This window comes from Ambystoma mexicanum, chromosome 13, assembly GCF_040938575.1.
Source record: "Ambystoma mexicanum isolate Mex_15411 chromosome 13, UKY_AmexF1_1, whole genome shotgun sequence".
Classification (NCBI taxonomy): Eukaryota; Metazoa; Chordata; class Amphibia; order Caudata; family Ambystomatidae; genus Ambystoma; species Ambystoma mexicanum.
In genome coordinates, this window is record NC_090938.1 from 623,920,012 (window position 1) to 624,208,369 (window position 288,358).

General features: G+C 45.6%; 1 protein-coding gene across 1 annotated transcript; it reads right to left on the reverse strand.

The window, feature by feature from the left end:
- Window positions 1-25,849: 25,849 nt before the first annotated feature.
- LOC138520468 (putative golgin subfamily A member 6-like protein 3) lies at window positions 25,850-146,781 on the reverse strand. The gene is made up of 3 exons (XM_069632841.1): window positions 146,713-146,781; window positions 58,037-58,228; window positions 25,850-27,262 (listed from the first exon to the last, which is right to left on the reverse strand). The coding sequence occupies exons 1-3, from the start codon at window positions 146,779-146,781 to the stop codon at window positions 25,850-25,852; spliced, it is 1,674 nt and encodes a 557-aa protein (XP_069488942.1).
- Between the last annotated feature and the right edge of the window lie 141,577 nt (window positions 146,782-288,358).

The following is a 288,358-nucleotide window of genomic DNA, read 5'->3' on the forward strand; positions in this document are numbered from 1 at the left end:
ACTCAGCAGAAGCAGGGAGGGACAAGCCAACCCGATCCAAAATCTGGGTATCGTCGACATAAGAGAAACACCAAAATAGGGGGCAGGAACAAGATGGATAGGGTGAATTTGAGCTGCTTGAATCAGAAGCCATTTTGTTTGTTCAGCCATTTCTTTGTTCAGTGGTCTGGCAGGCTGGCCACTGCCGGGGCATCTGTTTCCATTCGGGGAGGAGAGGGAGAGAAGGCATGAGGGTTTCGAAATTAATGTACACACTAATCATTAAGTTTATCACTATAAAACATTCAACACGTGTCTTTTGACTTTGCATCTACTGTGTGCAAAGGAAAAAAAAAATGTATTTTAATTGTGCGTGCTTCTAAAAATGAGCAAACTATGGGCCTCATTACACGGTAGGCGGTAGTGATTTAACTTTACCGGTAATGTAATACCGGTAACGTTAAATCCCCATCCAAATTACGACCTGGCTCACCGCTATTTGCGGCACCGCTAAGTATGGTGCCACTAATAGCGGCCAGTCCGCGGGCGCGCGACCCTCGAGTCCGTCATTTACGCCATGCCGCTATTAGCACATCATCACAAGCCAGGCGGACGTGCCAATAGCGGCATGGAAAAGCACACAAAACCCCTTACCGCCATGGCACTAATACCGCCATCGCGAACCACCCGTTAAGAGAACTGAGCAGTGTTCGCACCTGCCACAGGTGGACACAATCAGCACAGGTGGAGGCAATGGAGACTCAGGCAGCACAAAAGGAGCACACCACACCCCTTCCCACACCAAGATGGTTCCAATACTAGCAGCATTACATGGGCTGGAGCACATGATCGCAGCGCAGCAGCAGCAGGCAGCACAGAGGAGACGCAGGAGGAGGAGGGCAAGACAGGCACAGCAAGCACCGCCACGGCACCTAATCACACCACAGAGGCGCCCACCAATCCCCAGGATCAGAGCCAATCCATTTAACCTAACCCCGGAGCAGATACACACCCTGTACCGTCTGGACCGGGATACCATAACCAGCATTGTAGACATGATACACAACGACATTGTGAGCCTCATAGACATCCGAACTGCTTTCCCCCCTCTACTCAAGGTGGTGACTGTGCTCCACTTCCTGGCCACAGGCACTTACCAGCATACGGTGGGGCAGATGCATGGCATCTCACAACCAGTATTCTCACGCACGCTGACCCAGGTACTCAATGCCCTCCTGAAGCATGCACCTGAACACATATTCATGCCACGGACTGCCCAGGAGATTGCAAACACCAAAGTTGGCTTCTATGCACTGGCAGGCATCCCAAGCTGCATCGGGGCAATCGACTGTACCCATGTGGAATTGGTGGTCCCACATCAAAATGAAGTAGTGTACCGAAAAAGGAAGCAATTCCACTCCATCAATGTCCAAATGGTATGTGACGCCAACAAGATAATCACTCATTGCTGTGCCCAATTTCCTGGATCAACCCATGATTCCATGGTCCTGCTGAACTCAACTATCCCACGCTACATGGAGCGAAAAGCCGGACAACGTTCGTGGCTACTTGTGTGATACCAAATCTGCCTAGGACCAAGGAACCCCTAACACACGGCTTCAGCCAGGACATGTCAATTACTGTTGTAGGCATTGATGGGGCATGTGTACGTGCAGGGTCACCCTTACCTTTGCACATTCCAGTCACACAGACAGTCTGCATGTATGCTGTTAATTGTGCACTTCAATCACAATGCAAATTAAAAAAGCCTGAAATGAACTGGCCGCACTTGAGCTGAACATTAACAGGTCCCCATTCGTCCCCCCATACAGGTGATGCTGGCTATCCCCTGAAGAGGTGGCTCCTTACCCCTATACGGAACCCACAAAACAGGCACGAGTAGGAATACAATCGTGCACATACCCGTACCCGCAACGTGATTGAGCAGACTTTTGGCCTTTTGAAGACACGGTTTTGGTGCATTAGCATGTCTGGTGGCGCTCTCCTGTATGGCCATGAGAAGGTGGCCAAGATCACCATGGCATGTGTCATGCTGCACAATATGTGTATCAGACGGAATGTGCCACTGCCCCCTGACATTGAAATGGAAGCACCTGATGAGGATGATGATGGTGATGAGGACGGAGGTGAAGGGGATGCAGGACATGCAAGAGGGGATGGTCAGGAGGGACGTGCTGTGAGACAACATCTGATCAACCAAATATTCTGAGTGACGTGGTTTTTTACTGTCACATGGATATGGGTATGAATGCACTGGTGTATGTTTGGAAGCACGCAATGGACCCTGTCGCCAATAAAGTACACAAACACAATGAAGATGTCCAAGCCTGTGTTTTGATCAGACACCAGTGTATTAAGTAACGGAAAGATGAAAAAGTGCATGTCCCCAAACATCCCACCACCCTTCCACCCACCCCCCACAACAGACCCATAACACCCTTCCACCCACCCCCCACAACAGACCCATAACACCCTTCCACCCACCCCCCACAACAGACCCATAACACCCTTTCCCCCACCCCCCACAACAGACCCATAACACCCTTTCCCCCACCCCCCACAACAGACCCATAACACCCTTTCCCCCACACCCCACCACAGTTCCTCATGTGTCTGCCACTATGTTTCCGTCCGGCCATGCACGCAGAAGCTTCACCATAAACTCCCTATTGGCCATTGTCTGCAGCAGCATTTGGAGGCCGGCTGGACATTCGCCTGGTGGTGCGTGTGGAGGGGGCTTGTCTGCGTTGAACCGGCGGATGACGACGTGGCTGACTGTCCTGGTGGTGTGAAGTGGCGGTCCATTGTGTCCGCTATTCGAGTGAGGACCTCCCTAAGTCTGCCTATCTCCTCACACAGCCATCCCCTCCTTGGAGTGCCTTGCTGTCTCCACAATCTCCTCCCTGAGATGGGCAGCCTCCTCCACATGCTGGCCAACCAGCACAGTTAGTTCCACTTGCCGCTGGCTGATGGTGGCTAGGTCGAGGGCAGTGCTGGGTGCTGGTGGATTGGCTGCTGTGCCCTCTGATGCATCCATGTCAGCAGGTGAAGCCACAGTGGGGGTCATAGAACCTAGAATGTTGTCCTCGCCAGTGGCATCAGACCCAGGTGTCTGGAGTGGTGATGGTTCAAGGGTTCCAGGGGGGGTTGGGGTGTGCATCTCCATTGTGACATCTGTTGTGTCCTCAACATCAGACAGTGGGGCAGTGGCTGCTGCCTCTCCTGCGGAGCTTGGCGCAGCTGATGGTGGGCCCCCTGTGGCTGGGATTGGTGGTTGTGGGTTTACCTTCGGTGGTGGGGGTGTAGTTGGTGGTGTGGCTACTTCTATCCTGGCAGTGGCACTCCTCCGATGCTTGACACTCATCATGTGGAATCTTCCTCCCTTGCCCCTTGATGTCGTGGGGGTGTCCTAAGAGTCCTGTGCCCTTGTTCTCTTACTTGCAGGGGGTGCCTGGGATGCACTTCCGGCATCCTCACTGTCTGTATGTGAGCCTGTCAGGGACAAGAAGGGGGATGGCATTGGTTACGTTTCTATGTACTTTATGCAAAATACATCAATAATGCAGTTGTGGCCATTGGGACATCATTGTTGGGGATGCAGGTGATGTGTCAGTTCAGTGCCTCATTGTAAGAGGATTCAATTCAACACTACAGCTAAGTCAATGCCTAGTCTGGGATACTGAATGGAAACCCTTATTGATATATCTTTATGTCCAGTTCATGCGTTCTGGATGACTACCCCTATATAACACCCCTCTCTTGGAATCCCCCTGACCCCACTGAGCCAAGAAGTAGTTCTGTTTTGCAAGTTAAAAGGTTTATTTGAGAATTTAAACAATATATATATATATATCACACTTTATAATAAATTAATAATTGAATATCACACTTAATCTGATATGATAAAGATTAACAACGGAGAATCTGGCACTGGCACACTTCTTTATAATCACTAAGGAGTTGACATGAAATGGATAAGGTAGCACACTGGTAAATAGGGACAGAAGAATAATGCGGTAGAGAATGCTTTATAGGGTTCAAGGAAATGCAAGGTTGAATGAATGAAATGCAGTATAGAAGATAAACTGAGATGGTTTCACAAAAGACAAGGGCCCTCATTACGACCCTGGCGGAAATCGAAAAACGATGGCGGAAATGCAATACCGCCATCGAATAGCGCTCTGTGCGATTATGACCCGTCACCGTAAAGTACGATGCCATTTGCGACACCGTAGCGAACGCCAACGCTAACTGCACCAAGTACGCGCACGCGAGCCATGCCAAACCGTAATTACCACCATGGTGCAACGGTACGCGAATTCCGACCCTAGCGGACATGTACCTAACGCCATCAAGCATGGCGGAAAGTACCATTCCGCCATGGTGAGAAGTACGGCATCGCGAATCAACTGTAAACAGCCCTACTGAGTGCCTGTACACCACTCCCTGGCCACATTGCACAACACCTCGTAGGTGCAATGAAGTCACACAATGCAACCAGTGAAATGTACAAGTCACCCATGCATGCCAACGACAAATGAATCCAGGGGCTCCAAATGCCTTGTGAGTGGGCATCCATATCTGCCATGGCACCATTGCCGCACTGATGCAGCACAGGCATGTGAAGGTCCAAGTACAGCAACATGAGCAGAAAAATGAGACAAACAAAAACAGAATAGAAATTTAATGCACCACAAAACCACCAAGGCCATACAGCCATTAGGTCATGAACTCCAAAATACATTCCAGTATTGTGGGCTGCATCCGCAATAAATGACCAGCTTCTGCTTGTGTGACGCCCTGTTCCATCATGGTACACAGGGGCTACATTCACGTCCAAAAAGGCAACACGGAAGCGCCTAGAACCGCAGGGCCGTCCCATTAGGTAGGCACTAGTCCAGCAGAAAGGACGATATGTTGCTCCTAGCCACTAGCACTGCGTAAGGGCATGTGGCCCATTGACGATCGGCCCATAAGATCGTAATGGTGCTCCACTGATTGACACGAAGCAGCAGGTGTCGGGAGTAAAAGCCATCTGCAGGAGTGGCATACAGATGGCAGCGGCAAAAGGGGAGGAGATACCTGTCACCCAAATGAAATGAAAAAGAATAGTATGGCCATCAGAACTACATTTGTATAACTCACTTCAATGATCACACTAAATCTACAGCCATATGCATGCTAGCCCACTCAAAAGGATTATACCCACCCGAAAATCACTTGCGAATCACAACCATAAAAATCGAGGTGAAAACACCATTACAAACGAGTGTTTGTGTGCATGCGTCTGTGAAGACAGAATCCATTAGATGGGATTAGTAACGTGCATAGACACAAGTGCCTGAAGGCGCGTCGAGACAGGGAGGGTTCAACAAGGGCAGAAAGACGATGGTCCCACTATGGCAGCTCTGCATGACATAGCGCAGGGGAGGTGGATAGATTCCAAAAAGCCCTGTACATGGCAAACTCTCCATCAAATCATCTGTCCATGCATCCATACATCATTCCCTCATCCCGGTATGAAAACGCCTGATTATTTACTCACATCACATTTGAAACTTCCATTGAGTCTGTGCGTAATGCAGTCTGCAAAATCCACTGTTCTCCAGCCCGGAATTCTAGTGTTGTGAAGTAACATGTATTTGGGAACGTCCTGCCTTATCGTCCACTACGCTATTGCGCATCCCATACTATTCATATCAATCATTGCATTCTCGCCATGGCCCCTGTCCCAAGGACATAAAACAATAGAACGTTATATTTGCAGTCAGACCTGTGGGCGTCTCCTCGCCGCTAGCTGAAAACCGAAAGGGCTGTCCTTCGAATTCCTCATTTGCAACATCACGTCGAAAAGGCATCTGTGACCGCTTCAAATCACAAATTCATCTATGTAATGCGGCAGTGTGTGAAAATGGCAACTGGCTTCACTCACAAATGGGACGCCCCGCCCGTCGGTGAACCTCGGTACAGTGCTGCATGAGGTTCCACCGTTAATCGAGTACTACATTCCACTGACCCTTCACAAGTTTGTTCGCGACTGCAAAAATAGTATGTGAAGCAATGGGACCATAGCAGAATGAACATATGAACCAATATCACACTGCCATCGGGATTAAATACATGATTGCAATGGCAAGATGCCATGCGTCGAATTGCAGCGTTGTGTGCGGGACGTGCTCGCCCAAAGGGGATTGCAGCTTGCACAGGTGGAATTTATCACCACAGGTGGAGGCAATACAGCTTGAAAACACATAAATTGCACACCCAACTCCCTCCCACAACCACACCCACTCCAAAATGCTACCGGCAGGACTGGCGATGTTGGCCCTGGGGGACCTGATAGCACTGCAAGTACTCCAACTTCAGGAAGAAGACGAACGCCAACCACTACAACAACCGGCCGCACAGAGGAGACGCAGGAGGAGGAGGAGGGCAAGGCAGGGCCAGCAAGGCCCACCAGCACAGCCACTACCACCACGCAGGCAGCCCGAAATCCCACGCCTCCGAGCACACCCGTTCAACCTCACTGCTGAGCAGATCCACACCCTCTACCGTTTGGACCGGGACACCATAACCGCCATTGTGGACATGACACAGGCTGACCTTGTCTGCATGATAGATAGCCCAACCGCCATCCCACCCCTACTGAAGGTGGTGTCTGTACTCCACTTCCTGGCCACAGGCACCTACCAGCACACAGTCGGACAGTTGCATGGCATTTCACAGCCACTGTTCTCACGGACACTATTGCAAGTGCTCGATGCCCTCCTGAAGCACGCAGACGACTACATCTCTCTACCACGCTCGGAGCCGGAAATTACGAGCACAAAAGTGGGATTCCATGCACTTGGCGGCATACCGGGTTGCATTGGTGCCATCGACTGCACCCATGTGGAACTGGTCGTCCCACATGCCATGGAGGCCCAGTACCGCAACCGAAAACAATTTCATTCCCTTAATGTACAAATGGTGTGTGACTCCAACAGGATCTTTACACATTGTTGTGCCCGATTTCCTGGATCAACCCATGATTCTATGGTCTTGAGGAACTCTACTATACCACGCTACATGGAGCGACACGCAGGGAACAGATCCTGGCTACTCGGTGAGTCTCATTTCATGCATGATAATGTGGGGTATGTGATGCGGCAATGACCTGGCAGGAAGGAGGGGGGGGTGCGTACGTAGCAATGTCATTCCACAAACATCCTTTATTGTCCACATACAGGTGATGCCGGGTATCCACTGAAGAGATGGCTCCTTACACCACTCCGGAACCCACAGAACCAGCATGAGGAGGACTACAACCATGCCCACTCACGTACCCGTGTAGTCATAGAACAGGCATTCGGCCTACTGAAGACTCGTTTCCGCTGCCTCCGCAGGTCTGGCGGGGCACTCCTGTACCGCCATGAGAAGGTTGCAAAGATGGTCATGGCATGTGTCATGCTACACAACATGTGCGTACGTAGAAATGTGCCCATGCCCCCTGACGCAGAACTGCAAGCACCTGAAGATGGTCATGATGAGGGTGGGGATGTGGCAGCACCTCAAGGAGTCCGCGAGGCACAGGAGGGCCGTGACATTCGTCAGATTCTCATAGATTCATGCTTCTAGCACTCACGCCTGGTGGCTGATACATGGACACGGGACTTGTGGCACTGTGTGTGTCTGGAACATGCACAATATGGACTGTACGCCTATGAAGGCCTCGTACACAAAGATCAATGTCCACACATCTCATTGGATGATCGTGCATTGTTTATAGCATATGTGAGATTATGTTACACACCCCATCGACCCGCCACCCAAGTGAGCCCAACACACCCCCTCCACCCTCCTACCTCCCCCCCCGAACACCAGTGTCCAAAGATGCTCATTGTCAGTGGGCAGACGCTATTGCAAGCCCCCTCTCCGGGTATCAGGGGCACCCCTGCCTGTGGAGCGCAGGTTCCTCCCAGATCTACGTTGGGGGCTGCCCTGGACGGAACTTGCAACGGATGATGTCTCTGCCTGCTCACGTCCATGCATGTCCCTAAGGGTTTGTGAGAGCTCAGTGAGCACACGGCGCACAGCGGCAAGTTCAGCACATACGTCTTTGGCCGTCGCATGCAGTTCCCCCCTCAGGCTCTCGGTGCTTCTCTCCATTTGTACTCTCAGGCTCTCGGTGCTTCTCTCCATTTCTGCCCTAAGCGTCTCAGTTGATGTTTCTATGGCTGCCTTAGTACCCCCACATTCATCAGCATGGTCCTTGAGGAGCGTGGCCAGTTGCTGCTGTTGCACGATCACCTGGTCGAGGGACTGTTGCCTCTGCTGTGCCATGGCCATTTGCGGTGGTGTCACAGAGGGGCTGGTCACCTCATGTTGCCTTGCCACAGGGCTTGTTGGGGATGGCCAGTCGTCGTCTTGTGGGTGCCCCTGCGTGGTATCCTCATGGTGTACGGGATGAAACAAACAGGGGGATTGAGACAAGTCATGGATGGATCTTACTTCGACATCCCCGTCTTCTGTGTCGGAGCATGCTGCCATTAATGGAGTGTCACCTATGGTGCTGCTGCCACCAGAGGCAGTGCCTTCTGTGGCATCCATTGGGGGGACCTGTGGTGGTGCTGTTGTGGGCATGCTGGCTGCTGGGGTACCTGTTGAAGTTCCCTCCTGTGTGCTGCCACTTGATTTGTGCTGCTGCCGTGTCTTGATGCGTGCAGCTGAGGTGGAGGGTCTTTGGCTGTTGGTCTTGGCCCTCTTTGCAGGTGTGCTGGTAGGGGTGTCCTGGAGCTCGTCGTTTGAATCAGACCCTGTGGTGGAGTAAAGGAGGGCGAGCGTTATTCATGGGTCTGTTGAAATTGGAATGGCAATGTATCACATGCATTGGGGTGGTACCTGAGGGTGATTTGGGTCGGGGCCTTGGAGGTGGTTTCATTTTTGTGTGGAATGAGGATGCAGTTGTTTTGCAGCCTGCAGTTAGGGTGTGCCTGCTGCACGTGTAGAGGGTGTTTTTAGGATTTTTAATTATTTATGTATTTAATGTGAGTTTTAAAGTGCGCTGTCAGGCCAATGTATGTGGACGTTCTCCTGGACATGTGTTACTGTTGCACTATGTGGACACATGGTACTTCACATGATTGGACATTGTGGATTTGGCATTGTATTAGTTGGCCCACCACCGGATTCTTCGGATGTCTGCACTCCTTTCTCCATCCCTCCGACTCCCTCTATACTCTCCATTCCAATGGTGGAGGCACAGATTTCTTCCCAGGGGGTCAACTTGATGGGTGATTCCGATCCTCCCCCGGTAGCTGTGGCAATGTTACGGTTGGCGGATAGTATGCTCCGTACGCGTATCCGCAGGTCGTCCCATCGCTTTCTGCATTGCTGTGGGTTGCGGGGTGCGGTCCCCACCGCACTTACCCGCTGTGCCACCAGGGCCCATATGGCCTTCTTGTTCGCAAGTGCCGTCCTGGTCATTTGCGTGGAGAAGACGACGGCAGCATTCTCCTGGAGGGTCTCTGTAAGCACGGTGAGTTCCTCACGGGAGAAGTGGACCTGCTGCTTGCGGTCGCACGCTTTTTTCGCTACTTTTCCCATTTCTATTGCTTTCACTGGGGTGGATGACGGGTTGGGATGTGTCTCAGGGTAGTATTTTTAATGGTTGTGTGGGAATTCTGATTTTATAGGTGTACGGCGTGCTGTTTCCCGTTCCGGGCCCATGTTTTTACTTCCGTTTCCGTATGTTTACGGTCACCGTACTTTCCGGTTGCCGCTCATTACGGTGACCGCTAAGATGGGTGGCGGAATTGCACCTAGGGCGCCGTACGACGGCGGTGAGGCGCGTTTTGGGGACATTTCCGCCATCGCGAACTTTGCACTTCCGCCATGGCGTAGTGCTCGTGCCCGATGGGTCGGAATTGGCCGCACTTTGCTCCGTCGTGCGATGGCGGAAACGCTATTTACGCTATGGCGGTCAGGTCAGTCACTTTCCGCCAGGGTCGTAATGAGGTCCAAGGTAATCACTTTCCCTTTGTGGCAATTCCCCCCCCTATACAATGTAAGGAGATGGAAGGAAGAGCACACGGTTCAGGTATACAATCACAATGTAATACAGAGTTCCAGTTTCCCAGCAAGCTTAGAGGAGAATAGATATGAGTTTTACACAGGCTCAAAATGCTTTAAAATGTGATAGCAATATATTGGAAAATGTGCTAAAATGATTTTAATTCCCTCTGGAGGTTCAGGTTGAGGATTAGTTGGTTTAAATTAGTTCAGGCTTACTTTAGCAATGTTCTAGGAATGATTGGCAGGTTAAACGAATTTTTGGCAAATGAAAGCAAGGAAGCTGCTGTTTTCACACGTGGAGAAATTTGCAAATCGCGGTAAAATTCGCGAGTGCGTGTTTTGCGATTGCGGCAAAAGTATAGGGAATAGGTTCGTTGAAAAGCCAAGATTCCCAGCTTTCAGCGGAAAGTTACTGCAAGTCTCTAAGACAAACGGTCACGGAGATATGAGCGATATGGTAAAGGTCGTTTTTCAGATTTGAAATTTTAAAAGTTCAAAGTGACAAGTTACAGCAAGCAACTAGAAATGACAGGTGACAGCTTTGCAAATGACAGGTGACAGTTAGGAGACAGTTCTGGTTAGATTAAAATAGATTGAATTATATTATTTTAACTAAGAGATTGGTTCTGCACAGTTCTGCTAGGTACTCACAATATATTTAGAAATAGAATGGGCCTCGCCACGGATCTGGTCAGGTTTTCTTCACTCGCCACGGACGGTCTCTGCGCACAGCGGTCTGGGTCAGCTCTCTGGTTCTGCAAACAGCGGTCTGGGTCAGCTATGCTCTGCCTCTGGTTCTGGATACTGCTCTGCTTTCTCTGGGTACAGCACTGCTTCTGGATCTTTCTGCACAGCTTTCTCTGGACCCAGCGCTGATCTGCACGGCTCCTGGATGCTGCTATCGCTGTTAGGTTTGCTGGATGCTGAGGCCCACTGAGAAGAGTTCTCAGTATGTGGGTTTAGGCCCTTGCTTTGAGTTCTGAATCAAGTTCTTTGGAGTTTTAAAGTCTAAGTGTTGAATCTAGTATCTTCTGGATGTTGTGTGGTCCGGCAGAGCACGTTGCAGCAAATGGAATTGAATGTCCCTATCTGTCCTGACTGTCTGCTTTTATGTGTTTTGAAAGTGGGTGGAGAGGCTAGCTTTCTAGGCCCAACCCCTTCAGAGTTCTGATGGTTGGAGAATTCTTTGCGTTCTCACTGGAGAGCAGGATTGTGTGTCAGAATGATGTCATTTAATGGCTTTCAGAAAGGACACTCCCCTGTCAAATTGCACACAATCTATATTTGATCAAAAAGACATATTTGCACAGGTACACATTTGTTTAAAATTACATGCACCCATCACATATCACAGGAGGTATACCCTGTCCAAATCTGCTCTTCCTGGGGGCTTGCATTCAGAAATGGCAACATTTGCACTTTTTAACTGGTTTTGCAATATCGGACATTAACCCAAATTTACACACATGTGCGCAAGGAGTATGGACATTAATTGATGAAGTGTCAGATTTTTAACATGCATACATTTTAAGTAATACCCTCTTAACTGCTAGCTTGTCCCCAGATCATACCACCGGTTGTAAAAACCTCTTAAAATGTGGGCAGAAAAATCACAAGAATTATGGTATCATTTAAATAATTTTCACAAGTCCGCTCTATGAATGATCCATCTTTTTAGAGTTATGTTCTGGCCCCAAAGGGGTGTGGTTTCCCCCCAGCACAAGGTTGAATTTCTGGTTTTTCCAGTTCTGCCAAGCCAGCTTGCTCTCACAGGCAGTGCTCCTCCCCTTTCCTTCCAGGAGGAAGCCACATTTACGACTCCTACCAATAAAACATTTGCCTGAGTCAGGACAGGGCTTTGTTCAATTTCCTGCAGAGCCCAGGTAATTCAATCAGAGAAGTGTCATATCCCTTTTGGTGGGAACAGCAAAAGGCAGCTAGGCCTGGGAACACAGCTGTTGTGCAAGTCTCAACTCCTGTCGGGGGTAGCTGGTGGGCAGAATTCAGTTCCTTAAGCCAGGCCCCAGCTAATGTCACTTTTAGTTACCCAGTTTTCTGCATTCAAATAAAACTAACCATTTTTACATATGCAGCTAGAATGCTGATTCTAAGTTTAAAACTATGACATTTAAACAATTGAAACCTATGTGACACTCAAAAGTAGGTCACTCATTTCTTTTAAACATTTAGATTTTTAGTGTCTTTCAGTCCAAATTTACTTAAACTGCTGAAATCCACAGCTCACCCAGTCTTGTTATAAACCTTCAAGTCACTTCAGAATATAACTTTACATTGGATCCACCTCTCAGTAAGTCTTTCTTTGGCCTGCTTTGGGTTCATTTATTCAGTTTTACACAAAAAAGTCTGGTGTTGTTTTAAAACGCCGGCTTTCTGATAGTGGTGAGTACTGGTAATGCACCCATTTTTGGGATTTAAGAAAATGAATTCCCCACAATTCTAGGTTGCTTTTGGCAATCAGCATTGCCATTCCCAATGGTTTCAGGCTACTGTGTGGGTAGTCCAATGGTGGTTTTAGGCAGTGCCCTTCTGTGCCCATAACATCGGCAAAAATGGGTGGCAGCCTATTCTTCATGCCTTTCCCTGGGCATTTTCTGGGAAGCTCTGGCCATCATGATGTTTTCAATGCCAGTACTGCACAGTTTTTGAGGTAGGGCTCGGATGCATGGGTAAAAACATCCCACATCATCCATGCATGGTTGTGTTTGGCACTTGTCTCTGGTGATGTGTGCATGTGTGTGTGTTTGGGTCTGACACTGACATGGGCAGGGATGGATGCATGTGTGGATGTGTGTCCATCCATGAGATGATTCTGGGCTCACATTTGGGGGGACCAGTACATTCACATAGCATCCTGTCATGTGTACACTCACCTCCATCTGAAGTGGTTGCCACGCCATGCTCCATAGTGCCGACTCCCTCAATGGATTCCACTCCGATAAGGTTCGCACAGGTCTCCTCCCATTCCTTTAGTTTGATGGGTGAACCGGATCCACCTGCAGTGGCTATTTTGTGGTTTTCAGCAAAGGATGCTTCTCACCCGGAGTCTGAGGTCGTCCTACCCTTTCCTGGACTCACGCACATTGCGGGTGGTGGTGCCCACTACACTAACTTTCACCGCAACATCAGCCCAGATTGCCTTTTTTTCAATAAGTGTCTCCCGCCGCATGTCGTTGGCAAAGACAACGGTGGCATTGTCAGCCAGGGTCTGGGTCAGCATGATTAGCTCCTCTGAGGTCAATTTTTCTTTCCGCTGCCGGTCGGTGGTTTTTTTCAATGCCTTGGGCATGTTGAGGGTGTCCCTGATGATTTGCAACTGCAAGCTACTCCAAAGAGGTCCAGGGGGCAGAGGATGGCAATGGATTGTGTTTTTAAAGATGGCCGCCGTGCTCTTTCCCGTTCCTGTGCGATGACGCTATTTCCGGTTCCGCAATTTAACGGTCACCGCTAATAGCGGTGACTGCTATTTGCATGCAGCGTGAGGGCGGAGGTGCTATCTGCACTTTCGTCCAGGGCGGTAAGTGACTTTTTGGGATCTTTAGCGGCATGGCGGTAGGGTCATTACCGGCATGGCGCTATGCTTGTGTCCGCGTACTCGTAATGGTACGTTATTAGCGCCCTCTTGCGAGGGCAGACACGTTAAGCGCGCCATGCTGGTAATTTGAGATTTTTACCGCACAACGTGTAATGAGGCCCTATGCATCTATTGCATCTTTGTTGCACACTTTTCAATTATTTTTTTGTCAGGTCATTGCGAACAAGCTTTAGTGTCTATTGTAAAAAATAAATTAAATTAAGTTTTTCATTCATTATCAATTACTCATTTATTATTTTATTTTTAAAACAGATTTGCAAATATAGATAATGTGCTGTTTTCTTACTAAATTATTGTTGTTCATGTATTAGTAATCTTTAAATATTTGTATTCACAACGAATATTATTACTCTGGAATATTATTGTTGCGTCACTGGTGATGTTAAATGGATATACTAATCTAGGTGATTAATCTCCTAGATTATTATTACTTCTGATCATTTTATTTGTTACTGTGGTCGTTTACATGAGTTATTTTGAATTTCTATAACTGTTTTTTATTTTTTCTGAACAATATTATTTTTGTTGGTCTTTTTGATCACTCGGGTATATTTCATGAATTACACTAATTATTATTGATCAATGTGATTATTATTATTTCCAATCAATATTATTATAATTTGTTGGGCAATAATGTGTTCATTCCCACCGATTCCTGTACTCTGGGGAGGGTATATGAACTGTATTCTTAACTAAGACCTTGATCGTATGTGGACTGTCCTCAGGGGTCAGTCGCGAGCTAGCCGTAGCTTGACTGACCAAATGGGTGTACTGCAACTAAGGGACATTTGGAGAATAATGCATGCACTGGACCGCCAAGATACATTCTACTCCTCTATTCACGATATGTATGGCTTCCCAGTGATCTAATACTGCTTTCACGACTGTATTGGCAGGGTTTGGCAAAGTGTTGTTCTTCCTCGCACCCTCTCTGACTATTCCTTGGTGTCATTGATGATTGATATTGGTGGGAGTGGGGGGGGGGAATGATATGCAATGGCATTTTAAATCCCAGGCTCTTCAAGATGTGGTCTTCCTAGCCGATCCGTATGTTCTTTACACACAACATGCCAGAGTCTATATCATATAGCGTATTATGGCAAGCATTCAAGGTGTACATCAGGGGGATGTCATCTCCAGGGAATCGGGGGTATTGAGGACTAAACGGCGCAAACTGACTGCTAGTGAACTCCGGCTAAAGTAATTAGAAAATACATTTGCAACCATTCAGATCCTGGGATTTTAGCTAAATTACACTCTGAGTTGGAAACATTTCAGGCCCTTGTGCATAGGCAGGTTAAATATTTTACTAGGCCGGCTGCAGTGTGACACAACGGGGAAGGAGAGAGGCTGGGTAGGACACTCTCTTGGCTGTTTTAGGTCGGGAACGGCCCGCATACCTAGAAGGAGTCCTAGATGAGCATGGGGTTAGCAAACACTCTGACCAAGAAATCATATCAGTTTTTGAACAATGTTATACCAACCTTTATAGGGCCGCCCCGTCCTGTGGACCTCACATTGTGGGGACCCTACTGAAGGGGCTACCACTATCTAGGTTGTCTGAGAGTTCCAGGGAAGAAATAAATGGTCCGTTTACCATTGAAAAAGTTCTCTGTGTAATTAAAAAACTACCCAAAAATAAGGCCCTGGGCCCAGATGGTCTGACGACTGAATTGTATGCGACATTCAGTTCGCTACTGGCACCTCATTTACTGGCAGTGTGGGAAGACGTGCGGAAATGCTCTATTCTGCCTGAGACGCTCCATGAAGCCACCATAACTCTCCTTCTAAAACCAGATAAACTATCTAATGAATGTGGGTCTTATAGGCCCTTATACCTGATAAAAGTTGATAGTATGTTTTTCTGCTAAGATTATAGCAGATAGATTTCTCCGCCTTATGCTGCACCTGGTGCACAAAGACCAGGCAGGATTCATAGTAGGGAGGTCCAAGGCGCTGAATATCCACAGGCTGTTCAACATCGTGACCCGCCTGACCCCAGAGGCTTCCGCGGTAGCCATGACATTAGATGCACAAAAGGCCTTTGACGGGGTCATGTTTATCAATGTGTGGAAATACGGCCTTGGGGTCACCATGATAAATGTCATTAAACTTGTATACACCATCCACGGGCTACAATCTTAGTCAATTCAAAAATGTCAGTTAAAATAAACTTGGGAAGAGACACACCACAGGGGTTTCCCGTGCCCCCACTCTTAATTGCTCTTGTTATTGAACCCATGGCTGACATGATCCCTGAACAGCATGGGAACAGGGGAATCCGATTGTGGGGTCCCCCTGATTTTTCATTATACGCTGAAGATGTCTTATTATATGTTAGAGATCCCAGTGTCACCCTGGATCCAATAATACAAGATGTAACAGTATTTGGTGCTTCCTCAGGTTTTATGATTAATTATTCAAAGTCAGAAGTGTTTCCGCTTACTGATTGCACACAAAGACTAGTAGGGATATTCCCTTTTAAATGGGCACTGGATGGATTCTGTTTTTTTGGAGTCCCAGTGACCAGAGAAAAAGCATCTCTCTTGGCTAGGAACTATAAATCCCACGGGGCATATATGGCGGGTAGGCCGCTTCTTTGGCTCTCTTTCTTCTGCTATACCTAGCGGGTAAACTGGCCTTGGTTAACATGATTCTTTTACCCAAGCTGTTACATGTATTTGCTAATGTCCCCTTATGGCCAGGTAGGGAGTTTGCTTATCAAACTCCATAGTATGCTTGCACAGTTTTTATGGCACTCGGGGGCAGTCCGCAAAAAAAAGGGTTGACATGACCTTACCGTATGAAGATGGGGGGCTTACAGTGCCCAACTTTGAAGTATATTGGCTTGCGGCACGAGCTCAATTTTCGTCGTGTTGGTATGGAACTGAGGATGGACCTCCCCACGTCTGAACAGTTGACTGCCAGAAATGCAGACATCAGGACACTCTTGCTAGATACAAGATAATAATAATAATTTTGCATTTTATATAGCGCTACGAATACTCAGGCATCTGTGCGCTGCTTGTTATTACCCACGGTGTGTGGTGCTCATTTATTGATCTTGGAAGGATAAAGGCTGAGATTGGCCTTGCCGGGATTTAAATCTGCGTCAGCAGGCTCTGCACGGATGTCAAAGCCAGCGATGTACTCTCTGTGCTATCTGAGCGGCTAAGATGCATAGATGATTGCCCTTTTGACCCTGTTCAAGCCTCTCTGTGGGCATGGTGTGCAATATTCAAACGTACAGGTGGTTCCCATCCTTATCATAGTTGGTTGCCGTTATGGAGTTTCCCGGGGTTGGACCCAACATGGGATAGCCCGACATGGGATAGCCCGACATGGGATAGCCCGACATGGGATAGCGCACTCAAAGGGAGATGGGAAGCACTAGGTCTGATATCGGGTAATGGGAGAGTTGTTCCCAGATGGAGTTTTATCACTACGCAAACATAGAAACAGGGTGAGCGGAGCACAATGTCTGACACTTTACAGCTCTACAGGCTGTGGCCGCCATCTCAGGCTGGTGGTATATTCGACTTTATTATTATTTTTTGATCAATATTATTTCGGGTCACTGTAACATTCTTCATGAATCAACAGTTTTTTTTTTTTAAATTCCCCTTGATTATTGTTATTTCTAATGATCATTTATTTTACATTCATTGTAATTTTTCTATGTATTTACTGCCGTTACTTATTCTTATGGATTATTATTATTATTTCTGATGAGTATTTTTTGTCACAAGGGGATTTTTTCTTAAGGAATCCCCGCGGTAGATGACACAAGATTATGTAATGATTGCTGCATCAAAAGTAAGAAAGAAGAAAACAAATATTGACATTGTGGAAATGTATGTACGATTCAAATTAGTGAACACACTTTTCTGAAATGTGCTACAGTCAGTAATGTTTCCATTTCATCACTCATGCAGCTTTTGTTCCAGCCACCCACAGCAGCCCAGTCAGATCCAGAATCATATGTGATATGTCTATACATGAATACGGCTAACACATGTCCCCGGGCGTGTGCGTTTCCTAATACATCCTGCATACTGTAAATGCAAACATATATATGTATGTTTCTCTTCTATGCAGATAGACCAATCAAACAATCAACAGATTCAAATTCATGAGAGGACCCTCCTTCCACACAATTCTCCAAAGTTGCAAGCTGGGGGAGACAAGAAAGGCCAACCCCAAGAAAATCAGAAGTGTGTCTCAGTCTTTGATCAAGCCAACAAAGTCTTCTGAAAACTGTAGCAGCCACCGTCTTTTCTGTATTTATTTTTTATTTTATTTGTGGATTTATAGAGTGCACTGCAGCCCAAAGGCATCGAGGCGCTATGAAGAACGTAAGAAGGCTTGATGAAGGGTTACAGTAGTGCGGCCCAACAGGGTTAAGCTTGGTACAATAGGTTACCTTACATAATACATATTTTATTTTTATTGTTGGATTTATAGCGCCCACTGCAGTGCCGGTGTGCCTAGGGCGTCCACTGTTACCAGAACTGGAAGTGAGCTTGCAAGTGCTGCTAAGGCATCATGCAATGTGAATCGTGTGAGCCATGTGCAGTGAGGCCAACATTATTGGCAGAAAGGCGCTATGTAAGAACACTTTACATTACATTATATTTTAGAGTTCCCAGAACTTCCCATTTCTTTTTTTCCACTGTCTCTGGAGGCTGTGGCAGCGAGGTGCCTGGTGGCGATTAGCAGGGGCAACTGAATGCTGTCTCTTTTCAAGCTGCAGTTCCCATTCCAGTGGACATTTCCTTTAGACAGTGTCTTCCTCCTGCTGCAGCAAGTTCCTGGCTGCAGCTCCTAACCTCCATCTGAAAAAAGGCAACAGGTCAATATAGTATTTAGTACATAGAGTACTATAATTCAGTGCAGAGCATAATTTAGCATTTACAGTTAGCCAGTTCTCGAAGTGAACGGGAACGATCGGGAGCGATGTTCCACTACTTTACTGCCTTTTTACTGCTAACAGCTCTACCACTTTTTGCAACCATTTTCACCATTCCGGAACTGTTCTGTGTGAAGTTAAAGCGCAGTTCACTTTACCACTGGATATCAGTTACAGCTAAACTGAAATCCGTTTCAACTCAATTTGCTGTCAACCAGCATGACTGCAACCCTTGATACATTGTTTCACGTTCTGTCCTTCGTACCCTTCCCCCCCACCTCAGCCCCTCCCCCCGCTCGAGTCACAGTTCCACTTCTTTTTTGGTGCACTTCTATCACTGCAGTTAGCTGGTTATAGTTTACATTTAGTTTTGAATTTCGTGTTTAGAAGTTAGACCGTCCACAATAGAGTGTTTACAGAGTTTAAAGACCACCTTTAGAGTTTGAGTTTACATTTATAGTTTGCTGTTAGACTTTAGAGTTTGAGTTTTGATTTTTTAGAATTTAGTTTGAAAAAGTAAGTAGTTTAGAGCAAGTACCAATAGAGATAGATTTTTCAGTTAACTTGCGCTCACTTGCCTTCAGCTTCTGCTCTTGCAGCAGGCCTGGGTTTTGCAGTTTCCAGTACTGCATTGCCAGGCTAGTAAGCATGCCTTGCTCCCAGTGCAACAGGTATTAGCATAATTGACCTAAAAACAGTTGGCTTAAAACATTTGATCAAATGATATGGACCTTTTTTCGATCAAACCTAATTAAATATATATTTGGTGGTGGGTAAGGGTATAGATTAGGTTGAGGGGAAGTAGGAGGAGGTTGTGCGAGGTAGCCCCACCATTTTAGACCGTAAATAGATCAAATACATTTGATCAAATGTGTTTAGGTCAAATGTTTTACGTCAAATAGTCCCAGACCATGCAACACATCATCAGACTGATGAAAGGCGCATTTGGGGATGCACTTAACGCCAGTTCTCACCACCCTAGAGACAACCGTCTTTCACAATGCCTTCTTTGTGACTCTCCATCAGTCTCCAGTATACATAGCAGCCCTGAAGAAGAGTACAGCTCGAAACACGTGTTGGCTGACTACTTGTTTCATTTGACTGATTATCCAGGACGTATTGTACATGAGCTTCGAAATGGTTGATTTGTTTTCTTTCATTGATGTACTGCTATCAATTGTGTGAGATTACGAATATAGAGGACATCAAATAATACTTGCGAAAATCAGTACATAGCTCTGAGGGTTTTAAAGTGAGAGACACATCTTTAGACTTTGTGTGTTTTTAGCCTGGTTCAAGTTTGCGGTATGCCAGGGAAGCATGCCCGACTGTCTCAATTGAGACTCACCCTCTTAGCCCCCCATTCATAATTCCCTGTCTGTAGCGCAGGTCACTGGCTTTGTACCATCACTTTGGCTACTAAGCAGGCCAACTTCACCTCACTGAATGCTGTCCTCCTAGCAGGAGTCATCTCCCAAACCACAAACTCCTAGGCACAGTCACACTGAGACAACACTAGCCAAGATGATACCACAGTCATTTGCATTGTAGACATCCGCTTCCACCTACTTCATGCCCACTTTGCATAACCAACCTTCCACAAATGGGGCGATGTCTCATTGGTTTGCGGCCAAATGTGATTTTGCCAGTAGTATTGTTCGTTAATGTGATTGTGTGATTTGTATGTTACGTCGAATGTCCTTCATCAAGTAATAAACGTGGCGCATGGTGTTACGCAGCTCAATTCTTCAGCACAGCTCTACTGCTTGGAGAAACTTCATGCATGTACATAAGTGCAAAGATTTTTAGCTGCAAAGATAATTGGTGAGAAATTACATCTGTTAAATCAATTGTGCTGGCAAACAAACTTTGCCACCGGCTTGGCTGGAAAAAAAGGCAACATTTTCAACTTCACCGAGCTGCGAATTTGGGAAACTTGCAAGATCGAACTGGCAGAAAATTCTTTGCACACCACTAATGTTAACCTTTGCTTATGAAGTGCATTTGTCAAATGAAAGGCTATTTTCTGGTCTGCGTTCTAGCCATCGACATCAGCTGATCAAGAACCCAACCATGGCCCTGGCGGACCTATTTCCCATTGGGAAAGAAGCATAGGGCCTTTAGATCATGCGTTTCCGTCATCAGCAGCTCTTGAGACCTTAGAATAATATAGACGGGGGACCACTGCATTAAGGGATGAGTTCGAAGCATTTCACTATTTGCCCAGTGGCTAAAAGCTCTTCTTCAAGGGTAAGGTAATCCCCTGTAAGTACCTAGGCCCCGCCACATCTCGCCGGGGTAGGTTTCGTAAAAGCCTGTCATTCTCCCCATTATGATGCGGCAGAGTCTTGTCATAACAAGGGTGTTGCAGTGTTATCTTCCTCAGGCTGGGAACAGATCCCCCAACTTCAAGACACACCGAAAATGGGTAGCGAAAACAGATTCACAAAAGCCCATCGCCCATTGTATTTATTTATTTATTTGTTTGTTTCAGTTCATCAAGAACCTTTACAAAATATGAAATATTAAAACAAGGATATATACATATACAAATATACATAGACAAATATATGTAGACGAATACCAACATATACCAAAGCATAACTTCAAAATCTAGGTCCCCAAGCCCCCCAACAGCAGTTCGTACTATGAGGGGCTGTGAGTTAGCTTGTACACATTCCAGTGGCCTATGACGTAACAAGACTGTTCAACCAAAAACAAGGATATCACGTTTCCTGTTGCTGCTGTCGAGAGCCTCAGCTTCCTGCAAACCATAAGAGAGAGCAAAAACAATGATTAGGAAGGCTGGCCAGAGCAATGCCAGTGGTTATGATGAATTCAAAACTTCCACCCAATCCCATGTTTGTTTTAGTCTCTCTTGGTGCGTCCCTTGGTTGCTGCACACAAGGATTAAAGCGGAAATTGTGGCCAAAACATGCATGGGGCTCTTGGGTTCTCATGCAGAGGGAATAGGAACTAGTAGTGTGGGATAGAATGATCTCATTGGTGGCAGTATAAAGACTGGTTTGAGTACATGCTGCAGACAGGTTATAACACAAAGCTATGAAAGGCTCTCCAGAGTAATGCCATCCAGTCATTTTTGATTAATATCCAAGTATGGCAGCATTCGCTAGGAATTTTCAAAGGTTTACTGGGTGGGAACAGTGGGAAGTGGTGAAGAGAAGATCCCATCAGGAGAACCATATATACATATACAAACGTTCTGATTGGTGAACACAAGAATTGACTTATTGTATACTAAAAGGCTTTATACAATGTGAATACTAGTTTTACTGGAAACTATCGTAGATGTGGGTCTTAATGACAAGGTGTAGTGTCATTTTAGTGAATAAGTGACACAGTGCGCACCTATCTTTGGTATGAGGGGCCGCACTATAGAAAGTGTGAGCCTTGTTAAAACAGCACTTTGTGGTGCAAGGACCGCACTTTGGAGAAGTGACCTAAAAGCTTCTTCTGTAATAGCTGCATCCCTGCTTGGCATGGAAGAGGGCACCATGCCAAGAGATAATTCCGTACTCATCTGCCACATGTTCCACTTATTGCGTGATTGGCACTTGAACTTTGAATTGAGAGCACTGGCACTTTATGTTATGAATTATTATTAAGATTAAGCTGCATTTTTAAATTTGTGATACAATCAAACAAAATGTCATTTTGTGGTGCCCTTTTGGAATGTACAGTATTTATTTTTTTGTTTTTGTTTTAAGGCGTTGTATCTTTGTAAAGTCTTTTGTGGTTGACATCCGACATTTTGGAGGTGACATTATGGTCACAATAACCGTGGGGGTCCCTCCATGCAGTGGAGGGGGTGGTGGTGAGGTTAGAGGTTATATCAACACACGGAATCCGCAGGAGACGGTTGTGGGATGCCCTCTGGTCAACGTTGTCAGGGATTCCCTGGTGGGAGGCAAGTAGTGTGGCAGTGCTATGCAGGTGGGGCCTGTCGAAGGAAAATCTACACCTGCACCTGCCCTTTGTTGGGGGGCTAGGAGTCACCTCGAGGGTGGATACAGCCAGGGATTGGACCCAGCCTTGCAAGGGCCTGCAGACTCACCTTCAAAAGGAAGTGGGAACTTAAATGCACACCATGATGTACTGGTGAGCAGGATCTGTCATATCTAGTTGCATTAATGGCCCCTTCATCCAGTCCTGGCTTTGCACACTCCACGGTGGGACGTGTAGTTCAATTCAAAGCAAGTGTGAGACTACATGTCCCAGCATGCATTGTGCACAACTAGGTCTGCCTGAAGGTGGCAAGCATTGCATGGGGTCATTTGGCAGTTATGGTTAGGAGATCCAGCTATGCAATGTTCTTGCAACCCAGCTGTTCCGCAACATGTATGTTAACCCATGCGCTTGAACTGCTGGGGGAACAGCAGCAATCATCCCTTGACGTGCACATGTTGTCACAGCTTTCAGATTTCTCAACCTGGCCCATGGATTTCTCCTAGATTTCTATTTCAACAGGCAGCATGTCATTGGTTGGGTCTTTACGTGCTATGATGTTAGAGCCAAATACAATATGACGCATTACAAGTTTGGCGGTGTGGGAAGAACGTGATGGTAAGTCCGTTTCCTCCATTTTTTTGAATGGTATCAAAATGACCTGCTTTTTCCCATCCAGTTTTTGCTGGAGCTAAATCCTCCACTATGCCTAAAAAAATCTGTAGATTTACTGCACGGTAAAACCAATGGCAGTAAATCTGTGAACAATCCCCATGTGTCCTATGGGCTCCAAAAAAGGGGATTACACCTCCCTACCACCACTTGTAATTCTGTGGTAACCCCACACGACCAACAGGTGGCAAGGGTAAATGATTTTGGCAGTCATTCAGAAGAATGACCATCAGAACATCGCCCAACTTGTAAGGAGGCCCAATATCATTTGGGAAGATGGACTCAGCCAATCTGTCATGTTTCCTACCAGTCTTGTGTCTCCAGAGGAGAACTAGCCTCGCTCACCGTCTAATGCCCCCTGAGTTCAAGGAGCATGCTCATCCTGATCCAGTCCTCAAAGCCTCTACTCTATACTCTGCACTCTGGAGACTGGATGAGAAATATTGCTGGCTCTGTAGGGCCAATTTGAATATCTATTGTGAATTTACAAAGCGTTTTAAGGTGGTGATATCATGGAAGATCACTACTGCTTAAATGAGATGCCCAGTGCAGAGGTCTAAATCACAAAGTATCCGAGGGAGGATGTATACGATTTGGCCGTAGCCGAATTCTTCACGGCCAAATTGACCGTGGTCAATTCATCCACAAAGACAATTTTGCTGTGGCCTAATCCTGCCAAACCTTAAACCCCCACAGCCACCAGTACATCCCCCCACCCGCCCCCTACTTACCTTTTCACGTCCGGTTTTCTTCTTACCCTGCAGCATCAGTTCCGTCACTCCTACGCGGGTCAGATCCGATGCCGCAGGGTCCCCTTTTCTTCTTTAATTTTTTTTCCAGTCCTCCGCCTCCAAACCTCTGGAAGCGGGGGACACCCCCACTACCCCCAAATGCGCAACCCCCGCTCCCCATGTTTGGTAGTAATTATCTCATTTGATCATTTTGAATCGATTGAATGGTACTGGCCGAATTCGGCCAGATGTACCATACGATCAATTCAAAATGATCAAATTGGCTACTTCCCAAGTATGTGGTGATGTAACAGTGCATGCACCTGGCCCATTGGGGTGGATTGGGATACTTAAAGAAGGAGAAGCCCTTGCAGTTCCAATGCACGTCTATGTGTCAATATACACATGTCAATTAATAATAAGTCCACTCAATAAAGTTAGCACTCGTACGTTTATTCACCACTTTATTATGCAATAAGGATCTCTGTCTTTATGTCTATATAAGCACAATAGAATGTATGTAGATCTTTTGCGAAGGTCTGTTATTAGTGACTCATTTTCTACAAAACAAGACTTTTGACACAACATTTGGGGAACATATATTATTCAGACTTTATCCACAGGAAGAACGAATGTCTCAACTTGAGCTACAAAGTCTTATAGTGTGGAACCATGTCTTCCTGTGGCAAAGCTTTAGCCATGTATGAGGGAGATCCCACTATCTGATTTTACCAGGGCAGACAAAGCCATGCTTTTGGATCCATACAGCGGTCTAAAAGACTGACCTTGTGGACAATGCCTGGACTCAGCCATATTGTGTTCCTCAGGTACAGCTATATTACATAGACCCAAAGAGAAAGACATTTGTTTCGGTTCACTCATAGTGGACGGCTCAGGGGAGTATTGCAAAGGGGGGAGTTATAATGTGATTCTGAAATCAGTCTCTGTTCGAGAGAGAAAGAGAGAGAGAGAGCGAGAGAGAGATAGAGAGAGAGAGAGAGAGAGAGAGAGAGAGAGAGAGAGAGAGAGAAAGAGAGACACCCATCAGGCAAGTGTTCTTCAGAGGTTTTCCACAACCTCTTGCCTTAAACCCAGAGGCCCTCTGTCTCAAGGTGCTCATGGGTCCTTACCCCCTACTTCTGAAATACTTATTCCAGCCACATTCTATTGGTTCTCCCTCTCTCATCGTATCTACCTCTCTCGCAAGAATTTGCTCATGGGGCTGGCCATTCTAGTTGGGCTCAGGAAGACATGTGTAACTCTTGGTTCTCTGGACCACTCAATTTACAGTGAGCAGAACTTTTCACATCTTTGAGCACCACATGCCACTTGTGTAACTCCACAAGAACATACCTATTTCTAGCTCCAGCATAACTATGCCTGGCAAGTCTTCTAAACATATGTCTACATCCAGAACGGAATACGCAAAGCTTTATGGCTTAAGGTTTTCTGAGTGAATGAGGCTGGTAGTTTTTTTACCAGATTACTGGAGGAATGGCCTTTATTACCAGTAATAAAGCTCTTGACCAGGAAAGTGTTCTTATTAGTATTAACAACAATCCAAGCAGGTACTAAGAGGTTTCTTCGTATCTCACCTTGACCCATGATATGATATGAAAGGTTATTTATAACGCGCTTAATACCCAGAGGTTTCTAATCACGGACCCAGGGATCGATCCCGTGTTGCTCCATGTCGTCTTGATTCCAAGGCGAGCATGTTGCCCCTGAGCTATCCTCCCGAGACCCATCACTGCTACTTAGTCAAATCTTGACTTTACGATGCAACCGCCTTATGGAGTCCCTCTTGACTTCCTCAGGCAATTATTTATCTTAGAATCTTGCCACCCATGAATTCCTTTGGAGGCTTTCCCAAACCTTAAGCTGTTTTTTAGGCCATAATTCCTCCTAGACATTCAGCAGCCTCTTGACTTGGTTGGACAGGCTTTCCTCACTGACCTTCACCAGCCTCTTGACTTGGTTGGACAGGCGCTCCTCACTGACTTTCACGAGCCTCTTGACTTGGTTGGACAGGCGCTCCTCATTGACTTTCACTAGCCTCTTGACTTGGTTGGACAGGCGCTCCTCATTGACTTTCACCAACCTCTTGACTTGGTTGGACAGGCGCTCCTCATTGACTTTCACCAGCCTCTTGACTTGGTTGGACAGGCGCTCCTCATTGACTTTCACCAGCCTCTTGACTTGGTTGGACAGGCGCTCCTCATTGACTTTCACCAGCCTCTTGACTTGGTTGGACAGGCGCTCCTCATTGACTTTCACCAGCCTCTTGACTTGGTTGGACAGGCGCTCCTCACTGACTTTCACCAGTCTCTTGATTTGGTTGGACAGGCGCTCCTCACTGACTTTCACCAGTCTCTTGACTTGGTTGGACAGGCGCTCCTCACTGACTTTCACCAGCCTCTTGACTTGGTTGGACAGGCGCTCCTCATTGACTTTCACCAGCCTCTTGACTTGGTTGGACAGGCGCTCCTCACTGACTTTCACCAGTCTCTTGACTTGGTTGGACAGGCGCTCCTCATTGACTTTCACCAGCCTCTTGACTTGGTTGGACAGGCGCTCCTCATTGACTTTCACCAACCTCTTGACTTGGTTGAACAGGCGCGCCTCATTGACTTTCACCAGCCTCTTGACTTGGTTGGACAGGCGCTCCTCATTGACTTTCACCAGCCTCTTGACTTGGTTGGACAGGCGCTCCTCATTGACTTTCACCAGCCTCTTGACTTGGTTGGACATGCGCTCCTCATTGACTTTCACCAGCCTCTTGACTTGGTTGGACAGGCGCTCCTCACTGACTTTCACCAGCCTCTTGACTTGGTTGGACAGGCGCTCCTCATTGACTTTCACCAGCCTCTTGACTTGGTTGGACAGGCGCTCCTCATTGACTTTCACCAGCCTCTTGACTTGGTTGGACAGGCGCTCCTCACTGACTTTCACCAGTCTCTTGACTTGGTTGGACAGGCGCTCCTCACTGACTTTCACCAGCCTCTTGACTTGGTTGGACAGGCGCTCCTCATTGACTTTCACCAGCCTCTTGACTTGGTTGGACAGGCGCTCCTCATTGACTTTCACCAGCCTCTTGACTTGGTTGGACAGGCGCTCCTCAATGACTTTCACCAGCCTCTTGACTTGGTTGGACAGGCGCTCCTCATTGACTTTCACCAGCCTCTTGATTTGGTTGGACAGGCGCTCCTCATTGACTTTCACCAGCCTCTTGATTTGGTTGGACAGGCGCTCCTCATTGACTTTCACCAGCCTCTTGACTTGGTTGGACAGGCGCTCCTCACTGACTTTCACCAGCCTCTTGGATTTGTCAGACAAGCATTCATCAGAAACATCTTTTTACTTTGTTTTATTTTTAACATTTAATATAGCGCAAGCCCAGCGGTAAACGGAGCGTTGAACATTAAACAAGCAATATGTCTGTGCATTTAACAATAAACATTAAAAAGAATAACAAAAACCTAGCCCAAGACCAATGAACATAAAGGGCTTGGACTGTGGATCATTTAGGGAAATATGGAAGACTTTTAGTCACCCGTAAAGATCAGCCATTGAGGAGGCCTGGTTGACTGCGCCAGACCTTGCCAAACAGGGAATCTCTTGCTAATGGATTGGTTTACTAGGACTGGTATGTGACCATGGTGCTACAAGTAGCTCCTACACCAGTTAAGACATTTGATGAAGCACCACAGAGTTGTAGGCATTGAGACCCATCTCAGGGCAATGAAAGGAGTGTTTGACAACTCTTGCTACACTCATGGTCCAAGAATAATAGCTTGGGCACATTGCATTTTTGACAATGATTGTGGCAATGTATGTATTGCGACTGTGCTACATTAAAAGTTTAAGAACTAGACATTGAGCATAACAATGATATTTGAAGTTGATTACATACGTGTGTGCTATAGACTATGTGCAATCATGGTGGGTTATGTTTGTGCAATGCATTAGTGTTTTTTAACATACCATCTCATTTATTATGGTGATTTTTATGTTTTATTTTATTGTGCAATAGTTACATTTAAACTTTCAGCACATTACTCAAAATCATTTAAAGAAAAAGGTCACAAATTAAAATATAGACTGTCAATTTTATACAATTAATAAAACAGTAAAACACTTTGTAAATTGATAAGCCTGGTGACATTGCTTCGAGTGTAAGGTCAAAATCTCTTTTGCCCCTCTAACCATATTGCCCAAGCCGCAGCTGCAATAACTATGGATTCAGCCCCCACAAGTGTTGACCAGAATTGGTCAATGGAGATTTTCTTGATATGTGATACTGAGGGGGTAATTAATAGAATTTAGCGCACAAGTGGCGCATGCGGCTGGCGCACAGTGTGCGCGTGCAAATCCCTGCGCCAGCCGTGTGCGCCAAAACCCATTTCCGCGCACAGCATATTCATGGATTCCAGCTACCAAAACCAGCCGTGGCGCACAGTGGCGCAGCGACCCTGCAGCAGCGCCAGTTACGCCCCCAAGAACTCCTCTCGTGCAGGGAAAAGCCATCAAAATCCCCAATCCAGCGCAAAGGGCTGCGCTAACCCTGTACCAGCACGGCAAGCGGGCTATGTGTATCACTGGGGTGCGCGGGAAGTACCTCACGTCATTTCAGCTGGGTACATGTATTTCAGGGGTGCGCTTGAAGTTCCACACGCGATTCCATCAGGGTACGTGTACATCAGGGGTGAGCGGGAATTTTCACACGTGAATTCAGCAGGCTACGTGTATTTCGGGGTGCGAGGGAAGTTCCACACGCGATATCAGCAGGGTACGTGTATTCTAGGGGTGCCCTGGAAGTTCCACATGCGAATGGCCTGGCTACGTGTATCTTGGGGTTCGCGGGAAGTTTCACACGCGATATCAGCAGGGTACATGTATATCAGGGCTGCGCGGGAAGTTCCACACGCGAATGTCCTGGCTACGTGTATTTCAGGGTGCGTGGGAAGTTTCACACGCGAATGTCCTGGGTACGTGTATCTTGGGGTGCGCGGGAAGTTTCACACGCAAAATCAGCAGGGTACATGTATATCAGGGGTGCGCGGGAAGTTCCACACGCAATTCCATCAGGGTACGTGTACATCGGGGGTGCGCGGGAATTTTCACACGTGAATTCAGCAGGGTACGTGTATATCAGGGGTGTGCGGGAAGTTCCACACGCAAATGTCCTGGCTATGTGTATTTTGGGGTGCGTGTGAAGTTCCAGACGCGATATCAGCAGGGTACGTGTATTCCAGGGGTGCCCTGGAAGTTCCACACGCGAATGTCCTGGCTACGTGTATTTCGGGGTGCGTGGGAAGTTTCACACGCGATATCAGCAGGGTACATGTATATCAGGGGTGCGCGGGAAGTTCCACACACAAATGTCCTGGCTACGTGTATTTCGGGGTGTGTGGGAAGTTTCACACGCGAATGTCCTGGGTACGTGTATCTTGGGGTGCGCGGGAAGTTTCACACGCAAAATCAGCAGGGTACATGTATATCAGGGGTGCGGGGGAAGTTCCACACGCGATTCCATCAGGGTACGTGTACATCAGGGGTGCGCGAGAATTTGCACACGTGAATTCAGCAGGGTACGTGTATATCAGTGGTGCGCGGGAAGTTCCACAAGGGAATGTCCTGGCTATGTGTATTTCGGGGTGTGCGGGAAGTTCCACACGCGATATCAGCAGGGTACGTGTATTCCAGGGGTGCGCTGGAAGTTCCACACGCGAATGTCCTGGCTACGTGTATCTTGGGGTGCGCGGGAAGTTTCACACGTGATATCAGCAGGGTACATGTATATCAGGGCTACGCGGGAAGTTCCACACGCGAATGTCCTGGCTACGTGTATTTTGGGGTGCGTGGGAAGTTTCACACGCGAATGTCCTGGGTACGTGTATCTTGGGGTGCGCGGGAAGTTTCACAGGCAAAATCAGCAGGGTACATGTATATCAGGGGTGCGCGGGAAGTTCCACACACAATTCCATCAGGGTACGTGTACATCGGGGGTGCACAGGAATTTTCACATGTGAATTCAGCAGGGTACGTGTATATCAGGTGTGCGCGGGAAGTTCCACATGCGAATATCCTGGCTACGTGTATTTCGGAGGTGCGCGGGAAGTTCCACACGTGATATCAGCAGGGTACGTGTATTCCAGGGGTGCGCTGGAAGTTCCACACGCGATATCAGAGGGTACGTGTATTCCAGGGGTGCGCTGGAAGTTCCACACGCGATATCAACAGAGTACGTGTATTACAGGGGTGCGCGGGGATCACCACACGTGAATTGCACGTGTGGGTCCTCCCAGGTGTTCCCTCTACACCCTCCACGGCCCCTGCAGGTGGCCCACACCACAGGGGCCTACCCTGCACATGTCCCGCAGGCACCCCATCCACCATGGCCATGCCCCCCAGCCAACCCACATGTCAACTTGCACTACTGCCCACCAACGCATGTCCCCCTGCACCCCCAGCCACCAGGGGCAGCCTCCACCAGGCCCCCACCCATGTCCAACTCATGTTCCCCTGCACCCCCACCCCCAGCACTGTGGGGCACCTGCCAGCAGGCCCCACCCATGTCCAACTCATGTTCCCCTGCACCCCCACCCCCAGCACTGTGGTGCACCTGCTAGCAGGCCCCCACCCATGTCCAACTCATGTTCCCCTGCACCCCCACCCCCCAGCACTGTGGGGCACCTGCCAGCAGGCCCCCACCCATGTCCAACTCATGTTCCCCTGCACCCCCACCCCCCAGCACTGTGGGGCACCTGCCAGCAGGCCCCCATCCATGTCCAACTCATGTTCCCCTGCACCCCCACCCCCCAGCAGTGCAGGGGCAGCCTCCACCAGGCCCCCACTCATGTCCCCTATCACCCCCACCCCCCACAGTGCAGGGGCACCTGCCAGCAGGCCCCCACTCCTGTCCCCTACCACCCCCACCCCCCAGCACAGTGGGGCACCTGCCAGCAGGCCCCCACCAATGTTCAACTCATGTTCCCCTGCACCCCCACCCCCCAGCACTGTGGGGCACCTGCCAGCAGGCCCCCACCCATGTCCAACTCATGTTCCCCTGCACCCCCACCCCCCAGCACTGTGAGGCACCTGCCAGCAGGCCCCACCCATGTCCAACTCATGTTCCCCTGCACCCCCACCCCCCAGCAGTGCAGGGGCACCTGCCAGCAGGCCCCCACCCATGTCCGACTCATGTTCCCCAGCCAACATGTCGTCACAATCTATATCCCTGGTCCCTATCATCAGCCTCCAAATGCAAAACACCCACCCGAGTATTGCATCCACCCACTCAGAAATGGCAATAACATGACAGAACACCAATTGCAAGTCTGGAAACAAACACATGTCCCTCACATACACCCAATGGTTGTCAGTGAATCTCAAAACCCACATCATGATATGCATTAAACCAATGAGATGATACTACACATTGAAGTTCGATCAAAAAATATGTATTAAAGGAAACATAAATTGAATCAAAAATAAAGAAACAGAAATGGGAATGTACAAAAATGAAAAGAAGCATGACTGTGAAAAAAAGCAAAACCAAAAATCATAATCCAAAGGAATGGTGTCCAAAGACACAGTCCACAAAAGAAAATCGAATGGAAAATTATAATTGAAAGCCATTGCTCCATGGGTAAATTGTGAAAGAAAAAGAAAATCCAACAGTGAACTATGTACAGACGAACAAGCCAGGGTCCATTATCCCAACAAAAGAAATGAAACCTATCTAACAACACTAACTAATAAAAAAAAACTATATACAAAAATGTGGCCCATTGTCCAAAAGGTCCAAAATAAATTCAAAAACAAAGGAAACCTAACACTAACTACATAACTATGTACAAGGGCAGCGGGCTAGTCTGACGGCTCACTTTTGGATGTCCCGGGCCAGGGCATCATCAAACTCCTGCTCAATGTCCCGGAGGCGGTCCTCCTCCATGGCCCCGAGGGTCCGCAGGGCCGTCGACGTGTCCACCTCCAACCCCCTGCGGATTGCCTCAAGGCACTCGGCCTGCCTCAGGGCCCTCCGCATGGAGTTCTCCGCCCTGACCATTGTGAGCCGTGCCTCTTCCGCCCGCTGTCGCTCCGCATCTATGGCATGGCCCAACCGCTGCCACACGGAAGACACTCTCTGTCCTGGGTCCTCCTTCCCTCCGGCCGATGCCTGCCCCTCCGATGTTGAAGGCCCCGAGCCTTCATGGCTCCCACCACGTTGCTGCTGCTGCTGTGCCTCTGCCGGTGCACTGCCTCTTGCTGCCTGCACATCCTCCGCCGGCTGGGGTGCAGTCGTTGATGTGGCCACCCCAGCTGGACGTCCGACTCCCGACTGTGGCAGGGATGCCTCCTCCACCAGCCTGGCCGCACCGTCAGAGGCAGCTCCACAGGGCACCCAGGTGACTGATGGGTGGGAAGATGGCACGGAGGGCCAGTAGGCCGACGCGGTCAACGAGCCATTCGAGATGACGTGCAGTCTCCTCATGAAAAGACTGCAGGTCTCCTCGCATGGCCCGTTGACGCAACGCCACACCAGTCAGGACAGGCTCAACCCGGACCCGGATAGCCACGTCTGCAGGCAGAGGAAGGCCAGTTGTCGTTAGCTCATCCCCTGCCTGAAAACGGGTCTGGACGTAGGCATCCCTGCTGGTGCAAGATGATGCAGGGACAGGATCAGGGACAGGATTGCACACAGGCACCTCCGCGGCAGCCTGTGCTGCCTCCTGTCCCTGGTCCTGCACTGCACCACTAGCACCAGTGGGATCCCCACCTCCAGACCCCGTCTCTGTTGCTTGCACGGCCTCCTCCTCCACCAAACCCCCCACCAACCTGGATGACTCGGTGCCATCTTCCCCCGTTGGGCCCTGTGGGGTCCCAGCTACCCCTTCTGCTGCCGAGGAGTCCAACTCCAACCTCCGCCTCTTGGACCTCCCCCCGGCAGCTGCGGCCTGGGACGCGGCACCGGACTCCTCACTCCCCGACGACGACAACATGGGAGGGGAGCCGGGCCTAGCATCTCCGGCTGGCGGTGGGATCCCCGCCGCTGTGCTCCACAGCACCTTCTCCGCCCTCTTCATCAGTTGACGCTGCAGACAGGGAGAAATAAAACACAGGCATCAGGGCACTGTACAATGGACACATACACACATGACAGTTGTACATGAGTGGCATTGGCAAACCTCAGACATGCCATCACAATCTCCAACAAACATGTCATTTCAACTCGCACACATGAGCCATACCACAGCCATATCGCAACTGCCAGCACCATCCATACACATACAACTGCATGAGCAGGCAAAGCTGAGCCAGACATCACATGCAACACAGGAAGTGCACTACACATGTACACACACCACCACACTTGCATGTATGTGTACACCTCTGCCAAGTGTCGCAGTGTTCAGATGGGCATCCATGTCACATCGGCCAATCAGGCTTCCACATCCCGCAGTCACATGCATCCATGTTGCATCACTGTTGCACCCTTGTCAAATACACACAAATGCACATGTACACAGTGCTGATACATGCAGCCGAAAACAACATACATGCGTGACATCACAAACATGTCTACTTACATACACATTCATCCAAACATGTGTGCCCACACAACTGCATTTGGCATGCAAGCCTACACACACAAGCACCATCCATGTCTCACACATTCCAGCCCTCGCATGTGTTAGCCTCACGGCCCTGTACACCCCCACCCATTCTTGACCCCATACAAACAGATGTGCAACCTGCACACTACTGAAACATCACCAAACGCACAGCTCACAATCATGATGCATGTACACTTACTGCTCGACTCCAGACGGGTCTGCCTCTCAAGGACCTGGACGTGGAGCGCTGGGGATATGCGTTCCAGGACCCTCATCTGATCTTCCGACAAGTGGCCCCGGCGCCCCTTAGCATCCGCTGCCTTCAAGATGCGCCGTGTCTTGTTCAGGGTCCTGGACCTGAAGTCCTCCCAGCGCTTCTTGACATGTTGTAAGTCGCGGACTGCCACGCCCTCCGTGTTGATGGCAGTCACGATGTCAGTCCAGATCCGAGTCCATCCTTCCTTGTCGGCGCGGGAACTTCCGAAGAGGGCATCATACTGCCCCAGGACTTGCTCCACCAGGACACCAACTTCCCTGGCACTGAAACTGGTGCCCTTCTTCCTCTCTGGCCGGGGGTTGTCAGTGGTGCCAGATGTTGCAGTGCCCGACATGACAACCCCAGAGGCAGGAGTGGGTGGGCAACTGGGTCCTGGGGCTGGGCTGTGGAGCGATGGAATCCCAATTGGGAGTCTTCGGTTCCAGCAGGGGTGGTCACAGCAACAGCACCCCTGGCTGATGTGCAGGCAGCAAATGGCAGGGCACCTGGGCAGCAGGCAGTCATGCAGCAGCAGATGGCAGGTGGAAATGTGCTCGGGACTCTGGGAGGCAGTAATTCAGATTTCTGGGCAGGAGCGTGTTCTTCCGTGTGCTTACGCATGGCCAGCTTGATACGGAGTGATTTGGCACGTGAAAATTCTGCACGTCAGCGTGTAATTCGAGGAAAGGCCCTTAGCGAATAAGCGCGTCTGCACGCATACGCAATTTCATTGGACAGAAGGCCCCTCAAGCGCAAGCGCCCCTGTGACGTGACGCGCACAGGAGTGCATGGGCATTTCAGCACGTGTGAAAAACTGCACGTCCGCTTGTAATACAAGGAAAGGGCCCATGCGCGTAGGTGACGTGACGCGCGCGTGCGTTTCCCTCAGCACGGGTTAAAGGTGAGCGGGCCCAGCAGTTCGCTGTACGTGCCTTTCGTGGAGACCGACGTCTGTTGCTGCTTCCTGTTGTTTTGCGCGCCATCACAACTTCACAGCTATCAAGGACGTATCTCTTCTTTTGGCGGGGGTATTGGCTATGCGTGTTTTTCTGCATCGCGCTAGTCAGACAGTGAGTCGCACACGCGCTTTTTCCCACTGCGGTTGCCCCTGTGTATCGCACCCATTTTCGATGTCATAGTAGCCTGCGTGTCCCACGCATACGCGTTATTCATGTTACTGGGTGCCACCGCGTACTGCGGGAGGTTGAATCCACGCACATAGGCTGCAGGGTTGCGTGCACGGTTTTACTGCAGTTTTGGGGTGCCTGAGCATTGCGTGACTTGTCACTACATCACCGGGGTCACATACAGCCTTGCAGGTGCAGGGGGGCTGTTAACATTTTGCTTCCCACCCCCTTCACCCCATTTGGCCAGGTCAATTGTGGTGTACACCTCCCATTGGCACCACTCCATCTGTGCCGGCACTACTACATCTGTGCCATGGTTGGGAGGCCACCAAAGGTGAGGGGCACCTCAGCTGGGCGTCCTCCTCGTGGCGGGCATGGTCGGGGATGTGGCCGTGGTGACCAGGGAGTAGGGGACTCCAGGGTGTCCAGGGCGGCCACAGAGGGGGAAGAGGCAGGGGTGCGCCACTTGAGCACAATGTTGTGCCATGTGTCGGTGCAGTCATGCCACCACCCCCTGTGGTTCCGGGGGATGCAGCTTCTGCATCTGGCACTGGCGCCCGTGTGACCCGGCAGTCCGTTCCATCGACTGCCACAGGCCCAAGGGTAGTGGTAGCTGCAGGTGCAGCTGTGGACACCGCCACCCAGGCTCGGGGTCTGCCAGTGCAGGCTGCGTTGGCACTTGAGGAGCCCTTGGTAGATCTCCAACAGGCCAGGAGGGAAACCATAGGGGCAGGCCGGGCTGCTCAGACCAAGACACGTGTCCCTGGGGCAGTCATGTCATCTGCTGCCCCGAACAGCCGGGTGTTGGCAAGTGCAGGGGCAGATGCACCCAACAGCACCCCGGTTGTGAGTCTGCCAACCAGGACCATTGCGGTCAATGACCCTGCCACAGCTGATGTTGCTGTGCAGGGTCCATTAGTGGGCACCCAGCTGCCACTGACACAAGTCAGGCCTTTGGTCATCCCTCCACCTGCCACTCCCTTGGCTCAATCCACTGAACCCACTGGCCATACTGGTCAGGGCGGCATTAGCCAGCCAGGGTCTGCGCCACAGTCCAAGAGGAGGAAGGTTGCACCTGCAGCACAGGCTGGGACCCCACACACAGCCACGACCTCCTGCACGTCGAGGAAGAAGCCTTTTTGTAAGCAGGAACTGGACTTCCTCGTGGACTACGTGCGGGGCCACAGCCGTGACATGCTAGTGGGTGCCAATAGTCAGACTAGGGCTGCCCTACGTGACACCCACTGGAACCATGTTGCGGAACATGTCAGTTCATTCGGTCATGAGGTGTGCATGGTGAAAGAGTGCAAAAAGCATTGGAATGATATCAAACGCAGCACTAAGGCTAAGTGTGCCTCTAATTACAACTTGACTCTGGTGACTGGCGGTGGGCCTGCACCAGAGGAGGAAGAGCTCACTCCGCATGAGGCACTCGTTGCGGAGTTCATACCACCTGAATTGGTCGAAGGAGTGGGAGAGATGCTGGACTTTGATGCCCAGTCCAGTGAGTGTTGATGCGTGTTTGTTGAGGACGTGTGTGTTTCACTTGTGGGATGTGTTGTGCATGATTGCCGCTACATGTGACGTGTACATGGTTCTGATGTGTAAGTAATGCAATGCTTCTGTCATGCATGTCTCCTCTGCCTGCATGCGGGGACTCCATGTAGGCTTGCTCCCTTGCCCCTCCTCTGCCACTCTGCACCCCAGTTCCACCTTTGCACTGGTGTTCTTCAATCTTGCCAATGTGTACTTTCTTGTTCATGCGTCCTGTGTAGATGCTAACTTCCAGCGTAGAATCTGCCAAACATATGCCGTGTGGTACAGCCTTAGTACTTGATGCAGGGTATCTCACTTGTACTGTGCATAGGTCAGATGTCCCGCAGGGACATGAGTGCCCATTCATGCTCCATGTGCATTGCACGCATGCCCCTATGTGTCCTAGACTGGATGAACACTGTAATACAAGTCCTTGGTTACATACATTGCCTGCCATCTCATCAGCCTTCCCATGTCAACTGTGGCTCAGTCCTGAGTTGCACACATGTTTAGGGTCTGACAATCTGTGTGGTTCACAGGCCTCAGCCTGTTCAATGGCCAATGACTCTTTCCAACTGTTGTTGTGTCTTCTTCACACATGGGCGGAATCCAGAGTTTTCATCATGTGTCCTGCTTACTGTTCCAGCATCATTTGCAGTGTTGTCACTTGAATCACATTAAGCTGTTGATGCCAGTCAACACTGCCTGTCAATACACAGGTGTATGGTCAGCCTTTTCATACCATGCTAGGCATCCCTGCTTTGGTACTGGGGTGGAGGGGTGCTTGGCTTCTAGATATGGTACACATTGAATGCACAATGCACGTGATGTCTGAATTTGACATTGCACTGCCTTCACATTTCCTGGCACTCACCACGGAGTCCTTGTACATGTAGGTAGTGAGTGGCGTACACATTTTCTGCACTGCATAGACCCACTTCCATGTAAACTACCACCTTTCAACAAGTCTGATCACAGAAGCAATTCAAAGTTGACCCAGCAGGCATGCCAGGTTATATGTTGTGTGTCAAATGTCTGCCTGATGTGTTTGCTGTCGGTGTGTGTGTGTGTGTGTGTTGTGTGCTTCTGACATGTGTAGTGACCTTTTTTCTCTCTATTTTTCAGGTGATGACGCAATGGAGGCGGAGGATGGTGTCATGCCAGACACAGGGTTGTTACCACTACATCAACCCGGCACTAGTGGGGGTCGTGGGGTGGTAGGCCACGAAAACCCCCAAGTGCTACAGTCCATCTTGTCTCTGGCTGCCTATGAGTCCAGCCTTGATGACGACTCTGACGTCCATGTTGAGTTGGATGAGCATCAAGTCCATGTGTCAGGGGTGAGTGATTCTGATGTGGACATTCCTCTGTCTGCGACCCCTGCACTGAGGGATCAGACAGTCTTGGTTCCTCTGCCCGTGGTGGATTGGGACGCAGGGTCACCCTCCACACCAGTCACTGAGATGCCTGGGACATCATGTCGACGGGGGCATGTAGTCGTGCAGCCGCGGGCGGTGCCAACACAGCGAGGACCCCCGGTCCTTGGGTCGCCGCGCTCAACCACAGTATACTGAGTGGGGGCAAGACATGACTGCCAATTCAGAACGGCAGGGGGCAGCAATGGGGAACATCGCTGAGAGCATGGAGCGTGTGGCCCGATCTGTGCTCCCCCCTGCTAGGCAGGTACTTCTCCAGCAGCAGGCGGCACGGTCCACGGCCCGCTCACTCAGGCTGGGCATGGCGGCCTCAGACAGGGCATGCCAGGCTGAAATGTCGTCTCTGCATCAAGCAATTGCTGCTCACGAAGAGGCGCACATGGATGCCCTGAGGGAGGAGTATGCTTCCCTCAGATCCACTCTGGGTGTCCTTATGATGTCCCAGAGGCAGCAGGCAGAGGAGAGGTTTGCACAGCTTGAGCGTACCATCTCGGCTGAGCTACAGGCTTGCCGGGAGGTGCAGCGGTTGTCCAGCCAGGCCTTGCAGGAGGAACTCTGTGTTACACGTGCTACCTTGCAAGAGGAAGCACGTGTATCACGTGAGGTTCTGCATGCAGACCTACGTCACATCGCCACACAGAACCAGGCTCACCCATCCGGCAGACTTGCTGCCGACGAGGGGCAAGCTGCGGCTAGGCGTGGCCAGGCTACTGTGCCACATCCTCCTTTACTGGATGAGCCAGACTCGAACGACCATCTATCTCCCACAAAGGTCGGGCTGTGCAGGCGTTGAGCCCATGGAGGTTTTAATTTTGGCTGGGTGCCTCCCCTCCCCCCCCGGGTCGTATGTGGCCATTTTTGATTTTTCTTTTAGTTTAGTTAGTTAAGTTTCTGTTTGATAGTTAGTTTAATTAGGTAATGTAGGTTTTCCATAGTTAGTGTAATTAGTTAATATAGTTTAAAATTGCTTGTCTATTATGCTTTCATGTGACAGTGCGGTGCTTTGTGGCTTTTGAAGGCATCCACTGTCTGTTCCAGCTGGGCCCTTCAGGCTTCTCTTGTGTATGTGTTTGCTGCTTGGGGTCCTTGACTCACATATGCCACTCCTGCCTCCCTTATCCATGGGCTCGCAAGGATGGTTCGGTGTCACAAACTTTTACACAAGGGCTTTGGACTGTCATATCTGTGGCATGTCTGGTGCTGTGTGACTTGTGTTTACACCCCTAGTGGGGATGATTTTGGTGTTATTGTCCACTGTTCAGCTTTTGCTAGATGGGGTGTTTCATGATTAATGTGTACATTAATTGCTATGCATTGTGTAGTATGTTTCTTATCTTTACTGTACACGTGCTTGTTGCAATTCATGCTGTAGATAGTGTTCCGCACTTTGGATGTGAAAGACGGACTGATGGTGTGATTTATGATGTGACTCTCTGACATGGTCAAGTAATGAGATGCGTGAAGAGACACACAAAGATGACTTTGAAGCATGAATCATGTGTTTCATGCCCTTTCTGCAGGGGGATGAGCCTCCAGAGCACCTTTGCCAGCAGACATGGCCCATTGTACGACAGAATTCTGGACACGTTTGTTGGTGCCCACATGCACATGTGTGCACAAGCAGAGGCACAGGGATTGCAGACCTACATCCTAGACCTGCTGATGTGTTCCAAGGAACTCCAGGCAAGGTGAGCAGCACAGGGGGGCCACAACACAGCAAAGCTTGCACCAGGCGAGTTGCACATGCAGGCTTAGTCACAGCACTGAGGGTGAGCTTGGACGAATATTGGTGTTGAAGCACACAATGCAGCTCAGATGTGTTGGTGGACTGATGGCTGTTGATTGTGAGGTTGAATGGGACACCTGCAGGGGCAGTGGCACATACCCTCCGGTACACCAAGGTCCATCGAGTCACTTGTATCAACCATGTAGCCTTCAGAGACATGGAAAGGGGCAGCTCACAGGGATATACAGCAAGAGACATACTCGGGTGCAGTGCATTTCATTTCCATGTACTTTATGATGAATGCACTGCCAACTTTGTTTCGGTCATGGTGGTACGCAACTTGCTCTGAAGTCATGGCTTGCTATATGGATCTGTCTGCTTACCCAGGGAACATTGCATGCTGTGTGAATTGTGACACATTGGTGTTCCATTTGCCACGCACCCACCGGCGGCTGACTTACTGCATTGACTGTGTATGACCCGTCACCGGGGTAATGTTATATATGGGTACAAAGCATCTACACCAGACTGTCTGTTTGTAGAGTAGTTTGTTGCTATGGGGAATGTTTGGTGATGTGTTTTTGTGTAATTGGCACGTACAGGTTGTTGACTGTGGCTCTCTTTGCAGCATTGCAGTGCTCCTGTAACCGGAACTGAGAGTGTGCAGGCAGGAGGCCAGCACTCAAAACCAGAGCTAAGTGTCTTGTTGTTTTTCTTTCAAACTGCTCTGCATAGGCTTGCTGGGGGGTGCACTAATGCATGGATGTATGTGTGATTCAATTTGGTATGTTTTTTTCCCCCTAATCACCTGGAATCCTATGCAATTTTGAACCCTGTACCCTCTACCCGGTGTTCCTGCTTCCCGTACCTATCCAAGCAACGTTCCCTAACCCTCTTTCCCCGCTGGGGTTGCCGCTGCCTGTGTAAGCCCGAACTTGCAGGCACCAAAACCCTAGAGGGGGTGGTTGGTTCGTACCACTCCTAAGCCTGGACTACAGAAGGCCATGACAATGATGTCCAAGTTTGTTTGGATTGTGTATGTGTTCATGCAGGTAGTACATTTTCGTGCATTCCCTACTTTCATGTGTCATTCCTCCTCCCCTCTCCTGCCACTCATTCCAGTTATCCAGTGTGTCAACACCTGTCCCGACTGCATATCCCTGAACCTCATTCCCCACCAGGGTCTCAGGGGCCTGTGTGAGTTTGACCTTGCAGGCACCCGGGACACAGTAGGGGTGGTTGTTTCGTGACACTCCCGCGCCTGTACATGGGACCTGTGACAGTACACATCCGTTCATGGTGCATCATCCTATGTTATGTACCACACATGGTTCACATCCTGTTGTGACATTGTTTTACTGTGCTACCTTGGTTGTTGCATCATTGTGGTAGTACTTGGCCTTTGTGAGGTACTGCTACGTCAAGTCTTCTACTGGAGGGTGTTCTGGTTCGTTTTTATGGCTTGGATTTTGTGATTTTGGAAATGAGTGTGGATTCTGAGGGTGCAGGCACCTTTTTACATACAAGGTGGGAGATGGTGACGAAGGGTAAAGGTGATCCTGTGGACAGGTGGAATTGAGGGTTGAAGGCTCCATGACCCAGGTGCAGTTGTTCAGTGGGTCATGGTCATTTGTGAGGGAGGGGGGGTTGTTGTTGATAGTTGCCTTGCCCTGCAGTGTGATGGGAACCCTGACATTGTAATGGTGGTATACTATGTACATTTTGTGTTCTGCTGATCAATGCCTGTTCATGTGTTGTGTTTACCTTTCAGGTGCGAGGGGATAGTTATGGTTTGACATGCTGGGGTGTACACATGGTGAATGTTCACATGTGATGTGTAGAGAACACTGATGGTCACTTGATTGCACATGCATATGTTGAGTGCATGTCCTTGCTGACCCACACACTTGCACTCTGATGCACTACATGTACTCCCACCCTTGCATATCCACGTGTACACTGTTTGCCTTCTGGTGCCCACTGTGTCCCTGCAGCACATGTTCTGTGACCAATTATGGATCCTGTAGATGCCTAATTTGCTTTTTGATGTGGTCTGTCGCTTAGATGTGATGCTCAGGGTGTGCATCACACACAATGGCTGTTTACTGTGCTGTGCGCTGAGCAGTGTGTTGCAGAAGTAGGACACAGCACACAGAAGCTGCAGTGTTGATTTTGCAATGCACAATGTGCATGTAGACAGGCATACATTGTTATGTTACGTCTACAACTCTTGTAATGCATTTGGAAATGACTTATTTGGGGTGGGAGGTTGTTGGTCTGTCATTTCATCTGATTCCAGGTCAGGCATCATTGTCGGATGCCACTGTACATTTTGGACATGGCAATGTGTACCTTATTGTTACTGTGTTGGTGTATGGGTATTGCTTGCCATGTCATGTTGTGGTTTGGGAGGGTTTGAGTGACATAACAGTGATGGCCATGGCCTGTTTTGCAGGTGTGTGTGATGCACACCTTGCATGTCAGGGTCATCCGCTTCTCAGAGCAACTAGCTGGGGTAGATCTCTCTCCGCGGCAGGGCCCTCCCTCTGGAACAGCCTTCCTGCCTCACTGGAACTTGAGGGGAACCATCTCCGGTTCGGGAAGCACCTCAAGACCTTCCTCTTTGCTTCTGCTTTCTCTCTGCCTCTCCCTTGCGGAATTCTTCACTGGAACTGCACTGGATCTGCAACTGGGCCACTCTCACCAAACTCGGTCCCTGGGCCAGCCACTCTCCACTTGCACTGCCTCCCTGGCAACCCCTGCACTGCGGTACTGTCTCTCTATACCTACAGCCCCCCCTTCCCAGCACTTGTCTGCACTTATCTTTGCAGTTGCCACCAGCTGGCCTATGTATTTGTTTTTTGGTCTACTTCCCCTGTACTGCACTCCCCCCCGTCCCCTTCCGCCAGGCACTTTTCCCTTGCCACCTACGCCTGCACTTGCACAATCTCAATGACACCTGGCCTAGTAGTACCGTTGTCTGTCTTCCCTTGTTCCCCCCTCCCTGCCTCATCACACCTTGAAATACTTGTGTATAGGCCATATCATGGCATGTCATATGTGTGCCTTTTGGTCACACAGGAAAGCTTGTGTTTAAGTAGCTAGGGATGCAGACGATGTGGCACTTCCATGGCAACTATCTCAGGGTGGTAGGGTTGTGACAGTTGACTGTCTCTTTGTCATCATCGATTGTTACCTGGTATGTGCCAGGCCTGTGTGCACTCTGCAGGGGTGGGAGTTTAGGTGAAAAATGTGGCCACAAACTGGGTCCGGCTTCCTCACCACGTGCCCTGTCCCCTCCCATGGGCAGCGCCTGTGCCTGTGGTTGGGGATGTGGGGGCACCACCATGTCCACCGGGACGCCCTGCCGTGTTGCAACATTGTGCAGGACACATGCTGCCACAATGATCCTGCACACTACTGGTGGTGCATAGAGTAGCTGTCCGCCAGAGCGGTCAAGGGAGCGGAAACGTGACTTGAGCACTCCGAATGTGCGCTCCACTATAGCCCTGGTTGCAATATGGGTGGCGTTGTATCTTACCTGGGGTGGTGTGGTGTGGTGGGGTTCCGGATTGGCGTGATCATGTGGTTGCTCAGAGGGTAGGCACTGTCCCCTGGGGAGATGTAAATGGTTGTGATTATTGTGGTTTGTTTATTTGTGTGTGTGTGTGTGACATGCATGCATGTGCAAGGGCATTTGTACTCACCTAGGAGCCATGTGTCGCCATGCTGCCCAGCTTCCAGGGCCCGGCTCAGGGCGGACATTCTGTATATGAAACTGTCATGGGTGGAGCCAGGGTAGTTTGCATAGACAGAGGTGATGATTCCCTTTGCATCGCATACCACCTGTACATTGATGGAATGCCAGTGCTTGCGGTTTCGGTAGATGTGCTCAGTGGCCCTAGGTGGACTTAGGGCCACATGGGTGCAATCTATGGCACCGAGCACTTTGGGGAAGTGTGCCACCCTGAAAAAATCTAGGACAACGGCCTGCCTTTCTGTGGGTGTTCTGGGCATGTATATGTGCCTGCGGACTGAGGGGGGCGCTGTCATGATTGCCAGTACCTGGTGTAGGCAGAGTGACTGCGTGGCATGTGAGACCCCCCCCCCACTATGGCAGTAGTCTGCTGAAATGACCCAGTTGCCAAAAAATGCAGGACATTGAGCAACTTCTCCAAGGGGCTCAATGCTTGAGAGCAAAGGGTGGGGGATGTAAGGTCATCTTCCCACTCCCTGACCAGGTCTAGGATGATGTGGGGTGGAAACCTATACCTGCCATAGACCTGGTCGTCAGGCATCCCAAAAAGGCTTGTCCGTGGTGCGAAAATGCGTGCCTTGGCTATTCTCCTCCTCCTGCGGTGTCCCATGATAAGTGCTGCGACAAATGGGGCATTCATCGTAGCTGTATATACGTGTTTGTTGTTTGCGCGCACTTTATACTGTGCGCGGGGACGCTTCCGCCTGCCTTCGTGTGGTGGACGCGTTGACGCCTGTGTGCGTCTTTTGCCGTGCGCGGGTTTCCCGTATTCGGATCCATGAATACGGGTTGTTCGCGTGCGTGTGGGCGTTCCGTGTAGTTCCCTGCAGTACTTCCCCAGTTAAGCCTTCTTTTTCACGCTTTATTCCCCATTCCGCGTGTTACGCCCACTGTTCCGCCCACTTTGGTTGTGTGCGCCGCGCTATGTGCGCTTTTGCCGTGCGCGTAGCGCACGCCGTGTATGCCTGCGTGCGCCATGGCTGGATTGGGCGCACGGACAGTGGGAAACACGCGCAGCGTCTTCCTTGAATTGCACGCGTGCGCTGCGTTTCTCGCGCTTGCGCTACCTTGCGCCTGCTTGCGCATGGATTTTCGGCGCACGTTTGTTCCATGAATCGGCCCCAAAGTCAGTGTAGCCTTTTCGATAGTAGTCTTTTAGGATCGTACAATCTGTCAATATGTGTCGGCTGGTCTCTACTACCTTACAAGAAAGACGATATGAGCTGTCCTCAGGTTCAGTATGGTGATTTAAGTGGGTATAATACATATAAATATTTTATACAATGAATGATACCATCGTAGTGAGGGTCTATTATTTCAGCACTGACACATGACTGTTACAGGCCAGAGTGAGGGATGATATTCAATGTAATCCTTCCTCTTTGACAAGGAATCCATTCATTTTCCCAGTGAGTTGGAAGGAAGAATACAACTTGTCCCCAAAGGTGTCTGGGGTTTCCGATTTAGATTGAGAGACCCATCGTACACTAAATTCTAGCTTCAGGAGGCCACGGATGTAATACATTCAAAATTGGAGCGATGTGGATGAACTTTCTTGTCCCAGCAATCAATCGAGCAGCAGCGTGAAAGGCTGATCTCGAGGGTCATAAGCGTTCCTTGGACAGACGCATCAAATTAGCATTTCTGCCAACGATATGTGAGAAGACTAATGCTTGGACCACTCTTCGAAAAATGGGTTTTGTCTGCCTGAGAAAAGAGATGTGGAACCTTTGCAACTTGAGACTTTTTGGTGATGGATTATTTCACTAAAAGTTTTCATTCCAGTGAGACCCCCCCCCAGAGAATACACAAAAGAGACAAATGAGGGAGTGACCCACCTTTTGCCAATGTTGCCAACATGCCTGAATATCAACCTCTTTGCCTTGAGGGGCACAGAGCAAGAACTCTGTCTTGGAGACTTTCAATTTCAGGCTCTAGATATCCGTGTTTCAATAGCAGTTGAAGGGCCTCCAACAGATGTCCCCCTTTGACGACTCCAAATATAGAGCTGGATGTCTTCAATGTATTGATGCATAGTGCCTCATCACAGGGTTGGTGGTATCCCGGTGGTAATTGTGCCGGGATACGGCCAATGGAAATAGCATTGCCCCTACTCGGTCCGGCACTGTTAGCACCGGATCATGACTAGCGGTAAGGCAGTAAATCTCCATTTCACCAAAAAGCTGGAGGCAACACTCACACTTTCCGCCCAACTCGTGATGAGGCCAGTAGTTCCGCCATAACCACTCACTGGGTCCCCTACGTCTCCATTCACTGACAAGTGTAAGAAGGTAGCAGGCCTTGGAAGACCTCATCTGAACAGTCTGCAAACATTCAAAAAATAACAATCAAATCCTACTTAGGGCTGCCAACCCCCAACCCCCCACCCACAAATTCATACATACGTCTAATATGGATATAAGTGCCTCACGGTCCAGCGTGGGAAAAAGATGTCGATATGTTCAACCCCACAAGCAGACAGGGCAGTCCTTTCTCTTGTCCTCGGGATAACATCCTTTACCTGGATGGCGGCTGTTTCGATGCTCTGATAGGGATGTAACAGTGAGTGAAGCTCCATGTGGGCTAAACATGGAGTAGCTGCAGCTTGATCAAATACCTTTCCTCAAAAAGGGAGAGTTGTAACAGGAAAATAATTACTCAAAATTGCTGCATCAAGACATGACGTTTTCAAGAGTAGTGAAATCAGGTGTGTGTTAATTAATCAGCACTGGCAGCTTCCGTGATATAGTGACACGTTTTGTTTTTTAAGTGTTCCTGGTATTTTATCAGCATTATAAGATGTAGGTGTGAGTGATGCTATAGGCAAAAACATAGCGTACAATGACACAGGAGTAAAATCGTCCCACACAGAAATGGATCTAGTAGAAAACAGAGATGAAGGAAGAGAGGAAGCCTCGGCCTCCAATTCCGCATAGATCCCGTTGTTTTCTCTCGCTGAAGGACGAGTTAATATCATTATAGTATGTCACTGAATAAATTGGCACGGCAGTAGGATTGACGCAATGTTGAACCACACTAAACAATGTTTGTGATTTGTTAACAACTATGGAAATGTATTGAGTATAGAATGTCAATTTGGCCTCAGGAAAAAAAAAAAAATTTGAGCCATTCTAAAATTACCAAGATTAGTCAATGCTACATTAAAAGGAGTCCTCAGCCAGTTTCTTTCCAGATGACCCAGATGGCATTTGTTTGAACAAAGTGCTCAGGAGCACCAAAGAGCAAGTCTGGGTTTAAAATGCTATTGAGAACCAATGGATTGCTTCGTCGAGAAATTAGAAGAAAATACCAAAGAAAATATCTAACAGTCAGCTCTTAACACTGGCTGCATCCCCCTTTCAGGGATGAGGAAGTACTCCTAAAATCTATCTTGACGAAAGTTAGAAACATAGTAATTCAGCGATTTACACAGTTTTAGCTGACCATGACATAGGACCTGTGCGATAGGAAGTCCTCGGACCTATCTATGGGAATCACAGAGTTACAAAATACTGAGCGCATGGAAGTTATTATAAAATCAAGAAGGTTGTCATTTATATGCGCAATACACAACTCAATTAACCATAATCGATTAGAGGCCTCTGAACTCTCATACAAGTTGCCTAAAATAGACTGGAAGGCTACACCAGCATTCACCAGCCTCTTGGCTTTGCCAGTGAAGTGTTCCTCAGAGACTTACATCAGCCTCTTGACAGTGTAAGGCAGCCACGTCCTGATGCCCAAGCCTCCAGAAGCGGGGCGTTGCTGCACCTTCTATTGCAACCAGATCGTTTTGGGCTGCTTCTCTATTGCATTTGAGCCACTAGTCGCGAGGGGGGGGGGCACTGGCATACTCTATCGTCCTTTTTTCACTTCTATCCCTACTTGTTATTCCATCTTATTCTTCCTTTGAATTTATATACAAAATCTCTACTTCAGTGCATGTTATCTCATTTATTATTGTCTATCGTCCTCCTGGACCGGTTGGTTCTTTCTATGACGCTATCGATCATCTCGTATCCCATATCTTGCCTAGTCCAACTCCTCTTATACTACTAGGGGACTTTAATCTTCACCTGTCCTCTGTACACTCCACTACTCCCACTCTCTCTGTTATTGACTCCCATTTTCTCTCGCCTCTTGTGACCCCCCTACGCACATATCCAGTTCTTCTCTTGATCTAATTTTCCTCTCAACTTTTACTGCCTCCCATGTATTAGCCCTACCTGTCTACTTATCAGATCACTATTTACTCTCAGTATCAGTTCTGTCCCCCTTTCCCCAGAGTTCCCCGTTCCCTCTCTTCCAAAAATATTTTTTGATGTGACCTATGCAGCTTTAACTCTACACTTTTTTATGACGCCTGTTCTGTTTCCTTCTCCCTCATCTTTATCTGCCCTCAATGCTGATGAGGCGGCTTCTGCCCTTTCCTCATCTCTTTCTCTCTGACTAGATCATCTCTATCCTTTGTCTGCTTTCCACCCTACTCGGAAACCCTCTCAACCTTGGCTTTCCCCTCACCTTCGCTCTATGCAACGCTTTCTCCAACAACTTGAAAGGCGGTGGCTCAAATCTAAATCTGGACCTGATAATTCCACATATAACACTCTCTATGACATCTGCCTACTCTCTGCAAAGCGTGTCTACTTTGCTGATCTTCACACTTAATCTGACCATCCCAGGCGTCGTTTTCAAAATCTTGCATGTCTACTCTCTCCTCCCACTCTTGATTATTCTCTTAACTCCACCTTGTATCATACTCAGGGTCTATCCTCTTCTAATATCCTATCTTTTCTCCTTCCTTAACACCTGCCTCTCCACCTCTGTCTTTCCTGTCTCCTTTAAACATGCACCTATTATTCCCATTTTAAAAAAAGACCTATAGCTAAACCTTTGATTATTTCCAACTTCTGCCCTATCTCTCTTCCTACCCTACCTCTTTAAGCTCCTAGAGTGTCTTGTGTATTCTCAAATCTCATTTTTTGTCACTGATCTCTCTCTTTTCTCTTCTTCCTCGATTTCAATCTGGCTTTTATCCTCTCCACTCTACTGAAACTGCCCTGATTTCTGTCCTCAACTCCCTTTTCTCAGCTCAATACTCCTAACATTCTTCCTTTCTCATTCTTCTTGATTTATCTGCTGCATTTGAAACTGTGATCACTCTTTGCCCCTGGCATCATTCTCGTCTTTCGGTCTTAAGGCTTCTGTCCTAGCTTGGTTTAGCTCTTATCTCTCAAATCCAACTTGCTCTGTCTGATGGGCGGGTAAATCATCTACATCTTTCCCTCTTGATCATGGGGTACCCCAAGGGTCAGTCCTAAGCCCCTTTCTTTTTTCATTGTACACTTCACAACTCGCAGCTATATCTCTTCCTTTGGTCTCTCACATCACTTCTACATGGATGAGATTCAACGTTTTCTATCCTTCTCTTTCTTTACTTCTGAACTCGACCACACCCTCACAGCCTGCCTTACCGCTATTAAATCTTGGATGTCTTCTCACTTTCTCACCCTTAATGCAGGGAAGACGGAGGTTCTGCTCTTCCTTGCTAACACTCTTCCTCCCAATCCTCCACCCCCGCTCATATCCTTCCCTCCCTCTAATCTTCCAATCTCTACTACTGCTCATAATCTTGGTCTCCACTTTGATTCTAACCTTTCCTTTTCTCATCATTTTTCTCTCTCCTTCATGCTGTTTCCACCTTCACAATATCCGTAAAGCTTGGCCCTTCCTCACCTTCCAAGCATCTAAACTCATCATTTCCTCACTGATTTTCTCTCGACTCTTTTACTGTTCTACTACTCTCTTTGGTCTTCCACGCTCTCCTCTTGTCCCACTAAAGTCAGTCTTTAACTCTTCCATTTGTCTTCCCTATTGAGACTCTTTTTCCTCCTCTCTCGCTACACTTGGTTGGCTTCCATTCTATTCTCAAATCCAATTTCACTTTCTTTGCCTCGTCTTCAAATCCCTCTATGGACTTGCTCCTAACTACCTTGCTGTGCTTTTATCTTTCTACACTCCGTCCCATTCTCTCTGGTCTTGTTGTCTCTTTAGACTTGTGGCTGCCCGTTTCCGATCCTTTCAGCTTCTTACTCCCCTCAATTGGAATGATCTTCCACTTCCACTTCGATCTATCAATGTTTACTCTCTCTTTCGAGCTTCCTTGAAAAGCCACCTTCTTCAACACCCGTGAATGATAGCTACCTGGATTTGATTGTTCAACTGTTTAACCATTGTTTATTGTACCAAATCCTTTTAAATGTTCAGCTCTTTGGATTAAGGTGCTTTATAAAACATGCATAAAATACAAAAAATACAAAATATTGAACTCACCGTTCGGTCTCTCTCCGTTTCCTGCCATACGCTAATCTCCAGAGGTGCTTTACAATGGCAGAAGCATTTTAAAGGCTCTCTTTCTGCCCCATTCCTGACTTCGTATTGATATTGAAATGCCGTCTTTTATTCAATGTGTGCTGGACTTCTGGGTTTTCAGCCCTTCCTTTTTTCCTGCATGCTTTGTCTAGTTGCCCGTGTCATGTGCAGGAGTAAAAGAGGTCTTACAAAGTCTGGTGGCCATTTTGAAAATCATTGCGTGAGTGATTTTAAACGTTACAGGACGATCACACACCAAAAACTACAGACTTCAATGGGTCAATATATTACATTTTTTCTCCACACAAAATGGGGATTCGTCAAAAACTGCTTAATTAGATGTTCATTTTATTCAATTGCATAATGATTCATGACCAACTCATTCAAGTCTGAGTGATAAAATTCCATTATAGTACACTGAGCTCCAAACAGTAATTTGTGATGATGTCCTCTTCACAAGCGACATATTTTGCCTTTGTATAACAGGTATTCAGCCTTTAATGTGTGAAGAATTCTATAAGGTTATCTGTGCAGACCCAGCTTCCCCTCTGCTCCCTGTCTCTTCTAAAGGTCAGCGTGGGGAGTGGAAACAGCAGCTCAGGAACTGAGAAGGAGGGTGGCCCTTGAACCCTTATAGAATGCTAGGTTTTTCAACCATTTTATCTTCATTTCTACAATCTGAGGCTTTCTGAATGTATACTTATAACACAAAGGCACAAATGCTTTCATGTTAGGGTGTGTGTGTTGTGAAAAGAAAAACGAGCAACAAGCCCATCATTCCTTATGTACTGAGTGATTCAAAGCAGCCAGGAAACTTCATTGGTCTTATTTGCCCCTTTGCACTTTCTCATAAGGGTATGTAGGGGCATATAAAAGAAAATCATTTATATAGTTCGTGCAGGCCTTGATATTGTGCTTTGCTCTGCAAGACAAGTGTAATGACTGCACTATCTATACTGTAAGTGATCATTAGCAACTAACATTCAAGTTTACAAATTAAGAACAATACAATCATTCATTTTTTAAAATACCTTCTTGGAAAGGGTTGTACTCGGATTAGAAAGCAACCTGGAACCTTCATTGGTGCTAGTTGTCTTCTTGCTTTTCCCATAGGGGTATTTTGAAAGTGTGTAAGAAGAAATAATGTATATGGTTCGTATACGTTTGGATAATGTGCTTTGTTAGTGAGACAAGTGTAAAGTGATAATTAGAAATTAACATTGTAATATTTTAAAAAAGATGCACAAAAAAGGTCTGGGAGCCCCCCTACCGAGAAGGAACACAACCAAATAACCTGTTCTATGGGAAGGTGCCCACTCGGGAGGGTCTACAAGCACATTTTAGCTCACTGTACCTCTCACAGAGGAGAAATATCCATTTACATATCAGTCTTCAGTAAGTTACATTAAAAACACTTGTAACACGCAAGTACCCCAGAAGGCACCTTGGCGCGGAGAAGTACATAGCAATGCCGCAGAAAGGCCATGAGAGAATGATTATGATTGGGTATTTATAACCGCTTAATACCCAGAGGTTTCTAAGCGCAGACCCGGGGATCGAACCTGTGTTGCTCCGCATTGTCTTGCTTTCAAGCCAAGGCGAGCGCGTTGCCTCTGAGCTATCCTCCCGAGATAACAGCTGAAAAGAATAGTCTTGAGTAGACGACAGATGGCTAGGTGGTTCTCAGAGAACTTAAGCTTATGGGGAAGACTATTTCACAGCCTACCAGCCCCTACTGAGAAGGCCCTGCTCCCCACTCTCTGAAAACAAAACTTAGGGACCACCACCCGTCGCTCACCACTAGAGCGAAAGGTATGATTGGGAATGTAAGGCAGAAACTTATCCTGAAGGAACTCTGGTCAAACCTGATAGTACTTGTCCAACCCACAAGGACAGTTCAGCACCGAAATGCTAGGCAAAATCTCCTCTGACACGAGTACCATCAGCAACCCCAGATGAGGCCCTACTAGGCCGAAATATTTGTCTGGTGTTGCTGATGGTACTCTTGTTCAGAGGATTATTGTCTAGCATTTCGGTTCTGGACTGTCCTTCCTGGTGAGACCAGGATGATATGCAAATTGATATTTCTGAGTGGGAGAAATTACATAGAACATGGTATTTGACCAATGTTTGTTCTTAGTAGAGGGGCTCCCACACCCCTATTTAATTTTTTTAAAAAGATGCACTTTACAAATTAAGTGCAATAAAAATGATTTCTTAATTTTAAAATAGCTTCTTTGAAAGGGTTAATCTCAGATTAAGAACCACACTATGTTTCTTCTGTGGGCACCCAGGAATTTACACCGAGAAAAAGAGATAAACAGACAGCAGACAGCAATAATAGAGAGAGAGAGAGAAGAAGAGACATATAGTGAGACAGAGAGACACAAAAAGAGAGCGAAGAAAGAGAGAAAGAGAGAAGGAGCAACACAGAGCAACAGAGAGAGAGGGTGTGATACAGGGAGCAGGACAGAAATAATGAGAGAAAAGAGAGAGAGAGAGAAAGAGAGAGAGAGAGAGAGAGAGGGAGAGAGAGAGAGAGAAGGCTCAAAACAGAGGGAAGTGAGAGAGGGCAAGATAGAGGGAGATGGAGAGAGAGTGAGCGAGAGAGAGAAAGTGAGAGAGAGAGAAAGAGCGAGAGAGAGAGAGTGAGAGATGAGAGGGACAGGGAGAGAAGGAGCAAAACAGACAGGAGTGAGAGAGGGCAACATAGAGGGAGAGGGAGAGAGAGGAAAAGAGAAAGAGCGAGAGTGAGAGTGAGAGAGAGAGTGAGCGGGAGAGAGAGAGAGAGAACGAGAGAGAGAACTAGATCAGCATATGATGTGCTGGGTACAACTAGCCATTATTATTATTCAAATTGATGTCTTCTAGTATTGATTGTGCCCACATGTATTAATTAATCAAAAACAAAAATGTGCAAGTTCATTACAGGATTGGATACTTTTATCTCTACAAATGTAGATCTGATATGCTTTCGTCATTGCATCAAATTAACATATTTCAAACCCCTAAGACTCTTGGTTAGGGGTGTTTGAACATCTCAAAATGTGCCCTGTGGGAAGTCCCAGCTTTTCTGGGCAGTTTGGACCTCAACCGTGGCGTGCCCATCAGTTTACGTAAGGGTCGAACCTGCCTCAAGACTCAAGGTGTTTTTCAAGTCCTGCCCTCTACACAGAAGGGCTGAGACTTAAGAGGGGAGTTTGACCTGCCAATCAGAGATCTTGAGCCAATCTAACAAAAAGGTTTAGGACCCTTACAAAGCCCAGCATTCTTCCTGTTTCCTTTGCAGGTTTTGTTTGGCTGTCGATTTCGGAGTGGCTAGGATAAGCACACAAACTGGAGAAGTTCTTGGCTGATTTCAGTGACAAAGAGTTATAGAGAGTTTTTGAGGAATCTGTTACTTGTGTGTGATGTCTCTTGAGCTCTGTTTAGACCCTTTTGGTCTGTTGGTGGTTATTTGTGGGGTTATTGGTGTTTATTAAGTCCTGTTTTATCTCCTTTTAATCTGTGTGCTTTTTAGGCACCCAGTCTAACATTTTCTTTTTTCCTTCATTCTTTGCAAACATATTCAAAAATCCCAAACCTTTCTCCTCAGACTTCCCCTGCTCTTTTTACTCACTGTGTCACCCAAACAATCTAAAAAAAGAGAAAGGTTTCCTACCACATTTCCCTTCCTGGGTTTATAGAAACCTTTGCTTGTACCGGAGCAGTTTTCCTGTGGTGTGCATTCATCACTTTCTCATACAGTGTTTATGGTTGGAGAACCCTTTCCCATTGTGTGAGTCTTGTGTGCTTCCCTTTCGTCTGTCTTTGTCACTTGTTTCGTTATTCACAGGTTAACACCCTAGACAACATGTCCTTTTATTTGGAGGGAGTGCCGGGAAGAGAATTTGAAGAGCTGATCTTCTTCTCAACCTCTGTGTCAGAGGTCAAAGTAGGGAGCCAATAGCGAGAGACAGAGATTGGGCAGGGGGTGGTGGTTGAGATGGAGAGTGATGACGATGAGGTTTTAGTTGAGATTGTGAAAACAAAATCAAAATATCGAGGCTGAGTACCCCAAAAGGAAATACACTGAACACGGGTTACAAAGGAACATATGAAGAACTTTATTTTATACTGAACAGTTTTCCAAGAAAAGTAACAGATAACTATCGGCCCTCAGTACAACACAACAAGCATGGTTCAGTGTGTTCAGTGAGAGACGCTGTACATTAGAATTTGTCGCTCTTTTATACCATTTGCGGACATGATGTCCAACCCTAGATCAGTAATGTATTCCTCTAATACATTACTGATCTAGGGTTCATGCCGAGTTTGCATGTCCACATGCAACTAGTTTGCCTTTAATACATACGTCAACAAGTCTACATGGTAACAGTGTATTTTAGGATTTCTCTTAAAGGTCTTCGCAAACATTAATACAATGTAGTTAAACAAGTGTTCTCGGTTCAGCATTTGAATACATTGTTCTTAACACATGCTCGCGGATTAGTTTCATTGGCGCGAGTAATCCTTTACACACAGGTCAGGGAAGGGCAAGGTCTCAGTTCACGACCCCAACAAGTGGGCTCCATGCAAGTTACATATTAATTACACACAGAGGTCAAGACGGCCATGTTGTATTTCGGAATGACATTGTCCACCATTTTAACTCACAGGGTGACTTTACAGAGAGAACCTAAAATGGCAGATTGACCTAAAATGGCGGCTTACATTGATTCTAAGGTCAGGCGCTTGCAACACGGATTCCTTCGTAAGTGGCTTATAAGCAGCTTGGCATAGGCCAATATACATATTTTCATTGCAATAGGAGGTACGATATAATTTCCCATTTGACAAGATGAGGCAGCTAGAGATTGAGGAGAGTTGGGTGAAGCTTGAAGGGCAAGCAAAAGAGCATGGTCCTTTGCAGAGGTCCATGCCAGGGGAGAGAGACATTGGGCCACTTGATGTGCTCGAAGTAGCTGGTGGGTTGTGTGCCAGGGAGGATGTGGTAACCAATAAGTGGGGTGTGTAGCTAGTTCCTGCAGAACATGAACGAGTACATTGACCTTAGAGTTGTCAGTGAAGAGGTGGTATACTCTAAGAGCAGCATATGGAGGTAGCCAAAGAATTGATGGCCTAGAATTCCTTACCTGAAGCGTTGGTCCACATGTTCATTGTCAGCTGGACTTTCTTACCCTAAATATCGGGTGCCATTCTCACTGCTTCCAGAACAAAGTCACAGAGGCATGGTTCTGATGGGTGCACAAGGTAATGCTGACACAAAATACCCAACGGAAATCAACAAGGAGAATAAATAATCTGATGCCACAATGTAATAGGGAAGCACATCTATTGCCAACATTATACCCAGGTTGTCATTGAACAGACAATGCTTTTTGTGGGTTGTGCGATATTTTGCAACACTCACAAGAGCCTCATCAACTATGGGCTTGAGTACTGGGGGGGGGGGGGGTTGTGGGGTAACGTTGTCAGCATTCTATGGGATCTGCTTGCAAAGATGGTGCTCAGAAAGGACCTGTACAATGGTTTGGTGTGATTATATCAATTTATTTTATATTGAATGCCCATATATCAAATTTTTTATATTGAAAATATTTATAGTGAATGCATTTACGGGTGCGGTAAAGGTTTACATATTTTTAGGAATCGGTCGGGTGGGTTTTTAGGGGTTGAAAAAAAAAGTGCATTCATTCTAAAAGTTTTTAATACAAAAAATATTCGAGATATGTGCATTCAAAATACTATAGTTTGATATATAGCCCAAACATTTGCATCGTTAGGTTTCTCTGGTGCAATGGAGCAGGATGATTGTGTAAAAGTGCCCATTGCCTACAGTCAATGGGTGGGAGGCTGTCCTGTGAACCTATCTTTGTGTCAAGCATGTGGTTGATGCCACCTCATCTGGGCCCGCAGGGAAGAGGTACCCAAATTGGATCCTGGCCTCCCTCGCAAGAAGCTTTTTTTTGCAAACATGGCAGGTGGCAAAATGCGGTTGTTGCTATTCTGCTGTAAAATAACTCTACACACCCATTTCAATTTTTGAGGGCTTAGGAAGGCCCCGACCTCTCCCCATTCTTCGGGTCTGCTCAGTGTACATTGAAGTAGATTCTGTATTTGTTCTCTTTGCAGAGGTGCCAGTGGTGCTGCTGTATACTTCCAATAGCATGTGTTTTTCAGACTGTTTTTGTGGAAGACTGTACAGTACACTGGCACACGGGGAGTGTTTGACGCTTGCTTATTGTGTACAGTGCTTGCACCTCACTTTGCAGCATCACCCCATTACTGCGCAGCTGAAAATACTGAGGACGAAATTCACCGTAAATATATGTGGGGGAGTGGGTTAGGGTAATACAAAATATGAGGGTACTATTGAGGGACGATGGGGGGGTCCACCCGCATATCATTGCGGTGACATGTGCTGGAATAAAAAATTAACATTTTCGTTCTCTATATTTTAAACTCGCAGTAATCACATAGATTGGAACATGGGGAGGGTTTGAAGCTTGCTTTCTGTGCGCAGTACTTGCAGTGGAATTTGCGCACAGTGCTTGCACTTGAATTTGCTGTCCAGTAGCACACAGGGATTGGTTGAAGCTTGCTTCCTGTGCACAATGCTTGCAGTGGAATTTGTGTGTGCTGCTTGCATTTGAATTTGCTGTACAGCGGCACACAGGCATTGTTTGAAGCTTGCTTCCTGTGCACAATGCTTGCAGTGGAATTTGTGTGTGGTGCTTGCATTTGAATTTGCTGTCCAGTAGCACACAGGGATTGGTTGAAGCTTGCTTCCTGTGCTCAATGCTTGCAGTGGAATTTGTGTGTGGTGCTTGCATTTGAATTTGCTGTCCAGTAGCACACAGGGATTGGTTGAAGCTTGCTTCCTGTGCACAATGCTTGCAGTGGAATTTGTGTGTGGTGCTTGCATTTGAATTTGCTGTACAGCGGCACACAGGCATTGTTTGAAGCTTTCTTCCTGTGCACAGATGCTTGCAGTGGAATTTGTGCACCGTGCTTGCACTTGAATTTATCTGTACAGTGGCACATGGGGAGTGTATGAAGCTTGCTTCATGTGCACTGTGATTGTACTTGAATTGCATGGGCTCATCAATGCTGTACTCTCTTGTAGAGTCTTGCTGTCTCTCTTGCTATCTGTGGTATCCTCAAAGAAGATGTGTTTGAGTCTCAATCTTGAATCAGGCGAAAGAGCATATTCTGTGTTCTTTGTTTTGAAATAAATCATAGGTATGTTATGTTACCTTATGTTATTTGGTGTTGATATAGCGCCCTATATATCATTGGTATGATCTCAAAGCACTTGTAGGTTGAACTCCCTTCGGGACCATCGTTCAGGACAGTCGATAGTGTAGGGTAGCACACAGTGCTTGGGTGCACTCAATCGGTGTTCAGCCAGTGTGATTTGTAGGATGGTGGCTGCATCCTTACACTAGGTGTGGTGGTAGTGAGCGATCAGTCGAATGTGTGCAGTCAGGTGGTTGGTCTCCAAGACTGCAATCTGGCAGCATTAGGCCTGTGCAGGATGTTTATGTCTGCAGCTATGCCGATTTGTTTGTGGGTTATAGCTGTGATCTAACAGGTTGTTGAGGTGTTCATGGAGTATTTTTCATATGTGTGCAGCTAGGCTGAAATTGATCAAGGGGATATCTGCGCTCTATTGTTTGCTGGTGTAAAGTGGCTAGTGGGCATAGTGGTAGGAGAGGTGAGTGTCTGGAATGTATGCTGTACTTCTAGGAACCTACTGTTCCTGGTTACCTCTGGGTCTGGATGAGCTGGCAGCGATCGTCCTCATGTTTCACGGTAGTGGGACTCTGAAGTAGATTCACAGGTTGACCGGAGTAAGTTATGATTTGCACGATCACAGGGTCATTATTCTTAGGCTCAGCACTATGTGTCAGAGAGCCAATTTTCCGGGTCCATGGATGTGGTTTATGGTGGGCTAAAGGGTAGGTCTTGGCAGGATACTGGTTATAGGTCAGCATATATCTGGCTGCAACGTGGTCCTACCGAGGCAGTGGTACTAAGGGACAGGCAGGACAGAGACATTACACGGCCCGGTTGTTTGATGCTTGGGAGGGTTCCTATCTTTGTAATGCAGTCAGCCAAGGTAGGGGGTGAATGGGTATGATCAACGTGATGGCACCAGAGGCTGCTAGGACTGTCTAGTACTAACAGGAAGCGGTGAGTCGGTAGAGGTGTATTTTAGAGTCTGCAGGACAGTATGGGTGCAAATTGTGTTATCACGGTTTCTAAATCCTCTTTGATGTCTTGTTGGTCTGTTTCTATGGTCCCTTGAGCATTTTCAGGAATGACCTGCTGTTTATCATCTAAGTATTGCACTCTTTCATGCGGAGGTGATGTCAACTCTTCTTTCTCTTGTGCTTCAGATGGTGGGAGCTCAACTTCCTCCTCCGCCCGAACTCTATCCTCTACCACCTGATGCAAGAACGAGGGCAGTGCATGAACAATTACACTGAATGCACTAGATTCACTTGAGACAGATGCCTCGATACTTAGCAGATGGAAAGAGGAAGATCTGCAGGCACAGATTGATTAGTGTGGCCAATGCATAGACCTACATAATATCTGGGCTTCTCCAATGCTTGCAGCCACTGCTGTAGCAATAGGAAAATCCCAACATTCCCCCACCAGCCTCTACCCCGTCACCTTCTACATTGGGGTAATGCTGCAGATTCAGGCATTTCATTGCATTCCCCTGCGCCCTACCAAAACCAAATTGCTGAACACTTCTTCAGCCTTCTCCTTTGCTGACTGAATGCATGCATTGTTTTTCAGTGCTTTGACCTTCACCCCACATACAAAATGCAAGTCTGTCTAGCACCTGTTTTGGCATCCTCCTCAGCATACAAAATGCAAGCATGCCCAACACTTATTTGTTCTTTTTTTCTCTGCCTACCAAATGCACATGCAGCTTTCAGTGCTTTGACATTCTCCCCCAGCCTCCGCCTACAAATTGCAAGTCTGCCTGACGGTGCATTAACCTCCTGTGAACACAAAATGCAACTTCACCAAACACTGCTTTGACCTTCTCCTCCCCTTGCTTAACACTACATATACTTCTCCTCCGTATAGTAAATTCATATGGGGTTTTCAATGCTTTGGCTTCCTTCCCCACCTACTCCATGCACAATGAGTTCACAGTGCGTTGGCCTTTTCTCTGACTATTAAATGCCTGTAGGGTTCTTAGTGCTTTGGATTTCTCCCCATCTGCAAAATGCAAGCCTGACAAACACTGTCATCCTATCCATCCAGAAAATACATGTGCGGTGTTCAGTGCTTTAGCCTTCTCAATCTAATACTTGCACACAGGGATTTCTTGTTTTCTTTTTTATTGGAATGTCATAATGTACTGCATTGCACAAAAGCCACATCAAAGAGCAAGTGCAGTGGGTGGGGTCGGGAGATGAGACAAGGAGTACATGGAAATGATCATGACTCACATGCAGGCACTTTTCAGGGACATCTTACACAGTAAAAAAGAACAATCCAATTCTGTAGTGAGGGCGGTGGACTGCCGAAGGTGGGGTTGTCAGAGCATCTCTGCCTAGGAGCCAGAGCTTAAGGTCTCTCTTGCATCTTTGTCACTGTTATTGAGATAGGATGAGAAGCAGTATATTGTAAAGGGCTAGGCCTGGTGGTGAGACTTTCCTAGAAGCTACTGGCTTAAGGATCTAAGAGATTGCAGAGTAGAGAAAATATTGAATCGGTTGTGTAGGTACTATGGGCCTATGTTGTGTAGATACTCATGGATAATGCATAAGATGTTATGGGGGGTTTTACTAGCTATGGTGAGCCTGTTCAGTGAAGGCAGGCTGGGGGAGATGCTGTGATGTCTTCTGACCCTACGCATACCTTTTCCAACTCGACTGACCAGGTGGAGATTCCTAAGCAAGTATTGGGGTACACCTGATAGGCTGCATTTGTGTTCATTAAATTGTGGAAGGATTAGTGTTTAAACACATTCTTTTCTTTATGAAAATACCACAAGGGGGATAGGTTTAGAAGTAGGTGGAGGTCAAGGTTGGCCTTTCTGTCAGCAGCTTTTCCCTTGGTCTCCAGGAGTACAGGAATGCTAGGTTATTTAGCATGGAGGAGGGGGCTGTGGGGGCACATGGGTTGGACCAAGGGAAGGGTGTTGCTGCATCATTCTTTAGGCCAAATGTGATGACTTCTGTATTGTCTCCATTTAGCCAGGGATAGCTCTCTGGCATCCACTCAAAAATGTGGTGGGTGTTGTGGGAGATAGAGTTGAGTAGATGTGTGTCAGAGATAAGATGGATAAGTCCTTGTAGAACTGTTACGGGCAGCTCAGGGAATCTAGGAGGGGGGTTAGGGGATTCATATAAACAGTGAGGAGACAAGACATATCATTCAGGGAGTCCAAAGGGAGTATCATGCTTCTGCTAGGAATTTACCTAATGTCATTGGTAATATCAGTCTTTTAAGAAGGATTCAAAGCACAACAGGGCATGTCCACTAATTCTGAAGTATTCCGGATGGCTGTGCAGTACAATGTTACAGTCGACTGTGCCATAAGAAACTGATAAATTGAACAGGATCAGGGTAGCAGGTGTTTTAGTATCCAGGATCTGGAAAATATTTCTCTGATGTCCATTAGTGTTGTTTTAGTGTCACATGATAGTTTGGAAACAGTTGGCAGTTCTATTCGTCATTGCATTAGTGAAGTCAATACCTTTTCTAGGATTTTGGCTTTGAAAGGAATATTGGTATAGGTTTGCAATTGAATGGTTTGGTTGGACCAGCATTCCACTTATTTGGGGTTGGGGTGATGATTTCCTTTTCCATGGTTGCAAGAATGCACCCAGATGTCAAGAGGGATTGCGGACATGGAAGTTAAGGCGGCTGCTACAAATAGTGCTTAAATGGCAATGTGATGTTTAAGAAAGATGGGAGGAAGACTTTGGGCACATGAGGCTTCCAGTTTGGCAGTTATCTTGCTGACGAGACAATGGGTGGAGAAAATTGAAGGAAAAAAGAAGTTTGACCAGAGGATAGCTCAGGAGTAACGTGTTTGTCTTGAAAGCAAGGCAATGCAGTGCAACACATGTTCGAATCCCGGTCTTGCGCACTATAAAAGAACAATTATAATTATAATAATTATAATGCAGTGTGGCATAAAATGGTATTTGTGGATAATAGGCGTTTCCATCTCTTTGAGGATAGCGAATAACTCTTTGGTACTAGAACTAGCTTGATTTATTCTGTTGTTGTACGAGTCTCGTTTAGTACAAAGTATTTCTTCCTTATATTTAGCAGATAAGTTCATTAGATTGTTTTTTTTTTTTCTCTGCGGAAGGGAGGTGTTTCCATATAGCTTCCAATTTTCTTTTTTCAGCATGTAGGATTTTTAATTCAGGAGTGAACCACGAATTCAAGTGAGCTTTTAATTTACGCAATTTGAGGGGAGCAATGGTGTTGGGAGCTTTGTTCATGGTGGAGTTGTATATCTCCACTAGCTTGTTAGGATCTTTAATAGGATAACATCCACTGTGATTTTACGTTTGTACCTTGTATGACATGGGGGTGCTATCAGGTCTTGTTTATTTTTTTGAGTGTTTATTGAGAGGGTAAATGACACTAGGTAATGATCTGTCCTAGATTGGGGAGTTATGGCAGTCATTTTAGTGTCACAGTTAAGGTCGGCTACCCAGTCAAGGGCTCTGCCTTTGCTGTGGGTAGGTTGAGTGACCTTTAGTTTGAAGCCTTGCTCTGTAACAGTATTGGCGACTGCTGTTGCTTGTTGATCATTCGGGTCATTCAGTCCTAGATTGAAGTCGCCTAATAGTAACATTTGAGAGGATGTTTTGATATTCTCTTCATAAGTAGCATCAGATTTTCCTTGTAGGTGCAAATGGGCCCAGGGGGTCTGTATACTAGTTGAATAGTAATGGTGTGGGATTTGTCAATGGGTATTTTGGCTGTCAGTAGCTCGCAAGATGAAAGTTTGGTGGTCAAGGCTAATCTGAGGTCTAGGTTGGATTTAGCTATGATGGCGATTCCACCCCCTCTGCACCCCCTCCCTCTGCCATCGACGAGCGACGCTGCGGCAAGATGGCCGCCTTCGCGAACGCACCAGGAGCGTTCCCCACAGTTGCCTAGCAACCAGATCAGCATATTCCCCGGCGTAGACGACCGGAGGCGGAAGCCGGCCCTCTGCTGCCTAAGGCCCGTGAGCCAAAGGCCCCTCCTGTCTGCCCCTCAGCCCACTACCTCCATGGGCAGGAGCCCTGCTGCACCCTCTCTCCGGCAGCTCCGTGTGCCCAAGCTGGATCAGGCTGCAGGAGCAGCTGATCACGAGGCGCATTAAGCACTTCGCTCGCCCGCCAGACATTCCTTTCTTTTCGGCATCCGCCGCAACATCTAGGAGCCTGCCAGCCCCCACCACTACTGGGCCTACTCCCCTGTGCCCGCACCGTTCACACGCATCCCCGCAAGGGAAACCCAACGAGCGACGCTGCGGCAAGATGGCCGCCTTGGCGAACGCACCAGGAGCGTTCCCCACGGTTGCCTAGCAACCAGATCAGCATATTCCCCGGCGTAGACGACCGAAGGCGGAAGCCGGCCCTCTGCTGCCTAAGGCCCGTGAGCCAAAGGCCCCTCCTGTTTGCCCCTGTCCGCCACTGCGCTACGGCGCGAGACGCTGCCCTGCCACCTATTGAACTAAGAACTATGGACCTCAATGCGCACAGGCTAACCACTCGGATGACAGAGCAATCGTAAGTCACCGCTGCTGCAAATGATAATGCATAACGTCCCCCTAGCCAGCACCGAGACTGCATGCCTCCACTGTGTTAGCCTGCCTCCACTGTGTTAGCCTGCCTCCACTGTGTTAGCTTGCCTCCACTGTACTAATCGGCCTCCACTGTGATAGTCTGCCACGTGTATCTATCTCATGCCCAGTATGTCCTCCTCGATCTTCCACATCTGCCTACCCTGTGCGCTACTAACCCTCATGATCACACTACTCAGCCACAACAGACAGCACCACACGCTCGACCAACATTCACAGGGACACCACCCAACTATAATGGACCATTTGCGCACGCTCACACCTCCAGCACTACTCACGGCACTGACACCAGACGCCAACCTCAGACTAGTCAGACTCAGAGCCCGCACAGCTCCCTCCCAACACCAGGCCAACACTGCACCCATAACACTCAGAAATTACAGACTCAGCTCACGTACCACGAAAGTTAGTATTCCACACTATCAAAGGAACACAACCTCACACCACAGTAGTAAGTCTACAATCAATATACCCAGCAGTATTCCCTGCGCCCAAATTAACGCTACAGACACAACAAATCTTCTTACCAGAGGTCCACAGAACTCCGGCCGTACTCCATACAAATGCGCTCTCCTCAATGTTAGATCCCTCAATGCTCACGCCATTGAAGTACATGACCTACTTACCTCACATGATTTAGACATACTAGCCATCACCGAGACATGGCTTCACCAAGCGTCCGGCCCTACCATCGCTCTAGCCCTCCCCCCCAGGGTATGCCATCATCAGACAAGACAGAATGACCAAAATAGGAGGGGGGGTTGCCCTTATACATAAGGAAACCCTACCCATTAGAATCATACCACATAAAGAGGACGGAAAGGCTGACATCCTTTCTACCAAACTAGCTCCATCACCTAACTGTACGATTAATATCCATACCATCTACCGTCCACCTTGCCCTTCCACCAACTTTCAAGGCCAAATTAACACCTCGTAGGAAACAACATTAAAAAATCCACGAAATCACTCCTCTTAGGAGACTTAAACTTAGGACTCAACGACCTCAAGGACAAAGCTGCCCTATCTCTAGCTAAGGACCTCCACAACTTAGGATTCTCCCAAAAAAATCGTAACGCCCACACATGCTAAAGGGCGCACCCTGACTGGATCTCTGACCACAACTGCAACATATCAATCACTGCCAACACCAGCCTCCCTTGGACAGACCATAACCTCATCCTGTTCGATATCCCCTGCACTATAAGTAGTAGAGTGCCCACCAGAGCTGCTGCTACTCTAGCCAGAAGTGCAAAAAAACTCACAGCAGCCAATATCAGTGCACTACTCAACATGTCCTGTCTCAAGCCCCCCTTCTCAACAGACCCTAATACACTCGCTGATATATTTAAAGACAATATCACAAGGGCAGTCAACACTGCCGCCCCCTTAGAAAGCAAAAAAGAGAAAAAATCCTCCCACTCCAACTCCTGGTTCTCAGAGGATCTTGAAGCAATGCGCACAGACAAACGTCAAGCGCTCAAGAACTGGCAACGTAACCCCAGCGACAACACAAAAGATATATTCAAAACCCTAGCCAAAAAATACAAAGAGGCCATCTTCCTAGCCAAATCCGAAGCCTACAACCAACGCATCAATGCGGCCAACTCTCAATCTAAAGAGCTATTCTGTATCTTTAAAGAAATAACCATACCGCCCACTTGCCCAGATGAGATCATCAAGGACGAGGCCTGGTGCACAGGCATACAAACAGCCATGCTAGAAAAAATAAACCTCCTCACAAAAAAAGATATCACACCACTACAACTCCTTACCTAAGCAAAGTTCATACGCACATATGAATCATAGTCTCAAAGCCACCAACATTCCCAAGTTCACTTTCTCCGAAATCACCAATACTGAGACTATCAACATCCTTCAACATCTCAAACCCTCACTCTGTAAGGGTGACATATGCCCCCCAAAAATCATCAAAGAATGTGCTGAGCAGCTCGCTCCTCTCATCACAGCGTTCATTAATGCATCATTTAGGTCAGGCATTGTCCCAGACACCCTCAAAGAGGCCTCGGTGCGCCCCTCCTAAAAAAAAAACACACTTGATCCCGCAACCCCTAACAACTATCGCCCCATAACCACAGTTCCATTCCTTCTAAAATGACTTGACAAAGCCGCCCATATACAGATCCAACACTACCTGGAATCAAACGCAATTCTATGGAAGAGGCAATCTGGATTCCGTAAGGGACACGGAACCGAAACTGCCCTTCTAGACTTAAAAAACGAAATCACTAACATCCTAGACAAGGGCAAGCCCGCCCTCCTCCTCCTCCTCGACCTATCAGCAGCATTTGACCTAGTAGATCACGACACTCTCACCAACCATCTAACTCACGCAGCACACTTTTCCAAGGACGCGGCCTCATGGGTAACTTCCTTTCTCCAAGGCAGAGCTATGAAAGTCTTCTCTAACATAGCTCATGCTGCACCATCCATCATCCACTGTGGGGTTCCTCAAGGCTCCTGCACGGCACCAACGCTATACAACCTCTTTACCAAGCCCCTATTTGACAAACTGGACGCCATGGGGATCACCTACACGAACTACGCTGACGACACACAGATACTCCTTCCCCTGACTGGTAACTATCATCAAGACTCCACTTCACTCCAACTAATCTACTCCACCATACAAGCCTGGATGGCCACCAACGGCCTCTGCTTGAATGGGGACAAAACTGAAATCCTCATCTTAGGCCAGAAGCCCACCCTTGCCAACCTCAACCCACTCTACACTAACTTTAACATAGACAACTGCACTATCCCAGTCCTATCATCAGTTAAAACACTACGTGTTCACATAGATGCCACCTTATCTATGGATAAACAAGTAAGCGAAATAGTCTCGGCTTCTGCACTGAGCACTAAACTCATCAATGCAATAAAACCGTTCCTTACAAAAGATAACTGCCTGTCCATCGCTAGAGCCACTATTGGAGCCAAACTGGACTACTGCAACGCGCTCCTAGCCAGCACCTCCAAGAACAATTTAGCAAGGCTCCAAACCACCCAAACTAATGCTCTTAGTGCGGCTCTCAGCATTCCAAAAAGAGAGCACATCACCCTAGCCAGGAAAGCCGTCCACTGGCTCCCAGTTAAGGACAGGATTGCTTTCAAAATCCTGACCACTACGCATAAATGCATCAACCTCACAGCACCATCCTACCTATCTGACACGCTGTCTAGATCCCAATCCTATGACAAGACCCACCAGATCCACATACGCCAACTGTCTCACCATACCACGCATCAATAGATCCAAGGCCGGAGGTATAGGCTTCCCCTACCTGGCACCTAAGCTTTGGAACGCATTGCCGACCAACCTCAGAGCAGAAACATCCCTCCTCTCCTTTCGGAAACAACTTAAAACTGCTCTTTTCAACTAACTTGTGCACCTGACCACCACTACTATCTCTATGTACAAGTACTCAAGCATAACCATTACCCAATCTAACCAAGGGTACAACTGCCTGTAACTAAGCTTAAGAAACACTGTAACCAGCGCCACAATGCCTTCGGTCTGATGTGCGCTTAACAAATGCGAATAAATAAATAAATAAATACAACTCTGTCAGCTCTTACAATTGTGTAATTATCTGGTACAGCGAGAATGTGTGATCGATGCTGCCGCATTCAGCCAGGATTCTGTAATGGCCAGGAAATCTAGATTGTCGACAATGATTAGATCAGCAATCTTCGATGCGTGCGCTTCTAGTGATCTAGCGTTAATTAGCGCCCCCCCTTGATAGTCTGTGTGCAGACTTTATTAGGGGAGATGCTTTGTTTATTCTGTTTAGGTACTTTATTATGGTTGGTTAAGTTTTTGGTTGATACTTTCCTAGGTCCGGAGAGATTTGTGGTGATATTTGGGAGCAGATTAGTATGATGGGTGTCCAGCAATGTCTGGAATCTAGTGGAAAGTCTGAAATCTCTGACTATGGTTGTGCAAGGCAGATTTGAGGGTGCAGACTTGATATGTACTCCATTGTCATAGTACGTATTGGGTAAAGACTGAAGTCTGGTGCTGAGTCTGAGATTTCTGTTAACAGTCAGGCAGGGCTGACTTGTGGGCAAGGGTTTGATGTGGGATCCATTTGGGTGTAGAGTAGGCTTAGGTGGAGGATGAATTTCATTCCCCAGGGTGCCTAAAAATTGCGTTTTCTGGAAAGAACTTAACTTAGGTAAAAAGTAAGTTGGCCTAATGGTTGAGTCAAGGGACCTATAGTTAATGTTAAGGGAAGGTAGGAATTTGGAAGGTTTAATCCCAAATGTTAGCGGTGGGGACATATTATGTGTGGCTTTCGGGAGTTCTAAGGTCGAATAATCAGTCAAAGTGGGGTGATAATAATAATAATAATAATAATAATAATAATAATAATAATAATAATAATAATAATAATAATAATAATAATAATAATAATAATTTGGCATTTATATAGCGCTACGAACCCTCAGGTATCTGAGCGCTGCTTATTATTACCCACGGTGTGTGGTGATGGCTGGCTTGAGCTAGGCAGAACAATAAGGTGGCTAGGAGGCGGCCGACAGCCTGCATATTGTGATCGGTGGGCGTAGGAGGAGGAGGCGTTCCACTCAGTATGATAGAGTAAGGTACCGATGCTGCCGCACACTGTGGTCTAAAGGATTGGCCATAGATTGGCCTGGCAGATAGTACTGTGGTACTGAATTCAAATAGAGTACCACCGTGAGATGCAGAGGGGACAAGTCAGGAGGGGTACATTAACCAGGTGGAAGGCTAACCATGTTTATGCACAATATGCAGCACTCTCTTAGGTGTCAGCACGGTACTAGTAATCATTGGCAGTTTAAGGGAACTTGACAATATAAGCATGCCCACAGTTCAAGACATGTGCCAGACATGCAGTTATACACATTGCAGTTTTTAAGTCAGTGATTATCATATGCGTATTCAAGGTGTATCAGGCAACCGCAAGCAGTTACTAATACATACAGATATGGCACACAGTAATGTAGTGGTGGTAGAGTCTTTATGCAATTCACAGTGGCAAGATGGGCTGGCATTGACATACAGATATGGCACACAGTACTGTTGTATCGGTACAGGCTAGATGCAATTCACAATAGCAGGATGGGCTAGCTACGTCGTACGGATATGGCGCACCATAATGTAGTCGAGGTGCAGACTATATGCAGTTCCCAATAGCAGGATGGGCCCTTTGTGTCGTACAGATAAGGCTCACAATAATGTTGTGCTCTGAATGAGGATTCGGGGATAGTGCAAGGTAATCCACATTCGGTAATCTTGCAGACTGGCCGACTACAAGCACACAATGACGCGGTAAGCTAAATGTGGCGTTCAGAGCCGTACAGAGTATTACAGCCAGCTCGGTTTGTCCAACAGTACCAATGCAGACAGGGTGTAATAGCCCGAAGGCTAGGAGTTGTATTAGTTGTGTGAAAGGCCAACTAACTTCCGTTTGTGGTGTCGCGGCCGTCTAGATGCAACATAGAGTGGTGTCGGACAAGCGACAGAACACATATAAAATACAAGAGTACAGTAATATAGGAGCGGGATGCGGACTCAAAAGAACTTAGTCCTTAGACATGCAATGGTCATAAACGTATGTTGGTGCAATACAATAACTATGCAGGTCATGTTCCTAATGAGAATTGCTATTTGTAATACAATAATACACAACACCTCACATGTCACCAAACCACCCAACTTGACACTCTTAACATTGGTGTCTTCCCAAATCACTTGCTTTGGTTCACACTAAACTGGTTGTTATCACCACATTATTCACAATGCTGCACAATGTGTATACCCACTACAGCCTTGAAAAAGCCCCCTGTCGTGCTGAAACATCTGTTGGCTGAACTGTACAAATACTTTCACCAGGCTATAAAACAACAAGAAGTTTCTGCCAATTTTTACATACATGGTAAAGATTACTGAGCAAAAATTCGCAACCGACCTAGCGCCAGTTTGACACAGGTTCCCACCCCACCATAGTCTAACCAATTTTCGAGATGGAAGGGCACCGTCTCACATGAACCGATTCATTGGCAGCAAGGTCCCCCATAGTGCCCAATGATCAGTGCTGTGATCTCCACATTCTAGTGCCATGCCATCCCCTGTTCGGTCTCTAAACTAGATCACATGTTCATGGGGTCTCGCCAACCAGAAAAGCACCTTTCATATCACTTAGAGTCTCGGTGTAGTTTTAACGTGCCCCAGCACACTGGCTGCCTTTGTTGTGGTCTTTTTCCTGACCTTGTCAGTCGATTCAGATGTTTTGTGTTTTACTGAAATGCTGTAGCCTTTATACTCAGGCAGTAGAAACCCCAGTATTCTTTCACCTCCTGCCTCAGGAGTATGGATGTTTTGTGGGTGCAGGAGTTGTAGTTTTCCCTCTATGGGTTCTCCAATGAATTACGGAAGCAGAACCTGACCTTCCACTGTTACTCTAGGCATTCTCCATGAAAACAAACACTTCTCTCATACCTCTGTGTTTGTTAGGCAACAGTAATCATGTCCAGCCCAGTGAAGGTTTCTCCAAAATTGCAAACTTCTTCAGTTGGCTATAGGGGGTCTCTAGCTTCAGCTACTGAACAAAAGGCATACCACCTGCCAGCCTTTGAGACCAGGCTTCGAGCAGGCTCTCCAGTCTAGACTTCCGAGTAAAACTGACCAACTCATCAGTGTGGCTCATTTGGCTTAGCCACTTCCTGTTCTGTATACTCCTTGCTAAATTGCCTATTCTCTTGCTCACTGCACAGTCTATCTCTCTAGTACTTCTTATCCTCTTCAACAATGTGGAATGTTGTAATAGCACCCTCAAAGTCAAGAGGGCTCTGGCTCTTTTAATGGTTAGGCTTAGAAGTAATTAGCGCTCTGATGTGCTGGTTCATGTCACCATTAGTAGGAGCAATAGTATTTGTATAGCCTATCACTAACAGATTTCTATTTGTGGCACTCACAAATTAACAATCCCTTGATTGCTTTAATGCAGATTGTGTTGCAGCAGTCTTTGCTCTTCTAGGCACTATCTAGTTTTTTGCTTTAGTCAGTGCTTGTTTTCACTACGACTCATGCTGTGACATGTGCAGAACACTACCTGCAAGTCAAGGTCATTTTGCACCATGTATCATACAAAGTACTATGGAGCCGACAAAAGGAGTTGTCCCAATGCAGGGAGCCCCAATGGGAGGGTTGGAGTAGCCCTCAGCAGGAAGCAGACAGGAGGAACGTGTCACGTGATAATCCATCTGGTTGTTTGCATCAACAACAAGTTTATAATGTGTATGTATGGGGTGGACAGTCCCTCTTCTCCAGAAGGCCTGCAGTGTGATTCTCTAATATTCTGATAGTCTGGTTTCGAATTGGTCACCTGACTGGTAACATGTAAAGGTGGGAGACCTGACGGGCAGGGTAGGTTGTTGTGGCCAGTTCCTGTTAGGATGAGATCTTGTATTGTTCTTTGTCTTGTAGGACGAACAAAGCTGTCTCTGACTAGCCACTACCCAAAATCGATGAGTGGGATTGGCTTTTCGAACAGTAGCTTTCCTCGTGATAGGTTCTGACCTACTGGCTCCACCTCCTCCCCAGGTGTATGGTTTTTTGCTTTTCTTGATAACCTGTGATGTATGTTTTTGCCCATGCCCTGGTCCCCGGGGCCAAAGATTGCAAAGCACCTGTCCTCCATGTTAAGTGTCATGGAGGCCCTATACAGTGCTCTGGATCCTCTGCTTGCAAATGCGCATGCTTCCCTGCTCTGGAAGTCTTCAAACCGAGCGTGATTTCCCAGGTTGCTGCAGTATTTTCATTCTTGGCTCCTTTTCCGTGCCAGGCCGTGCGAACCATGAAGAGTGCCCACAAAGCTTGCCAACTCACCCGCTTGTATCACATGCATGGCTAACCTTTGCGGGGGCTGTTCGTCTCAGGATTTATTCCACCAGCGGTGGCACCAATACTGGACTCAATTGTTGCCCTCTCATGTGCCATATTTCTGGTTGGATGACAGGAGATCCTTGCCGACCTGTGCAGTTGCTGCACCCATGGATGTCATTTAGGGGTCGCCAGGGGTCGCAACTGCGACCCCTGAGGTCTCCCTTGCTACCCCCGTGGTCTCCCTTGCTACCAATGTGGTCTCCCTTGCTACCCCTAAAAAATGTAAAAAATGTTTTGGGGGAAAATTGAGGCTCCTGGGCTGTGCTCAGCAGCATGTGGCTCTTTGTTTCTGTAGTTGCTGGTTTTCTGATACCTATAGCCGGTAAGATAGCTCAGTGGGTTGAGCTCTGGCTGCTGTAATGTGTATGTGATCTGCAGGTTGTAGGTTCGACCCCCAGCAAGGTCAACTCGGCCTTTCATCCTGCTGAGGTTGATAAATGAGTACCAACACAGGTTGTGTGATATTGTATGTGCATTTGTTCTATATAAAGCGTTTAAGCATAAGTGCTATATAATAACACATCATTATCGTTTGGCATTGGATGTCTGCTTGCATTCACAGTGATTTGGTAATATGGGCCTATACACAATATTAACGATACATATGGTGCTCCATTCTTGTATGAAATGTATATCACTTTACAGTGATATCTAACCATAATTTTCGTAGTGTACTTAGAAACAATGCCATGTGATTCCACTTCCTGTTTTGCAGAGGGTCGAAAGGTCGTGTTTCATCACTTTCCGTGATGTCACTTCTGGCTGGGTCAAATTACTTCACTTCCTGTGATGTCATCAGAGGTCAAGGGTCATGTGATGTCACTTCCGCTACCCCTGGCATTTTGGTGAAATGACGTCCCTGGCTGCATGCCTGGGCCATGCAAGGTGACACTGGGATTGCTCTGGGAAACCCTGCATGTACTGCTTCCTGTGATCGCATCACTTAGCGAATGGCTTCTCCTGGCCCCCAGATTTCACCAGCCCCCCTGAAAGAGTGATATGCAGGCATGGGCGCATGTTTGGGGCAGGGGCAAGGGTGTTTGTCCCCCCACAACGTTTGTGACACATTGTTTTGACCAACTCATTTGGCAGGGGTCCCTTTCATTTAGATGTCATGTCTCCCCCAACATTTTCAGCAAAGTTACTCCTCTGTTTGCGGGTCACATCATCACACAACAAAGACAAAAGTCGATCAAGAAATCCCCCTGAATTGTTATTCTTAGTTGTGTCACTTGTTCAACACAGAACTAGAGAAGGCAGAAAATATAAATCTACAGATTTGGAAACTTTAAAATAATTCAAGTGTTTGTAAAGACAGCATGACACAGGTTGAAGTGTAAGTGAGGGCCAGCCAGTGTGAAATTGTGAAATTACAAGAAGGGTATGACGTCCTTTCATCGTCTGCCTTTTCTTCCCCAGGCTTTTCAAAGTGTACATTCCAATAAATGTGCTCATCAAATTTCTTAGGTGGGTGGGGGGTGGGAAAGGGCAGATAAGGGTTTGGGTGGGTGGGCAATGGCAAAAAATAAGTGTGGGAGGGAGGTTTTGGGGGGTCCCCCACCCAAAATGGGGATGAAAAGGCAGGTGATGAAATGACATGGAACCACAAGAAGGTACCTAAAGCAGAGACAAATGAAATTCATGCAGAGTCTTGCATTTGCAGAGGAACATATCAGATGCTTGTAGACAACGTGACAAGATAACCAAATATTTCGGGAATTACAAAATACATGCATTCAATGTTCCAAACTGCAGAATGTGCTGAAGTACCAAATAGAAAAACCAGATAAACAAACTGAGGGCTCTCTAAACAAAATGATATCCTTCGGTACGGTGCATATAGCATGTTTGGATCTTCTTATGAGGCTAGGGAGCCATTGGCCATGTTCTACAGAAGATAACAAAAACGAAAAATAGAAAACGCTAAGCAAAGGTGACGTTGTTGGCAGATGGTGACTTCAAGGGTTACCTTGACACGTTGGTTGCAGATGTACCCATTAGCCAAGGGTATTATGTATAGTGGAGTCCATGAACGTTTTACGTGGGTCCGCACGCACATTTTTCGAGTTTTTTCTGAGTTATGAATTTTCATACGCATGTTGTTGTTGTGCCGGATACAGTCACGGGGGACCCTGCGCAGGCTCCCCAAGTTTGAGGCCTGCTTATGGGGGACCCCATGCACTGTTTGAAGTGTGTGTGTATTCGTGCTCAGGGGAGCGCGCAAAAGTAGCTGATCTGGCAGTTTCCTGCTTTGCATGTGGGCATGTCGGGGCGTTCCAGCTGTGACTTGCGATTACGGTTACTTTGCACAAACAATTCCACGAATATGCATTGCACTCAGATTTTCTTAATTGCACAGGATCGCACAGTGGGCTTTTCGGTGTGCATCCCTTGGACCATTTCTGCGTGTAGTTCCATGAATCTGCCCCCAAATATGTTCGATCAAGTAGACCTAAACCTTAACCAAGTACCCCATAGGGCAGTGGTCTTCAGACTTTCAAGACCTGGCCACCCCTGAGTAAAATGTGGGAAGGCTGAACACCCCAGAAAATGCCAAATGGACACTAAGTCCAAATGGCTATGAATGTCACGTGCCGTCACTGAACCCTACTCCCAGTATAGTCCCTGCACTCCCCCACCTGGTCTCATCACAGTCTTTGGGCTCTTTCATCACACTACAAGCCCAGTTCCTGGGCTCTCCCACTTGAACACAGAACCTGGGCTCTCCCCAGCCTGCTCCCACCACTATCCCATGCCCCCCCCCATCCTGATCCAAGCACAGTCCCATGGGCAGTGGCTGCTGGTGACTTTTTTAAGTGGATGGAATTTCCATGTCTCCCAGATATGCCATAGCAACAGAGCGTAGTGAGGGAGCCTGAAACAATCAAGGAGGTTGAGGGGGTTACTCCCTGGGAATCTTTTTTAAATAATGGGTTAAAATGTTGCATTTTAGAGCATACTTTAAAGAAAAAAATTGTAAAAAGCCAAACAGTTTGCAATTGGTGCTGCGGGAGCAAGGGCCAAGAGGGCAGGCATGGTATTTATATGATATATGTCTAGTAAAAAAATACCATTCCTGTCCCCTGTGCTCCATAGTGCCTCGGGAGAGCTGATTTTGGCAGGTGGGTAGGGGAATTGAGCAACAAGGGCCTTTTTAAAATGCTGTACAACCCTCATACCCTCCCGCCCCCCCACTCACCAAAGATCAGTTCCACGGACCAACACAACCACACACACACACTCAGACAGCATTCTCACAGCAAGCACTCTATCATTCACATGAGCACCCATCTTCATACACTCACTCATAACACAAGCATAAATACATGCATCCATGTACACATATAAAAATAACAAATAAATGAACATACATTTACCTTCTGCCCCGGTCCTGAAGTTTCCTCCCCAATGCTCCAGCTCCTGCATCATGAACAGGAATTGGGAAACAAGAGCTTCCTGGTTCCTGTACATGCATGCAGGGATATGAATGTGTGTGCTGGAACGCCCTGCTTCAGCCTGCTCTGTCTGTATGTACGAGGAGGCACAGGGGTTACAGACATGCAGTTCCATAGTCACCATTTGCAATGAGCTATGCAAGGCTGGCAAAGCAAAACACCCAGAGCCTTGATTGGCTCATTGAGCATGTGCGGCTGCCATTTAAATAAATAAATAAAATACAATTTTACATTTTAGGGTGGGGTTCGCATCCCCCCTGTAAATTCTGCTGTGTCTGGTGGTGTGCCTCACAGTAGAATACCTCTGCCGGAGGTGAAAGTGAAGCAGCCATCTTGCAATGTGGAAGCTATCTGGCTTCATTATTGTATTGTGTTAATCAGCTGTTTCTAATTGCCCAAATAAACTGATCTCTTGCCAGGAAATAATCAACACATGCCATTATAATATTAATCGCTTACTTGTACGGCACTATCGTCAAAGCTTTTTACATAGACCATCTGGATACACGTATTGTCACCCAACCGAAGTTGGTACCCATTATGCATTCAAAGAAGGATGACAGCCTGGGTTGGCTTTGCCAGGATTTGAACCTTCAACCTGCAGATCACAAACAGATCTGAGCAGGGAGCACTGAACCTGCTGAGCTATGTTACCGGATTACTTTTTTTATATAAAATAATCTGTACTATATTAATTGATTAGTAGTGCCGGCCAGTCCACAGACAAATGGCCAAATTCCTGTTCAATAACGCGAGGGTTGATATTTTACAACCTCTACATATGAATCGGAACCCCTGTTAATAGCGCAGGTAGCCAAGAGAGCAGTGACACCAGCAGGCATCTGACACACGTCCATGAAGTTCTGTTCTTGGGCATGTAGGCAGATGTACAGCGGTATACAAGGCTGTTTCTGGCTTATGATGGCTATACCTGGGCATAGGATAACATACCTAGGTACATGATGCTACAGTGTGGTGCATGAAGATGAAATCAGGAACAGGAGTCCAGTAGCTGACCAAATGGGGCTGCACCAGGTGGGCGAGACTGTAAATTACGTGGCTGCGCCTATGGCCTATGATGGTTCTGCCGGTCGTGCCATATGTACCATATGATTTCAACTTGATAGCATTCTGTCCGTTTTTATAACTTTGTGGTTATTTTTTAACCTTGCTACATTGCCATTTTAAATTCAGTAATTCCATTTCCTTTGGTGTGAGAATGGTCAAAGGTCATATAACATCACTTCCTTTGCTTTCATTGTTCATGCATTGTCGATTCCTGAGATGGCATGACAGGGTAAAATGGCATATGATCTCACCACTATTACCTATAGTATTTTTGTGAATTGTGGAATTGTGTTGCTGCGGAAGAGGGTTACAGTAGGGGGAGGGGAGTAAGGCAGCGGGGAGAAGAGTGGTTGGGGTATGGGATGAGGAGGTGGGGGATTTGGATTAGGTACCTTTTCCCCACCCAACTACTTTAAACTTACCCCCATGCTCACATACAAGAATTACTCACTCGTTGCTCTTGTTGCTACACCTCTTACCAATCCCAGGCTCCTACATCACTTCCCCACAATGCAATCAAATGTCCCGTCCTCATTTTTATTTTTTTTATTTGTTTATCAAGCGTCAAAAGCCCAAAGGGCATCAGGGTGCCACAAAAACACAGCGGATATTTAAAAAACAGGACAACATAAAGAAAAGGCAACGCAGAGAGAGCCACCCACAATGGCGAGTACTGCTCCCGATGGGGAGCACCAATTTTCAGAAACCCAAGCCCGAATACAAGAGCTCAACAACCACCATCCCACCCAATCGGCCAACAGAAACACCTACGCCAGTTGCAAATGGCCCATGTGCTCCCGAACCCACAAAACATTCTGTCATCCACCTTCCTCCCCAAGGCAGGCCTCTCCCCCTGCCTACAAAATCACAAACCACAGCTCCCAAGACCAACTTGCCTACTCACTTGCCAAAAAAATACACCAACTACCACCCCACCCATCGACCAGAGAAACAAATGTCTGAACTCCAGAACAAAGACCCATTCAATGACCAGAAATCCACACACACTGACAAGTTCCAGCTCACCTCCCCACCTTATCACCCACCCTAGTCCATTGGCGACCACAAACCCCCACACAAAACTACACAAGGTAATAAGAGGCAACACCTGTTCTGTTTTAGAACAAAAGCTGGAAATGGAAAACCTATTAAAACCTAACTCCATTAAAATCGACACATCAGACAATATGAAAACAGATACCACAACCAAGGGAGCCCTTATCAACGCCAGATCCCTATTGGCACATGCCATGGCTATCACAGCCCTTATCACCACTAACAACCTAGACTTCCTTGCAATCACAGAAACCTGGTTGCACCCAGCAGCTGGCCATGCCCTCTCGTTGGCCATTCCGGAGGGTTATACCATCCTCAGGAAAGACAGAATTGTATCCAAAGGAGGCAGAGTAGCAATTATCTCCAAAAACAACCTCAGATTAAGAGAAACCATGATTCAAACCATCCCTTTGGGAGAACTCATCTCACTGAAAATCTCCTATCTGTCACAATCGCCATTACTATCCACTTAATCTACAGACCCCCAGGTCCTCTGACATCATTTGAGGAAGACATAGCTCAACTACTCGCAACCAACACTAAGCCCCTATCAAAAATCATCATCCAGGGGGACTTCAATCTAGGTCTTAATGACCCATCAGATTCCCAGGCACTCACCATTGCAAATACAATTGAAGCTCAAGGCTTCACCCAATGAATATAAAACCTCTCCCAGCCCCAGTCACCTGTGGAGTTCCCCAAGACTCCTGTGTCTCACCAACATTGTATAATGTGTTAACCAACCCACTTTCTGACCTCCTTGACAAATTCGGAGTCAAGTATACCATTTATGCAGATGACACCCAAAAACTTCTACGCATCACAGGCAATCATGACACGGATTGCAACATACTTAACAAAATGTACCTAAGCATGAAGCCTGGATGGCACAACACGAGCTTTGTCTTAATGACGAGAAAACCAAACTACTCATCACTGGTAGTCAACCTAAGCTTAATAATCTACCTCAATCCTACAATTCCTTCAACATCGACAGCAACATTATCAAGGTAGCAAAAGAGGTAAAAACTTTAGGACTATACCTGGACTCCTCGCTCTCCCTAACAAGAAATGTCAAAGCGATTTCAAGGCCAGCTGCCTACACTGCCAAACTAATCAATGCCAGTAGGCACTTCCTGACCACTGACAACTGTATCACCCTTGCCAGATCCCTCATCCTGTCAAGAATTGATTGCCGCAACTCCCTCTTTGCAGGCTCCAATGCCCGAAACATCAATAAACTACAAATAGTCCATAATAATGCAGAAAGAGCTGCACTCACCATCCCAAAAAAGAACACATATCCTCAGCCAGACGGAATATCCACTGGCTGCCGGTTAGGGATTGCATCACATTTAAAACCTTATCACTAACTCACAAATGCCTGTCCAATAGCGCTCCGATCTATCTTGCCAGACAAATCTCTAAAACCCAGTCTAACAGGCCCACCTGATCAGCCTACTCCTGCCACCTGGCCATCTAAAGATTTAGACGGAAAAAAGCTAGAAGATGTAGCTTCCCTGTGATTGCGGCAAAACAATGGAATTTCATGCCTCTGGCCCTGAACTCAGACCCTTCCCTCTAGTCCTTCTGCAAAAACCTCAAAACCTGGCTCTTTTCCCAAGATACATAGAAGTGACCCTTTTTGAACTGTTATAACTTTGTACTTACCTGTATGTATTCCACACAGTACTTCTCCTGCACATAGCAACCTGATGTAATGTATAACTACCGTAACCTAATGCAAGATGCAACCACTGTACCCAAAGAATGTATCCTACTATGTAAAACCATAACTTAATGCAAGATCTAACCACTGTAACCTAAGTATCTAACCTACTATGTAAATAACTCTTGTGACCAGCCATCTTAAGCAAAAAGCATGCACATGCATCTGGGTTCGGTGCACTATTCAAGTGTCTAAATAAATAAATAAATAAATAAATACATAAGTAAAAAGGTAGGTTTTCAAACGTTTTATGAAAAACAGCAGAGTAGTTTCCTGTCGAAACGCAAGTGGGATAGCACTGTGCAGCTAGAACAGGGAAAGATCTTCCCAGGCCCCTGCCCTTTTTTGCTCTAGGGACCGTTAGCAGCTCATTCGAGCTGGAGCAAAGTCTCCTCAACAGTGTTTATGATGTGAGATTCTCCTTCAGATATTTAGTGGTGTTGCCAAAAATACAGCTATGGGAAAAGTGATAGCATTGAAACGTATCGTGGCTGAGACAGGGAGCGAATGCCGCTCCCTTCTGGCACTGGATACATGGTCCCCTTTAGGTAGTTTGCAAATAAAGTGCACTGCATCATTTTGTACAGTCTGAAATGAATTGATGCAGTGAGACAAACCCGTAGCAGCAAAGTGTTGCAGTAATCTAAGCGCAGTAGTATAACTGCCCTAGCCAGGATAAGTCGGTTTCTTTGGGACAGAAAGGATTTGGCATGTCTCAGTACTTTAAGAGGATAATGTGTACCATGAATAATACCATTGACGCGTGCCGTGGAGTTCACATCTGCGTTCATATACACACCAATGGTTTTCACTTTATCCCGAATGGATATAGCCTTGTTATCAATAATCACACATGAATACTCTGCCGAAAGCTTGCTTCTGGCTTGCATGGAACCAAATACAAACAATTCTGTCTTGGAGTGGTTAAGATTCATGGAATTCAGGTCCATCCAATCATTAATGATGCCCCAGTCATTAATGATGCCATATGTGTATTTTAGCCATGCTAAATCTTGTTTGTATTTGCCACTCAGCTCGAGAATGAGCTGAGTGTCGTCAGCATAGTTGGAGAAGTACACGTTTAGTGTTGACAACCAATCATACAGGGGCCTGATGAATAGGTTAAACAATGCTGGGGACAAACAAGCCTCGTGAGGGACCCCTTCCTTAATGGATTTGTGACCCAAGGAGGCCTTACCCCAACACACTCTTGATGTCCTGTTCACAAGAAAAGATGAGATCCAGTGAGTGGCACTCATGAAACAGTGGCCTTGGAGACTCAGCCAGCTCAGGAGACATGAGTGGTCTAGTAAATCAAATGCAGCCGCCAGATCCAAGAGAATCAGTAGGCTAGCCTTGCCCTTCTCTACGACACTCAACATCTTAGTCTGGAGGTCCAACAGGGCTGTCTCTGTTGATGGGCAGTCGGGAAACCTGATTGATATGGGTGTAAGATATTCTCCTTTTCCAGGTGGTTTTGGAACTGACTGGTAGCAACTTTAGCCATCACTTTCAGCACGAAGAGAGAGTTAGTTATAGGCCGTAAGTTGCTAAGGTTACTAATATCAGGGCCAGTTTTCTTCAGCGAGGGCGAGACGACCACATGCTTGAGGCTGTCAGGTATGGTGCCCTGTCTAAATGAAGAATTAACGAAATGTCCCAGAAAAGATGCAAATGTGTTGGGGATATTTCATAATGAGTGTTGAAGGCAATATTTCTCACGCACAAGAGGAGGCCACATTTGTTTCAGAGTTTTAAGGATGTCCACTGTAGAAGTAGGGGAAAACGAGAAATTGTCAGTGAGTAGAGGCTCACAGCTCATGTTGGGCAAGGAATGGGGAGGGGGCAACTTCAAAGAGGCTGCGATTATAGAGCGTGCCAACGAGATTTTGTTCACAAAAGCATGCTGAACTCTGCTGCCATCTTTATTTAAGGGAAATAAACAAAATGCCAAAATGATGCAAGACCAAGAAAATGCTGAATCTATGATGGCCACCCTGAAAAATCGTAACACCAGAAATTTGTGGGATCTCTTGAAAGCAAGTAAAAAGGCTGAAAATGCAATGATAGTGGATGTCCCAGAAGCAGCGTGGGTTGACTATTTTACAGCTCTTTATGAAGAACGAACAACGGTGATAAAGGAAATTCAACAACATCCGCCAAAGCAATGGAACTTTAAATACGACATTGAAGAGATTACCAAAATAATAAAAAAACTAAATATATCAAGGGCACCAGGGCCGGATGGCATGTCGAATGCAACATTAAAACAAAATCCAGAAGCTTGGGCACAATTCTGTGGCAAAATTATAGATCAACTGCACGAAAAACGTGCCCGAGTCCTGGAAATTAGCAACGCTAATCCCTATATACAAACAAGGATCATCAAAAGAACCGAAGAACTATCGACCTCTTGCACTTCTGGATCCGCTAGAGAAAATCTTCGCTAACCTTATACTGACAAGACTAAACATATGGGCAAAACAAACGAAACATCAAGCGGTGCGCCAAACAGGATTTGTGTGCAACGTCGGAACAAATGTGAACCTCATGATTCTAAATCTGATGAAACATGAAGCTGAAAGAACAAAAACAAACACAATAGTAGCATACGTTGATCTGAGCCTGGCATATGATAAAATTAATAGAGATCTGCTGTGGAAGAAATTGGAACAATGGGGATGCCCTAATGACATCCTAGAACCAATTAAACTTTTGTATACCAACACAAAAATACAAGTAAGAATGACAGCGGATGGAATAATAACAAGACAAATAAACACCTGGCACGGCTTAAAGCAAGGGTGTCCGCTTGCAGCGGCCCTGTTCAGCTTATTTACGTCGGATTTTGAAGAGGCTATAAATACACCAACCATCAATCCTCCAAAATTAAATGCGACTGCGGTCCCTTGTTTGATCTACGCGGATGATATCATTTTATTAGCAAAAACTCCGTGTGGATTACAAAAAGCTCTTAACCAAACCTACGAATACATGGAACAAAATAAACTGACAATAAACACTAAGAAAACAAGAATCATGTATCTAACAAAGAAAAATTCAAATGGGAAAAAAGCATTTCAATACTACCTCCAAGAAGAAAAATTGATCCAGGTTACCACCTATAAATATCTAGGGATATGGATAAACCAATCGTTGACAGAAGCACCATGGGCAGAACAGCTAAAAGCAAAAACTAGAATGCTAGCCAGACAAGGCCTGTCAATTCATAAGAAATTTGGAAAATCTTCGCTAGTACCATCGGTAACGTTCTATAAACAAAAAGTGACAGCGATCCTCGCATATGGAGCAGAAACCATGATTAATCATGATAGAACCATATGGATGAAACTGGAAGCGATGTATTGGCGGAAAGTATTGAGTCTACCTCAGAACACGCCCATGATACGGATACGATATGAACTGGGTCTCCAATCATTAGAATCAATAATCGAATGGAAAATAATAGATCTCTACAGAAAAATCAATAGCGAAGAAAGGATACCGGCATTAGAAATTCTAAGAACTTCAAAAGTACACGTCAATAATGTTGCACTGGACAAATGGAAAGAAGCATCCCTGTGTATATGCAACAAAAAAGGGATTACACTAGATACATTGACAAAAATGCCTCAAATCGCAAAAAAGAAACTAAGTCGAACTGATTGGATTGAAACCCAAGATGAGAAAGATCTATATAAGATGACACTTAAATGTGAGGGAGAGGAAAGAGCACTTAATCAACTGCCAAATTACTTAAAATTATATCCGGATCGAAAAATCAGAGACATGTTCCTGAGATTCAGACTAAACCTACTGCCAACAAGAGAAGTTTTGGGAAAATGGAGCCAAAATAAAAGTGCAAGTAGTGACTGCAGATTCTGTCAGATAATAGGGAAAACCGAAACACTCTATCATGTAAATATGGAGTGCGAGGCACTAAATCAAAAAAGACTGATCTTTAGCGCCAAATACGCTAGTGCCATAATTGAAATGGGAAAAGAAGAAAGATGGAGTCAAATCTTAATGGGAAATAATAGAAAGATGGTCGCAACCATAATTCACTTCTGGGAAAACATCATGTCGGACAATAATAACAATAAGGAAGAAGGATAAAAGATAAAAGACATTGGTGTTTGTAATTGGCTATTTTATGAGGAGAATAATGTAGATTGAATGTAAACGATAAATGTAAGGTTTAAGATGTAAACCAGATGCATTTAAAAAAAAAAAAAATAAGGGAGAAAAGAGCTGAGATTGCACCATTGGTTTCTCAAGACATCAGTAGATTTTAAATATCTTCTTAGATTTATTAGCAGTCAAGATTCAGTTGTTAAAAAAATCTGATTTGAGTGTTGCAGATTTGAAGGTTGTAAATGAGGCAAACGTGTTTCCAAGTGTCTTTATTCTCACTAGAGGGGTTTTTGACTGAGGCCCTTTCCAAACATCTCTTTTCTTGTTTAATTTGGCTTTGGGACAACGTCGGGATAAAACGGTAATGAGCCGGTGATTGCCCATTTGTGGGCGCCAGAAATAAAATGACACCAGCGGCAGCCGTGCCTCTATTACAGGCACACTATCGCCGATGTCATAATGAGGCCCATTGTCATGTATATCGACAGCATGCTTAGGAAGCGAGCATCAGTAGTGCAATTTTAAACGAGCATGCAGTAGAGGAGATGCGTGTAAGCATAGACGACATAGTCGCTGTGCTCGAGGGAACCGGGGGGGGGTCACCCCTTCGTCATTGTCAGTATGATTAATGACATTCGTGGGGGAGATAGACATGGACGGGTAGTTTTCTCCTTCCTCCGTGCTCTCTAGATCGATTAGCTGAGGGCGCTCGGGGAGATCAGAAGGGGCCGGGCAGGCGTTAGTCTTGCATTGCAGCATCAGGGAGGTAGGTTCCTTCAGAGGAAGCCCAATATAAGAATCAGGTATGGGAGAAGGTAAGTAAGGATTAGGTGTGGCATTAAGAGTCCCGGTGGAAGGGCATACAGTGTAGACTATAATTTTCGCATCGAAGGCCAATTCAGCAACAACATTTGAAACTTTGGCCCTCATTTTTGTGCGGCAAGGAGCAGGGCAAGTTGTGGGTGTAAACCCATGGTCTGGAAAGACAGACCTCCCAGATAGCAGAGAAAAGTTGCCTATGTGGGTGCCGAGCGCCATTGAGTACGGCGCAGACAGGCGAAGACCGGGCTTGCCTCTGGTGCACCTGGAAACCCAATTAGTGAAGGGCTGGGCACTCTGGGAAATGTAGTTTCCCACCCGAGGAAAAAAGTGCCACTAAGCATGAAATTGAAGAAACGCTGCTTCAAAAGCAAGTAATTAGGCCTGCATGCATCAACAAATGTCAATGAGCATATAAAAAATCACATGTAAATCCAGCTTGGTACCAACATCCTGCTCCAATCCCCAGTCACATCTACTCCAAACTTACTCACCATCAGCTCTGCCAGCTGCCCATATCTCCTCAACTTACCTCTCCTCACCCCAGCTCTACTACCAAAACACCATCCTCTTTTCAGACATGCCCCCTGTCATCCCCAGCCCAACTCCCAATCTGTGTGGAGATCCTGCAGCAACCCCTTGTTTCCCCTCCTCATATGACCACTCAAATCTTCCTTCGTCCCTGCACACCCTCTGTTCCAACCCCCCTTCATCCAACTCTATACCATCCACTTCAGTTGATACACTTTCTCTACTCCAAATTCCCCAACTGCCTAAAAAGCAGGGAGGGTAGAAATGAAGAAGGTTGGTGAGGGGGTTTTAGAGCAAGGTGGTCCCTATCTGAGGTACCACATCCGGCGGCACTGAAAGGCACACCTCTAGAGAAAGGGGACTCACTCGAGGCAGTCTACCAACCAGGAGTAAGCACTCAACAAACAAGTCCCTGAGCAGGAGCTTCAAAGTCTCACCTGCAAGTTCACTAGAGTAAGGAAACAAGGGGGCTCAGAGTGCGTTTGGCAGTGTGGGAAAAAAGTGGAGCTAATTCTGTTTACCTCTATTTTCCTGCACCACCAAACTGCAAGTTTGCCAGTATTACCTCAGACGGATTTACCAGATGGTAATACTGATGATTTCTGGAGGTAAATTGAAGGAGTTACAATGGGAATTTACACCGCCAAACTGCCCCTTGTATATCGGTGTTATCACCACTGGAGGTAATAGCTCTAGTGGTGATACCGCCGGACCAACTGGCGGTAATGGTAATACCATTTGGTGGTATCTTGGTGGTTTTGCTGCCGATATATACCACCAAACTCGTAATGCGCCCCAAAGTTTGGAACCTTTATACATGTACCTTTCCTGGGAAGTGCACACATGTCAAAATAGTACTTTCTGTCAGTAGCTGTGTTACTGTCCACGGCTTGGTCGCTCGGGCGTTGCTTACCGGTTCCTGGTTGCGAGGGTCCCTTCCCTTTCTTCTTGGAGGCACTGGCTCGTGGGGTTTCCAAGATGGATCGAGGTCAGTGCGTGCAGGAGACTCAGCCCCCTTCCAGTCCAGACAGATGTAGACCTGGACAAGGACCAGTTCCCCCACACCACAGGCTGAGCTACTCCCCGATTTCAAGTGGTGCGAAGGCAGCAGGGCCACAGAAGTCCTGGGTTAGGGAGCGCAGTAGGTTATACAATCCATCAGAGAAGCCACCTTCTGGCAGGTGTTCGAGAAAAAGAGATGAAAGATGAAAATAGGAAAACCAGGGTAGAGAAATAGTACGAAAAGGGAGAACTAGTAAAGGCAGGACTGGTAAGTCAGAATGCTGAGTCAGGAGGCAGATCAAGGTACTGCAAGGATGCACAGGAAAACCAACAGACCATGCAGAGGCAGAAGAATTGGACCTAATTCATGGGAGCGTTAAGACACACAGAGGAGAGGAAACGCTAGCCTTTTATCCTGAACGCGGTGCTTCTCTTCTGTCAGCGGTTTCCTAGGAAACCGAACGCCACTGCCCAGAACGTAATCACGTGAGCTGAGTCAAGAAATACATGCCGTAATGAAGGCACGGCACAAACTTGACCATGGAGCCATCCCCCTACCAGTGACCTCCAGTGCCTGCAAGCATCCCAGGGCTCTCATATCTCGACACGACCGCCTACGGCAGGAACGACAATACAGGCGCCAGGAACCAGCAGGTAAGTGGTGCAGGCGGCACAGGAGTCGATAGTGACGATGCGTAACAGTTACCAGAGACAAGTGATGTCTGTGATGGAAATAAAAACATAGTCAAGGGATTCACTTTGATGCAGAGGAAGCAAACCGAGTTTCATTTAAACACCTTACACAGCATCACTGTACAATCATTTTGGGAGCTTAAAGATTCAAGAAACAGGGAGCAAATACTAAACTGAGATAGAATGAAACCTGGGTTCGTTGGGACAAGTCTCCAGCTATTTCCCTGAGCAAAGTCCTAAAGCCAGTCTCTTATGCCACCTGTAGTATTTATTGTATCTATCTGCACTGGGTGCACACAGTGCTGGTAGTAGAATACAGTGATGTCATCTAGATTGTTATGGGACAAGAGTCTTCCAAGAGCTATAGTTGGGGATACAGGATGGGAGAACCTAACTGAAAGGATGTTATCTATTTAGCTCCCTGCCTTTCCTAACCAACTAGCCCTGTAACTTATAAATTAACTTACTCCTTTTATATACTCAAGTCTCCAGTGCCTTATTCCTGATGTCTTCTCACCATCCTCCAACGCTACAAATGGCGATGAGGATGGGATCAACAGGTGTTTGCTGATTCCAGATAAACAGATTGATATTAGCCTGTTGATCCCAAGATAAAAGGACCCACAGAAGAAATTCTGCTGACTCCTGACATGATGAAAATGCTTATGGCAGATGTCCATGATGAGCCCAGCAGTCATTAAGCCCTGCATGAAGAGCCAGCTAGCTGCCATAGAGTGGTTTCCATGATAGTCTGCTCAAGGTATAAGTCCTGCTACTTTATTATGGCAGGCAGCCAGCACGCAGTGTGTGCTGTGGATCACGTTAAATTCCAGCATAAGTTACTTTGTCATGCTGCGTGTGCATTTGGTGTTTTACAGCCTTTGGTTAACGCAGTCCGGCGTCGAAGCGTTAATTGCAACATGAAATATTGGCCATCAGAAGTATGGACTGCGCCTTGTTTATTGCAATGAGTTGGGCCACTAGTGGAGCCACGATGCACAGCAGCGGTACAGGGCTAGTTGCACCGTTGCTAACAAAATGGTGCCTGTGATCCGCACAGCACAGTGGTGAAAGTCAAATGATGCCGCAATTGGAATGATGTGGGTGTATGGCGAAGCTACAAGTGTTTACTTTGAGCGTTCTGAATCGTTTGACAGAACTCTTGACGTCCTTTGATTCCAAGCGTTGAATAAAAAACATTGGAGGATGGCTCTGGATATGTGCCCAGCGTGATGATGCGTACGGAAGGGATTTTAAGAATGCAGTGAGATTCCCGACATTGGCCCTGCGAGGACAAGTAATAACTTCATTAGTGAGCAGCGCGTCATTTCGGATGGTACAGACGTTTGATGCACTCATGTTGAAGCAATTATAACGGGCCCGAGATGAAAATAATAAGGATGGTTACTACGGACTTTGATGAGGAGAATAATACCGCATTTGTAATGTTGGAAATGTGCACATAACGGAGCGTGGGGGGAACTAGCAATGCTCCCTGCTCGGTGTCAAGGTGAACAATTAAGGTCATGTTTCTGTCTATTCTCTTCATGGGATATTTCAACGTGCAATTCATGGACATACTGATGGATATAACTGTTTATGTGCAGCAATTTTCAAATTTATTTAATGAAAATTCAAAATTTAGTGTCAATAATCTAAATATTTGTGATATTTATGAGGCAATATTACTATGCAATGGAATTATATATTTTCCTCTTGGTTTAAGCAGCAGATGTACTGCATTGATGAAAAATGCTGTGCGTGTTTCCTTTTTGCCAGTGAAGTCAACGTGCAATTTATGGACGATCTCTGCACGTTATCATTTTATATTGAGAATTCCGTTTGAATATGTTTTACCCCGTTTACATGGATTTTACAATTCATGTTTAGCGGTATGCTGTTGCTTACCATGTGTCTATATGAGGTTATGGTTTAAGCAAATGTATTTTATTAAGTGGATTGTGCCAGGAATCTATGGAATAGTAGGTGCTAATATTTTAAAGGGCGACTGGGTGTTGTGAATGTTTGCACTTGATGTTTGAGGAAGTGTGGTTGTATGTATTCATAACAATATATTCCCATAACAATAACCAACAAACAACACAAGAAAACATTTATATGTTTTTGTTGTGTAGTGTTTAACAATTTTATAGGATTTTCAGGTTCTAGAAAATTCTGGATTTTACATAGTGTTATATTATATTTTGATTTGTCTGTGTTATGAAACTCAAAGGGCATGTGATGTTGATATAAAAATTACATTTATTTCATAATGGGAACTGTCACAAGTATAATATTAGTGGCACAGCATCGTTCTGATGCCATGGAATACATGATCCTGAGATGATGTATGTCATGTTGGGATTTGGTTGGGTCTTTGGATATTGGTTCCACATATTGCAAATGAGGTGTGACAGTGTATATGAATGAGGTTGAGCCCAATGTATATATGTGATATGAATGTTGCGTGATACGCATGCAAATATTTGGGCATATGATGAATGGCATGCATATTATAATATAAGAACTGGTTTATTTTCTATGGCCATACATGTTTTAAACTTTGAATGCTTTCATGTTTTGACTGCATTGCAATTTTTTTGAAAGATCAATTTGCACTTGGCCTCAGATCTGATCAGTCTGTGTCGCAGTGTTTTCTTTTCTGTCTTTTCCTACTTTTCAGTGTTTTCTATTGCAGGGGTGTGTATGTGAATGAATAATTGGATGGCACAAATGACAGGTGTTTCTGAGAAGAATGGTGGTGTATTATAGTTATGGTTGTGATATTGTTGTGATAAGGATGTAATTAAATGGTTTGTATGAATGTTAGCTAGTTCCTGATGGTTGCGTCGGTACGCGGTTGTGCTGCATGTGGCAGACCCTTGCCTCCAGGTGGCAGATGGGTTGGGAGGAGATACACTCTGATGGTTGAGAGTGTGGCAAGGAACGTATGTGCTCACAGGTGGCAGCTGGGAGGCCCAGGACTGGCAGTCCCGGGCAGTTGGTGATTTGTGTACTTGATTGTGTTGAATGTTAGTTACGCAAATGTGGATACACTTTTATGGTTGTGATTGTTGTATAGTTTGTTTACAGATGTGCAGGAGTGTGGTCGTTTTGATGGTCTCTGAATGCCTGGTTTGTGGAATCTTGTTTGTGTGTTCATTTGGAAGAGAGGGGGATATTAGTATTATTTATTGTATCTATCTGCATTGGGTGATCTTGTTTGTGTGTTCATTTGGAAGAGAGGGAGATGTGTAGTATTTATTATATCTATCTGCACTGGGTGCACACAGTGCTGGTAGTAGAATACAGTGATGTCATCTAGATTGTTATGGGACATGAGTCTTCCAAGAGCTACAGTTGGGGACACAGGATGGGAGAACCTAACTGAAAGGATGTTATCTATTTAGCTCCCTGCCTTTCCTAACCAACTAGCCCTGTAACCTATAAATAAATAAACATACTCCTTTTATATACGGAAGTCTCCAGTGCCTTACCTGATTCCTGATGTCTTCTCACCATCCTCCAACACTACACCACCGTTTAAGGGTGGCAACCGCAGCTGGGTCCCCAGGAAAGCACATGGATGAATGTTCTTCTAAAAAAGAAGCCTGCCCACATCTGGATGTATTAAGGGGATGCCACGAAGATTCCAGATGCTGAGTGCTTGGGACTGGTCGCTTGGGCATTCAGAAAGTCATGAAGTCAAAATCTAGATGGGAACACATTGACCTCTTGGTTTTGGTAGCACGCTTCTACCGATAGGCTGATCACACGGAACCAATTCTTTGAGGCCAATTTTTAATGTTCACAATAATGAACATCCTGTATATGTGAAGGCGGTGGACTGGGAAATAAGAGACAAATCCAGCAGCGCATTAAAGAACAAGCAGGCTTGGGGTAGAGCCAGAGACTAAAGGCATCAATAAGAGTTTGGCGGTGTGGTGAGGAAAGTGGCGGAAAGTGAATTACGACCACTTTTACCACATCCACAGCATTCTGAATTTCACATTTGAGACTCCTTGAGGATTTTGATTTTTTTGTTGACGAATTATCCTCCACACAAAAGCATTAACAATGCAATATTACTGCATGGAGTAATGTGGAACTTCCCCATGCAGTCGTATGAAACCATACCTGCCTAACCTCTGGCATCAACTCAGAGACTCCAGGTTTTTATGCTCTTCTCTGGATCTCTGGGGAAGAGTGTGGAGTCTAAGAGTTATCCAGCCGTGTGAGCATCTCCACCCACACGTCCATGTGATTGGCTACAAGAAGATTATTATTATTAGTGGCCTATTACATAGAGGTTTCGGTGGAGACACAGTAAGGTGGGCAAATCCCGCCCACATTTTGCTTCAGTCACCATGCAGCGTAATGTTTTGCTGCTTTTTTAAATATGTGGGCTGAGCATGTGGGCGTGGCCTTGCACATGTGTGGGTGTGGCCTTTTGAACATGTGGGTGAGGCCTTGCAAACGTGTGGGTGGGGCATTCCAGTCACGTATATCTCCAGGCTTTTCATTTTGAAAGCTAGGCAGGTATGTATGGAACTCCAAAATTGCTGATAACTGAAGGGTCAGCACAACACTGAATCATGAAGACCCTTTACGTTCCTCCACACAGTAAAAGAGTTTGACGGCATTACTTGATGAAATACCACCAAACTCGTAATGAGGCACTAAACATGGCTTCCCGGTGCTACAATAGACAGTGAAATGGGCAGACTCCATGGACTTTGTGCTATTTTTCTTCTATCAATTTGAATGTGCAAGTGTGGGAATCATTGGAAGGACAGGTGGTCCAGAATGATCGAATATTGAGTAGGGAACCCACCAGGGGTAAACTTTAAAATACTATAGATATTCTCCCCCTAGTGAGGGAGACAGTTGCACAATTCTCCTTTAAATACCCTTTCCCTCCCAATCTATCTTACAGCAGAATGGATGAAAGAGAATAAATAAGGAAGAAGAAAATGTTCGGCTATTTTTGGAGAAAAAAACAGCCCTTTGCAGGCTAGAACCCCTAAAAATCCCGGTTAATATTGGAGGGGAAATCAGGTACAGTCTGTTTTGAAGAGCTAGTGCTCTAAACATACAGCACTTGCCTTCAGGTGAAGAGTCCACATTCACTAAAATGTATTTGAAAGGCTCAATGGTAATTCAGAAGCATCAGGTAAACAGGAACTATTGGGCGGGACAATGTGAATCTCACTGGTGCAGCTCTATGATGTCACTAGGCTCAAAGGACATGAAGACATTAGAGTGTGGTAGGGGTGGGGGGGGGGCTCCACTGCAGCAGAAAGAACATGGGCGTTTCTGAGGCAGGATTTTGTAAGCCGGCAGCCTTCTATTCAGGTTCTGCGATCTTGTGATTAGGTTGAATATACATGGTGGATCTTCTACACAAGGGGTGGATCATTTATAAGTGGTTTATCATTTTCTAGTTTTGTCCCTCCCCCCATCTTTTCTGTCAGGTAGAAACATGGTATGACCCACACTGTTGTGATGTCTTGATCACGTGTCGTGAGCTCTCAATTATGACATGCCACTTGCAGAAAAGGCTGATCTCCAGGGAGCTGCAGCATTTTGAGGCCAGAGCTTTGATGAGGGCGGATCACTGCTGGAGCAAGAAGACATTAAAAAGTGGCCAGATGCTGCTGAGGGCTGACCAGGAGCAATGAAGTAAAGCTGGAAGTGGGCAAGGGTGTAATTTTAGGGGGGGCAAAGGTATTTGTTACCCCCAACTTTTGTGGTACACCATTTTGTCCCACTGATTTGACAGAGGCCCCTTTCATTAGGATGTCCTTTCCCCCCAACATTTTCAGCAAAGATACTCCACTGGGAGTGGGTGGGGGAGCCAAGGAAGAAGATAAATAAACCAAATGAAACAAATGAAGAGTGACCTGAAAACAAACTTGAAAACCCCCTTTCAGCCTCACCATGAAATCCTGTCTCTCACTCACCCTGCCGAATTCTCAAATGCAAACAGTCTCAGAATTGGCCTTCTAATCCAGATGTAAAACTTTAAATTCTCACGCTGCGTCCATCCTCATGCTGTTCCATTTTGCCCATTTCTCCTTCCTTTGCTACCATTTCACTAACACTACCACACTCCACACTAATATTTTCCTCAACTCTACGGCAAACCCTCTAATCCATTTTCAAACGTATCATCCCACCCCCCTTCGTCTGACCAGTCCAATGTTCCTTCAATCCATGCCCCATTCCAAAATGCCCACTCCCTGTGTTTTACCTCCCCAGACCCTCCCCTGCCCTCACCTCTCTTCTCCCCAAATACCAAACCCATCTCTCTTCCCACCACCCACTCTAGCTTATATCCATGCTCTTCTTTCCCTCCCCACACTTCACTCTTTGCTCTTGATCACCCTTTAACTAACCCCTTCCCACCTCCTTCCCAGAATCAGTCCCCACTCTCTCTCACTATTGCTCATGCATGCCTCTTTTCGCTAATTCACCCTACACTATACATTCTACCTTTCTCAACCACCTCATCCTGCTCAGAAACTGCCCCCCTCACCCTTCATCCACTTTCCATTCGTACACCTTTGTCATTTACACTACGCCCCAAACAGAATCTATCCCCAGATCTTCCACTTCTACCCCTACTTCCCATCAACATCCTCTGACTCTCCATACTCACCTCCTCTCCCTGTCACTACCTGTCCCATTTCCTACTACACCAATCAGCTCCTTTTCCCCCACATAGTTACTCACCCAACCATTACTGCACCCAAGTCTCACTCTGCCTTCAATACCTGCCACCCCAACCTTTTCTACCCACCAATGCATGCCTCTCAACCTGCCAACTCCTCTGACAATCTCCTCCCACACATTGACTCTTCTCTCCCTCATCCCACTATTAACCTCCTCTTTTTCCCCGACTCACTCTTCCTCAACACTCATTTTCTCCATCCTCCTCCTTACACTCTCTCCACCTTCATCTCTATCTCACGTTCCTTTTCACTCACGTCTTCCACTCCTACTTCTCTCCACCATGTGTCACCATACAATCTCTCTCTACCACCACTTGCTCCAAATAACTCCCCGCCCTACCATTCTCCCTATCTCCAGTGACCTCTTTACCCACCCTCCATCTATGCCTCCTACCCCATAGATCCTCTTCCTCTCCCCTCCACCTCTCTGTCTAATCCCCCTCCCTCCACTCTTCCATTACTCTCGTATTGCTCTCCTCCCACCTACCATCCCTCTCCTTCACTCATCCCTACTCTACTGCCCTACACTACTCCGCCTATTCTTCTACAAACACTGAGTGTTCTACCCCAGAGTTCCTGCTGGCCTCATGATGCTGACTAGTCAGTGATCTAATATGGGGGAAGGACTTGAAATGAAAGGAAACGATTGTTCAAGCCTTACCCATTAATTCACCAATTCATCCTGCATTTCAGTGGAGTTTCATCTAGAACTGAAAAGGCTAACAAATGTCCCCTATTCTCAGACTTCACCTGAAAGGCAGTCCTGCATATGCATCACCCTCCCAACTCTAAACACACTCTACTTGACCCCCTACCCTCTTCCCCCTTCCTCATGAATTGGGTTTGTATCCAGGGGTCAAAGAGCTGTTTTTGACAAAACAACAATACCTTATTACTGCTCTTCGTCTCAAATGTCCTAATTGTAACATTCTGCCTTCGGACCAGTTGTGGGGTGAGAGATATGAGACAAATTGCAATAGTAAGGTAAGAGATTATTATTTTTTAAAAAATATGCTGCAGGTAGATCCGACCCCAGATCTTTGACCACCCCGAACCCCTACTTTCTCTCTTAGATTATAATGCATTTTCAAAGCGATGGAATAAAAGAGCATCACGCAGTGGCATCTTGAAGATGTTGGGGTCCAGGAAACACACATTGTCACCATTAGAACTTGTGTCCTAGCATAGGTGCAAGACCCATTTTACCAGTGGTAGCCATGGGGACGGTATCCAGGCTGCAACAGAGTGGCAGGACACAGATCAGCAGCCATATGAAAACAGTGCACATTGCCTAGCATAGACACAGGAGTCAGGTTAGCAACCTCACATGATGTACAGGTGCTCAAGCAAGGATAGAGACAACTGGTTGTCAGCAATAAGGATGGTGCACAGATCATTGCATAGATAGAGGATACAGATGAGTAGTGATCAGGATTGGTGGACGTACCCGAAGGAAGTCTGGAATTAGAAGAGGGCCACGGTTTTCAAGTGGTGTTGCCATGAATAAACAAAGAAAGACATGACTTTATGGTGGGCAATGTATGTATTGACATTATCAATATATATGATGTGTATCTGGTGAAATGAATAAGTGATGTGACATTATAGCCAGTTAAACCATGATTGATCTATATTTGAAGCATTTACGCGGAAAACAAATTCACTCTTGTGGTGGTGGGGGACAATTTGTTGGCATCAAATTAGTTTTGCAGGATTACACTTTATGACAAAACTGTGACTTAAGCCCAGTCTGTAATGTTGGCACTTGAGCACAGTGTTTCCCGGTTTTTGTTGTACAACATAGTTCAATTATGTGTGACTATATTGTAAAGACTGGTAGGGGGTGTCTGCAATTCCGCTCTCTATATGGTAGAGGAGAGGCACAGAGGACCCCAGCCAAGATTCTCTATTTGGTAGCAATGGACGAGCAATCAAGGCCTAGCTTCTCAGGAGGTGATGCGGGCTGGTTCTTAAGTACAGTGTAGGCCCCGAACCCCCACAAAGGAATGTCCACACACTGTATTACTGAAAACACAGTCTTTATATAGTTAATATTCAAAGGTATGTACACGATCACAATAACGCACTTTGTACTCAGAAGTTAATAATGATAAATATATACAATTCTAAAGTGGTACCACCAATGTTATCAAATCTCATTAAAGTGCATCAACTGTACGGTTAAATGTCACACAGATCAATAACGAGGAAACCAGCAATAGAGATAGGAAGGAACGCAAGATGGTTGAAACAATAGGCAGAATTCTGACCCCTACCCTTAGGCACAGTTCTGTGTGGAGATCCCCCCACCTGGGCAACCTGTAAATAAAGATATATAGCACAAGCCTAGTCCATATATTGTTCAATAGTCTTATTTCCTCCTATTAAGGTTTTACCCCCCCAATGTACCTGGTGGAGTAGAGTTCTCCGAAGATGTGTCAACCAATCCTTCTTGAGTGACTCCCTTTAAAGCAGGAGCCATGGATCGTCGAGAGGCGTCAAGGCACTCAGCGTTCGGTGTAGGGGAATCGACGGCGCTTCATGAGTGCCCTCCTTTTAAGGCAGGAGTCACGGGTCGTCGAACGTCCGACGGAGAACAGGTTGAACTACGGCAGTGAAGTGGCAGCTTCGTTCCTAGCGGTGCTTGTCGACGGCAGAGCGTTGGCGTCCTGCAAGGAAGGGGCATGCGGGGCACCTCGGTGACGATAGTTCTGGACCGCAAAGAGATGATTAAGAACTGTGGCCCAGCAAGGGCGTCGAGTCGTCAGCGTCTCTGTGGTCTTTAGGTGGCGGGAAACCCACCGGTGGATGCTCCTCGGCGCGTCAACGGTTAGGCCTTCTCCAGCGGGATAAAGCAGGCGACGATGCAGACGAGAGTGTCCGATGATCAAATGAAGTTCTTAGGCAAACGGGAGCACGGTGGCTCCGGTCGGCGACGGCGGTCGTCGACAGTGGCGGACAACAGTCCGGGTGCTTCTCTTTGAGATTCCGCGGCAGTCCCCGTCTCGGGTCGGCAGCCTGTCGAAGGTCTGTCTACCAGGGAGCTTTGGCAAAGATCAGCTGTGCACGATGGTCCCTCATAGCTTGGGAAGAGGGCGCCTTACCAGGTCCTCTCTGGGTCAGTCCTTGGAGGCACAGCAGCTTTCAGATTGTGAAGGAGAGCAACAGCAATTCTTCTCGTCCAGCAGGGCTTCAAGGTCAAGCTTCAGTTACTCCAGTTACTCGTCGTAGTGGACTTCAGCTTCTGAACACGATTCTTAGCAGTGAGAGGTCCCCAGATATACTGTTAATCTCCCATTCATTCCGCTGGGTCACACTCAAGCATTCAATCACGACTAAGGGCATTCATGCAGGCAGGCAGCCAATCAGGCACACAAGGTATTCAGGCCATTCACTTCACTCCAGACACTCACAACAAGTTATGTGTATTGGGACAAGTACCGAGCCATTCAACACTCCAAGCTGCATTCATACCGGATTCGGGCAGGGCTGTCTCAGTCATTGTGTCAACCACCAGATACTAGACATCCACAACACAGAATGCATATTCGTCACATACTCTATTCACCAAGGTCCCACCCACAGGAGGTACCCACAACATACATCACCGAGAAGGCTCCAGCTAGTCTGGCCGGGCCTTCAAAACAACACCATATATGGCATTTCCACCCAACAGCCAGTCAGGGGGAAGGGACAGAGCCAGGGCTTCCCAGGGATTTGGGAAAAAAAGGTAATAGGTAATAGAAAGCAAGAGGCCACAGGGGCCATCTTGTTTTCCATCAGGAATCAACTCATCCCAATGGCAGGGCCGGGGTATCCCCAAAATGGAGGATACTCCACGCACCTGTCAAATTCAGCATATAGCTGCCACCAGCCCATACCCTGCTCTATGGGCCACCCACAGGTGCCCAAAAACATACACTAGGGGCACAAGGTTGCACCCCCACCCATGGGTGCCATAAGGGTATCCCATGGGTCCGTTCACCAAACCAAAAGAGAGAGAGCTGCACCGCCAGGAGTCCCACATGGACTCCTGTGCGGAAAACACAACAGAACATACAATAAAAAGCAGTAAAGGACAAGGATACGGAGGCCCTGTCCCTCCGATGCATTTCCAGCATCACAGTCGCCCCCCCCCCCCCAGACTGAGGTGGAGGGTGCCTAATCTCCCACGGGATAGACACCCTCATCCAGACGGTCAACATACCTTCTGGAAAGGCAATCTGCATTATCGTTTTTTATTCCCTGGTCTGTGATCTATGGTGAAGTCTAGCCCTTGCATGCTAATGGACCACCTGAGCAGTTTCGGGTTCTCACCCTTCACCTGCATAAGCCACTTTAGGGGCTTATGATCTGTTTGGACCTTGAAGGTAGACCCCGTAAGGTAGGTCCTAAAACGCCTAAGGCTCCAAACTATACTAAAACATTCCTTTTCAACAGTAGCCCACCTAAGTTCTCTACCCTTGAGTTGTCTACTGATGAATATGATAGGATGTTCTCTCCCTTTGTCATCTAACTAGGACAAGACAGCTCCAATTCCGGTGTCGCAGGCATCCGTCTGGACGATAAAGGATCGGCTCTAGTCAGGCGCACACAACACAGGTGCCCTACACAGACTTTCTTTCAAGCCATCAAAGGCCCTCTGACAGTCTTCAGTCCAATTAACCTTCCTAGGCTGTTTGGGTGAAGTCAGAGCTGGCAGTGGTGCAGATATGGTTCCATAGTCCGCCATGAAATTGCGATAATACCCAGTGATGCCCAAAAAGGCTCTCACCTGGGTTTGAGTAGTGGGAGTCTCCCAGTCATGTACATCCTGTACCTTACTGGGGAGAGATTGGATTTGACCCCCTCCTACCTCACGACGAAGATACGTGACTTTCCCCTGAGCTATCTGGTACTTGTTGGCCTTGATAGTGAGGTTAGCCCTTTTCAAGGCCTGCAACACTCTACCCAGATGCGTCAAGTGCTCTTCCCAAATGGAACTGTAGACAGCAGTTTCGTCTAAATAAGCCACACAAAAGGCTTCCAGCCCACTGAGAGCATGATTGACCAATCTCTGGAAGGTGGCAGGGACATTATTCATCCCAAAAGTCATTAGAGTCCCTCTGGTGTTGAGAACGCCGTCTTTTCCTTGGCATGGTCCGTCAGAGCTATTTGCCAATAGCCTGAGGTGAGGTCAAAGGTGCTCACAAATTTGGCAGCACCGATGGTGTCCACGAGCTCATCAGCCCTGGGCAATGGGTGCGCCTCAGTTTTGGTGACGGCATTGACTCCTCGGTAGTCCAAACAGAACCTCCAATCCTTGATACCTGCCTGGGAACTTGCCTTGGGGACAAGGACCACAGGACTGGACCAGGGACTGGTTGAGGGTTCAATAACACCCAGATCCAACATCTTGGTGACCTCAGTCTGGATGCGGTTCTTAACCGTATCTGACATTCGGTAGCTCCTGCTCTTGACAGGCACGCTGTCACCAGTGTCAATCTCGTGCTTACACCACAGTGTAAGGCCTGACGTCGGCGAAAACAGAGAGGCATACTGCTGGAGCACAGTCCTGCAGGCCCTCTGCTGCTCGGTTGTCAAATCTGGAGAGAGATGCACTCCCTCCACTGATCCATCCTGAGGGTTGCTATGCAGCAAATCAGGAAGGGGCTCACTCTCATCCTCTTCTTGCTCTGAAGCCAGCAAGAGACATGCGACTTCGGCTCGCCTGTGGAAAGGCTTGAGCCTATTAACATGGAATACCTGAGGGGCTACCCCTAGGATTCCCATGTCAACCAGATAATTGACCTCGCCCATCTTGGAGATTATCCTGAAGGGTCCAGTCCATTTATCTGCCAATGCTCGAGGCTTGGTAGGCTCCATCACGAGGACCTCCTGTCCCAGAGTCCAATCCACTTGCGATGCTTTAAGGTCATGCCAGTTTTTGTTCAATTTCTGGCTGGCCTTGAGATTCGCTGTTGCTTGACCCATCATCTGTGTCATCCTCCGTCTGAGGCCTAACACATAGTCCCCCACTTGCTTGGCGGGACCTGGAGGGGTGGCTTCCAAACCTTCTCTGATCAAGGCAAGGGGCCCCCTCACGGGATGTCCAAAGAGTAACTCAAAGGGGCTGAAACCAACACCCTCTTGAGGTACCTCTCTGTAAGCAACCAGCAGGCATGGCAGGAGGAGATCCCATTTCCTCCTTAGGGGCTCTTCCAAAGCACCTAGCATGCCCTTGAGAGTTGTATTAAATCTCTCAACCAGACCATTGGTCTGGGGGTGGTAAGAGGTGGAGAACTTGTAAGTTACTCCGCACTCTTTCCACATGGTCTTCATGTAACTAGACATGAAGTTGGATCCTCTGTCAGAGACAACCTCCTTGGGGAATCCAACACGGGTGAAAATGCCCAGGAGAGCCCTGGCAACCATCTTGCAAGTTACAGTCCGAAGGGGTATAGCCTCAGGGTACCTGTTGGCATGATCTACCAAAACCAGGATGAACCGATGTCCACCTGACGTGGGAGGGTCAAGGGGACCGACAATGTCGATGCCCACCCTCTGAAATGGGGTGCCAACCACTGGAAATGGCTGCAGTGGGGCAATGACACTGCCTCCAGTCTTGCCAGACAACTGACAAGTTGGGCAGGTCCTGCAGTGGGACTCCACTTCTACTCACATCCGTGGCCAGTAGAAATGGGCAGAGAGCCTCTGCTTAGTCTTCTTGGTGCCAAGATGGCCAGCTAAGGGCATCTCATGCGCCAACTGCAGTAGGAAGGGCCTGTAAACCTGGGGTACCACCAACCTCTTGAGGGCACCAGGTTCAGGCTTAGTGGGCTCACTAATAAGGAGCTCACCCTCCAAATAAATCCGAAATGTCCTAGGCACTTCTCCTTGTGCCTCGGACAGGGCCTGTTTCCTCAGACCCTCGAGAGAGTGACACTCTCTCTGTCCTTTACAGAAGTCTGCCCGGGAGGATCCCCCTTCAGCTAAGAAGCATTGAAGATCGGGATGATCCTCCGGGTTGAGAACCTCTCCCACAGGAGAGTCTTCTGGCTCTTATACCACAGGAGTTGAGACAAGGTTTACGACTGGACCCAGCCCGTCCGGAGCATGGATCCCAATGGGTGCTGTAGGAACAGCAGGAAGAGAAGGAGTTCCCTCCACAGTGGTGGCCTTCTCGCTCTTCCTTTGTCTTGCCTTAGGCCGTGCCTTTGGCTCGAGTACCTGACTCACAGCCAGACCCGGGGTCACCTGTGACCTAGTGACCGCAGCAGCAGTCATGGGAAGACCACCTGTGATCAATCCCAACTCGACTAGATCATTTCCTAACAGAATGTTAGCAGGGACATTGTCCTGAACCAGGACAGGAAGCTTTGCTGTCTTGTCTCCAATTACGAGTGTGACTCGGGCTACAGGAGATAATTTGGGAGGCCCACCAGCTAACCTGGTGGTTCTCAGAGGAGCACCTACTTAGTCCTCTGGCTTGAGCATGGTCCTGTCCATCACTGTCATGCTTGCCCCAGTGTCTCTCAAACTAGTAGAAGGCTGGCCATTCAGGAGGACACTTCTCAAAAATCTATGGGTGTTCTGTGGGATAGTCGCCAGTACTTCCGCATACTGGTCCGAGGTCCCAAGGGACACTAAGGAAATCTCTATGGGAGCACCAAATGTGATCCCTGTAGAGGAGGGGAAGACAGTGGCCTCCACCTCAGACATGGGGTAAGGGTAGGTCAGGCTGACAGCCTGTACTCCAAGTGCCTTACCTTTACACTTGGAGTCACCCCTTCTGTGATCCAGAGCCCCACAATCCCAACAAGTGCCGGGAGTGTGGGGTACGGTACTGGAACCACCGGGAGCCTGCTTTGCAGCAGGTGGACCACTACTCTTATTCCCACCCACAGGTGACTTATCCCCACTAGATTTTTGGGTCTTCGGAGAGGAGGGTTTAGGTTTACACAACTGTGACTGCTTTTGGGACTCCTCAGCTTTCTGAGAGGCCCCCTTTTCTTTGTCCTTGTCCTTCCCACTGGAGTACTTAGGGGACACCCGGTGGGAGACCCACTTGTCAGCCAACCTAGCCAGCTTAAAGGGATCCAAAATGTTCTGGTCAGCAACATACTGACGCAGCTCCGATAAACAGGCTTCAGAAAAATGCTCAAAAAACAACAGGAGGGACAATTCAACAAAAGTTTTCACCTTGTAACCATCAATCCACCCCATCATATTCATGTGCGCAGCACTCACCCAGTCAACCCAAGACACATTCTCTCTTTTCTTAAAATCCCTGAACCTTTTAAGGTATTGGGTAGGTGTCTTGCCAAACTTGGCAATCAAAGCAGATTTAATACACTCATACTGACCCCTGTCTTCCACACTCAGCTTCATAATACAGTCATATCCAGTTTGAGGCACTCTGCTTAGCAAACACTTAGCCCAATCTCTTTTGTCAACATCATGAATTGCACAAGCCATTTCAAACGCTTCAATTCATTGGAGGATATCTGAATCCTCCACAAACACACCAACCAAATCTTTCATAAATTTAGTTGCTGGGGACCTGACACTCTCACTGGATTTCGCTGAATCTCCACTCTAGCTTTCTCTAGCTGGATTCTCTGACATTCAGTGTCCTGGTTCTTGAGTTCAAGGTCCTTATATTTGAGTTCAAGATCCCTATTCTTGAGCTCCACTTGTTGAGCCAACTCCTCCTTCTTAAGCTCAGCATCTATTTCCAACTTGCCATATTCAAAGGCCAATAACTCAAGCTCCAAGGAATTGTTGGGGTTCGGAGTAGAGGCAGCAGGAATGGTGGCATTCCCAGAAACAGATTCAGTAGAAACCTCAGGGGCAGAGTCCTCATTGGTTGCATTCCCCCCCTCATCGATAGTTTCACCATCGGTCTGGTAGTCCACCAGGGCAGCTTTCAGCTCAGCCCTAGACTTATCCACAAAGTCTAACTCCCTGGCTTCACAAGCACTCTGGAGAGCCTCTAAGCTCATCCGAGTCAATTTACCATTTGCAATAGACTCCATTGCTTGTAATGCAGTTATTTTGTACACAACCAAACCTTAATTTAATAAAAGTGCAGATATTTTGTAAGTGGCACAGTTATACACTGATTCTTAAAACTATAAGCATCCCACCGCTGACACCAGTGTAAAGACTGGTAGGGGGTGTCTGCACTTCCGCTCTCTATATGGTAGAGGAGAGGCACAGAGGACCCCAGTCAAGATTCTCTATTTGGTAGCAATGGACGAGCAATCAAGGCCTAGCTTCTCAGGAGGGGATGAGGGCTGGTTCTTAAGTAAAGTGTAGTCCCCAAACCTCCACAAAGGAATGTCCACACCCTGTATTACTGAAAACACAGTATTTACATAATTAATATTCAAAGGTATGTACATGATCACAATAACGCACTTTGTACTCGGAAGTCAATAATGATAAATATATACAATTCTAAAGTGGTACCACCAATGTTATTAAATCTCATTAAAGTGCATCAACTGTACAGTTAAAATGTCACACAGATCAATAACGAGGAAACCAGCAATAGAGATAGGAAGGAACGCAAGATGGTTGAAACAATAGGCAGAATTCTGACCCCTACCCTTAGGCACAGTTCTGTGTGGAGATCCCCCCACCTGGGCAACCTTTAAATAAAGATATATAGCACAAGCCTAGTCCATATATTGTTCAATAGTCTTATTTCCTCCTATTAAGGTTTTACCCCCCCAATGTACCTGGTGGAGTAGAGTTCTCCGAAGATGCGTCGACCGATCCTTCTTGAGTGACACCCTTTAAAGCAGGAGTCACGGATCGTCGAGAGGCGTCGAGGAACTTGGCGTTCGGTGTCGGGGAATCGACAGCCCTTCTTGAGTGCCCTCCTTTTAAGGCAGGAGTCACGGGGTCGTTGAACGTCCGACGGAGAACAAGTTGAACTACAGCAGTGAAGTGGCAACTTCGTTCCTAGCCGTGCTCGTCGACGACAGAGCGTTGGCATCCTGCAAGGAAGAGGCGTGCGGGGCACCTCAGTGACAATAGTTCTGGACCGCAAAGAGATGATGAAGAACTGTGGCCCAGCAAGGGCGTCGAGTCGTCGGCGTCTCTGTGATCATTAGGTGGTGGGAAACTCACCGGCGGATGCTCCTCGGCGCATCGACGGTCGGGCCTTCTCCAGCGGGATAAAGCGGGCGACGATGCAGACGAGAGCATCCGATGATCAAATAAAATTCTTAAGCAAACGGGAGCACGGCGGCCCCGGTCGGCGATGGCGGTCGTCGACAGTGGCGGACAACAGTCCGGGTGCTTCTCTTTGAGATTCCGCAGCAGTCCCCATTTCGGATCGGCAGCCAGTCGAAGGTCTGTCTACCAGGGAGCTTTGGCAAAGATCAGCTGTGCACGATGGTCCCTCGTAGCTCGGGAAGAGGGCGCCTTACCAGGTCCTCTCTGGGTCAGCCCTTGGAGGCACAGCAGCTTTCAGATTGTGAAGGAGAGCAACAGCAATTCTTCTCGTCCAGCAGGGCTTCAAGGTCAAGCTTCAGTTACTCCAGTTACTCGTCGTAGTAGACTTCAGCTTCTGAACACGATTCCTAGCAGTGAGAGGTCCCCAGATATACTGTTGATCTCCCATTCATTCCGCTGGATCACACTCAAGCATCCAATCACGACTAAGGGCATTCATGCAGGCAGGCAGCCAATCAGGCACACAAGGTATTCAGGCCATTCACTTCTCTCCAGACACTCACAACATGTTATGTGTATTGGGACAAGTACCGAGCCTTTCAACACTCCAAGCTGCATTCATACCGGTTTCAGGCAGGGCTGTCTCAGTCATTGTGTCAACCACCAGATACTAGACATCCACAACACAGAATGCATATTCGTCACACACTCTATTCACCCAGGTCCCACCCACAGGAGGTACCCACAACATACATCACTGGGAAGGCTCCAGCTAGTCTGGCCGGGCCTTCACAACAACACCATATATGGCATTTCCACCCAACAGCCAGTCAGAGGTAAGGGACGTAGGCAGGGCTTCTCAGGACTTTGGGAAAACAAGGTAATAGCTAATAGAAAGCAAGAGGCCATAGGGGCCATCTTGTTTTCCATCAGGAATCAACTGATCCCAATGGCAGGGCCGGGGTATCCCCAAATGGAGGATACTCCGCGCACCTGTCAAATTCAGCATGGAGCTGCCACCAGCCCATACCCTGCTCTGTGGGCCACCCACAGGTGCCCAAAAACATTCACTAGGGGCACAGGGTTGTACCCCCACCCATGGGTGCCATAAGGGTATCCCACGGGTCCGGTCACCAAACCAAAAGAAAGAGAACTACACCGCTAGGAGTCCCACATGGACTCCTGCACGGAAAACACAACAGAACATATGATAAAAAGCAGTAAAGGACAAGGATACGGAGGGCCTGTCCCTCCGATGCATTTCCAGCATCACATATATAACTTTCAGGAACTATCCTTTTTTGTAGACCTGACCTGGAAACTATACTAATCACACATGAACCCAACATGACGATAGTTAAAACAGAAAGCTTTCTAGAAACATGCTATAAAAAGGAGAATGATTCTATTGTAGTTTTATTTTCTCTTTCATCAGGGGAAGCATACAAGTATCAGAACAATAAATGATTTCATCCTAAAAAGTGACACCGTGTATCTTGCATCTGTGTTTTAAAGCTTTAAGTACACCCAACGAAAGAAACAGTTTGATAAGGTCACATGTTTATAGATATTGTTTGACAAAGGATTGCCAATTGCTATTCATTTCTTGAAGTACATTTGAAATAGTACAAACATCTGAATCATGTTGTGTGTTAAGCTAGCAGAACTGAAATTAAGCTTATCAGAGGTCTAAGACGCTCGAATGTCTCTCTCCCGCCTATGAACCATTCCCCTCAAAGGGTTTCCGTGAAATTAAGGAGAGGCACCCGGGGTCAGCAATACCACCAGACAGCACAGTACTATTCAGACAAATAGGATGGTTTGTCCAGGATCACTGTATGATCAGGAGGCAACGCCAGGATATTGAGCCTTCACACTTAGGCTCCACAATTTCAAATGTGGCTGCCTAATCACTTCTACCATTGGGGATGCCTTCACGGTATTTATATCACTCATTTGTGGGGACGAAGGCTTAGGTCTAGATCATACTGATGCTATGCATTTTTTTTTTTTTACATCAAGCACTTTCTGGTGCATGTATGTTGTTTTGCAGTACGGTAGACGTCACAACGAGTATAGCTTATATATTTATGTTTACCAAGATCAGAGCGAGATAAGGCATTGCCTGCCTTCGCAGGATTTGTTTCTGTGATCTGGCATATGACAACAAACACAGCAATGAGCGCTTAACTCACTGAGTTGTCTTCTTAACCATTGAGGCACTCAAGCATAGTAGTTGACATTTGGGTCGACTTCGCATCAAGGTTGGTTAGTGGATGTGGAAAATATACTCCCCAAAGAAAGGTGAACACATATTGCACGAGTTCAGCTACAGTGAATGCCCCCCCCATTCCTTTCCCAAAGAATACACTTGACTGTATCCACCAGCCCGACCAGAACGCCCTACTAGAACATGCTCACAGTGCCCAAAATTAAGTGAGTCAGAGCAGGAGGTGACAGCTTCCCCTACTTAGCAGCCCTACAATGGAATATCCTGCCACCACCCCTAAGAACTGAAAACCCACACCTGGCATTCTAGAAAGTGGTAAGAACGCTACTCTTCACCTAATCACCATCAGCTTCCACATCCTTTCAAAACTGTGACCAACGCCTGCAGGAAATGTACCCTGTCCGTCTACAACGCATACATGTATATGTCAAACCTGGACTTCTACTGTCCCTGTAACTAAGCTCTTCGCAAGTAATAGCACCTCGATGCCCAAGGGCAGTTTGTGCAATATAGACATGTAAAAATAAATAAAATCAAATAAATGCACACAAAGTGTACATTCTACGGTGAAGACAGAAAGCACTACAAGATGTCTGGATCAGTTCAGACTTTATTTGTAAACAGCAGCCCGGCAGCAGGCTCGTTGCATCTGTGGCAATATCAGGACATTTGGTTTTTATGGGTTTATGTTTTGCAGAAAAAAAAGGTTCACAGACTTAGTTCCTACAGGCAACCAGTAGGGGGCCCTTCCCAGGATGTTGGAGGTCCCAGATGTTTGCTCCAGGCCCTCCCATAAAGATATTTCTGGCTCCAGGTCCATGGAGGGTGGCGCGTTTCCATATTTCTTGTAGCTCCTGGAAGTCCTACTCATCTCTGGTCCTATGCCAAGTCTGACTGTCCTTTATGCACGATTTTTACAATTCTGCTTCTTTCCACTCCACCATTTTTAAAGACACCAAATGTTCAGTAATGTTATTCCTAAAGTAATAGTAAATTACGTGGACGCTGAGGCCACGTTTGGATGTTGTCTTCAGCCACTGACAAGGCCTAAGATGGCAATTCCAACCAAGCACCGCCTGTTCCATGCCCTATGAATACACCCACATGTGGAATAGCTTCTACTTGGTTCAAATCGTGCACATTTCCTTTCACTAAACCCCACTGATGTGGCACCTTGAAAATCCAAGGCTGTCGAAGGAGGGTTGTGGCAGGACCTTGCCGACGTAAATGGCTGAAGGTGCGCCTCCTGATGGACACAGGATCTCCTTCCATCACACTAAATCAACTTCAATTTCCTACATTTTTACACTCCCATAATCCTTTTATGGTCATAAGTAGAAAGATGTGAGAGAGACACTAGGTGTGAGAGAGCCACTGGGACTCATAACGAGTTGGCCGGTGCGGAATTAACATTCCAGTATTAATGTTTACCGGCATGTTTCAGGAAATGACAAGTTTACCGGTGAGGTACCTGAATTACCTCAAAGTCAGGCACCTTACCGGCATAAATGTGCTGATAGTGCCGGCATCGGTAAAACCAGAAGAAAAAAAACATGGATTTCAACGGCACTACATGAATTGGGATTTAAATCTGACACCCGCACTCGTAATATGGCAGTAATACCACCGGACCGAGTGGCAGTTTCGGTATTTCAGTTTGCCGGTTTCCTGGCGGATTTACTGCCAGGATACCTGCAAACTTGTAATGAGGCCCACTTTCTTTGCTCCCACTACTCCTGAGTGGATCTTGTTATTTTTAGCTTGTGTCTAGCAAAGCCTATCTTTGCCTCTAAAATCACAGATTTCTCCAAGAAATCCAATGGTCGCTATTTGCACCTCTCATGGAAGTTAAATATGATCGTTACAATCTATGCTTCTTTAATCCAATGCAATGGCAGCATCGTCTTTGAGGCTCCTGTCCAAGGATCTGTTTGCTCACAGCCTTCATCAGGTTCGTAAACTGCTCAGAGTTAGTCACCTTGCACATATGCCAAAGGGTTATATGTGATCTTACCAACCACAAAAAAGAGTGGTACATATCAGAGCGGACAACACTTTGAAAAACACTGATTTATTTGTATTTTTTGTTTGGGGGGTCCTCTTCCAATCCCCCCCCCTTTTCCAAACCTTTTGAAGCCACCGCAACCCCATCCCGACCCATTTTAATCCCTCACCCCAGTACCCTTTATATATATGTTTTTATCTTTTCAGTGTTTTTTGTCTGCTCTGTTATGTACCACTCTGTTTTGTTAACAATAAAAGGACTGGATACCGTGCCAAAGTGTATTTCTGAGTGTTGTTCTTCTTGCTGCATGCCCCAATGATTCCCCAACCTCGTCCCTTTGCTTGGTTAGGCTCTTTTCCAACTTTCAGGCCAATGTTGTGATGTTCATATCCTGTTATCAAATGCATAGGGAGTCCCCTGAAACACAAGGGTTTGATGGTGCACTGTCCCATAAAACATAAAATAACAATGTAAAGAATGAGTTAGAAAAGCAGAACCACTTGAACCAGACCAAAGCCACTCACTCATCAAGATGACGGGAAAGCAAAACAGAAAAGATGGGTTTGAAAAAGAATTCCCGTGGCGGCACATGTGATATGGGACGATGGGGTGCCCGGGGCCAAAGTCTATGCCACGGGTAGAGTGTCCTTTGCTCATGGTTGCAGGCCATGCCCAGTGGGCTTATATGGTCTCTCTATGGAAACAAAGGCATTTGAGAAGGCCATGCCCCAGGCACCGTGTCCACTGGGCATGTCAGGAGGGCATGCTCAGGGAGGACTGTTGTATCATGAAAAAAAGAAGCATCACTGAAAAATCATTGGTATAGTTATGGTTAAACTTTGTGGTGAGTCAGAAGTAGGAGACGGACACGAAGACATGGATGCGCTGGACTTTACTTTATTAAAGATATAAATACCTATCCTAGCCCTATTGCTAATAGTGGCGGTTCTCTATAGTAAGAAAATAATAAAGAGAGTGCTCGTCAGGATGTCTTCAACATAACAATTATCCTCTGTCCTGAACCTAGTCTATCCTATCGCCTGCCTTACCCCTGTAGGTGCCTTTCCCTGTCCTACTACGTGTGAGAGAAAAAATAAAATAGCAGACAACACCCCTTGTCGGGGAAAGAGGCACTGAGTCCCGGCTGCAAGAGTTCAAAGGATGGTTTATTTCTCCAGCTAGGAAATAACCCAAAAACTCTCTAACACATTACATCAGTGCCAACATTTATATTAGTTAAAGTAACTCTAACAAAAATGCTAAATGGACCCGATTGGCCAGCCGGTGTGGTGCTGTAGGTGTGGGTCGCATCTCTTCCTCCTGGTTGGCTGAGTAGCTGACGGACGTCAAACATCTTGTGCTCCATGCAGGTCAGGGTCCGGTCACTGTGGTCACTACCTAAGCTAGTATTGTTTCATACTAAATGACAAATTATTTAAAACATTTTATGCTACTTGTCACATTTCTACATGAGTTACACACAATGATTATTGTCAGTACAATTGGGTCATTCGTGGCTTTAATTGAAGGCCTTGGCCTTTATTGTGCATGTAAAAGAATCAGGCTATGTTTCGCATCTTTTTCTAGGTTTCAAATTCATTAGTGCAAGTAAAAGCATATATAATAATAAAAATGCTTGAGGTTAGTAGTGGGTGTGTTGGGTGGGTTTCGCAGCACAGGCGAGGGTCTGGCACTTGAAAGAAATACCTTACAGGGGGTGCAGGGTCAGGATGGCAATAAATTGTTCTAATGGGGGTGGGTGGCTCGCACGTTTATGAGGACGAATCGAGCAGAAAGTGCTTAGCTCATCTTGGTTCACATGCCGGTTCTCAGACGAACAGTGATCTCAGAGGAAGAAAACTGTAGCATATTGATTGTTGCAACTTTCTCCGGCTTCAGCGTGAGAATGGAAGCGCAGAGCTTTCCTTCGCAGGGGGAGTGCAAGGGTGGGGGCCAGCCAGCTGCCTGCGCGCCGTGTGTGTGTGTGTCTCTGTCCTTGGCTGCTGCGGTGGAAAGGGGAGCTGATCATTGCTGTACTATCACAGTGAGGCCTGTTTACCCAAGATGGAGTCGAACGGGGGCACAAAAGATGGATGCCCCGTGTCCTGCTCAGTAGTCCCATCTATGTAGCAGTCAACCGTAGTTAACTTTACATAAGGGCAAGGGGCAATTCCACTACCAGAGGCACGTGGTCCAAGCTTTGTACTGAGGAGCGTACGACGCGAGAGGGCCTGAGGACCCCTCGCTCCCATAGATTCCCCCCTTTCGTTACATCTAAAGTAACAAACTACTTTATCTCGTTCTTTCCGTTCTCCCTTCGGTAGCGCTCAGCTTCAGCCACAGCCTCATCCCAGGCAGGTGGGCAGGTGTACCCTTTATTGGCATCCATGGTTTACACACACTTCTTAAGCTGTTACCTCTACTTGCATATTCTTCTGGGGTGACCATTAAGTATATCCCACCATCCCCATCTAAATCTATCCATACCTCGTTATACCACAGCAAGTTTTTTGGTTCTCTAATGGTAGTGTAATGTAGATTATCGACCACGTCCCCATACTGTCTATAGATGGCAGTCATCCTATACTGTGGTGTGGTGTATATCCGGTTTGTCTTGGGCATCTATCATGGTAGCCACCGTTGTCTGTCGGCCCACTGTTACCATCATCATTGCTGAATTAGGCATATTATTTTCATAGCATCTTAGTCCCAGTTGGCACACACAGAATATTAGGAGAAGAAAGACTATGATGGGAATGAGTATCTTTGCTGCAATGTTCACCCATGATGGTATCCAGCTGAACAGATCGTCGAACCACGTGTTGTTGTCTACTCCACCTTCTGCTCTCATTCTTTCTCCTAAATTATGCACTGCTGTTATCACATGTGACAGTGTCCCGTTATCAGCATCGGAAGTTGGTACGCACGTGCAACACGCCCCCCTAATTTTTTTGCAAACACCACCGTCCATCGCTGTGATAAGATCTAAGACATATCTGTTTTGCATCGTCATCAGGCGCAGTGCACGGAGCTCTATTTTTATGATGTTGAATCCTTCTTTAGTGTCATTGGCCAGCTGGATGAGCTCCCAGCGTGTTATCTGCAGCCATTTCACGTTTGCCCTTGCTTGAAGGCGTGGTGCTAGGAACGATGCAAAGAATGTTTCTGCAGATGAGAAAAGTTTATACTGTTGTGGGATTTTAGCAAGGAGTTCTGATGATTTGGCCGAAATATAATTGGATCTTTTGCTGCATGAAAACTTGGTTTTCAAAGTTTCTTCTGATAATAGTTCGTATTCTGGGGCTCTCTGATTGTCTCATTGGGCGCTGTCGATGGTTCGGCTGATTGCCCTGCTGCCGATGTGTCAGTCGATTGGCCTGCTGTTGATGTGTCAGCCGAAGGCCTTGCTTGCTGTAAACTGGACGTGGCTCACTGCTATCACCATTAGTGCTGAGTGAAGTGCGGCTAGGGCACAAGTGCCCCTCCAGGATGCTGGGAGATGCAGGTAAGCTTGTTTGTCACAGATCCAGTATATGTCCATTAATGCAGCAGTGCCTTTTTTCATGACTGGCATTATTAAAGTCTTATTGCACTGCTGCACGGTTCCCATGTTCACCTTCCCTTCTTCATGGAAGCAAAGTTTGTGCGGTATTTCCTTTTGAATCTTTATGGGTCTCTCCAGGGGTGTGACCCATGTCAGCTTGGTGATATGCTGTGTCCAGATGGGGATGCACGTTTCTTTTGCCCATTCGTATGTTTCATCTGGCAGTCCTCAAAGCCCCTCAGCTTTGCATTCAATCGTTTCATCATGCCACTTGTCATCTGCATATCTTGTGCCTTTTATAACGAAAAATGGTTCCTGGAGGCAGATTACTCCTTGTCGTCTGCTGGTGCAAGTTTGTTCGTTTTCCAATTTTTCCATAGTGACGGTGTGTGCTTGAAATGTCTTTTTTATTCTACACAGCATCAAATGAATCAAACAGTGGGCCTCAGACAAGGGTACTTCCTGTGGGATTAACATTTTTGGGGTTCCAGTTGCATGGGGAATAAGTGAGCAAATGTAACAACTTTCGTTACTTGCTTGCTTTGCTGAGGTGCTCATGTCTGAATACCATTTGTTTGATTGGTCAGGGTGTCGGGGGTCCTCTATTTCATCCAACCCCAAGTTATGATAAATATTGTATCTGTTTTTTCCCACCCCCCTTTTTCTCCTTCTGTTTTTTAATTGGGTACCAACTCGTGAATATTGCAGCGAGAATATTCTAGACCATGCTTCATTTATGTTGTTCATTGCGACATGTGTGTATTCAGCAGTGGTTTCTGGTGCAGTGTGTGTACGCATGCTTGTATTTCTGAAATCAGTTAACCAATAGTAACCATCATTTACATTCCATCCAAGCTCTATTTGTTTGGCTCCAGTATTATTCAACATTGGAATAGCAGTTTTGTTTACGTGCAATTGTACAAGGGACAATGTTATATTTTTATAATTCAATTCAATATTATAAGTGTCCTTCAAAATAGCCGTTGCTTCAGTCCATATTAGTTTAGACCCTGGTTTTGTCATATCAGTTCCGCTCCCCCCTTTGATCATTTCATTTGCCACATATAAAACAGCATTATACCAAATAAGATAAAACATCATTATTGCAAATAGTATGGCAGCATATTTTATAACACATTCCAATTTATTTAATCTACTGGCCCTAGTGGCATCCCTATTTCTATCTAACATTTCAGCTTGCTCAGCCATTTCGTCGCATTGGCTCATGTTGAACCTATGTGGGCGAGACAAATTCGATAAGTCACATGAAAAGAAACATAATTGCAATTGTTCATTCTCTTGCACTTCTTTACTCAGTTAGGCACTTAATAATTCCTTTTCATTTCATCATGGAATAAATGAGGAAAAAACAGAAAAAAAAAACAACACGATTTATATGAAAAGAAAAGAAAGAGAGAGAGAGAGAGAGAGAGAGAGGAGAGAGAGAGAGAGAGAGAGAGAAAGAATATATAAAATCTTTGCTTTTCCCCTATACTTTCCCTGTCTAAGTTGCAATTTTCATCATATCAATCTGTGCCAGTGAAGGGGAGCAGCCCCTCCGTGACACCACCTGGAATGGGCATGGCCCAGCAGAGGCAACAGTCCCTTGAGGATGTCATTGCACGTCAGCAACAGCTGTCCACGCTCCTCAATGAGCATGCTGCGGAATGTGGGGGGGCTAGGGCAGCCATACAACAATCTACGGAGACCCTAAGGTCTGAAATTGAGCGGAGCACGGAGACCCTGAGGGCTGCAATGCAGTCGACCTCAAGGGACATTTGTGGGGAACTTGCCGCCGTGCGCTGTGTGCTCTCGGAGCTGTCCCACACCCTTCAGGACATGTATGCACGTGAGCAGCCAGGGACATCCTCCACTGCCAGTTCTGCCCAAAGCAGCCCCGTCCGACGATCAGGACGGAACCTGCGCTCCACAGGCAGGGGTGCCCCGGGGGCCGGGAGAGGGGGCTTACAATAGCGCCCACTGTTACAGGCATCTTAAGCCACTCACAGGGTGTGTGTTGGGTTGTTCAGGGGGGAGGGTGGAGGGGGGAGGGGGTGTGTTGGGTTGTTCAGGGGGGAGGGGGTGTGTTGGGGTGTTCAGGGGGAGGGGGGATGGGGGACGCGGTGTGTTGGGGTGTTCAGGGGGGAGAGGGTGTGTTGGGGTGTTCAGGGGGAGGGGGGAGCGGGGAGGGGGTGTGTCACAAGAATTTACTATTGAAATACACATTTTCCTTTTTCCCAAATCAAATGTGTGGACATTTTCATTGCTTATGTGTGCTTTATTGGTGTACAGTCCACAGTGTGCATGACTCAGAGACACACAGTGCCCCAAGTGCCGTCTCCATGTGATACACACCAGCCGTGTGTGCTAGAAGCATTGGTCGATGATATTTTGACGCATTTCATGCCCCCCCTGTGCATCGCCTCCTCCATGAGGTGTGGTCCCATCTGCACCCTCCTCATCCTCATCGTCAGGTGGTTGCAGTTCTGCGTCAGGGGGCAGGGGCACATTTCGTCTGACGCACATATTGTGTAGCATGACACATGCCATGACCATCTTTGCCACCTTCTCATGGCGGTACAGGAGTGCCCTGCCAGACCTGCTGAGGCAGCGAAACCGTGCCTTCAAGAGGGCAAATGCCTGCTCAATGACCACACGGGTACGTGTATGTGCACGGTTGAAGTCCTCCTCGTGCTGGTTCTGTGGGTTCCGGACTGGTGTAAGGAGCCACCTCTTCAGGGGATAGCCTGCATCACCTGTATTTGGGCGAGAATGCATATGTCAGTCATGACGTCTAATTCAGAACATGATGTGCCACCATGGCTTGCATCCAACAGTTACTTTGGACCACTTCTACATGCACTAATTGATTCACACTATGCGACCGGTATATGCTCATGGCTCTCATGGCCTGTTTTGCATGCCATCAACCAATGTATGCAGAGGGGTCGAGTGCCTTGTGAGTGCCCATCCACTGTGTTCATTCATGCCATTTGTTTTGGTGGCCTGGCACGTGTCCTGTGATGTCAATGCTCACATCATTGCAACATTGCTGTCGGCCTCATCATGACCCCAGTGAGCAATACTGATGTTGATAGGGACATTTTGGGGGCCCTGCTGTCTCTGTAATGGTGTGTTGATGTTTCTGTCTGTCATGTGCCTCCTTTGTGCACAGTTATGGGGGACAGGCCTTTCGGTTGATGGTGTTTGGTGACGTGCATGTAGGTGCATTTCGTTGTAGTCAATGTGGTCTGAATTGGTACAATGCACTTGCAGATGGTTGTGTCATGGTTGGGACACGACCTCATTCACATGGTAGGGCTGCATACATCATGTATTGGGTTTACTGGTGTTGGGTGAAGTTTGGGTTGCTTTAGGGTATGATCTGGCTCCGTTGTCTCTGCTACTCACAGCCAGGTGGAGTATGCATCATCCCCCCCCTTTCAGCCAGGTGGAGTATGCATCATTCCCCCCCATTTCAGCCAGGTGGAGTATGCATCATTCCCCCCCCCCTTTCAGCCAGGTGGAGTATGCATCATTCCCCCCCCCTTTCAGCCAGGTGGAGTATGCATCATTCCCCCCCCTTTCAGCCAGGTGGAGTATGCATCATCCCCCCCCCCCTTTCAGCCAGGTGGAGTATGCATTGGTACATCGTTCACCTACCCACTTCACATTTCCATGGTCATGACATTGGACTCACCGAGTAGCCAGGATCTTGGGCCTGCATGTCGCTCCATGTAGCGTGGTATTGTGGAGTTCCTCAGGACCATTGAATCATGGGTGCCTGCGTGGTGGCACTGGCTGTGCTTGTGGGGCTTGCTGGCCCTGCCTTGCCCTCCTTCTCCTCCTGCGTCTCCTCTGTGCTGCCTGTTGTTGTTGTTGTTGTTGTTGTTGTTGTTGTTGTAGCAAATGCATTGCTATTAGGTCCTCCAGCCCCAACATTGCTAGTCCTATTGGTATCATTGTGGAGTGTGACTGGGTGTGGGAAGGGGTGGGGTGTGCTCTTTTTGTACTTCCTGAGTCTGTATTGCCTCCACCTGTGCTGTTTCTGTGCACCTGTGGCAGCTGGATTCACTTTACATGGCCATTTACGGTTGGTTCGCGATGGCGTAATTAGCACCATGGCAGTAAGGTACTTAACGGGCTGGGTGATGGCGTTAGGTGCATGTCCGCTTGGGTCGGCATTTGCGTACCTTTCCGCCATGCCGGTAATTACGGTGTGGGAGGTCGCGTGCGCGCGTCCTTGGAGCAGTTAGCGGCAGTGTTAACTACGATGCCGCTAATGGCATCGTAGTTAACGGTCACGGGTCATAATCGGACCTAGCAGAAAACGATGGCGGTAATCATTTACAGCCATCGTTTTTCACTTAGCGCCAGGGTCGTAATGAGGCCCAATGTGTCAAATGGCTGCTGCTCTGTCTGGTAGTATTCTTTTTCCATCTTTGGATATTTGCTGGCCAAGATACACAACGTCAGCAAGGCAGTATTGTAACTTTCCTTTGTCCACCTTGTATCCTTTGGCAGCCAATACGTTAAGCAGAGTTATTGAGTCTTCTCTACACTCTTCTTCTGTTTTACTGCAGACGAGTAAATCGTCTACGTACTGTATAATGGTGCTTCCTACATCTATGTTGCCAATGTCTTCTCGTAGTACTCTGTTAAAAATACTTGGGCTCTCGCAATACCCCTGTGGGAGTCTGCGATGTTCATATCTGTTGTTTCCTAATGTAAAAGCTGTAACGTACTGCGACTCTGGTGCGAGTGGCACAGAGAAAAAGGCATTTTTCAGATCAATGACAGTGAAGCAAGTTGCCTCTTTTGGTATACTGCACAATATTGATGACGGGTTAGGCACTAAAGGGAACTCTTTTTGGATGACGTCATTGAGTGGGCGGAGATCCTGGACCATTCCCCCCGCCCCTCCTTTTGCTTTCTTAATCGGAAAAATCTCTGTGTTGGGTGGGGAAGTTGATGGCACTAAGATACCTTGGCTTAGGAGTGCATTCACTGTTTCTCTAATACCTTCCTCTGCTTCTTTGGATATCGGGTATTGTTTCACTCTGGGAGGGAGGGCACCTGGTTTCAGTTTTATTTTTATGGGAGTTACCTCGTGCAACAATCCTACATCGTGTGGTCTTGTAGTCCAAATTTCAGGTGCTACCCTGGCCATGTCTTCTTCAAATATTGTCAGTGGGGCCTTTATGTTAGCCATGAGTCGGTTGTGTATTTCTCTGTATTGAATCATTATGTCACATGGTATGCTTATCTCCATTATTATTTCTCCATCCCCTTCGTAATCCGTAAACAATTCTTCATCAGTAATATCTTTTAGCATTATGTTTGGCTCTATGCATAGCACACTTCTCCACTCGCGTCCTTGCATGTCCAGGCCTATGACCACAATGCGTTTGTTGGAAACTTGAACTGCCTCAATGTCTATAGACATAATTGTGCCTGGCACTACATCTGTTGGTGTGATTGGGCGGAATATGAAGTCGGATGGTATTCTCCACTCTTTTTGTGTTATTTCAGGCACTACTCGGGCTAATACCTGTATTCCATAGACAAACATGTCCATGTCAATGGGAATTCCTCTTACTGCAACTTCCTTTGTAATCGTGCTTATTATCAAGTGTGCCCGTACGGGGCATACCCCTGGTGTCGAGCACACTATTCCTCTTTCAGTGAAGGCTATGGTCATGTTTAACTTACTGAGTAAGTCTCGTCCCATTAAATTGATTGGCGTGTCTTCGTAATACAATAAGGGTGCACGCACTGTTTTTCCCCCCACTGTTACATCAAGATCTTTTGTATAAGGAACTTTTAAAATAGACCCAGAGAACCCCTGCATCTCCAAATTTTTTCCCGAGAGCTGAAACCGCCCTTCTGTGAGGCATGATTTTTCTGCTCCAGAGTCTACCATAAAGATAAACTGCTTGTTTCCTATCTCTGCCGCCACTAGTGGTTCCTCATTTGCACTCTGTGTGGTGGATAGGACTGGACACGCAAGTACTCCCTGTGGGCTGTCCTAGTCTTGGTATCTTTGCTGACCTGGCATTGTAAAAACGTTGTCGCCCACAACCGTTACGCCACGGTATGGTGCAGGGGCACCGTTTGCAGCCGCTGCAAAAGGGTTATTGTTTATGTTCCCTACTGGGTTTTGTCTCACCATGGGCTGTAGTACATTTTGCTGTTGTGGCTGCTGCTGCTGTTGTTGCTGTTGTGGGGCTTGCTGTCTCTGTTGTATTTGGGGGTCATAGCAGTATTGATCCTGTTGTCTCCCCCTCCCCATTGGAGCTCCATAAGGGCTACCTGGGTGTGGGCAACCCCACCCCTGTTCATTGTTCATGGGCTGTTGTTACTGCTGTTGAAAATACTATGATGGTCGCATTCTACAATCTCGTGAATAATGTCCCCATCTTCCACAATTCCAACACGACCCCTGTTGGCCTCCCCTTGGTCCTTGCCCACCATATCCTCTGTTTCCCATTCCTCCCTCTCCTCCCCTTTGCCCACGGTACCCACCTCTTCCTTGGGCCGGCCTGTTCTGCCCCTGCGATCCTTGGCATGGCTGTTCCTCTCCGTTCCACTGTCCCTGATCTTCTCCAACCCACTGCGCTGCTATCCCAATGGGCCTTCCTTCCGTGTTTTCCTCTCCTTCATTTCCTCTGTCTGCTGTTGTACTGGCAGTAATGGTGGCAACCTTCACTAATTTCGTCTGTTCCAATTTTGCTTCGTCAGCCAGCCTCTTTTGCGTGACCTCCTTTTCCTTCTCTTTGATCCTCCTCCAGTGGTGTACAATTATGCTCTGAATTTCAGGCCACCCTTTGGCTTCGATCCCAGCTATTTTGTCCAAGGCCTTCTGCACCTCTTTCGGCAACCCCTTTTTAATGATAAAATAGAATAAAGCTGTTGATTGATTCCATGCCGTACCAGTTTCACTTCTCCATAAATCTTGAACTCGCAAAATGAATTGCGCAGGATCCTCGTTCTCCTCCATTGTACACTGCATCACTGCATGTAAATCTTGAACGTCTGGAAATGCACGCCGCAATGCATCCCATACTTGTGCTCGAACATTGTTAAATGGTGATCCATCGTGTCGGTCACAGCTCATCGTTACTCCCGGGAACCCTGCCCTTTTCCAGATTGTGTCTGCTTGGTCCCCAATTGCTGAAACTAATAGACTTTTTACATCACCTATAGCTAACGGCACACCTGCTGTGTTTTTCTCAAATATGTGCATCCACTTACCTGCCCCTCCCATCAGCGGGGGAAGGAGTTTTAACAGGTTGGTTTTGTCCATTTGGGCCCACGGAATGTAGTTTGGCCTGCCTGCTCCTTTATGTATCAGTGGCATTTTTAGTTTTTGTTTCTTTCCCGTTCTGCTTGTCTTCCCTTTTTTCGTTTTACTTACCAATATGTTTCCTATCCTCCCTGTTCGTTGTCTTAATCTACCTTGCCATAATGGTGGTGATAGTGTGTCTGGGTAACGGTGGTTTGGTAGTGGGGATCCCTCCGCGGCAGCTGCCTCTTCGTATTCATCTAAATCGTCCCATATTTCTTCTATTTCTGACTCTAGCTCGTTATTATCCTCCCAGTTTTCTTGGGTTCACTTCCTTGTCTTTCACTCTGGTCTCCACTTTGTTGACTCTCTGGTGTATCTGGGCGTATAATTCTCACTGGCTTGTTATTCAATTGAAACAGGAACTGTCCTGACTGCCACTCTTGTTCTTGCCTCTGCTGCGATGACCTCCCTTGCGATACTATAGACTCCCCTGATACCGAGGCTGCTGGGGTTGCATTGCTTGCTGCCCCGATCGGAGGTGTGAGATCTGCCAGTGACAGCGGGGGTACCTCCCCTCCCCCTGGCAGCATTTGCCCCTTGTCACATAAAGCTCTTAACCGTGTTATTTCCATTTGTGTGTCTGCTAGCTGACGGTTCAAATCACCTGTAAAACATGCTATGTCCACAGGAGGCGCACTCGTGGGGCCATACAGGCCTCCTTTGTCATATGGTAGGGTTCGGGGGCTGTTGCCCTGCTCTGTTCAGTGGCGGTGGGAGGTATATACAGGGGTTCACTAAACCCTACCGCTGGCCTAGTCATTAAGGGATAGATTTTTGTTGCTTCGTTTTCGGTTGTAGTTGTTGAGCATTCCCCTTTTGGTGTCCCCCCTACTTCTTCAGGGTTTTTCTGCTTTTCTGTCATTCGGCTTGTACCTACCTCTGCCGTGGGGGAAACTTCCTCAAACATTCGCCATAAATCTAACACTTCTCTCCGGTTCTGTAACTGTTTCCCTTTGTATCACGCTAGCAAATGTGTTGATACTATGTTCAACAATCTTTTGTCAAATGATCCTCCCTCTGGCCAAATTGGTGTAACCCCGTCTCCCTTTATCTCATTGATCCACTGATCGTGATACTTCTGTATCCTGTTGCTATAAAGTGGAAGGTGCTGGCAAATATGTGCCAGTGGTGTTACTCCCCCCATGGCAATGTTTCTTTTCCTTTCTTGTGTATTTCAGTACCTTTTGAATCTCTTCCCACCTCTAACTTGGTATGTAGAAATAATACGCTCTTTATCAATGCTCACAATTACCATTTGTCACATTAGCTTTTCTGAGAGGTGTTACCTGATCACCCCTCACAGGTTATTTCTTTTGCTTTACCTTATATCAATCACAAATTACTTGTATTAAAATACTTTAGCGTGTTCAACAAGACATATACATAAAAGCAGACCAACAAACATATAATCATGCAACATACACATGCACTGCCTGCGCGCGTTTGTTCTTTCCCTATTCCCGTTACTGTCCCCTGTTTTTTCTTCTTCCCTATACTACCTACTATTTCGCATTCACTCCGCACCTCTTTAACCTCTATTATGCCTCAAGATTTCTTACTTTCACGGAAAAAGAATATTCTAAAAACTACTCCGAGCCTACACAAGACCCCTACTATTTTTCTCTTTATCTCTATTCTGTACTTGGTCGGGACAAATGCTATGTGGGGCCGCCTTCTACCCCCTATGGGCTAGGATACCACTTCTCTTCTTCTTCTCACTTCTTACAACACCTAATGGCCATATGAAGGATAGATCAGAAAAGCCACACCGTCACTCACACAGTCCCTATTCTTGGCTACCTTCCCTTGTTGCTAATTCTCTTCTTCCCGTATCTTCCCCTTACCTTCCTTTGGGGTCTTTGCAACCGGGACTCCACGTGTTCAGTCAGGTACTCCGAGAGTCGCAGCTCACTGCCGGACCTCGCTCAGGTCCGTCCCCCAACCAAGCCGTGGCCTGCCTTGGCGAGCAGCTTTTTCGATCGGATATTCGTCAACCGGGAATCCTTGACCCTTTCTTCTTGGCGTGACCAGTCTGGTCAACCGTGGAGGCGATGGTTCTGCAGGGGGGCGCCCTGGATCTCGCTGCCGGGCGGCGCAGGCCTCAAGGCACCTCTCTAAATCACGTCGCGGGGGTCACCAAAAATGTAGGTGCCTTTCCCCGTCTTACTACTTGTGAGAGAAAAAATAAAATAGCAGACAACACACCTTGTCGGGGAAAGAAGCACTGAGACCCGGCTGCAAGAGTTCAAAGGATGGTTTATTTCTCCAGCTAGGAAATAACCCAAAAAACTCTCTAACGCATTACATCAGTGCCAACATTTATATTAGTTAAAGTAACTCTAACAAATAATACTAAATGGACCCGATTGGCCAGACGGTGTGGTGCTGTAGGTGTGGGTAGCATCTCTTCCTCCTGGTTGGCTGAGTAGCTGACGGACGTCAAACATCTTGTGCTCCATGCAGGTCAGGGTCCGGTCACTGTGGTCACTACCTGAGCTAGTATTGTTTCATACTAAATGACAAATTATTTAAAACATTTTATGCTACTTGTCACATTTCTACATGAGTTACACACAATGATTATTGTCAGTACAATTGGGTCATTTGTGACTTTGATTGAAGGCCTTGACCTTTATTGTGCATGTAAAAGAATCAGGCTATGTTTCACATCTTTTTCTAGGTTTCAAATTCATTAGTGCAAGTAAAAGCATATATAATAATAAAAATGCTTAAGGTTAGTAGTGGGTATGTTGGGTGGGTTTCGCAGCACAGGCGAGGGTCTGGCACTTGAAAGAAATACCTTACAGGGGGTGCAGGGTCAGGATGGCAATAAATTATTCTAATGGGGGTGGGTGGATTGCACGTTTATGAGGACGAATCGAGCAGAAAGTGCTTAGCTCATCTTGGTTCACATGCCGGTTCTCAAACGAACAGTGATCACAGAGGAAGAAAACTGTAGCATATTGATTGTTGCAACTTTCTCCGGCTTCAGCGTGAGAATTGAAGCGCAGACCTTTCCTTCGCAGGGGGAGTGCAAGGGTGGGGGCCAGCCAGCTGCCTGCGCGCCGTGTGTGTGTGTGTCTCTGTCCTTCGCTGCTGCGGTGGAAAGGGGAGCTGATCATTGCTGTACTATTGCAGTGAGGCCTGTTTACCCAAGATGGAGTCGAAAGGGGGCAAAAAAGATGGATGCCCTGTGTCCTGCTCAGTAGTCCCATCTATGTCGCAGTCAACCGTAGTTAACTTTACATAAGGGCAAGGGGCAATTCCTCTACCGGAGGCACGTGGTCCAAGCTTTGTACTGAGGAGCGTACGACGCGAGGGGGCCTGAGGACCCCTCGCTCCCATACACCACTAACAATAAAGAAATGCAAATCAGCCTATGGAAGTGTTCCACTCCCCTCCAGGCTTGGAATGCTGGCGCTTGACCCACAGCCCATTTCACAGTCCTAGGTCTTTTCTCTGTTTAGCCTCAGTCTCTGAAGATAATCCAAAACAAAAAATCTCTGTTACTCAGGTTTTCTAAAGAGAAGAACTCCTGTCCTCCTCAAAAAGCTTTTACACAGTTCAAAAAATTAAACAACTTCTGTATTCTCTTGGAATTCTGTCAGAAGGGTGGTCCTAAACCCTTCGGCAGAATTTCCATAAGGTCACACATTTCTTTCTCAAACTCAAGAATCTGTTTCTGTAGGTGATCGTTATTCCTATTCACTTTAAATTTCCTATTCCTCTCATCCTTTCATGGGCTACCGGCCGTTGCTTGTGGTATGCTTATTACACTGGTCTATATTTTGCTTTTCCCAGCTTCTCCTGGGCTGCTTGGCCTCATTGCCCATAACTGAGTTGCAAAGTCTCTGTCCCCTTAAGGGATTCTTGTTTGTTCAGCCACCCGTGGACTACTTAGCCTTGCCAGCTGTGTGTGATTGACAGTGTCTCTAACCTCGTCAGAGTTCCTGGTTCGCTGAGCCTCTACTGGGCTGCTTGGCCTCACCAGCTGCGTGTGAGTGGCAGTGTCTCTAACCCCTTCAGGGCTTCTCTGTCATTCAGCCTCTCCTGGGCCTCCTTGGTCATATGTAAGTTGCAGTATGTCTAACTTCTTTAAGGGTCCATCGGAATCCAACCACCTGTCTCCCCTTTCTCCATGCTAGCTGAGTACCTGATGCAGGCGGCATAATTCAAGAAAGGCAGCAGTGACTTTAGTAACGGCAGAGCAACACCCTTGCGCTTCAAAATTCTCTTGTGGCAGTCCATCACTTTCAAGTATTGGCTCTGGAGCACAGGTGCGTTGGGTTTCTCCTACTCCACTCTCACTCTCTATGAGACCTTTGATCATTGGGCGTCCTACCCGCCTTGCACGGCCTATTCCGCTGGCTCCTGAAATTCCTCCACCCACCAAGTATCCATGAAATGACATGGTCCTGCCTTTGGGTTTGATCCACCCAGTGTCACTGCAAATGTTCTGGCTATATGTGGCCTCCTTCAGGCTTCTTGTTCCACCTTTCCAGGTGTGATCCTGCTTTCCTTTATCTTGTCCGGCTTAGGGAGATAGAGAACAGGATTGGTCCCATGTTCCTTGCACCGACGTCCATATGGTGGGGTCAGCAGCCAAGCCCTTCCCAGTTAAAGGGCCCTTTGCCACATAACATGGTTCATGTCCCCTAGAAACCAATAGGGAGATTCTTTCTCAAAGGAAGGTGTGATTATATCCTTGTATTCGACATCCTCGTCTTCTAAGCGGGGATTACTTGCCCAGTCCCCTAGCTGGCTCACCTCCTTAGTCCCAAAGGGGGTGGATCTCTCTTGAGGAGAAGGGACGAATTCCTTGGGTTGGTCACACCTCATGTAATAAAAATGTCATAAATCCACATCAAAATTGGTTGAAGGGGGATATGATGTCAGTGCAAAACATACAATTCCCAAAGAGTCTCCAATTATGGTTCTCAAAGTAACCATAATGTAGCCACTGCCCCATGCCCTCCTAGTGATGGCACACATGTTGTTACCATGTGTACAATATTCGAAAAGCTTGCCCTTTCTTAACTTTCAACGCTACGAAACATTTCATTTCTTCACTTATTTTGTCACGACTTTTTGATTGCTGCACTTCTGTTTTTGGCCTCCCTGTTTCTCGTCTTGCGCATTGTCGCTTCCTCTCTTTCTGCTCTTCAATGGCTTTCATTTCACTCTCGACTTAAATTCATTTTTCTTTGTCTAGTCTTTACATCTCTTGTCTACCTATCTTCTCTTGTTTCATTTTACTGTCCTGCTCGTTCACTCCTCTCTCAATCTCAATTTCTAGTCCCAGTTCCTCGTCCGCCGAGTGCTCAGTCACGTTTCCGTTCTTTTGCGTGTTAGCTCCATTTCATTCGGATGCTCGTACACTTTCTCTCCCCTCTATCACTTCATATTCTCAGTTCCGTGGTGCCTTGAAGGCTTACCTTCTCCAATCTGATGTGTGACTTTGATTATTCTTTTGTTGTAATTTGCATTTGCATTTGATTGTCCTGATTACGGTTCTATGTACAGCGCTTTGCCTTAAAGCGCTTTATAAATTACAAGTGCTTATGCCCAGGTTACATGGAGCATGATGAACAATAAGAGCCAAGGAAAGACACTGTGGTCCTGAGAATATCTACATTGAAGGTTGCTTTGGATTTGAGGGCCCACACAAAGCAAAGCCCAAATAACCTGTGAAGATAATTACAAGAGTTCATTTTGAAGATCAATGAGTACAACCCGTGGCACTGTGAGCAAGGACATGGCATAGCTCCAACTAAAGTATTTTTCAGTGAATGTCTACATTTTTAAGTTACAGCTCAGCTAATCTTCAAGATCATTTATTATAGCAATAATTCAGCCTGAATATTTTTTTCAGTAAATATAAACTATAATGAATACAGCACATATTTTATTCTGAATCCATTTCATATCTCTTGTTCTGTATTGTCCAAGTTGAATGTACAAACATGTCTCCCCCCTCACCTCACCCTCTTATCAGTGTGTTTGCTGGTGGCATTTTACTTTAGGTCTGTGGATGTGCATAAGTGTGCATAAGTGCTGATCGGCACTTGTTTTGCCATGGCATAGGAGCAACATCATGCTTGCGGTGTCGGCCTAGAAAGAAAAGTGATTGGATGCCGAACGGACAAGTGCGCTAATGGCTGTGATAAGAGGATGGAAGACACCATCCTGAATTCATGTACGCCACCCAACACACCGCATTTTATCATGAAGGTGAATTTAGCTGCCTAAGAACTAGAACGCCAGTCACGTGAATGCTGAGTGGGCCATTGTCTGCCAAAAGGTGTAATGGAAATCTCCTGCCAAGGAGGTGATTTATGTCATGTGAGCAGGACAGGTGGAATTACACCAGGCTCTTGCTCTTGTTAAGACATGCCTCCAGGACATACATACCATTAGGAAGTCCATTGTTAATACAACAGACAAACAGCCTGATTCTGAGGTCCGTGTAAAAATAGAAATGTTTTGTTCCAAGCAGGAACAACACATTTCTTAAATGCACCATATTCTGACAGGGAAAGAATGTGGTGCAGGGAAATGAAAGCCTCGGCTTCTGCAAGAGCCCGATTTACAGCTTGACAACAGCCCTAGCAGCCATAAGGAATGCAGGGCAGCCACACAGAAGGCAGTCTCCTCCCAGCAGCACTAGTTTATCACGTCAATAAAAGGAGTTAAAATGCAACATTGCTAAGGAGCAGTTAACCCCCATTGCATATGTTTTCCCTTTATAAACATAGCATTAATTAGACTGCAGCACCACTTTTCTAGGTTAATGAAAGTTTAAGAAAACATTCGTAAATTAGAAAATTGGCAGTGTTTAAAGAAATGCTTGCAATTCCACTAGAGCACCTTTTTTCCTCCACAAGGGGAGAATTTAGCAGCTTTTGCTGCTGGAAAGTACATCTCCCCTCCCATACGTCCACCGACTTTAGAATGGTGGTGCTGGAAACTGGAGGGGAGCGTGTCCTATTGCCACACTCTTTTTATCATGAGCTCAGAATCTGCGCTAAAGTGTATCATTCTGCCTTTCCTACATGATGCTCTTTGTGTAGAACTACATAAAGACCCAGAGGTCTAAACCATCACGGAATATACCTATACCAGTGGAAAGCACACAACTCTGGGAGTGTTCTGTTTTTTATATGCTTCCTATGGTAAAGTGCTTATGGTAGAAGCACTGTTCCCTATTTAAAATAAATACAATGACAAAAGCTTGCCCTCGTCCACAAGCGTTTCATATCTGATTGACTGGCCTTTTTGAGTGTTTCAAGGCCCTCTCCTCTCCTAAGTATTCTAAGTCTAGTGGCAGCCAAGATGATGGTAGACCTGAGTATATGATGCTGCACTTGGCATACGTTATGTTGACTTATGCTGTGCACCGTTACCACCCAGTTTCCAGGCGCTCATATGAAGGTTACTTGTCGGCACTAGAGGCAGGGCGTACCATACGCTGAATCTGCCCACTGTAGCAGGTAATACCTGGCACCAGAGGGCAGTACCTGACCATATGTGGCGGTAGTGCATAGCATATAATGGCAGAACCAGGCCCTATGCTGCTGTGCTTGGCAAAAGATGGCAGTGAATGGTCATGCCTGACTCTACATAGCAGATGCTTGCTAGCAGTTCCATGGCCTTTGAGGCTGTATAGATCCTATAGCATATGAGCGTAATATTTGACAACATGAGGTTGCACTAGACAAATGATGGACGTTTCATGGGGTAGGAGCCTCTTTTTGACCTCTACTGCCACCCTTCCCCACTTCCTTAAACACTGTGCCAGTGACATACTGAATATACTGTGGTAGACAGTCTGAGCCAAGGTTCCAGGCAATCAAAAGAGTACATAACATATTGGGCTATGTAGACATATGAACAGAGGGACGAGCTCTTGCATAATCCCAGTTTTGGGCTTTGCACCCCTGCTTTGTTAAATATGAGCCTCTCACTTCCCTTATAGCATAACACACATCCGGGGGAGCCCTACTCTGGTAGTATTAGTTCATGTGTCTCTCCGTGCCCAACTGACATTGGATCATTGTAGTATCGACCCTTCATCCCAAAAAACAATCAGATTGTTTGTCCATGTTGAAGGTTGTCACCAAGAAACCTATATTGTTACCCGGTTTCAAATGTAAAAGTTTGATGTGTGGCTAGTTCTATTGCAAGACAATGCAAACGAATTACAAACATAAAACAAATAATAGATCAAAATGCTTCATTCTTGGATTCAGAATTTTAAAATTAACATATGAATTACATTAAAGTATGCAACAAAAAATCAAGAAGCCTTGCAAGCACAATAACAGAATCGGAGGTCAGAACACAGGGCAGGCTGAATACCCGTAACATGGAGGGACCTTAGCAGCCATCTCTTAAAAGTATAGTTATAAATCGGAACATGAACTGGACAAGGGTCTTAAGGAGAGTGACCAGACGGCTCGGTTTTTGTCAGGACTGTCCCAGTATTTACCCCTCCGTCCAAGGGTCCCAAGACCCTTTTTGTTGAAAAATACTGTCCTGGCATTTGGGGGTGGGGTGCATGCTGTCCACGTTTTTTGTTAGACCAATGGAAAAAAATACTGACATCGGGCAAGATGGCACTTAACACTCACTTTTCACCCCCTCCCCATGCCTTCCCCCTTCCTCCAAGGCCTCTCTCCTCCAAGCTGCGTTCTGTGACTACAAAATGCGGTGGGATAGGCCACCAACATAGAAGTAGGACTACAGTCCATTCATGCCCAGTTTGTATTGTAGCCCATCTTTGTGTTTATTGTTGCTGAAACGTTAGTCCCATTTCTATCTTAGTGGCCTGTCCCGTTTTTTTTTTGTTGAAAATCTGGTCACCCTGGTTTTAAGGGCTGGCTTATTACAGGTACATACACACTCTGGCATATCCAAACCCTGCAATCGCCCATAACACAGCAGGAGGGAATCGAGGCATAAGTTGTGATATAGAGTACGCATACAATGTGCTTTATACCTTACCAAGTATATTTGTAAAACGAAGGACTGCTTGCCCTCCAAATAGCAGCCACAACAGGACTGGCAGCACGCCTTTTTAAGGTGCTGTTTTTAATGGAGATCCCAGTGCAAGGTTTTAGTCTTTGCAGCATCTGAGATAATTATGCGTGTTGGTTCATCCCATGGGGCCCCCAAATCTTACCTCACTAGACCACTGCTTAGATACCTCAAGCAGCATAGAAGAAGGAGCACCATATAGGTTCTGGACCTATAACAGGTGTATCATGTGCTTGGAGTATCGCAAATTCCCAATAATATCAGCTTAGAGTCTGGGTAGAATGGTCTGTCCAGGATTCTGGCCATCTCCACCAAAACCTTGCTCCATAAGATTTGGACTTGTGTTGAAGGAGAAGAACACATGCTCCCACCAGCTCCCGCCTTTCCTCCCTCCATCCGGAGCAGTATTGCACAATAATGTAAGCCCAGTGGGGCTTGTAATCAGCAGGGGGTGCAAGCTATATTTATTACAATACAATCTTCTCTTTATTTTCAAATGTTGCCACAGAGCGTGCAACACACTCCAAAAGGGTCAATTTGAAGCACAACTGGCTCTGCTTCACAGCACATTTATTTTTGGGCATCCATCCTGTTTCTGAATTGCTCAGTGTGTACAATCCTATTTTCTTCATTGCTGTGGGTGAATGGTGTAAACTCTCCAAGATAGCCGCACCTACCCATGGGAGGGGAGCCAGCCACTGCCTGCATGCCTGCCCCTTCTACCATTGGCTGGCTCACTTCACTTAAGCCAATTGGGGCACTGGCAGTCGGAAGACAGCCCCCTCCATTGAAGGCCCACAGATAATGCCCTGTCCGAGCCTGTCCGGGCCTAGTTGGGCTCTAATGGGCCCCTATCCTATTGCTGCTCCACAAACAATGCTGCATCCTCCTGTGTACGTTTTGCTCCCGCACAATCTTGGTCCACAGGACCTTCAGACTCGACTCCCTTGCAGCTCAATTTTGAGTGATGGCTGAACTGTCCTATTGCCTCCTCCTCCACCTATCTCTTTAACCATATTCTGTGAATATCCTATTCTGTCTTTTGCTCCTCCCTCAACCGCCTTTTTCTTCACTGCACTCTGTATTACAAAAAGTCATTAATTTCAAGTTGGGCTTCCTCCTTTTTCCACCCTGCATCCATTTTGTACACTGCAGTTTGATCCATTTTTAGAAATCATATCTAGGTGGGTGTGCTATTCAGTCTGTATCCATTTTGTGCGCTGCATTTTGATGATTTAAAAAGAAAATGGTATCTAAGTTGAGTGTGCTTTTCATCTTACCTCCATTGTGTACACCTCATTGTGATCCTTTTAAAATTGAATCCTGCATCCCACCTATTGCTCTGCATTGTACTTGTGCCCTCTTTAACCACTAGGCCACCTTGGAGTAAGTGCCAGGAATGTGCAGTGCAGCACCCCACCCTTTCTTCCTTCTATCATCTATCCTCTCCCTCTGAGATGGTACTCACCATCTCTCCTATCGTCTCTAACTGTTAAACTATCACTTATACTCCCTCTCTAATGAAGTCTGGATGAAAAAGCACAAACATGACATACAGTATACAAATCCTGGAATTCCCATTGCAGACACCTACGTCAGCGCATCTTCCATAGAGATCTTTACCAATATCCTTTTTTCTGTCGCCTCTCCAGACTATTGGACTTCTCATCTCATCTCTACTCTCTCCCCTTTCACATCATCTCCCATTAATGGTGGCACCAAATGGGAAGTCCTCTGGGTGGGCTTCTTCTTATCAGGTTGCATCATTAATGTCTACTACACTGGCACTATCCTGGTTCAGGGTCCTCAAGCCAACCTCCTTCTCTATGATTGGATCCTGCCATCCATCATTACCTTTCTTCCTTCTCCTGCTTCTCCTCCTACCACTCTCTCTGCCCCCACTCTGACTGGAGTACCACACCCCTGTACTCTACATCAGAAAACATTTAACGTCAGAGACCGTCTCCACCTGGCGACTCTTAATGCCAGTTCAGCCAACAAACACTTTGCTGACATCTGCCTCCTTCTTACCGAGACATGGTTCAATGCCAGCTTATTCACTGCTTTTGACTCCCTCCCAACTGACAGCTTCAAGATAATTTCCGAGCTTCAACCTCGCTGTGCTGGCGTTGGGGTTGCCTTAATCTTCCCTGAGTAGGTTCCTTCTTCCATCTTACCCACCCAGCAGCTCTAGTCTTCCTTTGAGTGCCTGGTTTGCAAGTTGGTCATCTCTCCCTCCTCCACCTTGAACATTGCTACCATTTACCGGCCTCCAGGTGCTACCTTACTGTTCCTCTCTGAATGGGCTGATTTCTGCTTCGCCTTAGTTTCAACCTCCTCCAATCTGCTCCTCTCGGGTGATTTCAACATCAAATTGGACTCTCCTGGCACAGCATCCACTGTTCTAATTGACCTCTGCACTTCTCTACCACTCTCCATTCTCAATTCTGTTCCAACCCACTATGCCAGACACACACAGGATGCCTTCATCCACTCTGACCTCCCTCTCTCATCTCCTCTGGTCAGCCCTCTCTCTTGGTCAGACCACTCTCTTCTCTCCTCCCACGTGGGTCCCTTTGGCCCACTGACTGCACACCCTAAAGCCCTCCCAACCTAGTTCACAAACCTCTGTCCAATGAAACAAGGGCCAGCTGCTGCCTTCAACTCCACCTCTATCCCCTCTTGCCCCCCCTTACTCAGACTCTACCATTGAAGTTGCTCTCAGCAGCGTCCATCTGTCCATTACCAACACTCTTGACATTCTTGTCCCAGTCATGAGGATCCACCTGAAACCCGCCTCTAAGCATAATACCTGGTAAGGCTTCGATCGTGCAGCCCAGAAACAAAAGTGCATAGCAGTGGAACGGAATACATACTATTCATCCGTGCCAAGAAAAGAGCCCACATTCAGGGACGGGTATCTGGTGCTTCCAACAACACAGCTGAACTTTTCCAAATCTGCAGGGAACTAGCCAACCCTTCCACAGTCTCCTCCTCCTCTCTTCCTTCCCAGGCCCTCTGAAATGCACTGGCCACTCACTTCAACACCAAAACTCAAAATATCCTGAACAGCATTGTTACTCACTCTCCTGACACTTCCAACACCCCTCGCCTCCCTTGTCCACTCACCCTCCTCCTTTCTCCTTCACATCCTTCCTTTGCCCCTGTCACACCTGAAGAAGTCACCAGAGTTGTCTGCTCCATGAAGGTCTCTTCCAAAGAGGTTTCCCCTTGCTCATCCAGAACCATCAAGGGCAACATTGGCTCTCTTGCCCCCACATTCGCTGTCCTTTGCAACCACTCTTTTGCCACTGGTTCTTTCCCTTCCTCCCTCAAGCACGCCCTTGTGCGCCCCGCCCCACCTTAAAAAACGCTCACCAGACTATACTTGCCCAGCCAACTACTGCCCTATCTCCATCACCTCCTTCCTGGGGAAACTGCTGGAGAAGTTGGCCTTGCCCCAACTCAACTTTCACACTGAAATTGTTTGTGGTCTTCACAACCATCAATCTGGATTACTTGCATTCAAAGGCACAGGAAATGCTCTTCTGAACACCCGTGCAGAACTGTTTGCATCCCTCCATTCCAAAAACTCCCCAGCTGTCCTCATCCTACTTCATGTCTCCTCTGCCCTTGACAGAGTCAACCACTCCATCCTCATACAAAGGATCCATGACGCCCTTGGTATCTTGGATCATGCACTGGACTGGCTGACCTCCTTCCTAACTGACTGCTCTTCCCAAGTCATCCTGGCACCTTCTCCTCTCCTACTTCCTCCTCTTCATATGGCATCACCCATCGCTCAATCCTATCCCCCTGGCTCTTTAACATCTACCTTACTCAGCTGGCACTCATCATATCCTCCTTCTCCCCCAACTTCCAGGGTTATGCAGATGACACACAACTCTTTTTTAAACTTCCTGATAACCCTTTTGCACCTTCATGCAGCCCTAACTGCCTATCTGCCATCCAGGCCTGGTGCACTTCCAATGATCTCTGCCTCAATGTCAGGAAAACAGAGATCCTTCCCATTGGGATCGGTGTTCCCGCCTTCTTCCCTTCTCTTCGCCATTCCTCCATGGGCTCACCCCCTTCTCCTTCTTCTGAAGCTGGAAACCTTGGAGTCATCTTTGATTCCTCGCCTCTGCCTCCCTCACATTTAGGACATTGCCAATAAGTCACATTTTGTTTACCTCTTCCTTCCCAAAGGAATTCTTCCCTTTCTCACCTTCCCCCAGAAGCTCAATGTTACCCGAGGCTCCCATGGTTCTCTGTAGGCTTGAATATTGCATTAGCCGCCTCCTGACTACCTTCTTCCACCCTGTGACCCCTCCAGCTAAACCCTTGGCCTCATGCTCAGGGACCGCATCTCTCCTGCCCTAAATAGTCTTTACTGGTTCCCGGTTGCTTCACGGATTAAATTAAAATCCCTCTGTATCATCCACAAGGCTGTCTGGGGCCAGGGACCACACTATCTGCAACTCTCTCTTACTAAATATTCTCCCTCTAGATCTCTGCGTTCTTCTGGTACCAACTCTTTGTGTGTAAAGTGTTTTGCTAAACTGAGGGCAGGAGGTTGATCGCTTTCCTCAGCTGGATCCCCCTCCCTCTGCATCTTGAGCAGGATTTTCTTTAATTCTAGAAGCTCTGTAAGACTTTCCTCTTTACCTCCTCCTTCCCCCCCTTCTCTCCTCTGCTAATTTCACAGTCGCTTTGATTCTGTCTATCCTGAGCAGCACACCCTCCGTCCTGGATGCTCGCTCTCACCATACCTTGCACTTCATCTGTTGCTCACCCAAGAGCACGAGCATCCCACCACTTACCCCTACTGCCCTCTCCCTTCTGTACTTGCATGTTCTGAATGCTCACAAGGCATAGTAGGTTGGTCCTTTTTTCTCCTCCATTGTATGTAATAGCTCTATGTATTTAATTTGTCTCATTCCCATGTCTCCTCCCTGATGCTGTGTGGGTGCTTAGAAACAGAATTTCCTTACTGAATAAGTGCCTAACAAGCGAACACTTAATAAATAAATACATACATACATACATACATACATACATACATACATACATACATACATACATACATAAATAAATAAATACAATGCTTTAGTGTGTGATAATATATCCCTCCAAGGAAGCTCTCCCAGAGGGAATGTCCTGCTGGTATCCTCCCCATTTCGAATATTGTGAGTTTGAAGTAGTAAAGTCAATGCAGGAATTTGAAAGGACATGGCACATTTTCATTTCATACAGTCTGCTACGTAGCATCAGGCGCCCCTCCAATCAGGGTCACCTGGGATCCCCAAGACCACTTCCCATTTCCATGTTAGTTTCTTTTGTGTGTCCCCACTCAGATCAGCTTTCAGACAATGGACCTCCATTCATTCATTCATTTTGTCATTTGATATAGCACCTTTCACCATAATTATGGTACCAACACGCTTTCGGTGAATCCCCTCAGAGCGATCGCAGTCCAAAATCTGGGAAACTTTGGGGGGAGCTATGATGCATGTGTGCATTTCTGCCATTAAAGTTATGTGAGGGTGGCAAAGACCATGGTAATCACCCATGTCTAAATGGAGTGTGTATGGGCGCATTAAAGGTATACTATGGACTAAAGGGGGTGGCTGTGTTTAAGGCGAGAGTTATGTGGGAAGCTACAGTTGGAAATGTTAAAAGTAGCTTCATTCATATGGCAGAGCTGATGTGCAATAGTGTTTGTGTTGCATGTGTGTGCAGGGTGTGTGGAATGAAGCCATGCTTTCCACTAAATTGTGAACGTGCCATGTGCGAGGGGAGAAATGGGATAGCTGTACAACCAACAATGATTAATTCCTGGGTTCCATCTATGTAACAAGGAGTATTGCTGTGTCTCAAGGGCGATTTGAGTGTTAGATGAGTGCATAATATTCTACCCCTGCGAGAGAGACAGAGAGGGAGAGAGAGAGAGGGAGAGAGAGAGAGGGAGAGAGAGAGAGAGAGGGAGAAAGAGAGGGGGAGAGAGAGAGAGAGAGAGAGAGAGAGGGAGGGAGAGAGAGAGAGAGTGAGAGAGAGAGAGAGAGAGAGAGAGAGAGAGGGGGAGAGAGAGATTGCTATCCCTAGTTCCTTCTAGTGCAAACGCAAGGCCCACTTTTTCTGGTTACGTGCAGCACGGCCTGGCCATGAAGACTGAACCTGTCCTGCCAAGGGTCTTCGACCATATGTCCAATTCCGACATTAGAATTGCTTCTTCTAGCCCAGGGGTCTGCAACCTTTAGCTCTCCAGATGTTTTGGAATACAACTCCAATAAAGCCTTTCCAGCATACTTCATGTAGAGGGGTCATGGGAGTTGTAGTCCGAATCCTCTGGAGAACCACAGGTTGCAGAACCCTGTTCTAGCATGTCTTTATTTTAAAAGCTTCAAATGTGAGCGCTGCAGGTAAAGGTTGCAGAGCGTTCGATCTTAAGTACATCTCTCATCTTCAGAGAATGAAAATCAATTTTATGAGCTTTCAGAAGAACATCTCTAGTTTCAAAGGCTCCTTCCAAGCTTTATCAATTATGTTATCTTTCTCAGTGAATGCTCTGCTTCCTTGACGGACGAGAACCCTATACCAACTACGGTAATGGGCAAAATGTCAGCCTCTGAATTCCGACTCCTGAAATTCTGACCTTTTGTTTTCGACCCCCCCCTTACACCACATATATATGTGGGGGGTATGGGATATAGTAGTAGTATGGAGGAGCTGGGGGGGTGTCTCCCCTCCTATATATGTGGCGAAAAAGGGTTTTAAAATGAAAAGGCAGCATTATCGGCCGTCAGAATTCTGGAGGCCATAATGATCACATAGATCCCCAACTACAGTGCCGCATTGAGAAAGCTTGTCGGTATTAAGAGTAGTTTTCTCTTGAAAGCTCCTTTTACCTAATATATGAAACTTGCTAAGGTCTAAAACTCTGAGCCATAATCAATTTGATTCTGTATATGTTGCCTGGAGTCCTGCATCCACCACATCCGCTACAGAGCTGTTACTTAAAACATTTTAGGTTTGATGTGACCAACACCAATCACATTGCATCCAATATCATGCGAATCGCCTGGACCTGCGGTAAACCGAATACCCTTATTAAATATTCCCTAATGATATATTTGATCCCCCACATTTTTGTGAACCCCCAGCGGGCAGTCATACATTTTGAAACGTCCCTCCAAGCGTTGACTGCCTGCCTGGTCAATGTTGGTGGGACATAGGCACAGACCCCCACATGATCTCCCACTTTGGACCATTATTACCTATGGAGACCTGCTCCAGCCAGTGTGATTGTCATCTCTATATGTAAAGACCAGTGATTGGCTACCACCAACTCCATCGCCCAAAAGTATTTACCCACATACAAGTGGCACTGACCCCTTACAAAGTGTATTATGAAATGTTTTGAAGGCAATTCTCAGCGTCTTCCTTTGCCCGAAGGGGTGTCCTAATAGACGCTGCTGTCATCAAACTCTGGCAGTGGAATAGCATGGTCGAGATTTGAAGGAGATTAAAACATCGGTGAAAAGGAACCATTCGCTAGAGGACTGCTCATGTCTGCCGGAAATATTTAAGTCTAAGTGCCTAACTTCAAACGGTCGAGTACCTTGAATCGATCCTTCTCAGCGGCAGCAGCAAAATTTTGGAATGACATTGGATTATCTAAAGTTAGGAAAATTAGTAAAAGGATGGTTTTTGAAGAATTTTCTTTTTCTTAAATGTAAAATTATTGTCTATATTTTGAGCCCTTTAAAGTTGTAATATGTCATTTAACAAAAATATGCCGTTTTTAAATTGTATGGTATGTTTTTAAACTGTTATGATTGATACAGTTTTTCCCAAAACATTTTTTTTGCACTCAACTGCTTGCTACAAAATGTTGTACAGTACTCTGACACATTGGTTTGTCGAGTGCGTACTATATAAAAATTGTAAACAAATAAATAGATTTAAAAAAATGACTATGTCAAGATTAAGCTGCATAAATGTATTCAAGCATTTGGAGATATGTAAATTCAGGTACTGAAAAGCTTGCCTCTCCACCTTCCCAGGAAAGACCAATGGAACCACAATTCCATCTGCCCGAATTGGGAGGTTTACCACTTGTTGCAAATGAATGTGATGACTGCTTCGTGGCCCATCTTCTATGATGATGTTAATTGAACTTTGCCAGAATCTTCGAATTAACCAAGTATTTTTGGAGACCACCAGCAAATAAGGGGACTTAGTTCTCATTCCCTACAGTCACCAAAGCTCCTGCACCACCGGGTTCTCCTTGGTCCACTAAGCAAGAGGCTCCATGTGCAGGGCAAGGAGTCGCAGGATAAGGGTCACCCCTGAGGATTTCCCCTGCCCAGCTGAAATGTCTGTGACATGTGACCAATAACCACCAGGCTGTGTGTTGAGTTTAAGTATGGAAGGCACACCCAGCATGAAAGGACTGCCCAAAATCCCATTTACCTCTGGGCCGCCCAGATGTTGGCACATTCTATTGAATGAAAAGGTATTTCTGAGCCGTGTGCCATTATTGCACGGGGGCCTTTGATGCTTCTGTGTTGTCTATGCTTCTTAATTGCAGACTTGGCGCTCTCCTTGGTATAAAGCTATTTTGGTCCAGATGTTCTGGTGCACCCACTATTCACCCCAGCTTCTGAGCCGGCAGTGCCATCTGTTCTTCGTCTCCACTGTTTAGCAGGCAGATCAGCATTGCCTCCACCATTTAGCAGGCAGATCAGCATTGCCTCCACCATTTAGCAGGCAGATCAGCATTGTCTCCACCATTTAGCAGGCAGATCAGCATTGCCTCCACCATTTAGCAGGCAGATCAGCATTGCCTCCACTATTTCGCCGGCAGATCAGCATGTAAGGAACGCTACCTCCAGGGATGTATTGTTTTTTGGAATTACCAGAATAGTGGCTTGAAACATGCCAAGTGGCATGGCACCCTGGGATTTGCTTTCTAGGAAGGTGTCTAAGTTATTTTGCCTGTCAGCTCTGTGCTATGGATTTCTGTAGCTGCAGCTGCACCACCAGCCGCTCCACCTCTATGTCGGCCTCCAGATGGGCTAGTGGGTGATGAGGTAGTGCCCTAATCAGGAGAACCCTCCTCATGCAATGACATTCTACTTGCACATGTAATGAATCACCCATTTAAATGGGCGGGATGGAGCCCTTGGCAGTCCTTTATCTGTGTTGGTGGCCAAGTGGTGTGACCTCCTGTGGCAGTGCAGCTCCTTGAAAGGTCCCATCAGGAGGACGAGGCAGAGTCATCCCACAAGGCACCTTGATACGCAGTGTGTGGCACTGGAGATCTCCTATGAAGAATTTGGGAGAAAATAGAAATACAGCGACCAACTGTCATATTGCCTCTAATTACAGGAGATACCTGACCTCCAAGAACGAGACTATTAGTGATGCACACGGTCTGACAATGTTCTCTTGGAGCTTGAGGAAGATGCAAAGAGGGGCATTGGCAACCTAGACTTGACATAGGGTCAAGTGTGGCGTTGGCAAGATGGCTTCTTATCTATTACCCCCGATGTGTGTTGGGTCACATAGATTAGAAAAGGCGATTGAGTACTTGTTGGTTTTGCAATCTAGGCATATGTTAAAGTCACCATGTACAATATTCGTATCTGAAGTTGTTTGGATGTTTCATATGAAGTCAGTCAACTTCCCAAGGAAGACTAATGTATCCCCAGGGGTGCACTAGATAGAGACAATGGACAGATACGTGTCCACCAGACATTTACACACCAAGCTATCAAACGAGGAGACTATACTTGTTTGGATCGGAGTTGTCTATATGGAAGCAGGGTAAATCAGAGACAACCCCCTCCAAACTGGTCTTTTACACACATGAATCTTACTTCTCTCCGGGAGCAGCATGTCGCACCGCACAGTGCTGTGTAGTTGTCAGAGAACCAGGTTTCAGTAAAAGCGTCAACACATTGATAACACGTTTAAGGTGTTAATGTTAATGTTAAAGGACATTTGTACTGTGCACTATCACCACTGGAGTGGTCCCCTGGCGTTGAAGGGAGTCTTTTAAGTATATAACATCTTTTACCCCCGTCCACATTGTTATAAACCACAGGGGATAGGTGTTGCACATCTGAATTTCCCAAACTGCTGGGTCATAAAGGAAAGTAAGTATATCTCTGACCATCTCCCTACAGGTGGTATTTATGCATGAGTCAGCAATGAGGAGGCGAGGGTTGCATCTACGGACGATTTTCTTAATGGGGTGTTTTAGTATTATTAGTACAGACTGTAGACAGCAGATAGTAGACAGTTGAGTAGCTGGGGATATCACAGGAGAAATAGCCATCATGTACTGAGAAGGGTCTGGAGAAGAGGTGCCATGGGAGTGTGGGCAAGCTGGGGAAAGTTCATTCTAGCGGGTGAATCTGGTAATACTACTTCCTTATTCCTTAAGTTCTTCACATGTCTGGACTTCCCCTGTTGCAAATCAGGCTAATACATTCCCCTCTTTGTACTTATAATTGCAAATTTTACACCTAGTGGGCCATTATGAGTCTTTCACAGTGAACTTAATCTGCACTCCGTAATGTAATGCAACAATATTTATAAAGCGCAAAATTATGGCCCGAAGGCATCTAAGCACTAGAAACAGCTGGTGAGAAAGAACCACTCAAACGGAGAGAAAAAAAAAACTAAAAGAGATAGGTCTTCAGACCTTTCGGGAAACCCAGGTGGTCGCTCACCTCTCACAACTGATCTGGGAGAGAGTTCCACATAGCAGGTCCAAGAGTAAAAAAAAAGCTTGGACGCCTGCTCGTGCTATCCAAAATCTGTGGACTGTAAACAATGTCTTAGAAGCAGATCGAAGAAACCTGGATGGTACATAATAAATTAGCTTTGCCTGCAGATAGTCAGCACCTGAGTGATGAACAGTATGTTGACGCAATGCAAAGAATCTTAAACTTAATGTGACTGCTCACCGGAAGCCAGTGAAGTTGCTGAGGGAGACCCTGCAAGTCAGACAACCGATTAGCTCCAACTGCCAGCCGGGCTGCAGCATATTGAAGTAGCTGCAGTCGTTGAATTAAAAAGGCTGGTTGTCCCAAATAGATACGGTTACTGTAATGTATGGATCATAGGATCGATGCAGCTACCACTTTAGTGTTTTTTCCAGAATTTTCAGCTTCAAACAACCGGAATTATATACTGAAGGGACTTTTAGCTCCCGACTGCCAGAGGGTAAGGTTTTACCACCAAGACTTTAGACTGACTTACAAGGTGAAAGATATGGGCCCAAAGAGTCTGGCCAAAAATCATTAGTCGAAGCTACTTGCATTACCATAATCTCTGTTTTTTCTATGTTTAATTTAAGACAATTTCTGGCCATCTAATCCCCTACTGCCGCAAAGCAGCTTATCTACTGAGAAGGGAGATCACATTCAGGAGAAACCAACTGAAAAAGCAGTTGAGTATCATCAGCGTAGATATAAAACCACACCTTGTGCCCAAGGGTCCAATCTGCAGGAGGACATAAATAGAGATGAAAAAGATGTGGGGACAGAGAGGACCCCTGGGGAACACCACACGAGAGAGCCATTGGAGAAGACTGAAAAGGAAAGAAAAACACTGTTTGGGAGCACACCGAGAGAAAAGATGTAAACCAGGTTAGAGGAAGACCAGAAATTCCACTCTCTCCAGGCATTTCAACAAGATGTTATGATCCACCGTATCGAAAGCCATGGAGAGGTCAAGAAGAATTAAAACACCAACCTCTATTTCGTCCTGGAGTGGCATCCAGAACCAAAATCATCACCGAGCCTAGTGGGATGGAATCTTGATTGAAAAGGATGGGAAAGAGCCTGGAATTCCAAATAGCGCAAGAGTTGAAGGGTAACAATAGCTTCCATGAGCTTCATGACGCTTAATGATAAAAGTGAAATAGGCCGATAGTTTGCTGCCAAAGCAGCATAAAGCAATGGCTTTTTTTTAACCTTTAATTAAAATTTCAAGAGATCATGTATGAACAATTCAAACGTATTACCATAATGACATTAGAACAATATAAATAAATACATTTCTATATCATTTTTATTTACGCCCCACCCCACCTAAAAGTAAAGGATAGAACAAAATGGTCGGACCAAAGACCTTGTAGCAGATTAAATGCTGCCATCTGGTCTTTATCAGAAAAAAGTAAATCAACCACATTTCCCCTTCTATGCATGGGGAGGGGATTACACAACACAAGACCCATGTCGGCCAATGTGCTAATAAAGATTTGTACATGAATGTCAATAAGATTATTGGGCTTGACATTCAAGTTTTTCTCATAATAATCAAATTAGGGTACGACAAAACTAAGTCAGCAATGAGTGGTGCAAAGTTATAAGCAAAGTTAATCAAAGATGAGGAGGGAGGCCTACAGACCAACATGATATAAAGAGACATGTTTGGTCCAACTTTGAGAGTTCACAGCCATCACTTTTTACTCACTGTACTTTTCACAAAGGAGGAATACCCATTTCCATATCAGCCTTTGTCCCACGTGCAAGGGCAGTTCAGCACCAAAATGCAAACCTCCTTTGAACAAGAATACAGACAGCAACCCCATACACATGTTTCAGCCTTGTTGGGCCTCATCAATGAGGTGGAGCTGTGCCTCTCTGAGTACCGTGAGCAAGGAGTCCATGTCTAGGCTCGCCCAGGTAACTTAGGGTGAGCAACCCCAAGATCCTTGCGAAAATATAAGAAAAGGTAGAAGGCGCCCCTCCCTAGATAGAACATGGCATGATAACCTGTTCTGTGTTTTTTTTCTCCCACTTTGAGAGTCCACGGCCATTGCTTTTTGCTCACTGTACTTTTCACAAAGGAGGAATATCCATTTGCATATCAGTCTTTGTCCCGTCCACAAGGGCAGTCCTGCACTGAAATGCCACGTAAACCTCCTTTGAACAAAAGTGCCAACAGCAAACCAAACACACGTTTCATTCTTGTTGGGCCTCATCAGTGAGGTGGAGCTGTGCCTCTCTGAGCACAGTGAGCAATGGGTCCACGTTTCGGTTCCCCCAGGTAACTATATATGGCTATATAGTCAAAATGAAAATCAGACCTTTCTTTTAAATTACCCGACTCAAAATGAAGGACACTTTCTCTAAAATCACTCGCAACCCGATGGCAAAATGCAATTTTCTAAAAATTGTGCCAGGTAATCACATAAACATAAATACAATTTTCTACAATTTAAAATAGTTAAAAGATGCTTAAAAAGCCAACAGAAGCATAAAATATCACAATCTCACTGCTGTCCCCAAACGTAAATCTAGTCAAAATCATTTGTCTGGCTATGTTCCAAACTTTAATCATTAAAATCGACGTTACAGGTAAAGCAGTAATGCCACGGGTGTTGTTTATGGTTGCTTTTATGTATCTGCACTACTAATCCCATGTTTCAAAACAGAAAATTGCAGCTGTTATCCAGGAGGACTGGTCTGTCCCCAATCTGGCAGCTGGGCTAATTACCAGGAAATATGTTAATCTGTGGACCACGCTCCCAAATACCAACATGTTCATTTTGGCTATGGTTAGATTTAGGCAATTTGTTCTAAGTAGTGATATAGCTCTTTCCACATCCTCTGAGGGCCAACCAGAGTGTGTGCGGAGGACTACATCATCTGCATACAGCAGAGCAGGGTACAGATATAGGCACCCTAAATTAATCAATAGCTTGTGCAAATCAGACAAAAAAAAACATTAATATTTGCTGCTCTTTCTGTGTTGCTATATGTGAATATCAAATATGTGTCAAAGCTAATTAAAACAATACATGTGCCTTCTGCTATCCTGACATTGTTCCTCACTAGTAGCTAGGGTGGGTGCATTTGTAATATCATAAATGTTCGAAGGGACTGACCAATTGGTAAAAAAATAAAATAAATAAATACAAATAAATACATTATTTATTTATTTGTATAGTGCTGAATCCCGTACGCAGCAGGGCGCTGTACAAAAAAATGCCGGGACAACCAAATGTCAGGACAAGAACAGTCCGATGGTAAAAAACAATGTATTCGAACAGGAGGGTCTTCTGTTTTTTACGAAAGGGAAGCAAGGCTTCTTCATGACAAAGGACTAGTGGAAGGGCATTCCAAGCATGAAACTGCGAGAAAGGGGAAGGATCAGCAATTTCCTCAAGCATGCTTTGGCTTGGGACATGTCAGTAGACAACCATTGATCGACCAAAGCGTTCTTCGGTGGTGATATTTGGTGAGTTTCTGCTTGAAATATTGAAGGGCCTGGCTGTAGAAATGCTTATGGACCAAGGTGAGGGTCTTAAAGAGGACCCTAGAGGTGACCGGGAGCCAATGCAGGTTGCTCCTATGCCCAGAAATGTGTTCACCGGTTATAGGTCAAAGGATCGATTCAAAAGGATCGAATGGTCAAAGGATCGATTCAAAAGGACCGAAAATAAAAGGATCGAAAAACAAAATGTTTTTTAATTTTTTTTTGTGGGGGTCCCCCCGAACCTCTTTTTTGTGGTAAAAAACACTTTTTTTACCTGTACGAAAACCCCCAAAAAGATGTACAATTAAAAAAAAAAAATGGATCCTTTTGTTTTCCGCCCTATTGCGTCGACCCTATTGCATTGGATCCTTTTGTAGTCGACCCTTTGACCGGACACCGTGTTCACCGCATTCCACTTTCTTTATAATGCGGATGGCATTATTCTGAACTTTTTGGAGTTTGGTGATGTTGCCTTTAGAGGCACTGTTAAGATGGATTTCTGAACTCTTACCTGGTGGGCAGAGGTTCAGAAGGCCAGCCTAGTTTCTTGGAACAGGGTAACCTTCTGGACAATTCAGGCCAATCAAGGTAGCATTGGCAGCGGTCAAGAGTAGGTCTCAGGAGCGGTGAGGGTGATCGAAAGTCCACAATGAGCACACACAGTAAATAACAGCACAATTTACTCTCAATCAGGTGTATATATCAGAAATATATTTATTAAATACCTTTTAAATGAAACACAAGATGAAACCACATCAATATTAGCAATACTAACAGAACCTTATACTAGGGAACATATATACATTTACTATTGGCCTAAAGTAATATAAAACAAGTAAACAAGTAAAGATCCACAACCTGTAACAAGAGGGGGTCAGACATGTGAATATACTTTAGACAATTCTTAACAAACAGGCAAAAGTCTGTGGTCAAAACTCGAGGCGGCAGCGATTCCAAAGCAAAGGTTCCATACGAGCTGGCCAGTTCACTGGGTGGTACAGGAAGACTTCCGAAAGGGCTAGTTTTCAGGTTAAGCAGGAGGTGCCGAGAATAGTTAGCCCTACTACTCCAACGGTTCGAAGCACCCTTGCAGGTCTTCTGTGATCGCTAAGAAACAGGGGCTCCGACGGGACAACAGCAGGGTCAGGGTGCTGAACCTTCCAGCGGGTCACCAGCAGTTCAACAGATCTGTTTCTTAGGTTCAGGATACTTGGCTCCTTTACTGAGTTTGGTGTGAACTCAGGAGATCTACCTGGAATAGGTCTAGAGTGCCTACTTTTGTCCAAAATCTCCTTTGCACCAATATGAAGAGAAACCAATACCAGATCTGATCGTATTCAACAATTTCAGACATGGACCAATCACGAACCATGGTGGTCCCAGTCATCCCATCACACCAGACATCCTGGCACCCAGGATGTGTATTGGAACTAGATAGCTCCAGCCCACATTGTGGGTGCACACATACAAGGCATGCAGAAGCCTGTGAAAGCTTTGGTTTGCGAAGGGGTCTACATGACCAAATAAGGAATTTCCTGGGTCTGCTCGACCTGGGGAAGGCAAAGGGACAAAATTGCCAAAGGAAAGAACAAAGGACCTCATGGCATGGTCATTTTCGGCACTTGCCACTGTCCTGGGCCAAATGCAGTAAACACGGTCTGGATCGTTGAAAAGAGTCAAAAATGCCTTAAAGTAACTGCTGCCACCAGCTCTGTCTTGGACACACTTGTACATTCACCAACAATCCTTTGAGGGTGTCTAGGGCCTTAAAAATTAAAACAAGAGACTCCAGTGAACTGTACTGGAAGGTACATTGTGAACTGATAAATTGTTGCCAAGAAATGGCAACAAAGTGAAAGACTAAGGGAACAAAGACTCGCAGTACTGACAGTCTGAAGGGCATGTCAGTGTCCCCTTAGCAAGTACGAGCAAAAGCCCAGTGGAGTACAGCAGAAGGCTGGACTCCACTGGTAAAAGTCAGGCTAAGATGGCCAGACAAAAACAAAAAGTTGGGGGGTTCACAACTGGAGGGAAAATTACCCATAAATGCAAGTCTTTCCTAACAGGCACCTCTGAGAAGTACATTACAGTAATGAAGACGGGAAAGAATTGTAGCTCTGGCCAAGATTTCACAGTTTTTCTCGACTATGAACAGCTTATTTGTCTAAGCAGATGTAAATGATATTGTGAGGATTTAACTATGGCATCCACTAGGGTGTCAGAGTTCAGGGAGAAGTTTAGATAGGACACGAGAGTTTTAACTTTACTAAATGTAGGAAATGGGCAGCCATAGATTACAATTTCTGAGTATCGAAGATTCAGTTTAGATTTTAAAGGTTGGGGGCTGAAAAGTAACAGCTCTGTCTTCGAGTTGTTCAGGTAAATTTTGTGGTTATTCATCCACTGTTTAACCTCCTGAAAGATGTAGTTCAGATTAGAGCAATAGGAAGCATTGCAGCCAGTCAGAGGAAGTAGGAGCTGGGTATCATCTGCATAGATTGAAAACAAAATGTTGGCTTCTTCCAGATGGTCGCAGAGGGGCTAAATATAGACGTCGAAAAGTGCAGGGGACAGACATGCCTACTGAGGAACTCCGTAAAGGATTGTGGAAGCGTCAGAGCTAAAGTCTTCCCAATGTACTGCTGAGACCCTACCCGATAGAAAGGACTGCATCCAGGAGATGGCTTGAGAAGAGAATCGACCCGCGTTTTCTAAGGAAAATACACAAAAAAACAACAGCAGGGAACTCCTTCTTTTGCCTTTTCCACCCACTTGGCTGTTAACCAACTCTGGCCACCTTGACACATGTGTTGCACCTTGCTCTCTGCCTGGGTATACTGTGACCCTGCCGGGGTCACTATTACACTTCACACTTCTACCACCGTTGCAAATGAGAAAAAAACATGGAACTTTTGGAAGTTGTTCTTTGTGCTCAATAACTATGCAGCGAATGTTGTAAATGAAGCACACTAGTGCAAAATGCTCCTGTGGAAGTACATCTCTTTTATAGAGTTGAATACATAAACCAGGAAGTCAATTCAATCTATTATATTCAGGGACGCAGTCAATAACAATCAGCACATATTCTGTACAATTTAATTCAAAGGTTGCTGGGATAAATTAAAATAACACATGTGATTTGCTGCAGCCTCCAGACAAAGAAATCTAAGTGCATGCTGTTTGATAAGCAACAGAGAAGTTCAAATAGCAAAGCGCATTCCGCAGGCTCCCTGCACTTTGGCCCAGAACAATATGACTTTTCCAATAAACAACAACTCGCCGACTTCTCTTAAAAGGGAACATTCACGGAAATGGCTCCCACGGGACTTAACTAATCCTCATTATTTTGTTGTTATTACATTTTGAAATGCCGGTTTTCAAATTGAGTCACTTGAAGCCTGAAACATAATATGTGGATGCAAGACCTTTATAGTATATGTGTATTGTGAAATAGCTGACGTGTTAATAAAAGCGGTCTTAGTTAGGAACACACTTGTATTTTGAGTATGACAACGGTGTTGTCTCAGAAACCATATATACACAAACACAAAGGGGCAGAAGTAGGGATATGGATGAAGGTGGGGAGAGGGATGCAGGGACAGGGAGGGGGAGAAGTGATGATGGAGAGTGCCACAGGAGATGGAGTTGAAAGAGGATGAACACACGAAGGGAGGAGCTAGAAGAGAGAGATGGATGAGAAAGAAGAGAAATAGGTTGGTCGGAGATGAGTTACAGAGATGGGAACGCAAAGGGCACGGAAAGGGAACAGGAAGTAGATGTGGGGAAAGGAGGGATGGGGAGACGAAAGTGTAGATGAAGGGCTAGAATATGGGAGAGCAGGTGGGGACTAGGGGGGCAGACATGTAAGGTGAGGGAGATGGGAGAGTAGAGTGGAAGAGGACAGAGAACTGGATAAAGGGGATAGGGTAGGGAGAGGGAGGGAATAGGGAACTGGAGTTCAGGAGTAGAGAAGAGATGAACAAGGGGAGGTGAGACTGGTGGAGAGATGGGAAGAGAGTCTGGGGAGAAGGAAAGGAAGGAGAACTACGAAGGAAAGAGGGTCATTAAAGAGGGGATAGGAGGAAGATGGGAGATGGTTAAAGAAAGTGTGAGATGATGTAAGAGAGGAAGCTGGAAAGGGAGAGGGGAACGAAAATGATAGCAGAGATGAGAAACGGAGAGGGGAGTAGAAGAGAGAGGAGAGGGGTAACGGGAGAGACAGGCACTAAGGGTGAGAGGTGCCAGTGAAGGGGGAGAATGTTGACTTTTGATTGGGTGAGGGAGGGAAGGAACTTGAGGACATGAGTGCAGAGGAAAGAGTGAAGAATGTAGAGGGGAAGGGAAGCGATGAGATGAGGTGGCAGAAAGAAAAAAAAAATCAGCATGTGCAGCTGGGGACCACAACGTTTCCCTTTGACAGTTCAAGCCAGCCCAGGAGTGCTCCCTCAGAAGCAAACGGCAGCTGAGGGTGTGCTCAATGTTTACACTGGGCTGGCTCCTCAAAAATAGGCAGGGGTGCTGGTGCTCCATAACCCATCATGGAGGAGCCACCATTGCTCCACCAATACCCCCTCCATGGCGGAGCCCACATATTCATATACACATGCACACAAGTAGTCACACACCCACACGGCCTCTCTCCATCATTCACAGGACACCCACCAGAACACTCACTCAGATGTATGATTGTGTGTGTCTGTGTGAGTGAAGAATCTGAGTGGGTTCCTTGTGAATTTCTAGGAACGCTGTATGTGTGAGCAGCTGCTTATGTGCATGTGTATATGAACTTTTGTGTGGGTGGGTGTGGAGGAGGCACTGGTGCAGGGAAATATCAAGTTAAGAAAACATGGTCTTGCTGGCTAGATGCAGTGCACACAGTCAGTGAGAACATCTCACCTGTATTTCACTGCTACAATGCTCCCTTCAGACCCAAGCCCCCACACACATTCATATACTCATGCACCTGCACACAAGCAGTCACACACCCATACAGCCACTCTCAATCATGCACATGACACCCGCCAGAGCACTTCACTTGCACAGATATGCCTGCACACAGTCACACCCCATGCAGTGTATCTCAATCACTGAATGATTGAGAGACGCAGTATGGGTGTGTCTTTGTTGTGTGCATGTATATGTGAATATATGCATCTTCCTGAGTAAGTGTTCTGCTGGGTGCCATGTGAATGATTAATTTGCATGGTGCCCAGCAGGACACTTTACACATACATGTACACACATTCATATAGACGCATGCACACAAGCAGTCACACACTCATACAGCTTTATTCAACTGTTCACTAAACACCCACCAGAACACTTAACTGACACATTCATAAACACGTTCACAGCATTCCCACAAGCAGCCAGGCACCCAAACAACCCCTCTCGCAGTCATACACAGCACCCGCCAGAACACTTACACAGGCAACAGACATTCAGGGTCTGATTTTGAGCCTCGTGTAAAATAATGAAAGTGCCTTTCCATCACGGAATAAAACTTTTCTTATTTTACAGTGAGTTCACAATCAGGCCCTCATATAGACAGCATACACAAAAGCAGTCACACATTCATACAGCCTCACTCTCAATCATACACAGCACTCACTAAACACTTACACGGACACACATTTGCAGCATTATTGCAAGCCTTGTCCAAAATAATAAAAGTGTCTTTCCATCACGGAATGACACTTTTCTTATTTTATACAGAGCTCACAATCAGGCCCTAATATACACATCCACAACACCCACAAGCAGTCACACACCCATAGAGCCTCTCTCAATCGTACACAACACAGACACACACACATTCAGGGCCTGATTGCAAGCGCAAAGTAAAATGTGAAGAGTGTCTTTGAATCACAGAATAACACTTTTCTCATTTTTGATGGAGCTCACAATTAGACCCTCATGCACATATACACAGCATCCACACGAGCAGTCACGCACTCATACAGCCTCTCTCTCAATCATACACAACATTTACACCAACACACACATTCAAGGCCTGATTGCAAGCCATGTGTAAAATAATAAAAGTGTCTTCCCATCGCGTAATGACACTTTCTTATTTCACATAGAGCTCACAATCAGGCCCTCATACACACATACGCAGCTTCCACACAAGCAGTCATGCACCCACATAGCCTCTCTCGTCAGTCAAACACACGACACTCACCCGAACACTTCATTCATGCAAATACAGTCATGCACGCACACATGAAAAATACAATATCTCCCACTCTCTTTCACACACACCTACAAACAGATACAACATTGTTTTCATTTTAAACATACCTGAGCAGGGCACGGCAGTGATCTTCTCTGGAAGTCCGGGCTTTCTCTATCTTCCTCCAACGTCATCATGTTGCCCGAAGAAGGTCAGGGTCAGGAGACTACCTTCACGCCTCCTCCTGCCCATTCCTCTGCCAGGCAGAGGGCAGGCCTGAGACAGACAGGCAGAGGGAGAGGTCGAGAGCCATTCAGGATGCCTCAAGGACTGTTTTGAACAGTGCCCATGAGGGATCTTGAAGGGCTGACATCTGGCGTGGTCTCCCAAAGACTTTCACAGAGCTCTAAACGAGTGAAGGCATGGGCGAATTATTCGCCAACCTTCACCCATGTAAAGTGCTGTCTAGGGCATAAGGGATACCACCAGTCTTTGTATTTGCAAAGAATGTACATGTTTTAGATTTGTTGCAAATGTAAATATTATATTTGCATGTTTATGTAGCAAGTTAAAATCACTCACATTCTTCTTACATATTTTGTTTTTAGTTTTCTTTGTTTTGTTTTTTTGTTTGCAGGAGCTTGAGGGTTCTGTAAATGTATGGGTGGGGTGGAGGAAGGGAGGGTGCTGCCATAGTGCATCTACTGAGAACAGAGCTAAGGGAGCGAGGGGTGGGATGAAGGGTTGGTGGAACGTAAGTATTAGATGGGGAGGGACGGGGAAGGAGCAAGGTTGGTGAGTGTTGAGTGGTGGGAGTACAGAGGAGCCATTGGTGAGTGTTAGGTATCAGGCAAGGTTCCCAGTTGCACACAAGGTGGGAGGCTGCTTTTCAGGCAAGAGGTATGGAAGGTTTTGAGAAGGAATTAAATAATTGGTTTAGAAAGCGGTGCAAGGTTTGGTTATTGAATCTGATTATTTCAAATTTTCCTTAGCCACTGTAAAGGAGCAGTTATGTGCCTCTGAAGGAAATCCCACTCCTCTACCTCCTCTATATTGGAATCATGAGATTGTACTGCGCCTAACACCAGCTCTTGTGACGATACCATGGCTAGTATTCGAAATAAGGTATCCACTGAGAAAACCCTATTAAATCTATCCCCGAAGAGATGACAATCTGAGGGAGGAAATCCCTGAAGGAATATGAAAACGAGTGAAAAGGGAGCCAATGACATCATGAAAGACTAGTGTGACACCCTAAGGATACAGGTTGAAGAGAATGCATAGATTTTGCAGAAATTGATGAATCGAGTAAACTTTAATATGCAGAAAAGAAAATTCCACGTGTACGAAGCACTGCAGAAAATGCAAGCCATTTAATAACTATACAGATGCTGTAACGCAAGTAGATTAAGCAATCTTAGAAGCTGGATTTACTTAGGTAATAGATTGCATGCAAAGCCGGCATTGTATAGAAACTGGATATCAGTGTCTTGAATTTTAGTAAGCCAGAACCAATGGAGACGAAAGGTCGAGAACTGTGTCACAGAAAGAATGGTGAGGCTGTCTGGCCTGGCATCAAAGTTGAAGCTGCCAAGGTCTGTTATCTATTTTTAAAGGGTATCAGATAATAATATCCCCAACAAAAATATTGCCGTTAATATAGCCGTTTGGTTCGCCATAGGCGATATTTTTATGGGGGATTTTATGTAGGAACGGGCGTTGCGGGGGTGTCCCCCGCACATTAAAAAGTGATGCAGGGGTTGCGGGGAAGTCCCCAATTTAATTGTGAATTTCGCCGCAAAAATATGGTGATATTTTTGTATGGCGATATTTTTGCGGCAAAATTATCACATGGAACCTTTTCAAGGCAGTGAATGTGTGTAGTTGAATCATCCCTTGTTAATGTGCAAAGAAAGAACACTAAGCGTGTCAAGTTGTATTCATTTAATATATTTAATGCTGCAAAATGGACCAAATCATGGTCTCATGTCATGTGAGCCAAGGATGAAAATAGAGTTGAGCGTGGAGTCCTAAAACAACAATAGTGCAAGCCTGTACTCCCATATATTCCCACAGACAAGGAAACTGTGCAAGGCCAAGTTCAAAGACAAACTTCATGGCAGAAGGCATGGATGATGAGAGACATTGGGCTAATTGGGTGTGGAGGTAGAGTAAAGTACGCCTCCTGGCACCTGGGTCTAAGCTTACGTGCTGCTAAGCGAACCGCATGTTCCAGACATGGCACGAGCATGCCAACCAATTATAGAGGGCCGTATAATGAAGTGCTGTATAGTTTAAAGACCAATGATAAACTGTGTACTAAATAGTGTTGAAGATGACATGTTTTTAGAGGTAGGCATAGGTTTTCCACCTGATAGCAGATAGCAGCTATATACTTAGATGTTCCCCTTGAACGTATCACAATCCCTTGTAGGTTTTTCTTATTTGCCACATATTATGTCACCTCTGATGTATTTTTTGCATATGAGGATATTTTTATGAGAAACACTTTGAGAGCTCGAGCAAACGTCTGTTGATGTCCGTTGTAACTCCCTGTTTTAGATAATTGTTAATAAAACAGCACCTTTGCCATACTCTTAAGCTGGTCCAATTATTTGGTGTTGGAGGTATTCTGCATCCCCATTCATTGCATGCACGATACCCAAAGGGCCATATGCTCATGTGGTATCAGAGCGGATGGTTGGAAAAGATCCAAACTAGTTTGTCTCCAGATTTTTGGATGATCAGGCTTTCTCCGCCATTAGCCGGAAGACCAGACAGCAGACTCAGTGCCCCGGCAGTGCATTATTCAATATCAGGACATGTGGAATGTATGTATTGTAAAAGATCTACACTCACTTTGTGTTAGGCAGCCAGGCGGGGACCCGTTCAAGGGAGCCTGAGGGGCCAGGGAAAGTGTCCGATATGTCCACCTCTTAAGATGTATCTGAAAAGCACAATGGAGGGATTAGCAAACACGGTGTTGCCGCTAAGCTGCCAGCAAAGAAATACATTGTTCATACAATTTAAACATACTATGGGCCTGATTCATGGAATTTTTAGCACAATGTGAACTGGACCTTCCATCCCTTTAAGATGAGATTCAAACATCAATAATCGAAACAACTCAGGGATTTGGCAAAAGGATAACTGTTTTAATATCAATTATCTAAAACAGGTAGTACAATGGACATCAACAGATGTCTCTCATCACGATCTCAAAGCATTTTATAAAAAATCACACTTTTATAGTAAATATTCATCATTAATGATGTTAACCTGGGTATCACTAACGTCATCCTATGCGGCAAAACCTAAAAACCTATGGGTGAATGTGATAGGGTTTAAACAGATCATCTAGGTACACAATCCATACTCGTTTGGGCAGTGAAATAAAGTGATAGGCTTCCTAACATCAGGTGGGGCAACTAAACTATTCCCTAAAGTATGTCACTATAAATGTCACTAAATATACAACATCTAATTGGCTACACAACTATAGGACCCTTCATTATGTGATCCTCTTTCATTGGTTACTTTCTAACCTCCGTCAGTACCCTCCCAACCTACGTCAGCAGCACGCAGGCTGAGCGTCCAGGTGCAGATAAGCTAGTCTTAACCATAGCTTCCCACCAAGTAACATAACCATCCATCATCACCTCAGTGGTCTGCTGTCAATTAGGGCTTTGAACTCATCCTTGGAAATGTTCCTTGCTACTAAGAATTCAGGGGAGTGAAGGTACACTCTGCCCTTGTGCATAGGTGTGACCATCATGCTTGCCCAGCTTCTTCTCTCCACGTGACTAAAGACCAAGAAATTGAGCTTTCAGTGTATTAAAATGTTATTTTCTAATAGACCTCTGATGTATTCTTGTTTTCGTCCATGCCTTCTGAACAGGAAGCGTCGTTCTTTCTCACGATTTGTATCCAGTGTCAGCTCATCCCAGTCTGATAAGGCCTTGGCTTCTTGGCTCATCCAACCTCACCTTTCTGAGTTCTCACCTGTAATTCACTTGTTTTCTGACTATGAAATAGTTTTCTGAAATGAAAAAAACAACCTTCCTTCTTCTGCTCAGCACTGCTATCGTACGTAGTGGGAACACCCATCTTCTACTGACTATATATGTATATATATATATCGTAATTCAGCTGTCGTTTCCACAGTTGGTGGAGGAGCACTCCTTGGTCCCAGAAGGATTTACAAAATCAGGAAGCCAACATACAAAATTGTTTCACTTTATTTCGATATCAAAAGAAAAAAATCCATAAAATCATTGCACATCCTCATGGCAAGAAAAAGTTTTCACAAGCCTCTCAAATTGTGGCCGTCCCAAGGAAGCTGGCGCATAGTAGATGGAGTCTACGCGTTTCACGGTCCACTGAACGCCTGTTCACAACTAGTGACCCAAACATTGTAGAGGGTTAAATACCCCATGTGACATGTGGACAGACATAGAGAGAGGAATACCCAATCTATCTGTTAAATAACCGTGTCGGCCATATTGGAACGGGTCTGTATTCTCATAGGGTTTGTCAAACCCAGGCTGCTATGTAACTTGGCCCTCCTTTCCAGTAACATGTCTTGAAGCTTGGTGAAGCTACCAGTTATTAACATAAGGTTGGTGTATCCCAGCTTAGTGCTTGTCGTTGCCTCTTCATTGTGTGATGGAGATCAAATGACCTGCTGCATAACCCTGTACAGATGGTACTCCTTTGTAATTCCAAAGGTGATAGAAATACAATACTATTATAAATAATGAAATACATTTAGTATTAATTTAATATTATTCGCAGCATAGCTAAAAAATGCATAATGCTATTAGAGTAGCCATGAAGTGCATAGTGCACATATTGCTTAATCTAAAAAGGTATTGCAAATTACTCGCAGCATAGCTGTAAAGTGCATAAAGTCAGCAACGTAGCCATAAAGTGCATAGTGCCCCTATTTGTTAGGTCCAAATGGTACTTCAAGACGCCTGCCATATTTGATATTAAAGGTTGGCGGGTATTTGACTAAAACCGTCACCGGCTGGCCTTCGGTTTATATAAACATATGGTACTCGTACCTTGGTTCAAAGTGCAATGTGCTAGCAGCAATATATATGTGTGTGTACATGTTGGTGCATGCCACACTCTATTTACTATAAAGCTAGCCCCAAGAATACTTCATATGCTTGCGTTTCTTTGCATATTTCCACGTGCAAAATTTCTTGGTATCTTCATTATTTTTGTAGCATACGTGTCTTCATCTTGATCCCAAGATGTCCTTCATCTCGATACTTTCTTGATGGCTTATAGACTTCGCCTACAGCCTCTGGTCTCTGCATCTCTTCTCTGTATACGTCAGCTTTGCGTTTGTATGATGTCATTATTTCTCTTTGTTTTTTCAATTTGTCCCGCTTGTCGCTCGGACAGTGATCATACTGTCCCATATGCGGGTATGGTTGTCTCAATGGGAACCTTGCTTCCAGGATTATCCTTGGCAACTGTAAATCAAATGGTTTTGCATGTGTGTCATAATCTGTTTTCCAGCAGATAGGCAATATGGGTGTAGTGATTGAGGTGGGGGTTCCCAGCTCATTCTCTACACTTCCCTCTCTGGGCGATTCAACAACCACTCTCCTATCAGTCTTCCCATCTAGACATCCTTCTCTGAAGAAAAGTTTCTTTGGAATACATATTTTTATGACTCCTTTCAGGCATCCAGCTGATTTCTGTCACGACTCGCTCCCTTCGCTCCCGTTCCCACCACTTGGGGGCATGATTTGGGGTTTATTCCCTACTGGACCTTCCTCCAAACCTTATGCTACAGTGCTGTGATGAATTGGGAGCGCTAAATCCCTATTTTCCAAGCTACTTCCCTTCCGGATCCATTCCAGGTTTTTGGCAGCCAGCATGCTTCTTTAACCAAATGACTATGCTTCCCAGAATGCCTGGCCCACTGCTCCACCTCCAACCTTGCAGGACAAGGTTGGGTGGAGGATAGGCAACAGCTGTGGCTGCAGGTGCAGCAATCAGCACACCTGAGGCGTGTGCTCGTTAAGCAGCTTTAAAAGCCTCAGTCTTACTTCAGTCCAGCGCTGGTCATCGTTTGCAGTGTTCCTGTTGTGACTAGTCCCTTGTTCCTTGTTCCTTGCCTTTGAACCTAGTTCCTAGTTCCTGTTTTCTTGTTCCTCAGCCCTGAATTTCGGATTCATGCTCTAATTGATTTCTGCTCCCTTGATTCCCTTTTTGTCTTCCTCTGTTTGCAGGCAGCATTTCTCAGTGCTTTCCCCTTTTAGATGCAGCCCAGTTTGTCTGTGTTCTATATTTCTTTGACTCTGTCCTTTGCTGCTGTAAACCCGTATGCCTTAGCTTTCCTCTTAGATTAGCATCCTGTCTTTCCCTTGGAGGGGTAGGGGGAAGTTTGCATTGGTTATTTCGTTTTTCCCTGCTCCTGATCCTTACTTTCTATTGGGATCCATTCCATGTTTTCCATTGCACTTCTGCATTTATTTCCCATTTGATTATTAGGTGTGGTGTGTGGTTGTAGCTAGCTCCTGTGTGAATGCTTATGTTTTCCTCACTAATTTGTAATCACTATTCCAACTTAGGTATTTAGTTTTCCTCCCATTGCTGATATAGCCTTTCTGGGTCCCAGTTTCATCAACATGATTCGTGGGCTAGCTGACATTCAAGAGGTTTATCTCGTCCTCGTGAGTACAGTTCTTTAGTTCCCTTATTTAATACCATCAAGAGTGTTAGTTCACAGATCCTGTCATTGCTTGCCCTCCACGTGGGTTTAGCGCTGTCAGTACCTGCAACAGCAATTGGGGGTAAGGCGCTTGCCGACTTTCCTCGCGGTCAGGTGCTTACCCCACATCCCTTTTCATATATTGGTTTTGTTGTCACACTCTATTTGCACTCCTGGGTTCTAGCATACATGAGTCGTTGTTCCTGTGTGCACGTAGTTTAATTCGAAGCTATTCACTGTGTGATTTAGTGCACATTTCCCTTGCCATATTCGCTGCCTTTGTACTCGCCTGACTAATCCTGACAATTTCACATGCTCATCCTTGTTCCAAATCATGAGCATGCACTGCCCAAGTGGACTACAATAGCTCCATCATCCCACATATTCCTCAAGGTTCTTTGGATACAGAAACTTTGTTCTTTCAGGTGCATGGATACTGACCTTCCCAACATCTCTGATCTCTTCATCTGTTAGATCTCTGGCCTTCCATCCTGAGTCAACATCGATCATGATCTTCATCCCTATGAGTTTCTTTGCTGTCTTCTTGCATTGTGTGATTATTATCTTGATCACACAGAATCCCAACAATACTAACTCGATCAGGGCTCCAAGGAACTTGAACATGTCTACCATCCATTTTGGAACCCAAGAAAAAAGTGCTCCAAACCAACTGTCATCATCAATGTCTTCTACTGCGTCTGTCATTGGGATGTGTAGCTTCGTTAGCATTTCTATGGCCACAGTCAAAGTGCCATTTTCGTTGTTGTGGGAAGGTATGAATCTACAACATGATTCTCCGATTTCTGCACAAACACCTCCATCCATAGCTGTGATCATGTCCAAGACGTATCTGTTCTGAAGAGTCATCAGGCGTACGGCTCTCATCTCTTCCCTGATCGCATTGAATCCCTTTATGGCAGTGTTGATTGTCTGCAGCAATTCTCTTCTGATTATCTGTAACCATTTAGTATTTGCTCCAACCTGGATTCTCGGCATGAAAAATGTATGTGAATACGGATGATGTTTGGCTAAACAATCTGTGTTCATACGGGATAGAGTCAAAGGCTTCTATTGATTTGGCAGAAAAGTAATTGTCTCTCTTCATTCGATGAACCAGTTCCAAAGATCTCTTCTTTCTTAGATCAGCATCTGCTTTCGGGAAACTGTCAATGTTCAGGTCACTTTTAGGAATCACCAATGCAGGAACATGAACATTCAAAAGTGTGCATATTCATCCCCAGTCTTTTGGCAATCTCATATATGCTTTTGATCCGCAAGCCCAATAATGATCCATAACCACTGCTGTTCCAAGATTCATTTTTGGTGCATCAAAGATCTGACTGCAGTTCTCATTCTTTCCAACTTTTCTTGTGCCATTATTTCTGAAGCACAACTTTGATTTTTCTAAAGGTATTATCTGCAAGGGCCATCCTCTGTCTGCGTCCCAGGTCAATAGTTAAGCAAGCTTCAGGCCATAATGGTTTACACCGCACCTGGGCATTCCAAACAGTTGATTCTGGGCATTAATATATCATCCAGGCTCTGCAGATAACCAATCCTTCTTTCCATCCATCTGTTGATAACACTGATCCCCAAATCTGCATCTGTCCTCTGTTTTTCCAGTGTCAGATGTTTTCTTCAGTCTTTCCTGGACTTTCAAGTCTTTTGTTTACTTTCCATCTGATTCCAGCTCCTTTCACTCCAGGTTTTTCATATCTGATCACGTGATTCTTGGTATGAGCTCTGTTTCTTGTCTTTGGATCCTGTACATAATCATCTTCATCTGGATCTGTCCATTCAGTTGCCCATTTGTGATAGGAATCCCGACCCATGAGCTGGCCTCTTGTATGGCAAAGTGCTATTTGTGATAGACAATGTGCTGTTTGGAGGTCTATCTCAATGGCTATGAAGATTTTAGACTTCCCCTTGGTATAAGGCAGGAGTGCACATACAAAGCATTCCTCCTTCGAAGGTTCTCCTTCCCACTTCTTTCATATGCTGATACCAAATGTTGTTCCCTAAATGTGCTGCACTGTCCAGATAATCATTTAGCTCATGATCATCCTCCCTAGCATTTTTCTTGGGTCTCCTCCTTTTCACATGAGCTTCTATAATCATCTCATGAAGTATGTCAGCATAGGTTCTTCTTACTGGACCAATCATAGAACTTTTTGTCAGTGAACTAGGTGCATCTAAATGTACGACCTGAGTAGGAGAACTTTTGAGAAGTTTAATCCTATCAGCATGATCTTTAGGCATATAAATGTCTTGTAAAATCTCCATGTGTGACTTCCGACTAGAAACTAACCTTGGTTCACTTATCACAGGACCAGGTGCCTTTGTGTGTATCTCTAGGGTAGGAACAATCACATAGGGTCTTGGCTGCCTTGTAATTGCCTCGTATGTATCCTTCTTTTCTTGCACAGGAGAATACACAGGCATTTTCACTTTACTTCTGTCTACATAATATGACATTCACACTGTGAGTGAGAGCAGTATTACAATGAACAAAATACAGGTGTAAATTGTGCATAAACATGATCACTTAAAGCAGCAACCTTTAATACATCGTGGACATCTGTCATGATCTTCCATGTTGAAGTTGCTACTGATGCTGCCCATTTTACATTTAAGGAAAGAAAAAGTATTTTTAATGGGGCCACATCATGCACTTTTCTAAAATCTGCAGAATCGACTCAAAAAGATCCTCGATCAGTTTCAGCAGGCTGACTTTACAACAATGTACTAAAAATCTCACTAAATGCCACAACTTGTTCTCCGACCGAATACCATGAAGATTTTCTTTCAGCATGACACAAAAGTTCCTCATTTGAAACTCTTTCTTGATTCTTTTCCTTGGAATTTTGACTCCGTCCTCAAGGCTCTCTCGCAATATCCATTCACTGTGTTGATGATGTCTTTCAATATTTCATGAGTGCTGCATCATTTCTCGGATCTCTCAGGAAAGTTCGGACATCGGTTTGTCTTCCAACAAGATATGGGCATTCCTCTATTAGATAAAGAAACACTGTACTGGCTAGTCTATGAGCATGATCCTGTGACAGGGGCATCTGTATACTTCACTCTGTACTCAGAAAGTTGAAGGATCTGCTCAATTATAGCTATGACCAAACTTCTTACAATGGGGCAATTTTTTTGATCTTGCAAGAACAAGTGAACATTTGTAGATCTCCCCACCAGTGCAGGGTGTGTAAGATGAACACAAAGATTGCAAAAATGATCCGGAAAGCGTTGATTTTAGGCTCCACAATAGGCACCCTAGAAAGGACTTTCAACAAGGCAGGAGTAGGGGACCCCTCCCCTCTTCCTGATGGTGTAAAATAAACTCAGATTTTGGCATATCCTTTTTCTCAATCAAGGCTTAAGTGTGCCTCAGTCCAATGTCAACAAGTTTCTGTGGCTCGAGAACAGTTATTTTTCCCTTTACTCTCTTAATGAATGAAAGGAGTGTCCCGAAATAAGCCACAGTCCAATGAACTCTTTATTTTTACTTGGCAGCAGCTTCTGCATCCTTCTTCCTCGTCATAGACCTAGTCTGCACATGCTGTTGTTCTTCCCCGATGCTCTCTTCGGGTGGGGTTGAGGGTGATGCAGGCTCTCCAGTGTAGATCTTTACATCTCTGAGGAAAATTCAAGCTCGTCTGTCCTGCACTTTGACTGCAGACGGCGTGGCATCTTCCACAATGAAAGGGCCATTGAAACGTGGTTCATGCCACCTCCGAGTGAAATTGTGAATCACAACCGCATCTCCAGGAAACAGCTTAGGAAGACACCATTGATCTGCTCCTGTTAATGTAGCATCTCTTTCTGTGTTCTGTGTTGCCCTACACCCCTTTCGCTTGAGCTGAGCTGAAATGACAGAGATACTTGAAGTCATACATGCAAGATAATCAAGTAACTCCTTTCCTAACAATTCTGCTGTTGGCTGGCCATCACTTCTAGTTCTAGATGGAGGTGTGAGGGGTGTCCTCATCTGCCTCCCTTTCACTTTCTCGTGAGGGTTAAGATGGTGGTCTGACCCTTGCTGGTTTCTCAATGCATATAATGCCAGTGGAAGACAATGCAACTATCCTTTTTTCAGGGTCAATTTCAATTTAGCTATTCTCTCTTTAAGCAGGCTGTTGAGTCTCTCACAGACACAATTCGCTTGTGGGTGATATGCCGATGAAAACTTGTGTTTTATACTAAGCAACAAGATTATTTGTTCAAAGACTTCATTGACAAAATGAGGGCCATTATCTGATCTCAATACTTCACATATTCCCCATTTAGGAAAAACTTCTCACACTAGCAATTTGGCTGAAAAGGTGGCATCTGGGTATGTACACGGTTCAGCTATGCTCCACCTTGAAAAGGGACATACTATCACTATCATATATCTGTATCCATTACAGACTTGCAGCATTTCAACATAGTCAATGTGTAAATGCTGAAAGGGACTATTAGGTCTCGGAATGACTCTTCTAATTGTGCGTAATGTGTGCCCAGCAGTAAACTTTTGACATACGATACAATTTACTACACAAAATGCAACGTGTTCTACTATATTTGGAATTAACCAATCCTCTGCTATTGTTGCAGCAAGTCTCTATCTACTTGTATGCGCAGGGTAGTGTAGCTGTTCCAACGCCACCCTTAATAAGGCTACAGGCATCACCAGTTTACCAGTGCTGTCTTGCCACCACAATGCATCAGAGGCATTTAAAGAACACCCTCTCCACGTCCACAAGTCTTTTTTCATCTTGGGGTGCTTCCCCTTAGAGTTCCCCCAATTGAGTTCTGGACAGATTGTTATAACAATTTGGCACACTCATCATCAACACTATACTTTCATTCACATCAGGCGTATCAAAAGACACGATTACTTCTGTATATGCAATGCGTTTGTCTTCCTCATCTGTTCTTTGATTCTCACGTGAAATAAAATCTGCCCTTTTAGTGTGAGCTATGCATTTTATGACTGCTATGGTTACTGGGAGTTGTAGTGCTCTAATGAGTCTGTCCAATAAAGCTGCGTGTTGAACTGGCATGCCGTCAGCTCAGAGGTAGCCCCTCCTTTTCCAACATGCCAATCCTGCATGCACTGTTGACTTCACATAGGCGGAGTCGCTGTACACTGTTATTTCTTAGTCTGCATGATTCTCAAGCGCGACAATCAGCGCTACTAATTCTGCAGCTCATGATGAAAAATGAGACATAGTCGTGCACTTGACACTACTTCACACTCTCCACTGACCATGTGCTTTATGAAAGCGGCTCCTGTATATCCCTGTCCATCATTTTTATCAATTCTAAATGAACCATCAATAAACAGAATCTCCCCAGCTGCCAATGCATTTTCCTTCACCCTTGAGAGTTAATCATAGAACTCTTCATAGTTCGAACAATCATGCACATGTTCACCTCTGCCGTGGTTCAGCTACAAACATGATCGCTGGATTTGATATGACCTTATAGGCAGAAACTCTTTGAGATGTCAACGTACCTTTTGTTTTTCCAGAATGGCAAACAGTGCATGCACAACAAATAACATCATAGAACATCCCATCACTATTCTGGCAGCCTTCTCAATGGTGAAGGCGGTGGCTGCCAAAGATTGTTCGCATGGGAAGTGACCCCTCATTACTGGGTCTAGAATCCCACTGTAATATGCAAGCGGCTTATACCGCAATGTAGTTCTCTGCATGAATACAGTTGTCATAACAGTGCCATGCGTGTGTGAAAACAGGAATAATCCCTCTGCATAATTAGGAATCCCTAGAACTGGAGCTGTACAAATTACTTTCTTCAATTCACCAAACCCTTCTTCCATTGCCTCGTTTCAAACAATATTTTCCTGATTTACCTATGCTTTTGTCAGAGCTTGCAACAAGGGCCTTATGTATGAACTTTAGTCAAAGACCCATGCTCTCACATAATTACATAGTCCTAAAAATCTCTGCATGTGTTTTACTCTGACTGGCTTTACTGTCTTTAATATAGTCTCAAAACTCTCTGGAGTAACCTTCTTTCCTTCATGCAATATTAACTGTCCTATGTACCGCACTTCTTCCTGACAATACTGTAACTACTCCTTGTCCACTTGATATCCTTTCTGTGCAAGAATAATCATCAACTGAACTGAATTGCGCCTGCACTTCTCCTCTGTGGTACTACAGACCAATATGTCATCCACGTACTGTAATACAATACTTTCTAAATCAATATTGCTTAAGTCCATCGGTAGGACCCTGTTGTAAATAAATGGGGACTCACAGTTTGACTGAATGTGAATGACATCAGATCTTGCTAGTCTTTGTGCAATGGGAATGAGAAAAACACATTATTCAAATCAAAAATCAATCACGGTGAACTATCGTGCCTTAACAGGTAAATTACATAAAATTGTTGCTGGATTAGGAACTAGAGGAAACTCAGCCTCTACAATCTGGTTAATCGGTCTTGAATCTTAAATTAAATGCCACAAACCCCCTTTCCCTTTCTTTATCAGATAGATAGTGGTATTGCACGGTGACTCTGACCTCACTAAAATACCCTGTTCCATCATGGCAGATATCGTCTTGAAAATACCTTCATCTGCCTCTCGAGAAATGGGATATTGTCATGCTGGTGGTAAAAATGCTCCTGGATTTAATTTAATCTTTACTTCCCCAGCCCCCTTCAACAGGCCTACATCATAGGGGCCTTTTGCACATAAGGAAACTGGTATCTTTGCCATGCCTTCCTTGTAACACTCTGGGCATTTTAGTGCTAACATCATTTTCTGAGGAACCTCTCATTTAATGGCTCTTACCCAATAAGTAAGGCTAGTTTCAAAGATTACTTTGTCTCTGATGGATGATCTCTAAACAAGTCTTCATCCATCATATCAGTCACTCTGTAACCCTCCCCAATGTTGATTACATCACTCCATTGTCTGCCGTCATGATCAACTCCATCAAGCATAGCTAGTTCTCCTCGTAATATAGCTGTTGGTAACCGTAAGGGAAGATGTGTCCTTCCTCTTCAAATATGGGTATCTTTGGCCCGAATAAAAACTCATCCGGTATTCTCACAGTCTTGCCCACTAAGCCTGGTTGCCATGTCAACAGAATGCGTACCCCATAGTAAAACACTTCTGGTTCTAATGCCACTCCTCATATGACTACCTTTCCTGCAAATGCCGTAACAAATGTGCATACATTTAAATGATACATTCCCGGTGTCGATCACACCATGCCTTCATCAGTAAACAAAATTGTCATATTCAACTTGGTCATTAAGTCTCAACCCAATATATTGACAGGTGACTGTCTTGAACATAATAATGGTACAGACATTTCACACTCTCCTATAGAGACTGATAGTGCATCAGTAAAAGGAACTCTGCTTGTAGCTCCTGTGAAACCTTGAGTATTCATGGCATTTCCAGACATCGAAAATGTCCCCTCTCGTAGACGTGAGCACATTGCAGCTGTGTCTACTAAAAATGAAAGAGATTTGCCTCCTATTTCAACGTCAACCCTCGGTTCCTCTTGAGGATTAGGCATCATTGATAGTGTAGAACACATTAAGTCTCCCAGAGAGCTGTCCTATTGTGGATACAGTCTCATTCCAGTACCTGTGAATGGATTCCCTCCATTTACAGTGACACCTCCTATTGTAGGAGTCATTGACTCCCATGTGCTTGTGCTTTGCTGTATTTCCAAAGGTGACTGCTGCGACTGCCCTTGCAGCGGATTCATTGGCGAATGCTGTGTTTGAAAATGTTGTTGTACTCTTGGTACTTGAGTGTGCTGTACTATCTGGTTTTGAGCAAACCCATCTCCATTCTGATGTGAATATACAAGCAGGTTTGACATCCCTCCTCTTAAAAATTGATCGTTCTGCACAAATCCTGCACTTCCACACATACGTGCAACATGCCCTGTCATTCCACAAGTCCAACATACAGGAGGTCTCCTAATCTGTCCTCCCTGCATGCCTTGGTTATCATTCTGCATGTTCTGGAACTCACTCTGATTATTCTGGAAGTTTCCCTGATTATTCTGGAAGCCTCTTCCTCAAAAACATCCCCTTCCTCGTGGTACAAATCCATCATTAGCTTGGTCAAACTGTCTTTGATTAATCCCTTGTGGCATGCTTGCTGATTTCTGTGAACCAGATCCGTCTCCACTTGTCAGTTTTGACCCTTCAATGGCGTACTTGGAAATTTTTTTCTGCACTAGTTTTGCCTCTTCGCCTTTCATAGTATCATCTTTCTTTTGATTCTTTTCTTGCTGAAGCCTGCAATAATGCGCAATGGTCAGCTAAATCTCTGACCATGGCTTGGCTTCCATGTCCACTAACTTCTTGACCTGCTTTTGCACCAGGTCTGGCAGCCTTTGGCTTAATAAATGATAGAACACAGGTATAGATTTCGCCCACGCCTCGCGTGTCTCCAAATACCATTGCTCTTGGAAATTATAAATGTAAACAAGCGGATCATCCCCTTCTTGCATCTTTTTCGTCATTATAGCTCCCACATCTGATGTGTCCGGATATAGCACTCTAAGCGCTTTCCAAACTGCCGCTCTGCAATTTTGAACGGTGCTCCGTTATGAGTAGTCTTAACCGTGGTAGCACTAGAATATCCTGCTCTGGGCCAGACATCATCAGCTCTTTCCCCAAGAATAGCACTCAGAAGACCCTTAATGTCCCCTATAGCTGATGGATTTCTTCCTGACATTTTCTCTAGCTCATGTATCCACTTCCCAGCACCAGAAGTTAAACTCAGGAGTTTGCACCTTAAATGTTCCTTATCCATTTGTGGCTGCAGTATACACTGTGATCTTGTTCCTCCCTTCTCCAACAAAGGAAACTGTGAGACCCCAAACTCGCATTTGTCACTCATTGTTTGCCTATCCATAGCCAGAACAATAGTTGAACACCGCCTTCTACCTGGTAGTGATCTTACCCTACTCACAGGGTACGTCTACGTCAAAGGTGGCAAGTCCCACATCTGACCATGGGATCTCTCTTTAGGTCAATTTAGCTACGTCACAGAATCTGACGCACGAGATGTAGGGAGGTCTAAATCCGACCATCTTACTTCCTTGTCCATTGAACACCCTTCAGGTCCACATATATTACCTTCTTCTCCATAAGCGGATTCTCTATCTTCATCTTATATCTCTTGTCCCCAACTTATGTGACCTCTCTCTTCATCATCTTTGTTCAGAGTCAGTTTATCTAAAGTCTGCTCCTTTGGTTCAAAACTACATGAGGCTCCTTCCTTATCGTACAACTGTGTACTCTCAAGTCGATCATTTTACCTCTCCCCTGCAATTCTTTCTGGGACTTCATGTCATGATAAACTTTATCGATTGCCTCTCCAATCCTTCTAGAGTTAAACTCATCCTCCAGATTTTATTCAAATGGACCTGCTTTCAGCTCATGTTCTAGGAAGAAGTCTTCTAAATCCTCCCATGACCCTACAAAATTAAGAACCATTACCTTCTTTTCCATGTGATCAAGATCACATTCTCTCTGCCTTCTCTTTCGTTTCATTTCATCGTCAAATTCCTTTCACTTCCTTGCTTGTTCCCTTAGCCTATCTTCTTCTCTCCTTTTCATGTCCCTTCTCTCATGTGGCCTTCGTATTTCTTCATCTCTTTTGTCTTTGCCTTCTTTTATCCCATAATTTCTGTTAATCTTCTTCCCTTCTTTTCCTTTTTTTTCTTTCTTGCTCTTCGATTGCCCTCTGCTTTTTATCATATTTTCTCTGTTCCTCTGCTCTTTCCTGTTTTCTCAGTTGCTCCTCTTGGTACAACTCTTCCTGTCTCTGTCTATCCTTTCTTTTTGTTCTATAGTCTTTTAATCTTTCCTTTCTTTCCTTATTCTTTTTGTCCTGATCATCATGATCTTCCCTTTGCCTTACGTCCTCAATGCTCTTACCTTTGTGTTTCAGCAAAATCTGACCACCCATCCATTTGTGCGAAATAAATGCTAACTCATCAGCCTTATCATTTTCGCCTTTGCATCTCTTTATTTCTCGTCCTGTATCTAGGGATGTACTTGGTTGATCACTTTTCTCCTTATCATGTCTCTCCTTGTTCCTCCGGACCTTAGAGATTACATTCCTCTCAGTGGATTTCTCTGGGCCCTCGTCGCTACTTTGCCCATGTGACTCATATGCTGGGTTGCTATATCCTGTTGCTGCCTTGACCTCCCTCAGTGGGTACAGCCCTTCATCTTTCTTACTATAGTCGTCTGCTTCAGGTGCGGGGGGTGGAGCAGAAGGCTTTTCACCCCCCTCTGTGCATACATTAAGTATCCAATCTACAGGAGGCCGATCTTCTCTCTCCTCCTGGTACATCTTACAGAGCTCTAAGCTTGCTAGTCGTTTGCCTAACTTTTTCCCAGTATATGCAGCATGCAAATATGTCATCATGTGCTGCATGACTGCCTTTTATAGCGATACCGCTGGTGGCCACGGCATGAACATCTTGTCCGCGGTTCCTTTAACCCATTTGGCACTATATTATCTAAGCTTGGGTGCGTGTTTTGGCAATTGCTTGCAAAGGTGTATAAGCGGGATAATATCCTCCATTTTGACACATCACTCTTTGACCGTCAATACTCACCATTTACTCTTTGCAAAGTTATGCCAATACTTTTTAATACAGTCAAACAATATGAGCGAGCACCAATCGTCGCAAGCTTAAAACCTTTTATAATTTTGTTTTTTACTTTAATCTGCTAAAAATATCATTAACTCAAGTTTGTTAAATATATGCTTAGTACTTAACAACTCTCACGTTTTTCATCAACTGCATTTTACCGTTTCATCATTTTTTATACAATCACATAAAACAAACAGACAGACAAACACACTTGGCTGGCCACGTATACTTCTTGTCTTCTCTCATAAGAGTAATTCTGCCACTGGAAATACTGCATACGGAGTGCGAACAGCTCTCATTAGGTTTGCCTTTAATCAAACCCGTCTCCTATTCTTTTAGTTCCTGTTCCTTCTGTTACGTTGTTTAAAACGCAGGCACCAGGCATACTCTCTATCGCGGCTCGTCTTCACAATTTTCCCTTAAATTGCTTGGCTTCCCCTCCAGTCAATTTTTACACAATATTTAACACTACCTCCCTCTGTTACCCGTTTTCCCTTAGATCACTTTCTTCACCCACTGCCCATTCACTCTTTGGCCACCTCGCTCAGTTTTCTACTCACCATTCGAATCTTTCAACTTCCGAATCTCAAGATTGCACGCCTCCTCGGTGGCCTCTTCAAATTTTCATCCGTTCAACTTCCTGTAGACGCCTGAAAGGGTTTCTACATGAAACGATGGGGAGCCATCTAACCTGGCTTGCAAGACTTTGGGCCTCATTACGACCCTGGCGGTACGGAGTGAACGGCTCTGTAAAAGGTGCCGGCGCCATTCACTGCGTACCGCCGCATTACGAGTTCCCCTCGCGGGACACGGTAAGCACGCCTGGGAAAACCAGGTGTGCTTACCGGGTCCCGCGAGGGGAAGAGGGAGCAAACAACGGGCCATCTCGTAATGGCCCGTTGTTTGCTCCCTCTCCCATTCCCATTCAGCCCTATGCGGGCTGAAATGGGAATGTGCAAGGACCGTGTCCAGGTCCTTTTAGGGATGAATTACCGGGCCTTCTGAACTCGCAATGACCCGGTAAGTCCTCATTCTGAGGACCCGGACCCCGACGCATTTTTGGCGGCAGCCATGCCGTCAATAGCGGCATGGTTACCGCCAAACTCGTAATGAGGGCCTTTGTGTTATTCTAAAAACCACTATCTACAGGGAGCCTCACGTCCTTTCAGCCGAATGGCAGAGGTTGTGTGATATTTGCGGGACCTCAAAAGCTTACCTATCTTGATGGATTATCTAACCATCAAACCTCTGCTACCACGTGAACTGGACCTTCCAGCCCTTTAAGATGAGATAGCAATACCCTTGGGATATATGGGGACGCAGAATTTTATTTATTGAATGAACTGTGTTATAAGGTTTTGCATTTGTAGCGCCACACTGTGGTGGCTGCTACCCTAAATTTTGTTTTACTCTGATTTTCATTTGAATTCTAAAAATAAATAAATATTTCATTGTTGCACACCGGCCTGGTTCATGGTCCATTGCAACATAGGGTATTTGTTAAGGTGGGTGTGAGTCGGGTTGGGTGTCTTCTCAAGAAAGAACACAGGGTTCAAATAAAAATAAAAAGGTGTTTTTTAATTGTGCGCCACCTTCCACCTTCAGTGTCAGAGGAAGAAATCCCTGAATTGAGTGTGCCGTGTCATAAAATCTGTTACACTTTGGGGGCTCGTGCCATGATTGAAGTAAGCGTTTCCACCGGCGACATCTTAACACTGTAGGCTAACTCATTGAAGGTAGTAATACTTTTGGTGGTTAGAAAACTGTTACACTGTAATGTATCCCAAAACGTATACTGTAAGTATCTGGCCTGTGTTAAAATTAAAGTAAAGTTAACCCTAAACTAGACAAAAGCAGAGTACAGATTTGTTCTTCCATAAGTAAATAAATGAAGAAGATTCTTCATAATGAGCACCGTGGAGATTAATTGAGCTAGGCAGCACCTTTTGTCCAAACTATTCGTTAGAGGGGAATGGGTGGAGCAGGAGCAGGAAGCTTGGCTATCCAACATGATGCAACAGGTCACCTCCATGAACATGGATGTATGGCAACACAGTGGCCTGTTACATCAAGCCTTGACTGAGTTGTATATGATTCTGAATATTAAAGAGGAGCAGTTTAAAATGGTCCGACTCACTGCCTACATATACCACCACATGTTAGTTATGGAGGAAAACTACCAAGAAAGCATAACCTTTGCAGAAAACCAGTCTGGCCTCTTAAATCAAACCCAGAGTGAATTGAAAAGGGTGGATGAAAAATTGCAAAAGAGACAACATTTTGAGGTAGAATTTGAAAACCACATCAAGCAGCTCAAGGAGGAATTGACTTTACAACGACAAAATAATTCAGAGCAAAAAGCCCAATTAGCTACATTAAACGAGGTGTGTCAGGGAAAGGTTGATTCCCTCAAAGAGTGTCATCTAAAATCAAACAAGTTAAATGTAATAGCACCTGCACAGAGCAGATAACCACTTTATTAAATCAGATCAAGAAATTGGAAGAGGAGGGTAATAAATTAATTATTAAGGAAGTCCACTCCCAAACTGAATTTGACCAAGAGTGCCAGAAGTCAGGTGCTGTAAAACAACAAAGAGATGAACTGACTGAACAGATTGGCACCCTGTATCAGGAAAATAATGCCCTATACCATGAAGTGTGCAAATTAAAAACAGACCTACAGAAAAGAGAGTCAGACCTTCCGGAACTGACTGACCTAAAAACTGAATATGAAAATGTAATTGGGCACATGAGACAAGTAGAAGGTGCTCTAGAAGAGACCACCCAAGCCAAAAATGTGCAGGGTCAGGAGATGTATCTCTTGCAACAAAAATGGTCTCAGTGTTCCCAGGCAATGCAAGAAGCACAAAAAGACAATGGGCCTCATTACGAGTCTGGCGTTAACCGAGGCGGTAAAACCACCTGGTTAACTCCGGACTCGTATTACCATTCCGCCTCCGTGATTCCCGGAATTACCGGGGCATTACAACCCCGGTTTTCCGGGAATCACGGAGGCGGAATGGTGTAAATCCCCATTCCCATTGAGTCCTATGGGACTCGATGGAAATGGGGATCATGGAAACACTGGCAGCATCTCGTAATGCTGCCGGTGTTTCCTCGTCCGCCTGCATGCGGGAGGTGTTAAACCCGCCAGGTCAGACCTGGCGGGAACATCACCTCCCGCCTGCAGGGATCGGACTCAGGCGGTCCGGAAACAACGGTTGCGGCGGTTTTACCGCCACCGTTATTTCCGGACCGCCTGGGTCGTAATGAGGCCCAATGAGTCCGTCTGTGATGAGAACAGGGGACTCCAGAGCCGGGTAGCAGCTCATGGGAAGGTAATAGAGGCAATTCAATCCCTGATAGCAGAGCAAAAGGCTCAGGCCTTTGCCTACCTCCAGGAGGTAGGGGCTGAGAAGGAGAAACTTGGGAAGTTAGAAAAAGAGTGTGCTAGGTTGAATCAAAACTTGAGGTACCCCGGACAAGTAGAGAGTGGCAGGGCAACTGCTGATCACGGTGTGATGCACTCTGTACCAAGGGCCACAAACCCATTTACCACATCGTATGCACAAGGCACTGCTGACTTCATGTCTACAGGTTCACATGAACTGGAAACCATGAGACAGCTAGACTTAAAGAGGCCTAGCATGATTGAGCTGGCAGGCCAGCGTCCATGTTCAGATTCAAAAATGTCATGGCTGATGGATCTGACCAGGAAAGCTCCTATGAAGAGAAAATCAGGGAAATATACCTGCAGAAACATCACCGACAAGCTTCCTTCCTCACCTGTGAATAGCCCCTAAACAGCCCAGAACTGGAACTTAAATCCCCTGCCCCTGGAAATCTGAAACCCAGGGAACAGAGGGTGGGTAGGAGAAACAAAGAGACCAAAAAGACCCATTTTGTGGAGGAAGTCAGTGTCCTGCATTTTGAAGGGGAAGAATCCTTGGAGCATTATGGAAATAAATGATCCTCCTTCAAGGATGGGGGGATTCCTCCCAAAGAAAAATGGGTCCCAAAAGACCACCACCCCGACAAGGTAGAGGTGGGGACTGATTCAGAATCACACATCCCTGAACCCCAGAAATGTAATCCTGTGAATATAACAGGGGACTCCAGGTCTGACCTGGCGGGTTTAACACCTCCCGCATGCAGGCGGACGAGGAAACACCGGCAGCATTACGAGATGCTGCCGGTGTTTCCATGATCCCCATTTCCATCGAGTCCCATAGGACTCAATGGGAACTGAGGCATCCTCCTTACAAACCGGTTCTAGTGACTGTTTCCAGGAAGAGGGGGGAAGCACAGAATCAAGGGAAAAAAGGGATTCCAAAATCTCGCCTATTTATGGATGCCAAATTTTATTTACAGATTCCCGAACTCTGACACAGAAAGCTGTCCAAGATTCCCCAGTGTTGGAGTCCAAAATAAAGAAACTAACCACCCAACTTGCCCAAAGTGCCCATTTCCTTTGCTCATTGCAGAAGAAAGAATGTAGGTTCTATGCCCTCGTCCGAGTACAAGGGCAATGTGCATGTTTAGCACTGGTGGACACCGGACCCCAAGCCACTCTTCCGTCCAAAAGGGCCTTTGAGCAGCTTAATTCTGGAAGTGGGGAGAGACACCAAATTCCTCTCAACCCTCTTCCTGGACAACTCCAGAACTTCGACAGAAATGAAATTCCCATTGAGGGGACTGCAGATCTGGAGATGAAAATTGGGCAACAGAAGGTGAACCAACCGGTTATAGTCGTGACTTCAGAGGGGGCCACCTGTCTATTAGGTAAGGACATCCTTGAGAGGGTATCTCCCCTAATAGACTGTCTGAACAAGGTCAAAGCATCAACTATGGCAGTTTAAATGGCACATGCCACATGGTTGAACAACGATCTGACCACATTTAGTTCCATTTTCAAAACAATCAAATACCCGACATTAATGTAATTGCTGTAGGACAACAAACTGGTGATGGGAACTCCTCTCCATTCCTGAAAATCCACCTTCCTTCCAGTTTTAAGTGGCATTCCACACTGGAAGGTAATACCCTGAAATTTTATACTGATCTCCAATTTGAAAACCCAAGTACTGTAGTGAAAAGTGATGAAAAACCAACTCAAAGCTTGGCTGATATTCAGAAAATGGGTGAACAGTTGTTCCTCCCTATTAAGTTAAATGAGGGGAAGGAGCCTGTTCTCACCAGAGTGTGCCTGAACAATGGAAAAAGCTTCATCAGTGAAGCATTGTTCAGGAAGCTTCCAAAATATCCAACTATTCCCACATTTAAATTGGTAGATAAGTGGGAAATGGGCCTGGAAACTCCCAATTCCAAACAACTCCTGTCTAGCTGGTGTATGCTAAATATTTCCATAGGTGATAAAAGCATAAAGCATAATTGTTGGGCCGTGCGAGATGTCCCCTCTGCATTCTATTTAAAAAGTGACATTCTCAATGGGTTCAGAAATCAATTTAGTCCTCATAAATCACAAAGCCTGGTCCCACTAGGGGGCAACCCTATGGGCTTTGGTGATTATGAAAAGGCATTACGGTTTGCTCAATTGCTACCATATGCAGTTGAAATTCAAATTGGAGAGGAGGTCACCATCCCAGGATGGACCCGACAATTCCCAATTCCAGACGCTTATGTACACCTCAATTCCCATCTCCAACAGCAGGGGTTGGGGTTGAACCTGACACCATTAATGGACTTAGAACACAACACCATTCCAATATTGGTTGATAACAGTGACCCTAGGCGTATCACTCTGGGTGCAGACACCTTTATTGGAATGGTGGTTGATGACCAGCATTTTTCCATGGATTTAGGAAATAAAATCATAGGACCAATCTCCAATGAGTGTTATGACTGTCACAATGACATACCGCCAGAAAAGATCTTCACCCGGCAAGGGGGGCATATCTTAGTGTACTCTTCCTGCCCTTACGGGGGGAAGAGGTGACCTGTGACATCAGGAAGGATGAGGTGATATTCCAGGTCCACAATGACTGCCTCTCCTACCTGAAACCCTCTGTCCAGGTCAACACCCTCACCAGAGATCTCTCCTCACAGCTGGAGGAGGCCGCTGAGATCGCAAAGCCCGAGGTCTTCCCAGGCTTCAGACAGATGGTTGAAGAACGAGTCAACTTCGCTGATGCCTTTGAGACCGAGGAACAAAAGCAAAAGTTGAAACATGTTTTTTTAGATTTTCAAGATATCTTTGCTGTGGACTCGTACGACTGTGGTCGCACCGAGATTCATTCTACCTCAATTCCCACAGACCCTGGAATGACTCCTGTATTCATGAGGCAATATCGCTTGCCACTTGCGTCTATGGTATCCCTTACAGAAATCATAACAAACCTAGAGTCCCATGGGATAATGCTTCCAGTCCACAGTACCTTTAATAATCCGGTACTGGGGAATTTAAAACCAAATGGCCCATGAAGACTTTGTGCAGAACTTAGGGCACTGAACAAATGGGTTCACATGTCCCGATGGCCTCTTCCCAAGGAATGGCACAGATCCAAGGGTCAAAGGTGCATGCCACCATTGACCTGACCAATGGATACTGGACAGTACCCGTCAGTAGGGAGGACCAGTACAAGCTGGCCTTTACCTTCAGGGGGCAGCAGTAAACATGGACTCGCTTCGGATACATAAACTCTGGCAATGAATTCAACATCTTCCTGCGCAAGGCTATGCCCAACTTGGGTGAAAGGGGTAACCTGGCTTATGTGGATGTTGTCCTGATTAAAAGATCAACTTTGGAGGAACAGATAGTGGAAACACGCTATGTTCTGACCCAGTTGAAGGTTGCCGGAGCAAAACTATCCTTCCATGTAATCACCCCTGAGGGTCTCTGTCTCCAGGCAAAGAAAGTGGAAGCACTACTAAAACTGAAAGACCCCACAACTCTGTGTGAACTAAGGAGCCTTCTTGGACTGACAAATTACAGTAGGAAGTTAATTGAGGATTACACAGAGGTCATGAGACCCCTGGTCCATCTGTTCAATGGGGGATCAAGTGGTAGTGGGTCCAGCCAGCTGAGGCAGTGAAATAACTCAATAGAAGCCTCTCACAAGTGCCTTGTCTAGCTTACCCCGTCAAGAACAAGGAGTTGTTCTTGGAGACAGAGTTCTGGAATACATGCTTAACAGCAGTAGTATATCAAAATCACGACAAGGTCAATAAAGTCATCTCCTATGCCAGCAAGACTTTATCCTCTGTGGATGAAAATTCAACGATTGTGAAAAGGCACTCCTGGCAAAGGTGTGGACATTGAAAGATTACTACCCGTACATCCTAGTGGAGACTCTGCACCAGCCTTTGCAATACCTCCAAAGTGAGAGAATGCGGGCAGGAAATGTAAGTAATTCCAGAATTACTTCCTGGATTCTGTCCAGGCAAGGCTTTCCTGGGTAGGTCAGGTATTGCCAAAACAAGAAGAGTCTCCTCGCGCAAGGTTTGGCTGACTTGCATGATTGTGCCAGAGGAAACTGTCTCGAGGACGAAAGTCTCAAAACCCAAGACAACATGGAGGCGTACCTGAATTCCCTGCACACTCTCTATGAAGAAGACACGTGCAACGGGATGCCCACAGTTTATGTGGACGGGTGCTCCTACCAATTTGACAACAACGGGGAGAAGGAACTGTTGGCAGGCGTTGGGAATGCCTGGGTGGATGATAACCCGGAGCCCTCCGCTGGGTACAAGATCAGTCCCGCAGTAGTCAGGTGGCAGAGTTGATGGCAGTTCATCAGGCCATCCTCACTGCCATGCAACACTGACTCCGTGAACTGGTCATAATCACTGATTCTGATTATGTCTGGAACAGGTTCGTGGAGCACCTAATCAATTGGAAAACCAGAGGCATGCTGTGTGCAAATAATAAACCACTCAAGCATGGCACAAGTATAGAGAATATTGATGATCTGGTCACCTCTAATGGGATGACCATCTATTGGAAAAAGATTGAGTATCATTCCAGATTAGAGGGACCAGATAAAACAGGAAATGACCTGGCTGATCAGTTCGCCAACACTGGAGCTTCCTTGCGATTGAGGCCATGTTGGGGGAAATCCAGGTCACTGCTGTTACCAGGTCCCAAACTCTTGCTCACAATGAACTCTCAACTGCCCAGTGGAGTACGGAGATCCCAGTTGCTGATTTAATTAAGGCACAAAAAGGGGATCCGATTATTGGGAAATGTTACCAACACATTGAGGACCCCGTGAACTTTCCTTTGACGGAAATCGATTACATTGGGAAAGAGGATCTCAGGGTGTTGATGACATTTCCCAAAATATTCTGAATCCAAGACAGTTTGTTGGTAAGGAGATCCATCTCTGGATGTGACCAGTGGGTGGTACCTACTTCATTCCTAAGCCTGATGCTAAGTCACACCCATGACGTGGCCACAGCCGATCATCAGGGGTTTCACACTACATTAGAAATCTTGCGGGAGGTTGCATACTGGCCACACATGGGACAGAACATCGACCGATATTTGAAGGAGTGTCTTGTGTGTGCACAGTTTCAGCCAAATTCATTCACACACCGAACTTCCCTCCAGAAGAGGGGATGACACTGCCTTTATCAGATTTACAAGTAGATTTCATTGGGCCCGTGATTCGCTCCTCTAAGGGAAACAAGTACATGTTAACAGTAACATGCTTGTTTACCATATGGGTGGAATGTCTCCTGGCCCCAAAATGCAAAGCAGAAACAGCAGCTGCCCTGATGATCAACGACATCTTCTTTTGCCTTCCCCAAAGGAAAGAATCAGACCGAGGAAGTCTCTTCACCAGCTAAGTGATGACACAGATGTGGGGGATACTTGGGGTAAAAAGCAAACTTCATATTGCATATTGGCAGTCCTCTAGTGGGGGAGTTGAGAGGTACAATAAAAACATTGTGAGCATTCTTAAGAAATTTGTGGCAGACTCTGGACCAAGTTGGGACATCCTACCGCTTGTCGTGAAGGCCATCAGATCTACACCAGCTTCTATGACCAAAATGTCTCCAATTGAGCTAATGACTGGATGAAAAATGGTGCTACTTCAGCAACTGCTCTATACAACACTATAGCAGACACTGATTAATGCCTCCACAACACATGAATATGTAGAAAATCTGAGAAAACACCTTCAGCATGCTTTTGCATACGCTCAGCAGAATCTGGAGAAATCGGCAGTGGGGATGAAAACCCACTATGAGTTAAAGACAACTAAAAAAGAATACCAAGTAGGAGACAGGGTCTAATTGTACAATTTTCAGTGGAACCAGACTAAGGAGCGAAAATCCCTCCTCTCCTGGCGCTGTCCCTTTGAAATTGTAGATAATATTTCACCTGTAGCCTACAGGATGCGCATCCCCAAAGAAGAGCTGTCAGAAGAGAAATGGGTCCACAGCAATCAGTTAAAAAAGTTGTTACCCCAGACACACTTTGCATCTCATTGATGAGCCAAAGGAAAATCAAGCAGAGGAACAATCGGAAGAATGAGAAGAGAAAAAAACAAGCAGAGGGAAGTATATGCATGCATAGGTATATCTATATAACAGGGAGTAATTTACCTGATGTTTTCATAAATAGAAGAAAATGTTGTTTTAAAAGTCAAATTGTTGTTCTTTTCCAGTTGAGTAATCTACTTGGTGTGATGGTATAGATGAGAAATATTTCTGTCCTAGAAAGTGTAAATTGTAATTATTGTCCCACTGTTATAATTCTTCCGCGAACAATGTCAGTAAAATATCCTAAAACTTGTTTTTATCTATCTTCTACTAGATAATTAACTCCATCACCTCCTAGCTTCATGTGAACCGTCCTGGTGACCTGGAAGGAAAGAAAGTGTTGCTCGATACCCTCCAACATAAAGACGGAAGAGGATACCAGTGTGCTAATCCCAGATGAAGAAGAACCCCACCAAATGAACCCCACTCTGTCCTTTTCTTCCTCAACAAGAAGTCACAGAAGAGCAGGGAGGGAATTATGTTGAGTACATTTAAGGCCCACAACAAAAATCGCTTTACCTCAAAACTGCATTTCCATATTTGACCCAAAAACAGCTGTGCTTTCTTTCCCTGGCACATGTCTGGCAAGCTTTGAACAATGCCACCCCAGAGAATGAGAATGTATGACCTAAATGCTGTTCTGTTTTCTGAATATTTAACCTGCACACATGATATCCAAGACGGCTTTACAGTTTGCTCTTGATTTCATTTTAAAACATCACAAAGTTGTGCTCTTCATCAAAACACACCCTGGCATGCTTTCATTCTGCTGAGTACCAAGAAGAAAGGCAATACATTTCCAGAACAGCTGATGTACTGGGGAATCACTTGAAAGGCAAAGAATTTGGTTTTCCACTTAAACACGGCTCATGTTTTCTTTTGCTATAAACCATTGCACACAAACTGCAGTAAATTAAAGAAATAATGCAGTGTTTCTTTTTCTCATGTCAATTTCAAAGAGACTATTGGCTGTATATCTTTATATCCCAGGAGATAGCTCAGCGGCAACGTGCCCAACTTGGAAGCAAGACGACACAAAATAACACAGGTTCGATCCCTGGGTCCCCACTTAGAAACGTCTGGGGGTTTGAGAGCATAATAAATATGCAACTAAGACAAAAAAACAATTACGCAAAAAAAAAAATTCCTGTAACAGCGCCTCGATGCCTGCGGGCTGTGTGAGTGTGCAGAAACTGGCCATATCTGTAAAAGCACTACGGCAGGTTAAATAACAAGAAACTGTGTGCTACAGAATCCCCATTGGGAAACATGTGAATTTGCTCTGCTGAAAATCAGGAAAAATGTAATTTAAAGTTAAATGGCAAATATTTCACTGTTTCGCGACACAAGAAATATTATTGTACTTGGGGATTGGGGGGCTGAAAAGTCATGTATATTGTGCTCTTTTCACCCAAAAAGACCAATCAGCCTAGTTGAGGCCCAGGAATTTCTGTCAAACCAGTTTGGTAGAAAGGCTAAGGCTGCACCTACCAGTGAACTGATGCTTCAAGGGCATGTGCTCTGTTCTTATGGGCCTGACAGTATGATAATTACAGGTTCTATCAGACTGCTAGGCAGAACTTCTCCCAAGGACAAAGGAAGGGGGTGAAGTCCAGTGTGTTGCCTCAGTGGTGTGATTTCCTCTGCATTCATTCCCAGCACCAACTGGTTGGCTTCAAAGGGGTGTCGAGGAAACCCTTTGTACAGGCTGACATAGGAGAGAGACAGTTTGGCTGGAGGAGTGGAAGGACCATCCACACAAGGGACTAATCTGGCCCATGGATTTTCAAAACTGTTGTACATCAAGACATTTTGCCCATCACCCTAAATAAGCAAGAATTCAATATTATGCTAGTATTGTATGTGATTTTTGGACAAGCACAATGAGAACATGTGTATCTTTCAGGCACCTGGGGAATAGGAATGGCAGGGAAAATACATTCCTGGGTGAAGCATAAATGGCACAGACATTAAACTTGGGGAAAATATGCCAAATATTAGTATGCACCTGTGTTGCCATTTGGAGACTTTTAGATATTATGTTTCTCCTGAAAAAGGCAAAATTGTGCCAAAGGGCGATGCAGCATCACACAGAATTGGCGTTCAAACTAACCAATTCCTTGTGAAAAATGGGATCTGCATATTTGCTTTTTATGATGGTGACGAGTGTAAATATGAAGTTTTGTTCCATAACTCATTTTTGTAAAAAATGTGGCTTGTGAGACAAAGAGAGTCATAAAATGCACAGACATAAAATGAGGTCACTTCCCCATAACCAGTCAGCCCGGAGGAAGGAGGGGACACAAGTAGCCTGGCCTAATCCATTCGAGGGGTCAGTCCAGAGTACTTCCTTACAGATTGTAAAACTCTATGATGTCACCCTGGCTATATAAAGGGGAGAACGGGAGACACAAGAGATATTCAACATTCAACATTCCAGATTCCAAGACTCCAAAACCAGATCCAGAGGCAGTCGATCCCATCCAGGCAAGACCATCTAGATCCAGGCAGAACCACCCATCCAGAACCTGGCATACCCAATTATCCAGGTAGAAAAGAGGAGAGGCCGCTGATCCCCTTTAGGAGAATCTAGTGACCAGACCCTTTGCCCAGTTGACCCATCCCGCTGTCCACAGTGACCAGACCGTGCCCAGCTGATCCCATTCCGGAGAGCCCAGCTGTCACAGTGACCAGATCCTTGGCCCCACTGTCCAAGGACCTTGCTTGCTGTCCAAATTACCAAACTCAAGCTTGCCGTGTAAGTATCCTACCACCCAGCACCCAAAAACTGCATGTCCCACTCTTTTACCCTTACATCCTATTCAAATCCTATAAAAATCCCATACCAAATCCCATATTGCCAGTATCATTGGTTTACCATTTCCTTAGAAGAATCTATGTAAGGGCATATCTGTTAGCAGATTTCTTTTCTATTTTTCAGTTATCTGTAAGTCCCTAGTATCATTTGAAATAATTAATGAATTCTCCTATAATGAGATTTACGGTGAGCTGGTTGCAATTCGAACCCACCCACCTCATGTCAAGTGCCTTTCTTTAATCATTATAGCCCATAAAATATAGTCTCAGTAGAACTAGTCATTGTGCTAACAAAACCAAATTTGACCGTGTATTTTGTTTTTCTTTAAAATCTGATTTGCATTTCCCATTAAAAAAAACACCTACACTATCATCCTATAAAGAGTCTTCACTTCCTCTCAGTATCCTATCTTTTCTGCATCTTTGTTCCTCACCCCAAAAACCGATCTCCGATTTTGACTGCTAAGCCCAATTGCTTAGCTGTTTGCCTGTTTAAAGCCTGTGTAAAATAAGGAATTGCAATTCTGCCGCGTGTGATTTCTGGGGCATTGTTTTCCTTCCCAAAATCCATTTTTTCACCTGTGTTCACGTTGCTTTAGTGCCCTTCTCACTAGGCTGTAAGCGTCCTTGTCTCTTTAGTGCAGCCACAAACATGTCTGTCCTAGCTATCCTACCACCAGTGTAAACTGATCTCTAAGTAACCACTAAAATCAGAGTTTGCCATTTTGTTCATTTTGAGGGTTTTCATTTTTCGTTTTGGCCTCCCATTCTGGGGTGGTGGGCTGAATCTTAAATTCGATTTTTCCCTCTTCTTTCTGACTCCTTGCCACTGCTTTCCATCCACACCAAATTTAGTCAGCAGGTGTTTGGGGGAAGTGTTAGAATGGGAGTGCATAACCTATGTGCCATCTATGATTGTGAAGAAAAGTGATTTTGTTGCCATTTCTCTTAAAGGTGTATGTATATTGTGTTAAAAGTTTAATTTGCTGTGTTACAGGTTTTATATTTGTATCGCAACGCCGTGGTGGCTGCTTCCCTAAATTTTGTTTTACTCTGATTTTTATTTGAATTCCAAAAATCCATTGTGACACAGGGTATTTGTTAAAATGGGTGTGAGGCGGATTGGGTGCCTTCTCAAGAAAGAACCCAGAGTTCAAATAATAATAAAAAGGCATTTTTTTATTGTGTGCCACCTTGAGTGTCAGAGGAAGAAGTCCCTGGCTGGAGTGTGCCGTGTCAAACAATTTGTTACAGTTTAACAGTTTTCCAAAGAACCCAGATACACAAAAGAACATTTAATGAAACACAGATAGGTGAAAACTTGTCACAGCTGAGAGAAATGTCAATACCATGCATTGTTGCCAAGGGATATGACCTTGGGGGGGTACAATAAGAAATGTATCCAAGAAAGAAATGTGCACAGTATACACATATCATTGACACTGGAAAAAATGGTACAGTAGACAGCGCAATGGTACGTTCCAAGAGAGAAATCAATCAAGAGCACACACGTGAAGTGTGCATTAAGACAAATAATAACAGGTATGAAAGGGGAAAAGATAGGACCGCCCTTACAGAGCAAGCAAGAGAACGCGCCTGACGTGGTAACATCAGGCATCTTGCAAATGTTCCTGATTGCCTTAGGGATGAGGTTTGCACACAACGCCTCTACATCAGAGGAATTGCTGCAGAGCATTTGGGGGCTATAGCTCTGGGTCTTGTAGTTGTAGCCCCAGATAGAAGCTCAGGGCCTACAACCAAAAGGCTAGCTAGCCCGACAGTCCTGACATTAGCGTAGCCCTGGATCTTTTCCAGACCTAGCAACACCCCTGCTCTACACAAGACGTAATCAGTTGAGAATCACATGGATCGCCTGGTCACTTCCTCAGCTTTACACTTGCTATTTATTTTGAAATGTTTTTATTGGCATTTAACATTTACAGTTATATTACGGACCATTACACTCCTGGTTTGTAGCAGTCTTGAGTTGCATATCACTTATGCCGTATTAGTTATGAGTAATATTGAACTGTGAACGGAACAAACAAGAAGAAAAAAAAAGGGAAAAGAAACAAAGAAGTAAAGTGATAACAGTGACTGTCTCTTGGTCTCCGATGTCCATGGCCTCTGTAGTCAGAAGATTGTGAAGTTATAATTGTTTGATTCCATGGGACACTTGCCTGTACAAAATATCTAATGAAGTGAACCCCTGAATAATCCTTGCGCTTCTTGGCGTATAACAGATGTACACTAGCCACCTGGACACTACGCATACATGGAGCAAGGAGCATCACCTGATCAGTTCTTTATACATAGCGGCAATCTGGGATGAGATTGGGGTCGGCGTCCATACTCCCCTGGACTGTGGCAATAGTCTGTGGCATGCAATGTTCCCCTCTCACAATGGCTGCACCTATTTCTGGACTCATGGAAGGCCAGGCTCTCCTCTCGCTAGTTTATCTCTCTTCTGTTTGAAGCGGGTCTCACCCTCATCCTGATATTATCAGTTGCATGTACAGGGCGGTGGGATCGTTCTGGCATCTATGTGCAACACAACACATTTTTGTTTCCTGATGCCAACCCTTGTGCCACATCCTGGCCTGCTAAAATAAAGGCCCCTACCCTATTCTTCTGCAGGAAACATGCAGAAGTGTCTGGCCGAGGACACCTCGCTACATCCTATGACTTGCACCTGTGGCACCTAATACCTGAATCCCTTTAATTTAAGGGAAACATCCTGCATAAACTACACGAGATAAGATGTCTCCCGCTAGACATTGTCCAGTTGAATATTGATCACCGGCTTCTGTGTGGAGGAAGGGGCAGCAAACAGCCTGGCACCCAGACCTACCATCCAGGAGCCAACATAACTGTGGAGTTAGCCTGGTGCCTATCGCATCATCGCCATGCAGAAGGGTATTATTTAGAGCTACTTTGCAACGCCCACATTTGGTGGTGGCAAGGACACTGTTTACCCACCCTCCTACCTTATAAGGCAGCTACTGCTCCGTGGTGAGTTCTATTGCCCTAATCAGAGAGGGGAATGGGATGAACCAGTTGAGGCTCCTGGTGACACAACTTCTCTGGAGTTGGTTGGCTCTTATTTGGCCACCTGCCAGAGAAGGCTTGATGACTTACTGGAGAGGTCGAGTAATATACATTATCCCGGGCCTGTAAACTCCTATTGTGCCACCTGCCATGGTCCACCTGCCTTTTGAAACAGAACTGAGATAGGGCTGAAGGCTCTAATTGTGGGTCACAATTGGACCCATTGAACAAACTGGGCCAACTTACACGTAATGGAAACTGAACTTGAGGTAGGCCAGGGGGAGAATGCTGGAAGCATGACGGAATCGGGGTTTGCCCCAGAAATGTTAAATGCCCCCAGACATCCCTTTAATTGGACAGCATCAGGTGGAAGCTGGTGCACTTTTCTAAGGGCAGACTTCTTTACCGATGAATTTCACCCTCTAATGTTAATAATTACAGGCTGGTGCTGCCTATTCTAAAAGCAAACACAGGTGCAGTGTCTTTCTTTGATAGAGCGCATCATTATTTCTGTCTCCAAATGTGTTTGTGCGCATATGCTATTATGTGTGGGTGGGTACAGAGAGTGGAGGGGCAGCAGCAGTGGATTCTCCCTGGCGCCCCGCCACAATGCTTGTGTAAGAAAGTGTGCCACACACCTGTCGGAATGTTTGAGATAAGTCATGTTTCTATGTGAAGACAATGTCCAGAGAAGAAACTCAATTAGCTACAAGAATAGGGAAAACAAATAATCATGCAAACACACACAGACACATATGCAGGTTTGTAAAAATGCATGCAATAATCAAAGGCTTAATTGTGTGTTTTCTGGTGTATTTCGTTTTAATTGTCTGAGTCCACAATATCCCATGCCAATGATACTTTGTTCCTGAATATTCAACTGATTTTTTACAAGATATTCGGCAATTTGCAGGATATGTCGTGTTGTGTAGGACAATATATGGAATAAGTTAGGGTGCTGCATCTGCCTTGACAGCTGTGGAGCACCCCCACCCCTACCAATAGTTTGGTAACACTCTATGCATTGATCAACATATGCACTCATATGAGTTTGTCTGCTGTCACAATATATCAAGCATGCTAAGGAGTGGAGACTAGGGGTGGGTGTGCTGTAAGCGGCCGGCGCCCTTGCATCATGGATTCTATCAGCTTGAGTCAGCGCACCCCCTACACCGCTCACTCGTGTACAGATTTCAACTGGGCATTAAGATGCTTGATTCATCTAATTGTGCATTCAAATTGATTCGAACCAGCGAGAGCCATTTCGAACCATAAGCACATTTTCCTTCAAATCATGATAAATTATTTCTACACTGAATAAACAAAACATAAAAACAAAATAAGTACAGAAGAGATTAAATGAACATAGAAATAGCCACCGAAAAATCGAGCTGGGTCAAGCAAACAGATACTGCTGTGTATTCAAGCCCACAAACCTGGACTGCAATTGTTTGATTCTTCCTAATTTTCAGCTCCCAGAGTTTCGACTCATCCAAGAAGCTTACAAACTCATTGTTAAAATAGGTTTGAAGACTAATAATGGATTTTTTTTTATATAGCCCCAAACACCCATAGGTCTCAGAGCCCTGGAATAACAGAAGACATTATTGTCTGATAGAGCGGCACTCAATTTATCGGCCTCAGAAGGATGTGAGACTCGTTGACCGCAGCAGGCTGCACACAGATATTAGGGCCGAGGGCTCAGCTCACTGCACTATCTGACCAGTTGTGACCCAAGGTGGTTCCCCACCCTTGGTATGAACCATATTCAAACCTTTTGCATAACAAAGCATGTGTTGGTAGCAATACATTTGAAGATGTTCTTTGACTAGATACATACCAGCTATGTTTAATTGTTTATGATTCATTGTTTAAACAGGTTTGAATATGATCCATGCAAGTTGGCAATTCTTGGTATGAACCATCTTTAAACCTTTTGCAAAACAAAGCATGCGTTGGTGCCAGAGAATTTGAAGATTTTCTGGTCTGTTTGCAACCCTACAGAAAAGCAGCCCATCAGCCCCTGTTTCTCCCTAAACATAGGCAAAAACCCCAACACAAAAGATAGGGAGTAAAAATCATCCCAATGTCTAAACGGAAACAGACACAGATGTGTTCGGATCAGTGGTACCAGCAGAGCAGTGCCACAGATAGGAGCTCCAATATTGATTCCAAAATGACAACTACTGCCTGGTCTTAAGTGGATCTTCATGGTCAAAATACAACATAAATTGCTAGGTGCAAAGAAGTAGGCCTTCTAAAAATATACCAGCTTTAAATTTAAAACACATTTTTACCCACCTAAAAAAATACCACCATTCACAGTGGGAACTACTTTTTCACACTAAAAAATAATGTTATTCCCGACTTAATAGGGAGTAAAAAACATTATCTGGAAGCCTGACCATATGTATTTTCGTCCTTTTCAGTCTTTCAAGTGAATATATGAAATGTTCTATTGTGTTAATCCTGTTTGCATTCCGGTCGACTCGGAGCTGGAATGTGGAGGGTGGCATTTAAACATTTGATGAGAGGAAATGTAAAGAAGCTTCAGTCTTCATGCCTGTCCAGCTCAGCAGAGAAGCAGGCAATTATTGGGTTTTGTTGGTTGTCCCTAATCTATGTATGTCCAATTATGTATTGTCCCCGGAGACTGCTCCATTCAATCCCCTCCACATCCTTGTCAGGTGTCCCTCAAACTCACCCCACTGTAAGCAGCCCACTGCTTCCTGATTTCAATCTATTGTCAATTTTTTTGTGATCAAAAGAGCAGTGATCTTCCTGTGTGTACATAAGTAAATAAATGAATACATTCTGGCTGCATAGTTCGTATTACTGCTAAGAGCGATCATCCGTGCTTATCGTCTGACTCTAAGAACTGCAGAGTGAAACTAGATATGGGGTTATTACAGAGCAGGGCCACAGGGATCATGCGTGAACCAATACAGACGAGGTACCACCGCCGCCCGGGCTTGTACGAACCACCCATTTACACCACAAGAGACACACAGAAAGTACTCAGGCTCCTGATGCTGAGCGATGTTTGCTTTGATGAGCAATGAAGCAACACTCTATTTTCCAAAATGGGAGTCTGCGTGTTTACAAAATCATTAGCAGGTGTGAATGATGAACATGTGTGGAGTGACATCATCGCCCAGGGCAACTGGAGGAATCAGGGCAGGGCAGAGAGGTGCCTGGGAGGTGGAAGTGTGGGATCAAGGAGCCAACTCCTGCCTGGCGCGGCAGGCACCTGACTTTGTACAGAAGTGATGCCCAAGATGAGATAGTTCTCTGCCAGTAATTTGCCTGGGTACCCTGATGTACACCAAAGTGGCCATTGAGCATGGATCTGCGCACTCACAATGACATGAGGATGAATTTATTTAAAACTCATTTTTCATGAAATACATAGGTCCCCTGATTCACACCTGGCAGGAACAGGTGGGTCTGCTTGGAAATCGCATGATATCCCTGTTGGTCTGCGACGATCAGAAAGGCCCACTGGTCGCGTGACATGAGCACAAGTCGAGAGAATGTTTAAAGCTGCTGACCCTTCCCAAGCCTCCATGGTCTGGGTCCTTCCTGCCATATTGCATCACAGTTGTTGAAAAAGCTTTGCCATATCCAATAGCACACTGATAACCTTCAACGTGCACCACAAATGTAGACTCTCCTGAGTTCTACTTGGCAGCTTCATTAAATCTGTGCTTCGTAAGACTTATTGGGCCTCATTATAAGTTAGGCGGTATGGGCTTAAGGGCACCGGTAAAGGTGCCGGGCCGTCAACCCCGTACCGCCTGATTACAAGGTCCTCTCGCGGGGCCCGGTCTGCACTTCTGGTTTCACCAGAGGTGCAGAGCGGGTCCCACGAGGGGAAGAGGGAGCAAACAATGGGCCGCTCGTAATCGGCCCCTTGTTTTCTCCCTCTCCCATTCCCATTCAGCCCTATGGGGGCTGAAATAGGAATGGGGAAGGTCCGGGCCCGGGTTCCTGAAGGGAGGAAGGAATTACCGGGGCCTCCGAACTCGGAATGGGCCGGTAATTCCCCATTCTGGGAACCCAGACCCGATTTTGGCAGCAGCCATGCTGCCAATAGCGGCATGGCTACCGCCAAAGTCGTAATGACGGCCATTGGGTCGGACTTGCACCACTATGAAAACAACACTCAACTCTCAAAGAGGACACGACTCAATTGGAATCCCACATTCTCTTTACCAAAACTTGGACGGCCGGATATGCCATGGGTTCGGAACACTACTTAGAAATACTGGTAAGCTTGCTCCATGCAGTCATCTTCAGAACCACATAACCACTCTTGAACGCAACATAGATGGAGTGAAGCTCACCTTCTAGAATGCCTGACTGCAAAAAATACAAAACCATCGCCCAGAGCCATCATGAAGGAAGTAAGAAGAGACGCATCACCATGGTCCTGAATGACTGCTAGGTTCCCAGTCCAAACCTCTGCCACCTCCAAGACGATCCACCTAACCCGCTCACAAACTGATCCGCAGAACAGCCACTCAACTGAGAGTATCAGAACAACCATTGTGCATGCTAACTTCCAGGCTTACCTACAGGTGCCCCGTTTCTCCATCCCAGTTGTCCAATCATTCCGGCATCAGGACCAATCCACGGGCAATGCACTTTTCACAAGCCTTTACCTCAGAGCGTAAGGCAACATTTCTGAGTAAGCACTTGTGCTGATAGGAAGGCAGCCAGGCCGGTCACATCATTTTCTCACTTAACTTTAATGAGCTTTTCAACATGAAAGGTGTACATTACAATGGTTGAGAAATATATACATTTTCATCTACTCAAAGTGAGCAGATGGTAGAATGAAATCTGTACTTGAAATGGAAGAGCCTTGTACGGCCAGTGAGGTCCCCAGATGGTGGGAGGAAGGGTGGTGGATGGAGACAGCTGAGAGGGTGTTAATGCTACAACATTTACACCTGGTTACATGATATAGCACAATATCATCAGTTATGTCAACACATAGTAATTTAAGAAAACAATTACAAACCTACCTTTTTGATATTCACACAGGATAAGTTCTCTCTTTGTCCCGCCCTATTCTTCTTCAAGTCCCTGTTTATGTTCCTTGTTGTCTCTGTCTTGTGAGCGCCCTGAGGCCCATGGGGGAATGGCGCTATATGAGAAATGTATATATAGATAGATAGATAGATAGATAGATAGATAGATAGATAGATAGATAGATAGATAGATAGATAGATGTCAAAACATTAATCGTATGAAGGCAAGCAGTGTGCAGCATTGGGCTCAGGGTTGGTCAAGCATTCACAAATGGGCTTCAGTTGTCGCAATTAATGAAACTGCCATCTGTAGCACCAGGAACGTGTTGGAAGCCGTGACTCGGACACATTCGTTCACCGCTTATAAAGTGGACGTAATCCTCGTCCTCTCTTATCCTGCATGAAGCAAGATCAGGCGTGGAGGGGCTTCCACATTCTGTTGCCCGTGAATCGTTGGTGACGCTTGAGTGGCAGTTTCAAAGCAACATTTCTTTTCTCCACGACAAATGATCTTCTGAGCCAGCGTTTTTGATGCGAGATGGAGTTATGGCCAATGGTAGAAGCGTACCGAAACAAAGTAGTGGGACTGTGGTCTGGGCAGGGGAGAGGGTAGGCGGAAGCCTAGTGCACCCGCTGCTGCGGCCGGGGCATTGCAATAGCCTAAGTGACGAGTAACTAAGGCGCCTATTGCAACTTTACACTGGCACAGGGACACAAATGGACACATCCTCTAAATAGAATTCGGAATATTGTCGTAAAAAGAAGATGGAATGGTAAAGTGAAACAATTAAAGTAGTGTAACACCGCTACCAACCGTTTCACACTCACTTCGATCACTGGTTATGGCTCGTCTTTGTAGACCATCTTGGGATTTTCTTGGGTCCCAAACTTCTCGTGCCCCTTCACACTTCCTGCAGGTAGCGCACTGTGGGTATGACATCACCAGGCAGAATATTTTGAAACAGCCTCCAGAAATGCACCCCCTGCAGCCTGGCAAATGCCTATCTGCTACCTCTACACTTGCTAACATTGTGTGCTTTGCCAATGCTTGTTTTAGAAAGGGCGTTAGTGTATGGAACCGATGTGAGGAAATCCATATTGCTTTTATAGCAAGTGGCTCACAGCATTCTTTTTAAAGAAATTTTTATTACACCAGGAGCTTAGTGCTGGAGAAGAATCTTGAAATACTTCACTTCGTAAAAGCGCTTCATGACTAAAGTACGGACGAAAGTAAGAAGTCAGTGGCTTCATGACGGTGTTGACCTTTCTTCCACGATTTTTCATAACTTACATTTCCCTATAAGCAGCCCTCTCTTTGCTAAAAGGCTTTTCTGTTGTAACTTGCAAGTGTGGAGGGTACGCGGGTGCACCAACGGCCGAGAGAGGATAGCTCGGCGCAACGTGCTTGCCTTGGAAGCAAGACAACACGGAGCAACACAGGTTCGATCCCCGGGTCCGCGCTTAGAAACCTCTGGGTATTAAGCGCATTATCAATAACCTATCATATCATACAAATGCCCAGGCACCCACTGGGAAAGAAATTTGGTGCAGGGTCAGAAGCATACAGCATGGTGCCCATAGCAGAAGTCAATCCAAAGTGTGGATGGCCCACCCACCAAATGGAGCAGTACTCTCAATAGCTTGACTTCTTAATTAGTCAAAGATCTGTAGCTCATGAGCAAACCAGGCAAAGCACAAGAGAGTGTCATAGCACCATGATACGTAAATCAGGTATTGCACAATTTTAGAGGCAACATGAGGGCAAAGAGAATGCAGATCTCCAAAATGCAGTGTGGTAAAATGTTTTTTTTTTAATGTATAAAGCACAAAGCTACCCGTAGGCATCGAGGCGCTGTTAGCCTGAAGAGGAGATCAAAAACATATTGGTGATTCAGGTGAAAGTTCAAGCAGAACAATGTGTCGAAAAGCATTGGGTGGGATGCCTGGATTAGATGAACAACCAAGTTTTGAGGCATCTCCAGAATACCTAGTATGAAGGCTCAGTTCCACTGTTTTGGCTACAATGGATGGAAGCTTGAGCCTCCCGCTCTAGTGTGTCTGATTTTGGTCCCCTGGAGGTGGTGTGCATTAGAGGTCCTGGTTGGCCTTAATGCTGAACTTGAGTGATTTTCTGAGTTAGGTTGGCAGGCACTGTGTTGGACAGGCATCTGTCAAATGTTAAAGGTATTTCTATCGCTCACAGTCACCAACAGAGTTGGTGCCCCGCCGCTCAGACAGATCTGTAAGCGAGACAGCGGGGTGGGTTAGTAAGGTGAAAAGAGAGTAGGATAGTGAGAGAAGTGGTGTCCTGGTAGCGGCTTCAGTTCGGTGTAGACCGTGTTTTGAGCTTTGGTGCGAGCATCGGATCGATGTCAGGCCTCGTGTGCTGTTGGTGCAGCTTATGTGTTGTTTGTTTGTTGTTGTGGTATGGTGAAGTGCGTGTGGCTTGCTGTGCGAGAGGTGGTTTTGTTGATTTTTGTATGAGTTAAATATGCAGAGTTTTTGAGCTTTTTGGTTAGTGGGTTATACGTCTCGCAGCTGACCTTCACAGTTTGGCTAAATACCTAGGGTTACGAATCATGTATGGTGGGGCAGAGGCCCAGGTCTCGCAATACGCTACGCTCCACCATACAATAGACAATGACGGTGGTCACGCCCAGAACTGAGAGTCCTGTAAGGTTGGCAAAGGCACTGGTTCCACTGTAACTGGGTTACCACACACGATAGACAGAGATGCAGGCCACACCTGGATTCGAGGACTCTGCAGAGTGGGGGAGAGGCCCAGGATTCACAATATGTTACACCATACAGTAGACATCGATGGGCGTTATCCTGGATTGAGTGTTCTGTATAGTGGGAGAAAGGCACAGGTTCCACAGTGAGTGGGTTTTAGCATATAATAAACAGATATGAAGGCTACACCTGGATTTTAAAATCCTGCAGAGTGGATGCGAGGCATGCTAATGTTCACAATTCCATCCAGGTGTGTCACTTGCTAACAACCACAAATCTATCTAGATGCAACACAGGCCGATGTTCATAGATCCATCCTGGTGTGGCACGTGCTAACCTTCACAGTGCTATCAAAATGCGACGTAGGCTTATGTTCACAATTCTATCTAAGTGTGGCACATGCTAATATTCACAATTCTAAGTGTGGGACTTGCTAACATTCACAGTCCTATCTAGATGCAACAAAGGCTAATGTTCACGATTCTATCTAGGTCTGGCACATGCTAATATGCACAGTTCTAAATGTGGGACTTGCTAACCTACACAGTCCTATCTGTGATTAATGGACATGGTTTTGAAAATGATCCGTTCACGGATTGGCATCCAGTGTACTGATTTCCTGGCAGCAGAGACAGGTTCCCGTTTGGGGATGTTAAGTGCTGCTCAGAGCACGTTATTCTGAATGATTTGTAACTTTTGTATGTTTTTGGAACAGGTCCCAGCAAATAGTATATGGCAGTAATCAAGGCTTGTGCCAATAACTGCCCGTGCTATGGTTAAGAAACTGTCATGGGATAGAAGCGGTATAACATTTATCAATTTAGTTGTGGAGGCAGTGGATGAGGCGATTGTGTTCACTTGGCGGCTCATTGAGAGGGTGGCATCTAGATGAACACCTAGCTTCTTCACTGTGGAGGAGATAGGGATCATGATATGGTCAATTTTGAAGGCTGTGTATTGGGGATTGAGCTTTGTGAGCACTGCAGAAGGTTCAATCAGCAAGATCTCTGTCTTATCCCCATTAAGGCAGAGGTGGTTGGATGCCATCCAGGACTGGATAGTTGTGTAGGCGGAATCAAGGGTATTAAAGTCATCTGTGCAGTTGCCAGAGAGAATGAGAATTTGTGTGTCGTAAGCATAGTTGGTATAAGCTATGGTGAGGGAGTCAAGAACGTCAAAGAGGGTCTCGTGAAAATGTTGTACAGCGTGGGTGATATACAGGAGCCTTGTAGTACCCCGCAAGGGATAGGTGCTGGTGGGCTGCTAGCATTGTCAGTAAACACTCCTATGATGCTCGCATCTAGAAAGGAGGGAATCCAGACTGTGGCTTTGGTGGAGAAGTTGGCTGAGGAGGTGAGGTGCTAGTAAAGGATTTTGTGGTCTACCAAGTCGAACACTGCTGACAGATCAAGAACGAGGAGGAAGGCAGGCTTTCCCGTGTCTCTAAACTCATCGTATCTGTTTTTTTGAGTCCAACAGTGCTGACCATGGCCTTGGCAGAAACTGAATTGGTGCATTCCTATATGGTTGGTTTCCAGGTAGTCCTGGATTTGTAGGTATGCTGCTCTATCTGCAATTTTAAGAAGCAATGGGACGGTTGTGATCAGCTGGTAATTATTGGGGGATGTTGGGTCTAGGGAAGGATTTTTTAGAAGCAAGAGAACCCATTCTTCCTTGAAGATGTAGGGCACTATACATGTTGCAAAGGATCTCGTTGGCCAGGAGTGTACTAGGAGTTCAGTTGTCTGACAGGTTTGGCTTTTCGTTGGGTCAGGGGGGCGACAGTGTCTACTGCGGATGCCAAGATAATGGTGTAGAATTCTGCCAAAGGGTTTGGGTAACTTGTCCGTGGGGGTTCTAGTTTCAGCATAGCCAACAGGGGCAGGATGTGGTCTTTGTGGTGAGCCTGCTTGAGCTGCAGGTTAAGGATGGAGGTCTTGGTCTTAGTGGGTTGCTGAATGGTAAAGGTAATGATGTTGTGATCTGTCCATGGGTATCAGGCATTTGAGTCAATGGTGATCTGGCAATAGAGGTTTGCAATCCAGTCCAGTGTGCTGCCTTTAATGTGGGTGGGGTCACAGATGTAGTGCTTGAAGCTTCCTTCAGGAAGTTTGAGATTGAGGTGGCCTGCAGAGCACTGGAGCTGATGGTGTCAGGTGCTAAACATTTCCTAGTGGGCAAAACAGGTTGTTTGCTTACGGGTGTGGAAAGGTACATGTGGTGTGTCTTGAGCACTGTGCTACTTACAGGCAGAGCAGTGCAGACTACATTGTTGTAAGTAGTGTTGGATATCTTTCCCTGGACGTGGTTTAATAGCAATGCAGGGTGTGAAACCTGCCTAGCAAGGTTGTTTGTATTGCATAAAGGGCTTTCTTCCATTGAAGTGGTGCAGGCAGTAACATCTAAGGGACATACTGAATTTACATCAATGCTATTTTGCAGCATTACAATGTAATTTGTAGCAAAGTCATGTTTAGCAACATTAGAGGCACCGGCAGTAACATATACGGGACATACTGAATTTACATCAAGCCTATTCTGCAGCATATTCGGCAGCATAACAGTGTCATATTCAGGGAAATCATGGTTAGTAACATTTGAGGTACTGGCAGTAACATCTAGGGGACATACTGAATTTACATCAATACTATTTGGCAGCATAATAGTGTCATATGTAGGAGTGGCAGATAAAGTTAAGGTGGCATTGAGTACTGCTCTCAGCAGGCTGGTTGATATGATATGATAGTTTATTTATATAGCGCCTACGCACAATGTGTTTCAAAGTGCTTAAATCGATTAAATTGCCAGAATTGTAGGACAATATGCGTCCTTAACAAGGCAGATTTCTTCTGGTGATGGGTCGTGAGTAGGCAACGAATTGAACGTAGCAGCAGTTGCTAGGGTATGTGGCTTACCCTTGTTGTAGGAAGTAGTGCATGGTCCAAGTAGAGCGTGGCAGTTTTTGTTGGTAGTCGGTGTGGAGTAGGTGTGTGAGGCAGGTGTCAGGGTAACATGAGGTGTGCATTCTGAGGTGTGGGTTCATCGATGAGAGCGGGCGTTGGTAGGAGCAGTATAGTTCGCTGATAGTTCTGCGCCAGAGGCATAGGTTTCTTTGTAGCATGGAGCATGGGTTGGAGTAGATATGGTTTATCCTCTGAACCTTGGCGCCTATGGTGCAGTCTCAGCGAAAACACTGCCATTTACTGTGTGGCTCTGTTATGCACAGAATAGGCATCCCAGTGTGGTTGTGTGTGACGTGAACTTGTATCGGGTTGCAATACGAGGCTGGTGGGTATCGTGGCCTGATGCTTGGAGGCGGTAGACAATTAGAACGGCCTGATTTCAGTACCAGCTGCAGCCATGAAGATGAGGGTAGGTGATCGGGTGGCACCATATATATTGTGGGATTATATGGAGGGCAGGCTGGGTTGCTGTACAACTTTCTCATGCTGGAAAGCACCAGGCTAGGGCTTTCTGTGGATTTAAGTCCTGATGGCATGAGGAAAGGTGTGGGGCATGGCAATAGGATGTGTAACATGCACGATAAGTGAAGGACCCATTTGTTGGAGGGTGGGAGTACTCACTCATTTTTACAAATAAAAAAGTCGCAGTATATATGAAAGCATGATATCCAAGGTCCTATTGGGTGCGAGACCCTATGTCTATAAAATTAGAATGGATGCCTCTACTACTGTGAATGTCTTGCTGATATATTGGCCCCCTAATACCATGCCAGATTTTGTGGCACAACTGAATAGCCTGATCCTGTCCCAACCCAAGGGAATGGCCAAATGGCTTATAATGGGAGATTTTAACCTCTGGAAGGACGACCCCAAAGATCCAGCAGCCAAGGAACTCAATAGATTTATGAAGGCTATGGGCTTCATACAATGCACTCCAAGGGTCATATATTGGACTGGGTATTTTCACTTAACCTAAATATCAGCATTGCTGACATTTCTTTCTGCCTCTTGTTGGACCATTCATTGAATTTGGGGTTGACATCATGACCCAGTGCAAACAGACCAGATCTAAACAAAACTGGATTACGTCTAGAAATCTGAAGAGGGTTAATTCTGAATCCTTGAGGGACTGCATACCACCTACTCCCCAGGAAGCCATGTCACCATCCCCTAATTTGGAGGGCCTGACCGACACCCTCTTGGATACATTATCCAAAGCTATTCATGTTATAGCCCCTCTTAAAAATAGGAAGGTTATAAGTCACACCAAAAATAACTGGTTTTCAGAGGAACTCAAGATGCTAAGAATAGACAAAATGAAAATATTTTATCAGTGGAGACATTCGAAGGTGGAAGAGGACAGGTTAATTTATGTGGGAGTGGCAAATAGATTTAAACTTGCAGTCATAAATGCCAAAAAAGAATCATATGAAGGACTGTTAAGCTCACCTGGTCTCTGCGGAGGCGTTGGGGCATGGTTGCAGCCCTCCCTGAACTTGAATCACTCCCTTCAGGCCACTCCCTCAGTAGAGAAGCTATGAGCGGTGGTACGTGTTGTTACTGCTCCTGTGTGGAAATAACAGTGTATGAGTGCACCAATCTGTGATTGTTGTACCTCTCGAACCCTTCACCCCAAAGTACGGTTTCTGTGAGCATACGCCGTCCCATAAAGCTCACCTGTGAATTATGGAAGATAAGCTCTCCATCCTGCTACTTCTGGCAGGGGCGCGTCAAATGGGATCTAGTTCCTTCACTGATCCCTGATAAGGATTAGTCCAGTCCAGCTCGACTATGCTTCTCCCTATGATTGGTAAGTCTTTTTTGAGCTCTTGTGATGCTGTTCGTTCTGTTTAATGTCTTTATATTTTGCTCCTATTTATGCCCGCAATAATGTCTCTCTTGTGTTTTCTTCCCTTAGATGGAAATGTGGCCTCAATGCATCTGTGAGACGCGAGACACAGCGAGCTGGAAGATGGATGCTACCGCAATGTTCGACAGCAGGTAAGTGATGGTTTAAGGAAAAGCACGATGTATGGCGAAGCACAACCTGAAAAGGACTGTTTTTTCGATGTCTAACCTTGTCTTCTGTTTTTCCTTGCAGGAGCTGCTGCCGACGATGGGGCGTGTCATGCTGCGATGCCAAGATGAAGATTTTGGCGTTCCGGAAAGTATAAAGATGAATACTCACTTCGCTGAAGAGATGTACAGGTAAGAACAGCTTCCCCGAGTTGATAAGTATACTGGCAGGAAGCAGGATGTCCAGAAAGCAGGATCTTCAAAGGTAAGTCTGACCTCAGGCGACGGTGAGCGTTACGCTGCTTGCAAGTGCAGAATAACGTGAAGCGTCTATCTTGAGGATCGGGAAGCTTATATAGCTTAGATCGTGGGCACGCCTTTTAGGGCCGGCTTACCAGCCATGCCCTGCCACTCCTAAAGAGGGAGCACATGCAAAGGCAATCCATTATCAGCCACACTCAAGAATACACTTGGGGCTGCTTAATGGTTGGAATGTTCAAGGTTAATGCATCCTGCTTCATGGATTAAATGTTCAAGGTTAATGCACCTGAAGTGCTATGTCCATAATAAAAGCTTTTTGTTGTTAAATGGATGTTCTTGTTTACTTTTGTTCATGAGTCTGGCGCCAAAGGCACCAGGACAGTGTCCAACCAGGTCTCCTGTGTATGCGACCCCTGCATGCCTATGCCCCTGACTTCATGACCATGACAGATCTCCCCCTCAAGGGTGGTTCTCCGCCCGGTCCTGGTTTGGTGGGATTATTGTGGTGGAAATGTCTGATTAAATGCAGAGCATGGACGTGTTCACTGGGTTCCCAAGTTCGGTCTTGAGTTCCGTAACCTTTCCAGTCAATTAGGTAATACAATTTTGATGGAACCACCTTGGAGTCCAGGATGGATTTGACTTCATATTCTGATTCTCCATCTATTACTTCGGGCTCTGGAGGAGAACTAAGCCGTGTATTGGATTTCATTGGTTTGAGGAGAGAGACATGAAATACGGGGTGAATTTTCATGTGAGAGTTCATGCAGTTCGGATAGTTTTGCATTTCAGACCCTAAAATTTCTTCTGTTGACTGGGCATCACACCTAGCTCTATCTCAGGCAGTCAAGGGAGTTCTCATTCTTCTTCCTGTGGCTATCTCATGTGGCATAAAATGATGGTCAGAACCGGGTTGGTTCCGAAGTGCAGACAGTGCCAAAGGAAGGCAGTGCAACCATCCCTTTCTCAGAGTCAGCTTCAACTTGGCTATCCTTTCCTTTAACAATCCATTGAGCTTCTCATATATCCCATTACCTTGCGGTTGATACGCCAATGAGAACCTGTGCTTTATACCAAGCAGCAAGCTAATCTGTCGAGTGCTGCATTAACAAAGTGAGGGCCATTATTTGATCACATGACCTCGCACAGCCCCCACCGGGGGAACACCTCACTCACTAAAAATGTGGCCGCACAGGTAGAGTCTGGGTGTGTACATGGACCTGCCTCAATCCATCTAGAGAATGGACACACCACAACAATTAAGTATCTGTACCTGTTACATACTTGAATCATGTCGACGTAATCTACATGCAAGTGCTGAAAAGGCCCATTTGGCCTTGGTATGACTCCTTTCATTACTTTTAATGTGTTTCCAGCCGTGAATTGCTGGCAGATTATACAGTTCACTATAAAGAATGCAACGTGCTCGGGTAAATTCGGTATGAACCAGTCTTCTGTGAGTGTTGCTGCTAAATTTTCTTTTGTCATGTGCGCCAGATAATGTAACTGCTCCAGCACTATTTTTAATAGGGCTACAGGCATTACTGTTTTACCAGTGCTGTCTAGTCGCCACAAGCTGTCAGAGGGGTTTAAAGAACACCCTTGATGTTTCCAAAGGTTCTTTTCTTCCTGTGGTGCCTCCCCTTGGAGTTCCATTAGCTGTGTTTGTCCTAAACTACTGTAACTTTCAGGTGCAGTTCCTGTAACCATTAATTGCTTGTTAGCATGGATAATTTCCACTTTCATGATCGTTTTTGCTTTTGGATGCCATACGCTTGGCTTCCGTGTCTGCTGCTTGATTTCCACGTGAGATAAAATCTGTCCCCTTTGTGTGGCGCATTTCACGACCACTATGCCCACTGGGAGCTGTAGTGCCTTGATCAGCCTGTCCAATAAGGCTGCGTGTGGCACTGGCGTGCCATCCGCACGGAGGTAGCCCCTCCTTTTCCAGTGTGCTAAGCCTGCGTGCACTTTTGACGTCACATAGGCGGAGTCACTGTACGCCGTTACTTCCTTGTCTGCGCGATTCTCAATGGCGAGTATCAACGCCAATAATTCTGCCACCTGTGCTGAATAATGAGATGGTATTCACACACTAATAAGTACTCAAAATTCTCCATTTGCTGTGTGTTTCATCAAAGCAATGCCAGTATATCTTTGTTCATCACTTTGATCGATCCTCGAAGACCCGTCAATGAAGCCGATCCCTCCTTTTGCCAAGGCATTTTCTTGGGGATTTCATCATAGAATTCTTATAGTTTGCACAGTCATTGGTTGGCTCTCCTTCAGTGACTGGCTCAGCTATGAGCATAGCTGGGTTCACTATCTTGCATCAGACTATCTTAATCGATGGATTTGATATGATCACTTCATAACCAGAAGCTCTCTGAGATGTCAATGTGCCCTTTGGTTTCTCTAGAATGGCAAATAGTGAGTGCTTGACATATAATTTCATGGAGCATCCCATCACAATAGTTGTAGCCTTCTCTATGGCGAACGCTGCAGCAGCTAAACTTTGTTTCGCAAGGAAAATTACCTCTCATTACTGGGTTGCATAGGCCTATAAATCTCTGCATCTGTTTTGTAGTGTGCGGCTTAGGCGTGTTCTGGGGTCACTCTCTTTCCTTCATGTGAGATTAGCTGGCCTATGTACAGCACTTCTTGTTGACAATATTGTAACTTTTCCTTGTCAACCTTACAACCTTTCTCAGCCAGTATATGCAATAGCTGAATAGAATCGTACCTGCATTGCTCTTCTGTTGTGCTGCAAATTAAGATGTTATCTACGTATTGCAGGATGACACTTTTTAGAGCAATATTGCTTAGGTCCAACTGCAGGACTCTGTGAAAATAGATGCAGACTCACAATACCCCTGGGGTAGTCTTGTGCTTTTCAGGCGCATCTGTCTGAATGTGAATGACGTCAGATCTTGTGAGTCATGGTGCAACGGGATTGAGAAAAATGCATTTTTCAAGTCAATCACCGTGAAATATTTTGCCTCAACAGGTATATTACATAGAATTGTAGCCGGGTTAGGGACTAAAGGGAACTCGGCCTCAACAATATCATTTATTGGGCGTAAATCCTGGATTAGCCTCCAAAACACCCCCTTTGATTTTTTGATCGGATAAACCAAAGAATTGCATGATGACTCTGATGTCAGTAAGATGCCCTGTTCTATCATTGTGGAAATTGTCTTAACAATCTCCTCATCTGCCTCTCTGGACATGGGATATTGTCGGGCTTTTGGTAGAACTGCTCCTGATTGCAATTTAATCTTCACTTCTCCAACCCCCTTCAAAAGGCCTACATCATAGGGTCCTGTAGTCCATACTGAGACAGGCACCTGGGCCATGTCGTCATCAAAATATTCAGGACGGTTTCATGCCAACATCATTCTTTGAGGCACTTCTCTTTTGATCATTTTTACCCAAAAGGTGAGACTCACTTCCACCATTGTCTCTTCTATATCTACTTGTTCTTCAAACTGATCGTCATCGGTGACGTCAGTCAATCGATATCCTTCTTCAATGGCAATCACTGCGCACCATTGTCAGCCCTCGTCATCATAACCGTCAATCAAGGCCATTCTCCCTCGTACTGCAGCTGTGTGTATCATGAAGGGAAATACTTGTCCATTTTCCTCGTGCATCGGTATTCTTGGCCTGAATAGGAATTCATCAGGGGTTCTCATGATTCTGTCTGCAAGGCCTGGCAATCCTGCCATAAGCACACGCATACCATATGCAAATATTTCTGGCTCTAATGGCATAACCCTCATGGCTGTGTGTCCCACGTATGCTCTGATCATCTCGCATACATTTGAATAGTGCGTTCCTGGAGTTGGACGGAGTTGGAAATACTATGCCCTCCTCTGTGAACGAGATTGTCATGTTTAACTTTGTCAATAAATCTCGACCCAAAATGTTTACTGGTGTCTGACGTGAATATAGTAAAGGCACATTCATTTCACATTCTCCTATAGAGACTGGAAGTGTATTTGTGAAGGGAACATAACTTGTAGCTCCTGTAAAACTCTGAGTATTTATGGCCTCACCAGACAAGGAAAACTTGCCTTCACGTATGCACAAGCGTGTTGCACCCGTGTCAACTAGGAAAGAATATTCTTTATCCCCTATAACGACATCCACCATAGGTTCCCTGTGAGGGTCTGGAGTCACTGATAGTATAGAACACATCAGGGTTCCCAGTGAGCTGTCCTAGTCCATATACAATTTTGGTGCACTGTAGGCTGGTGGATTTCCCCCATTCCCATTGTTACTTCCCATTCCAGGGTTCGTGGTCTGCCCTGTGCTCATCGTCTGCAATAGTTGCAACAGTGCCTGTTGGGATTGTCCTTGTGGAAAATTCCCCATGGTCTGAAGTTGCACGCCTTGTTGCGCTACTGGCGCTTGTTGTTGTACTGTGTGATTCTGTGCAATACCCTGCTGTAAAACTGCAGGTGGATTCACCATGCCTGCTCCTGTTCCTTGGCCCTTCTGCATCATGCTTTGGTTTCTGCATGTGCGAGCTAAGTGCCCTATCACTTCACACAACCAACATACTGGCGGTGGTCTGATCATTTGCCCGCTTGACATATCTTGATTACCATTTTGCATATTTTGAAAACCTCCTTGATTATTTTGAAAACCTCCCTGATTGCCCTGCCATTCTCTTCCCCTAAATCCTCTTCCCCTGGGGTAAAACCACGTATTTCCCTGATTATTGTGCTGTGGATTAGTCACCTGCTGCATGCTCGATTCAGCTGTGCTAGTTATCATGGCTCCCTCAAGAGCATATTTTGACAATTTCTTCTGCACCAATTTTGCTTCCTCACCCTTACGTGCAGCTTCCTTTTTGCGATTCTTTTCTTACAGCAATCTGCAATAGTGCACGATAGTCAGCTGTATTTCAGCCCAAGGCTTGTCCTCAATTCCCACCAATTTCTTGAGTTGTTTCTGTACAGGCTCTGGCAGCCCTTGGCACAATATATGGTAGAACACAGGTATAGATTTCATCCAAGATTCATGAGTCTCGAGTACCCATGCGTCTTGAAAAGTCTGTATATAAATTAACGGATCTTCAGACTGATTCATTTTTCATGTTATTATAGCTCCCATATCGGAAGTGTCTGGGTATAGCACTCATAACGCTTTCCATACTGCGGCTCTACAATTGTTAAATGGAGCTCTGTCATGCGAGGTATTAATTGTGGTTACACCAGGGTAGCCTGCTCGTGCCCACACATAGTCTGCTCTCTCACCAAGTATGGCTATTAGGAGACACTTAATGTCCCCTATGGCTAATGTGTTCCCTCCTGTCATTTTTTCGAACTCTTGTATCCACTTTCCGGGTCCCTATGTCAGTATTGGAAGCTTGTTTTTTCAAATTTTCTCGATCCATGTGTGGCCATGGAATATATTGTGGTCTTACTCCCCCTTTCTCGAGTAATGGAAATTGGGATGCATAGCCCTCTCTCTCTTCTCTCATTGTTCTCCTGTCTATTGCAGGGGTAATATTCCTGCATCGCTGTCTGCCTGGCAATATCTTGAGCCTGTCCACGTAGGGCAGTGAAGACACCCCCCTCTGACCGTGTGATACTTCTTCATGTCGGTCTGACTGCATGGCTGACTCTGATGCCCTCGGTGCAGACTCACTAGTGTCGGACCATCTTACTCCTTTCTCTCTTGGGAGTCGTCTTTCGCCCCGTCTCTCTTCCTCATTTTCCTCATGCTCCTCTCTTTCCAAGTAGGACAGTGTCTGTGCGCAACTAGTGCCACTTCTCGTGTCTTCTTTGTTCCTACTTATTTCTAGTCTATCCAAGCATAGGTCGCTAGTCCCACTACTTCAGGAGACATCATCAGTGTCATAAAGCTGAGTGCTCTCCAGGTGCTCATCTTCCCCCTCCCCATGGGCTGTTTGTTCTAACCCCATTTCATCATATATTCTCTCGATCGTTTCTCTGATGCTTCTGGTATCGAAGTGATCTTCCATATTTGCCCTAGACGTGACTGGTACTGAATCGTACGCAGGAAAAAATTCTTCTGTGTCTTCCCAAACTACTACTGGAGCGGGTTTCCTAACCTCTCTCCCCAGATATTCAAGATCGCCTGCTCTCTGTCTCTGCTTACTTTCTATGTCATCATCGAATTCTCTGCGCTTCCTCACCTCTTCTCTTACTCTTTCTTCTACCTTTTTCTTTTCATTTCTATGTTCATCTGCCCTTCGAATTTCCTCACCTCTTCATCTATTTATTCTTTTCTCTCGTATCCTTTGTTCTTCCTCTGACCTTTGCTGTTCATGTCTGTCATGATTGGTTGCTGCTCTTTGTTTGCGATCAAACTGTCTTTATTGCTCTTCGTGATATAACTGTTCTCGCCTTTGTCTGTCTTTCTTTCTTATTTTTTCATCTCTTAACTCCTTTTCTTTCCCTTTTCTACATACATCATCTAACCTCTCCTTTTGTTTTGTGTCATCAATGCCTTTGCCATCAAGTTTCAATAAAATTTGTCCTCCCATCCATTCATTTTTTACAAATGCTACCTCATCAGTTCCATCTTCATTTCCCTTCCATCTCTTCCCTTCTCTCTCTTTGTCAAGAGATGCGCTTGTCTGTGCTTGATCCCTTCTTTCGTCATCGCATCTCCCCTTGTCCTCTGGGACTGTGGAGGCAATATCCTACTACAATGCGTAGGTGACTCATATGCGGGGTTGCTATACCCTGTGGCTGCTTTAAGTTCTCCCAGCGGGTATATTCCCTCGTCTTTACTTTCTTCACCCTTTGTTTCAGATGGGGCGGGTGGCACAGTAGGCGTCTCACCCCCCTCTGTGCATACATTAAGTGTCCAGTCTATTAGCAGCTCCTCTTCCTTTCCCTGTTCATACATTTTCCAAAGTTCTAGAACAGGGAGGCGTTTGTCTAACTTTTTGCCCGTGTATGTGGCATGCAAATATGTCGTCATGTGTTGCAAGACAGCTTTAGATAAGGACCCACCCTGTTGCCATGGCATAAACATCTTGTGGGCAGTTCCTTTAACCCACTCTGTACTGTAGTTCTTCAGTTTGGGTTTGTGTTTCAGCAACTGTTTGCACAAGTGTGTCAATGGTGTCATGTTTTCCATACTTAAATCTGTTCCCTTTCCTCTTATATAGCACTTGTCAACACTTTTGTGTGGCTTAAACAGTTCCAACAATATGAACGAGCACCAAACACTGCAAGCTCCAATCCAAATTTTTCACAAAATTGTATACCTCAACTCATATGCAATATTATCTTAGCTATGCAATCACATAACATTTAAATCAGTTTTCTCAAGGAAAATGTTTCGATTATATTGTCACAACAAAAAACATGTAAGACAGACGCTTAACAGACTAGACGAACACCAGCTGGTCACAGATATCTCTGGCTCTAATCATTACCCCTTCATAGTGTCTAAACGTACCCCATTCACGACGTCTTTAACCGTCGTGGTAGTCTAATCATTCCCCCTTTAGCTGCGACTCTGGGTACATGTTTCTTCTAGCCGCTTGTATTAAAAGTGTAGGAATAAGGCGAATCCTCTCACTTCTCGGGTGTCTTCCCTGGTAACCTCTCTCTTCTCTGGTGTCCTCCCAGGTAACCTTTATTTACTCAATTATTCTTGAGTCACTATCCCCATATATATATATATATATATATATATATATATATATATATATATATATATATATATATATATATACATTCTTCTCTGCTTCTAACTATATTTTGTTTATTCCCACCTCCCTCCATTACCTTTTCCCTTTACTTGTTTTAAGGCATGCACTTTTGCCAAAACATTCAATCTTTTTCACTCACGGTTTGCATGGTTCCTCTCTGTACCCTCGGGATCAACGCCTTTGTTACCGCCTTCTTCGGCTTTTCACCTGCTCAGCTGCCTGTAGGAATGGGAAGGGATAGCGTGAGGAACACGGGTCCCTTCATGCCCTGGTTTGCAGTTTTTCTTACACTACCACTGTCTACGGGGAGCTTCACGGTTTACTCAGCCAAATGGCAAAGGACTTGTGATATTGCAAAGGACCTAGAGTTACTTTGGGCCTCATTACACGGTAGGCGGTAAACCATGGCGCTATTAGCACCATGGGTCATGCCGATAATTTACCGGTACCGCCTTGGAGGAAAGGGGAATTACCGCCCTATTCCAAGGTTGGGAAGGCGGTAATTCCTCCTTCCTCCATTGCGCTTTCCCATTCCCATTTTTGCCCCATAGGGCATAATGGGAATGGGGAAGGCGCTAATTATGGTACCGCAAATTGCGGTACCGTAATTAGCACCCCGGTCCCTTTGCGGGTTGGTTTTTTAACGCCTGCTAAAAGCAGGCATTAATGTACCAACCCGCAAAGGGACCTTGTAGTAAGGCGGTAAGGGTTTACCGGTACTGGTAAAATACCGGTACCGGTAAACCCTTACCGCCTACCGTGTAATGAGACCCTTTATGTCGACGGTCAATGGGTGTGTTATTCTAATCAATAATCGATTATCAATAAACCATCTCTGCTACTTATTCAGTTTGCCACCTGCCTACGCCTCCTTATCTTGACCTTTCAGGGACAGGATATTCTGTTCTTAAGTTTCAATTATATGTAGCTACTGTTTGTTCCTTTTATTAGTATGACCTTGGCTCTCCTGGCATGAATTGCATCTGCCGAGTTTCGATTCAGCCTTCTCTTCTCGTTTTGCTAGAATATGAATCTCTGCTCTTTCGGCCTATAGTAACCTGGGTTGATTCTGCTTTGTTTGCAAAGTGGAATTACACTTATAATATTGTGCTTCGTTTTGAGGTAGATTATGTAAAATGGCGCTAGCCGCACTATTCTTCTACTTAGCATTGCAAGCCACATTGTTTTCTTAGCCTTCTTGCTGTTCCAAGCATATGTACAGGTGTTAGCTGGTTGAATATCTTCATCCTGTTTACAGCTTACGCTTCTTTGTATTTCAAAATTGTTCTCCCTTTTTAGGTTCATGATATCCTTATTCATGGTGTTTCGTCTCTGGATGTCATTCTCGGGTTGTCATTTCTTCTGGTCAGTCTGGGTCCTTATGACGTTACCATTCGTCTTCCATTAAGACCTTTTTGGTTTCTTCCGGGACTGTACTTAGACAATCTTCATTTCGTCTCATTTGCTGGTAAGGTTTCCTTAATGGGTACCTTAGTGTCCATGGTTTTCTTGGTATCAGTACTTCAATAGGTGTTGCTCTTCTGATAGGTACTGGGCAGAGCCCTACTGCCGCTCTCTGTTGATTTATCTGCTCATCATACGTCACATATTTTGGTGTGAATGTTCCTGGAACTTCAAAATTGGCGACTGGAGTGCAGGTTTTATTTGGGACTTCCTCTACACAATGGTTTCCTTGGTACTGGTATTTCAATAGGTGCTGTTCTTCTGATAGGCACTGGGCAGAGCCCTACTACAGCTCTCTGCTGGTTTATTTGCTCATCATAAGTCACATGTCTCGGTTTGAACGTTCCTGGAACTTCAAAATGGACAATTGGACTGCAGGCTTTATTTTGTACCTCCTCTACACGTGCACAGTGTAGAATGGAATTTGACCTGTTCTTGTGTGAACTGAGTTGTTGTATCCATACTCAGCTATCCAGAGTATATTTTTTCAAGAATCCTCGGACTGTTGCAACATACACCTGAGATATTGCTCTAAACTTTGGTTGGTTCGTTCAGTTTGCCCATCAGTTTGAGGGTGATGGCTTGTGGCCAACCAGAGATTTATTTTGACAATCATACAACACTTTCTCCAAAAGGCAGAACAAAATTGAGTTCTGCGATCAGATACTAATATTGATGGAAATCCATGCAATTGAACAATTTGCGCTAGGAACACAGAAGTGAGAGTTCACGCGGTTGGGAGTCCCTTCAGAGGGATGAAATGGGCCATTTTGGAGAATAAATCCACAACGACTAGTATGGTGTTGTATTCATTGCAGGGTGGAAGATCTGTGATTAAGTCCATCGACAGGGTATGCCAAAGTGCTGGTGGTATTGTTAGGGGATGTAGTAAGCTAGCGGGGTTCTATTTCTGAGACTTGTGTTGTGCACAGACACCGCAGGTTTCAATAAATTGGGCAATGTCTTTTCCCCAGGTTGGCCATCAGTAGTTTTGTTTTTTCCTTAGCCTGAATTTTGGCTATTCCTGGGTGTCCTTCCACTTATGAATCGTGGTAATTTGTGATGATTTGCTTTTGCAGTTCTTGGTCTTGGACATATAATCGTCCTTGGAAATACGGTAGATTGTCTTTGATGGTATACTGGTCACCTTTTAACAGCCATTCCTGTTGTGTTGATTGATCCATCAGGGATTGCAAACTGGTTCTTTGGTCATCCACACAGGTAGTGGCAACTATTTTGGTTTGAATCCTTTCCTCAGGAATTATGGCCACGTGGTCGGATATTCTTTTTCTTCACTCAGGCATGACAATGCATCTGCTTTCCAATTGCGTATTCCAGGTCTATAAGTGATAATAAAATCATATTCTGTGAAAAAGAGAGCCCAACGAAGTTGACGCAAGGTTTGTGCTTTGGTGGTTTTCAAGTATTTCAAGTTACGGTGGTCCGTGAAGACAATGGGCCTCATTACACGGATGGCGGTAGGGATTTACCGGTACTTTTTGCAGGCGCTAAAATCCAACCCGCTAAGGGACCTCGGAGCTAATTACGGCACCGCAAAATTGCGGTGCCGTAATTAGCGCCTTCCCCATTCCCATAGAGCCCTACGGGGCAGAAATGGGGATGGGGAAGGGCAATGGCGGAAGGGGGATTTACCGCCCCTCCAACCTTGGAATGGGGCGGTAAATCCCCTTTCCGCCAAGCCAGTGCCGGTATTTTACCGGCATGAGCCATGGCGCTAAGGCTCACCGCCTACCGGGTAATGAGGCCCCATGACCGTATGTCTCGCCCCAAGAAGGTAATGTCCCCAGGCCTTGAATGCTGCTTTAATCACCAGTAATTCCTTATCTGTGATTGCGTAGTTCAACTCAGGGGCGGAAAATTTGCAGGACCAGAATGCGACAGGGTGTAGTTGTCCTGTTTCAGGGTCTCGTTGTGACAATACTGTTCCCATGGCTATTTTTTAAGCATTTGTCTCAACTATGTAAGGGAGGTCTGGCCGTAGGTGTTGAAGAACTGGTGCTTTAGTGAATGCTAGTTTCAACTTCTGGAAGGCTTCTTCAGCTTCTGTCGACCAATGGAACTTTTGATTTTTCTTTAACAAGGAGGTAATTGGATGTACAATTTGTGAAAACCCAAGTATAATCCAATGGTAAATGTTGGCAAATCCGAGCACGCTTTGCACTCCTTTCATGGATGTTGGTGAAGGCCATTGGAGGATTGCATCTACCTTTCGTGTATCCATATGTACACCTTGTGGTGTGAGCATGAAACTGAGAAACTCGACCTTGGTTACATGGAAAAAACATTTTTCCTACTTGGCATACAATTGGTGTTATCGGAGCTTCTCTAAGACTGCCCGGACATGGCCTACATGTTATTCCATGGAATTTGAGTAGAAAAGAATGTTGTCAATGTAAACAAGAGCGCAAATGTCCAGTAGTCCAAGGAGTACATAATTCATAAAGAATTGGAACGCTGCAGGGGCATTCCACAGCCCGAAGGGCATGACCTGGTATTCAAAGAGACCATACTTCATGGGGAAGGCCGTTTTCCACTTGTCTCCCTCTTTTACTCTGACAATATGGTATGCTCCTCTTAAATCCAGTTTTGTGTAGATTTGAGCATGTTTCACTTGGTCCCGGAGCTCTAGTATAAGTGGTAAAGGATATCGATTTTTTACTGTGATCTGATTGATGGCTCCATAGTCGATGTAAGTTCTTAAGTGCCCCTCCTTTTTAGGCATGAGGAATAAGGGCGAGGAGGCAGGTGACTTGGATGGGCGAATGAAACCGTTTGCCAGGTACTGATCCAGGTAAGTTCTAAGATGCTGATTTTCCTTTTCTGTCAGAGCGTACATTCGGCTGCAAGGGATCTGGGCTCTGGGTACAAGATCTATTTGACAATCGTAGAGTCTGTACAGGGGCAGAACATTGTCTTGCTATTTTTTAAAGACATCCTGGTAATCTTGGTATTCAAGCGGTAAGGAGCTGATGAGGCTCAACACGATTCCTTTCTTCGGTTTCATATTAGTGTCATCTTTTTTGTAACATGTGTCGGCACAATCATGGTGAATTGTCAGAACTCGTTTTCGCCAGTCGATCCAAGGATTGTAGTTCTCCAGCCAGGGCATTCCCAATATCATCTGGAACTGAGGAGCACCAATGAGATTGAAAGTAATGTTCTCTTGATTCCCGTCCTGACACAGAAGCTTCACTTTCTCGGTGTATTGTGTCACCGGGCCGGATGATAGCTGAGAACCATCTACAGCAGTGACGTTTTCCGATTTCTGCTTCTGTCAGAGAGGAAGGCCTATTCAGAGAGCCAAATCTTGGTCAATGTAGTTACCCAAAACTCCACAGTCAATATATGCCTCCAACACATGTATTTTTGATAGTTGATTGTGATTCACCAAAAGCACTAGAAGGACTAGATGGGAGGTCTGTACGGATTCCTTTTTCATGCTCGATAAGCGGACCCTTACACTTGCCGAGCATTGGCTTTTCCCCGAGATCTGTTCTTCTTCATCAGTTTTGTCTGTTGCCCCAACCGTTTTCTTGGGTGGTTTTACTGGGCAGTCACGGAGGAAGTGACCTGCTTGTCCACAATATAAGCAAAGCTGTTGTCTTCTTTTTTCCCTTTCTGCTTTCGTAAGGGGACTTCGTAATCCACCAATTTCGGATTGGCTCAGACTGTTCATGTGGTTTAGTCTGATTCTCACGAGGTCGTATGTAAACTGACCGTCCCTCTGATCTAGCTCGATCCATTTCCGATTCTTCAACCTATGATCGAGCTGCACCGTCAGGTCTATGTAGTCTGCACACCTCTCAGGGGGATTCACCACTTGCGCCAACACATCCTTAAGTTCTCCACGTAACCCTCGGTAAAAGAGTGTAGTCCTCTTGTGTTCTGGCCAGTTTGTCTGGGCTATGAGGCGATTGAAGGTTGCAATATAGGTTAATAGATCTTGACTCCCTTGCCTGAGTGACAACAACTCGTTGTCCAGAGCTTGTACTTGAGTATAACGGGCAAACAATTTCTCCATCTCATGTTAGAAATTCCCAAAGTTCCAGAGTATAGGGTCATCTTGAATTACCGAAGGTATAGACCAGTCCCCTGCACTACCTCCTAAATACGAGAGTACAAACGCCACTTTGGCTTGGTCATTAGGAAAGGACCTGGTCTGCACAAGAAATGAAGGCGACATTGGTTCATAAATACAGCAAACTTGTTTGGGTTGCCGATGAAGCATTTGGGAGGGGCTAGAGGCACTGCTCCTGGAAGAACCACCTGAACCAGTGTTGATTGTTGTGGTGTGGAAGAATGAGAAGAATGGGTCACTCCAGGCAGTAGAACCTGTCCTGCTTGTGCTTGTAGCATTTGTCTTGCCAATTTGTCGGTTCTTTCTCGAGTTATAATAAGATCACTCCATAATGCATTGGTTTCCTGACTTGAAGTATGTACTTCAGCCTGTAATTCCCCTAGTAAGAAGGCTAACTGATCTGTTTCTGAAGTTTCCATGACGCCCAGGCAGAGAGTATTAGAGGCTTCGCGTTCTGTTATGCTCACCTGGTCTCTGTGAAGTCGTTGGGCATGGTTGCAGCCCTCCATGAACTTGAATCACCCCTTCAGGCCTCTCCCTCAGTAGAAAAGCTGTGAACAGTGGTACGTGGTGATAATGGAGATAAGAGTGTGTGAGTCTGCCAATCTGTGATTGTTGTACCTCTCGAACCCTTCACCCCAAAGTACGGTTTCTGTGAGCATACGCCGACCCATCAAGCTCACCTGTGAATTATGGAAGATACGCTCTCCGTCCTGCTACTTCTGGCAGGGGCGCGTCAAATGGGATCTAGTTCCTTCACTGATCCCTGATAAGGATTAGTCCAGTCCAGCTTTGACTGTGCTTCTCCTTATGATTGGTAAGTCTTTTTGAGCTCTTGTGATGCTGTTGGTTCTGTTAAATGTCTTTATTTGTTGCTCCTATTTATGCCCGCAATAATATCTCTCTTCTTTTTTTTTTCCTTAGATGGAAATGCATCCTCAATGCAGCTGTGAGATGCGAGACGCGGCCGGATGGAAGATGGATGCTACTACAATGTTTGACAGCATGCAAGTGATGGTTTAAGGAAAAGCGTGAAGTATGGCAAAGCACAACCTTAAACAGACTGCTTTTTCGATGTCTAACCTTCTCTTCTGTTTTTCCTTGCAGGCGCTGCTGTCGACGATGCAGCGTGTCACACTGCGATGCTAAGATGAAGATTTCGGCATTCCGGAAAGTGTAAAGATGAATACTTGGTTCGCCGAAGAGATGTACAGGTAAGAACAGCTTCCGCCAGTTGGTAAGTATGCTGACAGGAAGCAGGATGTCCAAGAAGCAGAATCTTCAAAGGTAAGTCTGACCTCAGGTGACGGTGAGCGTTACGTTGCTTGCAAGTGCAGAATAACGCAAAGCGTCTGTCGTGAGGATGGGGGCAGCTTATATAGCTGAGATCGTGGGCACGCCCATTAGGGCCGGTTTACCAGTCACACCCTACCATTCTTAGAGAGTGAGCACGTGCAAAGGCAATCCATTAGCAGCCACACCCAAGAATGCCCTTGGGGCTGCTTAATGGATGGAATGTTCAAGGTTAATGCATCCTGCTTAATGGATGGAATGTTCAGGGTTAATGCATCTGAAGTGCTATATCCATAATACAAGCTTTTTGGTGTTAAATGGATGTTCTTGCTTACTTTTGTTCATGAGCCTGGATCCAAAGGCACCAGGGCAGTGTCCACCCAGGTCTCTTGTGCATGCAACCCCTGCTTGCCTGTGCCCCTGACTTCATGACCATGACAAGCATGTATTCAAAATGCTCAACATGACTCCAAGGACATTTTTGTAATTCTTAGAGAACTCAAGAAACCTGATATTAAATATCAGGAATATATTGATAAAGATCAGGTGTGGTGTACCCAGATTCAGGAAGCTATGATAACAAAGATAAAAAAAAATGAACTCCAACAAACCTTGAATTCACGGTTCACAGACCCTCTTAAGGTCTCACAGGAAAAGGTACCCACTATCTTGCAGTCTATACCTCAGTTCAACTTCAGGAGCACCTCAGAAGAACAACTTCGTACCGCCCTAGCTAAACTCAAGCCGTCCACCTGTAAAGGGGATCAGTTTCCAGCCGTGGCTATTAAGGCCTGGTCTGAGCTTTTGATCAGCTCTATCACAAGGACCGTGAATGCTTCTTTTAAAGAGGGTAGGGTTCCCGGTAGATTGATGGGTTCTTGGATCAGCCCCTTGCTAAAGAAACCCGATCTGGATTCTAAAATAGCCACCAATTACCAGCCTATTTCTAATTCTCCCTCCATTTTGAAGATAATTGATAGAGGGGCATATGAACAATTGCTTTGCCACTTAAATGCTCACCCTTTCCTGAATGAAGGTCAGTCTGGTTTCTGACCAGGCATCATTACCGAATCAGCATTGCTGGAACAAAAATCCTATATGATGACTAATATTAATGAGGGCACAACTATGTTTTTGATGTCCTTGGACCCATCGGCCGCATTCAATTTAGTGGATCACCCCCTCCTCCTGGATAGACTTCAGAAGGTAGCTAATTTTAGTGAGCAAGCAAGGGACTGGATGCAATCCTTCCTATGGATTCGGACCATGCGGGTTTGCAGTAAGCAAGCGGAAACAGACCCTGTGTCAGTTAATTATGGTGTTCCACAATGGGCCTCGCTTTCCCCCGGTCTTATACAACCTCTTAACAGTTACTTCTTTCACAGGCTAGAAGAAAAAAAAATCAGTTTTTCAAACTATGCAGACGATTTGCAATGTCTAATTCCCCAAGCAGGCATCTATGAGAGGGATGCCATAGCAGTGTCAAAGGTGTACAACCTTATACACGAGTGGATGGACATGAGTGGGATGGCGGTGAATCATGGCAAGAGAGAACTTATGATCATTAGCTCTAGACCCAGACTTGCTATACTTGACTCAGATTATGCATCCTTCCGCATTGCGGATCATGACATTCCAACGAAGGAAAAAATAAAAATTCTAGGAGTGACATTTGACCAGACTTTGAGCATGTCTGCCCAGGTCAACAGCCTGATTTCAGCATCGGCCTTTTATATTATTTTGCTTTTGCATATTCACCCATTTCTATCTCAAATGGGCTGCGAAACGATTGCTCTAGCCATTGTCTCTGCAAAAATTGATTATTGCGGTTCCCTTCTCATAGGAGTAGGAAAACCTGAACTCATCAAACTCCAAGTGGTGCAGAACAGCACCATCAGAGTGATCATGGGTCTACGAAAGTTTGCTCATGTGTCGGAGGAGAGAAAAAAATTGCATTGGCTACCCATTGCAGGAGTTCAGGCTGTTCACCATCACCTATAAGTCTCTTAACGGATCCTTTCCTACTTGTATTGCCAGCAGACTAAAGAATAAACCGGTGGTGCACTCCCTTGGCTCAAATTGTGAACGAAACCTGCACATTCCGAACATGTCACCAAACTGGTTAGAAAGGGTGTCTTCTTGGTGGCTGCCCCGGCAAAATGGAATGCCCTGCCTTCAGATCTGAGAAATTGCCTGACACTGGAAGTATTTAAATGAAAACTCAAAACACACTTTTTCAAATAATGAGGAGTGTGTAGATCTTTTAATTCAATTTCCCGCTACTGATTGTCTTCGGCACCTGCATATCTCTGGGCTACATTGGCTGCGCCTGATAAATAATGTAATGTAATGTAATGAGAGTTACTCTGGTGGACGAGGTTATGATGACGGGTTACCTTACCTTGTGGAGTGTAGGGCGGTCAGACGGCGTTGAGCGCATCATGTGTAGCATTGCATGCAGTGCAGCTGAGACCGGCAGAAATCACAGGATTCAGCTTTGTGTGTTGGCCTTCTGTGGGGGCCGGCTTTGCCTCTCGTCTCAGGGAGGTGTGGACTCCATATTCAGGCATCACCCAATCAGGGTGTAGCAGTCCCAGAACAGCATGGGTGCCTAGTGCAGACAAAGGCACTGCAGTAGACATCTTGGAAGGGACAAGTGCGCCTTTAGACCAAATTCTTCCTCCAGTGATGATGGTGCAGGGCTCCCTGTTATGAAGGGGACCCTGTGTGACAATGAGACTGGCAGAGACCACAGGATTCAGCCTTGTGTGTTGGCCTTCTGTGGGGGCCGGCTTTGCCTCCCACCTCAGGGATGTGGGGAATCCAAATTCGGGCAGCACCCATTCTGGGAGTAGCAGCCCCAGGGCAGCCTGAGTGCCCAGTGGGGACAAACGCACCGCGGCAGACCTCTTGGAAGGGTCCAGTTGGCCTCCAGACCCAATCTTTCCTCCAGTAATGATGGTGCAGGGCTCCCGGTTATGGAGGTGGCCCTGTGTCACAATGAGGCCGGCAGAGACCACAGCCAGGGGAGTTGCTAGGTCTGGAAAAGACCCGGGGCTACGCTGATGTCGGAACCGTTGGGACTGGGGGCTAGCTAGTCTTTTGGCTGTAGCTCCTGAGATTCTATCTGGGGCTACAAACAAAAGATCAGGGGCTATAGCCCCCTTAGCCCCCCCCCTAGTAACGCCCCTAACCACAGCGGTGCCAAAAGAAGTAGGTGTGGGTTGCATTTGCTGGTTTTAGGTTAAAATAACCAAGACAAATAACCCAATGATACAATCCATTGCAAAATGTAGACATAAAAGTAACAAACGTTACATAGTAAGTAATGTAAAAAGAAATAGTAAACAAACATGAAGATAAAAATCCTTTAGTTTTATTATTAAAAATAAATATATGTGCAATGAATTGTAAAGTCTGTTACTATGAACACGTTGGGATCATCTCCCCCACACTGCAAAACACACTTATGTCCACATTACCAACTTGTCACTTACATTGTGTGTGTTTCCTTTCTACTGTCACCTTTTATTTATTTCTAAAGATAAGTAAACAGAGGCTGCCACTGAATTTATGATCCTTGCAACTTTGAAAATGTTATCATATAAATACTTGCAACTCTATCCTGTGAAATGGTACATTTCAATACATTCACATGGTGTTGTGTTTGAAAAACAACAGCATGTTCAAACTGTTGTCTTCATTTTAATTTATTTCCCTTTAAGTTGTCGTCATTTTCAATGTGCTATTTTTTCCTCAGGATTATTTTTTCCCACATAAATTAAATTTTCTTCCCAATGCGTTACCCATATGGTGCTGTTTGCAACCCCTGTGACTTCCCAAACTGATCACTGACCTACCAAAAATTCACTCTATTCTTAAATAGTTTAGTTGGTTATTTCCTCCGTTTATAAAGTTATTGTCTGACAAGTTCCTAAAAAGAATATTTAAACAAACGTTAAAGGGAACGGGGGCGGGGTGGGGGGCATTTTATAAAGAAAATGCTGTTCCATGCAGGGGGCCGCCAAAGTTAGTGCTTACGTGCTGTTGGGTCTCCCCTGCTACAAAACAGTGTATAAAAGTGAAGAGAGAGTAAAACTAGGCAACATCGTCTCTACACTTCACTTTCACTCTCCATTTTGTAAAAAAAAAATGTAAATGCCACCTGCAAATTAATTCTGGAATCGGTCTACTTTTATCAGGTGCTAAAGACAGAGATGCCATAGGAATCCATAGGTTTAATGCCTGCATGAAAATCTCCCATGAAACCCTCCTCCAGCTATCAATGGCCCTGTCACATGATCCACCTCTGCTCAACCTTTTTTTTTTTTTTAATACCTCCCATCCCCATAAACACCCTCAAGGCCAACTTGTAGCACGGCAGTAGCACACGTTGTCACTCAAGTCTCCCTAATCAGCAAAAACGGGCCACCTCTCAACCTCTGGGACACGCACCATTTTCAATTTCAGGAGTGAAAGTAGAATGACTGGACGCCATTGGATACCTTACCTTTTGATCATGACTGGCACTCCCACACAGATCGTCGATGAGCGATAATTGTACAAGGAGCTATGTACCGAACTTCGACTTCCAGGAAGTATCCAGCTGAATTCCGGCTGAATACCAGCTATTAGACTTCAGCCACATAATGTCTTGCTATTCCGTCCAGACGAATACTTTGTCGTTCATTGAAATGCAATGTAACATCTTAAAGAGGAAAATATGGAGTGCACGTTAAAAAAAGGAATTTAATTAATTGTATGACAGCATAAGACTAAGGTGCATATGTTTGTGTATTGGGGAGGAGTGGGGAGAATGAATGACAGGTGAGCATGGTTCCTAATGGAAATGCCTCTGGAAAAAATGTAATTCATAACAGGGAGAGGAGTCCAGCAGGACTGAACATGGCTTAGTGAAACCCCCACCTATGAGGTCTCTGAGGAACGTTATGTTGGGAAACCTCTCCAGGTTCCCGGCCTGTCAGTCTACCAGAGGAAGTATAGAAAGATGGTTCTGAGGACTCTCTATGGGATATAGCCAAAGATCTATGCTCAGCCAGCAACATTGGTAGGACATGAGGCTGTTTGGAAATCAGAGACTTTCAGACAGGTGGGCTACCTGGTCTTCTTCAATAAGGGCTGGGGCGAGTTAGCTACATGTCCGGAAGTGCAAGATGCGGCCACCAATTCCCAACATATACTAGCATCTTTGGAAAACGTGCTTATTGGGAAATCTCTCGAATAACATTATAGCCAGTCTGTCCCAATTGAAAACATGTGAAAGAGTACAAAGTGTGATAGAGAACATTCTACCTGCTGTTATTGTTGGCTGGAATCTTGAAGTGTGGGAGACAGTTACACGGCCATAGAGTCTTCCATCCTCTAGTGTGGTGGGATCAGTGTAGGGTAGGTGGACATAAAGTGATATTTGGTGGAAATCAGCTACTGCCCAACAGGCAAGTGCTTACTTACAGTAAGGTTTGGGTGAATTCAGTCATTCCCGAATTTCCTACATGTGATTACCACTGCGCCAACCCTATGTGCTCTTCTAGCAGAGTCATCCTCCATGTGCAGAAGAAGTCGCTGCTTTAAAAATAGCAGGGAGTTTGTGTCTACTTACCTCACATGTATCCTCGACTTGTGTCCTGTAAGAGTGAACAGAAACCATGGGCCTCATTCCGAGGCTGGCGCTATCCATGGAGTAAAGAGCACCATGGTAAGCAACCATGGAGATATTTACTCCATGGAAATCCGGCATGGTGAATGGAGTAATTACCGGTCCATTCCAAGGTTGGAGGGACCGGTAATTCCCCATTCACCATACCGGTTCCCCATCCCCATTCCTGCCCCCATAGGGCTCAATGGGAATGGGGAAGGAGTAAATTACGGCACGGTAAATTACAGTGCCGTAATTTACTCCAAGGTCCCTTTGCGGGTTGGATTTTTAACGCCTGCTAAAAGCAGGCGTTAAATGCCAACCCACAAAAGGGAACTCGGAATATGGTGGTAAGTGTTAACGGTCACCGTTGCCATTAACGGTGACCGTTAACCCTTACCTCCAGCCTCGGAATGAGGCCCCATGTATTCATTTCTGCGGAAGCTGGAAGGTTTGAAATTCACTTTTCCCATAAGCTACCTTGAAACTCGCAACAGATTGCAATTGTGTGATTTGCAATGAGCGTTGTAAATTGCAATATCCATTTTGATCTTTGTAACCTAAAACTTTGCATTCGTCACACTTGCCACTTTGCATACTGAAAGTGAGCAGTCCCCCAAAATACAATACAAAACTCCCCAATGAGAGTCAATAATGGACACACCTGGTAGGGAATGAGACCAAGACCAAGAACAGGTGAAGTTAAGAGAAATGTTTATCCAAATAGAATAGGGCATACAGAGGACTCTGCATACTCCGAGAGCGCTCTGCCAAACAACTGAAAAACATTCATATTTATTGCAAAATCACATCATCGATGACGTGGAATATAGGGGGGTACATAAGTTGTGGGGATTGGACGGCGGGGACTGGACATTATAGGTTCTGGAGGCCCGGTGCTCCAGGTTTGCTGGAAGTCCACATGGTGCCCGCACGGGATGTACGGATCAGCTGGGCTCTTCTGGGTGGAGCACGGGGTAAGGCGATGTCTGAGCTGTTACAAAACAATGCCCTTTCGGCCACACATACATTGAAATTTATTGGCATATTTCTACAGATTCAATATATCTTATACCATAAATCATATGTGATAAAAAGGGTTACTCCATGGTCCAGGTGCCTTATCTTGAGGTTACTTTCTCGGGCTATCTGCATCAATTACTTCATTAAATCTATTGGGGGACAGTTTAATTGTGTGTTAGTACAAGAAGTGATACATTATCACTTGGGATTTGAACATTAGGTTTGGGCTAAGGCGGTGTTTGGTCAGAGGGCACACAACTGGTACATCAAACAGAACTCAGGGTCAGGGGCTGGGGGCTGTGTTGCTAAACCTGGGGTCTGTTGGCCCTGGTTCAGAATTATAGAGGTGGATGGTTTTTTCCAAGTCAGAGCTGTGTCCCAGTTCACTTGCAGGGCAGTGATGTAAAAGGAAGATGAAAGATAAAGTGTTTGAAGTGTTACTTTTTGCACTCTGGCATCCGTGAGTACGGGCCTGCTACAACGGTGGCACAGGGGAGGAGGAGGGGGTGTAGCTAGCTAACTGTGCGCACACCCAGATGGAGAGGTGTAGGCCTGCAGTCTGGCGCTTCTGCAAGGCCTACTGAATTTAATACAAAATGGAGTTGGTGTTTAAACAAAATGAAGTCAGGTATCAATCCTTTTGTTGGTGTTGCTCATGTATGAGTTGCCCTGGAATTATCCAATGCCTTGGCTAGAGGCGTATGGTTAGCCGAGGGGTGGGCATAGAGTGCATCTGGGGACGGCAATGATGGGGGAGGGGTCCAGAGGACCCTTTCTCCTACACATTCCCCCCTTTCTTTACTTATGCAACAAATATTGTAACTCTCCCAACCTTTTACGTTCATTTTCTTCTGCTATTGCTTCATCCCAGGTGGGTGTTACCTTTCATGGCATCCAGGCCCTGCACACTGCTCTTAGGCTTTCCCCTGCTTGTGCATACTCATCAGAGGCGCATGTCATATAGATTCAGCCCCCATCCACTTCCAGATCTACCCAAACCTCATCATACCATTGCAGTTCACATGGCTCTAATTGTGGTGTGATACAATGGGTCTACAATGTACCCTGTGTTGTAAATTGCTGTCGTTCTATATTTTGGTTCTGAGTCAACCCCCATTTGAACTTGTGCCTCATGTGTCATATGCACCACTCCTGCAGCACGTCCCATTGTCACCATCATCATCACACTGTTTGGAATTGCATTTGTGCAGCACCTGAGTCTTAATTGGCAGACACACAAAAATTAAAAGAAAAAGACGATAATTGGTATCAGCAACTTTACAGTCATCCCGAGCCAGGACGGGACCCATGAGAACATGTTGTCGAACCAAGCGCTGGGCTGCACTCCTCCTTCTCCTTTCATCCATTCGCCGAGGTTGTGCAATGCTGCTATTACGTGGGATAGTGTTCCATAGTCTGCATCTGCAGAGTATACAAATGTGCAACATGCGCTCCCAATTTTTCAGCAAACACCACCGTCCATTGTTGTTAACAGGTCTAGCACATACCTGTTCTGCATTGTCATCAGCCGCAGGGATCGTAGCTCCACCTTTATCACATTGAACCATTCTTCTGTGTCATTGGCTAGTTGGATCAGTTCCCAGTGGGTGATTTGGAGCCATTTTGCATTTGCTCACACATGGATGCTTGGGATGAGAGACGCAAAACATGTTTTCAGCAGGCGTAAAACGTTTGAAATGATCAGAAACTTGTGTCAAGAGTTCAGAAGATGCTTTGGAGATGTAGTTTGATGATCTTCTTTTTTGAGACAGTGGGCTCTGTGGCTCTCCTTTGGTGAGGGGTTCTTCAGTTGTTGGCAGTGGCTGAGGAAACGTGGTCATTGGCCGCCCCCTTGCCCCTTGGATGTGGCTCTCGGGTATTGCCATTAGAGCAAAATACAGCATTGCCAGGGTGCATTTTCCCCTCCAGGACTGTGGAAGGTGCAAGTATGCCTGTTTGCCACAAACCCAGTAAGTGTCCATAAGTGCAGCTGTGCCTTTTTTTTCATGTCTGGAACAATGAGGGTTTTGTTACAATTCTTGTTCGTACCCAGATGTGTTCTTCCTTCTCCATGGAAGCATAACTCGTACAGGATCTCTTGCTGCATTGTGAACGGTTTTTCAAGTGCTGTATCCCACGTTAGATGTGTGATATGTTGTGACCATATTGGGGCGCATGTCCTCTGGATCCATTGCAATTTTTCATCTGAGAGTCCTTGCAGTGCTTCTGCTTTGCACGTTGTTTGTTCTTCTTGCCACTTATTGTCCAAAAATAATGTTCCTTTTATCATAAGGAACAGCTCCTTCAGGCAGATCACTCCTTTTGGTTTGTGATAACACGTCTTTTTGTTCTGCAACATCTCGAATGAGACAGTGTTTGCTTGAGAAGTGCTTTTTATTCTGCATAGTGCGAGATGTAGAAAACATTAGGCCTCTGCAACAGGTGACTCTTGTGGCAACAGAACTTTAGGAGTTCCTGAGGCGTGTGGTATTAATGAGCACACATAGCAGCTCTCGTTTGTCGTCTGCTTTGCTGTTGTACTCATGTCTGCGTACCATTTGTTATTGATGTGGGTGCTGGGGGTCTTCTATTGTGTCTAACCCCAACCCATGATATTCTTCATATTTTTCCCATCCCACCCCCGTCTTTCTACTTCTTTTCCCCACTTGGATGTTGGATCTCTTCCATTTTCCCCCGGATCCCATTGGAAATATCCCACCCATTCTCCCCATGTTCCACTCATTTTTTATCCTAATATCATTGCTATTAGTAATATCATTCGAGGTAGATTGCGTGGTGGTATAGAGTTCATCACTGGGCCACAAAATTATCGAGGATCTGGGTCATTCATTTCATAAATGTTAAACTCAGAGTCATTGTAAGCAACTGTGGGACCAGCAAGGGCTGTGTAATTTGCATTGTATGTCCTGCCACCACTAGCCATTGCCTACCCCACTGAGACCCATATGTTACCTGCCACTGCCCAGCATTAGGCGCACCATCGCCCTTTCATCTCCAGTCACACACCAGCAGCACACACCGCCTGCACACACACACACTAAGCCACTCTCCACTCTCATGATGCCCAAGAGTTCACCTCCCAATCACAACACACACTCACTCTCCCTCACCCTCCCTGCCACTCCCAGCCCAGCCAGCATAATAGCCCTCCTTACAGTCCTCGCTATAATGGCCTGCACGCCTCCCCACTTACACCCAGCACACCTCACTCAGTGCCCAGCACTAAATTCACATGCCACAGCACCAGATTACAACATCACACAGTCTCAACCACCCAGCCTAGCTATCAGACTCCGCAATCTCAGATATCGCTCACTTCCTAAGCTCTTACTCTGCTCACCTACACCCATCACGACTAGAAATACCAGATTAGGCACCCGCACTTCACTTCTACCCCACACTAGGAGGTGCAAAGGCACTGCCCCTCTCACCCCACCACCCCAACCTGTCTCTACACCACCTCGCACCAAGTCGTCACTGCCACACACCACAACAAGCACATCTCTCGCCATACTAGTATTTATCTAGCAGGCACACATTACCCACCTCTCAAATGTGCACTACTGAACGCACACTCCCTACCTGCACATGGCCTAGAGATAAATGACCTACTATCCACTCATAATCTGGATCTACTCTGCATCACCGAAACCTGGCTCAATGATGCCTCCTGCCCAGCCATCGCACTAGCCCTACCCCAGGCTACACCATCCTTAGGCAAGATAGATCGGAGAAGACTGGAGATGGAGTCGCCCTCATCCACAGCGTTTCACTGTCCATTAGACTACCAGACCACAGTACATGGGGTGGAAATGCTGATATCCTATCAGCTAAGCTTACGCTCTCCTCCAACAATCTAATGAACATCCATATTCTATATAGACCGCCCGGACCCCTAGCAGACTTCCAAGAGCACCTCGCACACTGGCCCAGCAACAACATAACAAAAATCTTCCAAAATTCTTCTATTAGGAGACCTAAATCTAGGATACAATGATCCGAACAATAAATTCGCCACATCCCTCACAAAAGAACTCACAGACCTAGGTTTCTCCCAAGAAGTCCTCACCCCCACTCACTCCAAAGGCCGCACCCTTGACTGGGGTATGGATCACAACTGTGCATCCAACATTATCTCAAACACTGCCATTCCCTGGACAGATCACACGTGCATCGATTTCCAGATCCCCACTAGTTCCAAAACACTCAACAAAGACAACCTATGACCATACCTCATAAACCACTGCTTACCACCACCTTTCTCTCAGCACCCGAATATTCTATCAGCTATCTTTAATGATACTCTCACCAATGCCATAAACGCTATAACCCAACTCGAAAGCAGAAAAGAAAAAAAAATCATTTCACTGCAACTCCTGGTTCTCGGATGAACTCCAAACTCTCATAAAGCAAAAGCATCAGTCACTAAAAAACTGGCAAACGGATCCCAGTGACCTTAATAAGGGCCTTTTCAAACAGATAGCCCTCCAATATAAACAAGTCATCCTATCAGCAAAATCCAACGCCTTCAACAATAGGATTTTAAAGGCTAATTCCCAAGCTAAAGAATTATTCACAATCTTTAATGAACTAGTTAAACCACCGGCTATCGCAGACGAGATAACTAAAGACAAGGCCTGGTGGGCTAGCATTCAGTCCGCCATGCTCAACAAAATAAAACTCCTCCAGAATAAAATCCAAAACCACTGCATAGCCCTCTGAACCCAAAAAGTTAACCACCATACACAAGACAAGTGTAATAATCCCAATCACACTCAATTTGCCTTCAGAGACGTTACTAAACCTGAGATCCTTAATCTCATCAATAACCTCAAACCATCTCTCTGCAAAGCTGACATATGCCCTCCTAAAATCATCAAGGAATGTGCTAATGATCTAGCACCCCTGATTACTGCATTCATTAACGCATCATTCCAACCAGGAACTGTCCCAAACAATCTCAAGGAAGCATTGACGACCACTTCTAAAAAAGGCCACACTTGACCGAGCACAACCCAACAACTACAGACCGATAATGACAGTCCCCTTCCTCTTAAAAATCCTGGACAAAGCAGACCATAACCAGATTCAATCATACATAAAAGCTAACTCCATACTAGGCAAAATGCAATCTGGCTTCCGCATAGGGTATGGAACGGAATCTGCCCTATTAGACCTAAAATAATCAAATCTCACAGATCATGGACAAAGGCAAACCTGCCCTGCTTCTCCTTCTAGATCTATCAGCAGCTTTTGACCTGGTAGATCACCAAACACTTACCACCCACCTCACCCAGGCAGCCCATTTCTCTAAACAAGCAGCATCCTGGATCACATCCTTCCTCGAAGGAAGAGCCATGATGGTCTACTCCGACACAACCAATGCAGATCCTACCACCATAAACCACGGTGTTCCCCAAGGATCTTGTACAGCTCCCACCCTCTACAACCTCTTCACAAAACCCCTTTTTGACTTACTTGACTCCATGGGTGTAGCATATACTAACTATGCAGATGACACTCAAGGACTCATTACTCTAACTGGAATCTATCACCAAGACGCCACTGCCCTTCACAACATCTATGCTACCATCCAAGCATGGATGGCGCTCAATGGCCTCTGTCTTAATGGGGATAAGGCCGGAATTCTCATCATTGGCCAGAAAAACACAATAACAAAGCTCAGTCCCCAATACGCCAACTTCAACATAGACAACTCAACCATCTCTGTTTCATCCTCTGTCAAGACACTAGGTGTTCACATTGACGCTAATCTTACGATGAACAAACAATTCAGCACCATAGCCTCTGCATCAGCGTACAGCACCAAACTCATCAATGCCATTAAACCCTACCTATCCGATTCTAACCGATTAGCCATAGCTAGAGCAACTATAGGTGCTAAACTCAATTACTGCAACACCCTCTTAGCTGGCACCTCCGCCAAGAACATTCACAGACTGCAAACCACACAAAACAACACCCTGAGAGCCGCTTTGAGCATCCCTAGAAGAGACCATATATCATATGCCAGACGTGCAGCACGGTGGCTGCAGGTCAAAGACCGAATTACTCTGAAAATCCATACCTTCACACACAGATGCATCAACAACACTGCTCCCACATACCTATCTGAAGCAATATCAAGGACCACCTCCACACGTCCCACTAGGGTTCAGTACACCAACCAACTACACCTACCTCGCATCAAGAGAGCCACAGCTGGAGGTCTAGGCTTCTCCTATATTGCATCGAAACTCTGGAACTCACTCCCTGCCACCCTTAGAGCTGAAACTTCCATCTCTGTTTCCGCAACAACCTCAAGACCACTTTCCTCAACTAGCAATGCGACCCCTCCTCTGCTTCCAGCATGTATATTGTAATATAAACAGAACTGTAATATAACTATATTGTAACCTTGTATATATACTCTGCATTACTATGTCACTAAGCTTTGTACTGTAACAAGTGCCACGATGTCCTCGGGCTGATGTGCGCTATATAAATACTAATAAAACAAACAAAACAAACGTTTCTGTAGGTCCCGTGGGCCCAGATTAGTTTGAAGCCTTCCCATATCAGATGGGACCCTTGTTTGATGATGTGCACTCCTTCTCCCCCCTCCTTTACATCTATTATTATAAATGATATTGCCCAATATATTAAAGCATCGAACATCATAGAAAAGAAAAAATGTGCACTAAATCATAATCCACATTCATACGGAAATAATCTTAAACTATTGATTCTTCTACTATCTCTATCTACACTTGTGTTGTTGGCACTGGGTGCCCCCAATCGTTGCCATTGACAATCCTACAGAGTGAGATATAAAGGGGTTAAGTACACACTTCTCGATTGTTATTTCATATATTATCTTACCTTTTCATCTTTATCATATTTTTTGTAATTCACCTTATATTTACAATAGTGTGGAAAGCAAGAGAGAGGGACAGCGAGAGAGAAAGAGAGAGAGAGAGAGCGAGAGAGGGAGCAAGAGAGAAAAGGAGAAATAGAAATATTTTATTTACATTTCACTGCTATTCATATTTCCCTTATCACATTCATTTTGTTCATTATGTTGCATATTTCTCTCTTATACACATATGTCTCTCATCTTTTTTGCTTTTCACTTGTCTTTTCATTGCTTTCCTGCCTTTCTTTCCTCCCCGTATGTCTGTGTTCTTCTTTCTGTACTTTCTTGCTCTCCATCTGGCGTTACACTGTCATATGCTTTTCATACATCTGACAAATGGATCCAGTACCTTAGGCCCTTTACTTTCACTGCTGTGGGTGTGCAATACACTACTTCATGAGGGCCATGGAATCTGGGTGCATTCCATTGTCGCACAAAACTATGCACATATATCATCTCCCCTGGCATCAATTGGCAGCTGGGACTATCTATGGCTGGTATCATTATGTCACTCTCATTCTCCCGTGTGAAGGGAGCAACTACCTGTTTCAATATCATCCTTGCGCATGATGTCAGGTTTCTTAAGTTCTCCTGGAATTCATCCCCTAACACCGTTGCACTTCTGTGTGCATCTGACTGCCTTCACAAAGGAGATATGGCTGTGTGCATGCGTCTGTCTGTCACTATTTCATGCAGGGACAAGTGATCATCTTTGCTGGGCTGGTTCCTTAATTCGAATAGCGCTAACGGCAAGCAGTACACCCGATTTCTCTTTAGGGTGTTGCATAGTTTTCATAATCTGCTTGTCAAGAGACAGTTTATTTTTTCCACAACGCTGTTTGCTTGCAGATCATAAATCAAGCACAATTTGTGGGTAATGCCCAACATTGTTGTCACTGCTTTGAATATGTCATTGACAAAATGTGTTCCGTTGTCAGAGCGTATGACGTTGCATATCCCCCAAAATGGAAATACCTCCTGCACTAAAAATGTTGTTGCACATTTTGCATCTAGGTTTACGCAAGGTCCTGCTTCCCCCAGTGAGAGAATGGGCAGACCACCACTATCAAATATCGGGATCCATTGCACCTTGCTCCCATGTCTGCGTAGTCAACATGCAGTTCAAAGAATGGTCCAATGGGCCGAGGCAGTGTTCCTTAGAGTCATTCCTGAATTGTATGTTTGACTTTTGGTGCATTCTAGTGACATTGTTGATACATGCTCGTGCAATCCGGGCACAAACCAATTCTCTTGTATCTCGGCAGCTATATGTTGTTTTGCGTTATGGACTTGGAAATTGAGCTGTTGAAATGCTATCTCTAACAGCTGTACTGGAATCACTACTTTACCTGTATTGTTCTGTCTCCATAGAAGGTCCGTCGCTGATTGGCTACATCCTCTCTTACCCCATAACTATTTCTCCTCGGGCGGCGCTTCTTGCTGTAGTTCAACTATTTGCAAAACTGACATTGAGTTATACCCCTCAGCTTGCCTTTCCTCTACATGTCTTTGCAGTACAAATTTGCTGGGCATTTCTTTTGCAATATAAGATGCTTCTTTCGCAGCTTATCCGCTGCCATGTTCCCTAGTGAGATGACATCACCATTATTTGTGTGGGCCTGGCATTTCACCAACGCCAGCTGTCCACCCACGACCTATCTCTGACCCTACCTTAGAGTCAAAATCTACAGCCCACTGCCTTAAACTTCCCTGCCTTAAACTTCCCTATACTCACTGCATCACTTGTATATATCTGTATATTTTTGTCATATGTTTATGTATTTTGTCTGTATATATAATGTCTCTACCTGCTATTATTATCCCTGTAACCAAGTGATGCGCCCGGTTGCCCTTGGGCCTGGTGCGCTATATAAATAAATAAAATACAAATACAAACGCCACCACTGTAGGTTCTTTTAGCGCCTCAATCAATTCCATCAGTAACTCAGCATGCTGTACGGAGGACCCATCTGCTCGTCTAAATCCTCTCCTCCCTCAATGTCCTAGTTCCCCATGCACTGTTGTTGCCATATATGCTGAGTCTGCGTATATTGTTACTGCGCTTCCTCTAGCTGCATGTAGGTATTCAATTAGTACACAAGGACGGTTCTTAAGGGAACTATTGATCTGCTTGCAGGTGAAGGCAAGGAGAAAAAAGGTAATTGTACTGGATATGGAATGGTCCTAGGTATGGAACACAAGATGGGGAGCCGAGCTGGCCCTCTGGGAAGGTACCCGAACCCAACCGGGAGGGGTAGCATATCCTGAGACAGCAAGTGGTGTAACACCTGTCTTGGAGGGAGGGGGGGGAGAGACTGACTCTAACTCCCTGCATATAGGTTACTGTATTCCACATGCAGTTCTATCCCTGGCAGCCTAAAAAGGTGTGGGTGGGGCAATCAACAGTGTTGTGGGTGAGTGCGAGATGGGAATTAGATCTCGTAGTCATGAGCCAAAAAAGGCGTTTGATTGACATGTATGGGCTAGTGACATCAGGAATTTCTGGGTTTATTCACCCTGATGGCTCAGTGTTCTTTCCATGTGGGTGGTTGCCCGGACAATAAAACATAGGACAACGTGGGTAGAGATTGTCGAATGATTCTTAAAAAACACACACAGTCCCCAGGGAGGGGGGTGTGCTGGGAAACCCGTGTTCTTCGGGTTCCTGGTTGGTTTTTGTGAGATAGCCCACTGTTGGTATAGGGGGTATCGTGTGGTGTTGTGGAGGAGCCACAACAGGTCTGGTCGACCAGTTTCAATGGTTCTTCTAGTGGTTGCGGACCATCTTCTTCAGGATGAGAAACAGCTTCATAGGTTGCAAAGTAACATCTTCCGGCTGTCCTTTAAATGGGGCAGCAAAAAAAGGCTGCAAGGGATCCTGGGTGCTTCCTGCTGCTCCAGGTATCCTGTGGGATCACAATGGTGGCAAAAAGCTCTGCAGGTCCGGACCTAGTTTGCTGGTGCAGACGATTGCTTGCAGCCTGCTCACGGATGAACACTGCTATAGGGATCAATAGTTCTCCTAAGAACCAGCAGTGTGTATTTCTTGTGTCCAACTCAAGAAAGTGTTCTCCTTTTGTGCTATTTTGAGTGCATGTAGTGATGGTTTCATGTACGCTTTGTAATCTAATATTCAGGTGTGGCAGTAGTTGCACATGCCGAGAAATTTCTGCATTTCCTTCACTGCTTTGGGTTCATTCACTGCTCGCACTGCAGCTGCTTTGTCAGGTATTATCCGTTTACCGTCTTTTGATATCAATTGACCCAGATAGAGCACCTCCGCCAGACAATATTGCAATTTCTGTTTGTCCACTTTATATCCCTTGTGTGCTAACAAGGTCAGGTAAGCTATTGAGTCTTGCCTGCACTCTCCTTCATTCTCTCCACAAATCAACAAATCATCCACATACTGAATACTTCTGCTCTTAGTGTCAATGTTGCCGAGGACTTCATGTAGTATTCTGTTGAAAATACTTGGGCTTTCACAATATCCAAGGGGGACGCTACAGTGCTCGTATCTCTTCCCACCCATGCTGAATGCTGTCAGGTATTGTGATTCAGGGTCTAGTGGTATCGAGAAAAAAGCATTCTTCAAATCTACCACTGTGAAACATGTTGTTGTTTTTGGGATACTGCACACAATTGATGCAGGGTTTGGGATGAGTGGAAATTCCTTTTGTATGATGTCATTGAGAGGGCGTAGGTCCTGTATCATCCTCCATGCCACTACATTGCTTTTCTGATTGGGTAAATACAAGTATTACAAGGAGAATTTGATGGTACAATAATCCCCTGCTGCAATAGTGCATGGATTGTCTCTTTTATTCCCTCTTCTGCCTCTCTTGACAGGGGATAGTGCTTCACTCGGGGCAACAATGCTCTTGGTTTGAATTTTATTCTCACAGGTGTCCCTTTTCTGAGCCGCACTACTTTGTGGGGGCCAGTGGTCCATAGTAATAGTGGTACTTGTTACATGTATTCACTAAAGAATGCTTGAGGTGCACTGATGATGGCCATGATGGGAAGGGGCACGTGTCTGTGCTGCATCATTATCTCACAGGGGATCGCTATTTCCATTAAAATCTCCCCATCAGTGTCGGCATCAGTAAACAACTCCTCATCTGAAACATCCCGTAATGCTATGTTGGGGTTTATACACAACACTGTTCGCCACTCACACCCCTGCTCATCCATACCAATAACAGTGATTTGTTGGGTTGACACCTGTACACTGTGTAAGTCTATAGACACTACTGATCCTGCTACCACTTCTAGAGGTGCTACAGGTCAGAACACACATTCAGATGACACTCACCACTCATGGCATGTAAGTTCAGGCACAACACGTGCCACCACTTTCAGTCACTGGAGGAACATATCTGGGTCAACTGGTATTCCACGTACTTGTTGTGCTGTAGCCTGTGTGTTTATCAATAGCATGGCACGCATGGTACACATTCCAGATGTTAAGCACACTATCCCTCTCTCTGTGAAGGATATGGTCATGATGAGCCTGCTAAGGAGGTCCTTCTGCTGTAAGTTTATTGGCGAGTCTTTGTAGTATAGTTGGGGTGCTTGCACCGTCTTCCCTCCCACCATTATGTCTAGTTCTTCTGTGTACGGGACCCCGACCGCTGCCCCAGAAAATCCCTGTGTTTCCATTTTATTATTCGACAGCAGAAACTGGCCTTCTTTTAGGCTTGCTTTTTCCACTCCTGAATCCACCATGAAGATGAATTCTTTGTTACCTATCTCTGTCCCCACCAGTGGTTCCTCGGCTGCATTGAGTGTCATTGATAGTACTGGACACGCAAGTGCTCTCTGTGGGCTGTCCTATACTGAGTATCTCATGCTTTTGCTATTACTGAATACATTGTCCTCTACCATTACGGTCCCTATAAGGGGTGCTGGTGCACCGTTTGCTGTGGTAGCGAAGGGATTTCCATGTGCTTGTGGCATGTGTTCCTGACAGTGTGGGTGTTCTTGTATTGTTCATATGTGTACCTTGGGTCAGGCTTTTCTTCCCTTCTGAAACCACCCATGGGCAGGCTGTATGCGCTGCCGGGGTGGGGTGACCATATTGTCATTCATTTTGATGGGGGGTCATGGGACAGCTTCAACACTCTCTTGCAAAATGTCCCCATCTCCCATTATTCCCACGTGTCCCCTGTCCTCTGCCTCTGGGGCCCAGTCCTCCATATCCATACCCACCCCTTCTTGACCCTCCGTACCCACCTCTTCCTCCTCTCCCATTTCTTCCTCGCCACTGGGCTCCTCCATATTGCTCTTCGCTGGCCCATTGTTCCTGCTCGTTTACGGCCCAATTTGCTGCCATTCTTGCCTGTATTGCTATTGAGCCTGCATCCCCCTCTCTTTCTCTGTCTGTGGGGAGGGCTGCTACTGCCGCTGTGACCTTCACCAGTTTCCTCTGCACTAATTTTGCTTCATATGCCAACCTCCTCTGTGCTATCTCATTCTCCCTCTCTTTGATCCTTTTACAATGGCGTACTATGTTGCTCTGTATTTCTGGCAATCCATTGGCTTCTATCCCAGCTATTTTATCAAGAGCCTTCTGCACTTCCTTTGGGAGCCCTCTTTTAATTACAAAATAGAACAGGGAGTTGGTCCCAAGCCATGCCTGTCTCCTCTCTCCACATCTCCTGTATCCAAAGAATGTAAGCAGTCGCATCTTCCTCCTCCCCCATTGTACATTGCATCACTGATAGCAGGTTGGGGGTTTATGGGAACGTTTCTCTCAGTACATCCCATACTCTCGCCTTCACAGTATTAAACAATGCCCCATCATGGCGATCACAGTCCAGCGTTATCCCGGGGAATCCCGCCTTTGCCCACACCCTGATAGCTTGATCACCCACTGCAGAAACCAGCAAACTTTTGAAATCAGCAATTGCTAGGGGGACCCCAGCAGTATTTTTCTGAAAGGCGTATATCCACTTGCTTGCCCCTCCTGAAAGTGGGGGTAGTGTTTTTAGCAGGTTTGCTTTATCCATTTGGCGCAAGGGACATAATGGGGCCTCCCTGCTCCCGTGTGTATTAAAAGTAGCTGTAACTTGCTCTTCATTTTCCCCATACCTACCTTCGCTCCCTTTTTCCTAACACCACCATTCTTCCTGCTCTCGTCCACAACCTTCTGTACCACTCCTCTTCCATTGCCCTCCCTGTGGGTGACGCATCCATTCCCAGTTGTCCTACCCCTGTTGCTCCCTGTAGTCTCCTGTCTTCTTCTTCTTGTTCTTCTATATTGCACCAGTATTCTTCTTCTCTTTCTGAGGCAACTCTCTCACTTTCCACACTTACCTGTCCGTCTACCTGATCTCTTTCTATTTCACTCGTGGGTGTGTCATTTATTCCGAACAATATTTCTCCCTTTTTCCAACCCTCCTCTGTTAACCTGTTGGGTGTCTGAGGTGCTTGAGTCTGTTCTGCTCTTGGTGTGTGCAAACAGCTTTGTTCCCATATATCTCTCAGTCTACTCAATTCCGTTTGGGTCATTGTTAAACTCGATTCTAAATCTTGAGCAAATTTTTCTATATTTCCAGTTAGTGTACTCACCTCCCCTATTGTTCCCCACTGATCATATGGGGGTGGTGCTGGGGCTGTTGCTAGGGGTGCTGGTGGTGATGTAGGCTTAGATACATACACTGGGTCGCTGTACCCCTTAGCCGGCTTTGCCAGGAGTGGGTATAACCTTGCTACCTCCACTCTCCCTTCCTTGCTTTCCCCTTCCCTCTCATAGCTCTTTGCTGCCAGGGGAGATGCACCCTGCCCTTTGCTTTTATTCAGGGGTATTTCCTCAAACAGTCTCCACAAATCCAATATTTCTCTCCTGTTTTGTAACTGTTTCCCTTTATACTTTACAAACAAACATGTTGCTACCATGTCCAATACATTTTTGTCAAACGTCACCCCTTCGGGCCACACCTGGGGAAAAACTTCCACTTTTAGTTCTGTGATCCACTGATCATGATACTTCTGAATTCTGTCTGCATACCCTGGCAAACTCTGGAAATGTGTGTGAGTAGTGTTTCTGCACCCATTCTGCTTTGTAAATACCTTCACTCTTATGTGAATCACTACAGCAATGCTAATCAATACACTGCAACGATTTGCCACTTCACATGTCACCTCCCTTACATATATATTTGGCCAACCACACCCTGACACAGTTATTTTGACACAGCAGGTTCTAAGACAATTATAGAAATATCACTTTTTTGTCATTGACCAGTTCCCTGGACAGCGCACATCAGACTTAGACACCATATATTATACAACAATCACCTTTAGACATACCACATTTAACATTTAAACATTTATTTAGTATTTAAACATAAACTCTCAAAGTCTATTTTTTCTCTCTCCCCCTATTTTTTCTCCCACCTTGTGCCCCTTCCCGTCCACCTGCCTTAGTTCCCTACGAACCTCCCCCTTGTTTACCAATATCCCTTTTTAAGAAGAAAGAAAAGAAGTGTTTCTAAATACTATTTTGATTCCTTTCCTCTATATGAGACTCCTACCGTTTCCACTTATTTTCCTCATTATCTCCTGTACTAGTCGAGATAGTACTAATGTAGTGCCGACTTCTACCCCTTCACGGAGCTAGGTTCCCGTACCTCTATTCACCTTATAGCCTCTGTACTTCACCTAATGGCCATAAGCAAGAAAAAAGAGTAAGAATAGCTAGAAGAAAAGTTCCCCTTAGAACCCTTCACCCTCTACTTTCCTACCATATAGTCCAACAATTCCTTTTATCTGACTCCCTTTGTCCCCGTTTCTCCCCCACTGGATTTTAATGTTGCTTGCACTTGATACTCACGTGTCCCTCTTGATCCGAGACCCTCCGGACCCGGTTTGTCAAGGCGCCGCCCCCCACACTCAATGGCCACACCTGGCTCCGGCGAGCGGTACAATGGGTATTTGCAAAGCTGGACCTGTTGACCATCTCGTCCTATTGCGTGCACACAACTAAGGGTACCGGTTGCCATAGGTGGGCGGCTTTGAGGGGGCGCGTTCTGGGTCTCCCCTGTGGCAGGGGGACGTCTTGTGTCAGAAGGAACAGAAAGAACACTATTGTGTCGGGGTCACCAATGAAAGTGAGCAGTCCCCCAAAATACAATACAAAACTCCCCAATGATAGTCAATAACGGACAGATCCTGGTAGGGAATGAGACCAAGACCAAGTGTGGGTGAAGTTAAGAGATACACTTATCCAAATAGAATAGGGCATACAGAGGACTCTGCATACTCCGAGAGCGCTCTGCCAAACAACAAAAAAACATTCATGTTTATTACAAAATCACATCAGCAATGACGTTGAATATAGTGGATACATAAGTTATGGGGATTGGATGGGCCTACAGACATTATAGGTTCTGTAGGCCCGGTGCTCCAGGATTGGTGGAAGTCCACGTGGTGCCCGCGTGGGATGCACGGGTCAGCAGGGCTCTTCTGGGTGGAGCACGGGGTCAGGCGATGTCCGAGCTGTTACAATTTATACTACTTAACAATGCCCTTTCAGCCACACATACACTGACATTTATTGGCATATTTCTACACATTCAACATATCTTATACCATAAATTATATGTGATAAAAAGGGTTACTCCATGGTCCAGGTGCCTTATCTTGAGGTTACATTCTCAGGCTATCTGCATCGATTACTTTGTTAAATCTATTGAAGGACAGTTTAATCGTGTGTTAGTACAAGAAGGGATACATTATCACTTGGGATTTGAACATTAGGGTTGGGCTAAGGCGGTATTTGGTCAGAGAGCACACAACTGGTACATCAAACAGAACTCAGGGTCAGGGGGCGGAGGGCTGCATTTCTAAATCTGGGGGTCTGTTGGTCCTAGTTAAGAATTATGAAGATGGATGTTTTTTTCCAAGTCAGAGCAGTGGCCCAGTTCACTCACAGGGCAGTTATGCAAAAGGAAGACGAAAGATACAGTGTTTGAAGTGTTACTTTTTGCACTCTGGCATCCGTGAGAAAAAGAAGCTGTTCCGTAATGGGTTCCTTTTAAAAGTGTAGGAAGAAGTTGAAACTTGCACTTGAGTGCACTGCACTGAACTTTCCCTTAAACAGCAGACGCATGTGTTTGGGGGTTTGTATTGTGCGTGGGAGGGGGCTTGGCAGTGGGGTTTGTGGGGGCAGGCCAGTAAGGAACATAGTTCCACTAATTCTTTTCGTACACTTCGACAACTGGGCAGGTGCTTAGGATTGGTTTTCGTCATTTTCTTTGCATATTGCTTCCACGTAGCTTACCGCCTGTGTACACAGTGTGCTGTCACCATGTTGCCCATCCTTCGCCTGGTTTCTGCTATGTTCCTTTCCCTCCATGTATCAATTGTTGGGGAGTGGCTGACAGGCGCGTGTTATTCTTGCACCTCCCAATATCTGTAAATTCCCCTGCTCTGAAGTCAGCGCCCACTTACTGTGGGTGTATCAATGAAGGGTGGCGCAGTGAATAACCAGATTAGCAGTATCGAGAGTTAGGCGCATGCGCGGTGCAGAGGTGCCAACGCCGGAAGCTGCTCCACAACACCCACTCAGGAATTTAGAATCAATGTGTAAGTTCAGTAAAAGGTGCATCCGTGTTCTCTTTTGGACTCACTCCTGGCTGCTAGAGCTGGGGAGAAGTGCCACGTTGTGAGTCAGACAACATGTCTTATAAGGAGCCTGCATGCAGTAAATACTGGTGGTAACCTGAGGCGCTTTGTCAAATGATGAGAAATTGGCCAACAGTGCGCTAACGAAAATAGTGCACATGAGCAAAAATTAGGGTCGGCAAGAGGGAAAGGAATACTGCAATTGGAATCGCAAGTGTGCACCGATGTGTAATTACTGTCACCTCAGGTGTGCAAGTGCAGGAAGTATGGAGGAGATTATTTCGGCAAATCCAGTAAATGACCAATCTGCCACTTCCTGCATCCATGCAGGTTTCTTAGCTGGTGCAATGACGGTGCTAGGCCTCGTTAATCTGACCACTCTATTTCCTTACCAACAACATTCACCTTTGTACAGTCTATTCTTGACTATGCCACTCTTGGCTCAGCCTTGGAAGTCACAGAATTAACGTTCTGGATTTTGTCCTGGGGTACAGATTATAGAGAGTCACAGGCAAATAAGCAACCAAACATCCAGGAGTGTCCAAGCACACTCTCGAACCCCTCCTGCATTCAACATTACATCATGCACTAATTTGTAATTCGCCAAATCTTCCTTGCAAACACAAGTCAATAATCGCAACACTTTAGGACATAGCCAACTCCTCCCTTTTGCAAAACTATGATCTACCTAACAAGACTAACACACACCTGTGTTCTCACAAACCATTCTTCCCTCACTGCATCGCTCCATCCCTGTGTTCATAGCAACTATTTCCCACTTGGCCATCCTCTTAGCTTTCCCTTGCATATTTGCTCACTTCCGCAGACTAAAATCTTGAAACCCCTGTTGGGGGCACAATACCCAATTGCGTGGACAAGCCTTAGTGCTCTCATACTACTAAAGAGTGGTTATTTGATGCGGTATAAAAGCATATTAACATAAAAGGCCTCCCCCAAAAAATAAGAAAAATAAAGGGTGCCTGGTGATGCAGGCTCTGGGACAAAGTTGCTGCTATGTCTACCCACCCACGCAGAGTTGATGGAAGATTGAGTGACCTCACGTGGTGGGTCTGACCTCTAGTGCCCAAACATCGCTGGGACGCCAGTGCCACAAGCGCTAGATGTTGGACTGATGTGCAGGTGATGTGTACACATTCAACTCAATGTATGCCATGTTCAGTTGATTGAAAAAGAGACAATACAAAATGTACATTTGCCCACAAGCCATTTGGTGGGCCATCTTGCATTCGCACGAAGCAAAGGTGCATACAGTGCACACATTTTCCAACTAGCCCAATTGCACAGCTGAGCCCAGTTCATTCTGTGACATGTTGTACATAATTTGACTTATCACTCCCTGGCATCTCCAGTTTGGTGAGTAACAACTCATGCTGCACAGACACAGGACGTCTACACCAAGTATTCAGGATGACATATCACCTTGGCAGGACTCCCTGAATGCTCTCCAAGTAGCATGGGTATCAGGCAATCTCTGGGTTTTCTCCATACAGCTATCAACCTAACTCAATCTGCATTTCCAACAGGTGGCCAAACCTCTAATGAAATTGAACAAAGCAATGTCTCTGGGACAAATCCTGCAGATTGACCCGCAGCTGCTGTATCATCACCACTGTCACCAACACCCCAATGCTGGAATTAGGTTTGAATTTCTGCAGGTTCAGAATCAGGCAAAGATTGTCTCCATGGATTTCAAATCCAGGGAAATGAAAAGCCCATGATGATGTCTGAGCCAATGTAATGCACTGCTGCTTCTAGCTCAAAACAGCTCTGCTCTGTCTTATTTTCTTTTTTAATTAAGCACATTAAAAGAATTGCTTTAATACTAGAAATGTGTGATCAATAACATTGAAACATACTCACAGTTGGTTAGTGGGTTTGGCAAAATATGGATTATGTACGGGTTACGCATTTTATTGGGTTAGACATATATGATGGCTCCATCTGGAACTACCCCTATATTGATAAACATAAAAAATACATCATCTCTAAGGAATGTAATTGGTTGGCCTGCTATTTGATGGGCAGCATGACACTAAGGGGTATGATAGGTTGGCTCCTTGCTAACCAACCTTGGACACTTGACAGGTCTTCAAGATATGAGCCAGACAGGAGTAGGGGGAGAGAGGCCCAGGGATTGTTCGTAGTTCAATTAAAGTAGTTGTCATTCCTCATTTTCAAGCCATGAGACTGGTTAAACTCTTTGTGCTTGACCTTGTAGGGCAGCTGTCCCTGTGTGTGCTTTTAAGGAGTACTGCAGGTGTTCTATCTATGTTGGGTTCTAACGAATAATCAGTGTTCTCCAATTAGAGGTCAAGTGTTAGAAGACCATGTATGAAATGGAATTACCTTATATTTATTAAGATTTTAAACTAATTTTAAGGTGTGTGTAGTGTATTCTGTTTCCACCAGGGACACTCTTGTGTTATTCTTCATGGAGCCTTTTGGCTTGCTGTTTTATTGCATCTGACTAATAAAGACTGGTTGTATTCTTAAAAAACTTTAATTAATCTCTGAGTATCCGCTTGTGTCTTGGGAACTGTTATCTCACACCTTCATTCCACCATTCCCATCCTCCCTTATTTCACTTTCAATTTGGTACTAAATGTCAACTACCATCTGAGCTCTGCACACATCTTTATTTATGTGGATTCAGCGTTTTGAGTTCTCTCAAAGTCTTGAGGCCTTTGTTTATTTAAAAGCATGCTGTGGCTTCCATTGTTAAGATGATGGCTGCCCAACTACTCTTTGGTTTCTATGTTAGTGAGCTATACTCGCTTGTCGTATATGTTGCATTCAACTTATTCATTGGTTATGTTACTGTTCTTCATGCCTTATGGATGCTATGTTAACATTCTTCATATATAAATGCATATATTAGCTAGTCTACATGTTCTTAATGTGGTGTGCATGTTTGCTTAATGTCTAATTCATGTGCTTGTTACCGTTACAATGTTAGCTTGACTGCTTTCGGCATCTTCAACTTAGATTGTCTCTATCTCCCATTGTACCTTCCTGGGATAAAGGCGGTACGGTTGTCTCAGTGAGTAACATTTCTCACCTGTACAGTATTGACCTGGGGACGGGGAAAATGCTATGGATGACGTATTCATCTGCCTCCCAACACTCCTTGGGGGGATTTGCCAGAATTAGTAGTGCCTGTAATGCCGGTGCCGGTAATACTGGCGATTCTAGCCAGTAAGGCACCAGAATTACCTCCAGCTATTAGCTGGAGGTAATCTCTGGCACCTTACCGGCAAACTTGTAGTGGCTGGTGCAGAAACATGCCGGTACATGGTAATACAGGCACGTTCATTCTGCATCGGCTGACTCATAATGAGGGCAATTGACTAAAATCTGGTGAATTTTCTTTCACTGTTTTTATTTTTTTCATATAAAATTTTTATTTAGGATTCCAAACATATTAGAGCTCAAGCAAATAAACAATCAAGCTGATCACATATGGTAAACTCAGATTAGGGAGCAGCGAAAGTGTCCAGTATCTTCAGAAATCCATCCTTTTCAGATGATCCCTTATACAGTCATCCTTCTTAAAGTTGAAATGTTGTCTATGAGGGTAAGTTGCCTGTTCCAACGTATATCTATTGAGTCTTTTTTGACATGTGGTATCAGAGAAATCTGATGCAAGTTTGCAGTGTCGGGGGGGGGGGTGAATTTTACATTCAATTCTAATAAGTGATCAAACCTTTGTGTCCAGAATTTCTCATCTTAAAGTGCTATCTATGAACTTTGGAAGGGGAAAAAAAAACTTTAACAGAACAAGGAAACTGATATTCAGCCCTTGTCTAGCCATTCAATTAGAGTTTCATCCATCCTAGTGGAAGCTATAGGAATGTAGGGCAAGGCTGGTGATGTGTATTGTAAGCAGGGGGAGAGTTACCGTGTAGATCATACAGGGAATTGTACCGTCATCCACATACAGCTGCCTCCATTAAATGTCTTAATGTCAGAGAAGTTGTGTATGAGGCCCACCTGCATTGTTGCCACTATTATTGCATCCAATTTATCATCGAGAAAATCCCTGATCAGTATATTTGCACACGGGAGCATGTGATATGTCAGTGTCTCTTTCTGTACATCTACAGCATGAGTCTGCCACATCTTCTGTGGTCTTGCTAAGTGTAGGTGGTAAATTAATTGAACTAAGCTTAGAAAGGCTGTTTTCCAAGGTAGCCTATGCTGGTTTGTATTATGCTTCGCGGACGACGGTGGTGTATGGTGCACTACGAAGGCCCAGGCTGTATAGGACCCCATTTGGTACGGCAAGACCTCCTGAGGAGATTGTCACAAATCGTTTAGCTGTTCTGATTCTGCGGTAAAGAAGGTACCAAACAAAGGTCTTTATTCTTTTCATCACTGATTTTAGCCATGCCAGTTATGGTTTTAATGGTAACCTCCCAAGACAGTTTATTTTGGGTATTATTGTCATCTTCATTGTCTGACCTTTGTTCCAAAAAGATAGATTCAGCTGCCTACAGCACTCCATTTTGATGGGATTGTGTCCTTTTACATATTCTTCATCTTTGACATATTTTTAGGTCTGCTTGCAGCTTCGGAAGCTTTTTTCCATATTAGCGGGTGCCGTTTGTCATCGATCCATGGCCTCCGTCCTGTACTCAGACGTGAAGTTGATGCTGGTATAAGTAGGTTGCCTGGCGTCTGTTGCCTCATTTTCGTTTTTCTGCATGCTTGGCACGCTTGGGAGGGTTTATTGACTCAGCAATTTTTCACTGTGTTTTTCAACATTTTAAAGGTTTTCGACGATGTATAAACCGAAAACTGGTTTCAAGAGGTGTTCCGATTTTGGAACGAAAATGTCGATTATGGACCCACATCAGATCTACCTTTGGTGTCTGGGAGTTAACCTTAAAACCAACGATTGTGGTTCTTTTCAGTCGATGACTGCAAAGGAATTGAGGGAGAGGAAGGGGTAGCTTGTGGCAGGTAGTTCCCTTTCCAAATCCCTTCATCAAAAGGAGGTAGTTGGACAAATCCAGGGAGATTTCCCCTATGAAGTAGTACTCTAAAAATAAGCGCTCAAGATCTAGATCATATCATTCATCCTCGTCCTTCTCCCATAAAAAATAGAAGAAACGTTGCCATTGCTCACGCTCATCTTCGACAGACTCCTCACCTGACAAAAAGTTTTCCCAGCAAGTCAGCATCTCGAGCTGACTGGGAGACTTGTCATCTCCAGATGCTAGAGGTGCTTCAGAAGGCAGCTGAAACCGGCCCTTCGGAGGCACCCCGTCCCGTGGTTAGTAATGCTGGCAAGGCATCGTTAGAGACAACTACTCCTGTGCCTAAGAGTCCGGGCAGTAAGTCTCATCAACTTTAGTCGAAGGGGGCTTTGTCTCCTCATCAAGTAAAGCCAAAACCTTCCTTCCCGACTCCTATGAAAGAGCGGGCACCAGGTCAGAAGAGTCCTGTGTTGCCCTTGAAGCAATTGAAACCGTCGATACCTCAGCACCTTCAATGGCATCAATGCCCTTGAAGTCTTTGAAAGATTCTTCAAAAGATTCTTCAAAGTTTTTTGAGCCTTTACCAAGTCCAGACATCTTCAAGGCCATGGGGTCATTTTATGAGGTAGAAGAGGAAGAGGGAGATGTGCCTTTTGGCTCGGAGTTTGGTACTCCTAATGTGCTGCAGAACGCAGAGCGAAGTACTGATCAAGTACTGCTTTGCCGTATACTCTGCTGGATTGGAAACGTGGATTGCTGCATCACACGATAAAAGAAAGCCTTATTCAAGCTAATTTACTTTCAAACTATAGACTCCACCCCTTTTTTTGGCGCAAGCCTATTTAATTTGGAACACGCGCGCACCAGAGCGAAGTACTGAGGATGTACCGCTTTGCTGTATACTCTGCTGGATTGGAAACGTGGATTGCTGCATCCCACAGTATTTCACTACATCACGGCTTAGAGGATTGCTTAGACTCTTGAGGATTACTGTGGACTTTATATTAATACTAATTTCACTTTTCTCCTTATTCTTCAGATAAAAGAAAGCCTTCTTCAGGCTATTTTACTTACAAACTATAGGCTCCACCCCCTTTTTTGCGCAAGCCTATATAATTTGGAACGCGCGCGCACCAGTGCAAAGTACCGATGTGCACCAGTGCAAAGTACTGAGGAAGTACCGATTTGCCGCTTCGCCGCGTTTGTCGCGGTGTCGTGGCAACGCAGTGACTTCGCCCAGTCATAACTTGTCACTTATCAGCTTGTGTCGGTCTGTGGAAACTCGTTTTATTACTGACCGTTGTTACCTATTCACAACATTTGAATGCATCGATTCACAACATTTGAATGCATCGATCGCTCTTTACACTAAGGAATGGGATGCCTGTAATTGACAGCAGAATTATGCAGGCTAACAAAGGAGCTACGCCCCCTATGGCATCGAGGAAACGCTTGATCCCTCCCACATGCTCAACTCCCACCGATTGTGGGAGTCGTAAGAAAGTGAAGTCGATGCCCAAGGCTCCTTATAATGCAGATATTAGATCTTTCTGCCGTGACTCAGCCACAGCATGTGCATCTAAAACAACTCCTCTTAAAATCTCAGATGATGAATTAAGAACTCCGAAAGAACTCTCAACAAAAATGGCAGTGTCCATACTCCTGGTGGAACCTGCAGAAACAGGAGGAAGAGTGGACTTGCAAAAAATTCCGGCTACGAACACTGGGGGCAGCCCCACTAATGACATTTGCAACTCCAACCTTGTACAATAACAAGCAATACATCTCTTTCAGATTCTATGTTATTAAATAATGCTCCGACCGCCTCAGTTGTGCCTCACTGTAGTGAAAAAGCCAGCAATCAATCGGATGACATGGCTGTCATCGACCTGGAACCAAATGGCTTTGGATTCTCGGTCAGAGCAGAGTCACAACACTTATCTGGCTCCCCTGATCTTTTCATTGATACTCACCATTCAAGTTCGATTTAGCTGACATTCTCCCAACACCACACAAAATGGTGGCTGTGGAACATAATCAAGAGACTCTCACACCACAAGTTCAAATAATAGACTTGTGGAAATTACTCTAAATGCAATACATTTTTCCCTGCAATCATTAGGCAAATTATTTGAGACTATGAATGATAAGATGATTATCCAAGTTGCCCAATTGGATAAAATGCTGATTTGGCAGAAAAATGTGAGTGAAACACTGACCGAGAAACCTATAGCCATTTCTGAATCGGTAAAAGTTAAGGCACAATTTATCTTCATATCCACTCAAACCATGACTAATGTGGATGCACAGAGTTGTGAGAAAAAAGGTAGAAGTGCCATCAAGGGAGGTGATAATGTATGCGATACCTCTGATTAATAATATTATACAGTAATCAAACATAAAGGGGACAGATGGTAAAACCAGTTCACCGCAGCAAAAGATTGATACATTAAATAAAACAATATAAAAGGCTGCTTACACAAATTCACTGATACTAAACTTGCCAAAAAAAAGCAGAGGCTAGCACTTCCTCAAACAAAAAAAACAAAAAAAAAATCAGCTGCAAAACAATTTATTAAGTCCATATCTGTACCCAAAAAGAGCACAATACAAGCTTCTAAAGCAGTTTCTAAAAAATACCATCTGCAAATAGAAGCAGGAAAACTGGCTGTGAAGGTACATAATAGTATACCAACTCATGCCCCCCTAGATGCATTGGTTGAAATAGCTGCCTCATACAAAGATCCTCACACGGAATGTGGAGTCGATAGAACATCAAAAAACAAACCACAAGCTATACCAACCCAGGCAGTTTTTTTGGAACACCACTCCTTAGAGATGCACCGCCAGGAGATTAGGAAAGCGGTGGATGAGTATATGTCTGCACATTCTGCAAATAAAGGTTTTAAACCTATGTCCTAATAAATCGGCACCTGGCAGAATGTCACCTGCTATAGCAAAGCTTCCCATTCAATTGTCCAAATCACAGAAAGCGTCCGAAACTACCGAAGACATTTTAGCTATCCCTAAACCAAGCCCTTCTAAAGAGTCAATGAAAGCTTGTTTGACTATTTCTTCGGATGATGCCCTGATAAACTCGATCACACCAGAGCTGTTGAGCCTATTGGGAAAAGCCCTAAAAATCAATGAAAGTCCAACAGACACCAAAGCCCCGGCACCCATAGTGAATACAGATCGGACTAATATTTCAAAAATAGCACCAAATCACCAGAAAAAACATCCCGCTTCTCATTTGTTATTATTGTCTTGTAGACCACTCCCATACGGTCAATATGATCTAATGGCCATCTTTTCTGATATTCCTGAACTGGGGGAAATCCATTCTACTGACATAGATCTTGTTGAATTTACCCATGTCAAAAAACTAAATTCAGTAAGAATATGGATGAATTCCCGTGTTATACAGAACACCATTTGGGCTGCAAAAAATCACTTGTATGCATTGGGGTTTACATTGCTTACAGAACTATCTAATTCATTATATATTCCCGTGGCACAGCCAATGCTTGAAAAGGTCTTGGAACATACTCTGGTCCTACGACCTCAAATGTGAAACAAATGCAAAATTCATCTAAATGTGTTTGCAATTGTAAAGTACAGCAAAATTAGCAAAAATCTGCGATAGCCTCTACTGAATTAACCTTATTGAGTTGGAATACCAGAGGGAATAAACATTGTATGAATAATCAAAAAATTGATCTTGGCATTTATGATGTGCTGCTGCTGCAAGAAACTTGGCTGACCTCATCCCCAGTTTGGGATGATCATGGTATATACTTAAACTCTGCCGTTAAAGCAGCTCGCTGGAGACCTTCTTGCGGTCTAATGATAGCCATCAAAAAGGCATCGGGCGGAAGTCTGAGTTTTGGTCATCTCTAAACTCCCATATGCAAATGATCAAACTAACCACCTCACAATTTGTTTATGCCTTGATCAATATATATTGGAATGGCATGGGAACATCTGATGATCAGTTCTTCACAGATCTGAGTGTACTGATGGACATGATTGTAGTTGACAAAGTTATCACAAATGTAATTCTTGCTGGAGATCTGAACCTCAACTCTCTAAATATGGCTCTGAACAACATGGGGTGGATGGGTTTATGGCAGAAGTTTGCTAAATCTCGCAATTTACAGATGCTAAATGGTACATTCAAGGATGATATTCCTCAACAACCCACATGGCGGAGAGGGACCCAATCCTCAACAATAGATTATATTCATGTTGATAATACCATAGTCTCATTGGTTGCTCAATTCTGTGTAAAAAGGACTAACCTTAGTGACCATGACATGCTCACCATGAAATGGGCCATTGCAAGTTCATATTTAGCTGAAAAATCCATGTATGCTGTGGTTTTTGTTGCACTTAACCCAAGACAGAACAGACTATGATGGTCAGAGAATTTGTTACAACTATTCAGCACACAATTAGAAAACCAAGTACAGCAATACACTCAGGGTATGGCCTTTGGGGATATAATTTACTCTGATCTAATGCAAATATATCAACCCAACAGCCAAAACCACTTTCACAAAAAACCCAAACTACATGCCTATGATCATGGCATCAGACTAAGAAAGGCCATGTATAGATCTCAGAATTGTGGAGCACTGACGTTACCACGTGAGGAAAGACAATCAGCATTAACCAATATCAAAACAAAATACAAAAACTGGTTAAGAAGTAGGGAACATATAACCTATCAGAAAAATGGAGCTGCAATGTTGAGTGCAGTTCAAAATAAAAATACTGCAAAAATGTGTCTAATATTAAACCAAACTACTAATGGCAATCAAATTGGTACACAATCCAATGCAGTTACAGAAACAAATTTGATTACATACTTCACACAATTTTTTGTTTCACCAACAAATTCTGTGTTAACCATTAATTCTATAACACAAGGGAAATTTTGGCTCAATTTTGATAAAGAGGACATCTCATACTATATAAGAAAAATAAGTAGCTCTAGAGCACTGGGACCCGATGGCCTTTCAAATCAGACCTTCAAACAACACCCAGAGCATTGGGAAGACATTTTCTATACCCTTTTTAGATATATCAATCTCAGTTAAAATTTACCCCAATCATGGAAACACTCCATAATAATACCAGTGTTCAAAAAAGGTGACCGTGAAAAACCAACCAGTTATAGGCCAATTGCTCTGTTAGATGCTCCCAGGAAGATCTTTAATCACATCATCCTCAAAGAATTGAACACGTGGCTGTCAGAATATCAAAACTGAGATCTGTTCCAATCAGGATTTGTCTCGGGCCTAGGTACCTCGTTTAACATTATGACAATTAATATGTTAAAATCAATTTGTGCAACGCAACAAACACCTCTGTACTTGGCCTTCGTAGATTTCCGGGGGCATTTGACTCCATCGACCGAGCAAAATTATACGCCAAACTTACTTTACATGGATGCCCACCGTCTCTGCTCTCTTTAATTGCACTGTTGCATACAAACACCACCATGCAGGTTAGGCTTACAATGGAAGGACTATTATCCACTACTGTCCCAACAGAATGAGGTCTCAAACAGGTGTGTATTTTAGCTTCTACCCTTTTCAATTTCTTTATTTTAGACATGGGAGAGTCCTTTTCGTACACTATTAGTGATTCACCTAAGCTTGGTTATCACAAAATAGCATGGCTTTTATATGCGGACGATCTTGTCCTTTTCTCTAAAACTCCATCTGCTCTACAAAACCTATTAAACAGATTGGATATCTATGCACAGGATAACAACCTGATTATAAATACACAGAAATCACAGGTAGTGATTTGTAAAAAACCAGGGAAAGGTAAACGTTTACGAAATAAATTTAGACTTGCCGATGCTGAATTGGAGATTGTGTTACACTATAGATATTTGTGTATGAATATCAACAACACAAACTCTGATGATTGTTATTCTCAATTGATAAACTCAAAACTGAAAACTCTGATATCACAACCCAGAATCATGGTGTATAAATATGGAAAGTTTTCTTACAGTCATGTAATGCTATTTTACAAACAGAAAGTTATCCCGATTCTGAGTTATGGAGCTGAAACAAAAATCCAGAACGAACGTAAATGGTGGGACACTCTGGAAGCAAAATTCTGGAGACAAATTCTAAGGCTTCCCAAATACACTCCTTTCCCGATTATATGCCATGAATTAGGCCTATTATCGTTACATTCTCAAATTTTGTGAAAAATGTGTTCTTTTTTGTGAAAATGTCTTTTGGAAACAGATGTGAACAATATTCTGAGTGTGATCGCAAATTATCTTCTAACTTCTAATCATACCTTTCCTCACATCTGGCGTACTTACACAATAAACGCCCTAGCTGATGCCTCAATCACACTCGATCTGTTAATAGAGAATCCAGGGCGTGCCAAGCTAAAATTTTTTCAATGTGATCGGATTTGCAACCAAGCCAATTGTACTAGATACAAAGATTTTACCATACACCTCTTTGGAAGCAGGAAATATCAAGTAATGGCTGATTACTTAGAAAAATGTCCATCTCCATACATTAGAAGCCAATATTTGCACTTGAGATTTAATTTGTGGCATACCAAAGAGGTGCAGGCAAGAAGACAACTAATACCTAATGATCAAAACATCTGTCGATTCTGTTTGAACCAACGTCAAAAAGAAACACTGCAGCACATAATTGTTGATTGCCCTGGATTATTCACGTTGCAAGAACTCTTCTTCAAAGATCTTATGATATCATATTGTCTGATGGATTCTGATCAGATATGGCAAGCCATGTTTACCTCTACTAAACTCGCTATAAGAATTGCTGTAGTGCAATTCTTAGATATGGCTTTGCCCAGATCTAGAGAAGAAAGTGATAAGTAACTACTCACAAACACCTTCTTAAATTAAAGAATGAAAGCAAAGCAGGATCCAATTATAATCGCATGTCAATTTTGTTTTAAATGTTAATTATGAAATAATAATTCCTTTTGGAGCACTAACATTTTTGGTATTGTAGTGGATGGTAAAACTTTGCTTTTATGTACATTTTATGTTTCTTAAGTTATTTTGGAACTATTATGAATGTTTGAAACATGATGGTTTGATGTAATGAAATGTATTTGAAAGGTCGATTTTATCAACTACCCAAATAAAATAAAAAATGTGCCTGTAGAATGAATCTCAGACGAGTCCCAAATGCAAAATCTTGTGGACACTCTGGGAGATGCTAGTGGCTTGAACACTTTGCCAGAAACAGATTGTGCCACTCCAGATTCAGCTGGACATGCTGATCCTTCCTATAGGTCAGTTATGGTCAAGGCCAGAGAGTATCTTACATTATATTACATTTCATTTATAATGCGCACTATAGACCCGCAGGCATGAAGGTGCGGACACATGGGACATAAAATACATAAAATGGACAAATAGATAGGAACATACAGAAAAGGCTAGCCAGAGATCTCTATTTTTGTTGCTGAAATAGGATCCCAGTTAGTTATGATGTTAGGAAAACCACAACATTTTCAGGTCTTTCTTAAAGACCTGAAGAGATTTATGGCTACGCATACTTTCTGGCAGTTAGTTCCAGAGAATAGGAGCTTTCGGATAGAACGCTCCATTTTCTGCTTTTGAGGTTTTGCATCTTGGTTTTATTATCAAATTTTGTTTTCCGGACCTCAGAGCTCTGGTGTTGGTTTTCTCCTTAATATAGCACTGCAAATAGGAAGGCATGATTTCAAGCTTGCATTTGAATGTTATTACAAGGACTCTAAATGTAATCCTTGATTTGATAGGAAGCCAGTGAAGCGAACGCCTGGCCTCAGATACGTGGTATTGCCTAGGTAGTCCTAGGAACACTCTGACAGCCCAACTCTGTACTACTTGTAGCCTATGCAGTTCATGCTGACTAATACCCAGCAATAGACTGCAACAATAATACATTTTTGCTCTAATTATTGCACGAGCAGTAGTTTCAAAGCTTTCTTGGCAAAATCATGGGTCTCAAGTGCGATAGAAGTTTAATGTGGTAGATGCATCCTGAGACCACTGTTGTAACATGTGTCTTCATGTTTAGTGTCTGGTCTAATGTCACTCCTAGGGTTTTTGTTTTAGATAGAGGTGATATAATATCATCTCCCAATATGAAGGAACTATAAGCTTGACTAAGTTTGCTCAGGGCATGCACGCTGCCTATAATCATAAGCTTCGTCTTACTCCGGTTTAGTGCGAGAAAGTTGTCCAACATCCACTTTTCGATTAGTGTAAAGATTCTGTTCACTTCTAACTCGTCTTTCTCGTGTTGCCCAGTTAGAGGGATAACACATTTGCCCTCATTACAACCCTGGCGTAGGACCATGGTGCTATTAGCACCATGGTCCATGCCGGATTCCGCCATGGTGGATGGCGGATTTACTGCCCCATTCCAAGGTTGGCGGGGCGGTAAATCCCCATTCACGATTGCCCCTTCCCCATTCCCATTTTTGCCCCATAGGGCTCAATGGGGATGGGGAAGGCGCTAATTACGGCACCGTAAATTACGGTGCCGTAATTAGCACCAAGGTCGCTTAGCGCCTTGGACTTTAACGCCTGCAAAAAGCAGGCGTTAAAGTGTGAATCTGGCGTTAAGGGTTTAACGGCGCCGCAGCCTTTTATGGCAGTGTGCAGCAGTATCTGAGAGATTGGCAACCTCCCTCAGTCTGGGAATAAGGATGGTATGTTTGATTAAATTGAAGGCCGCAGATTGATCTAAGGAGATGACAAGAGATAACCCGCTCCTATCCATCTTGGCTAGGAGTTTGGTTTTCAACTCCAGGAGTGAGGTCTCTGTACCATATTTTTTTCTAAACAATAAATGATGGGAGTGAAGAATGGGATGTGAGTCCAAATGCTCGGCTATCTGACTATTAGCCACCCGATCAAGAATTTTAAGTACAAATGGGGTATAGGATATAGGCCAAAAATTAAGTGGATTGTCCCTAGCCAAACCCAGTTTCTTGAGAATGGGTTTTACCATCGTTAGTTTTAGCTCATCAGGTACCTTTCCCTCCTTCAGGGAGGCATTTATGAAAGTGCACACTTCTTTAATGAGACGTGCGGGACATGTTTTAATAATCATCAACATGAATCTCATCTGCACTGAGAGGGCTTCATTTGCTCAATAATTTTTGGTAATTCATTCTCTGATATTGGATGAAAGTTGAACTGAGGGACGGCAGGGTCAAGGATATAAGGTTTAATTAGTTCCTTACTGGAAGATGTGGTTTTTGTCATCATTTTTTCGAGCATTGCTGTGCAGATTTTGTGCAACTTGTTGTGTAATCAACTTGTACGAGTTAACACCAATGAACGTCATTTTTAGCAAGGGGGCTTGAGGGAGCAGGAGTCATCTCCTGTTCCTTCAAGATCTTAAATATTTCCCTGGTGTTTGTCTTCGCGTTGCTGATGCGATTATTATGAAAGTCTCTTTTTGCTTCAAGTATCGCATTTTTGTAAACTCTTACTGTGTTCTTATAACTAACTAGGAGGTCAGAGTTAGGATCCCTTTTCCATGCAATAATGCTTTACTAGAAGCATTTCTTTTTATTCTGAGATCTTCAGAGAACCACGCCTTACTTTTACTCTCTTCTTTTTTTCTTTTTTTTTTTGCTTTTTTAGCTTTAACTGCACGAGCTCATCTGATATGCTGACCAGGTTTTTTTATGAGAAGGGCAGCCATATCCTGCGAGGACATTTCTGTTTGAAAGTTTGAAAAGTTATTTAGCATTGGATCAATATTTTCAACCATAATGGGCCTCATTACGACCCTGGCGCTAATGGGTTAACGGCGCCATAAAAGGCTGCAGCGCCGTTAACCCATTAGCGCCTGATTACGAGGACCCTTTGCGGGACACGACCTTAACGGCTGGTCTACACCAGCAATTAAAGTAGGGACCCGCAAAGGGACCTTGGTGCTAAATACGGTACCGCAATTTGCAGTACCGTACTTAGCGCCTTGCCCATTACCATTGAGCCTTATGGGGAAAAAATGGGAATGGGGAAGGGCCATGGAGGAAGGGGAAATTACCGCCCCGCCAGCCTTGTAATGTGGTGGTAATTCCCCCTTTCTCCATGGCGGAGTCGGTAAGTTACCGACATGGACCATGGTGCTATTAGCACCATGGTTTTCCGCCTGGGTCGTAATGAGGCCCAATGTGTTTTAGGTTCCGCAGCAAGACACTAGGTTGCTTGTTCATTCGTTTTAGTGAAAATGGCACAAATAATAATAAGGTGCAGAAAGAAGTGATCAGACCATGGACACGGACTGGTGCTTACATTGCTACAAGTAGTGTTTAAGATAGCTAGCCAGTCAAGAGTGTGGCCCAGTTCATTGGTGTGAGTTAGCATATGCTGTATGAATCCCAGGTTATCTAAGGACTGTTGAAATTCCTTAGAAGGGAGATCAGTGTCGACACCTAACCAATAATTAAAGTCTCCTAGGATTATAAATTTAGAAGCTGGTTTTAGGTGTGGCAATAAGTATGTACTAATAGCCTCCGCTAAGTTTAATTTTATAGATGGTGGAAGTATATTATCAAGGCATTAATGGTAGACTCTGCAGTCATCCTGCAGGAAATCTGGGCTGGTTTAGACCAGAAGCTATCTTTCAGAAGGATGATCTCAAGTACACAAACACCTTGTGGCATGTAGCAGCTTTGGCAGCGGAGCACACCCCTGAAGGGGAGGAGAGAGGGAAGTTTTTTTTAAACCTTTTTCAAGATGGTAAAGTTGCCATGTGCCAGTCTCTGCAGTCTGGATTGAATTCCTCATACTGTGTAACCAGAGCCATGGTGATGAGTATTGTTGCCAGAAAACTTGCAATGACTGAGAAAGTCAGGTTTTGCACCTGATGTCCAGTCCAGATTATTGGACAAGCCATAATGGCTCTCAGCTCTTCGGGTCCAAGGCTGAAAAGAGCTTGGAGAAATTACAGGCATCAAAGGTGGCAGGTAAGTCATTGGGAGCAGCAATACGCTAGCCTAACAATCACAGGGGTCTTCACATAATTGGAGAGATCAGCCTCTCATTTGTATTCCTCAATTGCAAGGGGAAGAAGCCAATTCCCACAGAGAGGTCAGAGAAGGGCACCTTGTGATTCACAAGGAACAAGGAGGCAAGGTGCCTCTCTCAGCCTCTAATTATTTGCTTTCTGCCTCATCAACAATCCAAAAAACCCTTTTAGTCGTTAGTTCACAAGACTGTGGTGGGGGGCAGGCTGATTCAGCACTTGGATAGTTGGCGAGGTATAACCTCCAATGCTTGGGCACTGTAGACAGTGGCTTACCACTACTGCCTCCCTTTTCTAAAACGAGTCTCAGATTGTCCTCCAGAAAGCCAATGTTGAATGATCTGGGTCTGATCCTCCAACAGGAGTGTCTCACCCTGTTGGAAAAAGGTGCAATAGAGTCAGTGCCTTTAGCGGAGAGGAATCAAGGTTTGTACCCTCCTTATTTTGTAATCCCCAAGAAATATGAAGGACAGTGACCCATCTTGGACTTAAGATGCTTCAACAAGTTCCTCAGGAATGAGGGTTTCAAGATGTTTACTCTTTCACAGATCCTTTAGGCCCTTTCAACTTCAGGATTGATTGGTGTCACTGGACCTTCAGGGTGCATACTTTAATGTGCCAATCCATCCCGAGTACAGAAGGTACCTGAGGTTCACCATTGATGGTTCAAATTCTCAATTTCGGGTTCTGCCTTTTGTGTTCACCTCCGCCCCAAGGGTCTCCACCAAACTAGTGACAGTGGTGGCAGCAGGCCTAAGGATGGGAGGGATTCACATCTACCCCTAACTGGATGAATGGTTGATCAGGACTTGCTCTACCGAGCAAGCTCAAGATCATCTCAGCTACATTTCCCACTTCCTTTACAAGTTGGGTTTCTCCCTACATTTCAAGAAGTCTTGTGTGACACCTTCGCAAAAGCTTCAATGTTTTGGAGCAGTCTGGACCCATCCGTGGGGCAAGCCTCACCCCTCCCCCACCCCAGTTGAGGCCTCAACATCTTCTGCAGATTGTCCAAAAGTTTCAAAGTGCTCAGTATCTTTCCGACCATCGATTTCCTGAGGTTGCTCAGTCTCATGGAATCCTGCATTTTTCTGGTGCCAGAAGCCCATTTGAGAATGAGTTTCCCTCAATGCACCGTCAGATCCCAGTGGTCACAGTTCTCTAGCAGAATGAGAGACATTTTTCAGGTTCCAAACAAGGTTGCACATGGGTCTCGCTTTTGGCAACTGAACCCTTATGGTCCTTTAATTAGGTAACAAGTCGTACGATGGAATGAACACAGAATAACTCCTACACCAAATAAGAAGACTGACTCAGGAAGTTGGCAAAATGTCTCTCTCTCCACTGTTTTATTTTCAATTCTCTAAAACAGGGAGTTACAACGGACATCAAAAGACGTCGAACAGCATGTCTCAACATATTTCATAAAAAACAACCGTTTTATAGCAAAAGTTCATCATATATCACGTCATACTATGTGACAAACTATGAAAACCTACATGGTTCTAATTGGACAAGGAAGAACATCTAAGTATACTTTCTTTATAGGGAAGGGTTGTGAATGTGTCTCTACAGTTAGGCGGACAACTTATGGCCACCCCTAGTGCAAGTCATCTTCAGCAATTACTAGATACACAGTACACTATTGGCTATCAAACTATTAGGCCCTTCGTTATATGGCCTTCTACAATTGGTTGGCTCACTTGCACCCTTCTAGAACATTCGGCTCACCAGCAGAAGGTAAGCTGGTACCCCAGGTGTCAGTGGGTGGACTTGACCATGTCTCTCCACCAAATTAGCCCTAAATCTCTCATCACTCATGTCGTCTGCCATTCAAATTGCCTTTGAACATGTCCTTGTAAAGTATCACTGCTCCTGAGAATAAAAGGGAGTATGGGCACATTCTTACCACAGTTCTGGTCTGTACGCCCCAACTCCTATTTCCATCCTTGGCTCACGTGATGGAAGATAATATTTTGGCCTGTTTTGCAGCATTTAACTGTCTTGAATTAATAAACTTGGCACTCGTGATGTTATTCCTGCACCTTAACAAGAGCCAATTCAGCTTCGAAAGTTCACTGTTCTTCAAGGATAGATAACCGGTTCTTGGCTGCTCCATCATTTGACACCAGGCCAAACAGTTATTCCAGGCCATTGCTTGATCATCAGCTGTTTTCTTGATGCGACACAGCCCTCCAGTCCTTCTTTCTTCACAGGTCTGAGCTCACTAAATATGTGATACCGATGTCCAGAATTCTATATAATGGTGGCAAAGCCTGCAATCTATTCACTACGTATAGCCAGCCTTTAAGATTACTTTGTCTACTTGCATTGCGGCATCTGTACAGTTATAAAATGGCTTGCATTTTCTGCAGTGCTCTTCACACGTGCAATCTTCAATTCGCATATGAAAGTTTACTTGATTCTTTACTTCGTCATCAGATTCTATAAGGTCTATGCATCTCCTTCTACGACCATTATTCACTCTCATTTCTTGTGATCTCACCAACTTCGTTTCTATCTTTTTGATATTCCTTAAGGAACATCCTCCAAGAGATTGTCATCTCTATGAGGGAACATCAAATAGGGTTTTCTTAGTGGATACCTTGTCTCGAAGACTCTTCTCGGGATAGTCACAGTTATCGGTGTCAAACTTGGCACAGCCTCTGGTTGGCAGCATACAGGTAGCAAGGGGGCGGGACTTCCTGCAGAGGCATTTAGCCGCTTCTCTACATTCCCCCCTCTGGTTGATCCATCAACCACACTTCACCCCTCTCCACATCTTGATATCTTCTCTTGAAGAAGTGCTTCTTCAAAGTACAGATCTTTACTACTTCCTTCAGGGATCCTTCTGATTGAACATGTTTATCAACACTCCAGGTTATGTAGCTGCACTGTCCTTTCTGATTACAGTAGACCCATCGGCCTACGTACTTCTTCTGATTCTTTGGATGTAGGAACTGTGATCCTTTGGGTGCTATGATACTGGTTTGTATGTGTTTTCTGATCTCTTCAACCGTCAACTCCTTGGGTTCAAACACTGATTTGACATTGATCATGATCTTCATTCCTACGCCTTCGTCGTTGTCAATTTGCACTGTGTGATTCTTATCCTGATCATACAGAATCCAAACATTATCATTACTAATACTGCTCCAAGAATCTTGAAAATAATCGCCATCCAGTGTGGAATCCATGAGAAGATTGATGCAAACCAACTATCCTCTGCAATGTCTTCTGTCTCATCTTCCATTTTGCAGTGCAGGTTCATCAGCAACGTTATGCCCTCTGTCAAGGTCCCATTCTCATCATTGGGAGAAGGTATGAATGTGTAACATGATGGCCCGATTTTGGTCCAAACTCCTCCTTCCATCACTGTAATCATATCAAGGACACATCTATTCTGCAGGGAGATCACTCTTATGGCCATCAACTTTTCCCTGATAGAATTGAATGCCTTTATGGTAGTGTTAATTGTCTGCAGGAGCTCCCAGTGAGTTATTTGCAACCACTTCAAATTGGCCATCATCTGGATCCCTTGCATGAATATAGTCACGAAGATTTGAAGCAGTCTTGCTGAACAGCCTATGCTCATATGGAATGGAATCGAAAGCTTCTATCGATTTAGCTGAGAAATAGTTTTCCCTCTTTGTTCGATTGAGGAGTTCAAGAGACATCAATTTTGGAGACATCAATTGTAGTGGTACAACCTGTGTTAGCTCCTACATGCTTCTTTCCTTCTCTTCGAAAGCACAGTGTCACATTTGTCAATGGAATCACAAACTTGGATCTGATTCATCTTCTACCCATGTCAGTAGCTTGGCATGTTCGGTCCACGACTTTAAACACTCATCATTCACCTTTTGTACTTCTTGTACGTACTCCAACTTAAATAGATGAGCTTCACAGGACATGAATACTTCTTTGGTTTCACTCGTCCATAAACTAGCAGCTGAGACCGTTCCCAGCATCCAGGGGACCAAGCCATTTCTACCTTATCAGGACAGTCCATTCTTCTCATTTCTTTTATGACCACTTCTTGTCCTGACCTAGAATTTGTGAGCATCTTGCTTTTCCATGCAGGCTCCTTTTCCATCTGTGTAGTCTTGATATAGTCATCCTGGAATGGAAAAAAACATTTCGATCCCGATCGCAGAGTGGCTCAAAGTCCTTGGAACTGTCCTCAATTCATACATGCAGCAAGGTGAACAAGACATCTGCCATCATATTACAGAATTTCTCTAGAGATAAAAAGTTTGGGCAGCATTCATTTCATAGGGTATGAGAGCACAAATGTAACAACTCTCTTTAGATGTTCTTTCTCCCATCTTTTTCATGTGCTGATACCACATGTTGTGACCCAAATGTGCTGCACTATCTAGATATGTGTTGATCCCATTATCGTCTTCCTCTGCCCTTCTCCTGTGTCGTCCCCTTAAAATGTTAGCAGCCCATGGAAACATTTTAAAGCAGCTCTATGATGGGGGGACATCACATGGAGCCTTGGCTCATTAGTAATGGGCAAATCAACAAACAAGAGTTCCTGGAGTGGGAAGAATGAAAGCAACATCTGCCTCTTTAGGGTCATAGTAATAGAAAAGGTAAATCAAAAGAAACAGAAAGACACAAAACATAAATGTGCTTATGCATTTTGCGAACCAACATGATAATACCAACAATTTGTGCCACTCTGGAATTTCTTGAGTTTGCTCATTCTCTGAAATCGTGTTATCTTTGACATTTCTCATTTTTACTGCAATTTAAAGAAGGAAAAACACTTTACTCAGGTAATTGTAATAGATCTGGTAGCTGCAGTAATTCTTCCACTATAGCTAGAAGCAGCTTTCTGGTTACCGGATCATTCTTTGGATTGTGTACAAAAGTGTGTATGTCCACATCTCCTCTGACGAGAGAAGGATAAGCTTGAAGGATACATACAAAAGCAGCAAGTACTAGTCTGTAAGCATTGCTTTCTGAAAGAACCATAAGGCTAGGCAAACAAGTATGCAATAATAAATGAATCAGGGTACTGCTCACATTTCCAGTTACCAAACTCAAGCTCTAAGTTAGGCATATTCATGATATATCGATATCATGTTAAAGTTCATGTTCCAAAGATTCCTGTGGCTCAAGCAAAGAGTTGCACTCCTGCTATATTATTTATAAAGAGTGTCCAAGTTTAACCACAGTCCAAATGCAAATCTGCATTTATTATTCAATGTGCAGCCTTATCATCCTTCTTCTTTGTCATCGATCGAGACTTCACACGCTGAAATTCTTCTTCTTGTCTGGCTTGTGGATATATGGTTTGGGGTGCTGTGGCCTCGCTGATGTAGAGCTTGACGCTGTTCAGGTGGATCCAAGCTCGTCTACCTTGAACCTTTACTGCTGAGGGAGTTATGTTCTCTACTACAAATGGACCAATAAATCTTGGCTGATGCCACTTCTTATTGAAGTTCTTTATCAGCACAGTGTCACCAGCAAAGAGTTTTGGTGCTGATAAAAGTTCAGAAGTTCCGGCTGCTGGATGGTTTTCATCTGTGTTCTGAGACCGACCCCCCTGGTGCTTGAGTTGATCTGACATAACAGAGATACTAGCAATCATACATGTCAAATATGCACATAACTCATTTCCCAACATTACTGCTGTACTCACTTCTACTCTTCGATGGAGGAGTCAGAGGCGTTCTCATTCGCCTCCCTGTCACTAGTTCGTGGGGTGTGAGGAGATGGTCCAAACCAGGCTGATTCCTTAAGGTATATAAAGGTAAGGGCACTCAATGTAGCCATCTCTTTTTCAGTGTCAGCTTGAGCTTGACAATCCTTTCTATAAGATGTCCATTGAGTCTCTCACATATCCGGTTCACTTGCATGTGATAAGCAGAAGAAAATGTGTGCTTAACATTTAATAATAGGCTTATCTGTTCAAATACTTCATTGACAAAATGTGGCCTAATATCAGATCTCAGCACTTCACACACTCCCCATCTTAGAAAGACATCACGGACTAAAAACTTTGCTGCGCAAGTGGCATCAGGGTGTGTACACAGACCTGCATTGATCCACCTAGAGAAGGGGCACACCACCACTATCAGATACCTGTATCCATTACATACTTGCAGCATATCAACATAGTCAATATGTAAATGCTGAAAAGGACCATTTGGTCGAGGAATTTCTCCTCTATCATTCGCAGTGTATGCCCAGTGGTAAGCCTTTGACATACAAAGCAATTTACTACAAGAAATGCAACATGTTCTAACAAATATGGAACAAAGCTTCTTCTGCAATTTTTGCGGCAAGACTTTCCCTAGTTACATGCGCAGCTGTTCAAGCGCTACCTTTATCAATGCTGCTAGTATCACAAGCTTTCGAGTGCTGTCCAGCTGCCATAATGCTTCACTGGGAGATAAAGAACACCCCCTTTGCTTCCATAATTCCGGCTCTTCCTGTGGTGCACTGCCTTAAATCTCCATTATTTGGGTTCTCGGCAAATGACTAAATCCTTCTGTCACTACCATATTTGTGACTACTTTCTCCTTTACATCTGGAGTTTCAATACTTTAAATGTCTGGTGAATACACAACACTTTTTGCTTCTGTGTCTGCGGCTTAGTTCCCGCAAGAGATAATGTCAGTTTGCTTAGTATGCGCTGCACATTTAACTATCGCTATGGCTACTGGGAGTTGTAGTGCCTTAATAAGCCTGTCCTATTTTATTTTTAAATGTTTTTATTGGCATTTATATCGACAAAGAACAGTTAAACATGGATGCATGGCAACATCCGGTTTGTCACGAGGTCGCCCGATGAACATTACAGAACAGTAACAAAAAAACAAAAAACAAAAAACAAACAATAACTTGACTGTCCCGCCTCCCCCCACCGCGTGAGTACCTGCCGGCCCCGCTTCGGGCCTCGCTCCAGACACCATCCGGTTGTCTCTTAAAGTCACAGGGTCAGGGTTGTTGTGGATGTAACTGTTAAGTCTGCTGCAGGTCAACAGTTCGTGGCAGAGGATGCACTCAGGGGGGCTTAAAGTCCGTCAGGAAGATCATGTCCTTCAGGAGGGTCTTCCAGGACTCCAGTGTTGCACTCACGCCTTCGCCTCCTCGGTTGTTCCCCTCCTCCCAGGCTTTGGTTTCAGCGCTGGTCCATCTCTCCATTTCCCTGCTCCACGGTTCGTATCTGGGGCCTCCTGGGGATTTCCAGACCATTGCTATCGTTCTCTTCGTTAGAATGCATGCCATGTCCATTAGTTTCACTAAATGCTTGATTTTACTCAGTCTAGGGTATGTGCCCAGGAGGCACTCCTTGGGCGTCCACTCGTACCTTTCCAATCCGGCTCCCCTACAAGTCCTTTCAACAGTGGACCAGAGTTTCTTGGTTTTGGGGCAGGTCCAGAACAAGTGGATTAGGTCTGCGTACTCGCTGGTGCACCATGGCCACACTGGTGGGGTTTTCCTGCTGAATGTGGATACCCTTTGTGGGGTCATGTAGGTCCTGTATAGGACATTCAGCTGGATGAGCCTGAACCTGGCGTTGCGGGACACTTCCTTCGGGTGCATCAGGGCCCTGTCCCACTCGCTCTCCGTGATGTCAGTCTCCAGGTCCGCCTCCCACCTTTCCTTCAAGAGTGCACTCCTCGGGTTGCGCCTGTCGTTCAGTTGGGCATACAGTCTCGCCGTGGGTTTCCAGCCGTCGCTTAAGTTGTGCATCTCTTGCACGAGGGGGTGGGTTTCCGGTTCCTCTGGCCATGTGCTCCATGTCTTCTTAGCGACCTGTTTCACCCTTTGGTACCATAGGAATTGCCCAGCAGCAAGCCCTTCTTTCATCTGTAGTGAGTCAAATTCTCTGAAGCTTCCATCCTCATACATGTCCCCCAGGTGTATAGGCCAAAGTTCTCCCATTTCCTCATTGCTGGTAAATCGGTGGGTGTCTTACAGACGTCAGCGAGCATGGGGATTTCAGGCATGTATGGTTGGCCCAGGCCGAGCGACGTGCGTGCCTTGTTCCAGACTTGTCTCCCCAGCCTCACCAGCATGGGCGGGTCGGGAGGCCCAACCTGTGAGCTCCATACTATTTCTTTAGGGTGCATTGGGGCTATCAGTTGGCGAAGAAGGCCTGTCTCAGCTGTTGGTTCGTCGGACAACCACTTAACAACGTGTGTCAGTTGCGCTGCGAGGTAGTACTTTTGGAATTCAGGCAACTGGATTCCACCCTCTTTGTACGGGAGAGTGAGGGTGTGCAGCGAAAGCCTATGTCTGGCTGGGCCCCACAGGAAGTCTCTGAGGAGAGATTCCAATTTTCTGAAGAAGGGGGGGTTATATAGTGCGTTATGTTGGTGAAGTAGTACAGGAATCTCGGTAGTATTATCATCTTACTGATGGCCGCTCTGCCCATCACAGAGAGTGGGAGTCGGGACCAGAATTTGGTGGATTTGCGTACCCCTCGCATTGCTGCTTCCGTGTTGCTTTCGTGTGTGGAAGCAGGGGTGTGCATGATGGTGAGTCCGAGATAGCGGAACGCTGCCGTCTGCCACTGAATCCCGATGTTTGGTAGCTCTTCTGTTTCCTTCCCTTGAAGCCCGGCCAGGGGGAAGGAGCATGATTTCTGCCTGCTGAACTTTATCCCGGAGTATTTTGCGAAGTTGTTGAGGATGTCTAGCGCTGTGGGTGCATTCATTCGGGGGTTGCAGAGGTAGAGGAGGACATTGTCTGCATACAGCGAGACGATGTTGTCTGTCTCGCCCGTTCTGATCCCTGCGTCGAAGAGCTGCTTCCTGAAGTAGATCGCTACTGGTTCCAGGCCGAGGACGTACAGCATTGGTGACAGTGGGCATCCCTGCCTTGTTCCCCTTTGGATGTCCCAGGATCCAGACACCACACCCCCCGTCTTTACCCTCGCCACTGGGATGTTGTAGAGCACCTTGATCCATCGTATACAGCGCTCGCCTAGTCCGAACTCCCTCAGGGTCTCAATCAACCATTCCCAGAATATTGAGTCGAACGCCTTTGTGGCGTTCAGTGAGAGCACAGCCAGATCTTCATTGCTCCCTGCGGATTGTGCTATGACGTGCTGGAGCCTTCTCAGGTTGGCTGTGGTGTTGCGCCCCGGGACAAAGCCGTTCTGGTCCTCGTGTATTATGGACCCGATCACCCTAGACAGCCTCTTAGCCAGGATGGTTGTAAGGATTTTGCTATCGTAATTCAGCATTGCTAGGGGGCGGTACGAGTTGCACTCGTCGATGGGCTTGCCAGGTTTAAGCATTGGTATTATGAGTGTCTCCCTCATGCTGCCAGGTAATATGCCGGTCTCATATGCCTCTACATATACTCCGTGTAACACCGGGGCTAAGATCTCCTTGTAGGCTTTATAGAATTCTGGTGTGAGGCCGTCGGTTCCGGAAGTCTTGCATGTAGAGAGGGACCTGATTGCCTCCGAAATGTCCTCCTTCGTGATGGCTTCTCCCAGCATCTCTCGCTGCTCCGAGCTCAGTTTGGGGAGACCCACTTCGTCCAGGGTGTCTCGGATGTCCTCTATTGGGACCAGCTCATCGTGAGCATAGAGCTTGGCATAGAAGTTTGAGAAGACATCGTTGATTGCCTGTTGTGTCCTCTGGGTCACTCCGTGTTCGTCCTTGATTTCCTTGGGGGCTTGTCTTGGTTGCTCTTTCCTGCACAGCCAGGCCAATATCCTGCCCGGTTTGTCTGCCTCCTTGTGTGCCTTAGCGGTGCGTGTGGAGAAGTCGAATCTGGACAGCCTGTCCCAGGCGAGTCGGCATTCATCCCTGATTTCTGCTAGCTTGGGTTCCCTCTCACTGGGTGGGGTCAGGCTGTTCTCCAGTCGCCTGATCTCCTCTTCCTTGGCCTCAAGTTCCCTTTTCAGTTGCTTCCTGATTCCGCCTGCTTCTGCTATCACCTCGCCTCTGGTTACTACCTTCATTGCCTCCCAGAGCGTGCTCCATTTCTCGACTGACCCCGTGTTGATTCTTACGTATTCTTCCAGTTTTTCTCCTAGGGTGCCCTTGAAAGAAGGATCCATCAGGGTCTCCGTGGGCATACGCCACATCGGGATGGGGGGCCTGGGGCCCTTCAGGCGTAGTTGCATGAGCAGAGGAGAGTGGTCCGAGATCGACCTGCCCAGGTAATCCGCGGAGTGCACCTGTGGGATAAGTTCGCCGTTGATGAAGAAGTAATCTATCCTGGTGTGGAGGCCATGCGGGGATGAGAAGAATGAATAGGACCTATCAGCTGGATGAAGGTCTCTCCAAATGTCGACCAGGTCCAGGTTTTCCACTGCGTTGCGAAGTGCCCTTGAGAGAGAGTTGTTGGTGGTTTGTGGCGTCCTAGACCTGTCCATCTCTTCATTCATGACACAGTTGAAGTCGCCTCCCCACAGGAAGGTGTCATCTCTGTGGTGCACTATTCTAGTGCATAGTTGTTTTAGGTGGGAGGGGACCCCGTGCTGAGGGAAGTATGAGTTTACAATACATATCCGTGTGTTCTCTATCGTGCCTCACACCACTACATATCTTCCGTCCTTATCTACTTCTGATCCCATTTGGTGGAATGTTGTGTCTGGGCTTATCCATGTGTATACACCCAGTGCATATTTGGAGTAAGATGCGCCACTGCCCTGCCCCCCCCCAGTAGTCTGATAGTTTGTGTGTGGCTTCCGCCAGGAGGTGTGTCTCCTGGAGCAGTGCAATCGATACCTTCTTGCACCTCAGGTAGGAGTGGACGCGGTTCCTCCTTACATAGGATCCCATCCCCCTGACGTTCCATGTGATTATGTTAAGTTGTGGTGCCATTGCTTGAATACAGTTTCTGTCTTGGGCGGCCCCTTGCCTCTCCAACACTTGATCTCGTGTTGCTGGGTGCCGTTACTTGCTCTAGTTCTGCGGGTCGGCCAAATGCTTCTCTCGGTGTCAGGTACTCATTCGTTACTTGGGTTGTTTCGGGTAGCGGGGCGGTCTCAACAGTAACACATACAAAATAACTGTAACTGGTGCTCCCAGCTCCTGCCGGTGAGGTGCAGTGCTCAGGTGCTCTCGCGCTATCTGGCCCCATCAGGGTTTCCGGCGCGAGCAGGGTCGTGGTGTCAACGGGCCTGCACTGATCTTTCGGGGGTCGTCGTTGCGTGCTCATGTGTGGGAGGCCCGGCCGGCCCCGTAATCATGTTGCATTCTCGTGTCATGCTGGTGTCCAGCATGCTCGTTGTGTTGTGCTAGGTTGAGGTTCAATGTGCGGATCGAGAGAGAAAGGCTCTGGCTCCAGGCTATCGTGCTTTGCGAGCTGCAACGCTGTTCTCAGGGATGGGCTCCTCAGGGACCTCGGCCAGATTGTTATGTTCCATCCACATGGTGGCCGCGTCCGGGGTTTCAAGAAATATCGCTCTCCCTTTATAGATCACCTTTAGTCTGGATGGGTACAGCAGCATGTACTTCAGGTTTAGTTGCCTCAGTCTGGCCTTGATTGGGACAAAGGAGTTCCTTGCCCTCTGTACCGATTGTGTATAGTTCAGGTATATGGTGATTTTGGAGTTGTTTCTACCAATCGCACCACCCTCCCTGGAGAATCTCAGGATCACTTCCCTGTCTCGGAAGTTGAGAACCTTCGCTATGATGGGTCGGGGATACGAGCCTGGGGGAGGCTTCTTCTGGAGTGATCTATGGGCTCTCTCTATGGCAAAACCCTGTGACAGCTTCTCGGCCCCGATCTCCTGCTGGATTAGGGATACTACATATGCGGTTGGGTCAGAAGTCTCTGTCCCCTCAGGGACGCCAAGGATCCTGATGTTATTTCGCCTGGCTCGTCCCTCCGCCTCCTCCGACCTTGCCTCTAGGATGCCCACCTTCCTCCTGAGATCTGCCACCTCGGCTTTAAGATCTTTCGTGTCCTCCATGGTGTCTTTCTGGGCGGATTCTATGTTGGTGACACGCTCTGTCAGGTTGCGAACATCTTGACAGATGAGCTGGATATCGGTTTTTACCTACCCTATCTTAGTGTCTATAAATTCCTTTAGGGCCGCTATTGCTTAAAGTACTTGGCTGTTTGTGGGGCTCTCCCCCTGGGTGTCCTGCGGCGCCGCCCCCTTTGGGGTAGATTGGGTGGCTGGGTGGGCCTTGGTCGTGAGGAAGGGGTCCATTGTACCCGATTTGGGCTTGCTCCTCAGGGTGGACATTGTGGTGTTATTTGCTCGGCTGTTACGCCTCTTCGAACTGGGTTGCTGCGTGGGCCCCGCCAGACTGTTTTGCTGGTGGCCCCACCTGCGGTGTTCCGAGATGTCGTGGTAAGGAGTGTCTGCAGTGTGCTCCTCTAGGTCTGGGGGGTTCGTGCTGCCTCAGGGTCCCAGGTGTTTTGAGCTCGGTGGCGCCGGGGACAGGGCCGTGTCCGGCCCGGGTGTGTGGGGGCGTGATGCGGCCCCCAGGAAGGCCTCGCCCTAGGGCCTGTTCGTCGCAGGGATGGTGGGCTGGGGGCGGCGTCGCAGTATGTCCGGGTGGGCAGGGCGCTCGGAGTCACCCCCTTTGGTTGTGGAGGCTGGTGGTGAGGGGCGCGCAGTCAGCCGCGGGCCCCCAGGGCGGGGGAGGCAGCAACTCAGGTGGGCCCGGGGCTCCGTCCGGTGGCCGCAGTTCTTGACGCACGCTCCACGCGGTCCAGGGACGCGTCTCACCGCCTCCGGAGGCCAGCGTGTGTCGCGGGCCCAGGTCTCGGCCGCTTCTCCGATTGACTTCCTCCGGAGGCTCCGCCGGGGGAGTCCCGCCCGCTGTTGCGCGGCCTGGATGGGCCGGGTTGCAGGGCGCTGGCAGCGCTAGGTGCCCCTCTGCCGAGACCGCCCGGGTGCGGGCCGCTGGTTCGCACGGTCCCCAGCGCTCAGCGCCGCGGTCCTCAGTTGGCGCCGAGAGCTCTAGGAGGTCCGCGCCGGGTCTCGCCGGATCTCGCCTCCTCCGGTCCACCAAACTCCTCCAGGCGGCAGGGGAGGCAGTAGCTGCTGTTGGCGCTCCGCCTTCGCCGCTCGGGTCCGCAGCGTCAGCGCGCCGCGGCCGCCATCTTGTGCGTCTCGCTCAGGGTCGGGGGGGACGCCGGGCCAGAGCTCCTGCTCGGTCCCCGCTGTCCGATTTTCGTCGGGGTAAGCTGCCAAAGAGGGGGGGTCGTCCTGGCTTCGAGTGGGTCAGCTTGAATTTCGATGTTGCTAGTGAATAGGCTCGCCAGTCAGGATCGGATTACGGGCTCGGCCGGAGCTCGGGATTTCAGCCTCCTCACTCCATGAGCACCAGGCCACGCCCCCTAATAAGCCTGTCCTATAAAGATGCATACTGCAATGGAGTGCCATCCGCTCTGAGTTAGCCCCTCCTTTTCCAACGTGCTAGCCCTGCGCGCACGGTTGACGTCACTTAAGCGGAGTCACTGTACACTGTCACTTCCTACCCTGCATGATTCTTGAGCATGACAATGAGCGTTACTAATTCTGCCGCTTGTGCCGAAAAGTGAGACGGTAGTCTTGCACTTGCTATAAATTCAAACTCGCAATTTGCTCTGTGTCTCACTACAGCTGTGCAAGAATGCCTTTCTCCACTAATTTGACATGCAGTATAGCATCATAAAACTCTACATAATTTGTGCAGTCATGCACATGCTCACCCTCTGCCACTGGCTCAGTTACAAGTGTGGCAGGGTTCATTATTTTACATCTGACATTTTTAATCGCTGGGTTTGAGATTATTACTTCATAAAGAGAAGCTCTCTGGATGTCAACGTGCCTTTGGGTTTCTCTAAAATGGCAAACAAAGCATACCCTACAAAAAGAGTCATAGAGTAGCCCATTACAATGCTTGTGGATTTCTCAATTGTGAACGTGGCGGCTGCCAATGGCTGTTCACAAGGAAAGTGTCCCTTCATAACTAGCGTCCCACTGTAATACACTAGAGGCTTGCACCCCAATGTGGTTCTTTGTGTAAGTAATGCAGTTATGACTTTCCCATTTGTGTTGCGAAAATAAGAAAAACTCCTCAGCATAATTGGGAATTCCTAAAACAGGAGCAGTACAAATTGCTTTTTTCAACTCTTCCAACTTTCCTCCATGTCCTCAGTCCATTCTATTTTAACTTTGTCTACCTGTGCTTTCTTTAAAGGCTGCAAAATGAGTCTTCTGTATGAACTGTAGTCAAACACCCAGGCTCTAACATAGTTACAGAACCTCAAGAACTGCTGCATCTGCTTTACTGTGTGTGGTTATGCAGTCTTCATGATCGTCTCAGCTCTTTCAGGTGTTACCCATTTTCCCTCATGTGAAATCAACTGTCCTATGTATAACATCTTTTCTTGACAATACTGTAACTTCTCTTTGTCTACCTTATATCCCTTATCTGCTAGAAGAGTCATTAACTGAATCGAGTCCTGTCTGCACTCATCCTCTGTTGTTGTACACATTAAAATGTTAACTACATACTGTATCACAATGCTCTTCAAATCAATATTGACTAGGTCCATCTGTAGGTCTCTGTTAAAGAACGATGGGGACACATATTACCCTTGGAGCAGCCTAGTGTGTTTCAGATGCGCCTGGTGAAACATAAATGAAGTCAAGTCTTGTGAGTCTTTGTGCAATGGGATTGAGAAAAACACATTTGTCAAATTGATCACTGTGAAATATTGTGCTTCTACTGGGATACTGCATAGTACAGTCACTGGATTAGGAACTAAAGGAAACTCTGCATCTACAATCTGGTTAATCGGTCTCATATCTTGGATAAATCTCAATGACCCTCCCTTTGATTTATTCACAGGATACACTGTGGTATTGCACGAGAATTCTGGTGGCACCAGGATACATTGTTGCATCAGTGCTGAGATAGTCTTAAAAATGCCCTAATCTCCCTCTCGAGAGATTGGGTACTGTCTTGATCGAGGAGATATTGCTCCTGGTTTCAACTTTATTTTAACCTCCGCTATCACCTTCAGTAGGTCTACGACATAAGGGCCTGTAGTCCATAAGACGCTTGGCACTTTCTCCAAGTCTTCATCAAAAAATGCTGGATGCTGCGGCATTATCGCCATGTGCTGTGGGTTCTCCCTTTTCTCTATTCTAATCCAATATGTAATGGTCATAAAGAACACCACTTAATCATCTATTGGGTCATACCTAAACATGTCATAGTCAGTGATGTCAGTCAATCTGCACCCTTCCCGAATGGCAATCACTGTTTTCCACAGCCTACCCTCGTCATCTGTTCCGTCGAGCATTGCCATTTCCCCTTGTACTATGGCTGCATCTAATTCTAGAGGGATAATATCTCCCCCCTCTTCGTCCATGGGTATCTGTGGTCTAAACAAGAATTTTTCAGGTATCCTCATAGTTCTTCCCACTAACAGAATGCTCACCCCATAAAGAAAGACCTCTGGTTCTTCTGGAACGCCTTGCAGAGCCATTTGCCCTGTGAATGCCAATATGAGTTTGCCCACATTCATATTGGCACCTCAAAAACTCTTCTCGGGATAGTCACAGTTATCAGTGTCAAACTTGCCACAACCTCTGGTTTCCAGCATAGAGGTCGCAGGGGGGCAGGACTTCCAACAAAGGCATTTAGCTGCTCCTCTACACTACCATGGACATAGATAACAGTTGTGACAGATGCCTCCCTCACAGGGTGTGGGGAGCTCACATGAAAAACCTTTCATTCAGTGGTCATTGGTCTCTGTCAAAATCCAAACTTCACATAAATCCTTTAGAGCTGAGAGCAATCAAACTAGCTCTGATGGCCTTTCTGCCTTCTGTACGGGAAAAGAATGTCCTGATAATGTAGGGCAGCACAGTGGCCATGTATTACCTCAATAAGAGAGGGGGTGTAGGGTCACTGCCACTGTGCAGAGAGGCAATGCAGCTCTAGTTTTGGGCACTACAAGATGGAATTTCTCTGTCGGCCGTTCATTGAGCTACAGAAGAAAACACAGCAGCAGATGGTCTGAGCAGGTAGAGCACTGTCTCCCATGAGTGGGAGTTAGCTCAGGAAGTCCATGAGTAGATCTTCTCCATCTGCGGAACCCCTCAAATTGATCTATTTGTGTCCAGTGTCACCAGGGAATGAAACCTGTATGCTTCAGGGAATTTCCTCTGAGGGGAGATCTAAGGGACGCGTTCATATGTAGACTGAAATGTTCCACTCATGTATGCGGTCCCACCAGTCCCTTTAATCACAAGGTTGAGGAAGTTAAGGAAATCCATGATCCTGGTTGCTCCAAATTTGGCCAGGATAGAATGGTACTCAGGCCTTCTAGAGATTGCCATCTACCCTCAAATTTGTGTTCCCCAAAGAGAGGATCTGGGCTTGCAAGAGGGAGGTTGCATTCTTCACCTAGAGATCAGTACTCTGAACCTTCACACCCTGCTTCTGAGAGGGTAAGATACACGGATTGGGACCTTCCATAAGATGAAATGGAGGTGCTGCTTTCAGCCATAAGGCCAGCAACAAAATCTCTGTACTGCTGCCTTTGGAACAGGTTTGCAGCTGGTGCAAAGCTTAGAATATTGATCCTTTTAGTTGCAGCTTTTCATTGGTGCTATCATTCTTACTGCTTCTGGCCCATTAGGGGCTTCATGCTTCCACAGTTAAGGGTTACCCAGCAGCGCTTTCTATTTTTAAGCACTCACCTGATCAGGGGTCCTATTTTAAAATCCCTATAGTAGGTCAGGGTCTACTGAAGCAACTGAAGAATATCTTTTCTCTGGTCACTTTCATTGTAATGGTATGGGATGTGAATTTGGTGTTAAAATACTTAATGGGAGCTCCTTATGAATCCTTGCATTCCTGTTCACTCAGAATGCTTACCCTTAAGATTATCTTTCTAAAAGCAATTACATTAGTCCGTAGAATAAGTGAGCTTCAGACTCTTTCTTTTAAACCACCTTTCACAACCTTTTTTAAGGATAAGGTAGTTCTGAGGGTACATCCTTCTTTCCTGTCTAAAGTGTATCGAATTCCATTTAGCTCTGAAGATTGCATTGCCTACCTTTTACCCACGTCCTCGTCCTTCTTAGGAGAAGAGAGGTTGCATCGATTAGACCCAAGCAGGTCCTTAAGTTTCTATATTACTAGAATGTCCAAAGCCAGGCACGATGACCAGCTCCTCGTGGGCTTTTCAGGTCCCAAAGTGGGACAAGCTGTCACCAAGCAAAACATCTATTGCTGGATATTTTTATGCATTTTGGAATGCTATACTTTTGGCTGATAAAGACCGGCCTGATGGTTGCATTCCACCTGAGGATTGGCCACTTCCTTGGAGCTTCAGTGAGTGATGTCATTTCAGGACATAAGTAGTGCTGCAACTTAGTCTTCTTTGCACACATTCAGCAAATATTACTGCCTGGATTCTATGTCAGGTCAAGAGGCAAGATTTCACAGCATTAATCACCAATAACAATTCTCTTTTCCCACCTCCTTCAACACACTGCTTTGGCAGTCGATCAAAGATGAGCAATACCTGGGAGGACACAATCCATTCGAAGAACAAATTGCTTAGCCCTGGTAACGTTCTTTCAGCTGGATGTTCCTCCCATGTATTCCTCACTGGCCTCCCATCCTACCCCTCTATCTGGGCAAGAATTTCCATTGTTGCATCCTCCTTTCTTTCAACGACTTGGTCATACCTTCAAAACAGCTGGGCATAAGGGGGAAAAACTGAGGCGATAGGTGCCGCACAAGCTACTTATAAGAGCATCAACATCAGGGGCGCATACAGAATGGAGGCTATCAACGGTCATGGGTCAACAAGGCAGGACGTCCTCTACTATGGAAAAAAAAATCCAAAGCTGCAATCAGACTTATGAATATACCAAAGATGAGGAATACGTGGGAGGAACATCCAGCCGAAAGAACGTTACCAAGTCACTTGTTCCTTTGTGCCAATCTGTCCCATAAGGGTTGAAAATTGTCCAGTATGATACTGGGCAGGCTGTGGTTAAGTTTGATTGCCAGGTTTACATATATGTAGCTCCCCAGTGTTCTTTGAAAAAGTTGTATGCAATAAGTCAACTTATATAGGGGGCCTTTCTGCCTGGCATTCTTACACCGTTGATGTAAAGAGTACCATTGACATGGTCACTAGTAAAAACTTATTTACTAATTAATAATGGTTTACCTAGAAAAGATCAAACTTCAGTTTGGGTGTGTGTAATAATAAAAACATCAATTCAATAAATACATCTTTAAATACACATACATCCTCTATGATCACCTGAATAGAGTAGTGAGCCACCCTGCCTTGGAATTCTGGCTGCACCGCTGTATCCCTGAAAAGTATTTTGGAACGCAACCTCGTTGGACTTATCGGACAATGCTAAGGTTTTTTTTAATCGGAAGCCTCACCTAATTAGGAGCCTGCCAGTGCTGTTGATTGGGCCATCTCTCGCTGCATCCAGCCAGAATCAGCCACCCCAAACCCATGCTCTGCGCTGGGTTACTTTAAAAAAAATAAAAAAGAAAGCGCTCGCGATGGCATGGAGTAGGGGGGGTGGAGCTGCTCATTGCCGCCATGAGCGCACTTCTGACTAGGAGAAATACATGCTCCTGCAGAGCCCCATTGCTTCTTTAAGCAGACTGGCTAGGATGGTTTCCTTCCATGCATCAGTGCACTCTGCAGCCAAACCCTTCCCATGAAGGCTTGATGATTATGTATCTAATGGCAAGTTTTGAAAATCTAAAGCAAGCGAGATGAAGTGCTTGCGGTTTATTGGATGTTTTGGTTGTCAGCAGATGAAACCTGCGAGAGGTAAACAGATGTTCGCAGTTGGTCATCCCTGAATTTTTTAGCCAAAATGCAAGGTCCCTGGGTGGGTTTGAACCACTAACCTTTCGGTAACAACCGAACGTGCAAACCAATTGCGCCGCAGTGCTTACATGGGGGCCCGATTGGTGTGCTGGCTGCTTATGCTTCCCAGGCAATCTGAAATTCTTTCTAAATAGGTCTATTTCCCACAGCAAATCAGGGCATCAGAGCACTAATCCAGAAACACAGGGGATTTAGTAGAGGGCGCAACCCATCAATAGCGCACCATATTTCCGCTCTGTAGGCATAACTGGCAAGGAGGAAAGAGCCACAGTTGCATCGTTGTGTTAAAAGGGGGCAGCAGGCTGAACCCAGAGAACACGGGAGAAATGGCTCGGGTTTACTGAGTGGCCCACTCTGTGTCTTTTTGCCAAAAACAGTAACGTCCCTGGATGGGCTTGAACCACCAACCTTTAGGGTAATACCCAAACACGCTAATCGATTGCACCGCAGAGACTCGCTGGCATGTGCATTCTGCCTTTGGCCTGATTGCATTGCTATTTTTTTCTGATTGGCAGAAAACCTAATTTGTTCCTGAACAAGGGAGGCCTCCTGTTCGCACTACAGTACTTTAGACTGCTCCCTTGCTTCCCTGTGTCCAAAAATACACAACCACCTTGGGCACGGTAGAAGACACATTGCAGCAGATTTAGCAAGAGTGCACCAAGGTGTCTCTATGTAGGTACCTTGCTGAGAAGCAAGACCTGCAGTTGCATTCTTCTGTTAAAAGACAGCAGCAGAGTGCACCCAGAGAACTTGGGGGCAATAGCTTAGCTTAATTTCATGCCCTGCTCTTTATAGATCCCTCTGTTTGACCCGGTGAATTCTAGCCTCTGGGGTAGAGTAAGACATTACGCTCTGGGCCTAGCAGGGAAGTAAGATTTTGGTCAACGTTTAAAGCAGGCCAACATCTATGTTTCCTTTTGTGCCAGAATGTTTGAGTAGTATCCAAGTGGGAGGTTTGTGATAAAATGCAATGCCAATGGTGTATTTATTTAAAGAATATTTATTCTTAAATACATTTAATAGAAAATATAAGCATGTGTGGCTTGTAAAGTAAACAAGCCATTCTGATCCTCAAAACATATTTCACAGCACATGTAGCAGCAGGAATAGGACAAAAGCTGTACAATTTGGACATTTCCTTTGATAGGAGGTCAACTGCTAGCTCCGCCCCCTCTAAACCCTGCCTCCTCAGACACTGCCGCCCCCCCCCCCTCAAACTCCACCCCCACCTCAGCCCTTGTGGTATCCCCCACCAAATTATTTCCATTTCCACCAGTGGAGCCTGCCCAGTCATATGCGTTGGGGTTCCTTTACTTGGACCCAGGAATCAGGCGGGGCAGTGTACATCTTGCAGCAGGTTATGTAAGGTGCGGGTTAGGCGCGGTGGGTGTCAGGGAGCAGCAGTGCCTGGAAGCTGCGCGTGTCATTGTTGCGCCACTGACAAGAGCTGAAAGAATTCCTCCCCGGCTAAAAAAAGCCATTGCGCTGAATTCCTTTAGTCTCTCCCTCCCCATCCCTGGAACATACCATTACAAGAGTCATTTAATTCGCGTGAGGTCATGGCTGGGCAGACGCGCGGGCAGAACATGCAGTTGGGCAATTAGTGCCTAGAGCAAGGGCCTTGCGGACAACGTTGCAGGGAGTGTAGCCACGTGCGTTCAGAATACAACACACGGTGCGTGCACACAGAAGCACTGGCTCTGTCACGCAGGGCAGTTAAGGCACGGAGCAAATATACAGTACGTTATGTACCTACATGAGATGCATCTTTTAAAAAATGTATTGTAAAAACGTTTGTATTAAACTGTCTACATTTGAATATAAAAAGAAAGAAGAAAGTCACATTCCTCACATTTTAAGAAAGAATGTGAAAACATCCAAAAATTATATTAAAATAGATATTAATTTTGAAAATAACATGAGAATAAAATGAGAAAAAAGGAAAAGGCAAGTTCATAAATGATTACAAACATTTAACATTTCGTTAACCCGCATCCCCTGTCTGCAGCCCACTGTACCCCCTCCATCTCCATTTGAGGGTACCCCTAGTATGCTATCCTTCCAATTGTATCTATCATGGAATCCTGTTGCCAAATCCTCAATTTGTATAGGACACTGCTGTTTAACAGATAGGTGTGCACTACATAATACCCAGCACATGCACCTCTATATTTTGGATCACTCTTACGTCTCATGGGTTACAGTCCCGAAATGTCATTAAAATAACTTCTATGTTACTTTGATTTGTTAAGTTATGTTAACCTTTGTTGTGCGTATTTATGTAGCACTTTAGAGCAAAGAGTATCAAAGTTCTGTCAGTAGAGCAATGAGTGGGTTTATACTTCGGATTGAGTAGAACACACCCAAAACAAGCAGCATTCTAAAACAATCTTCTAAACCATGAGTGGCCAGGTTCTTGTCTCGGTGGCAGACCATTCCAGCGTTTTGCACTCTACAGTGAGACTGTCTCGGTGGCAGACCATTACAGCGTTTTGCACCCTGCAGTGAGACTGTCTCGGCGGCAGACCATTCCAGCGTTTTGCACCCTGCAGTGAGACTGTCTCGGCGGCAGACCATTCCAGCGTTTTGCACCCTGCAGGGAGATTGTCTCAGCGGCAGACCATTCCAGCGTTTTGCACCCTGCAGTGAGACTGTCTCGGCGGCAGACCATTCCAGCGTTTTGCACCCTGCAGTGAGACTGTCTCGGCGGCAGACCATTCCAGCGTTTTGCACCCTGCAGTGAGACTGTCTCGGCGGCAGACCATTCCAGGGTTTTGCACCCTGCAGTGAGACTGTCTCGGCAGCAGACCATTCCAGCGTTTTGCACCCTGATGAGAGACTGCTTTGCTACCTGCCTGATTTAATTGAAATCAGGGAGCTACCAATTTAGCAACACTACTACATTGAAGATTGAGAAGGAGTGCAATGATTAAGACATGATTTCAGGTTTATAAGGAATTTTCCTTATAGGCCTATATGCACTGGGGTACATAAACAGTGAGATTGCTGGCACTGGAAACCAGTGAAGTCAGATAATATTAACCCAGGTGTGGGAAGGAGCGTTGGCTAGTGCGGGAAACATTATTTTCAGGTATCTGGAGTCTTCATAGTGTAGTCATGGATGTTCCAGTTTAAATGGTATTACAATATTCAATCTTTGATATTATAATCAACTTCCTCTAGATTGAGTAGTGGTCACTTTCTCCAGGATGTGTCCCAGAAATGGAGCGTTAGCAATTGAGTGAAAACTGGTTAGTGTGTCAGGATCAAGAGAAAGCTCCTTAATTAAAAGTGTGATCCATGAAGTGTCTATTGAGTAGGTATCACACCTTGTTCCAAAGAACAATTTACAAGTAGCTCAAGATACAGCCCTGTATAGTACTTCCCTAGAAAAGCCACACAGATGTTTCTGGACAGTTTCTAGTGCACCTTGTTTATACAAGACAATGTAACTCGCCTGCATTAATCTTCTGGAAGTTAGGACCTGGATGTCCTGAGAGATAATATGCATCCATGCTTGATTTAAAAGAAATGAGGGATGTGTGACCTATAGACTGGTGCTGTGGTGTAAAAGATGTTTTGATATTTTTTCAGGTGGAATTGTTTTTATAAACAAAAGTTTCAATGATGGTTTTGCGTGAATCCAAGGTAATTGGGTTAAGGGGCGCTGTGCTGCATTTATTTTCTAAGGTGAGCAGAGCAGCCTGCGTTGAATGTTTCCCGCTACACATTATGGACATTTCTGAGATCTGCTGTAAACCAGAGAGGATAGGGTCAGGATCTCGACATCCCCTTGCAGTCGGCACACCAGCACCAACTAGGGCCGATTAAGCTTGGGCACAAGATTGTTCACATATAGGGCTAATCATTTTTGTATTAGGGACTCAGTGTTAGGAATAACTTTGTTAGTAAACCAGCCTTCTGTCATTAATGTGTTGAAATAATGAGATATAGATGGGAGGCGAATACCTATCGACTCCATTTTTGTAGTTACTTTACCTGCTGTAAACCAAGTCAGACGTTCGGATTTTCGGCTTTAATTAACTGTTTTTAGTGGGGCAGCTCAGTTATTTCAAGCAGTTTGTTATTGTATAGTTCAAGATTGGGATTATGGCCTGCAGGTGTGGAAGACCAGAAAAGGATTCCTGGAAATGTGGTAGAATGTTTTTTACTAAAACATGATGGTGAGAAATGTTAGAAGTGGTTCAAATAGTAGTTATGGAAAAATAACAGATTGATGGTCAGTCTAGAGAAGCTAAAGGTGTTTTGGTCATTGGGATTACTTTTCCCACTAGTCAGCCAAGTTTGGGACTATTAATATGTGCATGGGCGGTTGTCATGTGATGGAAATTGCAAACTTAGGATTTGTACTCATTCTGTCAACTCCAAGACGAATATGTTGTTGTGATCATCCGCCCATAAACTGACGTCATGGCCTCAACAATATATTCTAATTGGATTTGACAGAATCAATAACAATCTTAAATTTACAGCGCATCACACCGTCCCCTACACATATTAAAAGTCCCAAACTCCAGCAAAGATTCAGAAGGAGATGATGAATAGTTGTTGATTTATAGCACTATGTGCAGGCTTTCTCCAGTTTCTAACACTGCGATATTCAGCGTCACTCTTATTACCCACTTGTGGTGCTCGACACATCGATTTGTGGAGGATGAACAGAACTGTCAAGCCCACCCAGAAACGTCAGACCCATGTCACCTGGCATCGTTCTGTTCCAAGGGGAAGCATGATGATGAAGGGAGGAAGGAGCAAAGACGAAAAAGGTGAGGCACATACCAGGGAAAATCAGGAACAAATGTGCCTGTTCACAGGTTGATCCAGTGGCGTAGCAAAAATATGGGCCCCTCTACCCCCAAGCTGGGCAACAAAATCACGGTGAGCACTGCACTCTGTGACAGCTTCGAACACAACGCATTAGCACCCTGGGTGTGGGAGCCAGCCAATCAGGTAGCTAGGAATGCAGGCTTGAACCGTTGGTGTAAGCCCGGTTCCAGGCCACGTGGAAAAGGAGGAGGTGCTTGTTACAGAGTCCCGCCTTCCCTTTACATGACGGCTATGTTGGTAAAGGATTTTCCTTCCTACAACGGGATGTGAGTGCCGTCCCGGTGTAGGAAGGAAAATCCTTCTTTTTTTAGCACCTCGGGATGCCACTTTGATAACCCGGGGTACTAATGGACTTATGTACCTGTTCCAAGGGCAACACCGGGAAGTAACGCCAGCGGCACACGTTAATGGCCCTCGCTTCACTCTGGCTGGTACCCCCGGTGTTGCCCTTGGAACAGGTACATAACACCACATGAGCAAAGCACTTAATGATCATGCTCCTGCGACAGCATACCACACACTGCACTTTGTGAAAGATGCAGGTATATGTTTTAATCAAACTTTAAATCTTTCACCAATGTTGACAACATGGGGTCTTTGTCTGGCTTCTGAGTCCTGACAGCCAAATATACTAGCCAACTCTGTGCATGGTCAGCACTATTATGCACAGTAATAATACCATAAGAAAATATATTCATGTTGGCTCTGTCAGTATATGCCAGGATCCCTATGTAGGAGCATTCTCTTGTTGGCTTTGTCCACAATGCCAGTACAAAATATCCTGTCACAGGAAGAAAATACGTCATTGCTGCTGCACAAATTCCTGCCCAACACCTGCACCACCATGAAAGAATACTATTCATGCTGACTTTGCTTTCAATGCCAGTGAAACATGCAATGCTACAGTAAGGAACCATTTCTTTTCTTGGTTGCACAAATGCCTCCTCCCTCCATATAAGAACACTTGTTATGCTAACTTTGCCCTTAACAGCAGTAAAAATTGCAATGCCACAGTAAGAAAACATGTACTTGCTGACTGTACACGCGCCCCTTACTGCCCTGTGTAAGAACACACATTATAATAGTCTTGCCCTTATGCAAGTACAAAATCATCCCATGCCATAGAAAGAACATGTCTGGTCTGCCTGCCCCATTATGCTATAGACCCCCCACCCCAAACCCTTCTCCAAGTAATAACATTAATCATGTTGGCTTTGCCCAAAAACAGTGGTAAACTGTTTAAGGTAATGTCCATGCTTCAATGCCCTTTACCCGGCCCCAAGCCACTGATTAACCAGCCAGCCACTCATCCAGATTAAAGCCTCGGACACTTTGAAATTTAGACAACTGTATGTAAGGTTGAATAAGCCATCAGAAAAAGAACTCCAACATATTCCAAATAGAAAAGAAACAATGAATCTAAGCTTCATTGTTTGCCTCCCTCGTATCCCGGAACACATGGCACTACACCGGCTCGCAGTCGATGCTAGAATAGCTTTTACGACACTGCATAACTCATCACATTCTCTATGCCTATGTTCCCAAATACCTTGCATCTTAGATAAAGACCTACCAGCCTGGAAGAAACCCCAGCTCAGCAAGAGAACACAAACCTCTATCTTCTAAATGGAAGAGATTCCAGCATGGAGGAAGTACCTTTCTGGTCACTGTACACAGTACTGGAACAAGCCCCCAAAGAACTTAAGAAATGAAAAGAATTAACATCCTGCATCTTGGGCGTCCCGCTAGAGAGTTCAAGTGGGGTACAGATATTTCTAACCACAATGTGAGCCCTTGTCAGGATATCCCACCAATTATTAGGGTTCTAGCGGGAAAGAATTGGCAGTACTTCTGTTACCAGCACTTTTTTTGGCAGTAATGGAATTGCCATCGTTTTTCCAGTGGTAAATCCACTAAAAATCCCCATGGAACCCTATGGACTCCAAAAATGGGGAATGACCACCACTTCAAATCCCATGACAACTCCACAGGACTAAGTGGTGATAACGGTAATTGAGTTTGGCAGTATTTCGGCGGATTTATTGCTGAAATACGGCCAAACTTGTAATGATGCCTAATTTATTTACTCGTTTCACTGATTGTCGATACAGAGTTCTATTTTAATATTGGCACTGATGAATAGTGTGAATATCATATCTTATCTACTCAAATAATTCACATACAGCTTTCACTGAATTGCTTCCTTGGTGATGCCATGACCCCATCTGAATTTACCAATGGCATCTAACCATATTGGCCACATGGCCGCACTTTCATGCGGTCTTGACCCCAGGTTCAATCAGCTGATATAAACACGCCCAGCCACTGATACAAGGCAAACAACAAGCAGAGGTTAGTATCCCACATGTATCTTAATTCATTTTAGAAATACTACATGCATGAAGTATATGCTCCTTGTCCATATTTTTCAACATCGTATCTTATTCTCCTGAATATGAACCTGTATGTTCCCTGCTTTCATTGTTTACTATAAGATCACATTGATCTGATTTACTAATGCTATTGCAATGTAGCAGTTATAAGGCTACACTTTTTTTTGTGATCTCTTTGTGCAATTCTACCGCTCAATGAGGACAGATTCAGCACTCTACAGCCAACATATACGGAGCGCATACTATATATGCATGGTTCAGGACTCCATAGGCATTTTACAAGTTTGGCCAGAGAAACCCGCGGCCTAATCCAGACAATACACTGCCCAATTGCTACAGTGCACTATCCCACACAAAGAAACACATACATTGAAATGAAGAATTGTAAATGTGTGTAAGATCAAAATGTGATCAATTTCACAATTAAAAAGAATTACATTTCTTTTTCTGTTAAATGTTGTTGCTTCATAGTGGGACATGGTCACTATTAACAGAGACTAACAATAATGATCATTTATGTTACCCAGCCTCAAATCCATCAATAAACGGCTATCAAATGATTTTGGTATTACAAAATAACATTTCCGCTGTGTGCGTGTTAACAGGAGAACATGCCCCCAAACCTAGTGATGTAACCCTACGAACATGCGTACATGTTATACGAATCCGAACATCCCGGTGTCCAAACCCAAAATATGGCGCACACGGGACCAGTGTTGCAAAGCCCCACACATCTTTCAAAGCAAGGAATTCACTTTGTCTGATCTATTGCTCCATCAGGAGTCACACTAGCAACGTCATCAATGGATTTCTAGATGATTCGTAGCTACCTGGTGATGTTTTAATTAAGCTTACACACTTCAATATTTGAAGATTTGTGCAACAATATCTCTTCTTTGCTGACACAAAGTGTTGAAATCAATGCCACTATATTTATGTATTTATTTTGTCATTTGTACAGCGCACCAAACCCCTAGGGATCAAGTGCGCTGGTTACGGAAATCCTACATTTAGACATTTGACGGTAGTGTCTTCACAAGTAAGCAAACAGTTAAATTATTATTATTATTACTATTATTTCATTTTTATAGAGCGCCGCATGCCCATAGGCCTCAAAGAATATTTTCCTTGGAGGTGCCTTGATCGGCAATCAGTAAGTAATTGGTTATATGTCATGTGTAAAGGACCACGTTCTCAAGGCTGGCCTGAAGATGCTTCCGCTCTTAGTTTAAGCCGAAGGGTCTTCCAGTGCTCTGAAGCCACTAGCGGGAAGCTGCGGCCCCCTGCTTTCTGTAGTTTGAATCTAGGGATGGCGAGGAGGTGGGAGTGGGAAGCCCTGGCGGGTCTGTTAGATTGAGTCATCTTGAATGTTTTCACTCCTTCAGCAGGGGTCACATAGGGGTCACAGAGGCAGTGGAAGGGGTTGCAGCTGCAATGCTTTGCGACCCCCAAATGATGAACATGCACTGTTCTATAGTTTAAGGAAATAATGTTGAGCATTCATCTGATGATTTACGAATTTTTGCTTTTTGCACAATGCAATTTAACTAATCCCTTCTATACCTTTTTAGTAATTTTATGGTGTATTATATTGCCCATTGTATTTATGCACTAGACGTTATTACTGTGCTTTTGTTTAATTTTCTTATGTTATTATGTGCCTCATTGCTAATATGTTCTTTACAAAATTATTTTATAACGAATAAAGATACTTTATTTTTAACCAATATAAATTTGTATCAAAAGTAAACAAATATCATAATGTCTTGCATGTTTTTCTGAAAAAAGAAAAAAGGGAAAACCGGAACTCACCTGTATAGAACTACACATGCGGCTCTAACTAACCCTTCGCTGGAATCAAAATAGTTCCAAAAACATAAGCAATGGGGTTGTGAACAATTAAGGCATCTATAGATGACCTATTCAATAAATATTTAAAAAACAATGAATGGCTTTAATGCATACAAGGTACATAAATAATCACACCGACTCACAAACTAAGTAATGTATAGAGAAGCACAGATAAAGTGCAAGCAATCAAAAAGGGCAAAATGTGCAAAAAAGTTACTCTTGCTCTAATGAGGTAGGAGCAGGCTGTTTTATGCAAAACCTGAAAGGCTTGACACAGTCTATAATTTAATGTCAAATCTCATAGAGCTGTTATGACTCCATGTAATGCTAGTAAGTTTAACATGTGCCTTTGCAAATAGCAGAGGCTGTTGCTCGACATGTTTGTTATCGATTTCAAGAATGGTGAACATTCACCCATCAAGTGCTTTTTCAAGGGCTTCATGATTATTTACAATGAAAAAAAACAAGGGGGCTACATTACGGGTCTGGCAGTAACTGTGTCGCTACTACCGCCGGGTTGCGGCTGGACCCGTAATATTTACTGGCGTCTGACTTGCCGGTAACACCGGGGGATTACAATCCCGGCGGTCCGTAAAGTCAGGAGCCGGTAAATTATAATTCCCCATTCCGATAGAGGTAAGGACTCTATGGGAATGGGGAACACGGAAGGACCAGCACCGTTGTTAACGGTGCCGGTGCTTCCATGACGGTCTGCATACCGTTGCCGCTGTGCCCAGCAGGGTCCGACCTGTTGTCTGATGAATTTACTGATGTTGTAGGCAGATGTGTTCCCTGTCTATGGTCAAACCATTATTTCATATGCTTTCTTGTTGAAGAAGAAGAAACCTGAAAGGATTATGACCATTGCAAGGAATATGCAGAAACTCTCTTCGGAAGCATTGAGTCCACTTCTTTCTCCTTTAACAGATCAGCTGGATAGCTGGATAGCTGGGAATATGTGGATGACATGGTTCAAGCATATCAGTCCTCCTTGTCTAAGGCAGTGAATGCTATTGCACCTTTGAAGCATTGTAACCTGTTGAGAAAGACCTCTAAATCCTGGTATTTGCCAGAGATTAACAGATTGAAGATAATAAAAGAGACAGTTTACACTAAATGGTCAACTTCTAAGAGTATGGAGAATAGAGAAGAGTTCACTAGTGGCTAAAAATTACAAATTCAGAGTACGAATCCAGGATTAGTAATGCTGGGGATAATGCACGAGAGCTTTTTAAGTTGTTAAGAATATTAGAGAAACATTTTAGGGTTGAAGATAATAGTGTCAAGGATAAAACCTGGTGTAATTCTGTGCAAGACTCCTTGTCGGGTAAGCTTCAGAAAATGCAGGAGGAAGTTTGTAAACAAACAGAAAGAGGAAAATAATAATACGCTCAAAACGCATCCGACTGGTTAGATCATGAGCACTCCCAGTGAAGATAATATGCAAGACATGTTTGTATTGAGATCAGTCTCCGAAGTAGGAGTTGGAGACATTGTGGCCCTGTTAAAACTCACATATTCTAAAGGAAAGGTTTACCCGACAATGGTGGTCATATTATGCGCTCCAGCGCTGACCGCCTCTATCACAAAATTCATGAATACATTGTTTTCAGAGAGTCATGTGCCGGATTGCTTGAAACAAGCCTGGGTATTGCCACTTCTGAAGAAACCAACACTGGATCCGTCCAATACTGGCAATTATCAACCAATTACTAATGTGCGGTTTCCGCTCACAATTCTAGATACAGTAGTATTTTTGCAGATACAGGAACATCTTACCTTGAATAGGATCTTGAGTAAGCGCTAATCCGGATTTAGGGCAGTACATGGCACATAGAGGCACTCAATGAGCTGATGGGTAAAATCCTGCACTTCAGGGAGAAGGGAAAATCACGCTGCTGATCTATCATCAGCGGTCGATTTAGGGGATCATGACATTTTGATCAAAAGGCTATCACATTCTGCACGATTCTCAGAGTCTACTGCAGCCTGGGTACAATTCTTTATATTGAATCAAACTGCGTGAGTGTATAGCAACATTGTTCAAGCAGATGCTATGGATGTACCATTTGGAGTCTGCAGAGTTCGTGCCTCTCCCCGTCCCGCTACAATATCTATACTAAGCCATTATTTGAGCTGCTGACGACACTCAGTGTCTCATCCCCCTGGCAGGCGATTATTAAAAAAAAGACACTGACGACATGAATGGCATAGATGCTATATTCCAGGCTTGGATGTTGAAGGCTGACATGGCCCTTAATAATTCCAAGACAGAATTTACGATTATGGGACCTCCAGTAGATGGAAGAAAAAATAGCCTGGATTACAAGAATGTTACCATTGCAGGTTGTTGCATTGCTATGTTAAACAAAGTAAAAACGCTTGGAGTGCACTAAGACCAAACAATGAACATAAAGGCACATGTTAACAATGTGGTCTCCACTTCTGCCTATTGGTCCCTTTGTGTCAGAAAAGAGTCGTGACAATTTTGCAAGAGCTATAGTGAGTGCAAAGCTTGACTATTGCGGTACGCTTCTGTTGGGAATGAGAAAAGTTGAAATGTGTAAATGCCAAGGTTTTGAAAACAGTGCAGTATGAGCAGTAACAGGGCTGGGTTCGCAGGGTACACATAACCCAAGCCAGGAGAGCCTTACACTGGCTCCCAGTGGGGTTGAGGGTAGTTTTTCGCTCTCTCACATTGGTGCAAAAATGTCTCTTTGTCAGGCCTGAATATCTGTCAGAAAAACCTTCCTGGCTTCCAAAAAGGAGGGTGCTGAGATCAAATGACTCCAACTTGCTAATGGTGCCTAGAGCAAATTTGTAAACAGTGAATGCCCTTCCCCCGGACTTTAGGCGTTGTCAGTCTCTCAGACTTCTTAAAAGAACATTGACGACACATTTATGTTCTTGAGGCGTAGGACAAGCGTGTGGAGTGCTCTCCTGCTTGCCATTGCTACTTGTGTGTCAGCACCCTGAATAGAATAGAATTCCTTCAACTGGAAGCAGATAACTGAAAGTAACCAGCATTAACAAAACAAGGCTCTTAGGTTTGCAATCTCAGTAAGTCATGTTACCTATAATTTAATATTTAAAACAAAACGACAAGACAGATGGATCTTGCAATATAAATTAATGCAATGTCTGCCAGTTCTGTGCTTAGTTTGTAACATGAGAGCACTGGGGGAAGATCATTAATTAGATCCTCCAGGTCAGACCTCAATGTGATCACCTTCACCATCCGTTGAGTCATCCTTCTGCACCATGTGACACTGCCTGCTCCAGCCACCCTCATGAGAAATGCACTGAATAACACACCATCCAACATCCTCCATTACTGGAACCCCTTACTCAGTATCACCATTCTATGACAGACGAAGCAGCAATGGCTGTCCTTTACAACCATTGACTCCTTCTGGTGATTGACAAAGTGGCCCCCCTAACTAAGCGTAAACCCAAGCCTCCTGCACACATGAACACTTGGTTCACCCCTGATTTCAAAACGATATGCTCAACTTAACTAGCCTTCCAAAGGGCATTGCCACCATCCAGGTGGGGGTGGACCAAGGTATGGACAGCATATCTGAAGTTGTTTCCTTGGAGGAAGGGCTTGATTTTCCACAGTAGAGAAAGTCGATTCCAAGAAATGTGTGCCTTCCTTGCTATCTGCTGTTTGAAGGTGGCATGTCTGTCAATGTCAAACTGAAATGACTTTACACAGGTGGCTAGCTGGGATGTGAACCCCTCAGCAGTGAACCACATCTGGATTTCAGGTGTTCTCAAATTCTCCTGGCTCGCAGGCAGGTTTTGTACCCTAATGATGTCAGAGTGAGGTCAGAGTGACATTGCAACCTGGGTACTTCTCCAGAAAACCTATTGGACCACCGGATTGGCCCCAGGAGCCTAATAACCTATATGGTCACCTATATGTGTTATTCTATTGGCTCTTACATGTCAAGTGGCTGGCCTGGTCCATCCCCAAATCACTATCTATAACAATGTTGCAGTGTGAGGGTCTTGTCTTTAGTTCTTGCCCGTTGCTAAACACCCCTAGGATACTAAACTGTTATTGGCTAGAGCCAAAATCCCCACTTCTGGGATCTGCAAAGGTTCTCAGAACTTGGTGTACCCTTTCAATGTAACAAGAATGACTATGTGCCTGCATTGTAACTGGTGAGCACCACCTTAGTCTATGGGAGTGCTCTTTTGCTTATTGCAACACTTGTCTCACATTGTAGCATCTTTGATGCAAGCTTCTTTCTGGTAGCATGAGATCTGCTCCCTTTCCAGCGCTAGTTTCTGTCCATTCTCTTCGTCGGCCGGGTCACGTGTTCTGAGACCATGATTTGGAGCTGTGCAGCTCTGAATTATGAGGAATTATTCACATTTATTGTAGCTGGGGCTACTGTTGTTCAGGGAATGGAATGTCATCTGTATCTGGTGGCCTTGGCAGCGGGTCCGGTCTCACACGTTTGCTCTTGTACAGCCTGAATGCAGCACAGCTTGATCCTTGCTGAGAGGCCTGTGGCCTGCTGTATTTTTCCTAAACCATAATGCAGCTTTTACAATATTCATGCTATTCTATATACTCCTTAGGTTAATCACACTTGGTTCTGCCAGGTCCCATAGGTGCTGCTGCAGTTCCATAAGCTCATTTGCATGCAAGCTCTGTTCAGAATCGCTTGCTTCTTGCGGTTTCTGCGTTGCTGTGTTAGCTAACGGTACAATAATAAAAGCAATGACAGTATGTATATGTATCTGTCCTCTAACTATAGAACTGTAAGCTTGTGTTCTTTGTGTGTTCGAGTGTGTGTTTGTGTCATAAAGTGCGAATAGCACATGCGTTTCATGTCTAATGCTGCTAAGTCGTGATGTCTTTATCAATGTCAGCAACATGACTTCTTGGCGCTTTAATCAATACTGTCAATTTAGGTGTCTTTAGTTGCAGCCTGGGGTTCTTCATTCACTCTGGGGTAAATGTGTACCGCACCTGGCCAGTAGGGCTGGCTGAGGGGGTACCTCTCGACATACTTGTCAATCATTGGAACACTGGTAATTGGTTCAAAATAGTATGGGCAATCGCAGTGTCTCCTAGCCTCTTCTGTGTCATTTATTTTATAGGAGGGGGACGAGGGGGTAAACTTCCCATCACTCTCCACTACTGCTTTATCACGGATCTTACCTAGGAAGGGAAGATGGGTAATGGGGCGGCAGATGATAAGGTTGTCACAATCCAATGTTGGTTTCTTGAAAAGTGGGAGGATTTGTCTGGTCTTAAGGGTTAGGGGGAGTGCCTTCAGTTAGGGAGCTATTGATGATTGTCAGGTAAGGGGCGAGTGCTTCATTCGGAAGGGTCGACAGTACGGAGGCAGAGAGGATGTCATCCACATACGATATGGCCTTAAGGGATGCTAGAGTGGCAGTGAGGTCTTCCATAATTACTGTCTTGAAAGTTGTCCAGACAGTTGTCGTTTTGCAAGTTGAGATGTGTGGTGTGTTGTCAGTTGTGGCATTGGTGTCTATCTGTTGGCAGATCATGCTGAGCTTATTGATGAAAAAAGAGTTGATGGCTGTGGATGTTTCGATGTTGTGCGGTAAAATTGAGCCAGGCAGAGGATTGATGCAGTGTTTGATTGTTTTGAAGAGAGCTCGGCTTTCATTGTTGGGCTTGGCTTTGGTGGCTTGATATTAGATGGCCTTGGCAGTGGTGATCAGTCATCTGCGTGTAGCACCAAGTTTTTTGAGCAAGGCGAGGTCAGATGTGATGCAAGATTTTCACCAATTCTTTTCTTGTTTTCTGATGGTCTGTTTTTTGATGTTCAGTTCTTGAGTGTATCAGTGTGCCAAAGCTTTAGGCTTGAAGATGTGTTGTTTCACTGGGGCTTGGAGTTGATATTTGTGGGGGTGTTGCTGAGTCCTTGAAGAAGTGAGCTGCAGTTCTGGGTTGTCAGAGGTAGATCAGCCAAACTGAGGTGGAGTTTCATGACGTCTTTCTTAAGGGCCTCCACTGGCAAGTTCTTGAGTAATCTAAAGGCTTGTTTGCTGGTTTTTCTATGTGTCTCCTTGAGAGGTGTGGTGTGACTAATTTCAAAGGGAATTGCCAGATGGTCTGACCAGTCGAGTGGAATTGGAGAACTGTGATGGAGGGTGAGCAGGGTGGTGATGATGAGGTCGAGGATATTACCTTTCCTGTGTGTTTGGCCTTTCGTGTGCTTTGTAAGGTTCAGAATGTCAAGTAGGCAGTGGAGTTCTTCCTTCATTGACTTGGTTGTTGGGATGCCAGGGATGTTGAAGTCGCAAAGAGGAAGATTTAGTTAGCATGCATAAGATGCATATTGATGGTGGTGACCAAGTCAGTGAAGTCTTCGATGAAGGAGGTGTTGGCCTTGGTTGGTCTGTCGATGAGTTAAAAAGTGACTGTGTCCATTGGTGGGAGTGAGAAGTGGCAGTGAGGTGCATAGCCAACAGAGAGGGATTATGGGAGTCAGTGTCCAATGCATCTGGCGAGCCACAGCTTCCAAACTTATGCCATGGAGTATAAAGTGATTGACCAATAAGACAAAGGTGAGGGTGGACCTGAGTTTTGAAGTTCCCACCTCAATACAGTGTCCCATGCCTGCACTCTTGTCAGCCATCACATCCCAGTAATGGACTATTTGGACTTGCACTGTTGCTGTGAAGATAGGACATGTGGTGAGTGTGTGCTAGGCTCCATAGGAATTCATCTGCCTACACCACCCCTTCCAAAATTATCTCCCTGTGCTGAAATAATCTCATTGCATTAAACGTGTAAGCCGGGTGAACCCTAAAATATGTACACAAGAGATGGCACCATTGCGAGTTTGGTGGTGTCTGTGCAGAAGATCTGGCCAGATACCACCACACTTAATTACCATTACCGTCACTTGGTTTTGCGGGATTATCACCGGATTACAAGTTGCGGTTGCGGTGTAAATCCCCATTTTGTTCAAGTCCATATGACTCTATGGGGCTTTTTAGGTGGAATTGCTGTGGCAGTAATTACGCTGTGGCAATTACACCGATTTTGTCAATTTTTCAGCAGAGAGTTGGAGGATCGAGCTCCAGCATTTTGCTAGAGGTAAATCCTCAACACCAGGACCATACCTGTAATATGGAGGAGCAGGAAAAGTGGGGGTAATTCCGTTACCGCCAATTTTTTTCCCCCTCCGCCATACTTGTAATGAGGCCCTAAGTCAGAATTGGTGGGTCTCTTCTGCAAAGGATCTGGAGTTGAGTGGGCACCTGGTCTTCTAGGGAGAGAAAACAAGTCGAACGAGGCAAGTATTCGCCACAAGTCCAGATGGAAGCTGACAATGCGTGAATTACAAAATGTTCCAGTGTGATTTAGCTGTATCTTGTGCAAGTCATAATTGCAATGTGCTCTAGGTCCAGACTGAGTGGCTGACTGACTGACCTTAAGTCCAATTGCTTAAAGTGAAGCAGACGAATTCCAAAACCCTCAGAATGCACTGACTTGTGAAATGAAAGCCCAGGACTAATTAATACTGATGTCCCCTCCTATTAGGAGTCATTTGGTACCCCGTTATAACATGCAATGGTGACTATGGTAATTGACATTAGCCCGTTCTGACAGAATGAAGCAAAGTAAAGGACATTACCGGCAGACAGCACATCCATAGAGCTGCAATTAATGATATTAGCTTCACGTGTCACAAGTTCCCTTAAAAAAATACAAACCGAAATGTCCACTGGAAATAGTAAATCAGGTTGCTGCGCATCCCGTCCCTAGATGGATGGCCATGCTGGTTGAGGTGGATAATGGGGGCAGAGTGTCTGGAGGTGATGCAAGGTCTGTGGGGCGAAGTAGAAGGGGACAGCGGGGGTGGGATGGCTCGAGAGTGAGAGGGGAGTTTGGGGCCCAGAGCACTGGCAGTAAAAACATGTCAGATCTGCGGGAGGGAGACCAGCGGCCAGGATGCAACAGGGGCAGCTGCCGGAGAATGCAGCCCATGATCTTGGCCACCTGCTTGTCTGGGTCCGCTCCTGTGGGTGCAAATTCAGATTATACACGTGCTCTTTCCAATGAACTACTTCACTGAGAAAGTTCCCTTTCCTGCAGGGCCAGATCTTGCAGGGCAGTAAGGTTTCCAATGTCCCGCCAGTGGGACATGTCCCCTATACAGGGGCACAGGGATCTGTCCTCTCGCCAGTCTTTTGTAACCGTTTGTAACCGGCAGCTCTCCATATATTTTGGACTCTGACTCCCATGTTCTCACAATTGATGTTTCTGGCTAAAGCTGGTGGGCTTCATAGTCCAAGGCACCTGGAAGGCCAATGAATGCAAACCCCTGGTCTGGGGGCGGTGTCATTAGTATGCTGATAACACAGAGATGCATGCCTCAACCGGAGTAAGTCATGTGGCATCGCTGGAATCGATGACAATATGCCTGGCCAAGGTTAACACTTGATGGGAAGCAAACTGGCTAAGACTGATTCCAGACAAGGACATATTGATTATGTATTCTAAAATATGTGTGCAGGTGGGCCTTGAGGAGTGTGAGCTGCCATTACTGGGTGTTGTGTGGATCCCGCTAGGTTATACAAGTGTGCAACCTTGCCCAGGAAGTTAATAGGTGAGCACAAGGTTTTGTGCTGATAAACCGGGTACCTATCTTAGGACAGTTGGAGGTTTGTGTGGCATTATTGCACCAACCAATCTAGAAGCATGGATCTGTCCTTTTGTCTTGCCATGTTTGTACTATGTATACAACATCAGGGTGGCTGCAGCTGGTGCAGAACGAGGGTTTTTGAATGGCACTAAGTTTTAGTTGGCCACTATGGCCTTCTGAGCTTTGTATGTACAAGGGCTGCACTATGTATGTGTCAAAACTACCCAAATCCTTCCTCCCTTCCTCCTCACCTTTGCCTTCGTGGGCGTCTTCCTGTAGAGTAGCCCTTCTTCTCCTGCGTGTTTCCTTAGGCTCTTTAGTCTTCTTTTTCTCGTGTAAATAAGGTCGGTCTCCACTGGAAGCCACGCTGTTGGGGAGAGAATCCCCCAGAGAGCGAGGCTCCGCAGGGAGACCGTCCTCCAACAGGGAAAAAAGCCTCCCGGCAAAAACCCTGTGCTGAATTGCTGGATTTCTGGATTGCCGGCTTGCTGGTTTGCAGGATTGCTGGCTTGCTGGTTTGCGGGATTTGGAAGGAGACCTACTTCCCTCTTTGTGTAGTGCCTGGGTTCCGGACGAGAAGCCTCGAGGAATCAGACGCACTCCTTTGCCGACAACGAGGTAGCAGCCGGGGGATATAACCAACGGAATAGTCAGGGGAGGCAAGAAGGTAAGAAGCGAGGAAGCTGGAGCTGAAGAGGTAGTTCCGATACACGGGGTGTACGGACGAAGGAGAGCGGAACAGGAGAAAAACAGGTAAGAACAAGGTAGTTGAAAGTAATGAAGACAGAGCAGCAACCGAAGGGACGGTCGCGGGAGAGAAAGCCAGAAGCAAATAACGCGGAGCGTTAGCTCACAGAATGAAAATACACTAGCGTTGGCAGCACGGAGAAAGAACCGAAGGTGCAACGCGAAGAACGCCAGCACCGTCTCCAGTATAAGGAGTGGGTGGCCATCTTGAAAAAGCACTAGACCGCGCACTGCGGAACGTTGCAAGAACGTAACGACCCATTCAATGGCGTCTCCATGAATGCCACAATTTCCATTGGGGAAGCATGACAGTATGCCTCCTTCTCACCGGGGGGCCTCCCGGTTTCCCTGGGTGGAGACGATGAAACTTCCGAACTAGCATGGGAGCATGTATATGATGGTGGGGTTCCCAAGTGCGTTCTTCAATAGAGTAACCCTTCCAATGGACCAAGTATTGGAGCTCTCCCTTGAAGTAACGGGAATCCACTAGATAAGAGACCTCATACTCCTCAGGTTCACGGGGCTTGTTATATGTGAGTCGGGTGGTTCTTCTTCGGTAAGGATCTGGACGGTATTCCTTGAGCAATGAGGAATGGAACACCGGATGAACTCGACGTAGTTGAGTGGGAAGTTCTAACTGGAAAGCCACTGGGTTGATCCTTTTCTTGATCTTGTAGGGTCCGATATATTTTGGCGCGAATTTCCCAGAGTGAACCCACCGGGGTAGAAACTTTGTAGCCAACCATACCTTGGACCCTTCTCTCCAGGGTGGATTAGGAAGTCTTTTCTTGTCAGCCCATCTCTTGTACTCCTTGCGGCTAGCCGATAATGTATTACCGGCGAGCTGATGGGTTTCCTTAAGTGATTGAACTAAAAATTCAATAGAGGGCAATCTTGAAGGGCCAGGTAGTCCTACCGACATATGGCGAGGGTGATATCCATATGTACAAAAAAACGGACTCATTCTGATGGCCGTGTGGCGGGTATTATTGTATGCAAATTCTGCAGATGGGAGATAGAGATTCCAATCTTCCTGTCGCTGGCTACAGAAACAACGTAGGTACTGTTCCATAGTTTGATTCAATCGCTCAGTCTGTCCATTGCTCTGGGGGTGAAAGCCGGATGAAAGGGCCCTCTGAATACCCAACTGTTTACATAACGAGGTCCAGAAAAGCGAGGTAAACTGGGAGCCCCTGTCGGACACCACTGTCTGAGGAAGGCCATGAAGTTTTACAATGTCTCTAAAAAAGACTCTGGCTGTTTCCGGAGCCGAAGGTATTCCTTTTAAGGATGTGAAATGAGCCAATTTGCTGAGAGAATCCACCGTAACCATGATGGCAGTCTTCCCTTGGGAGGACGGAAGATCGACCACAAAATCGATCGAAATATGAGTCCACGGTTGAGATGGTATTGGTTCTTGTTGAAGTAGACCAAGCGGGCGAGACGTTTGGTGTTTACTGATGGCGCAAATAGGGCAAGTATCGACATACGTCTTGACATCGCTATTGCAATTGGGCCACCAGAAATATCGCGAAACCAGATCCTGGGTAGCTTTCTGGCCCTTGTGCCCTGCCAATGGAGTGTCATGACACCAGGACAAAACAAGAGTCTGCAGTTCCTTGTCGGGAAGATATAAAGCTTGTTTTCTGAAGTATAATCCAGATCTTTCTTGTAACTGCGCTCCTAATGCCTGGGAAGGTTTATTGTGGGTGAGACTGTCTCTGGTAGCATTGAGAAAGGTATTGGCAATGATCCGAAAAGAATTGTTCGACAGTATTCTTTCAGATCTCCTCGTTGATTCAACCTCCATACCTTGGCTTCGGGATAAAGCATCAGCCAGAACGTTTTCTTTTCCCGGGATGTAAGAAATAGTGAAATCGAATTGGGAGAAAAAATATGCCCATCTGGCATGCCTAGCATTTCTGCATTCCATTTGTTGGAGTATCTTCAGGTTTCTGTGGTCTGTACGAACAGTAAATTGATGAACAGCTCCTTGTAACAGGTGCCGCCACTCTTCACAGGCTAATTTGATAGCCAACAGTTCCCGTTCTATCACTGAGTAGTTCCGTTCACTGGGGGTAAGAGTGCGTGATAGATAAGCCACTGGATGTTCTTTGTCGTCTGTATGCCTTTGTAGCAGTACTGCACCTATCGCTCCGTCAGAAGCGTCAGCCTCTATTATGAAAGGATGTGCTTGGTTCGGTTGTATTAATATGGGAGCAGACGTAAAGGCTTGCTTCAATGACAAGAATGCCTGATCAGCTCCGGGAGACCAGTTGAATGCCACTCCCTTCTTCAGTAGGGCTGTGATAGGAAGTACCATGTTGGAAAATCTCGAAATGAATTGCCTGTAAAAGTTGGCTAACCCCAAGAACCGCTGAATGTCCTTGACGTTCTTGGGTGTAGGCCATTGTAAGATGGCTTTTATCTTCCCGGGATCCATACGTATTCCTTCCTTAGTCAAGATAAAGCCAAGATAGGACACTGAAGAGGAGTCAAAAATACACTTCTCTGGTTTCACAAATAATTGGTTCTGCAGGAGTCTTTGAAGCACCTCCCTTACATGATGGTGATGTTCTTTGGGCGAGTTCGAATACACCAATATGTCATCCAAGTATACCACTACAGTGGAGAAGAGAAGATCCGAAAATAACTTGTCAATAAAACGCTGAAAAATGGCAGGAGCGTTTACTAACCCAAAAGGCATTACCTTATACTCAAAATGACCTAAGGGTGTCCGAAAAGCGGTCTTCCACTCGTCACCAGCCCGGATCCTGAGTAAATGGTACGCTCCCCTCAGGTCCAGCTTTGTAAAAATGGTGGCTCCTTGTACTGCCTGTAAGACCTCCTTAATAAGAGGCATCGGATACCGGTCTTTGATTGTTACGTGGTTAAGACCACGATAGTCAATGCACGGTCTAAGTTCGGAGGTTCCTTTTTTGGAGATGAAAAACAATGAAGCTCCAGCTGGGGATTTCGATTCCTGAATGAGTCCATTATGAAGGTTACTGTCTAAGTATTCTTTGAGAGCCTGACGTTCCGGCAAAGATAGAGGAAACATCCGCCCAAAAGGGATTTGTGCTCCTGGTACAGTCCCAATGGCACAATCTCCATTTCTGTGAGGAGGAAGGAGATGTGGCTGATGATCTAGAAACACTTCCCTGAACTCCAAGTAATGAGACGGAATCGGGTGAATAGAGGCTGCTGACAAGGACTGTGCAGAATCTAATCGAGGCGGAGAAATAAGTCCTTGAAAACAGCTCTCGGCACAGAAAGAGGACTTGAAATGAATGGTATTGGCTGTCCAGTTGATGGTAGGATTATGGCGGCGTAACCAAGGGATCCCCAGAATGATGGGGAAATGAGCTGCACGAATGAGGTCAAACACCATCATCTCCTGGTGTTGAAATATCTTGATGCTGACTGGCTCTGTTTCAAACTGGATGGGCCCGGAGGATAAGGGAAGGCCATCTACACCTTCCACGGGTACTGGCTGTAATTTTTTGCGAAGGGGTAGCCCGTTCTTCTCTGCCCATTGTATATCAACAAAATTTCCAGCGGCACCGCAATCCAACATTGCAATTACTTCCCATGGTTCTGAATGTCTGCTTGTGAGTTGAACGGGAAAAACCATCAGACGAGTATCGTCATTGGAAGGCGCCGGTAAGTGATTTACGCAGGGAGTCGATCTTCTTTCCCCGGACCTTCCCCTGTTCAGGTTCGGGGGGGAGCGTTTCCCTGTCGTCGAGGAGGTACTTCTGGACAGTTGCGTAAGAGATGTCTTTGAGAACCGCAATACATACAGAGACCTAGGTCTCTTCTCCTCCTTCTTTCATCCGAGGATAACGGACCTCGTGTGGTCCCTATTTGCATAGGTTCCTCTCCCTGAGGGGAACCTGCATGTCTATCCTGGGAAGGTGGATGGAATATAGGCATCCGTGTTGCTGGATTTCTTCTGCGTTCTTGCCTCCTTTCGCCTATCCGGAATTCGATTTGGAGAGCCAGAGTCACTAGATCCTGAAAAGAAGGTGGTCTTCCGGTTCTGGCTATTTCGTCCTTGATCTCGTCATTTAAACCTCGGCGAAACAAGGTTTGTTTGGCAGAATCAGGCCAATCAGAGTTTACGGCGAGTCTCGTGAAGGACGAGACGTATGTTTGCACATCCAGACTACCCTGTTTGAGATCCATTATTTGTTCATAGGATGAGAACTGAACCTCAGGTCGTTCAAATCGTGTCTTGAACAATTGTGTAAATGCTGCGTAGTCATTAATAGCAGGGTCAGACTGGGTTATAAGAGGGGTTGCCCAAGCTAAGGCATTCCCAGCTAGATTTGAAACAAGAAATCCCACTTTTGCTCTGTCGGAGTCAAAAGCTCTTGGGCGGAAGGCAAAATAGATCATGCAAGAGTCTAGAAATTCCCTTAGGGATCTTGGATTTCCATCGTAATTACCAAAAGGTAGAGGGAGAGGAGGCAGATCTCTCCTATGATCATCACGAGTATTAACTTGCTGACGTAAGATCTGGTTTTCGTTCTTAAGTGTCTGTACTTCTGCAGTCAAACTTTGTATAGCCCCTACTAGCTCTTGATATTGTTCAAGCGAAGCCATTGATACTTCCTGGCGTTGCACGCTGTCAAAACTACCCAAATCCTTCCTCCCTTCCTCCTCACCTTTGCCTTCGTGGGCGTCTTCCTGTAGAGTAGCCCTTCTTCTCCTGCGTGTTTCCTTAGGCTCTTTAGTCTTCTTTTTCTCGTGTAAATAAGGTCGGTCTCCACTGGAAGCCACGCTGTTGGGGAGAGAATCCCCCAGAGAGCGAGGCTCCG

Bases quoted from the DNA above. Each gene is read 5' to 3' on its own strand.
- LOC138520468 (XM_069632841.1), bottom strand. From the start codon at position 146,781: ATGATGACGTTGGAGGAAGATAGAGAAAGCCCGGACTTCCAGAGAAGA. The intron at 58,229-146,712 runs GTATGTTTAAAA...TTCTTGCATCAG, and splicing joins CACTGCCGTGCCCTGCTCAG to GTGGTAGAGGATAGAGTTCG. The intron at 27,263-58,036 runs GTGATAACACAA...GACAAATCCAAG, and splicing joins TCAAAGAGGATTTAGAAACC to AGGCTGGTGAAAGTCAGTGA.